Source organism: Toxotes jaculatrix, chromosome 21 (genome assembly GCF_017976425.1).
Source record: "Toxotes jaculatrix isolate fToxJac2 chromosome 21, fToxJac2.pri, whole genome shotgun sequence".
NCBI lineage: Eukaryota > Metazoa > Chordata > Actinopteri > Toxotidae > Toxotes > Toxotes jaculatrix.
The window spans coordinates 6,555,436-6,832,310 of NC_054414.1; the positions used below are offsets into that span (position 1 = coordinate 6,555,436).

Here is a 276,875-nt window from a genome sequence, read left to right on the forward strand (position 1 = left end):
CATGTACATGTGTACTGTTTTTTGTCCGTGTGGGTCTGGTGTGTGTTTGTATGTGCATGCATGTGTGTACGAAAGTGTGTGTGTGTGTGTGTCTGCAGTCTTTAGCTGTGTGTGCCAGTCTCAGCTCCTGGTTTTTGCATCTCCAGCACAGGTTGGGATTTAAACAAAAGAAGAGGCGAAGCTGGAGTTGGACCCTGCTTACTCCTGAATCTTTCTGACGCAAACAGACGCTCACACCACACACACACACACCACACACACATGGTAACACGCACACACACACACTCATACATGCACATACTCGACACAGAAATCTGCAAACAAGTGTGTTATCTATGCCCAAGGCGCAGGAGAGGAGGGGGAAGAGACGCTAAGAGACGGGAGAAGAAAGGATGGCAAAGGGGGAGATAAGGGGCTCGGGGGAGGAAGGGGTAATGCTCATGCACGTGTGTGTGTGTGTGTGTGTTGCAGAAAAAGCAGGAGGCAGACAGGGATGGGGGGTGCGATAAGTAGATGATGAGCAGGAGTGACCGCAGCAGATGTTGACTGTCCTCTGTCAGCCAAGCAAACATATTGGACATACAGCAACACACACACATACAAATAAAAAGAAATGGACACACACAGAGAAAAAAGACAAAAATGATTCAAAAAGTGATTCATCCCTCAGTTACAGTCCACATTTTACTTTTCCCCTCCTCTTTTTTTATCTCCCATCTCTCCTCTTTCCTCTCTCCTTCCAGGCTTTTTTCCTGTGGGGATGATGGGAGATGCAGCTGGATAACTGCCGCCCCCCCCTCCCCCCACACACACACGCACGCACAGTTACACACACATTCATACACATTCACACACACACACACTCTCTCTCTCTCTCTCCCTCTCTCTCTGTCGATCTGGCACTGAGGGGAGGTAAACAAAGGAGGAGATCTCATTTGGTTCCTGAACTGTTGCAGCGCTCAGTGCAGCCACACACACACACACACACACACTCTCACTAACTCACTTAATTTCTCTCATCCACACACAGACACGCACATACATATAAATGCACACACAACACAGAGCACACACGGGTACTGGCAGGACAAGATCATAACAGTCCTGGACCGGTCTGGACTCACACCTGCCAGCACTGAAGAAGAAGAAGAAGAGGAGGAGGTGATACGAGAGGGGAGAGGAAAGGAGGGCGAAGAGGATAAGAGGAGCGTGTCGTTTTGTGTTTGTTGAATCCCCTGGATCAAGCCCACAGCTAATGATGGAGAACACATGAGGAAAAGAGGAAACTGCAGGGACACTCGGGGGGAAGAAAATGCTGCTGAGTAAAGTTTGTGGATATTTCTAGAGGGAATTTTTAGCCCTTGAACTTTGGGGAAGAATCAGAGAGGAAGGTCGACTGTGTGCAGACTGCAAAGAGGAAAAAGGTGAGTCAGTGATTTTTTTTTCAACATATAATTCTAAATCTATGTTTTATTGTGCCTTATTGTGCTCTTTCAAAGCTACAAAAATTTTACATAAGCTCTTATTTTGAAGGAACATGTGGTGCAATTTTGTGCACTTACTCTTCTGCATTTCTCTTTGTTTCTGATGAATCATAAATCTCACTTAAAACACAAAGAAGTCATTTCTCTTCTTTGCTTTAAGCTGCTCTTTTTAACATGAAAAAGTCTCATGACGATCATGTCTCGCTGTGTGATGACCGACCAACAGTGATTCTGACTGACCTGTTTAAAACGTCCTCTGCCCTCTTTTCATTATCGATTCTATAAGTATGTGAGATCAATAGATACATCATCTGTTTAAACATTCAGGCTAAAATCAATTTTTCCGGAGTCTTTATAGGAGCCTGCTGCAAATCAGTTTGCTTTGGAGTTATTGTTGTGGCGATGTGGCTTCGACAGAAGCAACTTTATGAAAACTGAGAGCAAATGATAGATTTTCTGTTGGTTGAAATACACTGTTTGTACCTTGTGTTGTATAAAAGCATCTTCAGTGGCCTGTAGTGTTTAACACTCTTCCCTCTGTCTCCTTCCTGTTTGAAGCCTGCAGGTGGGACATTGGCCATTTTGGCTTTCCCAGCAGCATGGCAGCCACCAACTCTTCCTCCTACCACCTTTTCCTCTTCTTCTTCTTTTCCTTCCTTATAACTCAGCCTGCCCTCACCCAGGACCCATCCCTCACTACGATGACAGTAGCCAAAGGCGACCAGTTCATCGTCCCCACCACGTTGGCCAACCAGACGACCCCTAGCTACGTGGAGACAACCCAAAACACCCCTCCAGAGACGGGACTGTCCACTCCGACGAGTGGTGGAGACGCAGACGATGAGGATGTCCCTCCAGCCGGCGGGACTCGTTGCCAGGGTTACTACGACGTGATGGGTCAGTGGGACCCGCCGTTCAACTGCAACGCCGGCGTCTTCCTGTACTGCTGCGGTACCTGCTTCTACCGCTTCTGCTGCCAGTTCCGCCAGCAGCGGCTGGACCAGAGCATCTGCTCCAACTACGACACGCCCATCTGGGCCAACACGGGCAAGCCTGTGGCCACAATCACCGAAGGCCAGGAGGACCAGGACCGGGACCGCACACACCTCATTGTCTACATCATCTGTGGAGTGGTGGCCATCATGGTGCTGGTGGGAATCTTCACCAAATTGGGCCTGGAGAAGAGCCGTGGAGGAAGTGGAGGAGGAGGAGGGGGAGGAGGAGGAGCAGGGTCGACGCACACTGATCTCAACTCCAGGTGAGGAGCATAAGGATGTGTGTAACTGTGTGTGTCTGTGTGTGAGAAGGCAGTCTGTGTTGATGACGTTTCTTATACAGTTTAGATATAAGCATAGAGGTGAATAAAAGTCTGTGAGTGTGTGTGCCATTTATGTCTGTGTGTGTTTGAGAATGCACGTATGTGTGTTTCTGCATGCGTGTGCTGGAAAGTTGAAAATTCTGACGTCACACCAAAAGGAAAGAGACCAAAAAAAAAAAGTAAGAAATTTAAGATTTTCAACATGTTAACACAAAACCTGCCAGCTTGGAATTTACAACTTCCAACAATGAATGTGTATTCGTAGGTCTACTAACACACGTGTGCATATGTGTATGTTTGCATGCATGTATACAGTGAATCTCTAAGTGTTGCCCAACAACACATGACCAGGTTTGACCAGCTCGTTCCAACCTGTGTAGGTGTTTCCAAAGAAGCTGATCACTTTGTCAGAACACAACAAAGGGTCAGAGACAAATTATATTCTGTCAGTGTTGTGTTGATGGGACTACACCTGTAAAGTAGAAGTTCACATGTGTATACAACCAGACTCACATATAAGTCATGCCCTAATTTTGTTTTTGCTCATAATTTTTTTGACATGTTTCTAATTTTTCTTTTTTTTTTCTTTGTTTTATTTCTTTGTGGTTTTTTTTCTTTGTTTCTCCTTTTTTGCCATTTTGGTTTCTTTCTCACATCATTTTGTATTCCACCCCTTGTGTACCATTTGCTTTGCTTGTAAGCATGACTTATATTTGAAATAAACAAAAAAAATTGAAAAAAAAAAAAAAAGATTTGCTGCAGTAGGTGTTTAAAGAACTTTTGAAGAGGGAATGTCTTTGTGCTGCTGTACAAGGATTCCTCCTTTCCATTCTGCCTCACGTGTAAGGTTTTACTACGAGTCAAATCACTTCTTACACTTTTGGACTGAACAACAAATTATTAATGGGCCGGGCTGTCTTCACATTTTGCCTCCATTAGCTGAGAAACAGATTATATCCCACTTTAATGAACGCACAACTTGTGTGTAAAGAAGATGTTAGGCATTCACAGTTTAGCACTTCACGCCTCGCTCTCCAGACACACATGCAAGCATGCGCACACACACATAAACACACACTCCCACTGCAGTTGGGTCAAATACGTGGTCCAGGGTTCAATCTGTTCGCCTCAGGAAATCATTACAGCAAACGGCGCACAGCATGGGCTCAGATCTCTTCGCTTTCATCCCAAACTATCTAGCCCCTCGCTCGCTGCCTCTCCTCATTCTCTTCTCTATCTAGTGATTATTCGTCTTATCTCTCCGAGCTCCTTGTTTTTGATCTCGTTTCCTTCCATGAATCTCCATTTCGTCACGTGCCATTCGTTCCTCTCTTCCTGAGTTTCCCTGACACAAACCACCCTGTTGGTGTTCCTTGAAGTCCTCTTCCTCCGCTTCCCTCCATGTCGCTTCTGTCCCTCTTTGTCGGCTATCATCCCTCTGTTTTGCTTACCTTCTCTTGCAGCCCTCCTCTTTCTTTTCATCCCTTTTTTCTTTCCTCTGGGGCCCAAAGAGGTGACACAGGGGTCAGTTTCAACCACTCGCATCTTTATTCAAACCTCTTTCGCCTCGCAGCCCTTCTCTCTCATGCACTCCCGTCCTTTCTGTCAGTGTCACAACTTACATGTCTTGTCCTCTCCTCTCATCTCTTTGCTTTCTCTTTTTTTTTTTTTTTTTTTTTTTTTTTTTTTTTCAGTGGTTTCTTTTTGCCATTATAATTGAGAAAGTGGACTCACAGGCAGCCACACTCTCCATCAACCAGCAGCTCAGCTTGTGCGTCTCTCCATTAACCTGAGCTGCAAAACTCATTTGGCGGATAACACGCAGCCATGATTAATTTTTCCTGCAGGGTAGCACCTCACTGAAATAGAAACACTCCCGCTGCATAAACACCCTCCCTCTGTGAGCCCATCTCGACAAGATTACCGCTCCTCCTTGAGATTAAACAAATTTCACCAAGATTACAGCTTTACCGTTTCTGGACTGCTCTGCCTGCACGCTCGTTTAGCTATTAGCCTGCTGACATAAATCCCTGGTCCAAAAGTGAGCGTGCAACTAAGACCTCATGTACTGCACAGACTTCATGGGGTGAAATACATAAATATGTACATACACCCACCCACTTTAGAGTTGGATTTTAAAGTGGCACCACACAAAAGGCAACTTTCGCACTTTGCTCTCATGCCATTGCAGCCATCAAACTCTGGCGTGCACCTGTCTTTTTTCACTCTTCTTCTATTTCTCCGTCTCAACATCCTGCAAGCATGCGGTGATTAATACTGTGAAATCCCACCAGTTCTCCCAAATCAGCTTTGAAACTTAAAATCCAAAGTGATCCTCCTCTCAGATTACCCTGCTCCCACACACACACACACACACACACACACACACACCTTCCAATACAGCTCCGCGTCTTCCAACCACACCAGGTTCAGTGTGGTTCGCAGGCTGCGCTAATCCTCAGCCAACAAAAGGGGAACGGAGAGTACCGCCTTAGGTCATACATGTCACGTCTAATGAAAGGCCTCGACTGGAGAGGGGCTGGCTTTACACCGAGAGAGTAAACAAACACTGATGACCTTCATGATTTTACACACACACACACACGTGCACACACTCACAGTGATTTATAGTTCAATTAACAACAAGAATGATAGTGGTGGCATTTAGGTTGCGTGAGCACGGTTCAGATCACCACAGCGAGAGGTCAGGATAGCCAGGAGTCGGGATGTGCTGCAGTGCAACATCCACCTAACACAAGTGTGAGAGGCCAAGGACCAACATGGTGACGATCACATGGTTCAAACGGAGAGTGCGTGCGCGCAATTGTGGGCAAGTGCAAGTGAGTGCATTCATGTGTGAGTGTGTGTACATGTATGTATGTGTCTGGCCATTTGTGTAACCCAGCAACCCTGTAACTCCAATTATTAGACCAATACAAAAAATATTCAGATATTAGATCAAATTCCCAACTTTGTTTAGTTATGAACCTTTGGAATAAGGATCAGAATCATTCTGCCTCTAACAGCGAGAATATTATTTTTGATTTTCTGTGCATACAAGGTTTTCACCTGGCATCATTGCTACATACAGATAGATCTATATGTTTGACTGGGTTTGCATGTCATCTGTCTGCCGTGTGTGTGTGTGTGTGTGTGTGTGTGCACTGCTGTGGGCTTTTTAGTTATCATGTTATGTAATGAAGGGCACTGTCATTTAAAGGGTTTGACTGCTCTGCCCTGATTTAAGGCAGACAGATAAGCAATACTCAATACAGTGTGGACATACATATGGGCTGTCACCATGTGCAACAAATGCAATCACTTTTCCATTCCACCCTCTCTCTCTTTGTCTTTCACACACACACATCAAAGCGACACCAGGATGTGGCATTATGGTTTATATTTCAAGGGCATTTTCGGCCAGTTGATGTGATTTGCAAGGACAGTTTGGACCTTTTTGAGAAACTGGTGCAATTTTATTGAGCTGTGAAATCATACATCTGCACCAGGTACATCAGCACTGAAACAGTGCAACATTTAAAGACTGTCTCTAGATCTTTAAGGCTGTGTTTTTACCAGCACCACTGTTCTATTCAATATACTTTACAAGGCTTTATTCATGTCAATACTTCCTTAAATGTTTTATAAATCACTAAAAAGTTTAGCCAATCACATCTTCATTTATTATAACCCCCTTTGACTTTTTGACAGCTCCTTCAACAATCTTGATGTCTTATTAGAAAGTGAGAAAGTCATGACCCTTTATAATGACTTACATTTATAACCACAAACTTGATGACTTGTTAGAAAGTGATTAAGTCTCCGTTAAAGGGAGAAGAGATTTTAATCAGCTATCAGGACTGCAGACATACAACTGAGCGGGACATTAATCGAGGTTTCCTCCATTACAACAGTCTGCAGTTTCATATGGCACATAACAATTAAAACAGTAATTTGAATAAAATTGTCCTCTGAGGGAGGAGGGTGGCAATAATAGAGGCCTGTGTTAAGTTGTTAATAAATGGGTTTTGCGGATGTGCCGCAGCTGTACAAGCTGTTGAACATTAACTAGAGGTGGATAATGAATTATAGAAATAGATGAAATGACAAAGCAAATTATGCTCGAAGAGGAGTGGATGTACACTAGCACAGGAGATTTTACACAACCTGACGTGCTTACTGATATACACCAACCATCAATGAGCCCACTAGTAATCACACTAATCACAACCTAAAGTAAATCTTGCTATCCAGATGTTTTTGGGTTTTTAGCCTTTCCATTTCTTCTCTCTCAGAATAAACCTGAGAGACCACAGAGCATATCAGTCTTGTAACTCAGTCTGGTTTTGGAAGAGTTGTCCTTGTTAAGTTTCATCTGTTGATCCTCTGTAGGTTATACAAATGGCCAATCATCTACAAATACGTGATTACATTAAGTAAATCCGACCCAATCCCATGTAAATCCTGATGGACGGGGATTTGCAATGTTATCCTCTTCTACTGACAGCGATTGAGTTGTACAGCCTTCGTGTACTGTTGATTTAGTATAGACAAGTTTATTAGTTTCACAGTATCATGTGAATAATGTTCTCTATATGATCCTACTAACAACACGCGTAGGTGAAAACAGTCAAATCAATGTGAAAATATTCTGTGGTGAAGTCAAATCCAGAAATATGTTAATTAGGAGCATTTTGCCTAAAACAATAATATGGCTGCTCCTGGCATAACCTCATGTACACTCTGATGTGCAGTATGTACATGTTGGAGCACGTATGTGTACGTCAACACACCTGATAATAAACACACCTCTTGTGTTGCACTATCCTGTTTCTTTCTAATGAGCTATAGTACATTTCCACTAAGAAGCTGAAAAAGGCAGAAGTTTTCATCGAGTTTCCTGAAAGTTTCCTCGTCTCCTGCTCCGCTCTCTCTCCCCTCCGTCTCTCCTGCCTCTTGATTACCTCCAGGGCTGAGCTGTCACTGTCTATCACCTCCCACCTGTCGCCAGTGTGTGTGCGTGTAAGCACGGCTGCATGGTTGTGTATGCTTACAAGTAAATGTGTTAAAGTGCGCACACGTATGTGCCTGCGTCACCGCTTCCCTCCGTTACTCTCAAAGTGAAAGGACATGTAAGCTGACAGCTTCCTGGCTGGATCAGATGTGACAATGTTCCCCCTCCAGCTGCTTTACCTTCCTCTCTCCTCCTCTACTTGCTCCTCCTCAGTCCTGCCAGGCTTCACTGGGCCCACACACACACTCGAATGTGGGTCGGCACCCACCGACTCAAGGGTTTGGCTGTGTGCTGTTATTGTGTTTGTCTTTGTTGTTGGTCTGTTCAGCAGGGTAAAGCTGAAATTGTTGACATCTGGCTGAAAGGCCTTGAAGGTGGCATTTCAAATCTTAAGGCTGTTCAAAATAGTTCATTCCAAGATGAACATTTTATATGTCATAGTCAAACCCATATCAGTCAAAAGTGAAGTTCATAAGACCAGCAGACTCACAGTGAGTGGGCCCCAGTAGCTCTTTTTCATCCTTCTCCCAAATTTCTAATGGGCCATCTGTCTCCAGCTTCAAATTAGGCACGAAAACTAACAGCTAAAATCAACTGAGATAACTCTGTAAGATCCTTGAAAACTTTTTGCACAAAACTGTAGTTCTTCCATTTAGAAGCTGGACGAAGAAATATCACCTGGATGCTTCTGTGTCAGACGGAAAGCAGATCACAACAGAGCCACATCACTTTTCTTTACTGTGTGGCTGAAAAAAAAAAAGAAAAATAACATATGGCAACCTCTGTTGCTCGAGGGAAAAGCTACATGTTAGCTTGTTTAACATAAAACCACAAACACTCCTGTCAACAGCTGGATAACCCACATATAGCTATGTAGGCTGTAGACTGAAAAAAAGTCACCATATGGGTCATCATTAATCGTATTTGTTATGCATGCTATAGTTCTCTACTAAGACATGAGCAGTCATATGTAAATGTTGGTGTGAATGCTCCACCTCCGTGTTTTACATGAAAAAAAGCACATAAGCAAGCAGAAAATATAATTATGTAACTTGTTTTTAAATGAGTGTTTGATACAGACTGATTTTACATAGCTTCACTTCACCTCAGATTCAAATTTGTGTCTACTACCACATGTTTGACAAAATTGTCTCACCTCAAGCTTCATTTAATCACTGTTCTGGACCTTTCAAGTGTGTCACATTGTCCTCATCATGTCTAATTGTCAGACTTCTAATGTTGACTCAAAAGTACAGGTGCCAAGTTTATTCAAATGCTTAAAATGCTAATGATAAAAATGTAGATGTGAGAGCAGAGGTATCAACCCACGGCAGAAACACAAAACACCTCATGTCCTTGTGCACGATTTTGTGTCTGTGGTGTGCTTAAGATGTGCCTTGTCATCTTCTCACTCTTTATCAGTAATCGTCAGTGACAGCAAAGCCGGTTTTAACTGTAGCTTTGATGAAAAGAGGAAACGATGAGTAAGTAAGACAGAGATGAGGAGTAAGACAGAGATGAGGAGTAAGACAGAGATCGTGACACGGAGATATCAGCCACAGCTGCTTTCCTTTTTCAGTGCATTATCTAAAGGTTTTATTTTTTTATAGATGAATCACATGAAGAATGATGTCTAGGAACTGGAAAGTGGTTTTGGTTAGGAGACGGATGGTGACATGGGTTACATGGGTGGTAGAAAAATGCCCACTGATGTGTAACCAGTGGTGCAAAACTGTAATCCAAATTACCAGGATGACAATGGCACAACAATAAAAACATAAATACATATACAATTTTGAAATCACTAGAGGCCCAGAGGTAAAACGACAAAAGTCTATCCCCGTGTGCAGTGACAGGATCAATAATGTGTGCAGTAAGGCATTGACTGAACATGAGGATGCACAGGAAACACACACTGTACTGTATGTCCTGAATGTAAACGCAAGCCTCACTGTATTCAGGACATTATACATTAGAACAATCAATGGAGCAATGCTGCAGAGAGGCAGACAGAGAGAGGTTATTGTGATATTAGTTATAACTAATCACTGAGTGTGTGCACTGATCTGGGTGATCTGGGTGGGGGATTGGTTGTTACAGGACATTAGCAAAGTCTCATCTCACTGTGGCTGTAATGTGATGGGAGAACATGGAGGTACCGATGCTCTCACAGATCTCAATGTTATGTAACATGTTACTGAGTAATAAAGAGCCATAAGAGAAGTAACCTGAAGGTAACTCATGGAATATATGTGTATCTTACTGTATATCCCATCCCAGTAGCCTTAGAGATAAAGAACAATATGAGGATTTATTTTGTAGGCTGTCACATAAAAACAGGAATCATTTCCTAATATTACAGCCCACTTCTCCAACATTTAGTCTCAGAGTGGACACTGACTGAGGGACCTGAATCAGGCTAACAAAGTCCAGTGGAAGTGGAAACTGGTCTACTAAGCTGTGACTTGACCTGGGCTCACAGCATGGATCGGATAATGTTATGAGGGGAAGCGTGGGTATTTCCGCAAGCATTTCCATCCAGTTTGAGAATGTGAGACATGTGAGAATTAGTTGACTGTGTCTCAAATTTTGCAGTTACTAGTCCATAAATTCCTGGGACTGATTGTGGTTGGAGAAACATGCAAAAACCTTTTTGCAGCATTTCCAGCTGTTGTTGTTGGATTGTGCTCTCTGAAGATTAAGGTCTCGCTTGCATATATTATATCTGAATCCTACATTTTGCTCACTGTAGGTAGAGATGTGTCGTAACCACAAACCCAGAAGTGAGTGAGTATGATGAAGCATACAGAGGAGTTATTTGATTCTGGTGTTTAAGTGTAGTTAAATTTTAATTGATTAATTTTCTTTTTTTTCATCTGATTGTATCCTCTTAATAAGCTAATGTTTAAAACTGGAGCAGTATATAAACTGGTTCAGGCAGCAGTTTATTAAGAAATCTGCACCTGTTCATTCATAATACCACTGATTTACATTGAATTATTTCCACCCACCGCAGACTATTTCTGTCGGTCTACCCCCACCCTGCGAGTCTTAATCTTTTAACCAGCTGCGCGGCCATCTTCACTCTTTCAAAGGCATCCGCACAAACTCTCATGAAGCTCAGCCAACGCTCTATAAACACTACATAGCCTGGAGACAGGTGCAGTTTTTTGTTGCAGATTAAAAGTCCAAATCAGCAAGTTGTTTGAGCGGCAAGCCAAGAGAAGAGTGTGTGGAGGCCCGAGGCGCTGCACGGCAATGAGTCAGAGAGGGGATGAGGAGCAGAGACAGAGAGAGAGAGAGAGAGAGAGAGAGAGAGACTGGAGGAGAGGGAGACAAACGGTATGGTTTAAAGAGGAGGGCGAAAAGAAAGAGACAGATTTAGGGCTGTGCTGAGGTGAGGAGGGGGCAGAGAGAGACAGAATGAGAAGACTGAATGGAAAAAGAATTGAAAACCAAGGAAAGAAGAAGAGAGAAAGTGATTTAAATCTTCACAGAAGATGATGAAAGATCAGGAGGCGTTTAAAGTCCCTTTGTTGTGTGATGCAAATGTTCAGAAGGGGACAAATTTTGCGTCATAATCTAATGCGCAATTTCACAAAGACACACGCCATGAACTGTGTATAAAAGGACTGACAATAAGATGATTAAGATCGGAATTGATTTGAATGAATGAATATGATTTTGTATTACAGAATGAGATCTCAGAAATAGAACGTGACTCGTGACACGTATTTCGTACGCAGCTTCAGAGGGTAAATTCAACACTGCAAGATTAATGAGGGATTTTTTTTAGGGTCTTATTTTTATTGTAATTTACCTTTTTGGTGAGGTCTTTCATTTAACATGTCACATTTACTTATATTTACCTTATGATTTCTTACATTTCCCAGAATGCCTTTAACCCCCCCCCCCCCCCCACCCCCCAAATAGGAGCAGAAACATAGTAGCTGTGGCTGTAGCTCAGAGTTATGATGTCTTAGGGTGGATTTACTCTTCTTCAAAGGTCATGCACGTAAAAAACACGCACAAACTGTACACACACATACAATTTGTCTACATGAGAAACTTGCAGCTGATAAAACAAGCAGCTTTATCATATCTGGCACCAAATCAGCATCAGGCCATCAACAAAGTCCAAGTGCTGGACCCACTTTTTGGCATCCGTGACCCTGTTATTCACACGTCATCACACCTACAGACAGTGTATAGATGATCAGAGAGGTGGTCAAAGGGAATCACTTTTCTGTTTGGCAGGTTGAGTGTGAACAAGTTGCCCTTAGCTGTTGCTGCCAGGTCAGTCATTTCTTTGTTTGTGTGTTGTGTACCTGTGTGTATGTGTGTGAGTGTCTGTGAGGCAGTGGGGGGCTAAACACATGAGCTTCGTTAGCAGAATGGAGGCACCAGTGTTTGAATTATTGATCAAGGGAGCGAATACCATCAACACTGTAAATTCAGCAAATGCACAGGGAGAGGAAAAGTGTTTATTCAAAGTGATGAGTACGCCTGCATATGTGTGTGTGTGTGTGTGTGTGTGTGTGTGTGTGTGTGTGTGTGTGTGTGTGTGTGTGTGTGTGTGTGTGTGTGTGTGTGTGTGTGTGTGTGTGTGTGTGTGTGTGGCAGGAAGGGAGGTGTCATCAGCTTTGGGAAAGAGATGGGGGGGGCGCTAGGTTAGTGTTTGTCTTCAACTGATAGTAAATCAATGAAATGAATGAAACATCTTAGAAGAAGGAGGTACAGGAATGTGTGAGTGAGAGTGTGTTTGTGTGCATATGTGTGTGGTGCGCTGTCACTCATTCATTCATTTGCATTTCTTGCATCCACACACAACAAGCCCTGAGTCCAAACACGACCATATTGCGAGAAATCTTGCCCATATGTCGAGCAGCCGAGAGGCCCCCAGCCACACACAGCTGCCTGGAATTCATCCTAAAGGACACACACACACACACTGAACAAAACACACATAAACACGTGGTGATGAGCAACTTTTTACAGAAATGTTTCCTCAGCAAGAAAAAAAAAAACTGACACAACTAAAACCAGTAACTGGATATTGGCCATGAAATGCAAGTGGGGAAAAAAGTAAATTGCAAAATGCAGTTCTTTGTCTTAAAAGAGAACCAGAGCTATCATCTGTTTTATTTCACATATTCGTCTTCCTTGTCAAATCCTGTCACCCACATTACCCACAATGCAACTCAACTGTTGACAGTTCGGTCAGGGATTCAAAAGTGTTGTGCTCGTACCGCCTAATGTAGCCTCGAGCTGTGAGCCTTAAGCACAGACGAAGAGCAGACTGCAGAGGTTTGATAACTTATTTTGTTTCTAACTCCTCCAGACTTTTCTCATTTTCAGACTTGTAGTCCAGCACAAACCCGCGCTGACTCAAGCAGTATGACTTGAGGCTATTTATCCGATTTTTGCATGGACAACAATCCCTGATTCCTGAGCCGGATGTTAGAAGAATATGTATAGATAAAGTACACAAGACAAAAATATAATATAATTTATCAGACAAACTCAACAAACAAATGTTTTGCGATATGATAATGCAAAACTGGATTTACATGACATCATGAAACAGGGTCTCAAACAGATAAAGACAAAGGCCAAATTCAATATGAGCCAACAACAGGGTCATCACATCTGCACAATATTCTATAAAATTCTAACTTACACAGCACCACCTCTTTTCATACTTGATACCACACCCAACCACACACAAACACACAGGTAGGCAGGAATCATAGAAAAAGGAAAAGTACACACATTCACACACAGGTCACTTCCACACATAGATAGCGAACACACCCTCTCCTGGGACGAGGGGATGAATCAATTGCCAGCATGTGAGTGTGTTTGTGGGTGTGTGTGCAGACAGGGGTTCCAGCTGTTGGGGAAGAGTCCTCTCAGGGGACCAACAAAACACATCTGTCCAACAAAACACATCTGTGAGGAGAACAGATGGTGTTTGTCTGATTCACTCACTGACTGACAGAGTTATAGGATCAGGCTGTGCAGATACTCTAATATCAACAATTTATCACATCTTTTTTTTTTTTATTTCCAAGCTGCAGGGTGACACTTCTTTTCAGACACTGTCAATTGAAGGAATCAGGACTCTGGAGTTTTCTTTTTTTGTCTGCCAGTCATTCTTGTTCAGTCTAGAAAATGGCTGCCACAGACCGAGGTGTTCATCATTTTAAACGCAAAGCTCCTGTTTCATTTCTTCAGCACAAGTTTCTGTTTGAATTTTTGATTTGTTATCATTCCACTGTTGAGTGTTTTAACTCTGAGATCACAGCTGACAGAGGACGGTGTGTCTCCTTTGTGTTTCACTGTGTGAACACAATAAGAAACAAAATGTCTTGACGTCTTTTTTTATTGCATTACACTCTGACAACTCTGTCAAGCACCTGTTGTCAACAGTGTTTCCTTCCTCTGTCACTATTTTAAAAGAAAAAATAAATATATTTGTCTGTATGTGTGTAACTTTAACCTGGTTTAGCAGTGGAGCTCAAATTACAAGTCGAGTGCCAGTTTACAGCCAGTGTGTGTGTGTGTGTGTGTGTGTGTTTGTCTCCAGGACACTGACGGACCTGCTGAAGCAGCAGGGAGGTGAGGTGAGCTCGGTGGAAAACACCACGGCCAGTTCGCCCAGCAGAGGGAGAGCCAACGGCATCTCAGCCAGGATGATGCGCAGCAGGAGTGGTGGGTACTGAGACACACACTCAGACATGCACACACACACACACACACACACACTAAATGCACAAGGGTACACAGGTGAATTCAGACTAACATACAATATACGTGCCTCTATCTGCAGTAGAAAATCTCTGTGTGGGGTGAGTGAGAAAAATTTAGTAAAATTGTGCTTGAGACGCCTGTCGACCATTATTTATAGATAGTCTAAACCCGCTTATCTAGTGCAGGGTGCTGGGGCTGGTTTATTACAGGACCAACACATACATTCAAAGTAGGTTTGACACATTCAAAAATAAAAACTTTCATAAAATTCCTACAGATTTTGGTGCAAACAGAGGCCAAACTTAAATCCCATAAATGTAAGTAAGACCGCTTTGTTTTTAGAATGTGATTTTATCACCCCAAGAAAAGGCACAGCCTTCACATTTAGGTTCAAATTTGAGATCTCACTGTCATTTAGGTTTATCCAGGATACTGGAGAACATTTTACATGATTTAAAAAAAACCTGAAAGCGTCAAATAGAAAACAAAACACATATCCAACACGTGAATCCTCCAGGCACAAATAAAATCCTCAAAGCTCTGTTTGCTAAAAAATAATATAAATGTAAAAGTAAAATAATGTAGGGAAGAAGGTGAAAAACTCAGAACTGGCTATTTATTGCTGTTAAATATCAAATTACCTGAGTTTCCCAACAAATTGGGGACAAGTGAATTTACACCATGTTTTCTCTCACATAAACCAAACAGGCACAAACAATCCTTAACTTTCTTCCTCTTGTCTGTCAGGTGCATCACACTTGTACTGTACAAAATAACACACACACGAAACACAGAGTAAGAAACAGACAGCAGAAGAGGAAAAAAACTCCTTCACTTCCTTTACCTTCCTCTGTCACTCTTGTTTTTCCCACAGACCTCCCTCTTGCTTTACCTCTCACCCACACATACTTTCACTTCATCTGGCAGATGATCTCTCGTTTGAGGCTCCTCTTATGTGTCTTATTTATTCAAGGTCGCATCCTTCATAGAGCTGAGGCAGAGGAGTGAGTCTTGTTTCATTCCTTTGCTCAGATATTTCAACTGCAGGGATTCAAACAGCCGAGCTCTCAGTCACAGTCCTGCTTTCCCAACCTTCAGATTACTACACCGCCTCTCAAGCCGATTGTTTGGTTCGAGCTGTCTTTTTTAAAAAACACTGTATTGAACACTGTTGGCAGATGATGGTGATGAATATACAAACCAAATGCTTGTATTACAGTATGTTATTTTTTAAAATCAAATGATCATGACGCCCTAACAGAGAGAGGAAGAAAAAAAAAAAAAACTGCCCAAGCAGAGTTTTCATCTGCCTCCATGAGGACAGTCACTAACCTCATGAGATCAAATTATATTTTGTGACTCTCTGCAGAGAGATTAAAATCGGGGAAGCACCCACTGAAAATCAGTTGGTGTGAAATGTACTGAAAAAGTCTGAAAAGAGTCAAACGCAGCCCAGAGTGTTACACATAATCAGCAATGACTGAGACATTTTTAGGTAGAGGACAGAATGAAAGAGACAGAGAACAACAGAGGATCTTCATTTGTAAGCAGAACATATGCTTGTTGCACTTGCAACACTGGTGCACTACACTATACACTCACATACACTGCTTAATTAGTATGTTAATGTAAGCAGGCAGCATGTGCTGTTTTCCATATATTTTCTATACATCCAGATACACCAGGCTGGGTGACACAGTTTTCCACCAAGTGTGTGCCACTCAGGCATATGACAGGGTTCAGAGTATCACTGTCTGTTGTCCAGTTTGGCTTGTGCAAAAGAGCAGCTGACTGTGCATGTGTGTCTGCATGCATGTGAGTGTCCCTGTGTGGATTTGTGTGTCAGAGGGAGGGAGAAGGGAGGAGTGTTTGATGTGAGAGGCCGCCTGCAGCGTCTATCTCTCATATCTTCCTATGTAGAATTTCACACACTGCTAATGAGTTGATAGGACATACTGTATGAGGTGGACACTTTAATCCAGAGTGCTTCATTGATCTTATACACTTGAAAAGAGCAACAAATTAACTAGATGGAACTAACATTAAACAGATGTGGGGTTTTTTTTGGGGGGGGGGGCAAATCTGCCTTATTACTACTACTTTGTCTGAGAGTTGCTGAGTAAATTTTTGCTTGTGACCAGAGAGCCTGAAGCACAGTGAGAAAACGTGCATAAGAAATCCATGTGGCTCTGATGGAGTGAATAAAAGATGGGAGTTAAAGCGGTTCACCTCACTGGGTAACCTAAGTAGTTGTTGGGTAATGTTCAGATACTACAGAACTTCATGGCCCTGCAGTTATCAGAGCATAAATATTAATGGACACATATCAGTGGATCTCAGCAGCTAACACGTTCTCTGCTGGCTGATCGTGAGTGTGTTTAAATTAGCAGCTTGTTCTGCTTGAAGGAAAAATCTGCAGAACTTTGTGTCACGGCCGCACAACGGGTTACCACGGCTACTTTTTGTCACGGGGGGGGGGGGGGGGGGGGGCAAGGACTTGGACTCAAACGCAATAACCCCCAAGAGAAGCAAAAGGAGTAAACCAAAAATCTTTTAATAAACCAAAATCACTGGAAGAGTCCAGGGCAAGGGAACAAAACTTAAACAACCAAAAATCATCCACATGGGAGAAAAACACTTAGGAACAAAACTAAACAAAAACACAAAAGTTTCTAGCCAAGGTAAGTCCATGAGGTGGGGAAAAAATGCAAGGCACAGGTACGGGAATGAACGCGGGGAAGACACAGACTCAGGTACAGACTCGGGCATGGACACAGACAAACTGACAAGAACACAGCCAAACGACGAGACTTAAAACACAAGGCAATGGGCAACAGGTGAAACCAATTAGGGCGGAGCAGACAATCACAAATGGAGGGAAACAAGACAAAGACAGGAAGTAGAACAAGACAAGATACACAAGGGCTATGGTTTCAAAATAAAACAGGAACTATAAACAAAACTTAGCAAATTAAACAAGACTCTGAAAATGTCCACAAAAGAGTTATAAACATAACAAAAAGGGTTCAGAAAAAAGCCCCCTTAGGGGCAAGTCATGACACTTTTCAAAATAAAATGCACACACACCTTGTACTGTGGCAATCCAGAAAATAAGTACTGTAAATCATGTCTGTAAATTTGCTCTGGTGACATTAATGCAGGTATTGCCTTTTGAATTGGGAGTGCAGAATTTAGACAAACAACTAATGTTAGCTTAGCCCTGTTTATTCCTGAACGTAGGCTTACCCGTAGGTGACAATATTTTGAGTATACCCTGGCTTTAAGAACACACAACATCTAATCAACAACAAACTTGTTGTTACTGGGAAGTGTATTTTTCTCTTTTGGTAGTCGCCTCCTCACACCTCCAGCCCCATTATGGGGGAATTTTAAATCTCCTTCTGCTGAGAACCACCCACTGCTTACAGATTGACACTGTCACCCAGGCGTCTCTGGGGGGGCTCAGATGTCCTAAAATTACTGGACATTTTTCATACACATGGAGGACTGTTGCAAATGAAGCAGCATGTGGCACAATCTGTTTACTGAGTGGGGAAAAAAAGTCCATTCCTTAATGTGAAGTGAAAGTCATCAAAGGCAGGAGACTTGGCAGAGAAATCAGTGTGGGTGATGATACCTGTTGATACTAATGTCTCCCATATTTATGCACATTGCACCTGTTTCTTCCCAGAGGAGGAAAATGTCCACTGGCTCTGTGGTCAATAAACACAGACAGCAAAGAACAAAATAATACACCATTGTGCAGCAGGCAGTTTTGTGCCTATAAAACCAAAACAAAAGTCCTCATTGTATCACATGAACACACTCTGACAGTTATTGTTTGAGAAGAAAAAAGTTACCATTGGGAATTTTTGCCTGAAGACTGTCTGTCACCTAAAAGCTGCGTACAAATGTCGTCCTTTTGGTCATAACATTGTTTTAAGCAAACTCAACAGGTTGACATTTGAGGGTCGGCACGTGAGCGCTTCGGATCATGAGTCACCGCCGTCTGTCCCAGATCTCCATCCTCTGTTCACCCTAAGAAACTCCTGAAGGAGTCTGGACTCTGAGGGAGTTGTTTTATTTGTATTTTCCAGGACTGTGAATTTAAGCTGCCACACACCGAATGAGGATGCAAATACAAAATGTAAAATATTCCCTAATTGAGCCACAGGGCAAAGTGGAACACTGCATAGATTGCCTGGACAGAAAACAGATGAACAGTATTGGTTTTTCCACTGTAGACAAGATGGCAGACAGTGGCCTTTGGAAAAAGTAATGCTCATTACCTACAGAGCAGCTGAACACATTTGAACTGATTGGAGGCAGATTGTGTTAAAAGGCCTGCTGCCTCTCTGTGGCTGATGTTCACTTTAAAGTCCACATTATGTAACAACAAAATCATCCTCTTACAAATGAAAAGTTTAATTCATTAGTAATAAAACACAGCTTTACTTGGTGTTGGTCTGGTCAGTCGCTCCTGGTGGCTAATGTTACCAAGTTTTAGAAAAGTTTAAGACTGAATTAGTTTCTGAGCTTTGTGATTCTGTGCCGTAGTTGTGATAACAGCGCAATAACGTTGTGTGGACTTGCTTTAAAGACACATTGAAATGTGGATTTCATGTTGATTCTTCATTTATCTCTTATTACAATGCAAATATGTGTCAAAAAATACTTTTTGAGTATGTTGATATCAAAATCGCTCACTTTGCACTATCATAGTAAAAGGTGTCCATATTTTATTTCATGCAGAAATACATCATATTACTGACACTAAAGACTCACTGTGACTTTAAAGACCACAAACATCAAACAAACATCAAGTCCCATATCTTTAAAGTCCAGGACAGTTTCTGAGATTAGAATGAGCCATCAGCGGCTGATGTTAACTGAGGACAGGAGGCAAATATTTGGTCGAAAAGTCTCCAACAGACATGAGTCAATGCAGAGAGAAAGCTGGAAGCAGAAAGTGATGACCTATTTATCAAAGACGACTGCAGAAGTTGTGTGAGCCGGTAACAAATCATTGTTTGTAACACAAATCTCACCCTTTCCTCTCTCGCATCTCTCCTTTCTTTTTTCGTTTTTACCCAAGCTGTCAGAAGAGTTGCTTTTTGATCACTCGCCTCCTCAAAAAATATTTTCCCGCACTCTTAACTCTTTCCTGGGGTCATGAGAGTCAAACTACTCATTCTTGTAAATGAGTGCTCTTGGTATGAATGTGCACGACCAACTCAGCAAGATCGCGCAGAGCGAGGACTGCAGAGCACATGGGAGGGGTGTGAGAGGGTCATGTTTGTCTGCTCTGACTCGAAATGAAATAGACTTTCACATATGATCTCACTGATGACAGACGTGGCACGCACTCCGCTGCCTCACTTTATTCTCGGCTCTGAACTCTGAGCTTCTTCGTACCGTCGCTCTTCCTCACACAGAGGGACCTTCACATTTCATCTTGGTGATGACAGACACCGCGCAATGCACTCTCTCTCCTTTATCACGTCCCCCGTGGCACTTAAGGCTCTTTTTATCACAAACACACACACACACACACACACACACTAAGAGATGCACATTTATACGCAAAACACACACCATGTACAGTATGTGCTGGCCTCCCTGCTTTTTCTCGGTGTTTCACGGTCATGAGCACTCACAATAGCACGCCAGTGAAAACTGCAGGCAGATGGTATAGGTGTGTGTGTATGTGTGTGTGTGTGTGTGAGAGAGAGAGAGAGAGAAAGAAAAAGAGGAATCCCATTACATCAAAAGCTCCTTTAACTCCTCCTAAAAACTTTAACTCCTCTTAAGTTGCTGACCTGAAAACGAATCTTCGTCTCACTGTCCCCGCCTCCTGCCTCTGCATCATTAGTGCTTCTGCTAAAACTCAACTGCCTCTAGACAAACTGGGAAGTCTACATACAGAATCTTGGCTCACTGTGAGCCTGCGCTCGTTATTTTATTGATAACCCAGTATTTCGCATGATGAGACAAAAATTTACCCTGCTTCTTTTCATCTCAAAATCTGCTAATCAGAGAATGTTTCATGTCTGCATAGCATTGCTGTTATTAATAATTAATGTCTTAATTATTAATAGCAGACCAGACGCCATCTGAGCATGTTCATCCTTTGGACTAAAAGTAAACTCATGTTCTAATTCTAACTTTTTACTAAAACAGGCTAAACTATCCAGGGTTTCTCTCGACTAAGATGCTGAAACTGACTGGTATTAGATCTAACTAAAACTCACATCACTGTCAATTAGCTTCTCTTCTTCTCCTCCTAGGACTGTGTCATTCACTCACCTGTCAGAGTGGGACAACTTAGATCTTTATGTAATGTAATATTCTGTACTATGCAGGAGTAACACACACTCGCACAAACCTGTGGTCACCTGACCTACGGACCACATTGTTCTCTGCTGTGATGGACTAATAAGAACTCATCGTTTAGTCAGATGAGGCAGAGGAAGCCTCATCTTGCTGTTGTACACCTTAATCACACACTGCCTGCGATTCCCACTGAGAGAGAAGATCTTACATAACTCATTAAGCAGCATTCCTGCCCTCTTGTTCTGCGCTTAAAAGATCCCGATGCCAGACGTTCACATGGTGTGTGCCTAATGGAGAAATTAATATATGCAGCCATGCTGGAGCCTTAAAACCTACAACCCTGTATCAGAACCTCTCCTAATTCCCTCAGTTAGTGTTTTATGTGTTGGCTTGCACACACACACACACACACACACACACACACACACAGAGAAGACTTCAGAGACCACTGGGCTTATCGTGAAAACCATTGAACACACAGTACCAGTGCTTCGTGATCTGTTGGTTACTCACTGTGACTTTAATGAGCGTCATTGGGAGAAAAAAAGAGGATGAAGATGATGATGAGAAGAAGGTAGTAGGTGATGAAGATAGTGATGATGATGGTGATGATGATGATGATGACAATATGAAAAGGACTTCTTCCTCATAATTCACTAATCTGGCACATGCTGAGAGGTCAGCACCACTGGATTACACTGGATGATTTTCCTGTGTCTGCACACAACGCATGCACACGCACACACACACGCACACACACACGTACACACACACACGTACATAATTATCCATGGGCTGTGCACTGTCATTTAAGCTGATTAGGTAGTGAGATGTTTCACATGTTGTAATATGCATCGTGTGTGTGTGTGTGTGTGTGTGTGTGTGTGTGTGAACAGTGATTAAGGTGCAGGCTCAGAGTTGTAAGTGTAAATATTGTTACTGCAGAGACTAACTCCTGACATTTCTCCACCACCACCCCCCGGCTTCAGCGTCATTTTCTAATTTATTCCACCAGAACATCCTGCCATCCTCCCTATTCCTCTCTCTCTCTCTCTCTCTCTCTCTCTCTCTCTTTCACCAGCTCTCTCTGTGGGTTCACCATCGAAATCACACAGGACTCTCACACACACTCTGTGCGTCTCCTTCATGAGTGTGTGCAGTGATTAGCATTCAGAACTTGGTGCTGGGTACACCTCTTTCTCAGCACTGACAGACACAGATGTGATGAAATCCTCTGTCTTTGATGCTGTGTTTCTCTCTGTGTGACACTGTGCTGTACACACACACACACACACACACACACACACACACACGCAAGCACACAGTCATGTGCGAACAGATTTGACTCGTGCATGGCAAATCAGATTGGCAAGCGTATCAATACGCTTTACTGTTTCATTCAGTTAAAAGATATGTCAATTTAACACACAAACAGGCACTGACACACATGCACACACACACACAAAACTACACATTTTTTATGCCAAAGATGGTTTTCCAAAAAATGAATAAATAAAAACACTAAAATGCTTAATACCACTGATCTTGTTTCTCTCTTCCACATGACCTTATAAAGCATGTTGTTGGGAGTGTGTGTATGTGTGTGTGTGTGTCTGTGTGAACATTCGTGAGCGATTCTTGTGTGTTCGTCCGTCCCCGGGGCTGACATCAAGTGCGCTGGCTGCATCAGTGGACTTCATTAATGCTAATAGCCAGGGCTTCACTCTCTCGGCTAGTTTGTTCCATTGTTCATTAACCTCAGTTCATTTAGCATGAGACTGGCCGGCCGTCAGGGTCGGGGCTGCAGCCTCACCCAAAGTCAGCAGCCTCGGGGAGACGCTTTTTAACTCCTGTTAATCCAGCATTTGTGTGACGCCTCCACAGTTCACAGTCTTACCTGAGAGATTCTCAGCACACACACACATGCCAAGCAGACCTGCTTAAAGTTGATGGCGAAGCCACCTCTAACATGCATGTACATGTGTGAGAGAAATAACTAGAAACTAGTGTTCTGTGTTTTAATCCAAAAATCATGGAGGAAATACAAACAAAACAAATCAGCCAATCCCTTTCATAGCACTGAAAATCTGTTCAAATTGTCTCTTGAGGTGAAACTGGCACTGGAAGCTGTGGTTTTGTCCTGGCGTTGTCAGCACACGGTCTTTTGCTTGTGAGAGTGAAAAGAAAAGGTGTGAGGCAAAACATAAGGAGAAAGGAGCAAAATCACTGACTCGCTGGGCACAGATGTTTAATGGCCTAGCAGCTTCGAAAGCCAACTCTCGGTGCACCGGGGCCCCTTAACGTGTCAGCATGTTTTAAACAAAATGTTTGTCAGATAGTCGAACTGCGTCTGAAAGCCCATCCTCCCACAGCATGCTGAAATTAAGTGGGAGATGCAACAATTTTTGTAACTTTCCAAAACTAATAATCCGATAAACACGCTCATTTTCAAGTACGAGCAGTGGAGCGAGTGAAAGGAGCAGTTGGTCAGGAGGGCCCACAGCCTGTTTCTGCTCCAGGGCATGCTAATCCAGCCACGGCTCATTACCAGTATTTTTAAATTGTACAGTTACATCATCTTTAAAACACTAATGAAGTATGTGTTTGAAAAAGACAAACATCAATTTTAGGTCCAGTATGAGACAGGATGTGGACTCTGGTCTGAACTGTTTTTGCTTCAAAAGAATATGAAGGTTGTGTGACACTTTCTAAAAGTTCAGTATATTGCTTTTGTTTTAAAAGATACTATACTGACCTCTCACTGACTGTGCCTCTCTTTCTGCCCGTCTCCTTCCAGAACAGTACCATCTGAATAACTCGGGTTACGGGCCGTTCGGACAAGGACTCCCACACCCGCACAGTAACCACAGCACAGCTGGACTGAACAAATACACCTCCCTCAAAGCCGTCGGTAAGTCGGACACTCACACACACACACACACACGAAATGATGCTGACTCCAACTGATACAGTAACCTTTAAAGTACAGTAGGATGGCTGCACAGGAGCTGTCAGACGATGAGGGCCTTTGTGCCTCTTGGCAAACAGGGACTTGATCTTAAAGAGGAGCTCACGCCGTTCCTGTCTAACACTGTGTTGTGATTGGTTAATGTTAATTTTCTCTAAATGTTACTGAAGGATAGATGTTGACCTGGGGTTTTCCACGTGTTCACTGTTTCTAAGCAAAATAATTCTTTATCAAATCTTTGTTGTTTTTTTAAAAAATTATCAAGCAGACTGTGATTTTGTTCGAGCTAACGTCACTGTACAGCAATATTTTTGTACAGTCTGATCAGACAGCGCAGGCCATTGCCAAGGACAAAGCTCTATCATACATGTTTTTCATGTAACACAGCTTCTGGGAGCTCTGGGGCAGGAAGACACTACTGGGGCAAACATTATGAAAGCTATGTGACAGGTAACTGAGAACTTAAAGGAAAATTTTTTTCAGCATCATTTCTAACATGAGAACTTTTTAAGTATAAATATTACATATTCTTTGCATAGCTAGAAGAAATACTTAGACATCTGACTTGCGCACTAACAAATCTAGAGGTGATTGGTAGATGCATCCTATCAGATCATTTTCTTTATTAACAATTTTCCTAAATGTCATAATTCTCACCTTCACTAACGTTGTACTTGTGGTCACTGTTTGTTCGGTGTCTTTCTACACTGTTCTGATGCCTCCAGATGTGGTTTTGCAGGGGTTTCATGATGTAACAGTGAAGTTACTACAGCCTGGACAAGAGGCTGGAGGGTTCTTTTTTTTTTTTTTTAACCAGGTGACTGTACACATCGTTTCATGTCGGCAAAGGTCACACACATACAAACACGCTGCTGTCCTTGAATAGTAGGGGGTGTAATAGTGTACAGAACTGCATCCAACCCCAGGCATCCCATTAGAACAAAACAATCCTCCACCAGTGAGCCAGAGGCAAATCACTGCCTGTCAAGGTAGATTTTTTTTTTTACATTTACTGTACGTGGAAAGTTGATGGACCATGAGCACCCTTTTCCAGCAACAACTCTCTTTACACACTATACTTTACACTCGGGATCTGCCTTAAAGCCTCTACAGATCCACACGATTTAGCTTCAGAGGTAAGGTGACTTCCTCAAGGGCACTAAAACAATAATTAACCATTAGCTAGACCTGCCCCTCTTTAATTACTGTTGCAACACCTGTCCAGTTTTCCAAATTTTGCATGGCACATGCAGCCACACACCGACCACAAAATTCATGGTAATTTTTGAAGCAACGGGTCCTTAATTTCAGACTGAGACTGACAAATGCAGATTTCTAAAAATGATGAAACCACACACAAGAACAAGGTTACCGTGGCCATGAAGCTAGCAGCGATGACCTCAGTTTATTTAAATAATCCTCTGTGACATTCATGCTTAGACGGCACACACACACACATAAACGTGCACACTCTGGACTCAGGGCGAGGGTATTTATAAACTTTTACTGCTATGTCTCCACATCCTTACACACATACCTTTCCCTCCATCATCTCCGTTGCAGTCCTCGGTCTATTCTTCCTCCTCCCCGTGCTCCCTGCCTCCTGCCCTCTTGTCTCCCAGTACAAGAGGAACGCCGCCACGATTCACCTTGAGGGCATGCACCAATTGGAAATACTTAAATCACCAGCTTTCCCCTTTGATCTTCTTCAAATCCTGCCTCCCATCCTGACCTTCTTTCACCTTCTTCTGGCTCTCCCTATACATTATCTTTCCATTCATTTAGTGTTATTTACTTCCAATTTATTTGTAATGTGACAAAAATATAATTTTTCTCTGTACATCTGGTGGTTTAAAGTGACCCTACCCACAAGGCACTCTTCCTAATTTTCCTTGACAAAGTGGTTTGCAGTGGGGGGGGGTCGGGGCAAACACAGCCACTAATCGCTGCCACCTGGCTTTAATGTCCATTTATTCGTTTGAATAAAAGCCTAACACAACACGTGTCCTCTGACAGAAACAACTGCGCAAGAGAGGGGAAACAGAGACCAGGAGAGACCCAGTCTGGTCTTTGGAGCTCGTTTTGTCCTGGGCACAAGCAAGACACACAGCGGTTATCATTCTGTTACCAAACAGTGTATTAAACTGAGTTTTAGTTCTTTTGATTTCAAGTTTTTGCTTGTAAGAAGAAGAATGTGTAATTTCCTCTTTTCAAAGTTTCATGACCTCCCTTTAAAAGTTTGTAAAATACCTCGAGGAGCAAATGAAGCTGACATTGCTGACGGGTTGGAGCCGGGAGGTCCTCACATAAATGCATCATGGATTAAGTGTGATTCAGTCGTCAGTGTTTCCTGCACTGACACACTCTGTGTTTGTACATTGACAGTTCATTTTAGGTTGCTTCTGCATGTGTGACTCAGAACTGCATCAGACTGCGACAAATTGAAAATGACTCTGAAGTATAAACAAGCTTAAAGAGGCCAAACATAGTGTGTGTTTACTTTACTGGCCTGATTGTTAAAGGATTCAAACAGAGTGTACAGTAAATTAAAGTAAAACTTCTACTTACACTGAAAGTATTAAACCAAAATCATCCTATAACTTCCTGATCACAAACTGTCTCCACTCTCTTCCTTACAGCGGACAGTGCGTCTCGTAGCTACTACAAGAGCTTCCCGCTCATGGACTTCTCTCACTACCAACCTGTGGCACCTCCTGCCTTCCACCAGCCTGTGCCGGTGCAGCCCAAAGAGAAGTCCTACATCCACCAGCCCCTGCCGTCACACCACGACCTCCATGCCCCCCTGTCCATCTCCATCCCCTCCAGCCATCTGGAGCATTCGCGTCTCCCTAAGACCACCACGCACCCGCTCCTCTCCAGCTCAGCCTTCAAAGCCTGGGAGACAACCGGCCGCCACGTCCACAGGCAGACCTCTGCCCCGGGCCACACCTCCTCCTCCCTGCACAGCTCCACCCGGAGACACGGCTATTCGACCCGCAGGCAGCAGAGCATAGAGAATATGCCGGATCTCTTTAGCCAACCCTATGGAGGGATGTATGGAGGAGCTGGAGGAGGGACGGGGCAGGGGCAGCATGTCCAGGGGCAACACCCTTCTCAACCCTCCTACTACCACCACACCAGACAGAAGAGCTACTCCACCCACAGTACGACTGAGGTGACCGTCTGAGTGCCTGTGCCTCAGAGAGCGGCCTGCTGCAATGTTACACATACTTACAAAAGGCTTTGGTGTCCAGCTAAATGCCAGAGTATGGGACAGTTGGCCCAACACATGAGAGATATTAAACTGGGAGACATGTCAAGATTTCAGAGATGAAAAGGGGTGTTTTAATAAGTGGAAACAGTGAGAAAAACAGCGTAGCAGAACCACCACTCTCACAGATTAAAGGATTTCAGGTAGTCATGGTTATTATTGGACTCATAAGGGTCTTGTTCATTGCTCTTAGAAAGTAGATAGACTCTGTCTGAAAGGAAATCTGCCAAGGTTGCTTAAAACCACTCTCAGGCTCCTATAGGTCACACAGCCTTCACAGATTCTCAACCACCACAGTTTTGGTGTTGCAGTGTGGTTTCCATGCTGTGGTACAGGCCTCATAGGAATAAAGATAGGATCCTATTTGCACCAGCGTGAAAAGGTTTACACATTGGTTTCAGGTCAGATTTGAAACAAACAGTGAGTCTGTGCTAGCCAAGAAACTCTGGTTAGGTTTAGGTACAGCAGGTCATTGGTACGTGTGACTGCAAAACGACAAAGTGGCTCATGGTCAGGTTTGGTTGGTGAAAAACATTCTACATGAAACTGACAAAAAAAAGCTGTAGGCGGAGGCCAAACTTTCTGACACAGTCAACAATTCAAAGAGATATCCAGTGTTCAAACACACAGCTATCATCATCCACTGCATTTCATGTAAATGTGGTTTATAATCTTTAAGTTCTATTTCTGTGGTTCACACCAACAGGCTCAAGAGTTAGACCTCAGGAACTATTTATTTAAATCTGAATTTAAACCAAAAATCTTTTACCTTTATTTCACCTTTGTAGGCAACAACATCAACAAAACATATACACTAAAATTCTTTGCAGTGGTGGTTGAGAAGTTTGGAAGTCCAGTAGGTGGGGTAGTTTTTTTTTTTCTTCCTGCCAAACAGTGTAGAATCAGAGTTGGAAGCCAGAAATCTCAGCACCAGGCCAAATATTTTATGAAAATTGTTGATTGCAAAGGTGACGGCATGAGACAGTAAAAATATTCTCAGTAATAATCCCAAATCTGGCCACAGAGGACCTTCTGCATCCCCGAAGGCTGATGAAATTTACACCTCTGTGAAACAGCAACTACCTAACTTAACTGGAGCACAGAAAAATCATCAAGGCATTGAAATGAAGTAAAATAAGCTCCATGCAGTCTATATCACACACACATTTAGTAACAGTATAATCATAAATCATCTGCAGGTAACAGTTCAGGTCATTTCCAGGCCCCATAGATGCCTTTTCGAGCAGTTCTTCGATAAGTTTCCTCCTGTTCTTCTTGTAAAAACACCTCTACTCTGTTGCATCTCTCAGTTCTACCTCCATGGACGGCTGTTTGCTCCTCGCTCCTTTCTATCCCCTTTCGGCCTCTCTCACCCTCGCTCCACAACGAAGCGCTTTGCATTCTGTGCCATCAGGCCAAGCGCACAGGGACAGCATCCCCGGGGCTCACATTAACTCAACGGTGAGGACAATGCCACCATCATGTCAGCTCCCATCAGCCTCCATCCCAACCAGAGAGATGAAGAGGAGGAAAGAGAAGGACAGCGCAAGAGCCAGAGGCTGGGGCTCTTTAGAAAAGAAGAGAAAGGGAGGAGAGAGAAGAGAAAAGTAGAAAAACATACGTACATGGCCGCGTGTTTTCCTTCCTTGGGGGAAGGAAAGGGAAGGAGTCACTGTGTATCTGGGTGTCTCTCTGTTGAGCTGTCTGGGTCATAACTCAGAGTGTGTGGAGATGCGCGGATGCCTGTGCGTAATTTCCAACCCCCCAGGCACCATTGCAGGGGAATTCAGTGAGGCACTTCCAGGCCTGGAGCGTTAAATATTTCTCATTTTGTCTCTGAAGGCAGGACAGCAAAGGACACTGTGCAGAGCTGTGGCCGCTGCTGTGAACGTGCAGCAGTTAATGCAACATTTGCTCTGTAGTTGCTGGTGAAGGTTCAAGTCTGCAACAACCTCAGGAACTGCACAATGAAGCGAACTGTTAACAATGATTGCACACGTGTCCAGAAATGCTTCCATAAGGTTCTGTAATCATATTTGTGCTGAAAGAGCTGAGAGGATTTGATGATAGGATACTTTTTGTTTGATTAAAGCATGAAGCAGGTTTAAAGCAGAAGAGTCGAGAAAAAAGATCAATCCAAGTGAAACAGAGCTGAAAACAAACCCAATGGACAAAACAAATAATTTAACAGTGCTGCTAAACCGCACTAATATAAACAGCATCAAACACACTGGGGCTTCAGCAAAGTAGCATGTCTCTTTGTCACTGCCATCACATAAACACACCTTTTTTTACCAAATCAGATCCTGGAAACAGCTTTGGAGTCTTCTCCACCCACATCAGAAGATGAATCAGACCCTGAGAGCGACTGATATGCAAAAGGTTTTTTTTTTCCATCAGCAAAAAGTGAGTTTTTCTTTTTTTTCCCAAAAAAGCTAGACAACATTTAGTAAACATCGTTGTTTTCCTGTCCTGTTTTTCTGAGAAACAGCAGCCCAAGTCTGAGCTGCAGGGATAACCCCCATTACGTGCTTTTATATCATGTTGTATATTAAGGGAGTACAAAATCTGGACATATTCATGATCCTCAAAGCAACAAGAGAGAACTCTGTAACACTGAAATCTTCCCACATGTTATCAAGTAAGTCTGGCAAAGTGATCCCCAAAAACTTTTTAAGCCTGCATTTATGGATATGTTTTATATTTCTGGCCACTTGAGGGCAACAGAAACAAGATGTGAACAACACAAATGAACAGGTTTTAAGTCAATATGATGATGGAGTCATGTTTCTAGCCAGTTGATGGGTTAAAGTGTGATATACACCTTGATCCACTGTCATCATAAAAATATTGACAATAGACTTTCACAAAGCTTGTATTGTTTTAAAAGAGGTTCTAGTTCTTCTTCACTGAAGTTTCTTAACGGCTTCATGGAAGTCTCCAAAATGGATTTATATAATAGATTAAGACATCTAAGTAAGATTAATACTAGGATTTAAAACTTCAGCCACTGATGTGGTTGATATCTAAGAAGTAAAGCTTGATTAAGGATATAAGTTCTTTCCATGACCCTGGCTGCAACACAGGAGGACTTAAAACTGTTTTTAACTTCATACCTGCTAAACCACTGCTGCACTTTAAGTCCTAGGGATGAATATGAATCCTATTTGGATCTTTTATTACGTGTCAGTTGCATAAGGATTAAATCCCCCAGTAATAAACCACTGCAGGTTAAAGCATCTATTACTAGTACTAACGCTGTACTAGTCTGTTATTTGAGCACTGTCTTAACCTCCATGGACGTGTTCACATCAAGTGTTTTGAATTGTATATATGAAGAATACCATCAGGACTATGTATGTGCAAGTCCCTGTGATTTTTGTTCACGAGCCCTGTTTCCCTTGTAATCTGAGCAACTTCTGCATAGACAAACAGAATGTAACAAATGCGACAAAATCCAAATCAGCTTTGGTTCAAACCAAACGATGCTGAAGGTGTGATCACACCATCCACAGAGATAAGCTCATCACCCAGATACCTAACAGTGACATGTTTGGTCTCCCGACCCCCGAGCCACACATTGTACACCACGCAGCGTCTAATCAAAACCAGATCTTGATAGTTGATGTTTCATGAGCGTCGAGCTGCAGGCTGAGCCCCTCACCCTCAATCGCACAAACACACACAAACAAACATACTTTAACTATCTACATGTTACAACCAGTTCTGGTAGATGGAGTGTTAATAAATGACCCTAAGAGCAGTTTGACTGATGCTGTGCTAACAAACCAAACACTTCTTGTCTCTCTGTCAGTGAACACAACTCATCTCCTTCTTCGTTCTCTCGTACTTTGATACAAAAGTTCATCATGTCTGTGATTACTTACTCACTCTGACTACCAGTGCAGCAAAGGATCCTGGGCATCATTTCCTCTTACTGCTTGCTGTTGTGAGTTTAAAATCTTAAGATCTGCTGGTTTAGACACAAAATCATTTTTTTATAAGCAATAAAGGTTTAGTTCTTCGCCATGAACAAGTGCTTCCAACGTTTTTCTTGGTATGAAGTCATGCATCTTGTCCACCTGAAACTAAGGCGTCCCTCTGTTCTCTGTAGCTGAAACAAGCCTCTTTTTTCATCTATTTAAGATAAATGTTTGACATCTTGTGTACATTTTGATTCAATATTTTTGAAAACATGACTTTTTTTTTGTGGTGCAAACATCATCTGAAAACCATGTGTTCTACTTCATTTATGAGCATTGTGTAAATAAGCTTATTTAACAGAATTTCCCAAATGTTTTGTTTAAATAAGGGCTGTATGAACCAAGTCATTTTAAGAGTATTTATTATAATTCCAGTTGATGTCAGATTTTCACAGAATCTATTATTTCATGTTGATGCGTTTAGTAACATGAAACATGACACTTCATGATCTGTATTAGCTGAGTCGTGGGATTTTCTAATGTGCAATAGAGGAGGTTAACGTAGGCCTGCTGCACTGCGTGTCACATTTTTGCAGTGAGTTTTCACATTTGTGGCAAAACACAGTGACACAAATTAAGTGAAATGTAGGACAAAGCAACCGCAGAACAGACAGGTTGTCTGAACCATGGATCATGTTCCTATCGTGTGATTACACAGTTGTGACTGAGAAGCGGGACGTTGTGCAAAAGCCAGTAAAGGCCAGTATGAATTTGATTTGCAGTGAAACATTTGTGAGCATGCGGCAGTTTGTTTGAACTGGTTTGCGCATGCAGAGATGAGACTGTGATATTTAGCACTGTGTGAGGATACTGGGCTGTCACTGCATTAAAATTCTTTCTTTGCACCAAGTGACAAGAGGGAATTCAACCCACTTAGGCACAATGAAGCTCTGCAGGTTATCGCCTCAGAGTAACCTGCAGTATCTGTTAAGCAAAGGATTATATAAGAGAACACAAGTATAATAAATGTACAGAGACAAATGCAACTGCCAAGAAAAGCAAAAGTGTTTTAGTGTGATTTACAGTATGTAGCAAAAATGTGTATAATATTGTATGTACCTGTACTTCTTATTACAACAAAATAACTAATTTATACCCAAAATGTTCTCGAGATGTACTTTACAGAGGATTGTTTAGTAACTTTTGAAGATGAAATATTAAAGACTTTAAAAATGATATAAAGCTTTGGCTCGTGTCACAGAAACAGTGGATCCTTGACTCCTCTGAGCAAAACACTCCCAACAAGCAGCAGGCACCTAACTGGGTCAACTAAACACTCAACAAAACTCCCTGCAGCCAAAAAACCAAGTGACAACTTGACAGCAGTGAGCTGTTCTTTGCTGGATAAAGTTCCTTTCGCCAACAAAACATCATAATTAGTCAACATGACTGGGAAGATGAGGACTTTAACCAGTAAATAGTGCATTGACACAAACATTGACAATCACAAAAAACACATGTCCCAGAATCCACTAATTCACACGTCAATTTCAGAAAGGCAAACACATCCAAGATTTCTGTGATGCCTTAATTTACTGGGACATAAACTACCCGTCTCTACTGTAGAATCTGTAGTGACACCTTGTGGCTGTTTATGATACTACATTTACTCAAAGCACTTGGCGGTTTCCTGAAATCTGTATCTATGTCTTCTTAAGGCAAATCACTGCTGATTAGACATCGATGCATTCCTTTGTATATGATGAACTATTAAACAGGAGACTGTATAAGGATTATTATATTTTAATGTCACAACGTGAGTCAAGTTTCAAATGTCACACACTGAACAAAGAGCAGGGGAAATTCACATGTGCATGTATTTGCAAAATTAGATTTAATACTTATTAACTGCAGACACCCTTTAAGCATGATCAAGAAGGTGTAATAACAATAAGTATATTCCAAATAAGATAATAATAATAATTCCAAGGAAGCTGTTTGGGAATGTAACTCACAAAAGGTTTTATCCTGAAATGAGAATGAAATGAGAACAAAACTGAATGGCATCAACAATAGGTTTTTCCTTAAGGCAGAATTTATGGCCGCATCATAATAGAGTTAAGTGGCTGTTGGCTTAACACCTGCTGTATATATCATTTACTGTGCCTGGCCTAGTTGTGTAAAGAACTAAAGAACTAAACAAACTAAACAAACAAATACTTCAACATTACCAGACACAATTGTCAGACATGATGCACAGATGATTGGTCCCATATTTCAAAAAGAAGAACAATCTTATGCTCTGTGGTCATTAGATGTTCTTGAATGAATCAAGCATCTCAGAGGTTACACGCTTATACACACGAGAGATAACACCTTACATTTGGTTAAAAAAAAAGAGTATTTTCTAGAATCCCAAACACTGAGACAAGTCAGCAGGAACTACTTTACTGAGACACTGTTTCCTTCTTTTTAGCTTTAACTTAAGGCCAGTTTACTCTGGCCTTGACCTTGGAGTGCAGTCTTGTCATAATAATGCCCACAGGAAAAAAAAACACAATCGAAACCGGAAATGGCACATTAAAATGAGGAGTGATAAGGAGAATGGTTCAACAAGAATTAACCATTAATATACCTGTGCAGCAGCAAGCTACATGGGTAATAAAACACATTCAGCTTACATTCAGATGACCCTGAGCTCACTGGGAAAGAAACTGGTCCAATGCAGTGTCTGACTGGAGAACACTTCTGCCAAGGAGGTTACATTTCTGGCCTTGTTTGTACGCAGTGCAACTTAGTAAAAAAAATGTGACCATCGAACAAACAACAAGAGACTAGTTTTTGGTGCCAGTCTGAATCAAGGTGCAGATTCAGGAAGAATTTCTTAACATTGTGGCATTGCGGAATAATTGTGGTAACTTATCATGACCTACCGAATTAAGCCCAAACTGGCCCCTTGTTTACCATTACGGTCTTGTTGTGTCTTAGTTTTTCCATACAGAGCCAGATGGAGTTTTAAAAGAAAAATTTAGAGGATTACAAAACCTTGGAGACACTATAAGACCCATTAACACCCATTTAAAATACAGGCTGGAGCATAACTTTGCCCAAACATCAGGAGAATCGTGATAAGCTGCAATTAACACTGTCCCCAATGATGGACAGAGGCTTACAACTCGGAAGCCCAGATGTGCACGGTAAACAAAAATTTATGTGGTCAGTGTGAATGACCACAAGGAGGCATCTTATCAGAGGCATTAAACTCCACTCTGTTTCCCAAAGACTCAGCTGTCATTGACATGTGGTGACAGAGAGGCTGAAAGACAAGGCTGATGTTTGGTAAGAGCGTCATAAGGCTAAGGTATGACAGGATTAGTCAGGCTTTGCTGGTACAGTGCTAGTAAGGTAAGAGCTGATTATACATAAGTTCTGTATAAATCAAGGAAACAACATTTTATAAAGTCATGCAGTCTTTTTAACATGTTAACATTTTAAGCAGCTAGAAATGAATCTGTTATTGTCATCTTCTCTGATCATGGTAATCTGTTTCTGAACAGGTCATCCAACTGTTGAACACTTCCTTAGAGACTGCCACGCTGAAGCACCTTAGTAAACAATGAAGAAGTATATTTGGAAAAGGATGAATCCAGCTTAACATAATCATTTTAAAATGATTTGATTCAACCAGGGGAAGTACTTTTAAATTTAAGAACACGCAAACCCGTAGATGCACCTGATTTATCACACCCACAATAGAAACCCACAATTCTTTTCAGCCCCTGTGGCTGACGTATTTGACATGTAGAATGAGCAGGAAAAGACCCTGAATGGGAATAGAGGAGAGCATCCAAATGATAGCTGGTTAGATGGAAATGTGACTGGCAGCACAGATCAACCTGTCAGTCACAGGCACAGATGTTATCAAGGTCTGACTGGTGGCTGGTGGTGAATGTCCCACTCTCACCCAAGCCTTTAAATGAAAATCTCTTCTTTATTTTACACAGCCCTGTCTATCGCTGTCCAGTTATGTTGCTGCCTCCAGGATTTATGACGATGGAATCCAGTAAAGGACGAAGAGCCTGGCCAAATGGCCTAAAGAGGAAACACAGTAGACAGTATAGTTAAACTGAAATCAAAAGTCCTATAGAGAGTCTAAACAAACTGAAGTATGAGCTTGGCAAGGGGAAGTGGGAAGAAATAAATAGATTGAGTATAATGAGACCACAATCCAGATGAGACAGAGATACACAGGGAGAGGGAGAAGTTATGTGGTCATCTATTCACAAGAAAAGAAAAAGCCAACACAATGAACACACAGTGTGTACTCAAACATTGTTGTCTGGTGTTTTCATGCGGATAGGTTAATGGATGATTGCATTAAGCCTGACAGCTTTTAGACGACTATGATGTCCTGAACAGAATCCACCTAAACTAAGTGACAGGAGCCAAATGTGATGCTATTTACGCACCAACTATACATTAGGCATTCAAGATTTCTAGTTTTGTGACAAGCATCAACATAAGCTGAGACACAGTTTAACTTCAAATATAGAGAGTAAAGCACAGGGAAAAATAAGAAGAGCTTTGGTTATGTAAGAAAAGCTTTGCGGCAACAACTCACGTGGACAGTACTTCGGATGGAAGGTCTGTAATGTACGATGGGATCTTTTTGCCTGTTAGGAACTGAGCCACCTCGTTGCTGAAAGTGTTGCAGTTGTGCTCGAACAAGTTGTACTTATCACCTCTGTGCACCAAGAGACCGAAGAAGAGAGAAAGAGAGCAGACATATGCATGAATTTAGAGAAAAGACAGAGAGGCCAGACAGGGTGGAGAAGGGTGGGTGAGTAGCAGGAAAAGACAAGATAGAGACACCTTGAGGGAGAGATAACAAGAATAACCGAGGAATGTGAGGCTTAAGATGCATTACATGTCTGTTTAATTTAATGACTATAAAGTCTAACAATTCATTTAAAGAGTTTCCAATAAGAGGAAATGATTGTTTATAATCACACTGTGATTACACATTTAAAAAATGTTTCATTTTACTCTCTACCAACCCGGCCCACCACCTGACTTCCAGGATGGCCACACTGGGATTAAAATTTGAGTTAAAAGTGTCAGTGTTTTACCCGTATGTGGACTCCGCCAGTGAAGTCAGATATTCAGTGAAGATCTCTGCAGGAACCTCAGTGTAGCCCAGGTCCACTATCGAGTCGGGCTCACCCAAGGGGGTGCCACCCTAGGACACATCACAAACACACGCCTCAGTGAACGCTATGTTCCAAACACTTTGATAAAAACTTATCCCTTACTTGACTTCATGAACAACACCAAACGTCACAAACGGAAATGCTTAATGTACTTTATGGCTCAGTAAAAGGACAGTGATGATTCTTACAGGTGAACAACTGTTGATGCCTTCTCCAACAAAGAAGTACTCCTTTCCATGGACCACAATAGCAGTGTGCCTGTAACACACAAATACACCTTTTTCCTATTAAACCAAGCCTATCAGAGTAAGACCTCAAGTGAAAAGACTAATAAATATAATAAAAACACTCATATAAAAAGCTGCACTTACCAAACCCCATCAAGCTGTTTCCCTGAGAAGATAAACATACTTCAGTTAAAAGCCTTATTAAGGTATCAAGTTAGACGATAATTAAGTTATAGCTCTGGCCTGAGTATCATCCCCGATCTGTCCCGGTTTCTCTCGCGGGCCAAGGCGTACTAACCACGGCTTTCATGAAGCCAACCAACGGGTAGCTCTCCCGAAACTCACCTAGCATGAGAGAACTCAGCTGGCGGGCCATGCCTCTGGACAGGTCGTAAATGTAGAGTTTCACTGGGAAGGAGCCAGCCTGATCCATGGTAACACAAAGGGATTTCTTCAAAATGACAACTGCAGCTAACTTAGTTTGAAGTTAGCTGACTCACATCCACCAAGAGCTAACCGGCTAGCTAGCTTACCGACAGCTAGTACACAAAACTTTAAAAAAAAAATGGGTTTAACGCGTATCGTTAAACTAATATGGATATAAATATAAGTTAAATGCTACTTAAAGTGAATTTAAAAAAATAAATTTAAATAAGTAGATAAATCAGTCTTTAAGTACTAGCCTGGGGTTACCGGTACTGACGCGTAGTGCTGTGTCACTATCTCACTGTAAACAATAACATCACTGTCAAACTTGCTGTCGCGTGGAGAGGACTTTTCATCTCGGAGACGAGCCTCCCTGCCCACTGACATATCCCGCCTACTTCACCGGTATTGGCCAGTATCTTTGATCAACAGATTAGCGTCCAATAGACGACGAGTCGTTCCTTACGCTTTGTCAGCGTGCTCGTTCACCCACCTGAACGCGCCAGCCATTGAAACTAGTCTGGACTTGTGGGCAGCAACAGTGAAGTACGGTGAGTTACTGTGTGCCGCTGCAAGGCTCACTATCTATTTATGTTTTATCTTCCAGGTGTTTAGACTACATGTGTGTGTGCATCATTAGACATATACAGTTGTTGAACGAAGCGATCCAAAAATCCAATGAAATGAACAGTGGCTAATCACAAGCTAATCTAGCTAACCTTTATTTCCTGCCAAAAAGTGAAACCACAGTTCATTAAACACTGATAATGTAGTAGTTAAACATTGATGCGGGACTGCTAGGCTGCCTTAGCAGTCATGTTGTGCTTTCTTACTAAATACTGGATGTAGGAGGTGCCATTTTCCCATAAGTGGAGAATGAACCTTGCTGAACTTTATCCTTGTCTGGTTTTGCAAGTTAAATGTTCTGACGGTTGGATTTCTCTTTGCTTTTATTGTCCTGTGTACACAGGTTGCAAAAGAAAGTTAATTTCTGTATAAGTAAAGGTTGGATGAATGCCTCCAGTCCAAATGATGTGGTACTACACAGTTTAAATACCAAATGTTATAACAGTAGTCAAGCTAAGTTATGTTTCCTGTTGCAGTCCTAATGGCAGCAGAGTGGAATGCCTATTACCAAAATGAGGATGAGGAGGAAGAGCGGGAGGAAGGAGAGCAATCTGGAGGTGAGATGAAATCAGCCTTATTACTTTACCTGAAGTGCAAATAGTGCATCAGATGGATCAGCTACCATTGATCTCTCTGATTTGGCCATTATAAGTTACCCCAAAACAAATTAGGGTCTCTGTCTTTGCTAGGGGATTACAAAATCACAGGGAGAGACAGCTTGGTGTTCTTGGTTGATGCCTCCAAGGAAATGTTCATCAAAGGAGAAGACGGGCAGCCCTCCAACTTTGACATGACCATGCAGGTAAAGTGGCCAGTTATCTTTGTCTCTTTTGCTTTGTCTTTGTTGTGTGTCATTACTTTTGGTGTAACAGCCATTCTTGTACTGTATATAACAACGGGAAATGTTTCGAAATTGAATTAGGTAATTATCCAGATCCTAACATATTTAGAAACTGCAAGAAATGTGCTGGAATTATCTCAAGTATCATGTATTCATTAAGACAGTATAGTTACAACAAGGCAACAAAGTTTTTGACTGATATTGTATTAAAAAAGAATCTGGAAACCCCTCAAACTTATCTGCTGCATTATAGAATCGCTTCATTGGTTATTTTTGTCCTCAGCTATGACCTCCTTTATTTATTAGTCTCATGATAATAAGTGTCAGTGTTCTGTCTATGTAGGTCGTGCGCAGTGTGTACACCAGTAAGATCATTAGTAGTCACAGGGACCTGGTGGCTCTGGTTTTCTACGGCACAGAGCAAAGCAAAAACCCCAGGAACTCGTTCAAACATGTCTACGTGTACCACGACCTCGACGAACCTGGTAAGACACTGCATTTGTCAAACTAACACATGACCACACTCTAGAATGCAGCTGTAACATTAATACTTACATACATACTTGACTTCTTATTGTTATTACATGATATTTCACAAAAACATAAGAGAGCGTGAAAATAACTGGTAATTACTGGTATGTTGGTCAGTTTTTGGGGAGAAAGTGTTGGTGACCCTGCAATGAAGATTCTTCTAAATCATTTTGTAACTTGTTAAACAGATTGTTTCCTTATTTTCCACAGGTGCAAAGCGAGTGCAGGATGTGGACGCTCTGCGGGGGGAAAAAGGTGCCCAGCACGCGGCAGAGACCATGGGCACTGGAGAGACGTCATTAGGTGACGCCCTGTGGTGCTGCGCCAACCTCTACAGTGACATCAAGCTTCGCCTCTCTCACAAGAGGCTCATGATCTTCACCTGCAGGGACGAACCACATGAGGGCAACAGTACGAAGGACCGGCAGGCTCGCACCAAGGCCAGTGACCTCAAGGAGACAGGTGGGTTTAAAGCAAAGGCTGCTGGCCTTGTATGAAAACTTTGTCTGATCGTATGACAGCACAAGAGGCGGCTGTGAAGAGATTTTACATTTGAAACTTCATATTGGAGCTTTAAACATGTTTAGCCTGTGTGTGACCTCACTTGACTCATCCCCTCTCTCTTTCTCCCAGGTGTTGTCATTGATTTGATGCACCTGATGAAACCAGGCGGCTTCGATGTCTCGCTCTTCTTTTGTGACATTGTAAGTCCACCAGAGGATGAGAGCGAGTTGGGGTTGCAGCTGGAGCCTTGTGACAAACTGGAGGACCTCACAAAGAGGGTGCGGGCCAAGGAGCAGAAGAAGAGAACCATGGCCAGGTAAAGTGACAAATTTACATTTAGCAGAAATTATACTTGCTGCCTTGCTCTCTGCTGTTTTGTCACTTCCTTTTTATTTTTTTTTAAAATTCACTGATCTGTGTTTTCTTCCTGAATTCAGGTTAATATTTGTGTCTTTTTAATCACTTAACTCGTCCTCTCTCCTGTTCTTCACACCATGCCTCCCTGCCATCTTTAGGTTAAACCTGTGTCTTGGTGAGGGCATAAATGTCGCAGTGGGAATTTATGCGACTGCTGTGACAGCCCGAAAACCTGGAGCCATCAGACTTTACAGGGAAACCAACGAGCCAGTCCGCAGCAAAACCCGCACCTTCCACACCCAGACCGGCAGCCTGCTGCTGCCCAGTGATATAAAGAAAGCCCAAGTAAAACCAGACTGAACATAATGATTGTTTAGTTGGTGGTCCACATAGATTTCAGTGATTTTATTCAGCGATTCTGTCGGTTTTCTTTTGTCTCTTTGTCCGTCTGTCTGATGTAGGTGTACGGTAAAAAGAAGATAGTGATGGAGAAAGACGAGGTGGACTCCATCAAGAAGTTTGATGATCCTGGACTGTATCTTATTGGATTCAAACCAATGGAGAAGCTCAAACTGCACCACCATATCCGGCCTTCTGTCTTCCTCTATCCTGAGGAGCATGAGGTTAAAGGTGCTGTATGTCTGTCTGCATCTGATTTACTTCAAATCCATTAGGAGTAAATATGAAAACAGTACTGACTGTTTCCCACATGAATTAAATTATACATGACACAAATGTGTATTTTACTGGATATAATAATTACACATCAAAAGTGTCTTCCAGTCTTGGCCCAGTGTGGATCTGAACCTTTAGTGCCTCCGTTCACTGAGCTGTAATATCTTTTGTATTTACCTCCTCAGGCAGTGCGTGTCTGTTCTCTGCCTTGTTGGCGAAGTGTAGTGAGAAGAACGTGTTCGCTCTGTGCCGTTGCATCTCCCGCCGAAACTACCCACCTCGTTTCGTTGCCTTGGTGCCTCAGAAAGAGGAGGTGGATGAGGGGAAAATACAGATTACACCACCAGGTAACACACTGCTGCGCTCAACAGGAGTCTTACAGTGTCTGATGAAGCCAAAGAATCCCAGACTAAACAGACTAATGAACTTTAGCTCCCTCTGAGTTTAACACCACTGTATTTGGCTTATCACACTTTTGTCAGCATTATTGTTTGGGTCATTGTATTGTACTGTAGCTTCATGACAACTTGCCATCTCTTGCCTGTACCAGGTTTCAATGTCATTTTCCTGCCATATGCTGACGACATACGGACTTTGAATCCTCCCCAGTGCCCGTTAGCTACACAAACACAGGTGAACAAGATGAAGGAGATCGTCACCAAACTCCGCTTCAAATACAGGTAGCTGCTTTACACAGACTTTTGTTTATAAATGCCTAAAAAACGGATTTTGTGAAAAAAACTGGAGTCCTTTACCACATTCTGTAACACTCAAAGACTAATGTATGCTAATTTGTAACATCCCAGCCTTCAACGTTATGGAATTTAGAGAGACTGCGATAATAAAATTACAAATAACAAGTATTATCTTTGTTCATAATAAGATCATATAATTGATTTCTTTCTGTAAAGTGTTTTGGTTCTTTCTAATGTAATGCAGGAGTGATGCTTTTGAGAACCCAGTCATCCAGCAGCATTACAGGAACCTGGAGGCCTTGGCTCTGGATATGATGGCTCCAGAAGAGATAGAGGACCTCATCAGTAAGATGCAGACAAGCACTGAGATCCTGGTTCTCCTTGCGGCTGATACAACCATTGCTTGTTTCTTCGTCTCACATTTTCTCTACCTGTCTCCCTGCTCCTCTGCCTCAGTGCCAAAGGTGAACCAGATTGACCATCGTCTGGGTCCTTTGGTCCAGGAGTTTACAGATCTGGTCTACCCTGCCAGCTACAACCCAGACACCAAACCAGCTGCCAAACGCAAAACAGGTCAGAGCTCATTCATGTGTTTGTACTGCAAAAGTCTGATTATTGCTTTGACCGAATGTTTCCTCCATGATTAAGCAGATGCTGCAGGCGGAGCTGAGAAGAAGCCCAAAATGGACGTGTCAGAAGACGAGATAAAGGCCCACGTGCAGAATGGCACCCTGGGAAAGTTGACCGTGCCCGTGCTGAAGGAGGCCTGTAAGCAGTTTGGGATTCGGACCACTGGGACCAAGAAGCAGGAACTGATAGATGCTCTGATTGCCCGCCTAGGCTCGTGAAGAGTTAAATACCGGACCCTCTGTGCCTTCATGAGCAGACAAACAGCTTTCAGATCAGTATGTCTGCTGTTAGGTTTGATTTAACATGTAGAAACGCCTCCAACAGCTTTTCACGTATCAAGTTCTGGTTAGTCTGGTGATCTATTTTGTAAGTAGGTTTGACATTTACTACCTGACCTGTGAGTTTTAGGACAGAGCTGTCACTGTGTTAGCAACAGAAAAAGCTTTCCTGTTCAGTGCTTCTCTGTGCTGAGTTCTTCAGTTCATGTGTCCGTCCAATATTACATAACTAATGTTTGAATTGGGAAAATTTTCAGCTTGTGATGACTGTTAAAAAAAAAATAAAACTGGGTATAAACCCTTTATATCCCTGCATCGAGTTTCATTTCAATAACTGCATGAGTCGGTACTCCGTATGTCTTAAGCAGCGTTTCCAGTTCTTCTTGAAGCAAGAATAAAGGCGTGTCTATCCAAAGTAAGACTGCAGCATTATCAGCATACCTGGACCTTCTCACTGCTTTGTTTTGCCACACAGCACAATAAAACAGGCAGCGTTCCTGCTGAGGGCAGACCTGCTCAGGCAAACACTACTGCTCAACAACAGGAAGAAGTGATCGCTTACGCACGTGAGTCACGTCAAGTTTTGACAGACTGAAAGACGGTGATATTCCTGGGGGAGCTTTATTGGACCACACACCAGGTAATGGAGCTTTAGGAACATTTTGACCATAGACCTTTCAACCATACTGAACTCTACATACAGACCTATCTAGGTTTTCTCTTTTGGTTTACCCTGTCTTGAAACTTTGTACTGGATCCTTTCATAGATCTGAATTGACTGTGACACAAAAAAAAAAAGATATCCAGCAATTTGCTGTTACAGATTTTATCCTGATACTACTTCTAGTTTTCTGAATTGTTCATACAGCCACATCAACGTTACAAAACATGTCAGCCTGGGTGTCACTTTGAACTTTTAGGGCTTTTATACTGAAAGTCCTGAGCAGAAGTGCTGCTGCCTGTTCTCACTGCCTTGACACTGACAGAAAGTCTAACAACTGCATAGAAATGGAGTGTCAGTGTGAAAAGGACAACTCTGAGGATGCTTTCTCGGGTAAGATGGAATCAAACAACCCTTTAAAGTCATTAAAGATGTTGCAGACAGTTTTTTGTATTTAACTTAATGAGATGTTCATTACTCCCTTAACGGTCTGTGTTTAGTTCACATTGTAATGTTGTGCCTTCATGTCTGTCGACTGTCCATTTAAAACTGTTTCCTGTTATCAACATAATCTTGAAGTGACAGAGGGTGAAGTCAGTCATTACATTCAAACATTAAATTGAAAGCATTTACCATGAATATAAACCTAGAAATGCCCACAGGCGCGCACACAAACTCACACACACATACACAAAGCCTCGTATTCAACAGCGGGGTTTTCCTGGGATTTAGAGTGTTTCATTCTTCATTTGGGTGAAAGGTAAACCCCATGATAAGTTGTCCTAACGTCCTGCTTTCCTCCCTCCCCTCTCTCTTTAGGCTGGTGGGAGAACAGCAACAGCCTCCAGATGGGAGCCTTTACTGTGGTGGGGTATCTCCTCTACAGATTCTCACAGAGTCAGTCACTCAGCGACAGAAACGTTCACAGGAATTTGCAAAAACAGGAAGATTCTTTGATGTATCAGCTATACTGTTTCGCTGATTGATTGATTGATTGATTAACTGACTGACCTATTGTCCCCATAGATCAAAAGTGTGAAATCTAGAAAGCACAGAGGGTGTTAAACAGATGAACATTGTGCAACCAGGGTGTTGGTCCTATAGACAGAGGGTGACTTTACCACGTCCATTTTTAGCAACAAGTATCAACACACAATTTACCCTTTCACAACTTCAGCAGCTCTGGACACTTTTCATTTACTCATCAAAAATATGTGTCCCTGATTTAAAGGATAAACTGTGGATTATCAGGTAATGTTCTGTGTTTTTCATACCGTCAACAAATTCTGTTAAAAGACCAATACCAACAATGAAGAATGGTCTCTGTAGTTTGTTCCTTTGTGCCATAGATCTTCCCTGTTATTCAAAAACTATTAAGAATATTTAAAATAGCCACATTGTGATGATGAACATAAATAGCTTGGGTGGAATAGTGAGTAACTTATGCTAAAATCAGCCTCCACTGAGGATTTACATCTTTAGTGGCAACAAACGTTATTGGGTTTAGTGGCAAAGGAAGAACACATAGTGGGTTTTGGCCTCTTTGTGAGATTTGTTGACAATGATAAAAACACAGAAAAACACCAGCCTCACCCTTTAAATGAACTGGAATCCTCTGTTTTCCTTTTTCTCAGTGCAGGAAAAAACCCTTCGCCCAAACACAGCTGCAGTACTCCAGCAGTGTGAAATTGAAGTATGCATTATTTATAGATACACACTGAGACCCACAAAAGATATTTAAATCAGTAGTCAGTGTCCTCTTGCCCCCCCGCCCAAATGCGGCCAGATTTTTAATCTTAGGAGGGCAGGTAGGTAATTGCACAACGAAAGGTTCCATGTGTTGGGAATTCAAATATTCCCATCTTCATGTGTACACTATGTATGACCAAAATGTGAAATTTATATTGATGATACTGATGGTGCTCTGATTTCCGTGCAGCACTCCCAGCTCTGATCCGATGGCCAATTCGTCTCTTCTGCTCTTTAACTGGTGAGTTTTTATCAGGATCATGTGTCACTGAGGCCGGTAAGTAAATAAGAACAACAGACTAATATGATTGTCAGGTTTGTGTGTGCTGTGAAAATAAAAACATCAGAACGTTAATGTGCGGTGCTGTTTCTGCCTCAGGTCTAACGGCTCTTTGGAGCTGGGTAAGCAAACTTGTGGGAACGCTCCGAGGTACGAAACACATCCCTCACATCTGACCGAGGAGACGAAAACAAAAACTATATCAAGTGTCCCCTATAAGGTTATAAAGGAATACAAATTGCTTACATTTCTATTTATATCATATGTCTCTGTCAGGAATCCAGAGCCTGTTTAAATGGCTGTCACGGCTGTGGCGATTCGTTGTAGGTGAGTGCTGCCTGCATGTTGTTGACTCCTCACTGTTTGCTGCAAATTGAACTTTTTAAGTGAAGGCAAACAGGTCAGGGGAAGTTTCCGTGGCCTGAGTGGTTAAGTTTGGTTAGTTAGAGGAAGTGGGTCAAAAAGTGAAGCAGACACATGGCAGCTGCTTAGTGTTTATATAGAGGGATCAGGGGCCAATTTAAAGACAGATGTGCATGATATACCTATCATTAAAAGTTAAACCTACTGACTTCTGATGTGCTCCTCCTTTAGCATTTCTCTCCAAGTTCAAGTGGCTGGTTGCTGTCATCAAATCCATCTCAGGTTAGTTCACTTACATTTTTCTTTTGCAAAGTTTTACATTTGATTTGCTATTAAAACAATATTTTATAATAATCTGGTTTTGGATTAAAAACCAGATGGTTGTTAATCCAAAGATAAAGTTAAATAGGTTCTAGGCTTCAGCTCTTCCCTTAGCTTGGCTTTAGGTATCAGCAAACAAACATTTTGATAGTTGATTCACTATACAAGAAACAATCTTGTTGGGTCAGGCCAGCTGGATGTGGTTTACCATCACAGTTTCCTACAAACTGCTTTATTATTTATGTTAAAAAAAAATGTATCACCTTGTCATCCCGAGAAGGAGAAGTGGAGTCCAAGACCAATCCAACCAGCAGGAGTCCCAACAAACCAGACCTGAGGCTGATCCTTCTTGGCCCCACTGGTGGAGGACGGACCTCTCTGGCAGACACATTGTTAGGCAAGACTGATGCACCCATGGGTCCTCTGATGGAAAGCACCAGGCGAAGGACAGTAGTGGATGGTAGAGAAGTTACAGTGATCGACACCCCAGATCTTCTGGGGCCATCACTAGGGAACAACAAGAGAGCCAGGGAAGCTTTAAGGAGCCTCCAGCTTGCCGGTCCTGGACCACACGCCTTCCTGCTAGTGATCCAGGTTTCAGGCTCCAGCATGGGGGCCGACCAAAATGCTACCCAGGCAGTCCAAGCCGCCCTGGAACTGTTTGGAGACGGGGTCGTGGGGTACATCATCCCAGTGCTTGTCCATGCAGACCGCCTGGGTAAAAGGCAGACTGTAGATCAGCTGCTGGATGTGGACACTGGGGATCTGAGAAGGGCTGTGTCTCTATGCGGCCAGAGACCTGAGCTGGTGGACAACAGGCCAGACTGCCCCCCAGAGGAGCAGAGTGTGATGCACAGGCAGCTGGTGGGGCGTGTGATGGAGGTGAAGGAGCTGAGGGGGCAGTTCGTCCACGAGCTGCAGAGGAGGGAGGACCACATCAGGGAGGAGCTGCTGAATGACATGGCCTCTGCACTGGCTAGAAAACTGGGACACACGTAAATAAGAGAAAGAGGAGAGTTAGTGTTGCTGGTGTGCGTTTCTGTGTGAAAGAGTTGCTGGGCCAGTGAATAAATAAGGAGGCAGGATTCATTCATGTGTTAAACATGCAATTTTGACTTTAAGTGCAAGGGTGATTTTCTGCTCGAGTTATTCTTGTCACTCTGCTGGTTTACCACTGCCCAAATGAATTTACTACTACTGGTGGCCCTGTCGGTTTTCAACATGCCGCAGATGCTTTTGGTCAGATATAGATACAGTCTTTATTGTCCCACAGGAAATTTGTTTTCACAGTCTGTACAATTGCAACAGAAACATACTGCTAACCATACAAAGTACTTACATCACACAATACCATGGTCACACAAACTTAATTTTCCTATTTTGATGTGTTGTAATTCTCCAGTGTCTGTATATTCTTGTATGTGCCTCCTGTTTTCATACTCTGCTCCAGTGCTTGGTCCTCCTCTGTCTTCTATAATTTATAAGAGATATCAAACTTTAAAGATGATCGGAGAAAATAAACTGAAGTCACATCATGACTAGAATTCAGCAGTACTGTTCAAAGTACTCTGTGTCTTTGTCCAGAAGTCTCTGAAATGCCATTTATCCCAAAAATATAACAATTACTTCAATATGAGTATGCACAAATTTAATTGCAGGTGTTATAGACTGTATCTATGTAGCTGTGGTCAGAGAAAATCTTCAGCACATTGGCAACAAACAAGACATCCATTGATCACAGATAATTATGATCTGAAACACAAATGACACCAGTAAAGCAGGGTGGCTCTGTGGTTGGAGGGAGCACTTTGCAACCAGTACAGAGTTTCAACAGACCAGTCAGGCTCCTCATGGGCATGATGATGCATAAATGTCAGAAAAAAACCCCAAAACAACAAGCCTGACCTATAACCAGAAAAAACAGAAAATAGTATTAAAGAAACTGTTCACCCTGAAATGGAAACGCATTCATTATCTTTCAGTTGACCTCAGGGATCCCCCAAAAGGAGTGAACAAGAAGTACTTTGTCCTCCACGCCCTGTTGCCACCACAAGCCTGAGCCTGACCGCAAGACAGATGGAAAGGTAGATGGGTGGAAGAAGTGTGCATCACACACTATGACTTATGTTTTACTGTTTATAAGTGTGAACAAACTGCAAATGTGGTGGGCAGGGACCATTCACTGTGTCTTCAGGAATAACCATTAACAATAACCATGGTCACAGCTTTAGTGTCCCGCATTAAATCCAGCACGTGAATCCACTGTGTCCTGTGAATCCCCTGTGCATAGTATGCCATTAGAATGCACAAGAAATGCTGGTTGCGCTAACCACAACAAAAACGGCTAAAACTAAAGAACTGCAAATACATTAAATGACTATATTGGCAAAGTCAACAAAGTCGTGTTGGCTACACTATGGCCTGTGCAAGTGCCTGTAATATTTGAACAGTTGCTAACTGCGCTTCTTGTTGTTTGTGATTCACTTACTCAGTGCTGACCTGCTGATACCTACATACCTGTTTCTTGAAAGCTCTATTCACTTTTTTTTGGCCAAATGGGGGTAAACGAAACAAACTGTAAATACAACACTGACGTACCATTACCTTGTCAAGTTGATATGGTGAATATGTTAGCAAATAGTTGCCTGTTTACACATCTAGGAGACATGAAGCAATTAGCAACAATTAACATTCATTTGAAGTTGTGTTTCTGGCCTTCCCACAAATCGTAAGATCTTAAATTCACTTGCCTTTTGTTGTCTGAAGGCTCCTGAGGGAAATATCTGGCTCCTGGACTGAGTTTAGCTAGTCATGAATTTAATTGTTGTAAAGACCGCGGGATTTTGCTGTAAACAGCTGCCTGCAACATCTAAATACACTGATGAGAGCAGTGAGAGTGAATCAAAACATTAAAGTTGCAGGTGTAAAAGCCAAGATAATGAGCTGAAAGACAACAAAATTCTCCACAGAGCTGATGAGAACTGCCACGGTGGGTTATAATTATCTGTGTTTTGCCACTACACGCGTTCACCCTTCACGCATACAAGTTGTCACGTGATCTATTGCTAATGAATAAAACACTGATTCTAGCCACTTTAAGAATTCTGAACTCAGAAAAGCAAAATGAAGTCATGTTAATACTGGCCTAAAAATTGTGAAACTTTTTTTTTGACTTGCACGTCACTTTATTTATTAATTTAAAAGTACCCCTTACAGGTGAGAGTAAAGTGGAAAATGTAGGCTTTCGCAGTCTCGAGGGAGGAACTGCTCCTCCGTCTACTGACGCAAGCGGTGACAGCAATATGGAGCCAGGCAGGCGCTACTGCGCATGTCCGCGTCTGCACGGACGGGGAGAGAGAGACAGACAGCGACAGAGCGAGAGAGAGAGAGAGAGAGAGAGAGAGAGAGAGAGAGAGAGAGAGAGAGCTACACCAGGAAAAAAGTGGCAAAGACAAAGGACTGAACAGGCTTTGGGAAAAGAGGAGAGAGTTGGTTCAGTTTTTACACCGGTTTATGAGAGTCCAGCTGCTTTACCACCGACAGGAAGCGGTCAGGTAAGTGGTCGGTGAGAGAAGACGAAGTTATAAGGCGTAAAGGAGCCGTTGTGGTTGTGTTTGTTGTAGACACGGGAGTCACGTAGAGCAGCCAGAAGACTAATGCCAGATATCTGTTACTATCATGGATTAATTGAATCTGTACATGTATGGTTTTAGAGCACAACAGCGGCTATTCTTCCTTAATGGACTGTTAGCTCTCTAATGTGTGTGTCCTGCGCTGTACGCGGCTGTTGTCATATTTTGCTAGCTTACTGAACAGCCTGCTTCCTCTATCCAGTCCAAGCTGCTGGAAATGTTTACCTTCTTCTCATTTTGGGGTCTGCTGACCAAGAGGGGGATGCTGCAGTTTATAATGTTATATCAGCTATCTGTCACCATCAACAACAAGTGTCGTTTAAGGTTTTTGGCTGCTGTTTAGTTTAGGTGAGCACTTTGTAGGTGTCACTTTGGGCTCTGCTGACTTGTTTACATGACTGAACTATAAATTAACAGCAAAACTGGATAATGAAAATACTGCTTTTCTTTCTGTCTGTCTTTCGGGTGTTTATCAGGCACCTTCCTCTGCTCAGCATCAAACTCCTGTTGCATCTGTTCCAGTGGAAGTGATGCTTCATGGTCAGCAGTCCGGTGATGGAAAGAACTGCAAAGCTATAGGCTTGGTGACTGGATGGAAAGAGCTGTCAACACACACACAAACACAGTGAGGATGGACGAAGTGGAAGCACACAGAGAGCAGCCAGTGGCTATTTGATTGACGACACCACTGTGGTGTTGTTGGAGGAGCAACTTTCATTTGGGAGCATCTGGAGTACCTTTGTTTGAGATTTCTTTTTTTTAATCTTGAGTACCAGTTTTTGTGCCCTCCCTCCTGGTGACCTTTCTTCACATCTATTCTTTAGAGAGAGCAGGTGTTGCTGTGTTAAACAGCCAGAGGTCTCATTTACCTTGCAACCCCCACCTCCCTGTCGACCATAGACGGAGACACACAAGCTCCTCTCTTCCAAGCGGCTGAGAGGTTGCTATGGCAATCGTTGTCATGATGCCGATGTAGCGTCCTGAAGGTAGTAGTTGTGGAGGTAGTGGTGGAGCTGGAGGAGGTGGCGGCGGCAGCAGTGGTGGTGAACGTCCAGGGATGGGAAGCGCTCCGTATCCAGCTGGCGAGTGGAAGGGGAAGGGGCGAGGTGGCCTGCAGGAGCTGGGCTGCATGCCCTGGAAGGTCAGCAAGCAGAAAGGTGGAGGAGGGGAGGTGGTGGTGGTGGGAGCAGAGGAGAGGAGGTGCAAGGATCCCAAGGACTCTCAGCAGCAGCAGCAGGATCTCTCATCTTCCTCTTCCTCCCTTACCCCTCCAGTGCCTCCCCAGTTCTCTCTGACACCTCCAGCCATTTATCATGAAAAGCAGCGGCGGGAGCTGTGCGCCCTGCACGCGCTCAATAACGTCTTCCAGGACGGGACAGCCTTCAGTCGGGACACCTTGCAGGAGATATACCAGAGGTGAGCTGGTGTTCCAAGCTATACCAATATTTAATGTGTACGTAAAATGTTGCTGATAGTCTCTCTTGTCAACTTGTTGCAGGCTTTCTCCCAGCACTCTGGTGACGCCTCATAAAAAGAGCATGCTGGGAAATGGGAACTATGATGTAAATGTCATTATGGCAGCCCTGCAGACCCGAGGGTTTGAGGCAGTTTGGTGGGATAAAAGAAGGTTCGTAGAGCTGGTAATGAAACTGGCTGTTTTCCATGTCTTGAGTCAAGTGTTTATGATGGAGTTTTATAAATTGTTTTTGATGTATCTGCAGTGTATTTTTTTCACTGCTGTTTTATTTGTTTCTCTAAATGGTCAAGATGAGGCTCAGACAGAGTCTAAACCAAAAGAAAAACGTCCTTGTCTTATCTTTCATGAATATGCATGGCGACGGGAAAAAATTCTATTGTTAGCTGTGACATCTGCAGTGGAGGAGCATCCACTCAAGTCCTAAGACGTAAATATAAGGTAAACATTGTAAAGAGGCTCCCTGTGTCCTCCTCTGCACCTCAGTGACATGATCAGAAGGGTCTCGAACAAGCTCTTCGATTAGTCAGCAGTTCAGTTTTATCAGCATTCCTGCTTCCCTCATTATCAGTCTTACACGACTGTTGACAACAACAGCAGCCACAGACTTGCTTTTATCAGTGTAACGTTAATGTTATCAGAAAAGCCATATCCCTGTTTCTCTGTCTCGACCAAAACAGGAACAAAATCATAGCTACTCTTAATCTGGTGACAAAAACAACAATGCTGCTCAACACTGCTGATTGATACAACACAGTGGTCATTCAACCTGCAGTATGTGATTAAAGCTTTTACATGTTTGCTGTTGTAAGTAGTGATATGTTGTAAGATTCCAAACAAACACTGAGACAAAAGAACACCACAACTTAAAGATTACCACAAAAATGTCACAGTACAAATAATGAGCCACTTCTATGCTTTGTACTGTAGGTAGGGGTATAAGGATGAAAGACGATTTTTATTTATTTTCCTGTCAAAGTTATGTTTGTAATGTCGGTGCGACCTGAGACTGTTTTTATACCCTCTTAGTTGGTGCATGTAAAGCACAGGAAACTCTGACAGCCAAGATTTCACAATCAGTTTCTGAGCAGCCACCTTGGTAATGCAACGAAGGACAAAATTTATGTGATCCTGTTTTGGAATTTGAATTTCCAACAACGGCTCTCAAATTACAGGCTGGAAAAGCTTCCTTGAACCTTTTGGAACGGACGAAAGTGCTTAACGTTCGTAATCACAGCTGACATATCACACAATTAAGCAAGGGACAAATAATTGATAGAGCAACATATCATGATATGGAACACTCTGTTCTGTTATCCATACACTGGGGACAATGTTGTGGGACGATGGCTGGTACTGCAGCATAGGTGTGTCGGTCTTAAAGCAGACGTTTTGATACTGAAACTTTAATTCTGAAAGTCCAACCATTCGCCGCTCATTGGCTGGTTGGCTTTTTGATGGATGGAAAGTCTGTACATGTTGCTGCGCAAACTTTCCATCCAACACCTCAAAACAAAAGCACTATGCAGGTTAGTGCAACAAGCAAGTACACATGTTAAATAGCTAAGTAGCTTCATAGTGCAGTAAACACACAGTGACGACCAGTTCCAGCTCTTTCAAAATAAATTTGCCACTTTGTTTTCATTTCAAGCTACTAGAATATTATGAAAATCAAGACAGTTTCTCACAATATATATTGTGAAGTTGCAGATCTACCCACCCATTTCTCCATAATCATTTCTGAAACATGCAAACTCAACCTAACTTACGGTCGATCCTATGTCTCCCTCTAGCAATGCAAAAGTTTTAAAAACTTTACAAAAAAGTAAATATCTTTCTTCCTCCAGGGATGTAGGCAGCATCGAGCTGTCCAACGTGACGGGTTTCATTCTGAACGTGCCATCCAACCTGCGCTGGGGGCCACTCCGGCTGCCGCTCAAACGCCAGCACTGGATAGGAGTCAGAGAGGTGGGAGGAGTCTACTACAACCTGGACTCCAAGCTGCGTAGCCCTCAACCCATCGGCAATCCGGATGAGCTCAGGTGAGTGATGTGCTTTAAAGCAGATCTTTAAATTGTGCCCCTTTAAGTCGTCTCGTGTAGCTTTTTAATTATATGGATTTTCTTCCAGTGTCATAACCGTGGCTTTTCTGTTTGCTTTTCATTTTGCCACCACTTAGGAAGTTTCTCCGCCAGCAGCTGCGAGGGAAGAACTGTGAACTCCTATTGGTCGTCTCAGAGGAAGTGGAGGCACACCAAACATGGCGGTCTGATAGCTAAAGGTTCAGCCAGCCAATCACAGCTCTAACTGGGCCAACGGGCCAATTGCAGAATGCACGGGAGAGGAAGTAGAGTTGTGCTCAGCCAAAAACATGGATGCACACTTTCAGATGTATTTTTTCCCCTTTTTTGGGTTTTGTTTACACAGCCATTGCTGGACTCTTATCTGATAAGATGCAAAGCAATGAAGGAAGCAAACACTTTACAGGGAGAATCAAAGAAGTCACAGTCCTTTACTCACACCACAGTTAAGACTTATGAAAAGTCATTATTCTGTTTCTGCTATTCTTGTGTTTTTTTATATATTGACTATTTTTCAATGTCCGTTTCGATCTGTTGATTTTTATTTTCCTTTTTACTGTACAAGTTTCCAAAGTCATGGGAGTTCAGGCTTTATGAAAAATAGGCTGTGTTTATCTGCCCGTCTCCTTCAGTGATGCTCTCTGCTTTTGTTATGATGTGTCTTCGTGTTTCTGTCTCTCCCTCGATGACGTGAATGTCTCTCTGTCTGTATCCTCCGTCCTTCACTTTCACCAAAGCGTGCCCTTCCTTGGCTCAGTGTGCCTCCATCTCACTTCTGCTCTCCTCTCCCTTTTTCATATCACAGGTTAAAATCATTGATTTATCATGTTGCCAACTTTGTATTTCATTCACTATCCAAGCACTTCTGATACAGACTGAGCCCTCACTGTGCAGAGGCTGTGCTGAGTCTGACACAACACTTTTATATGGCAACAAAGCAATGCAACATCCAGGCCAAGCTCTCCCTCTAGTGGATATTTAGCCACAGTTTCCTTCCATTCCTTCTTTTTTTTTTTTTTTAGAATTATACTGTATCATGACATAAGAATCACCAAGTTTGGGTGATAAAGAAAGCTGATGTCCAAATTATCAATACAATTAAAGTTATCAAAAACCTTTTCCAAAATATAGAGTGTCGCAAATTGGCCTGCATCAATCTCACAGCAGTAAAGTGCAGTATTTAGTTTGGAAAAAGCGGCTGACAGAACAGTCTCAACTCAAGGTCCTCTTACTCACTTGTTCTGGAGCTTTTGATCAATTAACACAGTGCTCATCCATCAGCAGGTCCATCTGGCTCTGTTGTAATGGAAATGTTGATGTTCAGACTTTACAGAAGTGCTAAAACAATGAGTTGATTAATTAATCAATCGGTTGGCAGTAAATTAATCTGCAACATTTTTCTGAATGAAAATACCAAAAATTCTCTGAATAGCTTTTGGTTTTGGACAGTTAGTCAGACAAAACAAGCAATTTAAACACGCAAACTTGGGCTGTGGGAAATTTTGAGGGACATTTTTCACAACTTTCTTAATCAATAATGAAAATAACAGTTAGTTGCAGCCATACTTAACTGAGGAAACTTGATCTGCTGACGAGGACTGTATGCTCCAGGACAATCAAGCAAGTGGACTTGTCACAAAAACGTCATATCCATCTAAAGAAACATTCTTTTATCTGTCCATATCACCTACTCTTTCTTAATTAGAGCCACAGTAATTGTGCACAGTGGTAAAATGTTTCAGCACAACCAGATGACAACACAAGGAGTGAAACTTCATTCTTTTCTTTTTTTTCTTCTTCTTCTTTTGGCTCCACAGCGATCCAAAGGATCTCCACCACAGCAGCCCTCTGTAGCACAGGAGCTCAGCTCATGAAGAGCTCCTCCTCCTCCTCTTCTTCTTCTTCTTCTTCTTCTTCTTTTTAAACATCTCTTGTCAAACCTGCCAAACACAGCTCTGGGAGGAGGTCACAGACTGCCCCACCAAGTCTTAAACAGTCAGCAGTGATCTTATGATGTGTAGGGTTTCGGTCTGAGGAGGTTTTGGCGGTTGTTCCTGTGAAGGGAGGTGAATAGAGTGCAGTGTGCCGGGGTAGTGAATCTTAAAATAGTAAAAACTGTAGAAAGAAATTTGAAAGTTGACCGGCCGGCTAGTGAGCCCATGTCCAGCTAGATGTGTGTTGAGGTTGATAATTGTGAAATGGGCCTTATGAAAGAGTTTGCTGTTGTAGCTTTCAGATCTATCAGTTTAAGAGAATCTGTTTATACTTTACAAGTATTGTCTGTTAACGACAATATTGGCCTTAACTTGTTTACATTAAAAATATATATATGTATGTGTTGCTCTGAAAGATTAAGAGGGGCTGTGCAGTTTGATGCCATTTCAGGAGATTTATTCCAAAGCACCAGTTTATTCTAAATTTAGAGGAGAAACAGCTGATGCTGAACCAATATACAGAGTAACTTATCTCTAATGATGTTTTCACTTTTGCAGCCAAGGACTTCATTTTATTTACAACTGTTTGAAATAGTATGATTTTATAAAGAGAATATCACATGATTTTCAACGGTGCATGACTTATTTTGGAATGAAACCCTTTCAATTCCAGCCCAGTCTGTGGACCTTCAGTGTCACATTATATCCAAGTGAACCTCCAGTGAAACATCAGAGAGGTTGTCGCTGATTTGCCGAAATCTTTGGACCCAATCACATCATAACGATTGTCTCACAATCGCAATTACATTTGCTTTATTTGTCATGACAATCCATTCAGCCCTTCCTACTTTAGGAATCCTGATTGTCACTGTATTGTTTTCTTTTTTTTCTTTTTTTTTTTTTGCATAGAAATAAAATGCTTATAATGGCACTTTATGTATAAGCTAAAGTGTGGGTGTATTAAATGAGTTGTTATTTGCTCTGAAAGGTTCTTTGTTGACTTATGAAGCAGAATGACCCTCTTCTCAACCTGGTTGGGAATGTTTTGGTCCGTGGTGGGAAGGACCTAAGTACATTTACTCACGTACTGTACCGCAGTTCAATTTGGAATTGACTTGGGTTTTTTTCAGCTTATGGTACTTTATACATAATTTTCCTACATATAGAGGGAAATATGGCACGTTTAACTGTACTGCATTTATTTAACAGCTGCAGTTACTTTCCAGATTAAGAATTTACATAAAACCATGAAAAACTTAGTTTGCATAGTTATGAATTACAACAGTGGTTTCCAACCCTTTTGGCTGCTGAACCCTTATAATAAACAATATCAGGCTGGGGCCTCTTGTCACACTTCAGTTATCTAACATCTGCTCTCTAACATCTTGTGCCTTTGGTTGGAGACCACTCAAGGTATCAAACTGTATGTAAAGTAGCTAAAACTAGCTAAACCTCAAACATCTACAACAATAAAATAGCACTTTTTCATGTATGCATCAACTTCCAGGATGTGTTTACATCCTGATGTTTTTATTCCGCCTTAAGAGGAGGCTGTGGGTGCAGCTCTTCCTTGACTGTTTTTGTTATCCATCCATACGCTGAGCGGACGATAAACGGTGGGGGGGCTATGAGGCAGCTGGTGGCGCGCGCCGACTCATCGTCAGGGAGCGCGTTCTCGGAGACGGGCGCGCGCGAAGCGGTGTGCAGATGTGTCGCAGATTTTGTAAAGTCACTGGACGCACAGAGTGATCCAGCACAAGGAAGTCGCTCCGGATAAATGGGCCCTTAAACTGTCGGGAAAACAAGACGGCGCGGGGAGAAACGGCCAGGAGAGGACAGAGCCGAGGGACCGCTGTCACAACCGGTCAACGTTAGCTTAGTTTGTGGAGAGGAAGGACGTTACTTTGACAGTTAAAGCCCAACGGACGGCGGCGTGCACAGAGATGGAGCTGTCAGCGATTGGAGAGCAAGTGTTTGCTGTGGAATCAATCGTCAAGAAGAGAGTTAGAAAGGTAACGGGTTAGCATTTTCACTACATTTATCCGCGGGACGTTGTCGGCAGGGACACGTTTTTTCTTTTTACGGGGGGAGGAGAGGATGCTACTTTAGATGCCAGTGAAAGCTTGGGAGACTAAATGAACAGAATTGCGCGACTAATCTGGTTATCTAATTGCAGGCTGAATGAAGGGGGGCGGGTTAAAGGAGGATGTCCCTTTAATGTAACGTGAGAGTGTTGTCATTGCACTACAGCTTAACATGTCAGGTGTTTTGGCTGAACGGGCTAAAGGAGGACACGTTATCAGCCAAACACCTCCGATCTGGGCCCCGTTTGCTTGCTAAATGGGTTTGGACCTAAGTTACCGTGTGGTGTTGACAGATGCAGGTGCGCAGATAGAAATTATGGCGCCCAAAACGCGCCCCCCCCCCTCTGAAACTCCTCTGTTTACTAGTGTCCCCCCTATTTGTCATGTCATGTTACTACAAACCGTTAAATTGTCAGATACATGTAAAGATATTGGGTGAAAACCTGATGCTTTCCAGTGATGCTATGAAGTGCATCACTAATATCTAAAAGCCTAGTAAGGGTCCTGTGAGTGCACAGTGTTTACATGCACCATGCTTTCAATTATTTCTACCACAAGTTATGCAGTGCTGTTAATTTAGGCTGTAAGTCTCACCCAGTATACACTGCATGCATGTCCTTTTTACTGTAAATGGGGAACTGGGTGAGTAAAATGAAGTCGGGAAAAGTGGTGACTTCACCCACTGAGAATACCTTTGAGAGCTTGGAAGTTATTATTGAATGAAGTCACAGAGGATGACTAACTCTGAGAGGTCTGCCTGGCATCTGGAAAACAGTACATTTTATATTACACTGTATGCTCATTACAGATATTGTCTTATGGTAGGAAAACACCTTTCTACACATAAAGTACACATCAAGTAGATGAAAGATACTGGTAAATGTCACCCATGTTTCTGATTTGTCCTTATCCTGTTGACATATAATGCACTTTACATCAGTTTGATTTTGTGGCTTGTATATAACTGTCTTGCTGATGATTGCACTGGAAATAGTTAAAAAAAAAAAAAAAACATACAACACCCATTGAAAGATTGATGGAAACTTTTGCAGAGATGAGAGCTTCTCTGTTCTAAGTGTAATATAGGCAAGACAGGAAACAAGCAAACATGCAGGCACCTTTGGGCTAATCATTAACAAGATGCATCGCAACCTGCAAGGTTTGATGAAATCTGAATCTGTGTTGCAACAGTTTCCAGTTTGACTTTTTGACCTTAGCACCCTAATGTGAGTGTGGCAGATGTCACATTAAGTCTTACAGTCGTAACGTTTTAGCACCTCCAGTATCAGCAGAAACCTTTTTACTGTGGAACACTGTGCAAGTAAACTCACTGTGTCAAGCTTTATTAGAACTGACATGTAACATCTCACACATCAGGTGACATAACACGTTTAATAGATTTAAATAGTTTCATTTTAATGTGTGTGATTTACTTGAAATGAACTTCTTGGCTGGCGCTGCTCTTAAACTTTCTCCACAGGGGAATGTGGAGTATCTGTTGAAGTGGAAAGGATGGCCTCCAAAGTAAGTATGTAAACTTACCTGGTGAGCTGATTGGATTATATTAAAGCTTGCAAAGGTGCATTATATTCACATTGACACGTACAGTACATTTTATGTATGCACAGCAAAGTACCATGGCCATAGCAAAAAGAAATACACCATAGATGTGTGCTTATTAATAAAGATAATGTGTCATATACACAGGATGGTTTTAGATGAATTTGACTGGTGAGATTATTCACTGGACTTAAATTCTTGGAGGTATTTGTTTTTATGATTTTATAATAAGTTTCAAAAATCTTTTAAAAAAATCTGCACATTTTGTAACAGAAAAGCAACGAATGGTTGACTTTCTGTAGACGATTCCATCCACTCAGACTGTTTGCTTACTGTTTGACTGGAACCAAAGATGATGGTGCCAAGAGGAGGCTCGTATATACTGCTTTTTCTCATATCTTGCAGATACAGTACATGGGAACCGGAGGAACATATTCTGGACCACCGCTTGGTGCAGGCCTACGAGGAGAAGTAAGGTTCCACTGAACATGTAATATGTGCCTGATGAAATGCGTTGCCTGAGTCCAGGAAAGCCCACGGGGGTTTGACACAAATTGGAGCAGGAATAAATCAGTTTTCTTCTTAAATTATATTCATCATAAAGAGATCATGACTCAGCAAACCAAGACCCAGATCCAAGACCTCTCTCCAGCTGGCTTTAGCATATGTCTTTGGTTGTTGGATTGTAATTGGATATGGAAAAATACACCAGTTGTGCAAGGAGGATCTCCCAAATCATGTCCAAATGTGATCAGATACACATTTAGCTACATTTATAAGTGCAGTAGAACAGAGTACAGTGTAGCTGAGTGCAGGATGTATCTAATTCACAGTAGATCCATGTAAACAGAAAGTATGCTTGTGCATATTTGTGAAAAAAAAACAGGCAACAGGTTCTCACTGCTCTAGTGGACTAATAAGTGTCATGTTCGAGTCTCCCTGATGAATGTAAGTCTAATATTCTGCTCATAAGTCTGTTTTTGGTCACCACCAACTCCTGAGCTAAATATCTGACTTTTCAGCTGCTAAACACTCCACAGTATTCACCAGCTAGTTTCTAACTGTGTCCGTCTGCCTTTTAATGCAGCAAAGTTGTGAGCTGTAAAACCAAAACAATGAGCTGAAAGACACAAAAACGCTCCACAGAGCTGAGGGGAATACCAGAGACTCTGAAGGACCCCTTTCACATGGACACGTAGTTAATGTTTATATCTGAGATACAGTATTTTATGTTATGAAAAATTAACCCAATGAAAACACATTTAGACACAAGAAACAATAGAAAAGAAGATATTTTGCTGTTTTTAATAATGTCCTTGGTTATTCTAGAGAGCAGAGAGACAGGTCTCTGGGTCACAGGAGGAAAGGAGCCAAAGCCAAAAGACTCCTTCTGCAGGTAAAGTTGAAGAGAGAGTTTTCTCATAATGACACAACTTCGCAGTGGTTCATTCTGTGTCCGGTTCTCTTTCCGTTTTCCCACCGCCTCGCCGCTCTTCTCTCTGACCAGTTTGAGTGTTTCCATGTAATTATTTGAATGATAACTCGTGCATTTTCTGCCTTCTGCTCTCGACTCAGAATACTGTCTACACCATGGACCTCCGCAGCGCTCACAAGACTACAGAGAAGCCTCCTCCTCGCCTGCGCCTCTCCCTGACGCGCTCGCTGGTCCCCGAGGACGAGGACGAAGACGAGGACGAGCCGTACAGTGCCTGCGGGCAGGGCCCGGGACCACAGCTGGCACATCACAAAAGCAAACCCAGGAGGTCGCAGTTCAGGTGCCTTGACTCAAACCCTCCGAGTCCAACGCAAGAGGACTGGGAAGGCCTGGGAGAGGAGGAAGAAGAAGAAGAAGAAGAGGAGGAGACAGAGCTGGCTCAGAAGGAGACAGCAGAGAAGAGGGGAGACATTCTTAATGGTAAGTGTGTCAGTTGGTCAGCCAGTGGGCTCTAATCACCACCATGACCCAGTTTGCTTGACTCTTTGTGAACTTCCTAGTAGGCACAGCCATGCACAGGCTTTTTTCTCTGGGCACGCAACCAAAAACACTGAACTTCCTCCATTCTGAGCTGATTAAGGATCAAATCATGCAGGGATCAAAATATAGACTCATGAAAGAGTAATTGACGTCTCAAGTGGCAACAGTTACTATACTATACTGATTTACAAAGATCAGTGTACCTGTGCAGTGTAAGGCCCACCCACTGGCAATAAATAGTCCAATGATGTAACTTTTTTTGATTTGTGTTTGTCTCTGCATGTTTACATCAGCAAACTTCAAACTTGTTCATTTCAGTTCCTGTTTTAAGTTGTCAACAAGTTAAGAAGCCTCAGAAGCACTTGAAGCTCTTTTTTTTTTATCTTCAGCCGAATGCATCCTATCTGCCTCTATCAGTGTATAACATCTGTCAAAGCAGAGATAATCTACCCAGGTCAGTGTAGGGAGGGTAACTCAATAACAGTACACATGTGATAGGCTTGATGGAATCGCTCTGACTGCAGCTCTACCCTGTCTTTCTCTCTCCACGTTCCTGCCTCATTCAGGACGAGAGAGGACAGACGAGTGGAGCTCCACCATCGAACCAGACGAAGACCAGACGGAGAAGCCAGACGACGTCTGGAGGCCTGTGATTGGTCCGGGAGAGGTGACGGTCACGGACGTCACCCTCAACTCCCTCACAGTGACTTTCCGAGAGTCGAGAGTGGCCAAAGGCTTCTTCAGAGACTGGGGCCTGGAGGTCTGAAATGTGATGAAGTGGGAGTAGGTTGGGCAGGGTGGGCACTGCGGGAAAGACTCGGAGGCACTGGCTTAATCACAGTGTGTGAATGATGACTGAGGGCCAAGATTGGTGTTTTTCATTCCCTCTCTGCAACCTCTCGCGCTGCTCTTGCCGGCTACTTCCTGTCTGGTCAGTGGTACGTTTACATGCACAGAGTCACCTGGATATAAGCCGAATTCCAGTTAATGTTATGTTTAGGTCGAGCTGTTCACCTTTGATACATGGGGACTGAATTGGCTTGAATTAAAGGGGCATTAGATACCCATAACTGTGGGTGGCTTCCATTGGTGACCAAGGAAATGCAAAAACATGGCCAGCTAACAGTGGTTGCGAGTTCGCCCAAACATTTTCTTCACAGACAGAAGTTAGCGAGTTAGAGTAATACCTCTATTTTGGCTTTTTATTGTCTGTAGAACAACACGTGGGACCCAGGTTAGCAGGCTAATTGTAGCTTAGATACACTCACTGGCACTGGAGAACCAAATGTGCGCGGGGCTCTGGCCCAAATACAGCTGCCAGATTGAAGTAGATTTTTCGGAGATGCAGACTTTGTGCTGAGGAAGCAGGTCCAGTTAGCAGGAGTCGGGACAGTGTGAGCTCCTGGAATCTCTGATTGTCAAACAATTTAAAACGAGGCAGGTGAAATGGTGAAGTGAGTTGTAATTCCCTCAAAAAAGGGTTGGAAGTGGTTAAATGCTTCTGATACAAGTATATAATGATCTTTTTGGGATCTTTTTTTGCAGTTTTTTGAATAATCTGAACCCTGTGTTGTTTAGATCCATGTTTGGAGCCTGCAGTCTTCTTCCCTGGATTTCGCCAGTGTATCACTACGTTTTGTTTGTGTCACATTACCGACACAAGTAGATCAGTGGAATAGTTTGAAGCCGTGTGCAGGAACATGTATTATGTGTGTACGCCTGCATTCTTGTGTGTTTTCATGCACATGCAGGACACACAACCACACTCTTCAAAACATTCCTCCATAGCACTGCTAGTGGTCAAAAACTCCACAGGATGCCTTTAACAATGTGGGCCTAATGACATGACATGTTCATGTTCTTATCTCCTCTCATACTTTTATTTTGTGAGATGGGCTCATCAAACGGAATTTACTTTTATGTCATAACTATATTCATCAGATAAAATTGTGGTGTTAAAGTATAAAAACCACAAAAGTAGAACAAAATTGAAAATGAAAAAAGTACAAGCTCCAAACAGTTGCACTTAAGTTCAGTGTATGAGCCAGCGTACTGTGCAGCTCTGAATGTGAGCGTAGGATACAGACACAGAGTTAAGACATTTTCACTGGGGGAAGTAAAACTAGGTAACATCAGCAATCGTGTGAGGAGAAGAAGAAGAAGAGGAAGAGTCCTCTGTGCATGTAAACATGGCCGCTGTTTCTGTCTTTCTTCCACACCATGCTGACCGTTCAGTACTGGACCCAAACATATTGTACATAGTCTAAACTACAGTGAGCAGTGAGCATAGCTGTCAGTCCCCATACTAACATGCAGTGCTGTACCTGTAACCTGTAAACACAGACTGTTACCACTGTACAACATGTGGCTTAGCCTTGTATGCGTTTCAAAACCCTCTAAGAGATGATTTGATCCGCCTGCATGCGTCTTTCCTCCAGTACGGTTTTATCAATGCAAACGACAGACAGCGTAGGTTTTCCCCGTCCACCTATCTCTTCATCTCCAGACGTACAACACACCATGCGAGTGACGACTGAGTCCTGTACCAAAAGTAGAAAACTAGATGAGACTTGATAACAGAATGTATTATGGAATTGCACTGTCTTCACATCATAAGGGCCTCTGAGTTTGATTTAAAGGCGAGCGCCAGTTCTGATATTTAATTCTGAAGTCACTAATTATTTGTGACAACATTCAAAAGTCAAAAAAAAAAAAAATTCATAAAGATTTAGTGTTTACCCCTAAATGTAATTATTCAGACGGTGGATAAAATGCATTTAGTCTATCACTGTACAACAAGACTACCAAATGCCAGACTAATAGATTTAGCTCTGTGATCTGTTTAGCCCTTTAACTACCAATAACACATAGTTTACATTACAAACAACTTTATTAAACACACTATGAAGTTTGGTTCATTTGTTATTGTGACAGTGACCATCGACGTGCAGACTTAGACCTTGCTGTAATACGTCGCCCATCACAGCTAATAATTATTTGCCTTCCTGTGTTAAATACGTTGTGGTGATGTCATGTATTAAAGCAAGAACTGTTTGGAAAACTCCACGTGGCTGCGTTCAGAGGATGTACAGCTGTAAAATCAAACCCTTCAGTGAAGTCAGTGGTTTCCAACCAGGACCCTTACAATGGGGCTGAGTAATGAGTCTAACAGGTAGCAAGAAGTTTGCTAGACAGGAAATAAGAAAACTCTAATTTTATATCATGTCAGAGTTTTCTCTAATCTTTGTTTCCTTCTGTGAAATTCTTCAGTGGGTACAGAAAGTATTCAGACCCTCTTAAATTTTTCACTCTTTGTTATATTGCAGCCATTTGCTAAAATCATTTAAGTTCATTTTTTTCCTCATTAATGTACACACAGCACCCCATATTGACAGAGGAACACGGAATTGTTGAAATTTTTGCAGATTTATTAAAAAAGAAAAACTGAAATATCACACGGCCATAAGTATTCAGACCCTTTGCTCCATGCTCCATGCGGGCTTTCATGTGTCTTGCACTGAGGAGAGGCTTCCGTCAGGCCACTCTGCCATAAAGCCCCGACTGGTGGAGGGCTGCAGTGATGGTTGACTTTCTAGAACTTTCTCCCATCTCCTGACTGCATCTCTGGAGCTCAGCCACAGTGATCTTTGGGTTCTTCTTTACCTCTCTCACCAAAGCTTTTCTCCCCCGATTGCTTGATTGATTGTTTGGCTGGACAACCAGCTCTAGGAAGGGTTCTGGTCGTCCCAAACGTCTTCCATTTAAGGATTATGGAGGCCACTGTGCTCTTAGGAACCTTAAGTGCAGCAGAAATTTTTTTGTAACCTTGGCCAGATCTGTGCCTTGCCACAATTCTGTCTCTGAGCTCTTCGGGCAGTTCCTTTGACCTCATGATTCTCATTTGCTCTGACATGCACTGTGAGCTGTAAGGTCTTATACAGACAGGTGTGTGGCCTTCCTAATCAAGTCCAATCAGTATAATCAGACACAGCTGGACTCCAGTGAAGGTGTAGAACCATCTCAAGGATGATCAGAAGAAATGGACAGCACCTGAGTTAAATATATGAGGGTCACAGCAAAGGGTCTGAATACTTATGGCCGTGTGATATTTCAGTTTTTCTTCTTTAATAAATCTGCAAAAATTTCAACAATTTCTTGTTTCTCTGTCAATATGGGGTGCTGTGTGTACATTAATGAGGAAAACAAATGAACTTGAACATAAAAAGATACAGGAGACCACTGCTTCAAGTCATGGAGGGCAGAAATTCCCAAAGGCACTAGAACGCTCCTACGGGGAGAGTTTTCCAGATGGATCCTCTTTGCTTTGCATTATCATGTGATTATGTAACATAAGCATAAAAAGAATGACTAAGTCAAGGTTGACAGCAATGAATTTCATATCTCAAGGTATCTTTAGTCATTATGGCATGAAAATCAAGTACATGTTTCGTTCTTTAGTTTGGAAACAGCAGTTGACAAAATAGTCTCAACTCAAGGTTCATGTAGTATCTACTTGTGGAGGAAGTTAATCTAAAAACCTGCAGTATGCTTTTGGGGAATGGTTAGCAGTGGTGTAAAGTACAAGCAATTAGTACGTAACGGGCTAAAACACCAGAAACTGACCAATATGGTCATTAACACAGAGTGACACAGCCCACTCCAACAATCAAATGCAAAACTTGTGCAAAGTTTCCCCACAGCTTCACAGACCTGTGTCCTGTAATTGGTCAGGCAGAAACACTGAAAAGACCAATGTCACAGATTTAAAGAAAAAAAAAAAAAGCGCTGTACTCTGAGATCAGTATGTCGGTGTGTAACCCTGCTGACTTCCTGCCCAGTGGACACAGAAGCCGATGTGATGTGTCATGTCTGTGGAATCTCCCACAGTGGCGTCCCATTGGTCCCTGAGTTGTTTATCCCACTCTGAGGATGATGGGTCAGCGTCTCGTGATCCCAAAACTGTTTGTCTGTGTGATAATGAAGCTGCAGGGAATGGAAGTGCCTGATGTTGCATAATTTTGTTGTTGTTTTGTCTGTGGAGCTTTTAGGGCTAATGTCTCTCTCTATCCTTTACACACACACACACACACACACACTCTGTCCCAGCTTATTTGGTTTCTGTGTGTCCAACTGCACGATCCTGGACTGATGTTATTAAGACTTGAAACACGAGGAGACATTAAACCGGAGGAAGGTGGAGGGGGCAGCAGGGAGAAACGTATTTTTTAGCCGTTATTTTTCTACATTGACCTGAATGTATATTTATTCTTTAAAGATACCTGTGTATTTGTCACGCAGATGACTGAATAGTTTTTATACAGTTTGTGATAACCACTGAGCTGATGCCATATGTAAATGTACTGACATGACAAAACAAGCACCCCGGATTTGACGTCGCCTAATGTGGTCGCTTGTGCTGCTTTCGTCCACCGAGAGAAGAACCTTTGCACTTTATCGTGACGTAAACCTGCACATTACCTGCCCCAGTCTACAAAGTGTCATTGTGCATAGAATATTTCTATGGTTATACTAGAATAAATGTTGCTCATGTTTAATATCAGCTTTGTTGTAACTTCTCTTTCTTACTCACAGTAAATGACGTGTCTTGTTTCCTGGTACGAAACAGATGCAGAGATCCAGAGATTTTTACATATTTATAAGGCGTCACTAAGTTTCATCAGTTTGGTTGGATCCCCTTTACATACATGGCATAGATTCAACAATATGCTGGAAACATTCCTCAGAGATTTTGGTCCATATTCACAAGACAGCATCAAACAGCTGCTGCAGATGTCATGTTCAAGAAACCAGTTTGAGATGATTTAAGCTATGGAACGGTATCCTGCTGGAAGCAGCCATCAAAAGATGGGTCCACTGTGGACATGAAGAGATGGACGCACCATTAGCCTCACTTTCCTGTTCTTAGCTGACAGGAGTGACACCCGGTGTGGTCTTCTGCTGCTGTAGTCCATCTGCATTTTTCCCACATTCTGATGTTTGATGTGAACATGAAGTGAAGCTCCTGACCTGTATCTGCAGGAGTTTATACACTGCACTGCAGCCACGCTATATCTGCCCAGCTGTCCTGGCTAATTCAAACCCATTTCATGATTTAGAAAATGAAAAACATGCAGACTTTTCCTTTACCTAATCCTTTCCTAATCTGACAAAAGAGGCAACAATCAAGTTTTTTTTTTTCCAATGGTACAAACATACTTTATTGTACAATTAATTTATTGGCAAAAAAACAATCAGACCACCAAAATAACTTAAAAAAAAGAAACTAATGAAAATGGAGCAACAGTTATTTTTGCTTTCTCTCAGCAAGCACCAAAATTGTTAACAAGAGGAACAAAAAAAAAGTGGTCAAAGATTCCATTTGAATACTAAACAAATATTTAAATAGTCTTATTTCCAGTCTCTTTTTAGGAGAAGAAATGATAAAAACAAAACTATTTGTTCAGTTGCCATCAGTTTGTACAGTGATTCAGTATGTTTACAACTATATTCATGTACATGAAAACATTTCTTCAAAAGGATGGTATAATAGACTCCACGGCCTCCCCGGGGCAAACTGAATGACTGTCTGCAGTGTCTTTTTGCATCACCATAACATCTTTAATACAAAACAAAACATGTTTTATCTAATAATTCCTGTAGCTTCAAGTTTTATTTCCAAAAAATAAAATTAAATAATATATCTATATATAAAAGACAGTTTTTCCTTGTTTTTTCTTATAAAATAAGTCTCAAGATATATTGCCACCTGGTTCTGATGCGTTCCCTCCCCATACCCAGCAAGCCCAAACTTTAGAGAAAAATAGTGAGCATGTGAATATTGTGTCTTCAGTCCTCTCCATAAAAAGCTAAGTGACCAAATTTAAACTCATTCAGATCACACCTCTAATCAACCCCTGACTCGGCTCTTCTTCGTGCAGGTTTCACGTCTGTTAAGTTTTGAGATTGTTCAGGTGTGTGACTTGTTGCAATAACCCCGCCCTCCCTAAAACCTTGTCAAAAATACACAGAAAAAGGCGCATTGGTGCTTGTGACCTACTACACCCCATACTGTACCTTTTAGAAAAAATCTCAATACTGTACAGTAGCTCAGGAGTACTTTTGTATTTTTTTTTTTAGGTTTTTTGTTTGTTTGGTTTTTTTTTTTGTTTTTGTTTTTGTTTTTTAGAGATACAGCAAATATCCAATCAAACAAGAGGAAAAACAAAGCAGCAGAAAATAACTTCTCTGCTCATAAGGTTTTAAAGTATGTACAGTTTTTTTCTTTTTTTTACACCTTTAATTTGTTACAAAAAAAAACAGTATCTAAGTTCACCATTTCTTACTTTGTACAGTACTAACATTGACTCAAACCTTGTGGCTGTCATAAGGAGAAGGAACAGAAAGGAAATCAACGGGGTTGAGGATACAGGCAGGATTTTCATAAACGTCTGCAGCCCAACATTATTAACAACATTATCGACCTCTTCTCCACGTCACAGTTCATAAACAAGGTTTTAATATATGTACACGCACAACCTTTTTAACATTGGCCAGCTAAAAACAGAGGTACAGTACGCCTCCAGCTAGATGATCAGACATCAACAGTTCATCCCTCCTTTTTTGAGGGAGGGGAGGTCAGGGGTCAGGGTAAGTCAGGTGTACACATTCATAGGAGAAGTGAATACAGAGGGTGGAGAGGTGGCCCATGGGTAAAAGGAACTATCTGCTCTGCAGATGTGGCCACGGTTTGCAGAAGAATATGAACAAACTCACTGTCAGCGTCACCCACGCTCCAGAACACTGTTAAAGGTTTAATTCAAACCTATAGACCCTGACAGGAAAAAACACAAAGAGAGCTGTGAAAATCAAACTGCATTTAAACGCACCCTTCCACCTGCCCGTCAAATAAAATAAAATCTTTCTGTGTGAATTGTTGCAGTTGTTGTAAAATTGACATTTCTGTGAAAGAAGACTGTAACGGAAGATATGTTGATGCTTGTTTTATGATCCACTGAGGGGCGAAAAAAAAAAATAAATTCAGAAATAAAATATAATTTTACTCTCTGCAAAATAGATACAATCATAACAGGGTATTTGAGGAGGAAAACAAAATAATAAAAAAGGTACATCGTGCCAACTCTCTTTAATTTTTAGCCACATTTAAAACCTTAAAAATATTCATAAAAAGGCAAAATTCTCAGTCCCCAAAAATATTGTCATAGACTTAAGGAAGAAATATCTTCAACCTGAAACACTGCCCTTCCACCTTTTTTGTACACAACTGGCAAAAATATATAGATATATATTAACAGCAATAACTTACCATTGTTTTAATTTATTCATTTATTGACTTCTAAGATTTATGTTGCATCTCCCATAGGAAGGAAGCTTCAGTTCTTATTTATACATCACAAAAATAATTAAATAAAAAATAAAAACTTCTAAAACCCCAAAGCCTTAGTCCCGCCCTGCTCTCCTTTCATGGCAGTTTGTCGTTTGGGGCAACTCATCAGAGCATCAGGACAGAGAGAGGATGTAGAGTCGAGGCTACATAAGGTCTAAAGTGTTGTGGTTAATGTTCGTCCCCAGCTCCTGGTTGTTGTTGCCGCCGTTGTTATTCCCACCCAACATCTCAGACTGTCCCCCCTGTCCACTGTGCATCCCTGTCATCCCACTTAGTTGGGACATGATGGAGTTCTGGTCTGAGCTGAACTGAACAGGATCTACAGAACCACCTGGCTGCTGCTGAGATAACACTTGTTGCTGGGGTTGTGGAGGTTGGGGTGGCGCCATACTGGGGTGATGTTGGCTTAAGTGGCCTGGGTGGGGTGAGCCGGTCTGGGTCTGCGGAGAGATGCGATGGGGTGAGGGCTGGGGCTGAGGTTGGGAGGAGGGCTGCATGCGTGGGGACGGGCTGGAGTGCGGGGGCTGCGACTGTGGTCTTGGTGAGGGCTGAGGTGACCTGACCTGACTGCTAAGTGACCCTGCTGGACCAAGCCCTCCTTGTCCTTGGAGATGGTGCGGGGACTGAGCCATCTGCTGTTGGGGACTCATGGGACTGCTGTGTTGGGCTGGAGAACCCCCGCCGAGATGTTGTTGCTGCAGGAGCCTCTGGTGGATGTTCTGATGAAGCATACTTTGGGACGTCTGCTGCATTGGCGGCCCACCACCCCCTGTGCCAACTCCACCAACACCTTGCTGTTGTTGTCCCTGCCCTGGTCCAACTTGTCCAGGCTGAAGCGGAGGTCCTCCTGGTCCTCCAGCACCTCCACCAGGCCCTCCATCTTGTCCTTGAAGTCCACCCATTGAATTCTGCTGCTGCTGCTGCTGCTGTTGTTGCTGCTGCTGCTGCATCTGCATGTGCAGCCTTTGGTGGAGCGCTGCAGTTGCTTGTGACATGGAGTTGGTGTAGCCCTGCTGCTGGCCTGGCTGTCCCGGCCCACCCTGGGGTCCTCCCTGCTGCTGCTGGGGACCCGCTACACCTCCACCCCCTGGCTGAGGTTGGGAAGAGGGGGGTATCCCGGGCTGTCCCTGGCCAGGCTGCATGAACCCTTGCTGCCCTTGCTGCTGCTGGAGTCCTTGAGGCTGCTGGAACTGCCCGTGGTTTCCCATCTGCTGCTGCTGCTGCTGCTGCTGCTGTTGTTGTTGCTGCTGCTGCTGCTGCAGGTGTCGTCTCATCAGCATCTCTCTGAACTGTGTAGATATGTTGTTCATGTTGCCTTGTTGCCCTGCTTGCATTGCTCCCTGTTGCTGTTGTTGCTGCTGCTGCTGCAACGCAACCATCTGCTGTTGCTGTAAATTCCCAGGCAACATTGGGCGCTGTTGTTGCTGCTGCTGTTGTAACTGCTGAAGCTGAGCCATGGTGGGCATATTCCCTCCACCTGCTCCGCCCTGAACCATGTTCATCCCTGGCTGCCCTGCCTGGTTCACATTGACCTGCTGTTGTCCATCCATGTTAGCAAGCTGGTTAACCCCAGGCCGCACACCTCCGGGGCCCCCTTGTGGAGGTCCTCCTGCTCCTCCAGCACCACCCTGAGCACCTTGATACCTGGCTGCTCTTTGTCTGATAAAGGCAGCCATAAGCGTTGGGTTGGAGCGAAGGATGTTCAAGACTTGCTGCTGTTGAAGGGGTGAGCTTGGAGAGCGAAGAGTTCGCAGGAGGTCTTGTAGTGCTGCCTGGGGTAGGTTTCCTGATCCAGCTGCACTTGTTATTGGAGTAGGTGCCCCTGCTGCCCCTCCTGATACGCCCATTACCTGCATCATCCCACGGTTTCCTGGTTGAGGTTGCTGCTGATTGATTGACTGCTGCTGTTGCTGAGCAGCTGCAGCCTGCTGCTGTGGTGCCATGTGACCCATCATGCTTGGCCGCTGTTGAGGGTTCATAGCTGGTCCCCCAGGACCCCACTGCTGGTTTGTTGGCTGAAGCTGTCCACCACCTGGTTGCTGGACTTGCTGGAGTTGCTGCTGAACTTGAGGTGGCAACTGCGACTGAGGGCCACCTTGCTGCATCCCTGCTAGCATTCCCTGTTGCTGTGGGTCTAACATAGTCCTGCCAACAACTCCCTGAGGAGCCTGGGGGGGCATGCCCTGTGCACCAATGTGGGGCATGCCCATCTGGGCCTGTGTGTTCTGGTGGTGAGGATGTGGGGGTATCATGCTCCCTTGTCCCAAGCCACGGATCTGGGCTTGGGCCTGGGCCTGAGCCATCTGTCTCTGGGTCTCTGCCAGGCGCTGGATTTTTAGGGCTGTCTCTACAGCAGCCAAAGGAGGACCTTGCTGTTGGCCTTGTACAGGCATGGACCCTTGGCCCTGGTTGTGTTGTTGCTGCTGCTGCTGCTGGGGTGGGGTGGCTGGTCCCAATCCAGGTTTGCCCAGGGACTGGTGGAGAGGAGAGGCTCCAGGTGGTCTGGGATTGTACGGAGGCAAACCACCAGGATGTTGCTGGAGTTGCTGGACATTGGGAGGCTGCTGCTGGAGCTGGGGCACCATCTGTTGCTGAGGAGAGTTCATCATCCCCCCTCCAGCTCCTCCACCAACTGGCTGAAACTGATGGAGATGGTGTTGAGGGGGCATGGCACCACCTTGCTGCTGAACCTGCTGTTGTTGGCCTGGAGTTCCCATAGGCCCCATCCCAACTACTTGCTGCTGAGGAAGTACAGGCATGTTCCCCTGGGTGGGTGTCTGGGGGGTAGGAGGCTGCGTACCCACAGATGTAGGTGTACCAGGACCAGTTGCTCCATTGTTGGCTCCTGGAGAGGGCAGGCCGTTGCCCCCAGGGGCTCCCCCAGGGGCAGGCTGGCCCACTCTCTGCATGCTGGCCATCCTCCTTCTGAGCATCTGGGCTTGCTGGAGCCTGTGCTGCAGCTGCTGTTGGCGGAGCTTGTGCTTGATGTTTAGGCAGAACGGGACTGGGCACTTGTTCTCCTGACAGTGCTTAGCATGGTAGCAACACAGAGCAATAAGCTGCTTGCAGATGGGGCAGCCACCGTTGGTTTTTCTTTTGCAGCCTTTTGTGTGCTGAACGACACGTTTCATCTTCTGACAGGACGGCAGAGAGCAGTTTGCGTTTCGACACTGGCAGGCGTGGACGAGGGACTGGATGCAGCGCTGGATGCTGAGGCGACGAGAGTCTCCAGGGCTCTGAGTGGTAGCGGCAGCCTGGTTGCTGCTCTCATCGTCCAGACCGAGGCCTAACTTATCCATCTTGTGCTCATGGCCCTTAGTGTTGTAACATGTGATGCAGAGGTCGTAATCCTGTGAGGGAAGGATAATGTTCAGACGTGATATGTAGCAGGTTTTACATATTCCAATCTACATATGTTTGTAGGTTTGATCATAATATGTTACGACAAATAAAAAAAACCCTTCCTGACTCACCTCACAGACTGTACAGTGGAAACGAGTCTCCACATGGTGCTTGCACTCATTACAAGTGTAGACAAAGCGGTCCTGGCTTTGGTTATGCAACTCAACCAACATGCACATGGAGCTCCACTTGGACCTCCGCAGCGAGCTGAACTCCAGGTGTTTGTCCCGGGCCAGTGTCAGGAAAGCATCGCGGCCGTCCATGAGGTCACATGCCATCAGGGGATCCGGGTCTGAAATAGGGGGCAAGGTATTTGCCATGGGGCCTGCGATCAGCCGGATCACAAAGAACACCTAGGACAAGGAAAAAGAAGGGAGAACAGGTGAAATCTGATCTTTTAAAACTAATCTAACTTTGTGCCAGCACTGGTGCCAGAATTCAGAGTAAAACCTGGAAAAGTCTCATTTTACAGTCCATATATTCCACTCATACAGTGAGCTGCCCTTCTTGTACCTCTTTGTGTTTTTCCATAGTGGCATAGAGTTTCTGTGAAAGGTCATTGGAGACATTGGGCATCCCTGGCTTCTTCTTATTGGCTCGGCTCAGGCTGCTCTTGTTCTTACTCGTCTTCTTGTTGTTCTTCTTCTTTGCATTTTTACTGTCACCCTTTGTGTCCTGCACAAGAGAGAAAGGGTGAGGCAATCAATGATCAATTCATCCACAAGCTCATGTACAGAATATCTCTTCAGGGCCATAACGACAGATTGCAGCATTCTTACATCAATACTCTCATTGGAAGTGCTGTTCTCCTCCCTTTTCCTCTCCTCCTCCTCCTGCTCCAGCTCTTTGATGCTCTCCTCCAGCACATTGGGCCAAAAGTCACCCTCAAAGTAAGGCAGCTCCTTGGCACTGGTCAGGCGATCCTCTGTTGCCTGCTTGAAGATATCCTTTAGGGGTACATTGAAAACAAAGTTAGTGTTTTGAACGGATATGGTCCACATCACTTCTTACCAGCAGCTATACCACTGTTTTTGCACTGATATGTAGTTATGTAGTCTAAACTTTAAGGCTTAAAAAGGGCATGAATAGTCAAACATACCCCTCCAAAAATTGAGGAAGAGTGAAGTTGAATGCTGCCTCTTTTACCTTGTAGTCGTGCACTATCCGCTCTGCAACTGCTTTGTCTAACATCTTCTTGTACCATTCCTGAAGGCGTTTGGGCTTTGGGATCTTCTGATCTGCGGGGTGACAGTGGAAGATGTAGTCGTCTCCTTCGCTAGGGGGGCAGGCCCAGATGTGGCCAGTGGTGTACCTGAGGAGGACAGAGGACAGACCACAAACTATGAGCATGAGAAATTTATAGGCTAGCAAAGGAAAGCTCTGTGACTGGATAGAATAAACATTACATTCAGAGACTTACTGATGAATTGCTGAATGTTAACTCAAGACCTGAAAAAGTTTTCTTTGAGCAGAAGAACTCACCCCAACTTCTTGACATATTCCAAGTACCCGATTAGGATTTCATGGTAAACTGCTGTTCTCAGACAGCGAGGCCTGAAGAAGTGCACACTGTCCAGGTAGGAGATGTAAACTCGCCTGACAGGGTGAAAGAGGAAACATAAATACATCACGAGTGCTGAAACTGAATTTAAAGTTTGTCTTCTACAAATTAGAATTACGTTTTTCAAAACAAAAAAAGAACTTAGTAAAATAAGGTCTCAAATATAGTCATGTTCTTACCTCTGGTTGGGCTGAGGGCAGTCAGATCCGTACTCTTGAACATGCATACCAAAGAAACAGACATCTGCACCATCAATGTCCTCAAATGCAAAAAGGGCTTTTGTCCTGTATGGGAAAGACTCTGACATCTCTCCGCTGTCCACAAATCTGAAGACAAAAACAAGGGTGTGCAAACTTACTGACAGTAAAATAAAACCTAATAAGTAAAACAGCATCATTATTATTAGTACAGCCAGTAAATTCTTCCTTTTTACATCAACAACTTCTTTATTAGATGAGAGACCTCTACTATGTAAACTGTACCGGGCAATATTCGAGTGCGTGTCATCCTGCATGTTTCGTGAAATGTTGGCACTGCTAATTTTCACAGTGGGAAATATAAGCCAAAGGCTAAAAATGTTGTCTTATGATCAAGTCAGTGTGTTGCACCAGCTTCTGTAGGTCTAGGTCTGACTGTTTCTACTTCCTGTACCTGGACTTCATGCCTGGTTTAACCTCCACCACTTTATCGGAGACATGGACGACACGAATGGAGACTTCCCCAGACTCTGGGTGGCTCTGACGCTTCAAGAAGTCATTCACCCTCATCTCCAGGAAACAGCCCAACTTTGTCTGGGGCAACCCTGTGTGGGAGAAAGCCAGACACATTATTTTTACATAGTTTAGTGAGTATACTAACAACTGCAAGGGAGAAATATGATTTAAATCTATGAGAAACCTGATTCAGAATTCATTTGCCACTTACTTTTGGCAGAATACTTGTTCTCTTTCCTCGTCTTACTTGTCTTCTTTAAGCAGCCATCACACACAAAACTGAGGTACAGCAAAACAGAAAAGTGATTAAGCCATTTGAATTGTATTAATAAAAAGATATTAAACCTTGAGGTAGCCTGGAATTAGCAACTCAATTAGCTACTCACCCTGACGGCCAGATTGTGTCATTGTGCAGGACACAAATCTGGTGCATCCTGCGCCCACAGTCCATACATTCCACAAGCCTAAAAAACACAAGTGACATATTTAAGTTCTTGAACAAAACTGGGTTTATTCTTCTTTCCCGATGCTAATACATGATAGGCTGTTAACTTACAGTTCAGGGTCCAGTGTGTCATTCTTCTTCTTCTCAAACTGATCCTTGTTTATCGATCTGAAATTAAAAAGGAGTACGTCAATAAAAGAAACACAAGGAAACTGTCAACACACAACTGGAAAAGCTTTCATATTTATCAGGCTTTAACCCAAAAGTTTTTCTTTACAATGCCCCATAAGTTGCTAACTTCTGCATCTTGACTGTATCTAAAAGGCATGTCTTACAGTATTGATACCACTGTCAATGAGGCTACACCATTACACCGCACAACACCAAGGTATGATTGTTCTGAATCCACAAACTGTGTACTTATACTGAAGCAGAGCAATTTTTTCCCCAAACAAAATTATTTTCTACACAATGCTCTCTATATCTGTACAGGAACACCAGTTCTCAGTTTACACTTGTGAAATTATTAGAAACTCTTCAAAGGATCATACAAGTGTAGAAAAACCTGACATTATGTTAACATTATGTCGACTAGAAGGTTTCAAAACATCACTGTATGAACACTTCTGCTGGAACTTTTTTTGTGGAGTTATCTTTGCTGTTTTATCTTTCTTTTTTGACCCTGTTAAATATAGTAATACTTACGTCTGTGGCTGGGTGGGGTCGTCACCCAGGGAAACCGTCTCTCCCTGGATCTCGTTGAAACACTTCTCACAGAAGTGGTACCTGTCAGCAAGAAGCCCAAATTTTGGTGAACTACACCGTTCCCCACAGCACAGTCAACCACAGACAGCGCATGGGAGGGCAGTCACCAAATGGTACAGGACATGGGCAAGGCAGGGTGCCACAAGCGGAGCAAGCAGGAAGTAGGAGCGCAGGACAGCAGGAAGTCGTCATCGCAACAGCCAGTCATGATTTTGAGGGGTGAGGGTGAGGGGATGGGGATGGGTTTGGAGGTGCATGGTTGGTCAAGGCAAAAGCAAGCCAATGTTGATATCACAGCCATTGGAAGGGAGGACAGACAAGTCATATGGACCGGAAACAAGACGAGACGAACATCGAAGACAACACACAGCAGAGAGCCGAGGCAAAGCACAGATTAGCAATTTGGACATGACAGGATGAGCAACAACAACCACCATCACAGCTAACAAAGCAAGAGCAGAATCAGTCGGAGCTAAATGGGAAAAGGGAACTGGAGCAGGAAGTTGTAGCACAGGATGTAATACGGACACTGAACAGATATGAACAAATAAGCACAGACAATTGCTCAGCTGTCCATTCAAGCAGTTCATTTTAAAGTCTGTCCTTTCACATTCCAGTAAGGCTTTTATTGGTGTGCTCCTGGGCTCAGGGCAGGAAGTGATGTGAAATTTATTAACATGTTGGAATAAACAGCAACAAAAGAGGCATCATTGCTTTCTTCAAAGAAAATGCCCATTTACCGTGTTCAAGAGATGAACACCTCAAACAACACCACAGAAATGAGACATTTTCTTGTGCAGCTTCTTCTGCATCCACTGACAAATACCTTTTCAAACGTTCTGAGCCGAGCTGCTATTTAAAGATTTGTTTCATGAAACAATAAAACAAGTTAAGGAAAGTGAGAAGAGGACAGACTATTAAAATGCCAGTGCATTAGGAACCACATGAAGGTATAAAAACGAGTAACATGAAGTGAAGGGAAGCATTTAGGGAAATCAATTTAAATCAGATGAAAACTTTTGACAAAAATGCTAATGTTTCATATACTCTTTCAGAGCACAATTCAATGTACAGGCAGTCTGTTTAAATCATTTCCATAATCCCTTCCTCTTTTGAGCCTTGCATCCATTTAGTTGTCCCTCCACCCTTTATTACATGGGGGCTTCCCTCCCTCCCTCCCTCCATACCTGTTCTGGTAGCTGAAGTAAGCAGCGTCTCTGGGAATAGTGCATAGCTGCTTTCCATAGCAGCACAGTGTCTGAGGAGAGAACTCCAACTGATGGACAGAAACACACACAAAAAAAAATAGGATAAGAACATTTTTATCTCTTGACCATCAACAATAGTAAATTCACTGATACCCAGGCTGGCAATTCCACGGTAAACACACACCGAATAAAAAAAAGATGTTAGTGGGCTCGAAGTGTTTCCAGTAACTGGTAGTGAAAAAAAAACATGGCTTCTCCAACAAGACTGGCAATATATGAGCTTCCAGTTTAATCATGATTATATCAAGTTATCATTTATCATCTAAATAAATGATTTCAAGAAAAAGTTTAGCACTTAATACTCATTTATTGACTTACATAATGACAGGCAAAAAATTAATAAGAACCTACATCCACACTGCAGCTGTAAAAACTCCCCCAGCAGAGCTGTACTCAGCTAATTTCTGTTTGGCTTAGTTTTGTAAAAAGTAATTACAGCTACCGTCAAGTGCTACTTTGTTTTGTCTCATTGTCAGAAGTCAACCTTTCAGCCAGCCTCTCATAATAAGGCCCAATCAGTTTTGTTATTTGTCTGCAAAACCAAAAATAGATGAGTCTAATGAGAGCTGAAATGCGATATGGCGGTGGTATGCCCACGGCCAGATTTAGCTATGAACCCACTTCACTGCTTCCATTTTCAGATGTGAATGGGGAGGGGGAGTTCATTTCTGCATCTGATACATACTCAAAACATTCATACACACCACTTTATTCAGGCATATTTTCAGTATAGACGGCTTTTCAATGTGCATATCAAAGATTGGTGCAACTACATCTACACTGTTATACACCGAGTTTTCATAGGAAGGCTCTATTCACCTGTTGATTAGAGTCATGAGTATAGCAGTACAAAGAAAAAACCTTCTCCTGGTTTAAAACTTTCATACATTTTAAACCAGGAAAAGAGAAACTAGTTTTTTTTGTTCCTGTTCTCCCTGTTACTTTATGAAGTACAGATTTATTGTGGTGACCTGTGCAGCAAGTGTCACGCTGCATAGAGGAAAAAAAAGGCCATGACAAATACTAAGAGTCATCCGACATTTCTTCTTACCCTTGAGCCTCTTAACTCCAACACCCTCTCTTTGATTTTTACTAAAGATCAGTTCACCCATTTAGCCAATTATACAGCATTTAGTCTCACCTTCCTGCCACAACAGTAGCCGAGGCTCTGCATGACGGGGTCAATCTCCTGCTCGAAAACCTCGGCCAGCTTGGAGCAGTACTTGTACACTCGGGATGTTTTGCGGTTGTACAGCCACGCGTTGTTGAACATCAGCCAAATGTCATCCACGTACTGCCAGGGATCCTGGTACTGACCTATGACCAAAACACAAGGCATGAGATGATGGAGTAAGAAGACTTTCCAAACTAATGATAGCCACAATTTGATTCATCTTGGAAAGGAAGGTTTATTGTGGTCCACCCAGGAATGACCACAGCAACAAGTACTAACCAGTGTCCAGCTTTCGCTTGATAGTTGATAAGTCCATGGGGTTCTTCACAATGTCAAAGTAGTCCTGCAAGATCACAGTGTGCATGTGTCAAAGCTGAGAAGCTAAGAGTTAATCACAACCATACATGAGCATGATGAGCTGCTTCAGCAGTCATGAGATAGTGGATTTCATTTCAAAGTTCTTAAGAGGAATACACAAAGTCCCAAACACTGACAAGGAGAGAGCGGTTTATACATGGCAGAGGAACAAAAAGACCTCAGCGGGGATACATACAGGTATGCACAGCAGTTGTGGGTCAACAGGCATTCTGAAGGGCAGAGACTCCGGATCTTGCCTATAGAGAGATTCGAGTGTAGGCATCAGGGCCTGACGGAGCTCCTCTGGCTTGAAAACTGGGAGGAGGCGAAGATCAGAGAGTAGATTGGGATCAAAGAGGAATGAAAAATCTGTTACTTTTCCATCAGTTTTCCCCTGCTTCAATTAACCATTCCATGACAAAAACATGAGAAACAACCCATTTTAGATCAACAGCAATATACAATGAAATGTTAGAAAACTGCGTATATGATTCAGACGTTTAAGTTTTCTACTAAAAACTTCTCCTCCTTACTCTTCTTTTTCGCTGGAGCCTGTGATACAGCTGCCTCTGACGTCTCCTCTTCCTCTTTCACCTCCTTCTTCATCTCCGGTTTCCTGTCTTCCGTCTTCACGCCGGATGTCGGCACAGTTGTCGATGTATCCATGGGAACACCTTTACCTCCCTCTCCAGAACACTCCTCCTTTTTCAGCTCTGATTTCACAGGCTTTTCCTCCATCTTGAGGTTGCTGAGCTTCCCTCCTTTGGAACAGCTGCCGGCATCACTTTCCTCCTCCTCATCCTGCTGCTTAATCTCCATCTTCGGGTCGAGGTTTGCGGCTGACGCGTTCGACTGTGGCTGCTGGGAGGAAGTGTCCAGGCTGCTGACGGAGGCTGGAGTCAGGGCCTGATTGTCCCCTGGAAATGAACCCTTTTGGGACAACTAGTGAGAGAGAGAGAGACAGAACAAACTCAGATACATGGAAACACTGAATATGATATAGTGATAAGGTAAGTAAATGACAGAATACACTAAAATGAATGAATGAAGGTTCTGAGTAGCTCATGGGTAAAGCATGACACAAAACCACCAGATACCCAGAATGACCAAGTAAATAAAGACCAATGGATTTATAGGAAAACAGGAGTTATAAATAATCCTTAAGATCAGGAGTTACAACTAATGGATCAATATAAGCTGTTAAAACTTTGGGAGACTAGATCACACTGACCGGAGTGCGAGGCAGCTGAGCACCATGCGGCGTTGAACTGGATGCCAGCCCGGGATGAGACGGAGTGGTCGAACCAGCTGGCCCTATATGATGCTGCTGGAGGGACTTGTTAGAGCCCGGGCCCTGGCCAAGCTGGTTTTGCTGGGGGGCTGGAGGTGGAGCCAGCTGTGGTGCACTAGGGGTGTGTGGCTGTGGGGTCTGGGACCCTGCTAGTCTCGGGGGTGTTTGGTGAGGGGTAGGGGACCGGCTGTGAGCAGGGGAGGGTGAGCTGCCACGCATGGGTCCCAAATGAGGGATGGAGTTGGGTTGTTGGTTTGTGTTAGATGGAGTCATTGAGGAAGGAGGTCCTCCGACAGCTGAGTTGGGACCTCCGCCACCCACGCTCTGGGGACCCATTGGCCCAACCGTGGAGACGCCACTAGGACCACCAGCTGATCCTGGCTGTGCTAGAGGACTAGCAACTGGAAGAGAAGGTGGAGTGCCCATCTGTGTCTGTGGACAGATTAGGAGGAAGGTAAAGAGACAGCAACAAAGGCAGGGTCAATAAAAAGGTAAAGTTCCAGATAAATATTAAGCATGTGTGAGATGAGATCATTCTTAGGTGTCTCTATATAAATTCATAATTTAAACTTTGCAAATCGGGATGCAACAACTTCATAATATTAATACATCCCCGCTAGCCAAAAAACTATTGTGGTGTGTGGTACTGTATCACTGAATGGTAAAATACTGCCCTTGCTTTTCGGTTCACTGTACCTCTATTATCGGAACCATTTTTCTCATACAAAATGAGAAATAAGACAAACATAATATTATACAATCTGTGCTTCAAAATCAACGTCTGTTCTTAAATATTAAATAGTAGATATTTGTACCTTGTTACACATCTACAGATGAGATAACTCCAGGTCACCTTACCTGTGCCATGCCTGCCTGTGCTCCAGGCTGGGCCATCCCAGGCTGAGCCGTACCAACACCTGGTCCTGAGCCAGGAAACTGTCCCTGGGACATATACTGGTTCTGTATCTGGTTAACATTGGGCTGTCCCATCCTGGATCCAACCATTCCCATCTACAGGAGTAAAAGGGCATGGACAGGGTTCTTAAAAAAAACACTTAACAACTTTTTCTGCTGAGCAGTTTGAATGGTTTAAGTAGCATTTTAGTAAGTTGGTTTGTGACAACAAATTTTCTCCCCATTTAAATTGTGTTTTGATATGGAATAAGGCACATGGTGTGTTCAGTACTGACCTGATTGCCAGATGCTCCCATCGGGAGAGGCGGCGTGGACCTCTGGCCCATAGACTGCATCCCAATCTGATTGAACTGATTCATACCTGACAAAAAACAAAATGTCACACACTGTTATGATACAACACACAATTTATGTGTTTGGGTTCTTAAATAACGCCACTGTGAGGTTTCTGTTATATTACTAAAAAAAACATTCCTATGAAAAATGGCTCTCAAATTAACATTTGGGCTGATACAACAAATGCTATTTGTCAAATTTTTGACTCTGCAATAAACTGATCAACCGACATAATGTGTCCCCAGCCCCCTGCAATCTTTACCTGGGCCTTGCATCCTGTTGACCATCTGATTTGGTCCAGCCGGTCGCACCATAGACGGGTCAGGGAGGGGGCCGTCTGTGAAAACAGAGGCAGGAGATTAAGGAAAAGGCTGTCATCTGTGCACAGGCACTCACCTAACCACACGTGTGGAGAGGTTTGTACAAACTGGAATGTTTCATACTTTTTTTTTCCTGTTTGTTTGGTCAGAAAACATCATTGGCATTTGTACTCATGTGGCACCAAATGACTGAGCAGAGACACCTGGGAATGCAGTCTGAGCCTGTTTTCAATTTCTGTGACACATTTTATCAATAATGTGCGAATAAACCGAACCAACTCCAGAAACAAACAGTATCCTGTGAGTATGAGGGGACTGACAGATGCTACTCTATTAGGAACTGATAAACGATAAAACGAATGGCAAAAGAAACAAACACGCTATGAACAAGCCTGCTGATGAAGCAGTATGAGTAGTATGATGAAGCAAAAGGAGGACAACAAGAGAATACAATATGATAGAAATAATACTGCAGTGACAAACATGCAGTCTCACAATGCTAAAATGTCACAGTGTCGCATTCCGTCGGATTAAATTATTATTCACATGAATGGGTGCTGCCTGCATAACATTAGCTCATCCAAGTCAACATATGCTGCATGTCCACTCACTTGGAGGCAGTCCAGTGGGGGGCTGACCCATGCCGGCAGGGCCGAGGCCCAGACCCTGCTTCTGGAGCCGGGTCCTCCTCTTCTCCTCCAGCTCCTTCTGGATCTTATAGATCTTCTCTGCTAGCAGGTGATAGTACTCAGCCTGTCAAAAAGAGGGTAAAAAAAAAAGGTTAAACATACCAAAGAAATTTAAGAAATAAAAATCTGAAAATGATGTAGCAGAAGAAAAACATTAGTACTGTTTGAATATCTACGGCTGCAAACTCATTTGGTTTTTTAAGAACACTGACAAATGATGAAAAACAGTTAGCAACAGTAAGGCCAGTCATAATTCATGACTGTCCCAGAGTTAGTTTAGTGTGACAAACCTCTGCTTAACCAACTGCAGTAAACTTATTACTTAATCTGGTAATTCACCAGGCTCATATGCTCTAGGTTTGCAGCCACATGCCGCAAAGGCATATGAGCTGTGAAATTTTTAACTTTTGAAACCAACCTATGACTGACAGAGTGACTTAGCAGCTGCCTATGGCCGCCAAATGACAGGCTTCTCAAACATTTCCCCCCTTTTTGACCAAATGTGCTGAGCTAAAAAAGAGAGTGACTTACTCTGCTGTTGGCTGACTCATACATGTCTCCCTCAACTTTTCTGGCATAGGCCACCAGGTTCTCCATTCGACGGTCCTTAAGGGCAGCAGGATCTGGAGTTGGGAAAATGGCCTGAACCCTGTGGATGGCAGAACAAACAGAGAGGGAAAGGACAAGGAGGAAGGAGGTGAAATCAAAGAACTGCTTAAACTCAGTATTTCGATTGTGTTGATGAGGCATGTAAACCCTTGATGGATCTTTCTGTGTGTGTATGTCTCGGTTGTAATTGGGACAGTGGCTCTACCTGGTGTGTACACACCCAATATGTGTGAAAATCACCTATAATAACGTAATATGCCAGCACAAATGTGATTATGTATAACGAGCAAAAAAAAATTATTTAACATAGAGTTCCTCTTTAGTACTTACAGTTTGTGCACCAAGTGGTTTCGTAGGTCCTGCGTGATGTCTTCATGCCAGCTTTTCCTCATGCCTGTGGCAGAGGGAGGGGCTGCCGTGGGCAAGGAGCCGACTCCACCAGCATCATTCATCAGACTGAGGAGGAGGGGTATTATTTTATTGATTAACATCTTAAAAGCATAGGTGTGCGCCTTGGTCTGATGAAGAATTGAATAAAATGTTGGATATGGGTCTTAAGTGCTTCTAATCAAGCCATCCACCAGATCGCATGTTATAGTGTTATGTGTTCCTTCTCACCCTGCGTTGTTCACATTCAGGTGCAACATGGTATCCTGTAGCAGACTGGCTTGTTGGTTCTGTGGTGGAGCTCCCACACCTCCATTGACTCCCATAGGATTTCCACCTACACATAAAAAGGACAGAACATCATGAGTTTGCATTCCTTATGTTCCCCTACCAGTGATAACACTGTTATATACCTTGCTTTCGGACATATGCCTTTTAACATCTTCAAGCTACATCAACAGGGCTCCTTTTTTTAACCTCATATCTTTTGAAAGCTACTAAAGGCACTTTTCAGTTGACAATAAGCAACTTCTGAAAGGCCACTTGAAGCATCTTATTCTTTAAGTAATTTTCAAATTTTGAAAACTGAATGTCCTTTTTTTTTTTTGTCTGGGCTCTGAAAAACATTCTAAGCCCTCAGTACTATCAGGAACAGTGAACAGCAAGTAGAGAGTGACGAGAGAGAGAGAGAGGGAGAAGCAAGTCAAAACGCAAGCAGACTCACCCATGGGATTCAGAGGTCTCATGCCAGCCTGTCCTTGCAGGCCTTGGTTGGGCATATTGGGTTGTGGAGTCTGAGCTTGGATCTGGTTGCCCTGGTAAGTGAGGCCCAGGGCTGCGTAGGCCCTTTCTATGGAGCTGGGGTCAATCTGGCTCGGTGGGTTGAGGTTGGGAGCGCTGGGTTGGCCGCCAGGTACGGCTCCAAGAGAGCTGCCCAGACCTGCACCGGCCCCACCAAGTAGAGCTGTGAGAACATAAGAAGAGAGAAGAGGGTTAATAACACATCTGATCTGTTTGACAGAATATAAAGGTGGGCAATGTTGGCATCAAAATATGAATAGCAATATCTTTCTATATCAATATATTTGCAAAATCACATAAAAATCACAAAAAAAAATCACATAAATCAAATTGAAGATAACATAATGACAAGTATAAGATTCAAGAATAGCATTGTTTGGTCAGATACAGACACTCACACTGCGGGTTCCTCTTGTCCCCAGCGTTCTTCAGTGGCAGGCAGACAGGACAGTCATGCCGCGTGCAGTTCTTCCAATGAGAGATGATCTGCCTTGATGATGCACAGTGAGCAACTGAGGGTGAAAATGGTAGAAAGACAGAAAGAGTTGGGAAGCAGAGGTATGTGATGGGAGGGGAAAAGGCAAAGGAAAAAGGAATGAAACAAAGAGGGGTCAAGGGAAAAAAAAGATTCAGAAAAACTAGAGATGCTTGACAAAAAGTCTCACCTAAAAAAACCCAAACTATAAAATCTACTAGCAAATACTGTCTGTGTAGCTTATGCCTGCTGTGCACCTGCTGTACCGTTGCACTGGGTGGAATATACCTTCGTTAGCAGGAGCAGAGCCAGTCTAGTTAAATTCACTCCACTCGTCAGCCTGCAAAGCAATGTAAACACTGAACCTCATCTCTGAGCATGCACGGTGATATCTGCCCAACACAGAGCTACTCTAAAGAAAGTGAAAATGCAATCGCAGTGTTGTTTCTGAATAAACTATGCTGGCTATGTCCACTGTAAAGAAAAAATACGTCAACTGGTACAGTGATGCAGCTTCCTTATGTCTGCTAAGTATTTTTTGGACAACGATTGAGTTTTACAGCAAGAAGGTGCAAGCACTATCAAATGGGTTCAAGGCATTATTTGTTAAGTGGATGAAGACAGGATGACTGTGATCTCACTAGGTTTGTCGATTCGAATATAAAAGCTAAAAATGATTCCACGTTATCCAAGGTACCCCGGAATATCTCTGTAACAAGCCTGCTTGTCAAACACAGGGACACAGCATAGCTTTAAACTGAGTGCAGAAGCATGCAGCATCCCTTCTACTCACCCTGACAGGACTTGCCAGCCTGGCAGTGAGTCATGTGGTTGAGAACGTTCTTCATAGTGCGGCAGTGGGGCAGGTTGCACTGCCGGACTTCACCGTTGGCCTGTTCCCTTCGCTGGCACTTGTGTGCGTGAAGCAGGAGTACCAGTTGCTGCTGGATTAGCTTGCGCTTTTCAGGGTCAGCGGTGGGTGGGGCGCCAGCTGCAGCTGATGCTGCAGAAACCTGGGTACCAGGACCCACTAGACCTGCCTGAGCATTGGGCACCATCCCTGGGGCCCCTCCCACAGGTGTGCCAGAGGGACCGCCCACCCCTGTCTGTGACTGCTGGGAGCCCTGGTAATTAGAGTTGGAGGGAATAAGAAGATGTGACATGGATAAGAAAAGGGAATACAACAAACAGGAAAAAGTGTGTAAGAAGCAAAGGGAGTAAAAAGGGAAGAGGAGAAAGAGAATAAGAGAAAAGATGGTGGTGAATTAACAGAAAGAGGGGGGGTTAATAAAAGAAGATTGGATCAAGTGAAAGGAAACAGCACAGAGCAGTGGAAAGGTGGGAGTTGATGTTGGAGGGACAAGGTGACAGATGAGGTGATACTTAAATCATATTCTTGTATCTGACAAACATTTTGCGGTCAGTCTGTATTTGCTACCTACCATAGCAGCCATTCCTTGCATGGGTTGGTTCTTCTTGTCCACATTGAACTGGGCCAGGCTGTTGGACATGGGGCCTTTGTTCTGGAGCTGAGGGCCCAGCCCTGCGCCTCCCAGACCTTGATTCCCCTGCCCTGCATACGGACCTCCAAAAGGGCCCCCTGGGTTCCCCATCATGCCCATCTAGGAGCGAAAAAAAAAGGAAAACAAGACAGAGTGAAGTTAGGATGAATGATGGAGAGAGATGAAGAGTAAAAGAGAGTGACATCAGACAAAGTAACATGACAATTAACTACGTGGCTGCAACCGCACTTCACTGTTACTGGTGATGGCACCTGAAGAGGACATGTAACATTAGCGTGTTCTGGCATTTTGCATCCACATGAACAAGTAGTCAGCAGTGTGTGACAGAAATCTGACGTGAATACATCCCCTTTTCTTTCTTCATAAAGGAAGGTTTATTTGAACTTAAATTTAAAAAAAAAAAATAATAATCACTGACTAACTCCTCATCAGTAACCCTATCTTCATCACCCCCACAAGCTCACAACCTGTACCTCTCCCTCTGTCTAACCTGGACACCCTCTCACTGCATTTGAGCTCTATTGCCAAATCAAATATCGGTGTCTCCACCACATTCACTAAGCAACAGCAGCCTGCAACATTTTTACTGTCACTCTTGTGGGACTGTCAATCAAATAAACAGTGCCGTTTTTTGCAGCTTCAACTACAAGCATAAGCGTGCTGTGCAGTTGAGTTATGGACAGTAACAAAGGTTTTTAAATATTAACTGCAAAATAATGTGAGTTATACAAATTACTGTTTTGGAGAACAACACTGAACATGTATTTGAAATTCAAATTTCTATTTTCAACACATACAACATTCACAACTTTCATGTTCTATATAAATTCCAGCAAATTTTCTAAGATGAATGAAATGAATGATATGGAATGTTAAACTATGTCAATGGGAAAAGAACATCATTTCTACATCCCTACCTTGTTCATTGCTCCAGGTTGCTGGCCTCTCATCCCAGCCTGGCCCCCAGCACCCTGCTGTTGTAGGGTCTCAGCCAACAGGTTGCTGTTGCCACCCATCCCCTGATTCCCAAAGCTCATCCTGGTGGAGCCATTCATCACCTGGTTCCCCATCATTCCGGGCTGCTGCTGTCCGTTATTGCCTTTCTGCTGTGCTCCCATCATTGCCCTGTTCATGCCACCCATCATTCCTGCTGCAGCATTCTGTTGCTGCTGCATCATGCTGGCCTGCTGTTGAGGGGAGAGGTGCTGTTGCTGCCCCTGACCCATCATTTGCTGAGGTCCCTGGCCAGGGGATGCTTTTATGTTCACCAAGTGTTGCCCCTTGGCATTGGGGCCTCCTGGGCTGCCCATGGCTCCTTGGTGCCCTTGTTGGGTTGCAGTGGGTGCCCCTGAACGCAAAAGCTCGGACAGTTGTTTGTGCTTGGCCACCGCATCCTGGCCTCCACCAACACCCCCAGGACCCCCTCCGGGGCCAAGTCCAAGACCCATTCCTCCTGCTCCTCCACTTCCTCCTCCAGGACCCAGACCTGCAGGTCCTCCTCCAAGAGTGGTGTGTAGCTGGTTGAGGTCCCCACCATTGACCAGGCTTGGGTCATTAGAGCTGATGAGCTCGTCTGGGAGATCATGCTCCAAGTCAAACAGTGAGCCGAAATCTGAAATTGAGAAGAATGCAAAGTTTAGGAGGGGGGAGGCAATGACATGGGAGACAAACAGGGAAAGGGTGAGAGGAGGACAATAAGGGCCACAGCCATGTTAAGCTGGTATAATCCTTCATTTTTCAGCATGACTGAGTGAAAATGCAATTGCATGCTTGACATTAAAAACTGATAAAAGCTGTTTAGAGGTGTATGACCAATTTTCTGCCATCCGAAATTAACAACATTTCATCAAGCAACAACACAACTGCACGCAAAAAACTACAGGTGAGATCTTATATGCAAACGTACATGCTCACCTGGCCTGCCCGCACACAGATCACTGACCAATAAAGTCATTCAACATGTTGCAAAGAGGTTTGTACAGACGTGATGAATGGACCATTTCAAAGTTAACGAAACAAAATGGAGACAAGTGAGGCGAGACACAGATTCAGTTTGTCAGTCTGTGTTCACCCAGCAAACAGCTTAGGCGATCAAGAAAGGTATATATGATGAACATTGTGTATGTTAAGGATACACATCAAGACCACAATTCACACAAACCAAAAATTCTCAAACTACAGAATCTAATGATTTCTGTTCTTCCATTAATCAGTCTTTTCTGTAACATAGTAAGGTACAGCGTACAGTCCTACTCGCCCTGTCAACATTTATGCATCAAGTAGTTGTTCAAGTCAAATTTGATGTTACAAGACATTTACTCATTACAGATGATAACAGTGATGTGTGTTTTTTTCCTGTTTCATATAACTACAAACTGAATGCTTTGGATTTTTGCTTACAGGTCAGAAGCAAGCTATGAAGCTAAAAAGATAACACAGCTCAGATCACTTCTGATGTTCAATTGACATTATTTTTTCACATTTTGATGAACTGTGACTATGTTAAATGATTAATGGACAGCAGAAATTCTGTGGCTGCAGTCCTTACGTTTAATGTACTTGAATTAAATTATAATTCCTGGCTGCTGCTGTCCATTACTGCCTTTCTGCTGTGCTCCCATATGTAAATTAACAAATTAATGTCATCAGCTACTTTTCATGCTTTTATTTTTCGAACTATAAACACTCTGCATGGCAGCATCACAAACTAATCTAAGAAGATAACAATTTGCATCCCCATTTACAGATCCTATCCTTGACAGCACGTACATATATCACGTAGGGTAACATAAATGTTTGCAGCGTCCAGATGATTAAATCGTAAAAGTCTCTGTGGTCACATGCTGACTATAGAGTCTAACATGCAGCTGTTCATTGCAAAATGATTGAGTGAATAGTTAAGTGATGAAATCTGGATAACTACTTCATGCTTGGAGCAGTATTTGGTCGCTAACTTGACTCTGGTTAATATCGCAGTGGTTGGACATGGCGCTGTCCATGCTCCACAGTTTTGTTCTCAGGCCACTATTCCAGCTGCTGCCACACGCCATCCACAAAAAAACACACTCACGCACACACCAACAATGGCAATTTGAGCTTAACAATCAGTCGGACCCGTGGGCCTAAATTTAGCTCTCCAACACGGCTAGCAGCATCGGCACCCCTGCTTTCGCTAACACTATTAAGGGTAGCTAACGTTTGTTGGGAAAGGGTCCGAGTTATGATGGGGCAAAACAACAGATTGTTTTAGACGTTAGAAGCCTTAAAACTCAAATAGCAGAATGGGTGCTGCTGTAGCTGACTGTCAATTTGGCACAACTATAAGACGCCAAAAACTTTATCATAAGTTGGCTCGGCACTGAGCTTATTATCAGCCCGGCTAAAGTAGCCATTAGACACGGGTCCGTCAGTAGAGGACCTGCATTCAGTTAGCTTACCTAGCGTTAGCCGAATGGCTAACAGGGCTTCCTCCGGCTAAAATGGCTGTTAGCATGCGAGCTAGCAGGGAGAGCTCATCTTCACGTCCGACACACACACCAACTACTAGCACGCTAACATTAGCAAGCTACGACAAAAACAGAAGAGTAATCCCGCGTCTTTTCCCTCTTTCAAGTACACCCAACACGTCGAAAAATAACAAACTTAACGAATAACACCGTAACAAATGCCATCATTAAACAATACTTACCATTTCCATCGCTGGCGGAGGCGGAAAGTGCCGGAGAGGAGAGTTTAGGCCTCTTGGCTGAAGGCGGGCCAGAGTCCAGAACGTTCTCGGCCATATTTTTTCGAAATAAAAATATATAAAGTATCCACAATTGCAGACGTTTTCACGCCCTTAGAAGCTCATTCCTTTTCGTTTCCAATATTGCGACTTTTCCCCCTCCTTTTGGGGGACTAAGAGGGGGAAAGTCCCGAGTACAAATTACTCCTCTTTCCCTGGGTTCGCCTCTCGATTTCAGCCTCGGCGTATATCAACCCCCCTCCCTCCCTCGTCGGATTTTTTGTTCTTTATAAATTTCTGCCAGCGGAGGAGGAGGGGGTCGGTGAAAGTAAAGGGGGAGACACACGCAGCGGCTTCCCTCTAAACTTACACGGCCTCTTCGGGTGTAAATAAACCGTCCCCGAGTCTCTCTCCCATGATTGCATCCGTCATTTCAGCCTCCTTTCCAGCGGAGTCTGGATGAAGATAATGTCGGGCAGAAAAGGCTTGTTTGCCTGCGAAGTGATGGTGGTGCTGCTGGTGGCAGCGGCTGAGGATGAGGGGATGCAAATAAAAAAAAATAAAGCTGACAAATGTGCAGCTGCAATGGTGGATAAAGTACAAAGCTTATTCGTTACGCTGTGAAGAGAAAAAAAGCAAAACTTATTCAGTGTGAAAGTCGTCTGCGCAGGAACATGAACTTGCATCTGCTTTTCGCAGAGGTTTGGCAGCAAAGCTTAAAGTTGGATTATGTTCAACAGTTATCTTAAAAGCAAGCAAACAAATTGTTAATCAGTTTTACAGTCGGTGGTTTAAAAAGAGCAAATTAAACAAGTGGAGCAACTTTGCTTTTCAAGTGCAGCAAACTGAGCTGGATTCACAAACATTGAAAACCATGTGTGTTTCTCAGGAAACACTTGGTTTAGCATAATTACTCAGCAGTTAACGTCCACTAAATGAAAGACCCAGTGCTGTAACCTTTCTTTTGCTTTGTTTGCTTCCTCATAGGTAAAATGGTGGCATCATGCAGAAAGTTCTCAACACAGGCAAATGCAGTTTCCTTGGCCTGTTCTCTCCTGATCTGACTCCATGACAAGCTTCATTCTTTGAGTTTCCAGTTTAAAAAAAAATCTTCCTCCTCTTCTTGTACTTAAACAGTCATCAGCCTTACCTTCTTCAGTTATTGAATGCATATAAAAACCTTAAAAAGAAAATGTGCTGCTTAAGTCTCAAGTTTTCTCTTTTGGAGCACACTAAATGAAGCAGCACAGGGGAAATGTTTGAAATCATCCTAGACTTTAGTATGTTTCTTATTGAAAAGTAATTGCCTGTTTTAAAAGCTTTTTTTCAATAACCTTAACACTTAAGGAGAGAACAAGAGCTTTTACTGTGTACTGTGCTTGATATTGATACAACTGCTCCACAGCCATTCAATCACAGTTTTATTCACACAGGTTCATCTCTGCCTGTCAACCTCCAGTGTTCTCAGTCACGTCATGTCATATCATCATCTGCTGCTTATCTGGGTCCAGCCCCAGGTCGCGGGGGCAAATGCCGCCCAGTCCACAATGCACTGAAGTCCTATGGAAGAGCATATGACCTGGATGTCATATTAACTGTCTGTCACTGCTAAAAAATGTTTGATTCAGGCCTTTGGCTGGTGCATGCTGTATTTAAAAAAAACTTATCAAATGACATGTATGTATTATAAATATGTACACTGAATGGAGTCATTATTTCAGAAAACATGGGCCTCTATCAATGTGAGGGTTTTTCTAGGTTTTGGTCACCACACCAAATCAATCACTGTCTTTGTAACAGAGAAATTCTCCCATAATTAAACAGGTTACAACTTGTTCAAATATATAAATTGCCTACAACACATGGCCTCAAAGGTCCTCCACCCATAAATTTTTATAATCAGGTCCATCTGCATGAAGAAAACACAGCAACAGATTACAATCAGAGTTATTACATTTCACTAGAATCTCATAAAGCATTTTTCAGGCAGTTTTGTTCCTGTTTTGCACTGAGTGCAGTTTTAATATTTTGTGAGTTGCCACATCCATTAATGTGTTTAACTGCTATAAGGCCACAACACTTGGGGGACAGGACCAAATAAGCATATGTTTTACTGGGAATCAAACCTGGGGAGTGTTGGTATGATGCCCAAAGGATCACAATCATGGCTGGATTAACCCACCAGGAGGCCCCGGGGCGAAAACCCTCTCAGCCCCCAGCTTTATATTGTGCATACACATGTAAGGTGAAGCAAACTTGTCGGAGCTTGTTTGTAAAAAATCTGATAATGAAATTATACTTAGTTCCATCTTTATCATGTGCCACTTTTTGTCCAAACCTTACATGCCAAGGCCTCTGTCATGCATGGCCCTTGTCAAGGCCCCTACCATTTCAGTTACTGTTGAGCCTACATCAGAAACAGCAGTACTGCACTATTACTTTGAAAACCAACCACTTCATCACAAGAGAGCAAACAATTCACTCAAAGAGGGAGGCCAGACGGATGTCAGATTTCTTTTAAAGAATCTGAAGGTTGATATATCCACCTCTGGCCTTTGGTTGTTTCACTGTCTTGTAGTCTGACACCTAGAACCAGACTATAGTGATCAAGTGGCTTCATGTATACCATTGTTAGCCAAGAATGTATGCAATAGTGCCTAAAGTGTTAAGACACACCTTGTCATTATCAAAAAAAGGAAATGAGGGACATATTCTATTAACATTTTCCAGTAACTCAAAGTAATCTTTCCATACATTATAGACCCTGCATTCACTCACTCCCAGTGTGCTGCATTGCACCTTTTAAGCACAGACGTTACTGGTTGTTTAGCACTCAGCAGATACTCTAGGAAATCAAAGTAAATCACATTATATGCATTTGCAGTGTATTAACTCTGCATCTGTTGTGTACATGTGCATGTGTGTATGTATACATGTAGTTTCATCCTTAATGTGTGTATTACGTTGATGAATATTGACCTGTTCTGAGGTCTGTGAAATGAGTTGAGACCTGTACTGGTGATAATGTTCAGTTTGGTGATATTATTTGTAATGTTTTGAAATGGAAATGCTGAGATTTTTGTCACAGAGGCACTGATTTTCTATTTTTAGTAGGGTGATTTTAATTAGATTCAAGTCTTCTTGGTTAAGTCTTGTACACCTTTGGGCAGTCTATCCCATTTTCTTGGCAGATCCTCTCATGCTCTGTCAGATTGGATGGGAAGCGTCTCTGAACTGCCATCTTTAGGTCTCTGCACAGATATTCTAAGGGGTTTAAGTCTGGGCCATTCAGGGACAGTCAGAGACTTGTCCTGAAGCTGCTCCAGCCTCAGGACAAGCATACAGGACCTGAAGCATACAGGTCACACAGTGAACTGTTGTGGTGAAAGGTGAACAATCACCCCAGTCTCAGGCCACGTGCAAGCCGGATCAGCTTTTCTTCAAGCACCTCTCTGTATTTGGCTGCATTCATCCTTTCCTCAGTTCTGACCAGTGACACTGTCCCTGCCACTGAGAAGCCCCCCCCATAGCATAATGCTGTTACTACCATACTTCACTGTAGGGATTTTATTAACCAGGTGATGAACAGTGCCTGGTATTTGCCAGACATAGTGTTGTTGTATTTCAAGACTTCATTTTTGGTCTCATCAGGCCAGAGAATCTTTTTCCTCATGCTCTCAGTGTCCTTTAAACACTGTTTAACAAAGTCCAAACAGAGACATCATGTGTCTTTTACTCAAAGCAACTTCACTGGTCATTCTATTATATAGGCCTGATTGTCTCTGGCAGGTTCTTGGTCACCTTCCTGAACAAGGCCCTTCTTGTCCAGTTACTCAGTTTGGCCATAAGGACAAATCTAGATCTTCTGTTAGTTCCAAACTTCTTCCATTTATTGACACCACTGTCCTGGCATACAATGTGAATTGTGGGACCTTATATAGATAGGTAGGATTGTAACAGTATTTATTATTTAATATTAAGATTAAGATTAATATATATATTTTAGGCCCATACCTTACCAAACTTTTTGTATATGCATGAGATAATAAACCCAAACCCTTCATGAATATGTAAATACATTCAGTTACAACTCACACCAAGTTGCAGACTATCCTCTCAGTACCTTTTTTCCTTTCCATGTCACTGGTCAGGTTGACCTTTTCTCGAAGTTACACTGGGCTAAATCACTTTGTGTTTCTATTCACCACTGGATTATCATCAACCAGATGCACTGTCCTCTGACTAATAAAGATTTTTCTCTGAACTTACTTCTTACTGCCTTGGGAGCTGCTGAATATGTTTACAGATACATACAGAAAAATAGCATGCATGCATGAAGTAATATGCTGTAATTATGACAGTGTGGTACAAAATTAGAAATAAATACAATTTTGCAGTACTACTACTACATCTACCACTAACTTCTGCTTTTATAATTGTTAACCACACCAACATCTTAACACTTCTATGTTTATAGATTTATTTATTTATTTATTTATTTGTGATTGGGGGTTCTCCTCCAACTCAGCTAAAACATCATCTCCCATAATTCTCTGTCCACGCGTGAAAAGTAACAACGATGACGTCAAAGGTAGGTGACCACAGTACAGTGCCGGGGAGCTACGAAGGTTTAGCTCAACAACTTTTATCCAAAGAGTTTAGTGGCTATGCTAAACACTCAGATGAGTGTGTAGCCATTATTAGCTTCTGTAAGTAGCCGTTTAAAGTAATAACAAGGAGACTGCTGCTTCATAACTGCACAAATGTGCTGTTAGCGTTGTTAGCAATTAGCTTTCATGTATAGTAGCATGTGAGGCAGTCACACTTTTGTTTATGTTTCGACTCTCGTTGTTAACCTGTTAGCGCCAACAATTTGTTCATTGCATTGACTTTAACAGCTAAAGTAATTTTAAAGTGTGCGTTTTTTTTTTGGTCAAACGTGTTGGGACATTATTCATTGTTAATTTCATTCAATTAGAAATTACTGGATCACTGTAATGCAGCATTTAATACCAAGAAATACTGGACCAAGAATCAACGTAGATCCTATATGACCTATCATTCAGCTCTATCTGCCCCCGTTGATCAGCTGTTTTCACATCTCTAGTATTCAGAAACTAGTCTTACCTAAAAGTGAATGTTACAGTACAAAAATACTTTTGTAACACAGTCATTATTTTCCTCTCCAGAGTTCATAGAACAGCGCCCTACAACTCAAGAATGCATCGACTGTAGGTCCTCCTTTGGACTGTGTGTCATTGACAGTCCTCTTGACAGGATGCCTTACCACTGTGTGGCCTATGGATGTGGCAAAACTGCAGAAGATGGTGTGACATTGTTTAAATTTCCCAAGGACCCTGAGGAGTTTCGCAAATGGGAGAAGCAGGTCCAGCGCACTCGCACCCAGTGGGTCGCCACACCCAACTCTCACCTCTGCAGCGAGCATTTTGGCAAGGAGTACTTTGAGCCCAGACCACCCACATGGGCTCTGAGGCTGAGGCCAGGAGCTGCTCCGACAGTGTTTGTCCGTCCGCTCTGTTCCTCCTGCAGTGGAGTTGGATGCGATAACTGCCTACCTGCAATTCAACGCCGGGGCATTACAGCTGAGCCAGGAGAGTGTAACATTAGTGTGAGTAGTTATTATCGTGGACCAGTAAAGGTCAGTGCAGAGAAGGGGAGAGTTCCTGCTGCTCTGAGAGTTTTAAACAAGCCTCTGGGTTGTTTACATGTGTGATGTTAAATCATTCGCTTTCATGCTCTCTGTTCACCCCTTTGTTTTTTTTTCCCTCTTCACAGGCCAAACTAAATGAATTGGCACCCATTCAGTTTGATGATACTGATGGAGAAAGTGAAAAAGAACGTCTGACAAGAGCCGTGGTGAAGCCAGGAGAAAAAAACAGAGAAGAACGACCAGGTGAGACGCAACAAAGGTTGAGTGCTCAAAAGGACACTTTATACTGTCCTGAGCTAAAAGAAGCGATAGTAAGAGGAACTGTCCATTAAGTTAGGTGATGTTTTATACAATATTCATTTACTTTTGCAGTGGTGTGTGAGATGTGTGGCACAACCGGCAACATTAGCACCTTCTTTTCGAAGACCAAGCGTTTCTGCAGTATATCCTGCTCGCGCTCCTACTCATCAAACTCCAAGAAGTCCTCCATATTGGCCCGTCTGCAGGTGAGGAAAAACTGTAATGTTGCTTCCCCACAGACTACACTGAATGATGAATTTGTTGCACTGTTGTTGCACTCACAAAATCAGTAGTTCCGTCGAACACTGGAACACTTTTTGAGAGTTTGAACGCTTCCGTACTCCATTTCTATCAGGCACAACAAAATCTTTCCCACCTGCTTCAAAATGATGATTTTAGCTGTGCACAGTTTCATCATTGAGCTTAAGTTTTTAAGCATTTTTTGAAACAAGAATATTTAGTGAGAATGCAAAACAAAGAATGCAAAACAAAGTGAGAATAACTAACAGTTTAAATATTGATGAACCAGTGATTTTTTTTTTCCCCTGAATCAATCAGTTAATGTTAAAGGTGTCCAAATGTTATGTCCTCAATTTGCCTGTCTTGTCTGACCAACAGCGGAAAAATGCAAACATCCAGCTGATTATCACATAAGACAAAAAAGCAGCAACTATTAATCTGTTAATCTGTTCATCCTGACATAACAGGTATCTTAAATCTAATAAACGCGTTGTGTTTTTTTTTGGACTATATTTCTATAAGCACAATTTCTCATTTCGAACAAGTGGTGGCAGTGTTTAGCTAAAAGCTGTTAACAGGTCACCACTGCAGAAAAAGTGGGAGGAGAAGAAGAAGGAGACCGCGCTGGACTTGAAATCACATCACCGACATGAGGGGGTCGTTTGAGGGCGTGTCTGGCTCGTTTCAGCCTTTGATTTAACGCAAACCTTCGCGTATCCAAAGCTGTTCAAATGGTTCACAAGTGCTGCGTGGATACCTGCTGGAACACGAAGCGACCCGACCTCGTCTTTCACCGGTTTCCCCTCGGCGACCCGGAGAGACTGAGGCGATGGCTGTTCGCTCTGCACATGGATGTAAACACTCCGTTCCGCGTCCTCAGCAAGCTGTTCGTCTGCCAGGACCACTTTCTGTCCGACGACTACTACGACAACCTGGACCAGACGTCCCGCAGGGCCCGGCTCCTCAAGAGCACCGCCGTCCCCTCCCAGCTCAGCCACACCTCAGAGACAGGTGACCCCGCTCCAGGTGTCGTTTATCTGGATCGAGCGGTGAGTTAGTTAGTCGGTGTGCTGCACACGGTCGTTTAGTGGCTCAGCTCCTTCATTCAGAGACCACCTGCCGTCTTAGAATAAAGGTGTGTCTTCTTAGGACCTTCCAATGCAGCCAAGTGGTTATACAATTGTTTCCAATCCTGCTCTCAGAGGTTAAACCGGCATAAAACCATTAGATCCCAGTAATATGATTTATATTTATTCTGCTTTATCAATAACATTCATTTAAAAAAGAAAATAGGGAGGTAATCAGATTTAACTAGCAGTATTTAGAACCAATCATTTAAGTCATTTTTGCACGTGACAACATGCTGGTTTTAACTTCACACGTGTGAGTATTTGCTGCTTTTTATTCCTCTGTGATAGTAAACTAAACGTGTGAGCTTTGGACTGTTGGACAGACAAAACAAGGCATTTAAAAACATCAGCTTTGGGTTTAGTAAAAGTTTTTTTGGCTACTTGCTGACATTTTAATATTAATTTAATTAATCAAAGGGCAATTGATCAATAAAGAAAACAGTTAATACTAGCTCATGTTCCTCTTCATGGATGGCGCTGTAACTTGTAATTCATGTGTGTGTGTGTGTGTGTTTTTTTTTTTTAAACGTCTCTTCATTCTTGTGAAAATTGAAAACTGCAATATCGGAAAAAAAGTTAGCAATTTTAAAGCTGCTGTTAGTCCTCCTTTTCTCCTTTCATTATAATGGTGTACACCTATGAATTCTGAACCAACTGTAAGTCAAATCATTTGCATGCACAGATGCATCTGCCACAGCCACAGGTGACTTCAGTGTCTTTCTTCTTTTTGCATATCAGGAAATATCATAAGAAAATTGGTCAGAAAAGATTCTCCCCTGGACAGCACTTATCGTATCATAAATTATTTACTCCAACAATACATAGACAGTCTGATAAAAGAATAGTCCTGTGACTGTTTGTGCGGATTGTTTCAGTTCTTGATTGACAGTCTTTCTTTGTGCTCCTCTCTCCAGGGAAAGCCGCCCTCAAAGAAAGCTACTGTGCTGTACAAGATGAACAAAGCTCCTCCAGCCCCAACAGGACCGGATGGTAAGGGCTCTGATCTCTCACTCACACTGGAGTAATGTGAAGGAGAAAGTGCACATAGTCCTGGATCATGATTCCTCTTCTCTTTCCACTCTGCAGAATCAGGTTTTGAGTGGGGCGCTTACTTGGAGAAGGAAGCATCCCCGGCTGCGTCCGTGTCCTGCTTCAGACATGTGAGTCCTGTACACGCAGATGGTATCAAGGATCAAGGACTGCACAGACACTGTATAGTGTCACAGTTATATTGCAATAATTTAATATTTAATGTCTTTGAAAAGAAGTGAGGAACCAGAAAAGGTTTTCTAAGACTCTTGATTAGAGCAGCACAGTGTGTGACAATATTCAGCATCTTAAAACTGGACAAAGTTTTATGTGAACAAAAAGTATAAACACCATCATGAAAAATTCCAGTTCATAAATGTGAGGTGACTCAGATTTGTCAGTTGTTATATTGATCATTGCAACTATGTATAATTTCACAAAACTGACAAACTGAACTAGTAAGATGAAGGAAAAGGTGAAAGAAAAATCAAATCTCAGGATTTACATGATATGTAACGGAGCTGTGGTCAGGAGATGAACGTACATCATAATTTGAGTTGGACATGTGTGACACTAGAGAACATGAAAGCAGTCATACTGAGGATCTGTAAGGAAATATCCGACCTTCCTCTCTGCAGGCACCTCTGTGTGCCCAGTGGGACGACATCACCGTGGGGATGAAGGTGGAAGTCCTGAACACTAACGCTGTCCTGCCCAGTAAAGTCTACTGGATCGCCACTGTCATCCAGGTCGCAGGTGTGCACATCTGTCTGTCAGTGTTTATTGTAACAGGCCATTATTCCGCTGAACCATCAGTTTTATAAGATCATAAATTTGACAGCAGCAGTAACCTTCTTCCTCCTCTTCCTCCGTTATCTCCAGGATACAAAGCTCTGTTGAGATACGAAGGCTTTGAGGATGACAGCAGCCATGATTTCTGGTGCAGCCTCGTGTCAGGAGAGCTGAAGCCGATTGGCTGGTGCGCCATGACGAGCAAGCTGCTGGTGCCACCGCAAGGTGAGGACGCGAGTCTGACCTGCGCTGCCTTGAAAACGCAGAGCTTACTGTGCTGGTTTGGCCATTTAGAGACATTGGATAGTAGAGTTTTATCAGGTTTACTGGAGCAGGTACTGATCAGTTAAAATATGTTGTGATTGGCTCATTTCAGATATATTTACATTAGGATATGGTCTCATTTGACTAATTGTGTGTCCACAGATGTGAAGCAAGTCATACCAGACTGGAAGGAGTATCTGATGAAAAAGATGGTGGGCTCCAGCACTCTGCCTGTGGATTTCTACTTGAAGGTAAAACTGGGTGCTGCCTGGCAGAGATTTGTAGGATGTATGATGAATTGTTTCATTTTATTGGCTTAATTAAACAAATAATCAGCATCTCTCGCCCTCCTTGTGTCCCTTTCCCAGCTGTCGGAGGACACGAGGACCTCTTTCAAAACAGGCATGCGTGTAGAGGTGGTGGACCCCAAACACGTGAGCCGGACCCGCGTGGCTATCATACATGCCATCGTCGGTGGCCGTCTCAATCTGGTGTACGCAGACCAGAGCGACTTCCCCGAGAGCACCACCTCGGATTTCTGGTGCCACATGTGGAGTCCCCTCCTGCACCCGTTAGGCTGGTCCAGCAAAGTGGGTCATGCCATTAAGGCATCTGGTAAATCTCGGATTTTAAGTTTATCCATACATAAGAGTGACTGCATGTAGTATAGACAGAGGAACGTGGGTAAAAGTATAAAAACAGCAACATGCTTGAGTAACCTGCAAGAGAATGAAAATAAATGTAACTAAGCTTGACGTAGGGACAGGGAGGTCCAAACTAACTGAGCAGACAGCAGTAGGAACACCGGAGAAGCAAGAAGACTGAACCTCTAGTGGTCACAGGTCAGTGGCTGCAAGTTTAGCCAATATCAGTCCTTGATTAGGGCACTGAGAAGCAGCTGATCAGACCAGCTGGTTGGATTTGAGGTTTTGGTTTTGTGTTGGGGAAGGCTGCCAAAAACACTGGTTTATTTACAGTGGACCATTTGTCTGTCCATACTCTCATACATCATGACAGGCATCAGACGGTGCTTAAAGTATTTTTGAAAATCACAAGCAGTGATCAAAACCAATGAAACCTGATCTGCGCTATTAGTTGCTTCCCTTGTAAGTGAATGACGTCACTCTCAAACTAAGGATTTCAACCTTTAGATTTTCTTATGTGTTATGTTAAAGGATTCCCTCTTTTCCTTTTCTTTTATAGCAAGCTCTGTGGAGGCTGGTGCCAGTGGTTTGAGGGGTAACTCTTACAGTACATTTCTGCTCTTTAAAAAGGTAAAAATATAATAATTTAGCAATTCAGTTCCAACTACTTTTCTCACTTGTTGATAATTTTAGAATGATGGTTACATAGCAAAAGCAGTAATAATAAATAATAAGTGCACATTATTTTAGCACTGAACTCTCGTCAGGAGTTACAAATACGTCAACCAGTATGTAACAGTGAGTTTTGTGGCCATTACTGCTGTGACAGTAATCTGCACTCACTCCCTATGGAAAGTCACACACTACTTAACAAGACTCTTGTCAACCACTGTGTGATCTGCAGCCCAGGATCGTCTACATGGAAGGAGGTTTCTTTGAAGAAGGAATGAAGCTGGAGGCCATTGACCCTCTCAACCTGGGAAATATCTGCGTGGCCACTGTACACAAGGTAAGACAGCAGTTTTTGGTTGATTATTTTTGGTTTGATCTGCTTGAACAGTTGGGTGGTTATGGATTAAATGACATTGCCAGCATTCACTGTTAAAAAATAAAAACTCCTACACTGTTTATGTTTCCCCTGCGTCTCTGACTCTGCCCCCGTTTCTCCTCCAGGTGCTGTTGGATGGCTACCTGATGGTCGGTATTGATGGCACCGCATCGGACAACGGTTCTGACTGGTTTTGTTACCACGCGTCCTCTCATGCCATCCTTCCCATAGACTTCTGTAAAAAGAACAACATCCCTCTCACTGTACCTCAAGGTAAATATAAACACACTCTGCTTCAATTGGTCAGTAACGTAGTTCACACTTCTTCGTCTCCACCACCTGTGTGCTGTGTTCTGCTGGTTTGCTTTACCATCCTGTTAATGACAGCTGTCTCTGTTTCCTGGTAGGTTATGACCCTCAGACCTTCACCTGGGACAAATACCTGAAGGAGACCAAAGCTAAAGCTGCACCAGCACGACTGTTCAACACTGTAAGACAGAAGTCCGCATGTTACTGTAATTGCACCCACAGTTTCTTTGCCTTAGCCACAGCTTGAACACGTGGGCAGACCAAGACAGTCCTTATCTGAAGCCACAGCGTATGAACCAGCAGTTTGTCTTCACTCAGGACTATCCAGGTCAGGGCTTCTCTGCCAACATGAAGCTGGAGGCAGTGGACCTGATGGAGCCATGCCTGGTGTGCGTGGCCACCGTAAAGCGCTGCGTGGGGCGCCTGCTGCTTATCCACTTCGATGGCTGGGAGGACGAGTTCGACCAGTGGGTCGACCACCAGTCGCCAGACATCTACCCCGTGGGCTGGTGTGAGCTCGTGGGCTACCACCTCCAGCCACCTCCTGGACTCGGTAATCGCATCTTATGTTAAAAAGAAAAAGCTACAGGATGTAGAGTGAGAGTCCACCTAAGCCGGTCAGTTTTTATTGAGGAGGTTAAATCTTAGTTTTGTTGAATTCTAATTCAGATCCAATGTAAACACATCAAATAAATCAAATGAGGTAGAAAACTTGCTACTCTAGAGATGCTGCTGGTCATTTCTGTACAGTAGAGATGTTTTTGACTTCATATGAAGGTGACCGGCGTTTTATTCTGTTTTCCAGTTGAAGTGAACACAACCCAGATGGCACGGAACAAGAAATGCAAGCCCTTTATGTACAGGAAAAAGAGTATGTTTGGACTCAGAAACATTCATCAGATCTACTGTTTTCTCTCACATGAAGGTGATGAAAAATGATCCCCTCACCTCCTTGTTGTGCTTTCTGTAGAAAAGAAGAATGCAAAGAAGAGGCTCTCGGATGAGCAAACTAAAGATGATGCTGGTAACCAGCCTGAGGTCACTGGCACTAAGAGTCCTACAGAACCAGTAGACCCCAGTCTTCCTCCTCAAGTGCCACTCATCCAGCCCAAGACTGAGCCAGAGGAGCAGGAGAGTAAGTGGACCAACTCATACAACACACACTTCACGTTTTCCTCATCTTCGTGAAACAATTTAGGTAAGTGTCTGACTTAATTCTGTCCTTGCAGTCTTTGCAGTGCAGGTGAAAGTGGAAGAGGTGGAGATGGAGACCCCTATTGATCCTTCAGGAAACCCTCAACAAGTCTGTCTGGGCATAGTCAAACAGGAGGAGGGAGGGGAACAGAGACAACATGAGACGCCTGAGCAGACCAGCTCGGAAAACACGGGGCATGAAACGACAGAGGAAAATAAAGTGGCGGAAGATGGATCTGAAGAACAGGGATCACTGGAAGAGAGCTTTACTGGTGAGAGCAACATGGAGCAGAGTGATGAGAATGAAAGACAAACACTGGACCAAGAAGAGGGGAGCCAGGAAAATGACAGTGCCATGGATTGAATATTGAAGAGGCTGGAGGAATGGAGAGATGAGAGGAGTATATAGAACTGGGTAAAGGGTGGAGGCACAAGGAGACAGTTACTACTACACGACAGGGTAAAATAAGGCCAATGTGGCAATAAAAGGACAGAGAGGAGACGGACAGATGCAGGCTGGGATGTATTTAGAGCAAATTAAAAAGGTACAGTAGGAGGAGTGTATCTTATAAACTGGTGGTTTAAAGGGATAATCCTTAAAATTGCAGTCCGAGTTGATTTGGTGACGCCTGTGGTTACTGGTGGTAACGAGAAGTTTGGTTTTATAATGCAGGTCCAAGAATTCTGGGGCCACGGCCAAACAAACCCATATTGTTTTAATAAAGAAGTCAACCAGCAGTAAATGCAATAGTGATCTGATTTCATCCAGCAGCAGAGCACCGGTCAGGCAGCGACCTTGCTGAGAAGTCGGTGTGCTGCCTTTGCACATCTCAGTTCAATTTAATTTAATTCTAACAATATGTTCCAGTATTTCAAACTGATCTGCTGACAGAAAATGCCTCCAGTCATGGTCAGCGCCAGCCTGTGGGACAGATGCATTGCTGTCCTGCGACTGCTTCACCGTAAAAGTCACCTTGTGTTACACCAGTTTTCTTTTTCTTTAATGTGAAGCAGCTTCGGGAGGAAATGTTGGAAGAGCAGGAGAACATTAGCAGTAACTTAATACACCTCAGCATTAGGAGAGTGATCACTAAGTTATAACGCTGATATCAATGAGATAAAAGGATAATAAGCAGGCAGCTCAAATCCAGTGTGGATGTAAACACACTTGTATGACTTACAGAAAATTAGACCATAAGTAGTGTAAAAACAAGGGGTTGATGAAATTAAGGATGTTAACTTTAAATACCTTATAGAAAATCACAACTGCGTACAGTGCATCAGGACCAGCTTAGACAGTTTACTACCTCACTTTCTCCGTGTTGGTTCCACTACACACTAATGCCATGTGTAAAGAGCTGACTTCTCTTGCTTTAGTTGAGCTTAGCTTCACTCATCTTGCTGATTCTAACATCAGATCTTGAGCTATGACTCTGAAGATCTTTGTTTTTCCCCATTTTGGATTGTAAGGACTTAAAAGACAAATATTTGTTTTAATGTTTTATTTTTTCCTGTTTTATATCCACATGTTCTGTTTATTGTACATATACAATCACTGATAAAAAAAGTTTCCTCCATTTACTGATTTGATGTTTTCTTAAATTATCTTTAGAACTGGGACTTGAGATTGTGATGTAGTGGTTAAGGAAAAGAAGCATGAAGCCAAAGAATGTTTCTAATCAAGTAACAGCAGTGTTGCACTTGTGCTACTGACATTCACTTTGTTTACTTCCTTCAAGTTGCTAAAACTTTAAAACAGCTGCTGAGGAGCTACCTCACCTCTTTGACCTTTTGCTCTGTATTGATTAGACAGCGAAGAGGAAATACTGAAAAAATAAAAACAACCAAAAACTGCCATATGCTCATAGCTGGCAGAGGTTACAGTCTTTTAGAAAGTAAAATCCAATCTCAAACATTTCAACTATGGTCAGTTATTTGAAGCTGCGGTCTCAAAAAAAAAAAAAAAACAAAAAAAAATTGTACAGAAGCTAAATGAAACTCCAAAAGCAGCTGGTTCAAGCCATGCTGCGTCTCTTGGCTTTCTTGGCTGCTGCCTGTTTGGTGTTTGGACTCTTGCGAAGTTTGGATTTGGCTTTGAGCATTTTGTCATGCCTGAGGCCGTTGAGATGCATTGGTTTGGGTTTGGTTGCCTTTGGTGCCTTAGCGGATCTTGAGGTTGGCGTAGGAATGGAGGGGAGGCTCTCTCCTCCGGGGCAGGCTTTGAAGACGTGGACGTCCTTGACCCTGCGACCCTTCAGCTCAGGGGGGTTAGCGCAGGTGGCTCGTACCTTCAGGTTGACTTTCTCAATCCACCTAGATGAAGAGAAATTATTTTGGCCATTATTTGGAAAAATGCCCCAACATCCAGAGAAGTTCAGACACTAAGTAAACCATTTCAGATTAGTAAATAGTCTATTTGCCAAAACAAGACCATAGAAGAATTGCACCACATAAAATTTCATTATTTTAGATGTACAATATGCTTTATCCTTTAGGGAGCTGAATACACAGCTGACAAAAACACTGCTGGTCAAACCCTAAATTATCTCCATCTACACTCAGTGTATAGTAATTGTCTTACAAGCGTAGTGGCAGCAGGGGGCAGTCACACATCAGAGGATTTTCAGCCAGGTTGATGACCTCCAAAGAAGTGAGAGGGTGGAGGTCAGGCACCTCCTCCAGCTGGTTGCCCTCCAGGAAGAGACTTCTCAACCCTGGACCCAGGCCTGCCAGGGAGTTCTGTGACATCTGGAGAGTGAGAGAGACCAAGTCAGAGATTTGATGAAGTAAAGGGAAGAGTTTGAGGAGAAAGACTAGAGTTAACAGAGAAGCACCTCACATCTACAGCCCACTCACCTTCTCCAGTCCCACGTTATCCAGATACAGCTCCTTCAGTGATCTCTCCAGTGGTTGAAAAGCATTTGGCCCCACCCAGCGAATTGAATTCCCAGACAGCCTCAGGTCCCTTAGGTTCCCCGCCTTGCTCAGCGCTTCGGTGGGCACCTCTTTCAGCTTGTTTCCTCCCAGGTGAAGTGTATCAAGGTCACTGGCGTGGTCCAGAGCCCTGGGTGACACGTGATTGATGCTGTTCCCGGTGAGGTAGAGAGCTCTGAGACCCTCTGCCCGGCTCAAGATGCCTGGCTCCAGCTTGGTGATGGAGTTGTTCTCCAAGTGAAGTGCCAGCAGGCTGGGCACCAGTTTGAAGGCTCCTTTGGGGAAGCTGGTGAAGCGGTTTTTCTCCAGGTGGAGGTAAGTCAGTTGAGGGAGACCTGTGGATTTAAACTACAGGAAGTCAATGTTGGAATTAAGACACATCTACAAGTCAGAATAATGCCATTCTACAAAGACCTTTAAAGGCATCAGGGCTGAGGGAAGTGAGGTCATTCTCTGACAGGTACAGGTAGATCAGTCCCTTCATCCCGCTGAAAGCCCCGCTTTCCACCTCCACAATCTTGCAGCGCTGCAGGTGCAAGGACACAACCTGGGGGACGCCGGGGAAGCTGTTGCTAGGGATGTAGTGGAAGTGGTTGCCGCGCAGGTCGAGGAGGCGTGTGGTGGGAGAGAAACCACGAGGAACTTTGGTGTGACTGCGGTTTTCGCATGACGAGTGGTGTGTCTCAGCCTGAAAACAGGGAGGTAAAGGTAATGTAGAGAACACACACTGCCAAATTTGTTGTTTGGTTTCTGTGCCCATTTTCATACAGTGCCTATAAAAAGTATTCACGCCCCTGGATGTTTTCTCTTTTTATTGCTTTTATAAATGGAATCATGGTCAATATAAAAAAAATGACAAGAATTTACAATATAATTAAAAATATATAATGTAAAATAAATGATTGCATAAATATTCACCCCCTTAAAGTCATTCAGTAGATGCGTCTTTGGCTGCAATCCCAGCACTGCGCCTGTGTGGATAAGTCTCAATCATCCTGCACATCTGGACACTGCAGTTTTACTCCATTCTTCTTTGCAAAACTGACTTAGACTTTCCAATAACCTTTTCTCAGAGTTGCCTGGAGTGTTCTTCATGGTGTAGTTGTTGCCAGGAATACTGATAAACCAGTGACTGGACCTTCCACACACAGGTGTCTTTATACTACAATCACCTGAGACACAGTCATTGCACTCAGGTGATCTCCATTTCACTAATTGTGAGACTATGTGCACAAACTGGCTGGACCTCTGCTGAATAAGGTCAGTCACTTTAAAGGGGGTGAATATTTATGCAATCACTTTTTATTTTACATGGTATATTTTTAATTAATTGACATTTTGACTTTGTAGAAATGTTTTCAATTTGAGTGTAAAGTTAAATAAATTCTTGTCAAAAAAAGCCAAATTATATTTTTACATTTATTTAAGCAATAAAAGGAGAAAACATCCAAGGAGGTGAAGACTTTTTACAGGCACTGTATTATATTTTATATAATATGAATTTTTATATATTAGTGACACACCCCTGACTCTCAAGCTTTCTGGTATCAGTGTCTGCTCACACAGTTTTCTATGTCTTTGGGTCGCAAGTTGTTCAACCAAAGAGTTCCGTTCCCTTCTTGGATATCCTCACTCACCTCGCAGACACAGTTGGCAGGACACTTGACTTTGTTCTCTGGCTCCTCAGTGGGTGGGGGTGTGATCCTGGTTGCCTCCTCGAACTCTGCCTTCAGCATGGCCTCCTGGCTCTGGCAGCGCAGCTCCGGAGGGTGGACGGCTTCCAGGTTTTCTCCAGAGAGATGAGCTGGTCCTCCACATGTCCCCATTAGCTTCACCTTGTTACGAATTGCCCACTCCCTGAGGTGTAATTTAAAAAAAAAAGGATTAGTGTCCTGTGTTTAGCTGAATGCTGTTGGTTCATTATCCACAAAGGTCTGCTGCACCTGAGTGGACGCAGGTAGCAGTTGCAGTAGATGGGGTTCCCAGCCAGGTTGAGGCGTGCCAGCTTTGGTGAACCCTCAGAGAAGGGCTGGATGACCCGCAGCTGGTTGTAGCTGATGTCTAGGTGTTTGAGGCTGGGGGATTTCAAAACAGCTGTGTTGGCCATGTCCTGCAGGGACATGTGGTCCAGGAACAGGTGGGTGAGCTTGGCCATGGACACCACCTCTTCCCCAAGGTAAGTCATGGGGTTATAGCTCAGCTCCAGGCGGGTTACCTCTGGCAGTCTGGATAACAACAAGGAGAAGCGTGGCTCTAGGAATGAATGATTTCCTATTAGATTTATTTCCCCTATGATTGATTGTAGTTTTACAGTCAGTGTGAGGGTCCTGTGTAGCTCTGTGGCTGAGTATAGATGCCACTTAAACCCAGGCAGTGATATACCCTATGTAGATCTCACAGCTTACCAAGTAGCCTACCTGGTCATGGTCTCAGTGGGAAAGAACTGCAGCTCGTTGTGGTCCAGGCTGAGACGGGTGAGTGTGAACAGACCAGCGAAGGCCTCGGTGTCCAGGTAGTTTAGAGAGTTGTGGCTGAGACGGAGCCATTTGATGTTCTGTAAGCCCTGTAAGGACCAGAGACTGGCTTTTTAAATGAAGGTCCCAAAAACAGAGATTTAAACTCTGCAGGTATCTTGTGAATGTTGCTGTGTTTGTACCTGGAAGGCCAGGTTGGGGATGTAGACCAGCTGATTGTGTGTGATGGAGAGCAGGTTGAGGAAGCCCAGCTGAGAGAAAGCTCCAGGCTGAATCTCCTCCACGCGGTTACGGTCAATCATAAGCTGCTTCAGTGAGGACAGACCGTCAAACGACTCCTGGACTCAGAAAAGACAAAGACAGGAGAGAAGTTTCTATCCTGATCCAGTCAGAACTGTGAGCAAGAAAGGCAAAACTAAAAGTGATAAAGAAAAAAAAGATGCTGACATGAACTTTTTTGGGGTTGTCATGGGAGACATCATTTGTGTGACCCACCTGATAGAGTATCTCAATGTTGTTGTTGGCCAGGTTGAGGAAGACCAGGCGGCCGAGGCCTCGGAAAGCACCCTCCTTCACCCTGCGGATGTTACAGCGCTGCAGCGACAGGTGAGTCAGGTAGGGCGTGTGTTTGAAAGCCCCGGTGGGAAGTTCCTGGATGTCGTTGCCTCGAAGATCTAATTTCACCGTGATCTATAAAGGAAGGAGATCACGTTAGATAGAACAAGATGGGAACTAAATACACTGCAGAGCTGTTGGTGTGTGCGTGTGTGTATCGGAATAACAAACCTCGTCAACAGTCGGAGGAACTTGGGTCAGGTTCTTGTTGACGCAGGTCACAGTGAGCTGGATCTGGTCACACATGCACTGCTGTGGACATTTAGCTGTGTGTGCAGCAGGGGTGCAGAGGAGCAGGAGGCTGAGCAGTGGGACCCAGAGGGTGTCAGGACAGAGCTGGGAGCAGATCTGAGAGGGAAAATAACAGAGGTGACTTCATGTAGACCACTGCATGTGCTGATAATTCATGGTTTATAGTCTTCACAGAGGCTCCTCTTGGCCTGTGACAGTGTATAAAACCTGCTGAGCTGTGTACAGTGCTTCACATCTGTGACTCTGGGTTGTTAGAAACAAACAGTGTCAGCATTAAATGCCCATTTCTAACTTTCCTAATGTTTTTTGTATAAACTTCTCAGACCTTTAAATCTGCTGTCCTATTATGAACAGAACCCATTTCATATAACTCAGTCACAGGAGGCAATTTCCTGCAGAATAAGTACTTTTTATTTAGTTACTTTAAGTACATTTAACTGATAATACTTGGATCTTAATTGCAGGACATTGTAACTGAGTATTTTTACAGTGTGGTGTTGATTATTATTTATGTTATTATTATTATTTTAGGAGGAAGGGGGCGCCCATGTGGTAAAAATGATCCCAGAACCAATCAGGAGCCTTTATTTTGAGAAACGTACTTAATGATTCAATCTATTGTTTGGTGAAACTAATTGATGTACAGGTTATGACAGGATCAATCACTATACTGTACATTTACCACAACCTCTGCAGGAGAGAGCTGTGTATCTCGTTGTTTTGCATTTGCTTACTAGGAAATTAGTTCAGTTTAATGAACAATCTCTCCATCCTTCTGTACTTGTGGGGATTAATGTCACTTTGGTCAGACTGAGCTGCCCTAGTCTTCACTGGAATGCCTTAAAACCACATTCCCATGTCGGATCAACAGTCTTGATCCACAGGAATGGACATTAAAAAGCTTCACGGCTTCACTCCCTGATATTTCTCAAAAGGCTGACAAAGCGGTACCATGCCTAAGCCTGTCTGTCAAAACTCCTGCACCAACTCATGTCAGAGACTAAGCGGACAGAGAGCCGCGACTGCATCAGCACAGAAAACAGTGTTAAATTAGAATAATTCATTTATGTTCATTTGAAGTCACCTGCGAGGTTCCACGAAAATCGCCCTGACTATACAGTAGCCTATAGGAAAACCCTTGATATTTTAGCAGCATACCATTTTTTTTGTTCCTACGACCCCCTGTGCAGAAAGGGGCCGAGAAACTAGAGACGGAGGAATTTCCTCCAGCCGGACTGTTTGTCCGCGTCCCCCCGGGGATCAACAGTCCAGACCGCAGAGGAGCTGCCGCGCCGGCCGCGCACAAAGACGCGCAGTGTCTTTGCCTGCCTGCCGGTGTTGTGCCAAAATGCGTTTCCTCTGAAAAAATGTTTGTCCTCTGGCCAGGGACGGTGAGAGGACTGTTCTCCGTCGGCTCCGAATGCTTATAGGCGAAATTACATCGTGACATTTTTCCCTGTTTTTAGTCTTTTGTTAATGTTCTTGTGAAGATGTTGATTTAAAGAAGTTTTGGTGATGGCAAAAACCTGCAGTATTGCTTGAGTTGGACAAATTATAGAATTATATCAGTTTAATTTCCGCACTCAATGACGAGAAGGAAATATGTAGTTTTCAGTGATAGAAATTAAAATGTGTTTGTGTTTAGACGCAAAAATGCGCGAAATAAACCAAAGCGCGTCCACGTTTGGATAAGCGAGCACGTTGCTTTTCAGTTCTGATTTACAAAGTGCTCCACAACAGCCACTCGATTTGAATTTATATGTTTGAAATCACATCGTTTGCATATTCACAGTGAGTACACAGGGACCCGGTTCGCGTACACACTTACTCACCATGGTTTCGTCGTGGTTCCGTCCAGCTGCAGGTCCTTTACTGGCCTCTGACTCTCTCACGGTCTCTGCTCCCTCTGCAGCTCTTCCCCCGGTTGTCCCCCCAGTCCAAAACAAACTCCGTTTATCCCTTCATTCACTGATCCCCCCCCACACCCACACACACCCCCTCCACCTTACACACACACACCTCCAGCTCCCACCTCTGGAGTCTACACACTGCTTCTCTGAGCCTGTTAAAGGAGCTGTTTCACCTCACTGTCATGTCTGTTCAGTCTCCACTGACTTTGCTTGATCCATCTGCGCTTTCTTATTCTATTTACAGCTGCTCCGAACAACTATTGCTGTATAAGTTAAATACTTCCATTACTATTATCTACAGATCTTTTTAGTATCCTTGCCATTCATGGTTCTCTACCACTGGCAACAAAACATTCATATCATCACTGAAGAAAATACATTTACAGCCTCCTTGATAACCCTTCTAAAGACATATGTGCCATGTATTACTCAGCAAACACACAGAGACAGATGCACACACGGACAAAGAGTCAGGTTTGTTAGATTTGTTATATTTAAGACAGTGGAATTCAAATGAACAGCATGTCGGGTAAACAAGCGTTATCCTGACAGGATAAATCCAGTCCACACACAGTCTAATGTTATTGAGGTTATTATCTAAATGCCATTAAAGTGGATTCCATTCACATCCTATTTCCCTTAAATGCTCTATCACATCACCAGCACATAAAACAGCTATATGAGGTAACACTCAATGTGCGCAACAAAGTCATATAAGAGCACATTTTCCAGTAAGGTAGATTATGGATCAAGGAAAAAGAAAAGAAACATCAGGTAAAAGTGACTGTGGTCCCCTGAGCTCTGCTCTCTGTGCTATGGCTGTGCTCAGTGCAGGACAATACACACACACACACACACACCCGCTGTGTATTCAGCTTCATGGGTGAGTATGTGGTGCGGCCCATTCCTGATCACAGTCTGCTGCACACAGTGCTCTGACTTGACTGGACCTCACGAGCAGCAGTATGATGATTGTGATTGGACAAACTGTCCGAGACGTTTGTCTTCTTTCCCTCCACCGTGGAATTTCTCAAATAAGCAATGTCACAAAAATAACAACAGACAAAACAGCATGTGAAGCAGCCGATCACTAAAACGGAACAATAAAGTCAGCTCTTTACTGCTGACTCATTTATCATGATCTATAGACTGTATGTCTTTATTCTGTATGGTTTATATGTATAGTTGTCTTGGCCTTATCATTTCAACCACATTTTCAATACAACAGATATCAGAGCATGTGAAATACACATTTAAAACCACTGCAAATCTGTTGTTGTGTTTATCAGAAGTCTGTGATAAAACCCAATGCCAGATATTATTGTGCAATTTCCATATTTATCTGGAAATAACCTGTTAATGCAGACATTCCTATCGCTGTGTAAGAACCTTGTTGGAAAAAGATGGACGAATTTTGAAACTATATGAAACTAAATGCAAAGCGATATGTTGCAAAAAGTGCCAGACTGACATTGTCTAATGTTAGCTCCACTCAAAGTTTTGATAACTTTCTTTTTTTGTTTTCTTACACATTTACCCCACGGTTATCTGATGTGTAGTTCTATTTTTTTTAATTATTTGTATCTACATTTTCTATAAAAATATAAGTCACAAGCATAAGTAGAAAAATAAAGAATTAAGAAATTCTGGACAGTCTTTGTTGTGCCTTCATAAAATATACAAATCAGGAGTGGAGATCAGTGGTCGTCTGAGTCCCTTGTTCAAGTGTAAAGCATCCCTGTTGGTTTTGTTGATGGAAAAAAAAAAAAGAATGTCAGTACAGTGTATGTGCGTATGTATGTGTGTGTGTGTGTGTGTTCCAGTGTTGGTACTGGCAGTGGCTGACTGGTGGGATCAGCATTGGTCGTGGCACCTCTTCTCCAGAGCTGAGCTCAGCCTCTCTCTTGCAGCGCCGCAGGACTTCAGAGCTTCACTGTTCCTGTGGATTCACACACACATGGAGTAAGACGTCATGATGAAGGAGCTCTGTGTTACGAACGGCTCAACACTGCACTTGATGATTTTAATTTATTTTACACCACGGGTCAGAGTTAATAAACCTTTACAAGAAGGACACATGAGAGAGGTCGTCTTACTTGGACATGAAGATGCGAAGCAGCACAACATGATCCTGGAGGAAGTAGTCCTGCTGGACAGCGTGTTCCAAACACAGGAGCTGACCTGGGACCAGTGACACCCTCTTCATCTTCCCCTCTCCCTGAAACACAGAACAAGCAAAGTAAGAACTTCAATTAATGAACAAAGATTAAATGAATACTGAGTTATATCAAACTGTGATTTGAGATTCTTCAGCAGTTTGTCTAAGGAAACACATACAAATAAAGTCTTTATAATAAGAAAGAGTTGCTCTCATCAGCACATAGTCAGATATATAGATTGACTGAACATATTATAAGTCTTTGTATTCCCTTTCTCATCACATCCATTTTGGAGCAGCTCCAACTACAGCAGCACTGTACCTTAAGGAGTCCCATCATGACCAGGAGGGTGGAGAGGACGCAGTTTGACTGGAGGGCTGAACCAGAGAGGAGCTTTTTCAACACATCATCTGTGGGACAAAGTGAGATGGGTCAGTTAAATGAGACAGCAGAGGTAACTATCTTTACACTGTGCCATCAATTTTTATTGCATCCATTTGAACCAATGAGAAGGCAACAATCGAAGCAGCAGCAAAACACTTTAGTGTGCCCAGCTGCAGTATGTTAAAGGTACATGTGTGCCCTTGGGACAAACTGTACATTTCATTCATTTGTTAAGATGTACATGTAAGAAGTGAGAACATGGTCAAAATGAGACAAAGAAGAAAAAGGTGAGTGACAGCAGAATTTTTACTCACCAACAGCTTCTAGAACGGCTGTCTTCGTCTCTGGTTCCTCACTGTACAAAGAAGCAATTTTCAGGACGACTTCAGCAGCCTTGTGTGGGTCAGATGCATCAGCCTGGTGAAAAAAGAGAGGACCCTCAGCAACACATCATATCCACTCTCTGCAAACAACCTGCTGGGACACTTTATATCTGTTTGTTTTTCTCTATTAGATTTCCACCTGCTGCAGCAGGTTTGTCCTCATCTCTCCGAGCTGAAGAAGCTTCTCAACAGAGGGGCAGCTGAGGAAAGACATGATTTCTTCCTGCAGGTGGACACAAAGTCACAGTCAGACGAAGATAAGTATTAGATTTGAGATGAAGAAAATAGACTCAGATGCCAAATGTCTAAATGGAGAAATATAAAAATGTGTACTTAATATCGTCTTACTGGGCTCTGAAGTTTAGCAGGACTGTCCTCTTTTCTCTTCACTCCATTTTCCTTCACAATTTCTCCGTCGTCCTCACTGTCTTCGTTACAGTCGTCACTCACATTATCCTCGTTATCATCGTCGTCGCCTTCCTCATCTTCGTCATCAGGTTCTCCCTCATCGTCACTGCAGTGAATTCAAAGCAACAAAAGTTTAGCTCTGATGTTCGCTCTAACTTGTTACTGTGCAGGTAAACAACATGAAAATAGCTTCAGGTGAGGCTGATCACATTATGTAACGTTACAAACACACACGTTACCTGAGTGATGCCAGCATGTCTCCTTTATCCATGTTCTCCATAGCCTCTTTCAAAGCCTCACAGCCTTCCTCTCCCAGACAGTTACCTTATCAGAATCATGTACAGAGTAGTTTTAATCTTTTTAGGTCTTTAGTACAAATTATTTCGTAGTCTTTTTATACAATTTGCCGACAGTATTTCAATTCATTTCAATCAATTCTGTAACTTTTTCAGGATTTTGTGTGTGTACCGTTCAGGTCCACTTTCTCCATGTGAGGTTTGTCCATGACAGCCTGAGCCACCACTAACGCAGCTGCCTCGGTGATCTCACCAAAGGACAAATTCAGCTCCTGAAGACAAGGCACAAAAGAGAGCACTGTGATCAGTCCGCTCACAGAGCACACACAAAGATGCACAAAATGCTGGACTTCAATGCTAAACCCACCTTGAGGATCGGCAGTCCCTCTCTCAAGACTGCAGCGAGGGCGATGGCTCCCTCAGAGCGGACCAGACAGTCACCAAAGTTGATCACCTGGACGTTTCTTAGATGCCTCAGCGCCTGCACGGCCAACAGGAGAAAACCATGTACCGAAACAGTCAGCTTAAAACACATTCATGAATACCTACTCTTCTTACTGGCAAAGATCTGAAAATAAACAGGCCTTACCTGAGCCATGGCCAGCGTTCCCTTCTTGGTGAAAGTGTTGTCATTGAAGTTGAGGACACGGAGCTCTGCGTTATGTCGCATGGCTGAAGCTAACGCCACCACGCCTGTATGGTTGATACCATTCTGCGGCATGTGGACTTCTTCCAGGCTGCCAATGAGCTTCAATGGAACAAAAACTGTTTAAAGAGCTGCCATTTGAAATCACTTACAGCCTGAGGCAGCACCTTGTTTTGCTTGATCAATGGTCCAAAACACACCGGGGAATTTTTAGCAATTAGTCCACATATTGAAAGACCTGCCAATCAGTTTGAGAGTGTGTGTTTACTACCTGAAAGGCATTGGCCAGAGCACTGGCTCCTTCGTTTTCCAGGCGATTCCTCCCTGCGATGAACACTCGGAGTTTGAGCGGAGCTCCGAGGGCTGATGACTGTCTGTGACACTCAATCAGAGCCTCAGCCAAGATCTACACAAACCATTTACCACAGTTACTTACTGCACCATGATGCAAACACATATTAAAACCTGTTCTGTGTGGAAAAAGTCGGCAGTAATTTAGTCTAAATCTGGAACACTTTACAGAAATGTACAATTTGAAGCCTGCCGCTTCAAAGTGGATGACAACGTGACAATAATATGTCAAAATGCACAAAGGTCTGTGAGCTCACCTTTCCTCCTCCGATTCCCATGCCACAGTTGTTGAGCCTCAGCTCTCTCAAGCTGTGGCAGGAAGGGTTCTTCAGCAGCTGCTCGATTCCCTTCACACCGTCCGGACCGAAGGCGTTGTCACTCAGGTCCAACTCAGTCAGCCTGGCCCCAGCACTCATTAACGCACTACCCAGAGACCTCTGAAGAAAGCACAGCAAAGAACATGTGAAGCAGGCACATTCTGAGGGTGTAAATCAAATAAATATGTTCCAGTGCTTCATCACAAAACAAATCCTGAAAACCCAATAAACCAGTGGTGGAAATTCTTACCAGAGCTGTTGGGATTTCAGAGCGCAGCCTTCCCGTAAACATGTCGCTCCAATAGCATCTCTGAAAGACACAAAGAGTTTTTAATAGAGAGGAAACAGCGTGGTGTGTCTTCTTTACTAGAACAATGGGGCTATGAAATCTAAAAAAGCACCACAGTATATTATCTCCCATTAGTATCACTAATACCATAACATTTTCTCTGGCCTTAAGCTATTTTGTAAATAAAAGCCTAATCGTGTGGTGTATTTACTGTTTGTTTTACTGGGAATGGAGACCATGACCTGATGAATACCTGGAGCAGGTCTTTGCTCTCCAAAGCCTTGGCAATGGCTCGGGCTGCCTCCACACCGACAGTGTTTCCCTCCAGGCGCAAAGCCCTCAGACCCTCGTACTGCTCTATCTTACGGACCAGATCCTCCACTGAAAACACATAAAACAGGTTATCATGTCTGAGGAGAAAACAGGGTCCAATGGCTACTACAACAAGGCCCAGCTCTCTCTGCTACCCAGCATCTGACCTGATTCTGTGGTATCCAGCTTCAGTCCCAGGCCTTTATAGCTCAACTCTCCATCCCCGATTTGGGTCTTGGAGAGATTGTCAGCCAGCTGTGCAATGTCATCTGAGGCCATAATGACACTGTAAGAGACTTCCAGAGGTGAAACAATGGAAAAGGATCAGATGTTAGAGACTTATTCAACATTAAAATGAGCAGTTTGGGCATTTATACTACTAACTGTACCTGAAATTGACAAATGATGCTCAGTGACAGTAGATTCATTAGAAACGGATCGTTTTCTCACATCAACACAAGAACTATCAACAACAGTCGGGTTAGCTCTTTAGCTTCACCGGTGTTAGCTAATAGTAGTGTGAAAGATAGGAAACGCTGACAGCACGAGCTAAACTAAGCCTGGTGTGACTGTGAGACGGGACTTTATTAAGTCTCGTGTCTCTCGGTCTTTTAATTGGCCGTAAACTCTCATTAGAAGACGGAAAATGGTTACTAACGCTGAAAACTTACCACAAAGAGTAATTTCCAGGGAAACGATAGCGATCACACGCCGCTCCTTCCGTGCAGCGCGCCGGTGGCTCAACCATGTGACGTCAGGTCGCCCCGGTTTCTTTTTCGTTGATTGTGTTTACGTCAGCTACAACTGATCTACACGTGTTTTACCGCCACCTGCTGTTACTGTGCGAAACCCGCCGCTTGGTCTATCCGGGCACTAATATAACTGAGCAATTAATATTTCAATTAATCAGCGGATGTTCTTTTTTTTTTTTTAACTTTCCATGCTAAAGTACCACCACCACATCACGTTTTTAAAAACTTTATAATTCTTTATTAACTTTTTTTATTTTTGCAATTTATTATTATTTTTTTTTTACAGAGAAAAAACAATGTAAATAAGTTAGCCAGTAGTTTCGAATTAATATTCAGCAGAGCAGAGTGTTGGTGTGCATTATCTTCACATGATTGCAATTAAAACTAAGAAAGGTATATGTATTCGGAGATATTTAAACCCTAATTGTGAAAAGGGCCATTCTACAAAAAGAGCATTTTTACTTAAATTATTCAGTGCATTTTGGTGATAATGTGATAATATTTACATTGAACTCTGTGGTACAACTTTTATTTGTATAATGAATTTAAGATTTTTTTTCTTGCGCTGCAGAACACATCACATCAGGCAGCCCTAACCTGAACAGCGAGAAAGTGTTTGCTGCCCTCTTGTGACCACACCGCTCCTGGAAACTTGTTGCGATACGGCACTGGCCAAAACAGCTACCAGTTAGCTAGCTAACGTTAGCCGCTCAGTATCCAGCAGCAGTCGTAGCGCAGAGAAACTCGTGATCCGTCCACATACCAATGACAGGGACACGAAACTTACAAACATGCGCCTGGATATTGACTGATATTTGGCTGACTAGTCTTCTCTGTCTTTATCGCCAACGCTTTGTGAAGCTATCTGTGATCTGAAAAGCGCAATAACTTAACTCTCGGTGAGTAGCCTTGCTAAGTGAGGGCTCTGGTTATTAGCTGGGACTCCACTAGTAATTTAAGTTAACTTACCAGGTAGCTGGTTTACACTGGGTTTATATGCTTTGTAGCAATATTTGTCAGATGAACAATAATTATTTGACGACTATAAATGAAATTATACGAGGCATGCGACGAAAAGAATCAACCATTTTGAACGCTAACTTTGCTTTCTTCATTTCTTCAGTTAGGCTGTATTATAGTGATTAGCATGTAGCCTGAGTGAGCAGGTAGCATTAGCTGGCTGGTCCTAGCTACCGGTGGGTAAACTCAGGTAACGTTAACGTCACCTGTACTAACGCCATTAGCAGCTTAGCTGATGCAGGTTGTCTACTTTGCATGCATCGCTATCGATGTAATATTTAGTAGGAGTTGACCATCTGTAAGTCGGCATATATCACGCTAGCGTTAGCTGATCATTTTCCCAAAAGTGTAATGGCTAACGTTTAAAATGAATAAGTAATGTTCCTCTTCCTTCAAAATCCTCACTTTATGCTTCAAGTATTTCTCGGCTACAGTGTCATCCTCAGATGTACCAAGCGTAACGCAGCTAACGCTAAATATTAGCCAGCTTCACCGTTAGCTATCCCCGCCGTTTGTTTACGCAAGTCCGATGATTTGCTCAGCGTGTTTTGGTGGCAGGCCTGGGCTTGTCATTGATGACTGCAAGTCGACAACAGTGTTTTGAAAACGTTTTTAATAACTGCAGAACGTAACTGTAACAATTAGGGTACCAACGTTATCTGTGGATAGTTTGATTGTAGCTGTCAAAGCTGTTAATACTGTTGTGCAAGAAGTGGTGGGTTAAGCTGTTGAAAGTCAACCTTGTTCTCGCCCTCAGGATATGGATCCTGATCGACTGAAACGAAGAGAAGAGATTCAGAAAGCACTGAGCTTTATCCAGTAAGTGAACAAATAGTATTGACTTTTAATGACTCCTCTGCAGCTAACTACTGATTACACGATTAAAGTGCATACCACTTGTATATGGAGAACACCTACAGTCTTCTTATGTGTCCACAGGTCATCATTGCCTTTTCCAGAGCCAGAGAATTATGAGGTTTGTATTGACCCCGTTTATCCCCCTTGTTTTTTTTTTTATTTGTTTGTTTTTTTGTTCTGTTATTCCCTGGACCTATATTTGAGCTAATTTTATCTTGTCCTCAATCTTTTTCTCTCTTGCTTTGCTCATTCTCCTCTTTTCTTCTCCTTCTGTGTCCTTCTGACCATCTCATATTACCTTCCCATGATTTTTTATGTCACCCTTTCCCTCCCTCGTTCAACCTCCTTTTTCATTATTCAATCCTTTATCTCTCTTTTTAATCTCTTTGCTCATTCCCTTCAGCCATTTCTGACCCAGTTGGTGTGTAACTTGCTGGATGAGGGCAATTCTTGCTTTCGAGACGGGGATTGGCGCCAGGCCTCCCAGCAGTATGGCGAGGGGATAAGTGTTGCCCGCTATGCCCAGGCTGAGGCCCTCATCATCCCTCATGAGCTGCTGGAGAGCCTCTACGTCAACAGGGCTGCTGCCTACTACCAGACGGTGAGGGAGAAGGGGAATGAGGGGGATGTGTCACCTGCGGATGTACATGACAAGATGTTTATGTGGATTATTAGCAAACTGTAGGGAAGGGATGTTTGGATGACTTTTTACAAGTCAGTTACAATAAAGTTTTGAAGCTGCTGGTCTCAGACAACACATGCAGTGAGTAATTATGACATATTTTTGTGTGCCGTCCAATTAGATTTGAGGTGAATCTACTGGATTTCTGTTATTTACATGACTCCACTGTGCATGTAACTTTCAGCTTAGCTGTTGCATTTGCAGTTAATTCAGCTGCATTGCTACATCACCGTAGTTCATAAGAATCTAAATCAGGTTTTATTAAATATCTTGTTTGTGTGCATTTCAGTAATCTGATTATTTTTTATTTTAATATCTGTTATAATCCTGAGGTGAAATAGAGGCTTTTAGTCTTTGTGAACATGGTGTCGCTTGTGATCAGTGTGTCGAGACATCTGCCAGTTTGACAATTCTGTATTGGTGTTTTTCAGGGCTACATATACATATGATATATACATATGCATATGATCTGACATGGTGTGGACAGCCAGTATCACAAATTTGCATTTTATAGTAGGGGAATTTTTTTGACATAAGAATCTTTTTTTGCAGTTTCAGGGGAGTGCCTGTGCAACTCTCTTCTGTGTTCTGTGTTAAATGACGCTCGGTGTCTCTCTTTTCTGTCTCAGAGGGAGTATGAGCGAGGTATTCAGGACTGTGACAGTGCACTGTATGTGTCAGAAGGCAGTCGCAGGGCTTTGTACCGCAAAGCACTTTGTCTACGGGAGCTGGGACGACTCCGAGAGGCCTATGAGTGTGGAACCAAATGTCTCCTCACAGCACCACTTGTATGTCATCAACACTGAAAATATTGATGCAAATGACTTTTTCCCACGTTATTTGTAACATCTAATTTAAAAGTAATGATTATCTTTCAGTGTTTCCCTCAGGAAATTAGCAAGCACTTTAGTTAACACAGAAATTTGGAATGGAATAGAGAATATCAATGATATAATTTTTATTTTATGACTTCATGGAATACATTGTGTTATAATTTACCTGAAAATTATGACTTAAACTTATCCATCTTCCAGGACCAACAGGTGAGTGACCTGGCCCAGGATCTCGCCAATAAACTGGGCCTGAAGGGCCGTAAAGCTTATGTCAGCCCTCAGACAGAGTCCACAGCCAGTGAGGGGGAGAGTCTCGGGGAAACTTCCCCACCCACAGGAGAGGTGGGTGCTGTTGTCACAGTGCAGAACTTGTGATGTGGTGATTGAGCGAGCTAATAGAGCGATATTCTCTCTCTTTTTTCCTTAGATGTCCTCCAATGGGCTGGAATCTCTGGGTGACATTGGATCAGGTATGGCAAACCTGCAAACCTTGACCATGTCTGATCCCACACAAACTCCCATCTCTGTTCCCACATTCATCCCCTCCTCTCCTTTGCTGTTTTCCTCCTCGTCAGGGGACATTTCCAGTGCACAGTGCATCCCAGCTCCTTTGGCCACGCCCATCCCAGTCAGCGACGAACCGGCGACTCCTGTCGTGACCCCATGCACCGACCTGTCAGAGAGCCCCAGCAGCCAGTCCCTGCCTCCCATGCCGTACTCTGTCCCAGTGTCCGAGCACATGGAAGAGAGTCTGCTGGATTGCATCCCAAAGAAAGTCAGTGAGGCGAGTGAAGGACAAAATTAAAAAAAAAAATTAGCTAGCAATACTCCTTTTACTGGGTGACTACTGATTTTATTTTCATTGTTATTTGAGCAGCAAAGTTGGTCTTAGTTATTTTAACTTAATGAACGTTCCTCCTGTCCCCTGTTCCAGAGTCCAGTCCAGGGTGCTATCCCAACCAACCTTCCCAACACAGCGGTTGCTCTCCGGCCTCCGTACTCCCCCAACCTTCCGGCCCCATCACCTCAGCTTCCCCCAGCCTTCTTCAGCTCCCCCATCAGTGACATGCCCCCTCTGGAGCCTTACTCGCCGCTGGGCCAGCGGGACCAAGGCTCCACCCAGGCGCAGGACGCACTGGGAGGTTTCTCCACAGGGGCTGCGGATGGAGACGGGAAGGCAGGAGTCGCCGCTGGCGGGCTGGACTCGTTGTCCGAGTACACTCTCCCTGGTGTGTAAAGTGGTAAAAGTTCATATTGTGTGTTTGATTGAGTGGAAAATTATAATCGAGTTGGAATGTTGCACTAACTTGTTTCTGCATGTCAGCAGATCCAATACGGTCAGAGATTCATCTAAGTTCCAAATATGAACAAACACAATCTATTTTAACTAGTAACACATGGGACATTATATTTTTCTTGTCCATGTGGACAGCATCCTTCAAACATTCACGGCACAGACTGGAAAATCTTATGTGAGCCCTTTGGCTAACGATATCGACAGAAGCTAATTGGAGTCAGGTGTTCACAAATTTGGAGGCCAATCAGCGAAACCGGATTGGAGGTGTGGGTTAAAGCCTGTAAGGCAAAGCAGGAATTCCTCCTGAACGTCATGTAGGTACGATCCACAGCTACTGAAGCGCTTGTTGGAGGTTACTTTTTTGCTAAAGGAGGTTCCACCGGTTTTTAAATCCAGGGGTTCACTTACTTTTTCCACCAGCACTGTGAATATTTAATAGGTGTGTTCCGTAAATGCTGAGGCATTATTGTTGTTTGTGTGTTATCCGCTTAAGCACGTTGTGTTTGTCTGTACTTGTGATTTAGATGAAGATCAGATCCCATTTTATGACCAGTTCATGCAGAGCAACAAGGGGTTCAAATACCTTTTCTTGCCACTGAACCTTTAATTCTTATTTTCTATTCTGTTCTAATTAAAGCTAAAACACAAAAACATGTTTAGCTGTGCTAATTAGAAATAGATGCGACAGGCTAAGATGTAACAAATGCAACTGTAGGATAATTTAAGTCTGAAAAATAATATTGACATAATGCAGTGATACCGAGGGAGCATGATGAGTACACGCTGCTTAGTTTGCTCTGGCTCAGTCACCAGAGCACAGTTCCTAAGGAGTTTGCTTTAACCTGAGACGTGCGTCAGCAGCAGACAGTGTGAGTCAGCATCATTACAATATGGTGTGTGACATCAGTGTCCTTGTGTCTGTCCCCCCCCTCAGGGGGACGAGTGTGTCACAGCTTCATCCCAGGAATGCGCAACAACAGTGCACATGCAGTGAGTAACACAAACACACTATTTAATTCATCTTCGTCTTCATCATCAGTCTTCATCTCCTGCAGGGGAGACTGGTTTTAAATTAAACTGTTGATGGTACTGTTGTATTAATAGCCATTTTGAAATATGCAGTTACGCTGCTCAGTGGCTTTTTTCTTTTATATCACGTCGCCTTATTCCTCCTCTTCTTTTTCAGAATGGTCCAGCAGGAACAAACCTGTCTCTGCTCTCCAGGAATCCACTGGCAGCCACGCATGAGTTTCGGCAGGCCTGTCATGCCTGTTACAGCCGAATAGGTTGGTTCAAGTTGCCAGCATCTGAGTAACCTTTTCTAGCAACTCTCTTCTCTCCTGTTTCTAAATATTGACAAGGGGATGTTGCAGTGTAGGTTTCTTCACCAGCTCTTAAAGAAAGCATCTTACATCATATGTGAAATGTCCAGGCACTGGTTTTTAAGTGATGTTTAATCCTTAAAGTCTGTGACAAGTAGAAATTGTGGCTTAACCTTCTCTTTCCTCCTCTCGCTCACAGGTCCACGAGTGATGGACTACAAGTATCAGCCAGAGGCAGCTCACCGCTGTAAGAGAGATGTGCTGCTGTGTCGCCTCAAAAACACAGATGACCCCACCTGGAAGAGGATCAGGCCCCGGCCCGCACGGAACAACTTCCTGGGGGCCTTTGTACTCTGTAAAGGTGTGTGTGTGTGCACCTTGAATTAAATTCCACCATGAATTAAAGTTGGGAAAGAGCAGCCAACGGTCAGATGTTGTTGACTTGTGTTTCTGTTTCCCTTTACATACTCACTCTTCCTTCTCTTTGGGTCCCACAGAGGTGCAGGAGCGTCAGGAGTGCCAGTACGGGGAGAACTGTACGTTCGCTTACTGTCAGGAGGAGATTGACGTGTGGACGCAAGAGAGGAAGGGTGCACTGAGCCGAGAGCTGCTGTTTGATCCGCTGGGCAGCACAGAGCGACGGGCGCTCAGCGTCACCAGACTGCTGCAGCTCCACATGGGCATGTTCATGTTCCTCTGTGAGGTAAGGCCGCAGTCTGCGAGGCACTCCTGTCTCTTCTATGTGCTGTCTTTTGATGTCCACCTTCGGCATATTAGAACCAAGCTTTGGCTTATTTATATCTGTTTCCTCTTTCTATAGGAATGTTTTGACAGTAAGCCTCGCATCATCAGCAAACGCAGCAAAGAAAACTTAGCTGTCTGCTCAAACCTCACAGCTCGACACCCGTTCGACGATAACAAGTGAGTTTATAATGTTTTCATATCTTGAAATGGTTTAAATTCAGAGTCCTGCAAAGACACCGTTCGCTGTTGTCCTATAAAAACCTCTTTTTGCATCAATAAAAAATGCGTCATTACGTGCTGCAGGTGCCTGGTGCATGTGGTGAGGTCAGCCAATGTGCGCTACAGTAAGGTGCGTCCCCTGCACCCCCTCTGCCAGTTTGACGTATGTCGCCACGAGGTTCGCTACGGCTGCCAGCGTGAGGACAGCTGCTCTTTTGCGCACTCCGTCATAGAGCTCAAATGCTGGGTCCTGCAGCAGGATACTGGTGGGTAGAACACACACGGTTTGTTAAAAAATATTATCGCACAGTTCAACCTGGGATGAAATAATTTAGCTTTCAGCTTTAACCCAGTGCAAAATGTTATGTTCTGTGATTAATAATAGAGATTTGTTGTGTTTGCGATGCTGAAATCAAGTCCAAGATGTTGATTTGGAAACTCATTATCTTATCACAGTATCAGTATGAACACAATGTCTTTATAAAATAAGTGGTATGTCATTTTTCACAGAGCTTTTCCCTAATATTTTCTTCAGGTATCACCCATGAAGAGATGGTGCAGGAGTCCAAGAGACATTGGCAAAGGCTGGAGCAGAATGCACAGAAGCAGCAGAAGGTGAGGCGGGAAAGGGCCCTGAGACAGCTGGAAATCTTTTTTTTTTCTTTTTTTTTTGATAGGTCTGTTTTATCAGTGTCAACTTCTTCTTACTCTCTTTCTGTGTCTTTCAGCCTCTCCATATCCCCCACCCGAGCAGCAGCATACCTGCAGGAGGAGGAGTAGGGGGAATTGGGGGTGGAGGAATAGGGGCGGACGGCCTAGGTGGCGGCGTGAGCCCAGTGGGAGGGGTTGGGGTTGGGGGGCTAGGAGCAGTAGCTGGACGGGGACGACCCCTCAACCTGAAAATGAAATTTGTGTGCGGCCAGTGCTGGAGGGAAGGACAGGTCAACGAGCCCGACAAGAACCTCAAGTACTGCACTGCCAAAGCACGGCACAGGTGAGGCCTGTCTCACACGCCCACATTCTCCACCATTTATGTTCTTCACAGCGTCAAAGCAATACGTCACAATGTGTCACTGCCGTGCTCAGGCATGAGCACTTGAACTTGAATTAGAGTCATTTAAAGTTAAAGTATCAACAAAAGTATGCACCGAAGAACAAAATGGTCTCTTGTTAAGTTATATCTGCAACCTTATTGGTCTATTTAGGCTCTGGTTTGTTTCCCTTGTTTGAATTCACATCGGTTTTCTGTCTCGTTAGCTGGACGAAGGAGCGACGGGTTCTGCTGGTAAAATCTTTTGAGAAAAAGAAGTGGGTTGTTGTTCGGCCTCTGCCTTTCTCTCGCACCTATCCACAGCAATATGACGTGAGTTCCTCCTCTTTTTATTTCCTCCTCACTCTCTCCACCCCTCTACCTCTCTCACATGCTGAGTGCAGCTGACTCTGTTCTTGCCTCGAGGGGACAGGTGTTGTTGTTAACGTCCTTACCCTCGCTGCTCTGTCTTACTCTGTAGTGCCAATTAGTCTGACAGTGTTTTCATGTTGACTCCCACCAGTTTTCAAGAGGTTGCCTTCAGTCCTCCTGGTTGTTTAAAATAAATGTTTTTTCTTACGTTACCACATTCTAGTGGTTAGACACACTTAATTTTGAGGCTTTTTAAACAACTGGCTAATTTCACTCAGCTCTTTCTAAGGACCACAGTAGTCCATGTTTGTCCAGAAGTGTAGAATCTATAATTGACATACACAAAAATAGTAACATGTCCACAATACATAGGGTTAAGCTGGCTTATTTAAACAGAGATCCAGCAGTAAACACTGCTGCAGAGCTGTTGGTATTACTTCGTGACCCCTGACTTTTGCCTGTCTCTCAGATGTGCGTGCATGTGATGAAGCAGAAGAAGTGCCACTACATTGGGAACTGCTCGTTCGCTCACAGTCTGGAAGAGAGGGACGTCTGGACGTACATGAAGAACAACAGCTGTAAGCTCCCGGTTCCACCACGAGCCACTGCGTAACAAAGTGTGGTGGCGTATGAGTTGTTCTCTTCACTCATGCAGATCATAATGTTACAGCTCAATTTTTAATTTCATTGGAACAGTTTTTGTCATTTTACATTTCTTATATATCAGTTTAGTTAAAAAAAGATCAAGTCCAATTAATCATGTCCTCTGGTTCTTTGTCTCTTTGCCCGCCATTACAATCAGCGATAAAGGCCTGTAATTACATTGATTTTTAAAGTGCCTGCTGCACTCCACTTGTACTGATTATTCTTCTGCGCAACACGGTGTCCAAGGTTACTGAGATTGTCTTCTTTTTCTGTCTCCCTTTCTTATCCTCACCCCCTCTGCAGTGAGAGACATGCAACAGATGTACGAACTGTGGCTGCAGCTCACCAATCAGAGTAGACGCACAGATAGCTCCGCTGTTACCCCCGCCTCCAGAGGACAAGCAGGTCACTATAACAGCGGATTACACAGAAAGCATGGTGAGTGGTAAATAAGACATTTAAGTATCAGCTGAATATGCCACAGAAATTTTCTCCACTAATGTCTCAGGAAAAATCAAATGAATAAAATGTTGACATAGTAATATGGCTGCTAAGGGAGCTCAGGTTGTTGCTTGTCAGTCTGACAGCTCATTGTGTTTGTTTGTGTTTGCTAAAACTCTACAAAATCACACAGACATATAGAAAAAGGACAAAGAAAGTTAGTTTTGGCTCAAGTCAACATGATTATTAGTGTGTACGAGAGACAAGCCGTGTTGGTGTGTTTCGTTTCAGGGAGGCCGGGGTTTGTCAGATGGGGACGACATCTGAGTGTTGCCGTGTTGACCAGAGGCTGCCGATCGCCGCCGAGCTGCAGCCAGAGACAGAGACAGGCCTGCGACACCAGCTACAACTGAACAGTCTGTCACCTTACCAGTCTGACCTCCTCTAGCATCTAGCCAGCAGTGCGCGACCAGACGGACACACAGCAAAACAGTTGACCCCACACACGCACACACATTCACTCACACACACACACACACACACACACACATACACACAAACACATTCACTCAGCACGATACACAAAATACAGGCACCGATAAACACAAAGAGAAAGCTTTGTTAGTGAAAGTACAGGACTTAGCTCGAGCGTTTTGTTTGATATCATGCTGCAGTTACACACAGCACCTTTAGGCTTCCCTCCACCACATTGTTCCGCAGAAGTTCCACAGACAAATACTTCTACTCTGACTGAAATAATCAACTAGTGTTCCCTGAGCAGTTCTGTGTCCACCAGGCACCTCTTTCATTTTGTGTTTTTTCTTAAATCCTCACAGCACTGAAACAGTCCTCGGTTGGGCGCGCTGGTCGCAGCTCTTAAATATTGCTTGGTGACATTTCAGAAATCAAATTGAAGCTCAGCGCTCTTACACACAAAGTTTAAAATGTAGTTTTTGAGTGCCAAAAGAAAACACAGAGCCCTCAGTGCTGTCGACGGCAGTCGAGACTGAAGAAACTATGAAGCATAATTGAAAGAAGTTCATGGTGGACGCTCCTCATTAAGCTGCGAAACAACCAAAACCTACCCTCCTCCCTTCGTGGGAATATAGGGTCAAAATAACTTTTTGGAGATTAGTGATTTTAAGGGTCGTTTTTTTTTCCAAGGGGAGTTGTACTTCCTTGTTATATTGTCTGCCATATTGGTAGAGTGCTATGAATGTAACGCCTGCGTGGGCCTTTAATGAGGAAATTAGTCAGTTAAAAAGTTTCTGTGGTTGTGGAATGTATGCAAGTATACTTAGATGCCCCCTAAACAAACAGTGTGTAACGTTAGTTTCCCCCCAGCCCTCTCTTTATTGTTAGAGAAAAGGTGCTTAGGTAGCTGGTTATATACCATACCAACAGTTCAGACATGGGACGAGTACAGACACACACAAACAAACACACACCCTCACACATTAACCTCGTAGTTGCTGTCAGCCAACGTCCAGGTGAATCAGAGCATGCTGGAATGTCAGCACCTCTCGGGTTGACAAAAAGTGGGATAAAATGATGATAGGGCAACAAAAAATATCTCAACTAAACATCTGTGGCTCAATTACACATGGCTCAGAGTTATCGTTGCCAAAGAGACCAAGGGGGCTATGCAGCGTCACATGCTTTAAACCGTACTGGTAAGCAGCTGACAGATGTGAAGCTGGTGCAGGCTACAGAGAAGCAACTGCAGCACGTGGAAGATAAGGAAAAAAAAAAAAGTCCTGCCTGGAGCTGCTCTCAGCAGTAGATCAGTTCAGACCACAGATGCCCATTAAGAAATGATGACCTCACTTGGACTGAAGCACAGAGCAAATACTGACAGAAGACTTAAGTTGTGGAGGAAATAAAAAGATAACAGCTTTGTAGCAGTTTAAGGAAAAAAAGGTGTCCAGGTGATTGATAATTTAAAGAGTGTAAAGCTGGTAGAAAATGATTGAGGAAAAGATGATTGAGAATATATTTTTCTAGAGTTGATCGTTAGATTATTTAAGATAATTTGAATGTAAGGGCAAGCTGCCATGTGTTCAGTTGAACTGGGGTCATTATTTCACTGAAAACCCACGATGTTCCCACAGCCTTCAGATGGAAACCTGTGTTCCTCATGCACCCAAACGTTTTGTTCCTGACAGCTAACGGTAGCCCTGAGATAAACCTTTTCATTATGGGGAAACCTGCTAGCTCGAGACGGGGAAACAATTCGCACCACATATTGTGCCTATAAACAACACATCCACATATGACACACACACACACACACACACACAGAGGCAGGATATGTGTTGTCATCATATTCTAGCCTTAAAGATGGACGGAGACAAGATGGAGGTATGTCTATATTCAAATACTTATACACACATATTATTCATATTTACAAATAATGGTATACTACTAATAATAATTGATAACTTAGCGGTTAAGCTTAATAAATATATAACCTGAAAACCTGTATTGATTACATAGAAGAATTTCTTGTTATTGAGGTATTGCTAAATGACATGTATCGCTGAACTAGATGACTATAGTGATTTTTTTTTTTTTTTTTTAAATGATTCTTTTATTTTGTAATTTTTCCTTCTGTGTGGGTTGTTCCAGACAGGCTTTGTGTGAAGGGACTGCAGCAGAGATTGATTTGAGTTTCAGAGGGTTATATCTGTACATCAAGAGCAGAGAAGTGGACTAAGTCACCCAACTGAGAGGGTTTTTTTTTTTGTTTTGTTTTTGAGTATCAAATCTTCTAGCTTCACCTCAGTTCAGCAATTCGGCAAATGATATTACACTCACGCAGTACTAAGAACATTTTGGTTAATGGGTGCAAAAGGCCAAAAAATGAATTGAAAGAAGAGAGATTTTCCCTCATCTGTGTTGTGATGTTCCAGCTCTGTCTGCGGTCCCTCCATTTAGGTCACTGGATAAACAGAAAATAGATTAATGGTCGCACCACCAAAGGCTGCAGTGTCTTAATTATCCAGCTCCCGAGAACTGACTTAATTAGAATCTAGACGGACAGCCAACGCTGTGCTGAGCCTAAAATCAGCAGATCTCAGATCAGTTTTGCTGGTCTCTGAGCAGCCGCTTTGGGGACTGTTGTTTAATGAGCCCTTGTCTGGAACAGCCCAGGTATTAGCTTCTTTGAGGGATCGTATTATTACTACTCCTAGTATTATGATGAATATGATGACGATAATGATTGCTATCTATTGAATATTTCTATTTCTCTTCTATATGCTATTGATATATGTATGTTAATTGCAATGTATAACTCTCTCTTTATATATGTATCCATGTATGAATATAATAATTTACAGTAAATATGCGTCTGTGTATGCGGCAGTGCACAGCTCTGTCTGGGAGGCAGTGAGCAGGAAAACCTCAGCTTCTGATAGTCACTGTAAGGTTGTTGAGTTTTTAAATCCTACAGGTGGTGACCTCACTTATCAGCTACCACCAGCTGCAGGTCGTCTGCAATATATATTAACGTTGTCTGAGCTCTGTTTGTAGGCCTTAGAATAGTTTCGGCACTGGCCAAAGAGAAAAATTAAGGATAGCTAATGATTAAAGTATAAATATGCTGTTGTTTCCTCCTTTTCAGTGTCGACCTACCAGCAGAGCTCTCCGCTCACTGCCTGTGCTGTGCATGTTCGTTTAATTTGATTCTCCAGACAGAAGGACAGATCTGGAAACAAAAGCATACATAGAGGCCTATATACTCCCGTATAGCGCCTTATTCGATATACTACACCTATAAGATGATACATACCCTTATTGTATAATCCTGCTTACTATATACAGTATATGATACCTGATATTATAATACTTAGACACCCTTATAAGGTAATTTAGATAAGAGATGGTGGAGCCGTTTTTTTTTTTTGTTTTTTTTCCTGTGGCTGTGGAAGAGTTTGCTGTGGTCAGTAATGTGTTCCCATCTTGTTTTTCAGGGAGTTTAAAAAAGGACAAGTTGTTAGGAGAGCGCCACGTACTCAAATGCTCTTTATCATGCAAGCGGACAAAAAAAAAAATTGTCTGTCCTTGTTTGAAATCCTGCCTTTAGAGACCTGCTGAAATGAATTGTTTTCGCAGGAAAAACCGCAGAGCATTTGAGGGGAGGCTCTTCTTTCATTGTTGGAGAAAGACCAGCATTAATGATGTAACTGACACTCACAGAAAAAAAAAGAAAAGGAAAACTTTGTCTGTGCTGCACGTTCTGTGTGTGTGTGTTGGTAAAAGGCAGGCGAATCATGACACAAATTTAAAGGGGAGGCGGGTCGCTGCTACTGCATCTGTAGGTTTACACTGTTGTGTAACTTCACTGTATATACTTTGTTCAGTCTACGGCACAACAGTTTCCTTTGGGATAAACTTTTTTCTTATTTTATCTCTTATCAAATATGGCTCACGGTTAAAGGGTGAGGTGAGTCCATGAGACCTTAAGTTTGCCAGGCAGTGGATATTTATTGCCAAAATCACTGTATCACTGTCCTTATCTGTGGAAGCGATCTGGTACTAAAGCGTTCAGTTTTTGTTGATCTTTTTCGTCTTCCTTATCCTGTGCAGCGTAATCGAAGTCACGCGCCAACCAGAGCCAGCTGGAGACAGTTTTGGAAACTAAAATGCAGCCAGGAAAACAAGATCCTTTGATTTGAAAATGCTTGAATCATAACAAGTTGATGATTTTCATCAGGGTGAATTACTTAATACCAAGCAACTTTCTGTTTTTTTTTTTTTTGTTGTTTACGTCATTTTCTCTCTAGTGCTTAGCAAGTGTGGTTTACCTCGACTGGAACACACATACTATTCCTCACTCCTATAGTATTTAGTTTGTTATCACACAGATACAGCTATGGCATTTAACCAATAAGCAACATCATGAACTGTTTTTATTCATTTGTGAAAGGCAGGAGGTCCATGCTGAGTGCTATAGTTTATTTCTGCTGGTGATGCCAGACCTCTGTGCAGGATAAGGCAGGCATAAGATGCAATTTACTGTTTTAATGAATTCATGAATGTGCTCATAAAGAAAAACATTTCAACTCGGTTATTATTTTTCTAAAAGTCACTTGACTTAAAGCTTATGTCTGTCTGTGACTAAAGTGGCTCATGTCCTGCGCATTAGTTCTGGTTATTACATCCTGCTGCAGTTTAATGAAATGACATGGTTCTCAGCTGTGAAACAGGATCCTGCTCAGCAAATATTCATGTGACCCCCAGCCTCTCCCTGCCTGGCCCCTGATGCAGTTTGTGTCATTGGATTGGCAGCACCAACACACACCGACACAGCCACAAATAACCTTAATGAATCGGTTCTCAATCAGTTAGAAAATTATCGGTTATGTGAATTGTTTTCAACAACTTGGATGAAGAAACCAGGGTTGTAAGAAGTGGAAAAAACAAGGCCTCTTTTTGTACTGTATTTTTACATTTCGTTGTTTTATGGTTTATCTTCTTGACTTTGTTTTCTCTTTTCTCCTCCCTGGTTGGAATTTCATGATCACACAAGTGGACCAAATCTCTTGAAAGCATTTAATAAACAGACTGTTTTAGAAAAAAAAAAAAACATTTGTTTTCTCATTTTTCAAAGCACACAATTCACATTATTGGTGGAGGATTGTGAAACTGAAGCATGTTGCTGATAGAACACCAGTCATTCACCCTGTGTTGATTTCTTTGAGTTTTGCTGTTCAAAACACACTTTTGAGTTTGGTTGTTTTCATGTTTTTAATTTGTAGAGAAAGAGCACGGCTAAGGGTAACTCAGTTTGAAAATGTTCTGTGTGAAGTGTGGTGAAGGAACAACGACATAATGAGGGTTTAGAAATGACGTCACCTGTGTGTACATGAAACATCATCCCTCCACAGCAGGTTCCTTGCACAACATTACTGCAGAGGTGTTAGTTGACCAGTATCACACACACACACACAAAACATTTCCATACACATATAGTCCATGGTCTTAAGTATGTGGACACCTGAACATTTTTTCTGGTAAAAACACCAAACGTTTGATGGATCCAACTTCCTCAAATGGGAGAAACTGTTTACAAGAAACTATTGACAGGGGCTTGCTTCCATCCAAGATGACATGACAAGAGCATTAATGAGGTTTGATGATGAGAACTGAATTCCAGTTATTCCACTTCATCCCAGAAGTTATGCTGTGCTTTTATTCATGTAGTGTAGGCTTTGTTTTGTTTGACCAAGTTCTGAGAAATATCAGAAATTAAAGACAAGATCTAAGATTAAAAAAAGATTAATTAAAAAACAAGCAAACCGCTTCATGTTTTTCTGAAAAAAAGTCAGTATAACTTATTATAACAGCATCACTACCTCACTGGCACCGTGTGAACAAAAACTGAAGAGACAGGGCTGTACTTCACAGTGATGGGTTTCATTACAAACCAGCCTGACTGCTCCACTGTCGACTTAGACGCCTGAGCTTTATCACACGTGTCTGCAATGGTCTTACAAAAACAGCGCACTTCCACGTGTGAATTCACCCAGTGACCCCCACACAGCCTGCTCTTCAGCCCGAGGCCACATAAGCAGTCTGTACCCACAGTCAAGAGTTAAATGCCTTTTGTTTGTTACACCTCTCTCTCTCTCTCTCTCTCTCTCTCTCTCTCTCTCTCTCTCTCTCTCTCTCTCTCTCTCTCGTCTCTCGATATCGTCAAACTTTAATAAGTAGTATAACCCACGCGGGCGTGTCAGTGGCGGTGCCCTCGCGCTGGCTTGCAGCCACACGCAACTGGAAATGAGCCGTTATTGATGTAATTACTTTACCTGTGCACAAGGTGTCTGCAGTGAGAAAGTACACGTGTGTCATCTTCATACACGTGTGTTATGTTCTGAAAATTAAACTGTCCATTGCTTGACTTTAAATGTCTACTCTAATTTAGAGCCTGGAATGATTGCAATTTATTATTTTGTATTCTTTGCTGTGTTAAACTGTCTCCCTTCTTTATGTAATAGTGTGCTAGATTTAGGTATCCACTTTATTTTTCCTTTTTTTTTTAACCTTAGGTAATTCATCCGCGGTTGGAGATTGGCTTTCATCGCTGTGATGGACAAAAAAATCTGGCCAATCGGCGCTCTTTCCGTCTATTGCTGCGGGAAAGGACGCTGCTGATTGGCTGTGGAAAGAGGGGCTTAGAGGGCGGACTGCGTTAAGTAACTTGTTGTGCAGAGTTCATAGTTTGTGACCTGTTAAAGTTTTTATATTCCCGACACTTAATGAGAGCTGTCAGGGACCGGTCTGCCTCCAAGATCTAGTCTTTTTTATTTTCATTCTTATATTACTTCCTGTGAGCTGCTGACCAGCTCTGAAACATATTATTCACCTCGCTGCAATTTAAAGGAGCGAAAACAGAAATGACCACAGAGATCCCGGAGCTTTTCAGGGCTCTTCTTGAGCAACCATTTACTTTACCAAACCTCGACGACAATGGTAAGTCATTGATACTGTCAGATCTTTGTGATTCAAATAACATGCGGCGCCGTGACATGAGAGTTTTTTTGTATGCAAAGCAGGCCGCTGAGGTCGGATCACCTTTCTGAGACTGATTCTGACATTTCTGCAGACAAACTGCGTGTTTGTTGCGTAATCTCTGTCAGTTGAGCTGGATGGGAATTAGCGCCAGCCTCTGCGCTGTATGGATCCAAAGGTTAAGTCAGTTCCCCTCAGAAGTAATGGAGTGCTGTCTTCTTGGACAGCTGCAACAGGTAGCAGAGACAATGCAGAGACAGATTCTTCAGCTGTTTGTCAGCACTTTCACAGTAAAAGTATCTTTAGTGGTCAGTGAGCAGAGAATTATAACCATTGGCGTTTTAAGACTATTTACAGTTTGTGATTGGTGATCTGCTGCTGAGATGATCAGCTTTAATGATTGTGGGTCCCTGCACAGTCATTTAGCTGAAGCACAATTTTCTGCCTTAACAAATCTTGTGTGGGGAATCTGCTGATAAAAGATAAAAGACAACAGTTACCCACTGTGGATAAGCACAAAGGTTATGGACCTATTATTGTCCTTCTGTTTGATGTTTCAGGGCTGAGTGAATGTCTTGGTAAAAAATAGCTGGCATCACTCACTGGTGATTATGTACTGATAGAGCCCAGTCTGTGTGGATCTGGGTTTGTCACCTGCTTTCATCTGTCATGGTTGAGTGGATCTTTGATTGTGTGTGTGTGTGTGTGTGTGTGTGTGTGTGTGTGTGTGTGTGTGTGTGTGTGTGTGTGGAGAAAGGGGTTGGTGGGCTTTGTAGATTCATAATTTAATCACTAGATGGCCCTGTTTACCTTCTCTGGACCATATTTAGATAAATCAGATGTGGGTTAAGTAATTTAATTTCATTGAGAGGTGTGTTGATGCTGCTGCTGCTGGCCCCATTTAACAGTATTTCATAATCACCTTTGAGTCTGTTATGTATTTTGTTTTAGGAGCTTCTGAAGAATCCCACAGGACAGCTACCAGACACTTTCAAAGTATAATAAATGACATGTCAATCATTGTTTTCTCTCTGCCATATTGGTGAAATGTCCAATATCATCCTTCACTTGCCATATTTTAACATAATGAGGTAATAGTACTTTATGGAGTCATAGTGAAGTAGTTTGGTTGCAAAGTATTTGAATTCCATTTGGAGATAAATCATTCTCTTAAGGTTTCAGATGTTGACATCAACCATGTGAGTGAAATTTAAATTTTAGATGAGCTGCTCCTTTATGATAGTAATTAAATCAAGGAACATCATTATGTCCGTGATCATAGGTTCCAGAGCTTGCAGAGATGGCCTTCCTGCAATCTGTCAGTCAACAACAAAGTACCACTAAGTCCATGTGTCACACATGACACACACACCCACACACATACACACAAGCAACCAAGATGGTGCAGATTGCATAATTATCGCAGCGTGTGTTCTGCTCCAGGACCTCAAATGTGCAGCTGCAGAGAAGTTTCTTTGAAAAGTCTGTAGCTGTGGCTTCTATATTTTTAGGTTGTATCAGTGCGTGGAAAGCGCTTAACTTTATGAGCTACCACTTCTTACTTTACAGTACTAACATGTGAATCTGGTTAAGCTGACGTGTCAGTGAAATCCTGGTTTTTCATTCTATTCATTTTGTAGAAAACTGCACAGTCATGATGGCAAAGCTTGTGTTTAGAGAAATCCATTCACATTTCATTAGCTTTGCCTGACAGGGAAATGGCATTGTAGTCAGACAGATTCAATTTGTTGTCGTGCATCCACGTGAGCCGAAACAGCCCGTGTTTGCTGTTGTGTACAGCCATGTCTGCACCTGTTGACTAAGTCAGATGTACCTCGACTATAAATTCCACAGTGTATTGTCATGCTTTGGCCAGAAACCAGAGTGGAAAGTTTTCAGTAACTCTGTATGTTGTGCTATAGCTGACACAGAGAAGATGCAAGGCATCATACAGAGAAATACTTAATTTTAGTTGGACTCAATTTGATAAAACTATAATTATTATGAATGAATAATATTTCAGTCTCTATGACCTCATTAAAAATTCAACATTGTGTATTTCTGAGGTTTTATGCATGTCTGCATTCGACTATTTAATCTCTCAGTTAGACTGTTTTTATGTAAAATAGCAGGGGCAGAGGATGTCCATGTCTTACCACTCGCACACATCTCAAGCACATGATGTCAAGGTTGAATGAAAGTTCTTTTTTATAAGCTGTGTTCTCTCGTCTCTGCACAGCTCTAGTAAAACAGAGTGCTTGCACACTTTCAATAACAGTTTATCTTGTTTTTGTGATGTAGACCATGGCATAGAATTAATCGTGTTGAGATGTGCACAAAAAGTGAGAGTTTGTCACTTTATTGTATATACTTTGTTGCATCATGGTTTATGGCGATTGTGATTTAGTATTCTGTGATAACAGTTATTTAAATGGATGTTTCTTGAGATTAAAAAAAAAAATCTTGTGAACAAGATTCAGCTTTGGGGAAAATCAGGGCACTTTGACTAATGACACTTAGTGTATCATCGTGGTAAACTTAAGGATAATATTTCTGGCGTCTATTGGAGAAATGCTTGTGTCATATATTTAATGCCAGAGGTTTTAAATTACATTCTGTGGTCTGTTAGTAGGTGATTTAGAAGATGAAGCTTGAGGTCACTCAAAGTCACTGTAGCAGTTGACCTTGAAGGTTTCTTTTCTCTCCTCGTAATGTTGTGCCAAAAACAGATTCTGTGTGACACATACAAGCAGCATGTGTCTCAGCACCACCTTAAAATCCCCCCTTAGCTTGTATCAACTGCATGGTGTGCACAGCTGTCTTGTGCTGTTTATAATATTGATGTTGGTACAGTAACATACTGAATAATCCATTTAGTGACTAAGGTGCACACATTGGCGAGTATGTCCCCTATTTAAACGCATTCATCTGTCAGAGAAAACAGGATGTACTTGCATCAGAATCCTGTTTTGATGAATGTCAAGTGCACATACATCCTGTTTTGTTTGCAAATACATTTTGTTTTGTTTTCCTTAATACAGTGAAAAGATTGGGATTTAATTATTGAATGATGATTTAATTAATTTTGTGGAGGATCCTGCAGAAAAAATATTGCATGATTTTTCTGGGGGGCTTGTACAATAAATTAAAAATATTTAACTGCACCTTAATAAGCAAATAATAATAATCACTTCTCTAAAGCTTAAAGGTGATGTGGCAAATTATCAGCCATCATATGGAGATGCAGCAGTTGCTGTGAGCCCAGTCCGGTGCTGCATGTTCTCTGTGCTGTTGTGGCAACTCAGAATTAGTCCCCTGGCCTTAACATGTACATCTTTGTCCTTGGCATGCCAACTCGGTTGCAGCAGTGCACCCATAAGCACTGTAACATAAAGCTCATGATACTTGTGGTCTGCCGGTATCACTTTGGCATCGTAACACCGCCCTTCCTGCACGTTTCTGCATGTGAGTGACACAGATATAGCGCTTCTCTATTGGACGGCGCCTTGTCGGTATGTAAGGCAGCTGCACGTGTTTTTGCATGTGAGCGGAGCGGTGTTGGTGCAGCGCTATAGGGACATTATGTACGTTAACCGTGTCCTGTATGTAGTACTTGGACGGCGCTTTTGATCGAAGCCGAAAAATTATCGAAGTTGCAAGACAAAAGTGTGTTTTAATATTTATTCGATGCGCTATCAGTCAATGCGACTGCGCCGACTGATAACTAATCATGTCGTATTGAACGCTGTAAACTTGGTCTATATGTTTGATTGTTCATATAACGCGAAAAAAAATTGTTAAAGATAAAAATAAACTTTACAAGAAGAAGTCGGTCACTGCAGGCACAAACTGGATAAACATCACATACCAGAGCTATATAAACCGTGACAATGTTTTTTTTTTTTACTCGAGACACGTTTTTTCTCTTAATGTATTCAGTGTAACATATATAACTTGGTCAACCAATGAGATCTCAGGTAGTTGCGACGTGCGGTGGCTATTGGCTCGTCCTTAGAATTCCCGCCCCACTCGTCCTCGCCCTGATTAATATTAATAAGGACTGGGGCTCTGTCCGCCTATCAATTCACGGCGGGGCGGTTATGTTTGACCGGGAGGTACGGTTAGTTCTCAACATCAAAACCACATGACTATGTAATTTTCGGAGGAAGTGGGCCAAAGCAGCGAGAGGTACGGGACGTACTGACGGTCGTTGTAACACTTTAGCGTGGATTTTGTGGATTTCAAAACAGTAGAAACAGTCCGTGAAACCGGCTGGATAGCTAGCGCTGTCGAGCAAACAAGTCAACCGCTGAGCTCGCGCTTCTTCTTCAGTCACTACGTGGTGAACGTCAACAACAAAGATGTCGGGAGAGCCGATCCTCATCACACTGGAAACGGGCGACGGGGCCCCGAGTTCATTCCCGGTGGTTTTGAAGAAAGTAATGGAAATGCCTCCGCCGAATATACTGGACGGGGACGACGGTAAGCGCAGTAAAATGACAGAGAGGACAGAGAAAACCGCGTCTGGTTAAAAACGAGGCCAGCCGAAAAAAAATATGTTGAAGTGAAGTGTCATGACCATGTATATCCGACAGAGGCTATCCCTTAAGTGCTGGATGTGTTAACGCAGAGTTTGTGCATACGCTGGAGCTATATGTCTGAACACACTGCACACACAGGCCTCTGCTCTCTTCAGTCACCGTACCCTCCAGACTTTTCCAGGCACGCCTCCGACTTTAAATGCAGTTTTTTGTTGACACAAAACATTTTTCCTTAGTTGTATTAACGACATATTTTGTTGATTAGAGATTCGTAAGGAAGGAAAGTGCCTGACCAGGAAGAGTTCGTGCTTAAAGGTGTCAGCTGCAAATGTTGCTACAGGATAGCATAACATTAATGGTTCACTTCAGCAGCAATAGCTTTTTACATAGGCACTAGCATAGATTTTTTCATGTGATCAACAATGTGACAGACTGATGAACCCTGGCTACTTACACCTACCCATATTTGTGAAAACTCATTCTTGCAACTTCTTTATGTTTCAGACACCGACAAGGAAAAGCTGTGCCTGGGAGATGATGTCGACCTGGGGGGAGGAGGTAGCGATATGGGTCCTTCAGCCGCCTTGACTCCTGCTATCTGGGAGAAGACCATTCCTTATGATGGTGAGAACTTCCACCTGGAGTACATGGACCTGGAGGAGTTTCTCATGGAGAATGGCATCCCCACCTCGACTGATGAGGACTCCCTAAAGAGCAGCCCTGAAGCAGACACCATTGAAACGGAGAAAGTTAAGGCTACTTCCTCTGCACAGACAAAGGTTAACAAGGCAGCAAGCGTGTCCCCAGTGGCCCTGCTGCCCATTCAGGAGTTGGATGGGTGTGAGGAGGAAGTGGTGATCATCACCAAGAGTGACACTGATATCATATGTGATGTTACTACAGGTGAGTGGCAGGGGCGGGAGGATCAGAAGTTCTCAACAAATTAAATCCTAAAGTTCTGTAATGGGTGCTAAGGTTAGAGAGAAGTCAGTTTCCTCCATCATACTGACCTACACTGAGTAATAAATTGACCTAATTAGAAGTTTTAAATGTGCTTGCATCAGTGAAGCGCATAGTCTTCTATACGCTATTAATGTTTCTAGCTTGGTTGTTTTTCATGTTTGCACACAACCACATTTCTACTGAATGTCAGTTAGTATAAAACTCTTTGCGGCCAGTTTCTGTATTAAAGGTTTATGTATTTATTAGTCTGAGATGTCCAGCAAGCATGATATACTGTGACGCTGGTGTGAACTCAGAATGTTACTCTATCCTGAAACAAGCCACGGGTGGTAAAGGTTGTTGGGGACAGCAGAAATAGACGCTGCTGCTGCTGCATAGTAAAGATGATAGAGTTTACTACAGGATTATTAGCAGCTTGTATTGCACTCACCCACCCTGCATACATAGTAGAGTTTTTAAAAAAAAAAAACAAAATAAAAAAACAAAGCTAGCCTTGGTGCAGGCCACCTGTGACCCAGGATTACGCCTTCATTTATCCACTTACACAGATGTGTAGGAACTGGCCAATTCATGATTGTGATCGCGTGGCTGCCCTTCAGTTTGATCTGAAGCTCAGCTCTCCTCTTCCTCTCTTGTCTGCTCAGCCACTGAAGAGGACAGAGCGACCCCCGAGCCTGTCAACCCCGAGGAAATCGTGGTCGATATCAACTACGAGCCAGATCCCACAGACCTGGTTCTGTCAAGTGTGCCTGGGGGCGAACTGTTTGACCCGCGCAAACACAAGTTTACGGAAGATGAGCTCAAGCCACAGCCTATGATCAAAAAGGCCAAGAAGGTGTTTGTGCCTGAAGAGCAGAAGGTAAGCTGGGAGATGCCTCTTAAAAACAAAGACCTGCAAAGACTTTGTTTCACTGGGTGCAGTGTTGTTTTATGGAAAACAACACAGTAGGAACTTAAAGCAACAAGCAGCACTTCAGTATTTACTCAGGTTTTTCTAATAATGAATTTAGATTTGGAAACATTTACTGATGCTGTTTTCCAGAAGTTCTCAGAGTGAACAGAACTGCAGAGGAAAATAAGCTTTACTTAATGGCCTGAAAATTAATCAGCCACTTCCCCAGTGCAAAGTTGGAGTGAGGCCAGTAGGCACAGCAAAGAAACAAGGCTGTGTCAGAGTGAATCTGTTCTGGCGACTCACAGTGACTCAGCAATCTGAAAATCTGAAAATCAACGTTTTTCTTCCTTTCCCGTCTGCAAGAGAATACTGGTTTTGTTTATATGCACAATGGAGCCTGGCTGTCAGCCACGTTATAAACTGAGCTGAGGTCAGATTTGGGCTGATGAATTTATGAAAGGATACATGAGGCCGTCAAATCAGGTTACCTTAGTAACCAAGTTTAAAAACCAAGGTAGTGTTTCTGTGACTCAGTCGATCCCTGCTGTTTCTTTCTTCTCCACCTCTCCAGGATGAGAAGTACTGGCAGAGAAGGAAGAAGAACAACATGGCTGCCAAGCGTTCACGTGACGCCCGCAGGTTAAAGGAGAACCAGATCACGGTCCGAGCAGCTTTCCTGGAGCGTGAGAACACAGTGCTGCGGACGGAGGTCGCAGAGTTACGGAAGGAGTGCGGCCGCTACAAGAACGTTGTGGGTCGCTACGAAGCCAAATTTGGACCACTGTAAGGGATCGGAAAAAAAACCCATATGAAACTGTAAATGGGCATCCATATAGCAAACAGAACAGTGTCAGTCGCGTTTGTGTTCACAAGCCAGGTTAGAGACATTGTTGAATCCCGTGTTTAGCCGTGTCAACAGATACCAAATCTACTATATCTGAAAAGAATCTGCTCGGCTGTTGTTTGGACAGAGTCGGACAGAGGGGAGGTGGAGGAGGAGAGACGGAGGAATATGTTGAATATTGAGCTTTAGAATATGAGTATTCTTAATGCACAGTACACAGCATCTTGTTTCACTGGTTTACCTACAGGGATCTGATACATAGGAGTTAGTTAGTTAGGTAACACAAACCGAACCCCCTGTGATCTTGTGAATAATGTTCCCCATGCTTAATGTTGACCTCGCTCCCTCCTCCTTCCCTTGTCATTCATTCTTGTTCTCTTCTCTTTCAAGTGCGGTGCCGGAAGACCACTAGACAACAGTTGATTTATTCATTTATTTCCTCTAATGAATCAATAAATCAAAACCATTGAAGTTGGTTATGTGAGAGCGCTAGAATCGATCAGATGAAGAAGAGGAGGAAGAGGAGTGTGACTGTTGTTGCCATGGAAACGCAATAGCATGTTAAGACCTGATATCTGTTTTTCTTCTTTTTTTTATGACTTCTATTTACCATTCATGGGAGTGAGATGAGTGTGAGAGGATATTCAAGTGCTTCTTCAGTACACCTCTTTTATGAAGTGTGCTTTTATCATGTTTTGTATGCCTTTGGCCGAAAGAGATCATTTGTGATGTTTATTTTGGAGAAACTGTGGGTTTTATTTTATTTTGTTTTTTAGATGACATAGTTGATATTTAGGTAGCAGTTACAATAGTTTAGACCAGATTCTTAGTCAGTTTTATGATATAGAAATAAACTGATTTGCAGGTTGCTTCCAGTTCTTTCCATATTTTAATGACTTCTGAAACCCGCTTGTCCGTTTTTATTTTCAGATTTATATATTAGTATATTTTAGATTTTGTGGAGAGCTGGGCTTTTCTTTGCTCACAAAAACTTAAGACTTTTCCAGTAACCTAAGCTTCTTCAGGGGATTACAGTGACGTGGCTAAAGAAATGCAGCCATGTTCACTTCTCTTCATGTACTCACTCTTACCAGCGGCACAGAGCTGTACATAAACACTCTGTTCTCCTTTTCAGTGTACGTCTCGCTGTCACTCTCGTGCTGTGTTTGTCGCTGAGTAGGACGCCTGCTCGGCTTCCTGCAGGTCGTCATGTTGAGTCGTCTATTTAAGTCTGTAACGCTTCAGACGTGTTGTGTGTAGAATCCATCGATGCACGTACTGTAAATAGTTGTAGCCTAAAATCATACTTTATATATTATTTTCCAACATACAAACATATTCATTCTCATAGGACTTGATAACTCAGATGCAGTGCCAGTCCAGTTTTTGAACAAGCTGTCTTTAATGTTTGGAAAAGATATTAAGCAATTGTGAATTTCTTAAAAGTTTATGAGCTGACATTTGGCCCCCACAGCCTCATAATGGCAGAGTGTCTAACATTCTTGTGCTAAAGACATGCTGTTTGATGCTAAAGGAACTCTTTAATTAGTGCTCTATTAAAGGCAGCTGGTGGTGAAAGGTTAAGCCTGGAAAAACACAGACATCTTTGTTGATGTTGTCTTCTATAGGGGCTTCTATACCTTAAGGTAATCAAGCTCATATTTATAATAAATTTAAAAATAAATTTCTCGAGATAAACAACGAAAAACAATAGAAGTGTTCAAGAACCTTGAATGTATGCATTTAGATTGTAGAATCTGTGAAGTTCTTTTTAGGATATTCATCAGACTTATCACCCAATTTCTCTTTATTCATTTGTGAATGAACTTCTTAAGAAATTCTCTCTCAGACGTTTAAACTGGCAGTGTCTGTTGCCAGCTGATGTTTTTTAATCATTCTTTTGACAAACCAGGAAGTCTCCGTAAATGCAGACTGTATCGGGGCATCTTTTTCACAGAATAAAGAAGCCCGAAGTCTCTAAATGTCTTCTATGTCTAAAGCCATTTCAATGCAGTGTGCAGTCTGCCAGTTTACAGGGGGGCATACTTTTGAGCGTTACATCTGAATATTAAAGTTGTTGATCTGGATTATTTTGACAAAAAGGGAAAGACGTTGTTCTTTGCTGCTGTGCTTCCATCCATGATATTTTAACTTTTTACCAAATTCAATATTCTGCTCTCTTTCTTTGGGAAAGGGTTTCAGTGTGTGAAAAATTAAATGCAATCTAAACTAATAAAGGTTATTTTTTTTAGCATTACAACTAGCAGTAAGTACAGTTATCTGTCTTATATCTGTCCTCACCTTTTTTTTTTTTTTTAATGAAGTGCATTCTTCTCTGTGGACATCAACGATAAGTCAGGGTGGCCACATTTATCCACAGTTTTTGTGGAAATAATTTTACAGTTTAATTTCAGTCATGAAAGAGTCAAATTCTCCATAACAAAGTCTCTACAGTGTAATTTTTGAATCACAATTTTTTAATGCTTTCTGCTATAACAGAGATTGCGTCTGCCTTCTATCTGGAACAGGTCAATTTGTTAACTTTGAGGGGTTGTTTTTAATCCTCCTGGTTCCGTCTTTGTATTTCTTTTTATGGAAATGTCTTTGCATTTTGAGTGTGGCTACTTTTTGTCTTGTATATACAGTATATATAAATAAAGCCTTGTTGAGAAAGTCTTTACATGTAAAGTTCTTTCCTATGTTTCAGTGAGCAGTTCATCTAGAAGACCTAGACCAGTTGACAATTCACCACCCAACTGATGAGTATAAAAACTTATATGTAAATGATCCATTTCTATATTCTAAGAGATGAAATAAGTGTCCAAATGTCCAATGACTTCAAGACAGACTAGAACCTAAGCATAAATATATAAAAAGAAAATAGCGTTTACAAAGTATTAGTTTAAAGATGCTACACTACAGATTCATATCAATGCCTCAACATCATTTTAAGCCATTATATCATCATAATCTGAACAGAGGTCCATAAAAAGTTACACTACTCGGAGCAGGAAATCATGAATGGCTCAGTTTCAGTCCTCTGTGTGAAACATTGCCACCTGGTGGTGGAAGTTGAAGGAGATGTTATGAAGAAAACTGGATTGTATGACAGTGATATCACTCGCCATCTGAAACTGGCACAAGTTTACATTTAGCATCTCAGCTACCCTATCAGGAGGTGTAGACAGTATCGTACGTAGTTAGAGAAATCTCACCTTTGTTTATGCCAGAGAGCAAGTTTTTTTTAATGGATGAAAAGTTCTTAAAGTATGTTTGATATGATTAAAAGCTCCAGGACATGTACTAAACAGATGTTGTGACCTGTGGCTTCCAAGGCGAAGAACTAACTAAACTCAATATTTTTGATTTAATGTTTTAATTATTTAATGATGGTGATCAATATGACACTTGATCAACCCATGTCTACATCTACCTCAATAACCACTAATGCTTAACACTGTGTGAGAATGGGCAGGCTTTAAGAATCTAGTTTACTATTATTAAAAGCAGTCACAAAGAAATAAAGACAGAAATATAAAACAGAGCTTTATTGACAAATCAAAAAAAGTTTCTTGAGGTTTTAAAGAAAGTCTGCAAAAGCTGAAAAACTAAAACAGGAACTGGACCGCAGCGTAGAGTCTTCACCTCTTCTTGAAGCCATACTTCTTCCTTTCATAAAACAGATCTGTTTTAGAACTGCCCAAGTTTACAATCTTTGGACATCCATCTCGCTGTAAGGACAACAGAAAGAGAAAAAAAACTGTTTAAAAAACATTTTCATCTTCAAGAAGCAGGACATAGTTTTTGTATTTAGGGTTCAGTTTGATTTGTAAAAGCTGTTTTCTTTCTTCTTATGGCTCAGTAGATCATAATAAGTAACTCAAGATAACAGAAATATCACAATTATGGCCTGGTTAAATCCTCAGTTTCATCTCTGTTTAGTCCCTTTACTCACATCTTTCTCCTGGATGGTGCACTCTTTACAGTAGTAGGCATCAGATACACCCGGCCCTCCACAGATGACACAGCGTCCCTGATAGGAGCCGTAGTTACACTCATCACAGATGCGCACCAGCGTGCAGGGCCTCACATAGGAATCACAGATGACGCACTTTCCATCACCTGAGAGGAGCAAAGCAATGACAACTGATTAGGACGGTTGGAGGAAACCGAAAAAAAAAAGTGGATCAAAATATGGAAATAATAATAATAACACTAATAATAACAAAATGTAGTGTTCGTACACTTTGTATCTTTACTTGGTATAGTTGCAAAGGCTTAACAACAGCATGTACAGACTGACAGTGAATAATAAAGAAAGTTAACATGACTTTCATTTTCACTACTTACATTTCTCGCAAAGTCTCCCGATAGCTGAAAAATAAAAACAAAGCAGTCAGAGCAGGTCCGTGTAATCAGGCGTTGAATCAGCATTTATATTGCTAATCTACTCTAGAAAAAATAATCTCTTCCTTTGTCCTGTTTACAGTAAATCCCACAATTAAATACAATGAAATAGTGTGTGAAACGGGAACACCAGTTACCCATGCGACACAGACCTGTAGTTCTTCCTAGGCTAGCACCATGGCTAACATACTCTCAATGAAATCCATGCTAGAACCGTTAGCATGGTTGCTAACATTATCTCTAGACACTCTTTAGATATACACTTCCGGTTGCCGCAAAAAAAAACCCACACAATGTTAGATAACGTGTGAGATGAACCAGGTTAAAACTTACCAACACCGGCTTGTTTTCGGCAAAAGATCAAATCCGGATGATGTTTAGCCATTTTCGCCCAACGTAAAGCAGGCGCTCCTGGTTTGGTTCAACTTTCACCTTTGACCTAAACACTTTGTGCGTGAGGTTGAATTATCGCCACCTAGCGTCTCCAAACAGACTGACAAAAGAAAAAAATGAGTGTCTCGGAATGTATCCCCTTTTTTTTTAAATCTTATCAAAATATATGTTATAAGAATTTATTTTCACTGAGAATTGTGACAGTGGAAGAATAAATAATTATTGGAGGAATACATGATTATTAATATTAAAAATAAAAGCAGAAACATAAAACATAACTCATCCTTGTCCTTTCAGCTTAATAAAAGCCAAATACACAATAAGATTAATTCCTGTCCATGTACTTTTTCAATTCATATTATATTAAATGTATAAGTACAATAAAATTGAAAGTGAGGAATCTACGTTTAAAATACAGCTTACAAACAATCTGAAAAAGACTGAATCTGTTAAAAAATATTTTTGTCCTTAAAGGTCCTGCGAGGCCGCGGCTTAAAAGCATGTGACGTCACCACTGACCTGCACATCTTTGTCAGTGAACAAAATGGCAACCTACTGTCTAACTGTAGCCAGGCTTCAGGTAAGAGACTGAATTGGCAAATTTCATCATATTTATAACATAGTGAAGTGTGTCACCTGCTATATCAGATTACCTAAATGTAATGTAATGTGATTCTGACATAACTAAACTGACTGCAGATAGAGAAAGCTGTGAAACAGCCACCGGCTTGCTGACCAGGTCATCGTGTCCCGGCTGCAGTGAACGCACCCAGTGGGGAAACAAGTTTCCCACAGACTTAAAATAATAAATCACGGCTAATGTCCCCGTTAACAAGAAGTCATTATCGGCACCCTCAGCTCTTAAATGAACACGGTTAGACTGGTGTTATAAATGGAGTTTGGTGTTTGCTAGCAAGGTTAACCACAAGGTTAGAGCTCCCAGCGTGGACACAGGCGAGTAGCGTGTAACAGACAGAAAAAAATATTAGTTAAATTCTAACAACTATTACAGCAAACACGATGTTTATCATTACATCGTGGGGTTGGTACATGTGAACGTAATTCATTGAGTGTGTCAGGGATAACGGTTTGTGTGTCAAATGTCCAGTCTTCTCCTGGCAATTACACCTCAGCTTCACTGGAGTGAGGTTGTGGGTGTAGTGCCCTGCTCATGGGCACCTTATCAGTAGTTGGGTCCATGAAGTTGATGTTACAAACTTCTGGACACAAGCAAATGTCTCTCCATGTTTCCACCTCTTGTTACCTCATTGACTGCAATCACTACACTCTGTAAATCCAATCACACACACTGTTAGATATCAAAATTGGGAAATTTAGCTTCTATAACATACATGACCATTTGCACATTGCCTTACTTTTAAATGTTTTGGGGGTATGGGGTGAGAGTGTATTTGTGGTTGCTCTCATAGGGGGGGGCGAGGGGGGCTTCTTCACCTGGGAAGCTCTGTCATCTGACACTTGAGTGTGCACTGCAAACCACCAGTGCATGGGCAAGCTAACATCCCCTTGGTCGTTTTTCTGTATCAGTATGATTTTAGGCACAATATTGACACAGTCTGCTGTTTCAGTTTCACAAGAATACAGAACTGATACAGAAATGTACATGGACTTACAATGATTTGAATGAGGAATAATCTGTTTGCCCAAATACATTATGTATTTGAGAAACCCACTGCTAAAGTTACAACAGTGTGTGTCTGTTTTGTCCACAGCTCTGTGCTTATGCTCATGCTTGTATGTTTTTGTTGTCGTCTTCTCCAGCTGGCCCTGGGCCAGGGTGCACGGCGCCTGCATGTATCAGCAGCTTACAGAGCCAAGGCCAAAGTGTCTATGAGCCGGTTTGAGCCCACCTCTTTCGTCGGCTACGAGAAGCTCCAATCCAACGTTGACATTGTGCGAAAAAGGTCAGTGTTTTCCTACGACCGACCTTTCAGTTGTTATTCTACAAAAACTTTGCTTTTCCAAAAGTGGACATTTCTGTGGAATGACGCAAACTTGCATCACTGTTCCCTCAAACGCTTCCTCATCTGTGTCAAAGTTTAAACTCCAATGTTTGTTTGTCCTTTACCACAGTTGTTTTTCATAGTGGTAGGCTTTGCTTTAGTGTGTCAGCCTCACAGTGCTTAAATTACCATAAAGCAGTTTAAAAGCATAGTTGAGGGTGTGTGCATGTACCGGGAGACGTGGAGCTTTCTTGACTGTACAGATCACTGGCTTCTGCTTGTCCTGCCCTGTAATTACTTCTGAGGTTAAGACTGGCATAAACTGGTAACTATAAAATGATATAATAAAGAGATGAGGGGTAAAACAGAGGTATGTAATTGACTGCACTATAAGATGAAAAAGAGACTTTGGTTTTTAAGAATATTTCGTTATTATGTTCCAGGCTCAATCGGCCGCTCACGCTGTCAGAGAAGATCGTTTATGGCCACCTCGATGACCCCAAGAACCAGGAGATCGATCGTGGTCGCACTTACCTTCGGCTGCGTCCCGACCGCGTGGCCATGCAGGATGCCACGGCCCAGATGGCGATGCTCCAGTTCATCAGCAGCGGACTGCCGAAAGTGGCCGTGCCCTCCACCATCCACTGTGATCACCTGATCGAGGCCCAGATCGGAGGGGTGAAGGATCTGGCCAGGGCGAAGGTGAGCGGTCTTGTTTGTTTACATTAATTATTTGTATGTTTTACTAAGTTGTTCTTGTTAAAGTTTTACACACAGAAACTTAAACTGAGCTGTCGTTATCCTTCTCATCCTAGGAAGTAAACCATGAGGTTTACAACTTCCTGTCCAGTGCTGGGGCAAAATATGGAGTTGGCTTCTGGAAACCAGGCTCTGGAATCATCCACCAGGTGTTATTGCTTAAAGTTTGATTGCAGTTTGGTCCGAATATGGCAGTTTTTAGAGCCACAGTAGTTACAGTGCTATAATTATGTTAACAGTTAGATTTTTATATCCAAACAGATCATTCTGGAGAACTACGCCTACCCAGGAGTGATGCTTATTGGCACAGATTCCCACACACCAAACGGTGGCGGGCTCGGTGGGATCTGTATTGGAGTTGGAGGAGCCGATGCTGTCGATGTCATGGCAGGAATTCCATGGGAGCTCAAGTGTCCCAAGGTTAGCAGAAGACAGCATTTTGCACACATTGTTGAGCTGTCACCATCTTTTTCCATCTCTTACTACTCCAGCGTAGCAGTGGTTTGTTTGCAGGCTTTCTGTTTCTGAGCTTCTTAACCACAATTTACCCCTTGATCTCTTCCTTTAAGGTGATTGGAGTGAAGCTGACAGGCACTCTCTCTGGCTGGACGTCTCCTAAGGATGTCATCCTGAAGGTTGCTGGCATCCTGACAGTGAAGGGAGGCACTGGAGCCATTGTAGAATACCATGGACCAGGAGTCGACTCCATTTCCTGCACTGGTCAGTGAATAAAGCTTTTTCTAACTGACTACATTACGCTTTGATATCTCTTAAAAAACCTTTTCACAGAGCCCATATGTGGAAATATTACAGTCTACCAGATAGTCTCATAGATGTGTTTCTTTCTGTGTGCAGGAATGGCCACCATTTGCAACATGGGAGCAGAAATCGGAGCCACGACCTCAGTATTCCCGTACAACCACCGCATGAGAACCTACCTGGAGAAGACAGGACGTGGACGTATGTTTAGGCTTCACAGTTTACATATCGTTGCATTTCTTTTAAAAAAAAATCTTTGTACTACAACAAAGGAAACCATAAAATCATAACATACTGACAGTGCATCTAGAAAAGCCTGGGCCCAGTTTTCAGTGTGGCTCAGGACAAAATATTACAGCAGCACAAGACAAGAAACATAAAATATTAAGGGAATTTCAGCCAATTAAAAAAAAAGCTTTAATGTTTCTTCTTGTTTCTTTGCCAGAGATCGCTGCCCTGGCTGATGAATACTCCGACTTGTTGGTACCAGATGAAGGCTGCGAGTATGATCAGACCATCGAGCTCAATCTGGACGAGGTCTGTCCTTTTTTTTTTTCTTTTTTTTTTTTAAAGATTATCTTTTGGCATTTCTGCTCTTCACTGGATAGTTCAAAGTGAAGAACAACAGGAAGTGCATTGAGGTGGGCAACATGAAACAAAGGTCTCTGGCCAGGGATCATTTAATTCCACTTTGGTGTTTAAAGAGGTGTAACCCAAACGGAGAACCTGAGTTTTTCCACAGAAAATTCACTACTTGATTTTTATTAAAAACATCTGGGGGGGGGGGGCACTGTGGGTCACAGCCTGTAAGACAGATTTAAGTTTATTTGAGAATAACTGAGTTTCTTTGCCTCTGTGCTGTTTCTTTCTATAGTTGAAGCCCCACATCAACGGACCATTCACCCCTGACCTGGCTCACCCAGTGTCTGAAGTAGGTGCTGTCGCTGAGAAGAACGGCTGGCCGCTGGATGTCAAAGTTGGTAAGAACTGACCAGGGATGGATACGCTGTACTCGCTGTGTTTATATCACTAAATTACAGAACACACATCAAAGTTACCAGGATTTTTTGAGGAGTCTTTTCATGTCACTACTTTAATTGTCTTTTTGATTCCCTTTCACTTTTAGGTCTGATCGGCAGCTGTACCAACTCCAGCTACGAGGACATGGGCCGCGCTGCTTCTATCGCCAAGCAGGCTTTGGATAAAGGCCTGAAGTGTAAAGCTCAGTTCACAGTCACCCCCGGCTCAGAGCAGATCCGTGCCACCATAGAGAGAGATGGATATGTGAGTGCCAGCACACTCCCTTACAGTAATAATTTAGCCCTGGGTGAAGTGATGGAGGCTTAAATGTGTCTTTGTCTGTCTGTAGTCAAAGATCCTTGGAGATGTTGGAGGTGTGGTCCTGGCAAACGCATGCGGGCCCTGCATTGGACAATGGGACAGGTAGGTGATGTGGGGGGGTCATGATATACAGTCATCACAGAAGACCTAGGTGTTAATATATTACATGTGTTTGTGTTCAGGCGTGATGTGAAGAAGGGAGAGAAGAACACCATCGTCACCTCCTTCAACAGAAACTTCACTGCCAGGAATGATGCTAACCCTGCAACACACGCTTTTGTTACCTCCCCTGAGGTAAAATAATCCACACCACTTTGAGATGTTGAACTTAGATTTACATTTAACACACTTACATACCCTCCACTGCCTCTTTTTCCTCAGATTGTCACTGCCCTTGCCATCGCTGGCACGTTAAACTTCAACCCAGAGACAGATTACCTTACAGCCCCTAACGGTGAGAAGTTCAAGCTTGAGCCCCCTAGCGGAGATGAACTCCCTGCCAGGGACTTTGACCCAGGTCAGGACACCTACCAGCACCCACCTGCGGACGGCACCAGCCTCAAAGTGGACGTCAGCCCTCAGAGCAACCGGCTCCAGCTGCTGGAGCCCTTCGACAAATGGAGCGGAAAAGATCTGGATGACATGCTGGTCCTCATTAAGGTCAGACCTCTTGAAAAGACGCCAGCCTGTGTTGCTGTCTTTACGTAAGTGTTTTTTCCCTCCTGCTGGAGTGAGAACGGACACGTTTCACTCTCCTTTGCTTCGTCTTCGCAGGTGAAGGGCAAATGCACCACAGACCACATCAGTGCCGCCGGGCCGTGGCTGAAGTTCCGTGGTCACTTGGACAACATCTCCAACAACATGCTTATCGGTGCGGTCAACAGCGAGAACGATGCCATCAACAAGATCAAAAACCACCTGACAGGAGAGTATGGAGGAGTCCCTGATGTCGCCCGTCACTACAAGGTGAGGATCACGGAGGGGAGAGGTTCAGGTGCTGGATCATTACAACCGTACTTCAATTTATTCCTGTAGTAAAAAGAATAATTTTCTTTTCTTTGCTCGTGATTTTGCTGCCCCCTCCCTCCCTTTCTGAACTCTGTATTGAACCACATCCCCCTGATCAGATAAACTTTACTGAATATACCATCTTTGCTAACTCTCCTTCAATCCTGTCGTTCACAGGCCAACAGCGTGTCGTGGGTTGTGGTCGGAGATGACAACTACGGCGAGGGCTCCAGCAGGGAGCATGCGGCGCTGGAGCCCAGGCATCTGGGAGGAAGAGCCATCATTGTCAAGAGCTTCGCCAGAATTCATGGTACTTGGAGAAGTCCAGTGATTGGAGACGTTATTCTAGTGGTTCAAGTGGTGGTTTATTTTTTCCCGCAGCAAGGACTTAGATCTTAACATGTTCAGATTTCTTTCTTTCCACACCAACTAGTCTCTCAATCAACAAACATCTCCCTCCTTTCCTTAGAAACTAACCTTAAGAAGCAGGGTCTGCTCCCACTGACCTTCAGCAACCCGTCAGACTACGACAAGATCCGTCCTGATGACAAGATCTCCATCAGGGGACTCAAATCCTTCGCTCCAGGAAAAGTAAGAGTGCAGAGTAGCTGGAAAACACGGCCTTCATACAGCTTTTCTCCTAACTGTTAATGAAAACGCCCTCTCATTCCTCCCCAGCCTCTGACCGCAGTCGTGAAGCACAGCGACGGCAGTGAGGAGACCCTGCAGCTCAACCACAGCTTCAACGAGACACAGATCCAGTGGTTCCAGGCAGGCTCAGCTCTCAACAGGATGAAGGAGCTGCAGCACTGAGGAAGAGGAGTAGGGAGACAACGTGAGGAGGATTGTGGGGGAAGAAGGGGGATGAGGAATGTTGACGACTGCTCCATCATCTGCATTAGCATACAGTTTGGACTGAAGTAACGCGTCTGTATACCTCGAAGAGTTCAGCGTAGTGTACTTGAAGGTGTCGTAAGCTGCTGCGTTTCTAGGTCAAACGGTGATAAAATGGTTAGAAATCAATCTGTTGTAAAAACAAAGCGGACACACACGCACACACACACACACTCTGACATACTAAGCTTTGACCCACTTGGTGACATAATACGCTGCTGGTGTTTTCTCAGCTGTTCAAACAGGTCAGTACAGCACGGACTCCACTTCACACTGGAGCTGGAGGATGGCGGTCAGTCACCTTGTTGCTTTCCGATTGTGTTGCTCACTGCATGGCAATCATAGGCTTTAGTCAGCCGTCGTCATTCAGCCTGTTCCTGTGTTATTTAAAGCCCACCCAGGGACACTGCGGTTACTTGTATCTCTGGGTCCATTGGTTGTTTTGTGAAACTGTACTTGCAATGATTATATGGATCCAGAATAAAACTTGTACACACACACACACACACACACACACAGACTCATTCATCCACTCAGATACGTCCAGTTAGCCTGTCTGCTTCCTAGTGATTTCCTGTAAATGTCCACTATGAAAGCAGCACCCAGTGACAGCAGTCTCTGCAGCTTGTTGAAATGTATTCTGGGAAAGGAAGGAAATCAAATAAAGGCATGAGGCAGTTTGAGAGAAGGTGGATTCAACATGAAACTGAGCTAAGCTAGCAGAGCATAAGGTGTGGGATGCATTGAACATCACCGATTGATTACTGTACAACAGTGAGTCCTATGTTTTCATCCATCACAGTACAAGAAGCGTTGCAGACATTTCCTAATACACAAAAGAACTTGTTTGCTGCGTACAAATATAAGAGACCTTACCCTCTTCTTCCCTGACTCCATCCTTAACCTCCCCTCCTGATCAGTCCTAACCTCTTTACAAGGTCAAACCCATCCAAAGGTTTTTTTCCCATTGTTTGTTTATTTATTTATACTTATCCTCCTGGAAGGTCCAGATCCTGTATGATTTCCTTTCATAAAGGTTTCTGTCTTCACGCAGAGGGTAAACTTGGACTTATGTCCTCTTCCATCCTGTATTTTCAGTGCCCTTGTTTTTTTTTCTGGTAACATTTGTTGCCTTTACCCCAACACAAATGAAACTTTATTGAAAAAAAAAAAATAAAGGAACAGTACATTGAGTTCTGTAATGGTGATATTGCTGTTACTGTAAATGACTGTGTGCTTGATTTAAGTCATGTGGCTGCTCAAAAGAGTTTTTGGTCGATATAATTAACTGACGTTCTCTCCAAAACCTCAACATGGAAAATCAAATCAGAAAGATTTGTTTATTTGTTTTTTGTTTTTGTTTTTTTTTTTTGTTCCTCATGTTCCTTCACTTCCCCCAGTCCCTGCAAACAAAATGCATCAACACAAGGAACAAATGAAGGCTCAAACCACTCCATTCTTCACTCCCACTGTATGTAAAGTGTCTGGTCCAATGTACATTTACGTGTTTGTGTTTTTTGTTTCTCCCAGATTAACTTTTCTGTATTACAGAAATGCCAATGGGTTGTAAAATAAAAATTCACAGATCTCATTTATTTACACTGGCTCCAGTGATATGACCCAAATCTGTGTAAGGCTGAGTTAATGGTATTTGTAGATAAAATGATAAAATAATGATTGGCCCACTCTAAAAACCACTATATACTTATTTACACACACAAAATACATATTTTGTGTGTGTAAATAAATAAATAAACCAACCAATGACCATTACATTACAATTAAAATCTGGTCATGAATATCATGCTGTAGCTACATTTAAGAATTAAGTGTTTATCTTCCCTGCAAATATGTAAACACGAGTCCTTGTGTCCTACTTTGAGCGACAGGTCAGTCTTGCATCAGCATGGGACAGAATTTGCATCTGACACATTCAGACTTCTGAAATCTTGTACTGAGAGACTGAGAAAAAGAGCCTGTGGTGTTTTTGATCTCTCTCAGCAGCAGTTTGATGCGTCACGGTCGGGCCTTGATTTATTTTGAATATCCTCCACAATCAGATTTGATCCTTCGCTCACAGGAGACGTCTGTCCGAGAGTAAAGCCTGACAGAGCAGAGGGTCGGCTGTGAAAACATAAAGTAGTGTATGTGTGTGCAAATGCACCACACAAATGATCCCAGTCTTTGTAGACTGAAGTCAGCAGCGAGGAGCTGTACGATAAACTGAGCTGGAGACCAGGCTGAAGGGCATTTCAGCTGCAGATTTCTACTCATGCCAGGCCTCTTCATGATCACCAGCGAGCGTTTAAAACTATAAGTGTGTTGTCATCCCTTCATAATAAGACACTTGTCTCCTCTTATCCGATTTGTGAGGGGGAAAAAAACTGCCTGAAACTGCAGTAGTCATTCTGAAATGTCCCAGAAACAAGGAGCAGCTTTAAAGGCCCGGAAACTATTTGAAATGGAGGAATTTCAACAGTTTCCACTCACTGAAGAAAGATGAAACATGGGTCACAACTATGTGCTGCTTAACAACACTAACACTGTACAATATGTCAGCAGATATATCAGAGCAGTAAACATTATATATGTAGACTTTGTGGCTTTAAAAATAAAAATCAAACCTCTAGCATTACATGTCATTTAACTCAGTACATTCAGATCCTCAGTCGAGGTTTTCTGCTGCTGTATGTCAGAGGTGAGGTGGCAGACAGCAGAATATACAGACTATACTTTAACATAATCTTACATTTATAACTCTAGAGGATGGAAGTAATAATAATAATAATAATAATAATAGGAGAAATGACCCAGGGAAGTATAGTTTCTACCTTTATGAAAGATGGTTTAAAAGAAAAGTTTATTTTGTTTACACTGTAAAACAACCAAATTCCATGACTTGTACCTTCAGATGATTAAACTTTTATCTGAAAGCATTCTCAGCTCACACAGCCAGAGCTTTATTTACATGCACAGTCTCTGTATGTGTCGAATCTGTGATCAGTAAAAAAAAAAAAAAAAAAAAAAAAACCAACCAAACAAACAAAAAGCTACCAGCTCCATTCAACATCCAATTAAACCTCACTGGGCCTATTAAAACATTAAGAAGCGTTTCCCTCCATGACCAGAACAAAGACCTGAGTGTAGTGTGGTGAAGCCCTCTGTTGTTTTTAGCACAGAAACCCCCTCCACCACCCCCCATCCCGCACCCCCGCCCCATCTCTGCTGCCTCCTTTTCATTTGCTGCCTCTTCTTTTTTTTTCTCTCCACTCCGCCTGTGTGCGCCGCATCCATACCAAGATCCCTCTGACTTACTCGCCACATGTCCCCGCAGCTTTCGCCGGATTTCATTACATAATTGCCTCGTATCACCTCCAAACACGGGGCCAGGCCGCGTCTGACCGACAGCTGATCGGCTCCTTCGCGGTAAGTAATCGTTGAATCGATCGGGATTTATTTATGGATGATCTGCTGATCCGTAGCGTGGCTTTACACATCCAATCCTTTTATTCTCCCTGTCAGGCAGACGGCGCCGGATGATGCCAGTCTCTTATTGTATTGATAAAAAAAATCCCGGGGTGTTAGTCTCTTAACTCAGAGCATAGATTTACCATCCGAGTCTCCATCTTCTTATACGTGGCGGCGTTTTGGTATTTTGGTGCCAGGTTTTTATTTATTTATTTATTTATTTTTTGGCCATCAGATGAGCATCCTCTCGCCTTCTTGTCTGAAGCTGCCACAGTATGAGAATGTTCTGGAAACAACCCGCCTGAAGGGCTTTTATTTTGGAATGAATTATTTAGGCTGTGCCAGACTCACATTCAAGCATTTTTTTTAAAACCACAAAACAGACCAGTAGTCTCTTTAAACAGGCTAATTTAAAGTTTAAACACAGGCTCTGAATGTGTGTGTGTGTGTGTGTGTGTGTGTGTGTGTGTGTGTGTGTGTGTGTGTGAGGAGTTGACGTGTCTCCCATGCTGATGCAGGGGAGCACAGACAGCCACAGTGCCCCGGTTTCACAGGGAGGTGCTTTTGGCCTTTTGTCTGTCTTTTCTCATGCTCTCTTCCTACCTCCGGTCCCAGTCTAGGATCAGGCCTCATGTCTTTGTTTTGAAATTTTATTCATTCATTTATTTATTTATTTGACTGCAGCTTGACACCCTCCTGATTAAATGTTTCCTCAGCTGCTCAGCTGACACAGAAGCACTGCAGACTCATTAAAGAAGTCCATTTGTTGGCCTCACTCTCGGTATAATCAGTGGGGCTAATGAAAGAGGAGCCCCACCAGTCCACTTGCTGAATTATTTAGGCTACATATTTATGCCTCGTCATCCGTCAGTCGTGGTATCAGTGCTGTCCACCCCGCCCCCTCGGTGCCACCATGATGACAGATGTGTGTGCTGATCATCGTTGCATCTGCACCAAGCATGATGCCAGGAGGATAAAAGCCTCAGTCATCAGCCGTGTGCAGGATCTGTTCCCTAAATGAGCTTATAAACCAGACCGATTAAAGCCACTCCTGTCACGATGCTGGGACCTTTGAACCCTTGTACCATTTGGAAGTGTGGTCAGACCTGATAGAGACTAACCTAAACCTCACTATTACTTTAAAGCACGGTTAACACTCCCCAAACCCTCTTTTTAATCTGATTGATGGAAAATTTATGTTTTTTTGGAAGAATATATATAGTATTTTTAAAGAGACATTGTTTCATTATCAAATATTTACTGTTTACACTGAATTATATATGGACTCTACAATTAAATTATTAAGAAACTGTTGCTAATATCACTCATAAATAAATCTCATGCTTTCCATAAGTAAAACAGTTCTGCCTTGTAAATCAAATCCTTTAATTTACACATTTTCTGGAATGAATCATGAAGAAATTAAGACATTTTAAACCCATTGAATTGTCCATTAATAATGTCCACATTAATGTAAAAGCAAAGGGCTGTCACCTTTATTTTCCTGAGTATGTCTTCATGATTTTTGTTTGCAGTTGCACTGAGTTGCTCTCAGTGACGGTTCCTGGAGCTCACACACGTAAAACTCCGCTAATCATTTATGATACAAAGTTTATCCCAGTACTGGCTTGTTAAAGCCTCCAGCCTTGGCTCCTGTGGTCCAGTTCGAAAGACAGCCTCCATTTCATCACACACACACACACACACACGCAGGCACGCACGCACACACACACACTCTACTATATTTAGACTAACAGAGAGAGAGAGAGGCAGAGAGTGTGATATTGAAAGGGGCCTGTGGGATTCACTCTGACGTGCACTCATCTCATCCGTCTGTGTCAAACATCCAGCCTGCAGGCATCAGTGCTAACAGTCACTGGGAGGCGGCTGCTGATAACCCCAATAACTCATCCACCCACGTCTGTGTTGCAGTAAAACCAGGTTTCAGTGTGGGTGTTTAACCTCTGTAGAACAATGCCCCGTAGCCCTTTGTACTTGCAGCAAGTGTCATAATGTAGAGTGAGGTGGTGATACACACATCTCAAGCCCCAGTTACTATACGATAATTGGGTTTGCGTCAAGGAGCAGAGACCGAGCTCATTTGCCCTAAAACGAGAGCAGCGTTGTTGTTTGAATACAGACTATAAAAGAGCAATCCTGTAATGGATGTCAGTTTTGTGCGAGCGGGGATTTTAATATAATAAAGTGTGATGAGCCGAGCCGAGGCCCTCGGGGGCGGGATTGTTATTTACATCATCTTGGGGACTTTTTCAAAGCCAGTGAGATCAGTCTCAGAGTCTGGCGCTCGGAAAATCAAATAGCTTTGTTATTCTCATTTTGGTCACAGCAGCTACCAAACAAGGGCTGGAGAAATCCACTCTGAAACACTTTAACACTGGGGGGAAAAAATCAGCTGCTGGACCTTTTCAGAGCTGATGTCTGGGTCTGTTATGTTATTTTTTAAATTTGTTTTTCTTATAGTACTAATATGATAGCTATCACCAAACAGACTCAGAGGAGTCTGAGTAAAAACTTCAAAAAGTTTTCATTTCGAAAGCAGTAAATGTCAAAAGGTTTTGTTCTTCCTCACAATCAAAGAGTGAATGATTCTTAAAACGTATAGACAAACGACAAATCAAATACATGAGTACATGAATACAAAGAACAACAAAACATACTCAGACAGGATGTCTTTTGAATGTTGTGTTCAATATTTGTTCAGTAAAGAAAAATCTACTCAGAAAAGAGCTTTAAAAGACCAGAATGCAGTGCAGCCAGAAGACAAGTTGTGTTTTGAATTAAGATTTGATTGATCTAATGCACAATAGATTGGGCATCTTATCTATATTTGGCTAATCATTTCTAATCCAGTATTATCATAACTGTGCCTAATAAATGGCACAGAGTTTTGTTTGTGCATGATTCAGCACAAATGCTACTTCAGCTTTGTGACAGTGCATTTTTTTAGATAATCCAACAGACGCTTTAATGGTTTATTTAGCCTGAGAAACAGGAGATCTTCCTCGGCCTGTGACGGAACACTTAATCCTTGTTTATATGAAAATTTCAACATCGCCAAATACGGAGATAAATGGTTTTCGCAGGACACTGACAATCAGTGTTGTAGCCTATAAAAATAATAAATCACTAATGCTAATAAATCACTGTTTTTAGATGAACATTTGCTTTGGAACACTGGACAATGCAGTTTGTGGGAAAGTAAATTACAGAACCTCAATGTGAAATAACATTTGACTCTCACAGATTTTCCTTTGTCAGGTTCTGATATACCCTGCCTCTCTTGCTCCTTTCTTTCAGGGTACCATCGCTCCACTCCTTCTCTGCAGGACCTCCTCTCTGAACATCTCCCATCCCTCCCTCACACACTTGCCATGCAGGAGGTGTAACCCTCCTCCTTCCTCTTCTCCTTCCTTGTGTGTGCCATCGGAGGAAACCCGAAAAACAGAAAACAAAAAAAAAACACTGTACGTGTAACAAGATAAGATGTCAGACCCTGACCCCTCCTCGCCGGCGGACCCACCGCTGCCACTCACCTCCCCGCGCACCCCCCTGCAGCTCTCCTTCCCCTTCCTGAGGGAGGGCAGCCGGGTTTGGGAGAGGGAGAGGAAACCGCCACAGCCTGGAGAGTTGCCCAGCCCACTGCCCACCAAACGCACCCGGACATACTCAGCGTGAGTACAGGCTGAGGACAGTTCTCTCATCAGTGGTACCTTCTGTATGCTAATTATATAAAAAATAATGTCCAAAGTAATTGTGGTGATGATTTATGATGCACTGTCTCCTTCTGTCTCTCCCCCTCTCTCTCTCTCTTTTTCTGTCTTATGTCTCTCTTTCTCTGCAGGACAGTGCGAGCCAAATCAGGTCCAGTATTTAAAGGGGTGTGCAAAAACTTCTCCAGGTCTCAGGGTCACGGATTCATACGTCCTTCTCATGGAGGAGAGGACATCTTTGTCCACATCTCTGAGTGAGTGACCTCACTGAATTATTTGAAGCTGTCAAAGGGGTTTTTTTTGGAGGTTTACCTGCTGTGGAGGATTTTAGTGTGTTACACTGTTTGAACCATGGTGTATTTCACATAATATGACATTTCTGTCATCACGGTGCCTTGATCAGCATCAGAGCTTCCATCAGAAACACTGAATAAACAGTATTATTTGTTTTTTTTTCCTGAACCTGGTTTGTAAAATGGAACAAAACAAAACTATTTTTGGAAGAATTTGATTTTCCAGCTACATTTTTAAACAAATAGTAGAGACTGAGTATTGATCTGTCAGGTCAGGTATTTTTGTTGTATTTTTTCTCTGTAGACTTTGTAGTTTTGTATCCCTTATATTAAATTTACACATTAAGATGAGATAACTACTTGTGTAGAGTATTACTCAACTTGGGAACAGGTGTATTGCCTAAGGAAAAAATGCAGTCAAGCTGCATTATGGGAGGTGTAGGATCCAGTGACTCAGACTTTATGTTTAAAAAAAATAGTCACTGCCCATGAATGAAATACTTTTTTGAGTTTGTAATTGTTTTTTATTTCTGTTTCTTTGACAGCATTGAGGGAGAGTACGTGCCTATGGAAGGGGACGAGGTCACTTACAAGGTGTGCCCCATCCCTCCCAAGAACCAGAAGATCCAGGCCGTCGAGGTGGTGATCACCCACCTGAATCCCGGCACCAAGCACGAGACCTGGTCAGGTCAGATCATCAGCTCCTAGACCGGTGCTTCAGGGCTGCAGGGATGGATTGGAGCCGAGGGGGATGTGGATTTAATTTATGTTTTCAGGTTGTGAGGTGTGGGACCAGGTCTGAGGAAGAGGGATTAGAGTATGACGTACGTTGAGGGGCCAAATTGGTTATGGGAGGGCGTTGGTGAACATTTGAGTATAAAGGTTAGGGTCAGAAATTAAGCTTTGAATGTACATGTTTGAATGTCGGCCATGGTTTCACCGTTTGGCTCGAATATTTTAGTTGAGGGGTTAAAAGTTGGGGATGGAAAGTTTGGGTTCAGGGCTTGGTGCTAGCATTTTTACTTTGATGTAGGGAATATATTTTAGTCAGGAAATCAGTGGTAGAGAAGCAGTGTCTTTGAAGAGTTGAGACGCTGAGGAAGCCGATGGGTTAGAGGCCGAAATGCATTTTGAGCAAATCTGAAATAATTTAGCCATCACTCCATGAGCACACTACTGAGGAGTTTAAACTGAGGGACCAGCTCACAGGAGGTCTGAATTTTACTCCTACTTTTATTTTTTCATTCTTCTCACAACTGATAGACATCGCGTGCCGCCACTGCCAAAAGCCTTGTGTCAAACGTGTGTGTGTCAGTGTTTACAGCAACAGAAGGAGTCGGGTTTCTGAGGATTAAAAGGGAACAGAAAACGTCTGTATCTGTCTTCTCTGTTGTTTACGATCAGGCTTGGCTAAACGTGAAAGGAACAGCTCCTCAGATCTGCCTTCATCTCTCTCTGCCTTCAGCAAATCAAAGCATTTTCAAGGTTGCTTGACGTGCCACGAAACACCACCAAACGAGTGTAAGTACGGTGGTAAGTCAGTCTGACACACACACAGTTCACTCTTAATGCGTTTCGGCCTCAAGACCTGTGATAAACTCCACATTTAAGGAATTATTTTCCTTCTTAATATTGTAGCACTACTGTATTTTATCTACTTGGTAAATGTAGAAATACAGTATTATTGTAACCAGCTCCTATGACGGTCAAACTTTTCGGTGGTAGAGACAGTAGAAGGATGCTGTGCGGGCGACCTGCCGCTGGAAAACCAGGCCAGAGGGTTTTGGGGTTAGGGAAAGGAAACTAGGAGAGGGGAAGGATACTGGGGAACGGGCAGAGGATGGAGTGATTGTCTGATAAATGTACTTGAGCACAGATGCAGCTAGATTTGAAATGTTGTAAAGCATGTGGAAGGAGGGAGACCAAGGTGAAAGTCAGCAGTTCTCAACCCATGGACTGTGAGTTTAGCTTAACGTTAAGTTAAAGAAACAGTTCGACATTGTGGGAAAAGTGATTTTTGTTTTCTTGCCAAGAGTTAAATTATAGGTCAATCTTCATGCCAGACTGTTGGCAAGAAAGTGGATAAGTTTCCCAGAGTGTTTGGATGGCTGGATTTTTCTGTCATAAATGACCATAAATGACTCCTTGTTGTGGAAAACAATATTCGCAGGCTTCAGGCTTTTTTTCTTTCTTCAGAATAAACTGATGTAGAAAAATAAGTATCACCATATCAAATCAGAAAGAGGAGGGTCACGCTGAGGAGGATGAACTGCTGACTTTTAGGCTGAAGGTTCAGTAAGTTTCACACGTCACAGCAAATGACGGTGAAAATAAATAAATAAAAAAATCAGTGCAGCAAAAGCTTCCTGGTGTAAGTTTAAAAAAAAAGAAGACTATTTATTTATTGACTTATTTATTTTCATTTGTAACTATGAGAACATCAGGTGTTTGGTAATTAAAAGCTGCATTTCTAAGTATTTGTGCGACTATAAGCCTGTTTGAATACACTGCACACCTCACTCTAATGATACTACCCTGTACAAATCCCTTTGCTACTGTCATGTCATCGACAGGCCAAAAAAAAAAAAAGAAAAAGAAAAAAAACCCTTCAACCTTTCCAAACACAAATTTCTTATTTCTACGTAATCCTTGTCTAATTTTTAATAACTATGTGATGTTCAAAATAACAAGCGGTTTTGTTGTTTTGGAACTCAGCATGTTCTGTACCGTGTTCGTCGTAATTTTTACGTAGCATAAGTTGACTCCGTCTCATCATGCAGTAACACAGCTGGAGCCTACAGAGAGGCGTCGTCAGGTCTCCTATGCATCTTTGATTTCTCGCCACGAGTGTGACTTAACATCATAGTAACACGCTGCATCTGTTTAGGTTTCCTTAATGTGAGAGAAACAAGTCTGATTGTGTTCGCAAAGCACTTTTTATTTTTGTCAAATCACTGTGACAGTCTTTTAGTCATTAAGATAAAGTTTGAATAAACCTTACTACTGTATTCACAGACCTGTGTGGAACTGTGTTTATTATGTGGAGAATGTAGTGAAAGGACTGTTTGGTGCTCTATTTGAATTTTCCCTCAGTCTCTAGTTTCTCACTGGCGTCAGTACAAAGTGGAATAACTAGGGCGGTTATTTCGAGAGCCTTCTTAACTTTGACAAAGTTTTTTGCAGTGAGCTTTGCCTCGGTCGGAGACAGGGAAATACTCACCTGGATATGTTTTGGGATTGTCCTAGGTCCATGTCCTCGTCTCGCTGCAGTCCATTAGAGGGCATCCCAAGACGAATAATCTGCTGGTTTATTACATAAGCTTCCTTTCACATGGGTCAATGAAAAAAAAAGGTCATGGGCAAAATGAGCACACTTCACACAAATGGAGGAAAAAACACAGAAAACTAGACTAGCTTTAAATTTCCTGACTGCAGACTGCGTTTCTATGTGCACCAAGGGCTGTGATGAAGGAGCTACTCAGATCATTTAAGTAAAAGTAGCAATCACACGTTATAGATAGATACAAGAAGTATGTTAGTAAAGCAAAAAGTGCGTAAATACCAGGAGCCAAATGTACTTAAAATATTAAAAGCAAAATTATGATGCTGGAAAATGGCCCCATGAGGGTTTTACTGTAATTATACTAATTATCACTGATGAATGAATATGTGAGAAGCATTTTATTGTTGTGGTTGGTTGAAGTGGAGCGAGTTTTAACAATTTGACATACTCTTTGAATGTTTAATTGATACTAATTCATCATATTTTATAAACTCATCATACGTTTAATATGTAAAATCTTACTTAGCAGTCTTAATGTATCAGTGCCACATTAACACGAAAAGTTTTATTGTTATTAAAAGATGCTTTTCACATCATAACAAGATATTTTCACAGTATTATGACAAACAAATTTATCACCTTATAACAAGGAACTATTTATCCTGTTATAGCATGAAACATTTTGGATTATTATAACTGAACCCATGAAATGGTTTTAATGGGAAAACAAGAATAAATTGTGTTTACTTGAAAGCTTTTTAAAAGGGAATTAGCCTGACACACTCAGGCTTAAAGAGAAATCAATAAAACAGACAATGATAATGAAAAAATGAAGAAAGCAAACACGAGTATCAGCATAATGAGGCGGAAAAGACAGGACTTTGCTCAGATTCATACACACCGTGTTTGCTCAGTTTTCAGATACGACTTTTTCTATCAGCCCAGATCTTTTACACTTGAAGACTGCAGCCGTGTGTAACAGGAGCCTGAAGCGTTTGAATTTGAATTAAACACCACAGAAGCTGATTTCTCTGATTGGCACCGAGCAGAGAGGACTCATCAGAGAAATCACATCACACTGTAATAATCAAACTAAATGAGATCAATACCACAAAATGTATTTATGGAGATACACTTGGCAGGACCTGATACGAAAAAATGAACATGAGACTCCAGGCTCAGCTGATCTTGTTAAATACATAAGCACAGGAATGAATTATAAGCTTTAATAAAATAAACTCAACACAACCTCAAATAACGCCTCCACTGGATGGTGCAGGCATCATTGGCCAATTATTAACAGGATACGTACGTCATCGAGTGTCATCGTAATTTACTGGTGATGGATCAGTTACAAAACTGCTAAAACAGAAGAAATGTTAATAATGATGATATTATTATTATTAACAGTATTAAATATGTTTAGAACAGGGATAATACCCGTGCATAGAAACACAAATAAAATGTATGAATGTACAGTAACTAAGACACACATTTTTTTATTGATTTGTTTTTAGTTTGGTCATTTATTTATAACTTTTATTGCCAGGTTCAGTTTCCTTCAGTGTCACAGTGGCTGATGAGTAATATGTGTGTTGAGGAGAGGAAGCGTGGGAAATTGGTAGATTTAACTCTGTGTGTGCGTGTGTGTACGAGGAGGGAGGTGGAGATGCCCTCTGTAAGGTGATTGTTCCAAATAATGAGTTGATAATGAATGCCTGTGTGTGTGTGTGTGTGTGTGTGTGTGTGTGTGTGTGTGTGTGTGTGTGTGTGTGTGTGTGTGTGTGTGTGTGTGTGTGTGTGTGTGTGTGTGTGTGTGTGTATGCGTGTGTGTGTGGCCTACATGTGTATGTAATGGTTCATACTTCTGCTCAGACCACCAGACACCAGAGTTAGCTGCCTGTGTGTTTGACTGATCATTTAGATTTAATTAAGGTGAAGATTGTACTAATTGAGTGAGGGCACTCTCAGTTGATAATAATTAGCCTCAGGATTAAAGTCTTCCCCTGTGACTATGTTGCAGGGTGTGGATGTGGTATCGATAAACAGCACAAAAAGAATGACAGAAGTGTGTGTGTCTGTGTGTGTGGTTTTACAACACAGGTACCTTATCTGTGATGATTTTTTACAGCCCAATCAACCTTTGCTCTTCTCTTTTCTCTCCTTGCTTTCCTTTTTTCTAGGATGTCTTTCAAAAATTTACAAGCTGAGTGTCTGCGATCACCGTCTGTCATTCTCTGACACATAAAGTGCAAACACACACACACACACACACATACACATACACACAGACGCCTTCTTGTCATCTGACATTTGAAAGGTGGACTCAGATTTTCCAATTTGTCATAACATACATGCATTTCATTCTAAATATTTGCGTGTGTTTCCCTCCTGTTTACCTTTAACATCATTATCAGTAGAGTGAGATTTAATCAGCAACTGTTATTGCTCCTGTCAAATAAAACCTTTATCTCCCTAATCGATGTTAGTTCAAAGTGATAGTACTTCAAAAATAGTTTCAAAGTTAATTAGCCCACTAGCCAAGCATTTTATTAAGAACACCTGAAAACATAATGTGTGCTGATCAACTGGGAGAGCTGTTCACCAGCAACACTGTGTTGCACTGACCTTGTACCACTGACCTTGTGTCATCCTACATATGACTAATAAAACTGAACTCAACTGACTGGAACTGAGGTGCATCTGCCGGTCGTCTGCAGGACTAGTTCCAGGTGGATTTCCAGTTGCACCATGTTGTCAAAGGTCAGTGCAGCTTATTCTAGCCCTTCTCCCTGACATCAAATATCCAGTTATTTTCTCTTTCTCTAATTGAAATGTTAATTGTGTGAATTTCCTTTAAAAGCTTTTGTCATTGTAAAATCTGTGTATGTTACCAGCAAAAAAAGCAGCTAAAAACTGTTCTCTGTGTGTTTTTGTGTTTTTGCTTGTGTCTCTGCGCTGTAACTCACGCAGACCTTGGTGCAACAACAGTGAGAGGGTTATACGACCTGCCTGTGTGTCTTTAAAGGTTGTATATTAACAACTTGATGTGGCAGGTGAGCGGCCACATAAAGGAACAGAGGAAGTGTGAATCTCAGAAGCAAAGGGCTCAGAGGAGAAAACAGACAAGGAGCTGGACACTGGGTGTCGGTTGTGTGAAGAACACCTTTCACTGGAGTTTTTGGAGCGTTGGACAGGAGAACTGAAAGCCTTCACCAGATCATGGACGGCATTTAACAGCTCAGAAATATAAATACGAGGAAATTCAGAGCTGAAAATGGGCCTGGGTGGTTGGTGGTCGTGTTTGTGCGCTTTGGGGATTCTTGCCTCCCCATGTTGGGGCATCAGACAGTGTCTGAGAGGGATTACAATCAATGTGATCCTGCTGGATGATGAGGAGTCTCCCTGGAGCCTGAAGTTTGTGGAAAAAGAAATACTGAAGGCCATAGAAACAGATGCAGCCAACAATTCCTCACAAGGTAATAAAACAAAAAAAATACAGCAAAGTAATTTCTGCATGCATACACAGAATTATGGTGCATTAATGAGTCAAAGTTGTATCACAACATGCTGTAGTTCTGTAGATTCTACAGTGAAAATCTGAGACACAATTTATTTGTGCAAGAAATTGCAGAACACAAATTTACTGGATTGTTCTGTGATACGTCCCGTAGTGTAGTAAAGTGTAGTAGTATAGTCCATTGGAATATATTTATAATTGTACATGATTTATGTATATTACTGTGTGTTACTGAAATCTTGAAATGAGTTTAGGGTTGTTTATGTGTAACTAATTGACCTTTATTTTCCAGGGTTACAGTTTTTTAAAGCTCTTTTTAGTGTCTTACAGTTTAAATGTGTTGTCTAATTCAGTGTCTTTACTGTTAACGCCCACTAAACTAAACAATAGCAATCAGACACCACATTAAAACCAGATCCGTGTATACTGGACATGTTGTACCATCTCCTAGATTTCAGGGCACAAATGAAGCAATGACTGATAACTGATAAGATATTATTTAGTCAGTGTAATAAATTATTAGATATGGGTCATTGTACAATAAACCAAAAGGAAGCAATCATGGCACTGCATTCTGTGCCAGATTAATGTGACTCACTTAGACATGACTGTTTTAACCTGCTTTGAGCCCAGGGGCAAACTTTAGGTCTGGGCCCTCGCTGTTTGTGGTAACTTGGCTTTGCACAGATTTGTTCAGCAATATGTATATTTTGAGAGAGGCCCCCTCTAAAAGGACAGTCAACTGACTGTTCGCTAAATGCCACAGCCCTTTATTCTTGCATGGCACAGTTTACTTCTCCAAATTAGTTATAATATATAACTTAGTTAGTTCTGGGTCCTTGTCTTCAGACAGAGGTAGACTAAATGCAGGTTTCTCATTTCCAGAAAGGGTTGAACTGATTTGTAAAGATCCAAAGAGTTGGTTCATTGCAGTCTCTATCTGATTTCCTAATCTTTCAAGCTGACTCTTACTAAAAACGAGCCCTCAGTAAAGGGGCCTTAAACGTGCACTTGACGGCTGCATACAAGATATTGTGTTAAAAGACGAGATTAAAGCTAAAGCTATAAAGCTATGTTCGGACAGCATGCTTCACTTCTAGTGGTACAAATGGCTTTTAGGATGAGGATGAAGCACTGCTGGTGAAAGACGCATGAATAACAACATTGGCTGAGAATGCTGCAGCGTACACTGGAGACTGGCTTCCACAACATTATCACAGCAGATGTGATGAGTTAGGTTACTAATGTCACTTATAGGCTAGTTAGCTGAACACAATAGTGGCAGGTCATGTTAGAGAAAAAAACAATTTTGAAATGTTTGTCTCTCTTTCTTTTTTCCCTTCTTTCCACAAACCATAATAAAAGGTATGAAGTTTAACCTCACGGCCAACTTTGGCGGGTTCAACACCACCATTTATCGACATAGAGGCTGCCAGAGTACCGCGTGTGAGGGAGTGGAGGAGCTGAAAAACCTGATGGTGAGTAGCTACACTTTTACATCCACGGGCTCATCATACATGCTTTTTACTATTCATATGTAAACTCTTGTTAATGCTTAGTGTGCACATTAAAAGCTGTTTCCACACACACTGGCAGACACACACACTCGCTCGCTTCCTCTCTCTTGTAGAACACAGACAAGCTGGGATGTGCTGTGCTCGGGCCCACCTGCACCTACGCTACCTTCCAAATGGTTGAGTAAGTGCTCCTTATTCCAAGGTCATATCCACACACATAGTCCAGATAAATCTAAAAAAAAAAACACCCACTGTTTACATTTTCAAACAGAGTTTAACATGTAGAAATGTTACAGTCTGTCTCTCTTTCTCTCCCATTTTCCTCTCTCCTACCTTGTCAGTGCGGAAAAAGGTCTGAAGCTCAGAACACCCATCATCTCTGCAGGGAGCTTCGGTCTCTCCTGCGACTACACCCTCAACCTGCAGCGCCTCCTGCCACCTGCACGCAAGATCTCAGACTTCTTCATTCACTTCTGGAGGAACAGCAACGAGATCAAACCTGAGTGGAAGACAGCCTATGTTTACAAGAAACAGAGCAACACTGAGGACTGCTTTTGGTGAGTCACAGAGGAGGTGTCTTCAAAGAACAACCCACTTTTGCGAGTCGATATATGTACAATCACTTTATTATACACTTCAGTGATTCTAGTCCCAATCCACGAAATGTGAAAAATGTAATGTTCATAAGTTCAAAGTTTTTTTATTTGGAACTCCATGTGATTTTCTTCTTCAGGTATATAAACGCACTGGATGCAGACTTGAGCAAGTTTTCCCAAAATATTAGCAGAACGGTGCTGCGCAGACCAGATGAACTATCACGAGTTCTTTCATCACCCCAAAACAGGACAAGCAACTGTAAGTGTTTTTTTTTCCTTATGTACAACACACATCTGTTATGATGAGCCCCTAAGGTGGCTGTTTTCAACTCTGTTTTGGACCTTGATGGTTTTTTGATGACTTAGTTTCAGTATTTCTTGTTTTATTTTGAAGCCCCTTTCCTTGTGTATCTGTTCCAAGTTCCTACTTCCTGTCTTTGTCTGGTTTCCCACCTTGTTGATTGTCTCCTCCTCCCTAATGTGATTCACCTGTTACCCCAGTGCATATTACTCTCCTTGTTCCCACCTGTTTGCCTCCTGTGTATGATCCTCGTGTTCCTGTGGACTTATCTCCGTTGCCTCAAAGTGAGAGTTCTTAGTTTTCCTTTGAGTTTGTGTTTGCAGTTTTTTTTCCTCCTCTGTGGATGGTTTTTAGTCGCATGGGTTTTTGTTTAATTAAAAGACAGTATCACTAACCATCTTTTTTGTCTGGTTTAACTGTTAAATTATCATAGAAGGAGCTGGTGCCTTTAATTATTGTACATCTTTACATGTTTTTAAAAGTTTTCAGGAAATAAACTAACACAGTGTGTGCACACTCAGACTTTTGAACAGTACATTGTAAACACTGTCAGCTTCCTTATATCTGCTACAATCAGTTCATTTGGTTGTAGCAGCTTTCATTCATGTGACTGTGAGAGCGCTACAGAGTCAGCTCTTGTACCTGTATTAGGTGTAAATTAAGTATTTAAGTATTAGATCAAAACTAAGGTATGAAATACAAAGTGCAGCAAGTTCCCTTTGTTCTGAGTGCAGGATTTTGTTTGTAGCATAGCAACAGTACATAAATGTATCTTATACTTCTAAAAACACTTCTAAGTTTGACTTTCAGAGGTTGTGCAATGATTACTTTCCCACTTTTAACCTTGAAGGTACGACCACAAATGAAGAACAGATTGTCTTAACAACCACGGGTACATGCCATCATGTTTGTTTCATGACTGCAGCCATAAAAGAGGGCATTTTGGTTTTGGTATTAACTTTGGTTTCAAGGCCAAATTAGAGATTTAGATGAAAATCAGGGCAAGAGAGTTTAAAAAGGGGGGGTTGAGTCCCTCCAAAGCCACATATGTTAAAAATACACCTGGTCTGTGGTTTTCTGTTTGCAGTGTTCATCATGTGTGGATCACCAATGGACATAGTGGAGGTGAAAAGTGGCTCCCCTGAGGCAGACAGCAGCAATAATCTCTTCATCCTTATTGATCTTTACAAGTCAGTGCTCTTTATTCATTTAATCCCTTTTCCCATCTCTAATTTCTGGGTGTCTTCATATCTCTAGGATAAACAGTTGAAATAATTAACTTTGAAATTGTTAAAAGTGATGTTGTAGTTCAGTTATATTATTGTAACATCCACTATTTATATCCACTATATCAACAATAGTATCAACCTATTGCTAATAACATTAATAAGGGATTCAAAAGATTTGGCTGAATCTGCCAGCTTCACATCCTCAGAAAGGGAGATGCAACACTTATCTCCTCTGCCTTCTCTACACAGTGATAAATACTACATCAACACAACGTCACTGCCGTCCATGAGAAACGTGTTGGTACTGACGATGCCAAACACCAGAAACTACATCATCAACACAGACCTTAAAGACAACAACACGGTGAGGACACAAGATGTCAAAGTCTCTTATCTCCTGTCCTCCTAGTCCCCACTGTGTAAAGGAGTATTTTGACATTTGGTGATATAAAAGTAATAAGTTGTGATTTTACAGTGGGGTCTGTGCGGGTATATTTCTTGGCCCGGTGTAGTTGTCACTGTTGCCACGGCACAGCATCAGCGTTCCCGTTACTCTGTTCAGTTAATTGATCCAGAAAGTAGCTCCAGTCATCAATCTGTTTGTCTCTCCCTCCCTGCAGATGAATGACTACATGGCTGCGTATCATGACTCGGTGCTGCTGATAGGCCAGGTGATGAGGGACATTTTGGAGAAACCTCCGTCAGAGATTCAGCAGATGGAGTTTGTCAATGTGAATTACTTCAGGAACATCTCCTTTAATGGTAGAGAAGTTACATGATTCTTAACATCTAATGTACTTTCACGCCAGTGATCAGAATGGGCGTTTGCAACTTTATAAATACTGAATAAATCAGTTTTAGTCAAAATGCCATTGCAAGCATGTTAGTATGATGATGTTAGCATGCAGCTCAAAGCACTGCTGTGTCTAAGGATGGCCTCACAAAGCCATAAAACTCAAACACCAGAAAATCGATGCTGATTACTGTGAAGTCTCACAGATGGAGGCTGTCGACCGCCATCACTCAGTTGTTCCTTTCATTGACATGATGAAGACATGAGGTGTTATAGCCTGGAGGCTGCAGCTGCAAGCAGCTACTGAGTGGCACCACCTGACAGACAGGCAGCAGATTATGAATTATTATTCATAATCTGCTGCCTGTCCATCAGGCTCTTTATTAAAAATCCGATCAGTAAACAATAAACTGTACTCAGAGAGAGCAGAGCAGCGAAAACAAACATCAGTGGCTGGTTTCTGTGGTTTTTGTCTGTGATTAAAAATCTTTCAATGACTCTGCTCAGGAACTGCTGGAAACTACAAACTGGACAAGCACGGAGACAGAGATGTGAATCTCTCAGTCATTTACACCACTACTGACCTAGAGGTACTTTATTTTCTTATTTTCATTATTTTTTAATTAGCAGTGAATGTATTCAGGAAAACAGATCACTGTTCTTTAAGAAAAGCTATTTCATCTGAATCTCTGGCTGTCAATCAGTGTGTAATGCTGAAATGTGTGATTTCCTCCTTTTGTGTGATTCTCAGTACCGTGTTTTATTTACATTTGACACTGAGCTCAACCTAACTACAATAGTTGAGACAGACCCTTCCTTCATCTGGGGAAAAAGACTTCCTGATTTCAAACCATATTCAGGTAGAGCTAAAACACACACACGCACAGACAGACACACACGTCCATCCATGACACTGACAGTATTTTGCCACTCAAATTTGTCTGGATTTAAGTTGCACACTGTTCCTCAGAGGTGCAGGCAGTTTGTCTCTAATTCCTGGAGGCAACAACTCTCACTCTGTTTGCAGTCAGGATATCATGTCAGTGCAGTTCACCTGCATGAATACGACTGGATGTTATTAGCCACAGAAAAGTGAATGAGCCATTGATTGTGATGCAGATATGAAAAAGCTGATTCCAATCAGCTGGTATAGTGAGACCTCAGAGCTCTGCCTGAACTAATAACTGGCATCATCTTTCTATAGGATTGTCTCATCAGTTCTACACGTGGTGGTTTCATTTTGAATTAACTTTATTGAGGCACGTAGAACGTTTCCTGCAGAAACTTCACATCCTGTCAGACATAAACCTGAACATTATGGCAGCTCAGCCTGTCTCTCCCTGTTTTCCTGTTGGATTGTAACAGTGTTTTTGTTTTGTTTTTTTAATCTTCACACCTTCAGATCAGGCGTCTCTTGACATCATTGTCATTGTGTTGGCCGTCACAGTGGTTGTAGTCGCCACCATCGCCTTCATTTTCTACAGGTGAGTGATGGTCCTCCACTGACAGCCACACAAGTACAGACAGCTGAATGGCACAGCAAAACCTACAGTAAGGCAAATTGGTAATTCCTAAAAGGAGGACCAGGTTTTTCTGTGGCAGATCACAGTCAGATGTTTGCATAACAGCTTCTTAAATTTCAATGACATACCTGCATGTGGCTCACTGGTGTTTTCTCCCCCGTGTAGACAGTACAGGAGGGACCGTCTGCTCAGGAAGCGCTGGTCTCACATCCCTTCTGATCTCGTCACACTGCTGGAGAATAACGAACTCAACATCATCTCTCTTAAGGTAAATCGGGCGTGTGGAGGCATTTCAAACACTTTCTCACTCATCTGACCTGCGCAGGACAGTGAAGCTCTCAACACCATGAATACACTAGAGAACACATCATAGGAAACAAGAGTTTGGACACTGGGCTGTGTTAAAGTCTCCTTCATCTGCCCCCATTCAGATTGAAGATGAGAGGAAAAAGAGGAAATTCCAGATCCGCCGTGCACTGTACGATAAGAAGGTAGCTGGACACGACGACCTGCAGGAGTTTTCAGGTTGATCAACATACTTTTGCACTGTGCTGAACACATAGATGTGTTAATTTGGTTGGTGGTGCTGCAATACTTTCAGGTTATAATTCTGAAGGAGCTGAAGCACTCGGATGGGAACTTCAATGAAACCCAGAGGATAGAACTTAATGCGGTAAGGTCTTCACATTTTCATCGCCTGTCCTCTTTGTTAATATTTGTCCATAGTTTGCCAGTGTACCATGTCTTTCTGCCTTTTCTCTCTGCAGCTCCTTCAAATCGACTATTACAGCCTCACAAAGTTTTATGGCACGGTGAAGTTTGATCAGGGTGTGTTCGGAGTGTTTGAGTATGGAGAGAGGGGATCGCTCAGGGTGCGTATGGCATGCATGTCTTCAACTTAAGTCCACTTCGATTTTCCCATATAACAAATCAATATTTTAATGGACAGGACAAGAATATCTGTAGCTCGGTGCAGAACAAGCAACAAAAAAAAAAAAAAATCAAATATCAGTGCAGAGAGGATAGTAATGTCTTCTGTTTCTGAAGTCATACATGAGTAGTGATATAGATAGAAGGAGCCCTATCAGGCAAATGTACATACACACACATACACAAATGTCCTCTGTCCCTGTCTTCTTCCAGTATGTGCTGAATGACAAGATTTCATACCCAGAGGAGACCTTCATGGACTGGGAGTTCAAGATCTCCGTCATGTATGATATCGCCAAGGTGAGACAGAAACTCTTGGCTCTGCTGATGAACACATTATGTAACTCTGAGGGCCCATAGTGTATGTGGAGAGTGGACCCTCATGCTTCCAGTCCTTTTGCTAAGCTAAGCTGATCAGCTGCTGTCTGTAGATTCATACTTACAGTGCAGAGATGACAGTGGTGTCAATCTTCTCAGCAAACTCGCACCAAAAAAGCAAATAAGTGGATTTCCCAAAGTGTCAAACTCCTTTAATTTGTATTTTGACATGAACATAGTTGTCTTTAAAATAAAAGTTCCCATACAGTTGAATAAAAGTTCCCATACAGCCTCAGGATCTCTTCTTAAAAAGAAAATGCGTCTAACTTCATAAATAAGAAGTTAAATTAAGTTTATTTCTCAATACTGTTATTTCTATTTGGTTGTTGGGTAACAGAAGTTCTCCAGGTCACCTATAAATTGAACTTGATTTATCATCTTCAGTATTTAGGGAACTCAACAAGCAACTATTCAGCTGGTTCACACCAGACAGAAGATTTTTTGAATGATATACACATTCAAAGGTAAGAGTTGTTGTTGTTGTAGTTCCTCCTGGCTGCCAGCAGAGGGCAGTGAACATCACAGAAAACTTATTGCCTCCTTGTTTTACTGTGAATCTCCTCATTAACTCCTCCATTGGATCATGTGCCTGCTCCGGTCTCAGGTTAGATGACTCTGGTGTGTGAATCCTCTGTGCAGGGCATGTCCTACCTCCATGCCAGCGACATCCAGGTGCACGGTCGTCTCAAGTCCACCAACTGTGTGGTGGACAATCGCATGGTGGTGAAGATCACAGATTTTGGCTGCAACAGCTTTCTTAGCCCTGGCGCAGGTAAAACCTCAGCCTCAGTGTCCTCCCTCACAGAGTTATTTTTACCTCGCTTTCCTACATTGTCCTTTCTCTTTCTGCTGTCCTCTTCCTCCGCTCAGACTTGTGGACAGCCCCGGAGCACCTGAGGAGACATGGCACTTCTCAGAAAGGAGACGTCTACAGCTTTGCCATCATCTCTCAGGAGATTGTTCTCAGAAAGAACACCTTCTACACGGAGTGCTGCTCTGACCGAGCAGGTGTAACACACTGAACACGACCACTGTCCAAAATGAAGCCTGCACTTTCACATGCTGATCTCTTGAAAATCAAAAGGATGAACAAAATGATCATTTTTCCTAAGGGACTGTATGCACAGTATTAGAAAATGGGGAGTTTTTTTTCTGAGGGGAAGATACTGTGAGATTCTTTTAAATTTTGCTCATCCTAGATTTATATTTTATTTCAGCTTACCCTTAAAATTAATGTTTAAACATCTGCATGTTTGAAAAACCTCATACATGTCTTTAAAGGCCAATAAACATGAACAAGTCTATGTTTTGTAAGTGATTTTTGAGGGGAATTAATGTCTGTCTGTTTCCAAACAGAAAAGCTGTCCAGGGTCATCATGTCCTACTTTAGACCTGACCTTAACTTTGAGACGGCTTCAGAGAAAGAAGCAGAGGTCAGTCGCTGACATTTGTGCGGCGACTTGATGTACAGTTGTGTTTTGTGTAGTGTCTGATACGTATTTTGCGTCCTGTCTCTTAGGTCTATATGCTGATAAAAAGCTGCTGGGATGAGGATCCAGAGAAAAGACCAGACTTTAAGAAGGTAGAAAACTGTCTTGGGAAAATCATCAGGTAATTTCTCTTTGATCAGTGTATGTGGCCACGTGTAGATACATATTTGTATTAACTTTTAGTGAAAGTGAATGTTTTTTCCCTTCCTTTCCTTTTCCTCTTTTCCCTTTGTCTGTTTCATGCCCTTGTCCTCCAGTAAAATCCATAACCAGGACAATGAGAGCTACATGGATAACATGATCAGACGGCTGCAGATGTATTCCAGAAACCTGGAGCACCTGGTGGAGGAGAGGACGGCTCTCTACAAAGCGGAGAGGGACAGGGCCGACTGCCTCAACTTCATGCTGCTTCCTGGGTCTGTTTACACTTCATGGATCATGCCACATTTTTATTGTCCATGACCTGAGAACACAGATACCAAAATTATACTGGTACAGAACTGGTTTTGGTGCTTGAATACAAACATAGATACACGCAACAGCTAAAAGTCATGGATAAACAGTTTAAATAGTTAGTTTCAAGCGGTGGATGAACAGTGTTGTATTCACTTTTATATCATTAACAGTTAAATCATGGATGTAAATATGGATTTCTCTGTGTAGCCCAGTGGTGAAAAGCCTGAAGGAGACTGGGATGGTGGAGCCAGAGCTGTACGAGGAGGTGACGATATATTTCAGTGACATCGTCGGTTTCACCACTCTGTGCCAGTACAGCACGCCGATGGAAGTTGTGGACATGCTCAACGACATCTACAAGGGCTTTGACAGCATCGTCGACCACCACGATGTATACAAGGTACTGACGAGGGTGAAATTCAATAGATAGAAAAATAGACCGATACAGACAGTGCAGGCCGCAGACATCAGCATCATGTCCCTCTGTCCTCAGGTGGAGACAATAGGTGACGCCTACATGGTGGCCTCTGGGCTGCCGAAGAGAAACGGAAACAGGCACGCGGTGGACATCTGTCGCATGGCTCTGGACATCCTTGCGTTCATGGGTACCTTCCAGCTCAGACACCTGCCTGGAATCCCTGTGTGGATACGCATCGGTGTACACTCAGGTAGACTGCAGAACTTTTTTTTTCTCAAGTTGTAAGTGAAACCAGAGCCGAGGCGACTTGATCTTCAGGTGAAAATTGGAAATTCTTATGTCTGTGGTCCTGAGCAGAGTGTGAGGCCACTGTCAGATTTCATAAAATGTCCTTCATTGTGCATTCCCAAAATCCTAATAAGACCTTTGCTCAACTGAGTCAACTCATTAGATTTTTACACTCATTTTTTAATCTTGTTAAAAACAGTTATACACTGAATACTTGTGTGTCTGTCTGTGTGTGTCCAGGTCCCTGTGCAGCGGGTGTTGTGGGGATAAAGATGCCCAGATATTGTTTATTTGGAGACACAGTAAACACAGCATCTCGTATGGAGTCCACAGGGCATCGTGAGTAGAGAAATAAATACATGCCTGCAAAGAAACGTTTAATGAGCTGACTGACTTACACTGACATTCAAGCAGCCAACTACTATGAAATAGTTATGTTTCATTAGCACAGCACTGCACATTGCTCTAGTGCAGTTACAGAAGCTATCAATCAACCTGATTAAATAAATTTACCAGCGCAATGCCTGTTGTTTTATCTCGTAACATCCTCCAGCTCTGCGGATCCACGTCAGTGAGCCTACTATAAATATCCTGCAGAGGACGGACTGCATGTTTGAATATGAGATCAGAGGAGAAACATACCTGAAGGTAAAGATTCAGTCACTAACTTTGCTAAACATGTCAGCAAAAATAACCATCTTTAAATAAGTTAAAAAAAAAAAAAATACTACAGAAGATTCTATAGAAAGGCAACAGTGTGGATGTTTGCTGACTTCAGTGACACACTAATGCCAATAAGCATACGGGTGTGTGTTTTCTAAGGGTAAAGGCACAGAGACGACATACTGGTTAACAGGTGAAACTGGAGAAGACTACGACCTCCCGACTCCTCCCACAACGTAAGCAGGCAATCTGTGTAAAAACTAAAGACTGACTTGTTTGAACCTTGTGATCTGTTAGTGATCTGGTTCCTGCTTTTCCAGAGAGAACTTCCATCGGCTCCAGCAGGACCTCGCCCACATGATCCTGGCGTGCCTAGAACGCCGTTCTCGAGCGTCTGTCCGGAGGAAGAAGCCACACCAGTGTCAGAGGAAGGAGGATGATAAGGATCAGGAGTCAGAGGTGGAGTCTGAGAGTGACCAGCCTGAGTACCTGCATTTGGCCACTGTCGATAACACACTCAGTACCTTCCTGTAGGACAAACCTGCCTGGGCGTTACTACACTACAGCAGCAGGTAGAGGCAGCGAGGGAAAGACTGTTGCACTGTACACAACAAATTTCACCGGGTGTTGTGTGAACAAAATAATGTACAAAATAAGTGCCCTCTGTACAACTGGAAAGTCTCAGTAAGGACGTATTTGTCATTAGGTCCTCTCATTGTTGGTTTGTGTTCCGTAAGATGGATGAGGATGTGAAAGGTGCTTGTTTGTTTTAATTTCAGGATTTATTTCTGATATGCAGCAGACATACTTGCTCATAAGAAATTAGAATTTCTTGTATTTCACTTGCTTGTTCTCCTTATTGAGCCCAGTGTTAAGCACAGATGTGAAGACAACAGGGAGTAAAGCAGGGACACAATCTGTTTCTGATAAATTCAAACTTGTTCAGATGACATTCATGTCATGTTCTTGTACATATGGACCTTTCTTCTGCATATTCTTGTCTTTTACAAAGGCTTATCAGTTGTTTAAATATGTAATTTATATACTGCTTGGTCTAAAACTAGGTCACAGTGAGTCGGCAGATCCTCAGTAAGATGTTGCATTTATGTTCAGTACTCAATACGACTTTCTCTGGAAGGGAATGGTGTCTTTGTAAAGCAGGAAGACAAGAAGAAGACATACAAGTAACAAAACACAACAAACCACATGTACCTGTAGCCAAACGGTGGCATAAGTGATACTATACAACATTTGTATATAACTTATTCTAAAGAAAGCATTAGATACCAATGTACAATAACATGTGAGTTAACACAATCAGATCACGGTGGTAATGTTTGCCTCCAGAAAAACAAGATTTTCAAATCTGTATTTTAAACCAAAGGACAAAGTTTTATTTTGTTGAGAATGGTGACATTCATTTACATTAAGTAAAAAAAAAAAAAAAAAAAAAAAAATTACCTTCAGTCACACTGTTGAAAATGTTGTATTTTGTTCAGATCCTGATGAAATACAGTTGAATTAAATGAAAACACAGCGTTTCTTGAAGCCTGTACAGGTTTATCTGAGGCCTTACAATTCATATGTCACATTGTTTTGTTTCATGTATACAGACATGACAGCATATGGACAGACAGAAACTCCAGCATCAGCATAAAGATGTTTCTCTGACATTTTTTTTTTTTTTTTGCACAGTTTAATGAAAGAGGACTAGTAAGTAGACTTTTACACATTAAATATCATGTGAAAACACACTATTGTACAGCAGAAACCAGTCAACAAATAGTGTACAAATGAATTATATTTAGTGTGAATCCAGCAAACCAAACAAGGTAACTGGATGTGTAAATTGAGGTTTATAAAACTGACCTAATGGTAACACATTTTCATTTGATAGGAAAACTCTAAACTTTATTCCTGGGGTAACATCTGTTCAACAGAATTAATGTGAACTAAATAACTATAAACGAGCATATTCAGTAAACCTGATGAATGTATTTCTAGATACCGCTGAATACCCTAACCCTTAAAGTAGAAAAAAAAAAAAAAAAGCAAAGGTCACCCAAAGATGACATTAACCTCTCCCCCATCCCCATACTAAAAAAAAAGTCAAAGCCCAAATCCTTTTCAATGTGTAACATTTAAAAAAAACCCTCAAGAATAAATAAGACAACAAAAACATACAAAAAAAGGCATGACATTTTATACAAAACAGCTAAAACCTTCTTCAGGAGCTGCTTTAAACAGCATTACATGCGGCTGCATGTTTGAAGTGTGTGTACTGTCTTTACTTGAACACCTCCTGAAAAATTCAATTCTCACAGCAAATATGTACTGGAAGAAATGTACATGAATATGCAACCTGGACTGGACTCTGAGTGAGGCTGCAAACCACCCATTTCCTTTTGACTAAAATACTAAAACAGCTAGTTTAAAAAAACGTACTAACACATATGATCATTGTGACATGTCGGTCTTTAGACATGCCAGTTTTGCTGCTTGAACTCAAGGCACCGAATGATCCAAGTTTAAAGAGTCACAAAGAAAAGCAGAAGTAACAAAACAAACATAACTGTGTCTCTTTCAGTCTTCTCCCTCCTGCTAATGTCACTGTTATGATTATCATAAGCATGATGAGTAACGTATCTTTACTATTCTAACATTTACTGTGTTCTCCTAATCCAGCAAATATGCTATTGCAATGATCCTATAGGTCCGTGATATCTGTTTCTATTTAACTCTAAAAATGGACGATACACTTTATTTTACGTACGCACACACACACAAACAGAATATTGTATTTGCAGCCTATTTTTTTCTGATTTAATTATCAAAATGTTACCAAAAAAAAGTTGCCAACCGTGATCTTAATTCTCGATTGTCTCACACTGTGACTCTGCTTATTGCTTTTATAAAACAGCTCCAGTGTTTATTAGTGTGTTTCCTGCCTGTTGCTGGTCAGTCAGTGTTACACAGGAGCTAAACAACAAGAGAGGGGTCAGACAGAAGCTGCTGACAGCCAGTGTTGTGAAATAATCTCTCGGGTGGTGGAAAACCTCAGTGAGCAGAGTCAAAGAACTGCATCGATCCAGGTCTGAGTAAAGTTAAAAACTAAAGCCTGTTTTAAGGAAATTAACTGTGTTTTAAAAAAGAAAACTAAATACCTGTGAACATAAATGAAGCTTTCTTATTTCAGTCTTTCTATATCATGCATTACAGGATGTTTGAAAGCTGTTAGCCATCTTATCTAGACAGCTGCTGGCTAGAACAGATAATTTGAAGAGTGTGGCTACCTTGAATGTGGAATGTTAATTAGGCTGATTAACTAAAAAAATTCGTAGTTACCATTGCCTCTTTTCCATTTTCTGTAGCAGTGTTATTGTTAGTTGTTTTAACTGTTGTTGTTTGGCTGCTACCACTGTGGATTAACTCAGTTACTGTAGTTATTTATGCCTCAAAGAGACTCTTCAGCATCTGTTCTACAATGTATTTTCTATATTTTGTCTGGTTAAACGTTCTCTGATAAGCTATGACATAACATTAGGCTATTAGACGTACTATATTCTAGATGCATATTTACATAATTTCTTACCTACTGATTAAAACTGAACACCCTGTTATTTTTAAGTAAGGTATAACCCTTTATTTTCACTTGTAGACTGCTGTTAAAACCCTGTGGGAGGAGTGTTTGTTGACTGACACCTAGATATTAATTCTCTCACACTTCATTCATATAGTTCATTTCATTACAGACCATAACAAACTACTGTCAGGGGCAACCTGTGCAGGGGAATTAAATTTGATCTGTGGTGCAGTTCCTACACTTTTCCAGCAGAGGTTGTTAGAAGTCACGTGTTATCGAAATAACAGAACTCACAAAATGGTGATTCACCTCACTCTCCTGTCTCACCCTCTCCTCCTCAGTTTGATCTACAGTTACCTCCCTCCATCTACCCTTCAAGCCTCTCCCGACTCACGCCAAGCTCCCTCTCTATCAGCTGGAGACAAAGCTGGCTCTGGATCCACGCCAGGGCGACAGACTGAGATGATGCTGCTGCTGCTGCTGAGCATGCACCAACGTGAGGTGTGTATCAGGGTGCTGGTGCAGGGTAAAATATAGAGCACTGTGTGTTTTTGTCACCGCAGTATGTGTGTGCTGGCTGTTCTTGCTGTCTTTGACAGTCTTATTGTAGCCAGATGAAGCCCACACTAACAAATGCCCTCGTCAATTTCTGGCTACACTACAGCAAAATCAAACCAGTGTCACCTCATGTTTACCCTGACAGCACACAACTAGACCTGCAAGCAGGTACACCAGGGTTAATGCACCCTGAAGTCACAACTGAAGGCGCACAGACTCACATAACTCGCAGCAAGGCCAGAACAGGTGGTTTAACAAGCTTCTGTATGCAGTGAACGCTGCAGAGTGTCTGCCCCAGCTTTACACAGGCTGTGGAACCTGTTTACTGTGAGATCAAACCAGCTTTAACCCATGTTCACACTGAGAGCAACAAATAACTAAATTACCAACATTATTTCCAACAAGCTTAACGAAAAAGTAAAGTTCAGCAAAACAAATGGGAGGACTAAAGGAATAATAATCTGAAATACAAAGTTTGGGGAACAACTGCATCCATCACTGGGAGGAGAGTAAACTCTGGAATATTGGTTTAATTTCAACTGATGAATGCCTCTGTGCCAGCTGTGTTAACATTAGGAAATCTGACAATCCAAAACGGCACAACACAGCTCCTCACTACGTAACCAAGACTATGTCAGATTCCTTCAGGTAGATTTTATGTTCTCTGTCATATTTTGATTAAGCACCTTGGTTCAGCCAGCTTTAATCTGGATCTTTGGTTATAATTTACTAAGCTCCGCTATTGCGCTCAGCAATATAATGTTTGCACACAGCAATACATGATTACTTCAAAGAACAACAATCAGTTTGACAGTTTGATTATTTCTGATGAACTTGCTGCAACTGGATGAGATTGAGTTTAGTTTTTTGTTTTTTTTCGTTTTTGGTCATTATCTGGCATTTTGTCAATGAACTAATGACAATGCTACAAATCTGTTTTAATGTCCACTGACCCAACACACAAACACGCCATGTCATGTCATGTCATGTCATGTCATGTCATGTCATGTCATGAGTGTCGTAATAAGCCTAGCAAAAAATAACTCTAATTCTTGTAATGTTTACATCCGGGACCCATGGATCTGGAAAAGCTGTGAAAGAAACAAAAAAAAGACATTAGGAATTTCAGATTCATAGAAATTTAAAAAAAAACACACACAGTTTACAATCTAAGTTTAGTTGTGATGATGGTGATAATGGTGATGAAAATGGTGATAGAATGAGAGCAAAATGACTGTACTGACATGCATAATGGCTGAGAACAAGAAAAACACACACAGCTATGTCTCAACCACTTATTACATCTCTTTAAGTGTGTGTGTGTGTCCCTTTATATGTTTACATGTCTGTGTGTGTGTCCATTATGTGGTTAGTATATCTGTGTGTGTGACTCTACACTTTATAGATATATATACAGCATGTACACAGACTGAGAAGGACATCTAACATCTAACGCTACAGCTGAACTGGAAGGTCATGGATATTTCATGTCACAGCAGTGGTAATGAGAGCCCACAGTGATACACATCGATCAATCAATATCTGTGAAGATGTGTCGGGTCACTGTTTGACCGAGCACGTGCATGTATACAGACTAACAGTATACAAGCTGACAGCACGGGAAAGTCACATTGTCATTTAATTACCAATTAGCAAAACTCGTGACATTTGCTTCGTATTTGATCAAATGGGATTTTAGGTCGCTGCACCTTTGATCAATCGAGGGAACGTCTGCTGTTAAAAAGGACAATGGAAGAAAAAAAGATGGTGCCGGCTGTTCTAGCACAGCCTGGCTCATTAGCAGAGGTGATCAGCGGGCAGCATCAGGACTGCCGGGGTGTGATGTTTTTCTTTTTCATGTAGTTTTTACACCATTAAAATGTCATCACTAGGGCTGAGCCATAATTCAACGTGACTGTTACTCGTCTTTTATGCAGTTGTCTTCAAATAGCCATATTAAGATGTTCTCTTATGATCTCTTATGCCCTACGTGATGTTTAACTCTCTCAACATTAAATTGAAATAATCTTGAGACATTTTAATACTTCAGAGTTTTTTTTATAGCATACTAATATTGAGATACCGTAACTCAATCCTGCATCAGTTCCTGTGTAGACTTTAGCCGAGCACTGCAGCTCACTGTTCGTAGTTGTCCTACAGACAGTGTCCTGTGTGACTGGGTTATAAAGCGGCTGGTAAAAGAGACATCTTTAAAATCATGAAGTCATTTTCCATGTTGCTGCTGATATTTAAGATAAAGACGTGTCCGCAGAAAATTTCTGTAATGTTTTAGCATTTTCACTGCTGAAGCAGAGGGGACAGCTTAGAGGTCATACTCAGTACAGTGCCATGAAACACCCCACACCTCTGTAGACATCACGCACATACACATACACACACTAAAATCTACCAGGTCTACCCACTAACACATCTATCGCACAGTTCCTCACCCATTCCCGCCTCTCTTTGGAACAAAGAAACATGACTCCCTCATTCTCTAAGCCACTCATTTGGTGTGGTATCTCTCCCTCCCTCTTCCTCCTCCTCCTCCTCCTCATCCTTCGCTGCTTCTTCCTCCTGCATCTCCGTCGGCTTCATTCAGCATGAAGGACAGAGGGGAAAACACAAAAGAAAAGCAAAAAAAACAAACAAGACAGAAAACGACAAAAAAAATGAACACGCTGATGAGTGTCAGTGAGTGGACAGTGAGAAGCTGAGAGGTAAATATAGAGACAGATATATATCTATATATCCATATGAAAGAGACAGGAGATAGACTGATAAGAGAGAGAGAGGCAGAAAGACAAAGTGAGAGATCGATAACAGCAGGAAAGAGAGGGAGCGATGTGAATGATGGAGTGAATGTGTTTGTGAATGACATTTTGAGGCGAGTGGCATTTGAAGCTTTGAGTGGAGAGCGAAGGATCAAAGCACACTCACATTCGCTTCAATGAGAGGAGATACCCCCTCCTTCTCACTCACTCACTCACACACACACACACACACACACACACACACACCACAACAAAACAGAATGCACACATTCAAAAAGAGGAGAGGACCACACTCGGACACACAGCCTAGCAGCTTGATCCTGTAGCAAGTCTTTGAACAGACATTTGCATGTATGTGTGTGTGTGTGTGTGTGTGTGTGCTTTCCTTTACCTTAGTTTTGTGGCTCTGCTCTGTACCAAGTCCAGATCCAGGTGTGTGAAGCTCCTTGGACACGACGCACAGAAACTCAGCCTGGTCTTCTGTTCCGTAGCTGTACGACGAGCCGATGTTGACCATCTAGGACGGACGGAAGAGAGACACAGATACAGAAAGATATACAGAGGAGAGAGGGACAGAGACAGAGAGACAGAGTGAGTGTCACGAAGAACCAGAGATCACAGCAGAGACAACAGAGACCGCGAGAGACGAAGGAAGAGACTGAGAGAGCTCAAGTCCCACACTAAAGCCAGGAAGGATTTGCGCTCATGCATGGTGGGGGGTGGAGGTGGGGTCAACAATAGACTCAACAAGAAAAAAACAAAACAACTGTGGGTCAGCTTCTGCAGGAAATTGTGTGCAAATCATAGCTGTGCAGCATGCAGTGGAGCTTAGTGCCAAAGCAGCGGGCGAGGGGGGGATGGGGTCTAAATATCATTTCTAGGCTACAGTGTGGATACACTGACCTATTAACTCCAGGAGATGGAAGTGTCACTACCAGAGTGAACATTAATGAATTAAAGTCTGTATTTAAAGTCTTTAAAAGATAACATTAACACTGAAAGACTTCTATTCGGTGATTGAAAAGATCAATATAGTTGTGTAGTGTAGTTTGTATGTTGCTCTATTCTAACAGACTGTAGACACGAGAGGATAAATACTGATCTGCAGCTCCAAATCTTGATCATTTGTGTAAAAATATTAAATGTAACAGTTGTTATCGATCTGCCAATTATTTTCTGGTGCGGCAAATAACAATTTTCATTACTGATTAAACTGCTGATTATTTTCTTGATTAGTCAACTAATCATTTAGTCTGTAAAATGTGCCATAATAGCATCCACACTTTCTGACTAATCAGTGTCGGTTGCTGACTTTGTGAACACTCCACTTGTGTAATTAAAGGTTTCTAAATCCTATAATTTATAGTAGATTTAATTAATTAAATATAGTGGAAACTGGATGCCTAAATAAACCTGATAAATAAACAATAAACTCTCCAATTTAGTTTTAATAATCTAACAGCAACAGACATTTTTATCCAGAACACTGCATCTATGTATTCAGAAGAACAGCGAACCTTTAAGATTTATTGAGACTGTCTGTAATTAGAGTTCATGTGGACTCACTAGATTATAGAGCTACTTAAGGTAAACAAATCCAGATCTAGGTAATGGGCAAAATCTATTTTAGTCTGGAAGTCCTAAACACATTTTGGAAGTGCAGATAGCAGGGCTCAGGTCAGGGCCAAGGGGTCAGGCCAAGGATCAAGATTGAAGGGTCAGCAGCAGCGTGAGTCCAACCCACAGTCCAGAGCAGTCCGGTGCGGGGCTTTCTGCAGGCGCGCACGCTGACCTGCTCAAACTTCCAGCCGTCCGACATCGTGGAGACCATCTGGGTCAGCTCCTCCTCCTGACACTGCAACACCCGGTAGACATGTTTGGGGGGAACCTGCTGGGGAAAGAGAGAAGAGGAGGGGTGAGGACACAGGGGATGGATGAAAAGGAGAGTACAGTCATTTTCAGAGAGAGAAGTAAAAGAAAAAAAAGATTTGATACTAGGTAGCATTGAATTGAATAAACATTATGTGTACCAGTGATCCTAGGTCACCTCTTGCAAATATACTTAACATGACAACATGCAACGAGACATTAAGGCGGTGAAAAGCAAAAAAAAAGAAACATTATGTGGTTGTGGGCTACTTACAAAACCAGCACTTCTATTTTGATACTATTGCACAATATTTAACCCCAGGCGAGTGATAGTAAGTCCAGTAGAGTACAGAAGAGCGCAGGGAAAGTGGGTGTATGTTTGAGAGGGCAGAGGGATTATGTAAGAGTGAGTGCAACCACCCTGAGAAAAGAGAACAAAGGAGAGAGAAGCCTGATGTACAGCAGGGGTCTCTTTGGAGAAGCAGAGAAGGGTGAAATCACTGACAAAGAAAATGAGTGAAAGGCATTACACTTACACTTAATATGTTTGTGCGTCTGTTTGTTTTGGGTGCAGACAGTGAAGTATGGCAGTGCTTACAGTTGTGTTACACTGTACTTCTTAAAGGTGATACGAAAATGATTTACTCTGTTAGTTTAGTTTCATTAAAGTAAAAGCACTTGGACAGCTTCTGTGTATACCTGCGTGGCTTTGGAGTCCCTCTCCACGATCCTCTCCTTGATCAGTTTGATCAGTGGCGTGATGTTGTAAAACTCAGCCTCCTCCAAGACACCTTGTGACAAAAGAAACACACAACTCAGCTGCTGTGCGTATACTGCAGTGCGGTGGTTAAAAGAAATACGACAGACTCGTGCACCAGGGACCATCTGAGTAAAGTCAAAGTATGTGAGACCTTCTTCAGCCAGCTCCTTGTTGTAGACCAGTTTGCCGTGCCGCAAGTAGTTGAGGATGGGACCGAAGTAGGTGGGGTCTCTGTCAATCACATAGGCCCCCGTCTCATCCTGTTACAGGGGAGGAATCAGAGAGACAGACAGAAGAAAATACTGTCCATTAAAGCGTTATGTCTTTAACTGCACGTGTTTAGATTACAGCAGTAAGCCTCTCTTCTTCTGTTTTTACTTATGAACCATGGAATGTTTTTAATTGACCTGCTATTCTCAGTTATATATGTTGTAATTCGTCACAGTACTTAAGATAATTTGTGATGTATTGTTTACATTATTTTTTAATGCCTGTAAACAGGTATTCGTCAAGTATGAATTTGGTTACGTTTATTTTACTTCCTCATGCAAAGGACTCCTTTTGTAATATGCTGACTATTTTTAGACACGGACGCTCACTAGCTGGAAAACAACATCCTGGTTAGCTATTTTCATCTTAAGCATGCAGCACTGGCTGCACAGACCAGATGTACGTAAGCAAGATGCCCTGTAGATGAGTTTGTCTTCAAAATAAAAGTCCCCCCGTAGAGTGGGGGTTCTGTTGGTGTTAGAATGATGGGGTTTTATTGGTTTTGAGGAGAAAACATATTTATAACTTTAAAATTACAGTATTAAACAAAGACATGGTGCGTCCAAAGACTTGAGGAGCAGCTTTTTAGCCCAATGTTCTGCATTTTCCTAATCTTACATTAAACCCTGCTGCTTCCTGCTGCAAATGAAAAGCTGCCGTTTGCTTTCCCCTCGACAGCTTCCTGCCACAACAGTTTTCTGTGGCTGGACACAGAAGTTACTGGTTGCTGGCACTCCAGAGCGTTTGTTGGTGACTTATGTTACGACACATATGTCGACAGCCGGTTTCTCTCCAGCCTCCAGGCTACTTCTACAAAGCCTGCCCAGCTGTTTGTGTCATGACTACTACTCCACCAACATCCTCCCCCCTGATTCTCCTCGTGATGATGGCTTGAAGCACAGCCCCCTTTTAGAGCTGGGTTCAGAAAAGAACCACTGCTGGAGAAATGCATACAAAAACACGCAGGCCTTCAGGAGATTAAAGCACACGGTTATAGAGAGGAGAAAAAAAGGAGGAATTGTGTGAAAGAGGAACATCAGTAGCATCTACTGATTATGTGTCATTAACACATGGTTCAGGGGGTTGCAGAGAGAGAAGCACACAGGGCAGGCAGGCAGGTGGTGTGTTATATCTTATGGACAAACACAGCACAGAACTGGAAGAGAAAAAGATATACACAGAGTCAAAGAGCAAAGAGAAGATGTTGAGCTTGATAGAGAGAACCTGCTCCCTTCACATGACTGAATCTTTTTGTGGCTGTTTGCTGAAGCGGCAACAAACAACCGTAGCCCCCAGCAGCATCTTGTACAGATGCATGTTAGCGCTTTTATTAACGCGTCCTAACTCATTCACACGCATAGTACCGCTCACCCTCAACTGTAACTGTTGTGACCTTCTGTTACTTGACTAAAAGACTTAATCCACAAAAAAACACTTCTACATTGTAAAAATACGTTTAAAAATATGACTCATGTATCTGTTGTGCCTGGCACTGCTGCAGGTTGCAGTTGCTCAGGGTTTACTGCTGCTTTCACATAATAAAGGGGCTTAACTTGACTCTCAGGTTGTTTATGCAAATCCCAGCTTGTTTATTTGGAACTGCAATATTAGCAGCTCCTATCTTAAATGATGTTTTGCTAAATAAGGAGCTAGTTTAGCATCATCAGATATCTTCATGCCTGCACTAACCCTTCCCTAGAACTAGAATTTGAGAATTACTTTACACACAAATTTAGAAATGGATTCAGGAATATGTGCATATATATGGTGCAACTCCTGGAGGCACTGACTGTGTTTGCCAGTAAAGCATCATCCTCTACACCCAGCTCTACAACCCATCGTCTCCTGTGTGTCAGATTAGTAAGAGAAGTAATCCCAAAAGAAATATGCAGTCAGAAACACGGGAGTCAGGAGGATGGGAGTGTTGTGTGCTAGCAGCAGGACGAGAGAAGGATAGATGGCGTGTTGTCAGCCCAATTTATACGGGGGAGAATCACTTCGTCCCTGACACTCATCTCTTCAGCTCTGGCCAATCTTTGCTGGTGTAGCGTGACAGGAGCGTCTGATGAGGCGTTCCCAGTGCCAAGACATGAGATGAATGTAATGAATGAGGACACCTGCAAACACAGCCGGACTGGTTCAGACTGTAAAGCGCTTTGAGGGATGGATGAGAGGAGAAAAAGACAAAAAGGCAAGACAGAGGACATCCAGGGAGAGACCCGGACCCTGACAGAGGACAAAAGATAAGGGGAAGACAAATAGATCAGGAGAAACAGAATGATAAATAACCCTCTGTTAGAAATTAAGGGCAGATGCATATACCAAACACAAAGATGCATAGAGGGACAGTGCCATAGAGACAGAGTGCGTATGTATGTGTGTACACAACAAAAAGAGACACAAAGAGAGGACAGAGAGAGACAGGACGGAGGGATGGGATATGAAGACCAAGATTCAGCTCGTAAAGACACAGCACTGTGTGTGTGCACTGAAAATCACAGTGATTAGAAAGTGGAAGGGCTGTGACTGCAGCACAGAGCATAGACACACACACACACACACACATTCTCACTCAGCTGCAGTGGAGGACAGACCGACGCCTCATCGACGTGACTTGACTTGACAGTGTGGGCATGACAACGCTGAGGAACAGCTTCCTGAGTGTGTCAGAGCCATGATACCTCTCTCTCTCTCTCTCTCTCACACACACACACACACACACACACACACACACACACACACACACAGAATTAGTAGTTATTCATTGTGACAGACCCATTTGCAGCTGCAGGACACTGACGTTAAAATAATCTGTTAGGCTTAATCACTAATGCTGTATCTGCAACACTCCTGGTTCTCCACTCTTCTTCTTCTTCTTGTCTTTTATGCTCTAGAGACTAATCAATAACACAACATAATAATGTAATAATAACATAAATCCCAGGAAGCCTGGCTGTATGACAACTGTCGAGAGGACAGGGAAACTAACTGGTGAGTTAATGGTTTACAGAAAATTTGTTCAGGAAAATTAGATGTGTAGACTCCACAACATCTCCCTGCAGAGGTAACTACATCGTACGGCCTACCACCGATAGCCAAACAAAAGCCCTGTTCACTTCTCAAAACACACACACACACGTTTCTGTATATACAGCTTTTAATTTCTGCAGCTTCATCTGGAAACAATTTACCAAGAGACACTAGGGCAGTCGTTCAGTTTTCTGGTTGATTCAACATGGCACCTACTCGTCAATCTTATCTAATCAATAACTGTCAATCAATCCAGGCTTGTCTTCTCCTGCGTACTGTAAAGTTCTGACAAGGTCACCTTGCCTAAGTATATTTATCGAGGATTTGGGTTAATATTTATAAAATCTGAAGCCATGTTTTCCGAAAGGTGGGACGTTATAGTCCATTACTTTATTCTAGCCTTTTTGTGCAGCACTAGAAACAGCATCCCAGCATCTGCCACGTGTTCTTTAACATTACAACTTTCAAATTCAGCACACAGTTGCTTTGCATCTGGGTTAATGAACTAATTCATCAGACAGAGTTGAAGGTTTGGACTATCTGATGACTCTTGTTTTGGCTTCTTCGTTGGCTTTGTTCAGTAATTCCTGCTTTATTTTGAAATCATGTTACACTTGTTTTGGTTCTGGCGTTTTGTTCAGTATTTCTTGTTTTAGTCTGGAATCCTGCTTCTTGTGCACCCTTCCTAGTTTTGTTAGTACTTCCTGTTTTATTTTGAAGCCCCGTGTCTTGTGTTTTTGTTGTTAGTCTATTTCCTAACTTTGCCTTACTTCCTGCCCTGTTGATTGTGTGCCCCGCCCTAATGTGTATCACCTGTGGCCTGTGTCTCTTTGTCAGTTTGTCTTCTGGGTTGCTGAGCTTGTCCCCAAACTTTGTACCTGGTTGCTTTCCTGTTCCTGGAACTTCTGTGGATTCATCTCTGTGAGTATTGTGAAGGAAGTATGCTGCACACTGAGTTTTTTTTCCCTGGCTCTTGGACTTTATAACCACTGACTTTAACCACTATCACCATTCTTAAGGCTGCCTGGTGAGTGTGCACTGGGGTCCTTCCCTTGTGTTCCTTGTGGCCACAGCAGCAGTTACAGCATATTTGGCCTGTCTGTGTCATTCAGAGCTAAAGGGGGCAGTAGTTGTGAGAAAACTCTGGACGAGTGTGATTTCTAATTAGGGATCAGCCAAATTTATCATTCCCAGCATCACAGATGGTCTGGCTGAACCACCGACTTCTCAGTGTCCATGACATCAAGCAGCTCCACACTGATAAACACATTTCATTTTATGGGCCTCCTTGCTGAGTGGATTAAACAGCCGTGTGGATTATCAAAAAAAAAAAAAAGAAAAAAAGAAAAAATGGACCTCCCCACAAAAATGTTCTTGGACATTGCTTTAGCAAAACTTTTTAGCAGTTCTTAGAAAGATGTATAATTATCCAGTGTTTATTTACATAGGTTTAATGTCTTGAAAGTGTAAATTTATAAGGGTAATTTCCAGCTAACATGTTTAAAGGCATATAAAGTGTATTATTCTCCCTTGCCCCAAAAGAGTCACCTGAAAGTTACGTGATGGTAACAAATAGACAAGTCCACACAACTCCATTTATTTAAATATAAACATTGGCCCTTGGATCTTCTCAATATTCCTGGTCCCTGCCCACAGCTCGTATTACACATAGCAAAGATAAGGTGATCAAGCAAGTCCAGGCGTATTGGTGGAATTCATGCATTTAAAAAATTGTGCAGGCAGTCTGAGTCACAACACCTGGCCATTCAAAACACACCTGCACAATCCCCAATATATTTAATACGAATCAAACCTCTGATGGTCACAAATCTGTGATAATACGATTATGTGGTTATTGTCCACAACCAGCCGCCCTGTTACACCTGTTCAGCTAACATCATCTGGGTATCAAAGCCGAGTCTTAGCTACATAATGTAATTGGCTTGGGACGGCGTGGGGTCAGCTTGGGTAGCATTAACAGCAGAGTTTGGTTTGGGGGGGGGGGGGGGGGGGGGGGGGGGCAGGGCAGCTGAGGTGCCAGTAATCTCATTAAAACAGTCATACACAGCCAGACAGTCTGTGTGTGTGTGTGTGTGTGTGTGTGTGTGTGTGTGTGTGTGTGTTGGGTTTAAAAACAGCCCAGAACTCTGAGCAGAGACACGCTAACGCCAGCGGATTAGAGTGGGAGTGGTGGGGGTGCTCCAGCTTCTCTCCTGAGTGAAAGAAGAAAACACACAGGCTGAACTGCTCCACTGTGTGATTCAGCTTCACACTGCTCTGTTTATTAAACAGCCACAGCAATGGCTGCTTCCAGGCTGGAGGTGGTCTTTGTTTCAGGTGAGGTGGCCCGACCCTGCTATGAAACACTGATCTGCAGAGTTTGGGAAGAGGACACCACACTGATCTGCAGAGTTTTGTTCTTGGACGGTGGTTGTTGTGGTTGTGCAGCTAGTATCTGTAGTGCTGTGATGTCTACAGTCAGCTGATATAATGATATGGCCGCCCTTTAGCACGCAGCCCGTGTTGGCTGGTCTGTAATACTAACTTTAATGTGTTTACAAGATAAATAAAGTTGCTAAATTCATGAATGACAGCCCCCCCCCCCCCGAGTTAACTGTGCCCCCAATCAGTTGTATCATTCATGCTTGTGTGCACCCCCAGCTGTTCAGATCAGTGGGTATCACTGAATCAAAGAAACATGGTTTGTATTCATCATGAGGCTTCAGAAGGTAAAACCAGCTGAATAAAAGCATTTTTTTTTCTTGTTACTTATGCCACAATTAATCAGCGGCATACTTAATATCTAACTAAATTACATTTTTCCTTTGGCTTACAGACGTGCAGCTCTGCAAACATCTGATGGCCTCAGCAGCGTAAATATCTTTGCTCAGTAAAGTCCTTAATCTTTACGCGACCCGTTTCTTTCTTGACTTTGAAAATCTCTTTGTATAATACGAAGGAATTTGTATTTGTGTCTGTGGTGAGGGAGCATTAATAACTAACGTCGTGACATAACTACACACAGGCACACATTATAGAGAGACAACAGCCAACCTCAGACCAGCCAATACATGATACATATCTCTGGGATCAACTGGTCTCCCCCTCGTAGGGAAATACTTAGATCTTAAAAGCCTGTCCAAGGTGAACCATCTACTGAGGTACAAATACTGAATACTGACTCAAATAGCTGCGTGAGGTGCCTGACAAAATCCAGCTCTAAAATGTAAGTCTCTGTCTGTGTCTTTGTGAGCTTCGAGTTTGTGAGCAGAAAGAGAAAGTGCAGATGAGAGAAGGACAAACATGCGACAAGCGTTCAGAGTGAGTCAGCTGCTGAGGGGCGAGGATGAGGGGACGGCGATGACGGGGACGGAAAGAGCCGGCGACGACAAAGTGAAAGAGATGTAGGTGTGTGTTTGAGACAGAGAGATTCAGTGTGTGTGTGACTGTGTGTCTTCAGGCAGTGCAGAGGGAGCTACTGTTCAGGTCGCGGCTGAAGGTCACATGGGAATATTCTTTCCACAAGAGCCTAGCGGTGCAGCAGGGGAACAGTCATCCCTGTTGCCGAGCAAAAACCTCCCCGCTCCAATTTTGGTGGTTGTTTCTGGTTTTGTCGCTTCAGCTGAGGTTGATTTTTTTTTTTTTTCTTTTCTGGAGACCATGAGCATGTGACGCTGTGTGAATCCTTACAAGACCAGTATGGGTTGTACTGCTGCAAGCAAGACTGTTGTACAGCAACAATGGATTTTTATATGATTTTTGAAAAAAAAAAAAAAAACCCAAAAAACACGACAAAGTATTGTAATTTGTCTGGGATACAATTTATTGAATTGGCCAAAAACAGATTTGGTTATTTTGTCCATGAGCTGTTCCTCAACTGTTTTTCTGGGACTATAACTAACAATATTTTTCAATATTCATCAATCACTTCATCAGTTCATTAATATAGAAGAGTAAGAAAATCAGAACTTATTCACACCTGAGAAGCTAAAACCAATGTTCTGCCACCAAAAAAAAAAAAGTCATCAGTATCAGTGTCTCTGGAGTGTCCTGGTGACCCCAGGGGTTTAAAACGCTCACCATGTAATTGCAGCATCACTGGTTCCAGGTTGTTCAGGGCACTTTATTAAACATCGGTACCCTCTCTCTCTTCTCTCATTTCCTGTCTGCTGCACTCTACTGAGCTATCTAATAAAGGCATACTGTACAGTGGCCAAAACACTACACCTTGACTGATGCTGTGGCATAAAATTACTCCAACCATGACCAGACATTTTGTCTGTATTATCCGCTGGCTAATGTTCTTACAGTTATTAGAAGCTGACATTTTGGAGATGAGAGGCTTTCACCTGACAGCAACTAAATGTCAACTTATAGCAGAGTCCAGGCTGCAAGGAAGACCTGTCCCCTTCTCCCTCTGTCACACACATACATATCAAAGGCGGCAGCATAATCGAAATCTGCATCATTTATGAGTCTTGCCAGCCCTTACAGTGTGCTCACTCTGCATGTGACTGGGAGACACATAATAAATGTCTCTCTCTCTCTCTCTCTCTCTCTCCCCATAAGATGCCAGCTGTACAGCAGCTACTGACTGTGCAGCTCCCCCGCAGAAGAGGAGGCACGTGTTCATCCATCTGACTCAAGCTACGTTCACACCACAAAACGATGCTGAAACACACACACACACACACTCAAAGGAGAAAAGGAGAATGAGAGAGCTTCCCACTGCACACACATCAGCTGGTCATTAGACAACACCACGCCTGGAGTTGCAGCCACGCATTAGCAGAGCAGGATAGAGTTGTAGTAACAGGTTTTGGGAATGGTGTACTTTACAGATAACACAGTAATACACTGCAGTTAGTTCCTGAAAGGCTACAATGATACCACAGCAGATCAACAACATCATAGTGCACAGATTGGGGACCATAATTTCACTATTCAGCTTCTATTAGATATATTGACTATATATCTCCTAGATCAAAAAGGGCTTTACTGCATGCCAAGACCTGCACACATCTTACAGACAAACCCTTTAGCCAGTTTAGGGCAAATCCAACTTTAGTATAATTGTAGAAAAACCCCATGGAAATAAATCATGGTGAGATATTTTAGAGAAATAAAAACAAATGTGTATTACACTGCTGCATCTGTGAGGGGTATAAAAGTATTATAGCAGATGGAAAACACAAACCAGAGTCCTGGTCCCTGACCACTGAGGACCTCAGACTAACTATGGGCTGCTGCAGGAATGTTATAAATATGTTATTGTTGTGTCTCATCAGTTTTGTCGCCATGTAAATCTGACAGAAAGGTCAGTTTTCCACGCCCTGGAGGTCAGACCAATATCAGCCATGTTTAAAAGATGTGTTATTAAAAGGAATATTAAATGTCGGTTATTTTAGATATAAACAAATATATAACAAATAAAAATACTTTACAAAGGAAAAGGGAATGTTTAAGCAGTAGGACTTTATTACTAACTACCACATAAACATGTGAAGCCTCTGTAAAAAACTAAATAGTAATTGTTGTGAAGTAACGTCCACCGGGGATTAAAGTGTCCAGGCTGGACTCACCGTGTCTGAGTGCAGGTCCTGCTGCTGGCACAGCCGGTACAGGAACGAAGTTTGCTCTTTGAGCAGGGTTTGCCGCGTCGTGAGGAAAACCGTGCCGCCGACGTTAAGCCGGACCCACTTCCCGTTGTTCCCCCCGGTGGGATTGATGACCGAGCCGTTACCGATGCTCTGCGACGCCGTCCCGCCGGGTTCCGTCGTGCTGGCGGTGGCGGAGGTCGCGCTCTCTCCCGCATCGCTGTCTTTATTGTTGTTGTTATTGTTGTTGTTATTGTTGCTGTTGTGGTGGTGGCAGCCGTGGTGCGTCGACAACGCAGCGACGTCCGCCGGCTCCCGCTGATCGTCCGCTGTCGTTGCCATTTGGAAGAAAAGAGCCGCTGCACACGACGTGAAGACGAGCGAGGGCGACCGTCTGTGTCCGCGGTTGACTCGGCTTTTTCTCTCCGTTACCAGCCGAGCACGCTCCGCCCCGGACCCGCACAAACTCAAAGATCCCGTCAAGTTACCGGAAATGACACATAGTACATCCGAGATTTACCTTCAAAATAAAATCTGTACACCCACACAGCTGCAGAAGTCTGGCCATGAAATCCACACTTGCATGGGGTATGAAGATGTGCAGTTTTATCTTAACTGTATTAATCTTATAGGGGCCGTCGGCCCTTGGCAAATGAACTGTTGGCCCATATTCACTCTGCATATCTCCCACTGTCTAGGCGTTTTAATGTGCATCAGGTTACACAGTTATTACATGCACCATGTGTGCAAGAAAAACTGAAACGATGAAGCCTTTAAAAAAAATACAAGGACCTTCTCACAAAATTTAAAGGTTTAAATCCATACCATACAGGATGAGAGATCATCAAATCAAAAAGTAGCATGCAGCGAACATCTGTGAAGTGCTAGTTAAACATATATTTCAGGAGAAATGGAGGAGAACCTGATTTGTCATACCAGTTAAATGTGTAAAACTTTAAAAAAAAAAAGTTTTTTTAATTCTTCTGTTTTAAAAATTTGGAGCTTTCGAGGTGAGCTGCTCTTCAAATGAGTAAAAACTAAACGTTTTATTTTGAAAGTAATGTTACCCCATTTCTGGTTTGGGTCTTGTTCTCTTTGGTGAACTTGACAAAAAACAAAAACTGGGTCTTGTAGTTTTTGTGAAACTATTCTGAATGACATAATTATTTCAAGAGAAAACGCACCTTTCTTAAATATAGTTTGTTTTTTATTGTACGAAGATTTTACTATCGTTAATATTTACATAAAGTCAGTTAGATGATTTTGTTCCACACAGAGCAAACCTGAGTAAACGTTGCATAGAACTTTAAAACAAAACAATAAAACAAATAAATTAATATCTTAATACATAAATTAAAAAAAATTAATAGTATTTCCCTGATGGCTAACATCCAAATCTTTGTGGAACAAACCTTTAAACCATCTGTGTAAACACTGCTGATAAGTCCATGATCCTCAGGTTAATTCAGAGTTAATTCACTGTCATAACACTGACACTCTTGGACAGATGCCGAGAAAAGATGGCTGTGATACAAACAAGCAAGCTGATTTCAAAATACATTTTAGGTTGATGTACAAACGGAACAGTAAATAGGGTAATAACAAGCAATCAACCTGGTGTCCTAACACAGACTGACATGAGTAAGCTTTGAAATAAAGTAATGTAATAGCACTGTAATGATACCAAATTCAACTCAACTACACACTTGACAGTGGGAAATAAAGTTAAATAGATTGGCCAATGTCTATATTTAACCATTTAAAGAACAATTTAAGTAAATTAAAAGTTTTCTTACGTTTTAATAATTCTTTTAAACCAAATTAGTTAGACACATGTATTTATGTGTTGCCAGGCTTATACACTGTGCCCAGTTATCGCACCACCATGAAGTTCTTCCGTCTCTGAACTTTCAGGGTCGGCGAAGTGCGGGCCTCATGGTGACGAAGGGAAAGTTGTAGGCGTGTGGGAGACCCCGATGAATCGTGAGGTTGAAGGATTGCCATGAAAATGGCCGCAGACCCCCCTGTGTCGTGGGGCCGTTTATTGCCTCTGCAACCAGCTGGAGAGCCATCTGGTAATCTGTCACCTGTACCGTGAGACAGAAACAAGGTGGGAGGGCACATGGAGCGGGTGAGTAACAGGGAGAAAGTACAGACATTTAATAAGATTCAACTAACAAACTGACATTGAGCACATCCATGAATGGAGTTTAGTCAGTCCAAACCTGTGCTTTCACTCATTATGTTTGGGTTTCCCAATGTGGGTTCTGTGGCATTTTTAAACTGCTGATCAAATTGACCTTTTTCAAGGCAAAGATGAAAAGGAACCAGTGTTTCCCCTGACGTTTTTTCTTTAGACAGGAGGAGGAATCCTGGTGAGGCAGGAGATCCCCTGACTCTTCCTCCAGCATCACCAGCAGGTTAAGCTTTTCGCTTGTCCTGTGAAATAACTCGACAGCTACTAGATGGATTGGCACGAAGTTTTGTACATACTTTTATTGCTCCCATGATGATGAATCCTAATGCCTTTGGTGATCCCCCAGCTTTTCTGCTAACTCCATCATGAGGTTGACATTTGAGTTTTTGAGTGAAATGTCTTGATAGCTGTTGGATGGACTGCTATTAAACATTTTTAGTAGTTGGGATCAGAAAGGACGTTTGTGACCAGTGTGACAGACTAATGTGCTGATGACCTCTGACCTTAGTGTCATAGCAACCTCCCGGGCGTGGTCTCCTCGGTTTCAGGTCGTTACGGCAACAGATGGTTTTACAGGGATGGCCCTTGGAGTAGGGGTCTTTCTTGTAATCTGCAACAGAACCAGTCTGAGCTTTACTAAAACAGCAATGATATCCTGAATAACTTGTGTGAGTTTTCGCTAGTTTCTCTAAAGATGTGAGGAATGCATAAGTTCTTGTTCTACCTACTGTTGTATCTCATGATGTGTTTGAGGGAGTTGAGGTTAGACACCTTAGCCTGGTCTCTGCGGAGGATTTTGGCTCGGGGACAGAGGTCATAGGAGAAGTCTACTCCATATCTCCTCCACATCACACCGTACCCACTCAGGTTGTATATTTCAACATGAAATGGTATGTTGTAGGATGGCCAATAACCTGCCAAGTGCAGCACACTGAAGGTGGAGGTTGTCCAAACACATTATAATTTCAAACAGATAAAACAAAAAAAAAAAACCCTTGTGAAAATGTACAAAAGATACAGATAGTGTTTGTTTCCTACCTCTGCGTAAAGCTTGAGTCTGATCAGAGTGCATCACCTTCCCAGGAATCTGCTCCACCACAGTTAGAGCTCCATCGCTGATGCTGTGACCCAGAGAGACCCTGTTCAGGTCCACCACCATGTACTGGCTGTTATATGTACCTAAAAAACAGGGAGCAACATACTCTGTTTCTTACATATGCTGACTCAACAAAACAAATTCATCAGTCTGAAAAATTGTTATCTGGTTGCTTCTCCTTCTTTGAAGTCCTTAACCATTTTATAATGAAAGGACCATAGAAAGGATTTTGTATGTTTTACCCCATTAACCACAAATCACATACATTTTACATAAGTACTGACCATTATCCAAAGTTAGGCACAAACATTTATGATTCCCACATGATGCATTTGTGGCTTTCAGTGAAATGTCTCAACTCAAATTGGATAGGTTGTTGTGAGCACAGATGTCAGCTGTCACCTTTTGAATTTTTCATCTTGCTCCATCAGATCAAAATTTCAGATTGTCCAATACTTTGGTTTATGACACAAATCCTTGCAAAACTAATGATGTCAGTACCAGCATCACTTGTACTTCATGTTTAGTGATAATTTGCGGAACACTATCACATTAAACTAAGATGGTAACCATGGCAAGCATTATAACTAATTTTAGTTAGTTATAAGAAAAGTTTTTTAATATTTTAAAAAACAATAGGACGTTAGCATTTTCATTGTGAGCATGTTAGCATTCAGCTCAAAACACCACTGTGCAAGTACAACCTCGGATCACTGTTAGAGTGACTGTAGACTCTTCATCTTGTTGATTCAAAACTTGGCTGCCAGCATATGACTTACGCAGGTAAAATAACATGCACAGTCTTGTGTGGGCCTGAGGGATCTGAAACTGAAACCTCTGGTTCAGGGGTTACTGACTTGCCTAGACAACAAATCCCTCACCTAACCCTATCTAAATGAAATTAAAACACAGGCAAAGGTAAGGGCTCCCGTGTTAACTGCCTACAGGCCGTCACAGCCGTTTGGCAGGATGGCAGAGGCTGCTGGAGGATGAGAGGACTGTCAGTCTCAAGAACACTCTGTCCTGTTCTCCTCTGCCCTCCCATAGCAACATGACGTGAAAGATCAAAGCAGCTGCCCAATTAACACACACAAGTGTTGTGTAACAAGAGGGATGGTCCGTCTGAGAGTCTGCTAAATCTCTATGGAAATTTGTCCTGTGAATTTTTACATAGCCAGGGTTTTAGTCCCAGACCAAGTTAATCCTTCATGCCTTTCTGCAAGTCTCATTTCCCTCTCATTTGCTCTCAATTCTCTGTTCTGTCCCACCTTTATATTACTCAGATAAATGTCACCTAACTTTATTTGAACGACCAAAGTAAAGTCTGGCATCCTGTAACTGTTTTAGTATGAATACTCCCCCCGCAACCAATCCCTGTCCTGTTCAATGCCGTACTGATAATGAAGATGAGTGGTTCATGTCGCTGCTGCGGAGTTTGACAGTAATGTCTCATCAGTAATGTATGGGAAACCCCCCCCCCCCCCCCCCCGTCTAGACTCAGATTCAACAGGATTTCACCAGAGTTGTATTTGGAGAAAACGTGCGCCCACTCCTCTCCACTGTGCGCCATGCTGTTGGCCAGGCGGACTCTCTGCCAGGCCAGCAGGCTGTGAGGGCTGAGCTGGCAGAACAGGGAGGCGTTGAAGACGCCGATGGAGGTCTGAGTCATCAGCAGGCCACTCCCGAGCAGGTAGAAGTCATCCAGAGACATCAGGAAGCCTGGAGCGGGAGGGGGAGGAGGAGGAGTGGCAGGAAGTGGTGGTCAGTCATACAGAGGCCAGGAGCAGAGGAAGTGAGAGGAGGAAGGTATTTTAGGACAAAGATTTAAAAGGGAATGTTTGAAAAAGGAGGGGAAGGTAAACCGAGATGTGATGAAATAATTTCTTATCCTCGACTGTAAGCCGCTGCTTGCATAACTACAGTATTTGGCAGTGGTAGCAATTGATTTCCATTTTATTTTACTTCATACCTCTACTCTATAAAGCTCATACTACTTCTTTTAATACTACTGCTGCTGCTATTACATGACCACTCCTTGTAATACAACTACAGCTGCTGCTGTTACTGCTATGAAAAATGAAAATACAATAATGAGACAAAACATTTCAGCACCTCTGTTTCTATATAAAATCTCTTGTTGGCCCCTGATGTGCTGTGTATGCGAAATGTGTGTCACTGTCAGAGAGAAAGCAGCACCGTATTTCATCTCTTCTTTTTAATATAGTGAAGTGATATCCTTGGTCTCCTGGCTTCTAAAAATAGGACTTTAAAACCACTTGTGTTCTGATAGCAATGGAGCCCGTAAGAGGATTTTTATGGCCTGGACCACTTGGCAAATCTTTGCTCACAAAATTACTCGGTCTCCTCTGACTTGACGGTGAGGGAATCCATAGCTGTGTTTGGGTGTATGCACAATGTGGTGGATGTTTCCTTGTCGCTGACTAAGCTGTGTGCTTAGCAGAAGAATTAAGCTCAGTAGGGAATGTTCATTGAGGATTTGGGTTAAGTCCTTGATGTCAATGTTTCTGTTTCCCAAGATGAAAATGAAACTGCACGGATTAAGGACAAGCAGTTCACCTCAGCTCAGGGGCTTTTACAAGAAAGTTGCACTTCACTGTGCTGTAGGTCGACAAGCTTGCACCGTTCAAAATTCAGGTCATGTGCTCTTAGAACATCATTTCATCTATAGGCTGTAAATCTCACCTTACTTCTTTTAGGAGAAAGTGTACACAGTCTTGTGTGCATGTGTGTGTGTGTGTATATCTGTGTACCGGGGTAGCTGCTGAACGACATCTTTCCTGTGGCGGTGTGTGTGTCAAACACCCTGAAGTCCCAGTGTTTATAGATGCGCATGGTGGCTGCATAAGTGTACCAGCTCGAGTGTCCAAACAGTAGGTTCTCAAAGCCTGGCAGCACCTGAGACAGGTGAGAGAGAGAAGGGCATGTGTTGGGGCATGTATGCTTTGATTAAAAAAAAACCTGGATTTGAATTGTAATAATAATTGTCATAATAAATGTGGTGTTCCCTAAACTTTTCATCTAGCGCCATCATCAGGTCAACATTTTGATTCATCCACGTACTTTGGTTTGTGACTAAATACAAGCAGAACTCAACACATCCCCATCATCTTCAGCTGTACTATGTTCTAATCAGAAAATGTCCTAATGCTAGCACACTAAACTAAGATGGCAAATGCTGTAAATATTCAACATCAGCATGCCAGTATTGTTGTAGTGAGCTTGTTGCTGTACTTGCATCAGCATTTAGCCCCAGCAGCCTCACGGGTGTGAGCATGGTTACAGATTCTCAGTCGTGTTTGTCCTTATCCAGATTTTTTTCTCCATCATTAACCAGAAAGACTGGATTTGAATTAGATCACTATGTTAACATGAAATGAACCTTGTCCTTTTGAACAGCCATTAAACCCCACGAAGGTTTTTCTATCCTTCGTTTCTCATGATGTCTTTCAACAACCATAACAGAAGCAGATGAAACTTGTTTTTGATGATTTCTGTCATTACAATCATTGCAAATGTGACAACATTAATTAAGAACTTAAAATTGTGGAATAGATTTTGTTTAAATCAGAGGTAACTTAAGTCAATTCATAAACACAAATAACAGCAACATTAAAATTCCTGTAATTAAAGGAGATAAAAGAAATAAACTGATTAATTAAAACATAATGATGCAGGATTTCTAATGGCACTACATCTCTCAGTGTCCTTTCTTTCATTTGCTCTTTGTTTCTGTTCCCTGAATGGACGTAGGTGGAAGAGAAAATACCCCAAGCCCCCGCCCACCCAAATGGCCTTTTACGCTCATTGACACACTTTACAAGTGGAAAACCCACACACAACAGCTCTCAATAAAAGCAATTAGGTCTACCTTGAGGTTTCTCAAGTGCTCACTCACAGCGTGAGCCAAATGAGCTCGGCCTAACCTTTATGAGAGCAGTGCAATGGCCCATTCCTGGCATCCTGAAAGCGCCGGCCCCTGTGGAGGAGTTGGAGCGAGGTGTCAGGGCAGGGACCATGTCCAAGAGATCACCAACGCCATTCAGAAACTGGACCGCAAATGCTGACAGAGGCTGGACAGGAAGGAGAGAAAGTGGCAAAGATGAATGGAATGATACTGTGACAACTCTTTCACCAGCTCTCCAACACACATTCACACACCTCTCTGTGTTTGCTTTTGGCCCACTGTGCTGCTCCGGCGTGGAGTCCGTCCAGTTGGGCCAGGATCAGTCCCAGATGTTTCCACAGTGGGTCACTGTTTCTCCTCAGTTTCACCTGCTCCCTGGCCCACTGGTCCTGTTTGCTGTCGATCATTGAGAGAGCTGAGCAACACAGCTATTTTTCTTTCTAATTTCCGCAATTAGTTGCTAAATGTCTTTTTCGCATTTGAACAGATAATGAGACTGTACCTCAAAAACTTTTTCAGCGGATTCAAAACCTCCTCATCCTTTATCAGCTGAGGGTACATGTTGGAGTAATGATTAAACATCTGTCTGCAGAGGGGGGAAAAATAGGCGCAGTGGGAATTTGTATCACCATGACACTGAGTAGTAAACACAGTCCACAAGTTACCACTAAAATTACAAGCTGCAATTATTAGAAATGCAATCACATCACTTCTGCACTTAATTGACAACTGACCCATGCAGAGACACCATCATTCACGAGAGATGACATGTTCATTGGTACCCTGGTAGAGGAAAGTCTGCCATCAAACAAAAAATACATACTGACTCCATGTCTCAAAAAGCCTCAGTCTGTGACATTTCACGCAAATTAGATTCTCTTCTAAATATCTGTAACAGTGTTGTTATGGGCCACTCACTCAGCAGTGAGGTAACCTTCCAGGTACCCAGCCAGGAAGAAGGTGGTCTCGTCTTCCTGTGTGACTCCTCCATAACCCGCGCAGATTTCCAAGACCCCCCATCCAGAGAGGAGCAGAGTATCATTGAAGTAACCGTAGGCTCCGCCGTCTGTCTCCATCACCTCCTCCTTCAGGATCACACTTTTCTGGGCAGAATCCCAGTACACAGTGGCCTCTTGGAGCTCTACCATTGTTGGAAGATGGACAGAGTTACAGGGCTGAGGTTGGATAACACTCATTATGTAAGATCATGTCATGACACCAATAGAATGAGCTATAAGGAAAACAGCTTTATCTTGACTGGTTTCTGTCACTGGACAAATAAATGTTAATCTTTATGGACTAGTATCAGGCTTCACATTGAAGAGTGTAGCTACTTGGAGACACAGGTATAATTTACTATTTGAAATTAAATCTGGTTTATTGCATGGGGTGTGCAAACAAAGAAACGTACATGGTGTGCTCCCAGTAAACAGTCTCCATCCATCCACAGTAAATATATAATATTAAACAACAAAAATTCATTTAAAAGGGTTGTATTCTTACATTTATATTGATGTGGAATTTCCTATATATTTTAATAATTAATGTATATTAGGAAAAAAATAAAATGGAAATATAGAATAGACTGGAATTGAACAGGACAGAGCAAACAAAAAATGTGAATGACATGAAACCTAAGATTTAACTAGATGCTACCATGAACTGTATCTGTGTACCATACGCAATTTTCATATGGATAAACAGACTCTCTCTTTCTACTGTAGATTTAAGCGATTTATATTGGATTCAAAATGAATTTCCGTCATGGATAAACACACCACGACAACGTTACTCACGGTAAGTTTGCACTGATGCAGCCAAAGTGCTCAGCAGTACGCACAGTTTGAGGATCTGCTTCTCCATGCCAGCTGATATTTTCCTGCGAGTCTCTGCCTTTCATGTATTTCAATAAATAAATTTACTTATTGTGGTTACTTCTGTGGAGAGAGACGGTGATGAAGTGCGACTTGTCGGAAGCCGAGGAAACGGTGTCTTTCGGTTGCTGTTCGTTTGGATGACTTGAAACATTTTTGTATTGCGACTCCACAATTTACAATGCCCGAAGTCTCTCAATCATTATTCCTGAATCTAAAAGTAACCACCCCAGATGGGACTCGAACCCACAATCCCTGGCTTAGGAGGCCAGTGCCTTATCCATTAGGCCACTGGGGCTGTATAAGTGAAGGGAGGGGTCATTTTCTTTTATTTTCGGACTATAGAACACTTTGTTCTGGCGTTGTGGGTCGCTGGCTTGAATTCTTACAATTGGTTTAAACAAACCTGGTTCCCAAAATAATATATATATCTATATATATATATATATAAATAAATAAATAAATATATATTGTTTTAATTTATCCGGAAAAACAGTTAGAGCATGTTAATACAAACGCTCGAAGCAATCACCATGGTGATACGTTTACGTTTCATGGATGGTACCATTTCCTCTCCCAAATAGGGGTGTTTATGTTAACGTAAAGTGACTTTGGGTATTAAAACGTCACAATTACGCCCTAAATAGAGTATTCAAGTGCTGCGTCCAATTTAACATTTCTTTAAATTGATGTTGTTGTAAAATCCCATCCAACTGCTTTATAGTGAAACCATGCAAAATTTAGGCGAATTGTCTATTTTAGACAACTGGAACTTTCGCACTTGCGCAGTAGTTAGCATGGGTTTGTTTGTTTCTGCCAACACGTTAAGAATTTAAATAGATACTCTGTATGGAGGTAAATATTTTATTTATAAGTATTATCGGTGACACAACAACTACTAACACCCGTGAGGCAGTCGGCAGTTTCAATTAAATGTAAAGTATGAGTAGTACTCACAACTAGCGAGTGTTAGCCACCTAGCATTAGCTCTGTAATGTAGCGTTTACAACGATAAACATACTGTGGCTGCGTGGATTCTAATGCTACTGTTTGTGAACCATCTCTTTTACAGGACCTTAGAAAATCACTAAAAATGCCACTCTTTGGAAACACATTCAGTCCGAAGAAGATTCCTCCTCGCAAATCTGCATCCCTGTCCAGCCTACATACGGTGAGTTTAGAGAACTTATTGTTTTTTTGGCGTTATCAAGATAGATAAATGTACTAAAGACACTTTTAAAATGAGGAACTAAGTGCAAAAAAGATGTCCTATTAGTCACTCAAGAATGTACAATCAAAGGATAAACAAGAGCAAATGAAGAACGCGATTTGAGACATCTGTGATGTATATTTTTGCAAAAGGGGTTTTCAGCTTTACATTGTTAGCTGTTGGTCATTATGAGTGCACGCAGACTGATGTTTTTTGCCTTCTCATCTCTTTTAGTTGGATCGCTCAACAAGAGAAATAGAGCTGGGTCTTGAATATGGACCTCCTGTTATGAACATTGGAGGTCAGAGCTGGAAATTTGAAGATGGACAGTGGATAACAGGTAATAACACTGACTGCAGACTTGTGCAGTTGTAGATGTTGCTATATGTGCTAAATCACCGTCTGTCTCTGAATGGCCAGCATTGCATGAATTCTTTTTTTCCCCATTTGTTAAAACAGATTCTGGAGGGAATGCATCTGGTAGGGAATTGCAGCGGCTTAAGAAAAGAAATGTACAACTGGAGGAAGAAAACAATCTCCTGAAACTAAAGATTGAAATCCTCATGGACATGGTGAGCTTTAATTATGCTTTTATATTACACTGATGCAGTGACCTGGGATAAACCTGTGTTTGTCATTTGTGAGACATGGCCAAATATATACAAACAAATATGGAGCTATTTGTTTTTGTTCTAAAAAAAAAATAGATTATCAACCAAAAATTTAATGACCCCCCTGCAGTACCTCCACAGACCCCCTGGGGGTCACTGTTGAAGACCTCTGGATTAATACATTTCAGTTTTACACTTTATTACTAACTCAGTGATTGATGTTGTTTGGCGTCCTGCCACAGCTGTTAAATAACTGATGTCTAAACCTTCCTTCCTGTCTAGCTGACAGAGACGACAGTAGAGTACCACCTGATGGAGAAAGAAGTGGAAGATGTAAAGACTCAGCATCGAAGGAAGAAATGACAAGTCGCATCCGATGCGTCCATCATAGGAAATTTTTTTTTAGCTCTTTTTGTATTCACACACAGTTTGAAGTTTGTTGAGTTGTAAAAAAAAAAAAAAACAGCTTTGTTTTTTTTTCTTGTAAAAATTGAGATAAAATAAAGAAGTCACAATCTTTTTCCTAATGAGCCCTCTTTTGTTGAAGGTCTTGGCCCTGCTTGTACTCATTTTAAGAGCAGGTGCTGCTGAATCAGATTTAATGACTACTTTTATTTATATGTTCTGTCCTGCGTTTGTTTAATTATATCTCCATAAACCTGAAACAAGAAGAACAACCTCTTTGGTCAATACATAGCATATTTTCTACAACTTTTACGTCTGAATGGAAACTATAGACCACCTCAGGAAAGCAGTTTTTCTTTTTAATTACCCTAACCTCTTATTGGATTGATACCTTTTGAATTGTAATGCATTGGTCATCTTCATCATACACAACACATTAACAAGAAAACAGATACGTTGTTAATGCTGCTTGTTCTTGCATAAATATTGTGGAAATTAAAATTTTTATTCTTGACCTTGGAAACAAAAAAGATCTCAATGCTCATATTTCTATCAATTGTAAAATGCTATTTGGAATTTCAATGTATTTGTGAGAAAGGATACACACACAAAGTGAGATTTTCCCGTGGTAGAATCGCCATGACATTATCAAATCAATAAAGAATTCCTCTCAATAACATACGGCCTTATGAATCAGTTTTACTCTCTTCAGTCGATTGGTGGATAAACATGACAGTCAAAAGCTCCGTGCAGCGATTGGTTGAACTGCCCTAACGACGCAAGGGGCAAGATGTCCCAAGTGAATGCTGCGCTTCGACGTTTGTGTTACCGACGACAGCGGGAGACACGAAGCAGCTTATTGCCTTTTCTTTTTGGACTTTAAACCGCCGGTTTCACCCGTACAGCTGTCAAAGTATTCGGCGATATAGTAGCGGACTCCATCTGTGTATCTTCACTTTTAATAATGCCTCGAGGCGGTAAGCGCTGTTATTATAATTAATCTAACATGCGAATGTTTAGCAAGCTAAATCTAGCTAGCGAATCGTTAGCTCAAGCAGTATGAATTCCTGTTGAACTCTCACATGTTTAGCTTCTAGCATGCTAACCGGTTAGCAGAGTGTGTTTTACGGGTATGAGCGACTCGTGGAAGACACAGCAAACGTACCAGTTGTTGATTAGTGTCTTCTCATGAATACAGATACCAGCTTGTTTGTAATTCCGTTACAGATAATTGATTGAACGGTTCGATTTTTGGCAAGTTATGTTTAGCCGCCAATACCATGTGCACAGGAGACAGCTTCGGCTTATTGTGACATGTATTATAATATTTATTTTGATTCCTGGCCATTTTCTTATGTCACTATTAGCATATACTCACACTAATACTTTGTTAAAGTATTCACTGGCCATCTGTCTTGCTGTTTTTATTTACACGTCCTCCTCTAACGCTATGTAGCCATGGCATTAGCCGGTGAACGGAGCTGGCCCTCAGTGAACATCATGAGTGACTCATCTCCCTCCCCACACAGTCTCTGCATATTTTCCCATTAATATCATAAGATATTTTATGTAGAACTGTAAATACGCTGTCCTGTGTTGTGGATAGGTTCCTGACTACGTCTGTGTCCACATACAGAGGGTGGACACAATAACAGCAACACCTGCCCCATATAATGTCATCTAATAACAATACATCTCCACAAACTGTGACCTCAGAAATCAGGAACAGACAAAAACTACATTGAGGTAGTATCTATTCAAGGGTCAATGTAGTAAAACATATTATATCATATTGGTGTTGCTGTTTTTGTGTTCCCCCCCAGCTTGCAATATAGTATGAACATAAATTTGTCCCTAACTGGATGGAGAGGAATTTAGCAAACTTTGTAGTATTCTGTACATTTGGATACCACTGATTTGCCAGTAACAACTCTGACAACTGTGTTGCAGGGAAAAAGGGCCACAAGGGCCGAGGAAAGCAGTTCAGCAACCCCGAGGAGATTGACAGACAGATGAAAGCGCAGCGAGAGTTGGTGAGTGAAAGACCTTTTGTGGCAGACATGGCGTTAGCATCAAGCCAGATCAGTTGTGATTTTTATGTGTATGTTAACAGGAAGAAAATGCTGGTGCAGAAAAAGAGAGCTCTGCAGAGTCTGAGGAAGAGAGCAGCAGTGATGAAGAGTCTGAGGTGAGTGAATGGAAAGGCCTGTTACTGACTTAGAAAAAAGTGTTAGAAAAAGTTTGTTAAACTGGCAGTGGGTGAAAATTTATTTTATATAAGAACTCAAGGAGGTAAAAATTGAAGGTTTATTCATGTAGTGTTTAATTCATCCCCAGTGTTTCAGTGAACTTTTAGTGCTCTGGCGATGTTTCTGAAAATCTCCAGAAAATGAAGCTTTCTGCATGTTGAGTTGTGTGATTGTTGAATGAAGTTCTTCTCTTTGACACCAAAGGACTGACACCACACTTAAAATTTACTGTTGAAGTTTGAGCTTGCTAAAATGGATTTCGTTGTTGTTGCTGTCACTGTCCTTATATAGTATAGTTTCTTTTCAGTAAGTCATCAAGGGGAATAAGAACATGCCCAGCGAACTATAAAAGTGACAGACATACACCCACATAATGTCTGACTGCAATAACTGTCAAAATGGCAGGTGGGCAATAAACCCACAAGAATCTGCATTTATTTAGAAGCTATGTGTTGGTGGCTGGAGCCATCTTCTTCCTGTTTTGCTGACGCTATGTAAAGGTGTTTCTTTTTGCACACAGTCAAGGAGGAGGAGTGGAGTGGAGGGTCTTATAGAGATTGAGAATCCAAACCGTGTGTCTCAGAAGAGCAAGAAAGTGACTGAAGTCGACGTCAGTGCTCCCAGAGAGCTGACTCGCAGAGAGAGGTAAGGGGCCCTCAGTTATGGAAAAGGGCTGTGTTTATGTTGTATTTATGTTATTTTATTTTCTTAAGCTTCTGAAATTATACAGTGTTTTCCACCCTGGTTTGTGTCACCAGTTTTTATAAAGTATAACTTTATCTTAAATGAATTCTCTTTTATTCTCCTTTCTGTCAGAGAGGAGATAGAGAAGCAGAAATCAAAGGAGCGCTACATGAAGCTCCATCTGGAGGGGAAGACTGAGCAGGCCAGGGCCGACCTCGCCAGGCTAGCCATCATCAAGAAACAGAGGGAGGAAGCTGCCAAGAAGCGGGACGAACTCAGGAAAGGTGAGAAAACGCAATAATAAACACAGACCCATTCTGTAATTTTAAAACATTATATGCTAGGTTTAAAAATTTGTGGTACTGAATGCACGCAGCACTGCACACAACAGCAAGCAATTGCATCATTTCTGACTGCTTCTGATTATCTTTGTAACTTTACTTTGTAGCTGGTTTGAACCTCAGTTTGGTCCAAAAACTAAGCCTTTACAGTCACTATTAATAAGGCTAATAAGTGAGCTAACGTCTGCGTCTGACATATAAATGTAGAAGATATAAATGTGTTTCAGTTGAGAAAAGAAGGAGGGAACTTCAAACAAATATCTTGGCATCGTCCAAGATTTGCATTCATAGGAGCTTATTTGTGCTCTACTCTCTGCATAGAATTTACAACAGTAAACTTTAGGACTCAGAGTGTTTGGAGCAATATTTATTTCTTAACTAAAAGCTTTACATAATTCCTTATCTTGTTTTTCTATCAGAAAAAGAAGCCGAAGAAGCCAAAGCAAAACGCTAGTCCTCCATCCGCTTCGTCATGCACTTCAGTCTCAGAGTGATGGAGAGAGAAGGAGATCTGGAGGAGGAGAATGGGGGAGGGGACCAATACAAGTGTTGTCAGATCAGGGGTGCTCCTGAACTCCTGTCCCTCATTTCAAATCAGAGGGGTGTGGGTCTTCCATGACAGTGTGGTCAGGACAGGGAAAATGGGTGGAGCAAAGCGAGGTGAAGAGGAATGCAACATTTGGGATGCCTCTAGTTTTCTTTAAACTTTGTTGAAGTTTGAGGAGGAGATGATTGCAGGTTTTCCAAGTGCTTCACTGCCTCTTTACTCCTCCCCACCCACCAGGGTTTTAATTCTAAAGCTGCTGAAGTTATTTCCATTCCTTTTGATTCATACATTTTTACAAGGTTACATAATTCGAGTTTACTTAGTGACTGAGCAGGTATTACAGTGAGTGTGCATGGGGATTTCTTTGGTGCTTCACTTTTCCTTCCATCTCACCTGTTTTGTAAGAAGGCAAATCAGTGAAAGATGGAGAAAAGAACACTATTCAGAGGATAATCTGATATCTAGGAAATATACTGTTTAGTTAAATATTTTGTTCTGGATCAAAAATGGCATGCTGCACCACAGCTGAGTGGGTATGTTTTCATGATGCAATGGAATAATTTTCACCAGAACACGACCCAAATTATTCTGCTTTTCCCACCAGCTTTATATTTGTCACACTTATTGGTTTTGCCTTGATTTGAGCTTGTTTTAATTTGACAATTTACAGAATTGGAAGAATTACCTGACCTATCTACCATTATAAGTTTAGAGAGTAGTAAATATTTAGTTTCTTTTTGCTGTCTCATGGATCGTTCCCAAACCCAAACTTTACTCCCTTGGATCAACTTATAGCTGTCAGTGTCTCATCATGTGTTTTGTTATCCTTTGCTCAGAGCACCAGGAATATTACTTGAATTGCCTTTAATAAGCAGTTTTTAAGTTGTTAAACATCAGTGCTGGAAAGCATTGTCTCAAACTGCCTCAGTGACTGTGGCCTTGCCCTGTTTCTGATGGGATCCTCTGTGGTTCTGTGGGAGGGATTGCTTCTTCTGTTGCCTTTTCAGAGTTTACACAAGACCAGTTGATGGTCTTTCTCCTGTAATCAAAGCACTGCAAAGGACCTACACTGAGTTAGTTTATTAGGTATTCTACATCAGCACCACTACAAACAGTCTCCAGGTTTATCACAGACAGCTCAACCCATCTTTGACTGCGACTTTCTAAACTTCACAAAGACAGGATGTACTGCAGGGCATTTGTATTGTTTAGACTGCACGGGGGTAAATGCTAACTCAGTATGTGGTAGATTTGGATCTGCCTTGATCAGGAAAACTGTGCTCAATATAATATGGAAGTAGCTTAAAGAACAAAGCAGTTGGAACCACAGAGTGTGAGAAACGTAGCCACAGCATAAAAACGAATGCCACAAGTTTTCCATCATCTATTTGAAGTCATTTTTAAAAAATAAATTCATTAAGAGATACATGACTATGTTGTGTTTCGTGTTCAAGTGTAAATGTTGATTTGTTTCTGTTACTCAGAGCTGGAGTCTGTTGGAAAGACTGACGCATGGAGGGGTACCCTGTTCTTAAGATAAGATAAGATAAGCCTTTATTAGTCCCACAATGGGGAAATTACATCTGTTACAGCAGCAAAGAGGAAGATACAGTAAGATACAGGCACTCAGGATATACGAGATATAAGATCAAAAATAAAACGACTCCAAAAAATTTACCTTTACAAAAAATAATAAAAACTATAAACAAAATGACCATGTACACTGTTTGAGCAGTAGAGAAAAAAAAGAAATGCTGTACATATTACACCAAAATTTAGTCCAGGACTGAGTGTGTGCGCATGTGGTTTGTGTTTCTCGTTTCTTGTTAGTCTTGTGCATGTTACTAATGCCACCACTAGACTGCAGCATTTGACCAGCACCGACCTCCATCTGTGGAGGATCAGCAGTATGAAAAATCCAAAGTCGGATGCTTATTGTGCCTCCTTCCAAGATGAGAACTGATACATACGATCAGACTGATTCACTAACCTAGAACATGTAGCTAGATATCGAGTTGTGTCTCTATAAATCTACAGGACATGAGCTGAGCAGTACTGTTCTCTAACATGTTGCAGGGTTGAGAGTGTAATGAAAGGTCATGTCACTCAGGTGAGCTCCTCCCATTACTTTGTGTATATTTAACTATTATAAACACAGAAACTTTAGAAAGTTTAAACTGATTTTTTTTTTTGTTTTTTTGCTCTTTTTTTGTAGAAGTGCAGAGACGACATCACCACAAAATGCTCCTGAACAACAGAATACAGTTAAAGCAGGTATGATCAGTATTTTCATATTAACAATGGATTACATGACTACGGGTGGTCGCAGGTAGAGATGAACCTGCAGAGAATTGACACAGCTCTGCAGTTCACCTCACTCCTGCTGAGTTTTATCGCAACTTTCAGCTCACAGTTTTCGTTTTCAGGCCCTTACTTCAGTCAGTCCTTTCACTCTCACCACTCTCATGAAGTTGTTTTCAGAAAAAGAGTTGATGGAAAAAAACAGAAGACAACTAAAATGAGAGCAGATATTGGACTTAAATTCACCAGCAACTCAGTGAATGAATGAATTCTAAAGCTGTGTTTTTACAGCTTGTTTGCGCTGACCCCAAGAGTCAAAACAAGAAAAAAAGAACTATATTAAAAAAAAACTTTAGAGGAAAAGGAAACAGATAATGTGAGATGAGAATAACAACTATGTTGAAACATTCTGGCCTCAACAAAAAATAAAAAAATTGAAGGATTGAGTATAATAAAAATATTACTTTAACCGACTGAAAAAAAAACAAAGGATACAGTTTGAGCCAGCAGCACTGCACTGATAGTTTCCTCTTTTGGTCTTTTCACATCCTTTTACATTTAAGCACTTACTGTCAGCTTTTACAGAAGTACTAACTAACCACAGCCTGCCAGAAGGGTATTTTGGGAGGGAGAGCATCACTCTACTGCATGAATCAAGACATTTAATGAGATTCCAAGCTGCAAGTGTCTTATTACCACCCAGAGGTGTTACATGGAGATCTACCCTCTCAAACTAGTTCATTTTTCTCTGGAAATCAGAATAAAAACCAAGTGTTCTGTCTCTACAAACCTCTATTGTCTCAGAGTTAACACCGTATCACTCGTTCTCCATGTCTTTACAGGCCAACTGTTAAATCATAGTGTGACAGTCTAACCTGAAAAAAAAAAATCTCTCTTCCCCCTCACAGCTGACACTTCATCTGTGCAACTTCCTCCTTCGCTGACTTGTGTTAGATGTGACTTAAGAGCACTCCTCTGAAACGAGAACAAAAACCGAGAGCCAAAACGCGCACACACACAGCACGCAGAAAAACAAACAACCGCAGAGACAGAGAGAGACCGGCCCTGCACCTTCTTTCCCTCATGAAGTAAACCTGTGTGGACGTCTCTGGAGCAGGACACTTTGTTTGGGGTGGGGGGGGGTTGGCTGAGCGGGACTGAGGTGGTCAGGTAGAAAAGCTGGTTGGACTCCACTGCCAGCATGCTCCGACAGTCTCTGAGCATCCTGAAGCAGCTCGGCTCTGCGGGAAAGTAAGTGCTTTAATTGCTGATGCCTCTGTGCTGATTGCTGTAAAACATATTTCATCAAAACTGTAATTTACATGTCAAGTTTTTACATTATTCACGCTCATGGGCTCTGAACCAGACAGTGGGAGGTTTTATTGTACGGTAATATGTTGGCGTTCATGATTTACATGGCATCAGTTTATTAAGAAATCATAGTTAAACTGATTTAAATTCTCACTTAACACAGTTGTGACCATAAGTACTTGTTACTACTTTGAAGTGTGATTGTGTAACTTTTCAAAAGAAGACATAAAACAATCTTGTAAATGAAAAGTTAAAATCATAAGCACTTAAAGGTTTTGTGGTAACAGTCTTCCTTGGCCTGTGATGACCAGAAGCCTTTGGTGGCTCATGTTTTCAAACTTTACATAGATATTCGTGTAAAGCTGACAGCTGTGTTAGTTTGGCTGCCTTTGTGACTCATCTCCTTTTGTGCTGCTGCTACACTTGTTGTTTCACTTTAGCAAAAGCCACAAAGTCTCACTTTGAAGCTGATGCGGTGAATATAGCAGCAGGTTATCACCAGGTTTTCCTCAGGAATGTGAGTGTGAATCTTAGTTTGGATCTTTTCAGGTAAAAAAATTAAAAAACAACAAAAAAACAAAAAAAACTCAAACTCATTTTATTTTTCATCAAATCCAGAGACTTTTATTGGGCTTTCACAAACCCTTCGATTACCTGCTACAGTGTACTGGAGAGGCTTTCATTTCAGTGCTATTCTGCTTTGAGGAAATGTCCTATTCTGCTTTGGGTTCCATGTTCTCATTTTCACTGTTGCAAATACGGTGTTGAAAAGTGTGTAAAGCTGGGATGCCACAGTTGCAGGTTCCTCTTCGAAGTGACACACGCTGCTTGGGGTTTTTGAGGGAAATCTCAGGTTCTTCTACGCATGAGCGCTAGAGCAATTCAGCACATCTGAGTACCCCAACTGACTTCAGGCTGTGGTATATGTTGGCAACGCACGTTGTCCAGGCAATGGTTGTTTACCAGAGGGTTGGCAGGTGTGGTATCTCTATAACAGGAAACTAAATCTTGACCCAGAATAATAATTTTCATTTTTCCATCTCCAGATAATCAAAAACCTTCAATAAAATAAGGGCGAAAGTGTTTGCCATAGCTGCACATCATTCAGCATAGGCAATTTGGATGCATAAGTTCAGTACGTCTGATCTACAGAGTTTTTCCTGTTCAAGATAGTGGCTGACATTTGCAAAAAAGTGGGTGACCAAACTATACACCTACGTCCTGTCTGTTTTTTTGGCACACACTTGCATGCAGCAGGTCTAAAGGGGTGTGTGTGTGTGTGTGTGTATGTGCAGGCCACGCTGCCTTTATCTCTGACGCACTCTGGTTTAATAATAAACCTACACAGCATGCATCTGCAGCAGAGCAACGTGGGCTCCAGCTACCACAGTTACACTTCACCCAGTTCTTTCGTTCCTCCAGCTGTGTGTCCTCTGATGAGATAATATGTATAAAAATTATGCACAGAGGCACATATGTGCACACATGCAGTATTTACATGTCCTGTACAACATGTGTGAAGAGAAGATGGTTTCATTGTTGAGTTTGTGTGGAGCAGTATAATTATTCTGGCTTATAGATCCATTCTTAATGTCAGTGTTGTGAGGGAGGGAACTCCATTTTTCATTTGCTTGAAAAAATGAGAATCGGGTAGAAAAAAAAAAGGAACTGGTGTGTGTTTCAAGCATGCTGGGGATTTCTCCTCATTTTGCTTTGAAACATCAGATGTCAGGTTCACTGGAGGAGAGAAGAACCTACACCTTGGAGGTGCTGAGGCTCATCTGACCTCTTCATGAACTGGGCAGGGCTTCCGTTTGGTGGAACACAAACTTAAAGATGTTCTCAAAGCTGCACAGATTTGTGTGTGTGTGTGTGTTTCACCTCTTTGCTGATTCCTTTCCCTTTAAACAGAAGCAGAGATGGACGAAGGTTTTGGCCTGACATTCCGTGTTTAGGATGTTAGCTTCGTGTTGCTTGTCAGTCGGATCTAAAAATGTCCTTTAACTTTGTCACTGTTAGATAAACATTGAGTGTTCAGATCAGAAGCCTCTGCAGAAATTAAATTTGATCACTTCGAATAGGGTATCAACCAAGTGTGAAGTCTTTGTGCTGGTCTAACCGGCTGCTGGCTGTACCTTCATATTTACCATACAGACATCAGAGTGGTATCAATCCTCTCATTAAACTCTCAGCAAAAAAAGTAAAGAAGTGTATTTTCATAAAGGTTGAACTATTCCTGACAGTCAAGCAACAATGATGCAGTTCCAGCTTTTTAGTTATGAGGATTTGCTGCTTTTTCTTTCTCTTTTCAGACAGTAAGTTTGATATTTTTAGATTTTGGTTGAAAAAAAAAAAAAAGACAACCTTTGTATGTGTGTGTGTGTGTGTATACACGCACACAATATACACAACATCTGAATATCTAAACTGTTATTGATTAATTAACGACCAATTGTTTTTGACTGTTTACCTGTATATTCACTCACCGACACAACGTCCACATCTTCAGGTCACAAGATGCCACTGAACTTCTGCACGAGGACCTGGTCATGGTGAGGAAAACTCTGTTGCATCCAAACAATTTATACTGATATAGCAGTTTAAATAACACATTAATAACAATAAAATGAGGTTTAGAGCTTTAACTTGATGTTGGTACTCTAATGCAAGCTTCAATGAGTTTCTCACCTAAATAGAGTTGACATCTTTATCAGTCTGACATCAGTCATTATTATGTGAAATTTATAGCACCTACCTAATGTGATTGATTGATTGTGTGTGTCTGTCTGAATGAAGGTGGAGCAGCGGGTGGAACCGGCCAAAAAGGCAGCTCAGGTCCTTCACAAGAAGCTGCAGGGCTGCATGCAGAGTCAGCCGGGACTGGAGGCTGAAAAACGAATGGTACTCAGATTACTAAATCCACAAGACGTCTGAAAGCATTCGATTGGTCACTGAGGGGTGTTACATCCTTCTTCTCTCTCTCCGCAGAAAAAGCTCCCACTGATGCTGCTGTCGGTCAGCATGGCAGAGAGCCTCAAAGACTTTGACGCAGAGTCCTCTATCAGGTGACAGGTCCATCCATACACGCCCTTTTACTTTTGACCAAAGTTGACAGCTGTCATGTGAAAACCTCATGACTCCAGTATAGAGGTTTTCACGTTTTCAGTTCTGGATTAAAAGGAAAGAGAATCCCACACACTGTGTAGAGCTTGTGACTTGAACTCCGTGTATGACATCTATTTATAGTTACAGAGGCTCCAATGTAGAAATGAGATGAGTTGTGATTAATGTCATATCACTTTCTCTATATAATGAAGTGTCAATTGCTTTGTAGAGGACGATAAATGCTGGACGTCAGTATTTAGTTTTTGTTGCATGTTCTCTGTCGTGTGTTTGTGTTTGATGGTTTCTTTTCAACATGTCTTTTTTCTAGATTTAAATATAGATAAAACTTAAACTGTGACACAGGAGTTGACCATGAGATGTGTGTGTGTGCGTGTGTGTGGCAGGAGGGTGTTGGAGATGTGCTGTTTCATGGAGAAGATGCTGGCCAACATGCTGGCCGACTTTGAGATGAAAGTTGAGAAGGAAGTGCTGGAGCCGCTCAACAAGCTCAGCGAGGTGAGAGCGGTTCCTCTGCTGTTAAATAGAATCTAATGTAATTTTACTTTTTAATGAACTGACCTATGTGTGTATAGGCGTTCAACCACAGCTGCACTGCATATAAAAATACAGACTGTAACAAAGTGTAGACACAAAGCCAATAACATGTGCATAAGGGTCTGTACATTACATCTCACACTGGGGGTCACAATGCACTCGATGTTATTCGCTCTTTCTTTTTGCGGCAGGCTTTTACCTCGGTCCTCTTCAGTTTAAAAATGTAGATATAAGTAGATACACACACGGTGGTTAGAACGAGACGGAAACTCAGTGCAGTCCAATGTAACAGCTCACAAAGGTCAGCTTCATAGATAGAGTTCAACTAACAGCTCTTATATACAGTGTCTAACACTTCAGGCTTGACAAGAATAGTGTTTGTTTCATGCTTCTTATAGTGGGTTACATTTTGTTATGAGGTGTTCATGTTATTTTGTCCATCCCTAGTATATGTTAATCTACAAATGTACAATATGACGTGTCAGTGGCTTATTGGTCATTTCAACTTTCCCTGTTTTGATACAAATACACAGACATAAAGCTAAATAGAAATAAAGCGGCTAGTCATTGGAAAATAATAAAACTATTAAAGCTGAATTGCTCATAAATGTATTAAAAACCCAGAATTTTTACTTTATATTTTGTTTACTTTCCTTTAAGGATGATTTACCAGAAATTCTCAAGAACAAGAAGCAATTTGCAAAGCTCACTACAGACTGGAACAACGCAAGGATCAGGTGAGTTCTAAGCTTCACTCAGGGCTGCATGTGTTCAAATATATCCACACACCAAGTGGCTAATTAGATCGCTTACAACTCTGTGTGTGTGGCCAGGAGCCAGGCCAGCACTGGTCCCCAGGCAAAGCAAGATGGGCTTCGGGAGGAAGTGGAAGAAGCTTGGAGGAAGTTGGAGAGCATCAAGGTAAGAGTACCAAAGAGCACCTGGGCTAGATCACCCCCCCCCACCCCCCCGTGTGAAATATGTGGTGCAGTCTTGATCTTGACCTCTGCTTTTTTTTCTGTCTCTATAGGACCAGTACTCTGCAGATCTGTATCACTTTGCGACTAAAGAAGACGACTACGCTAACTACTTCATTCGTGTGAGCTGCAGTTCATTAATTCAAAAGCGTGCAAAGTACTCCCTTTTGCAGAGAGTAGGCACAAAGCTGCACTCTAACCTCAGACTGCCTCATAAATCCCTTACTTTTCGCTTGTCCATTTATAGCTTCTCGAGCTGCAAGCAGAATACCACAAAAATTCACACGACTTCCTGGACAGAAACATCACAGAGCTAAAAGAGAATCACAGTCAGAAAGGTGAACTTCGGTTGTGCCAGTCTGTGCATTCATTTAATTTACTGCACTGCCCAATGCAATACATGTTATACATTCTACATATTACATACAATTCACTCTACATGTTCTCATTTCCCATGCTTACTTATCTGATTCCACAGAACCAGTGCTACGCCTCTCTAATCAGAAAGTCTACGGGGAGCCTCTGCTGTCTCATCTGTCTCAAAGCAACAGAGAAATTGCTGCACCCATCCAGGAGTGTATTCACATGCTGCTGAGAACGGGCATGGGAGAGGAGGTAGGACTGATGGGAGAAGAGTACAGGGCTCACAGTGGTCATTCATATGCATGTACATTCTGGTCAACAGTAACTTTACCCTCTAGTTTACTTCCTCACAAAGCTCCTATGCATCGACAACTTTGTTTCACAAAGTTTATCCTGCAGATCGCATTTGTGTCTGGCTTTTTTCAGTTTAAGAAACATTTGTCTTGGGTCATTTGTTACGTAATCAGTGGAGGAAATGTGACATTTAGCATCTCTGCTTCAGGAATATGAAGGATGTGCTAACGCTAAGGCAAATTAATCTGCACATATTATTGTGCAGCAGTGTGATCTTTCGCACTGTGTTAATGGTCTATTTAGTACTTTAGCTGGAGCAGTTTGGACAAGCACTGCTCTGGTTTCAGTCCCAGCCTTCTTGGCTTCAGGCCATGATGTAAACTCCACCAGACCTGGTCTTGGAATTGACTTGAACTGGTCTTGACTGCAGCCTTACTGCCATCTCCACCTCTCCCTCTTAATCACTCTTTCTCTCCATCTGTGTCTCCTTCCCCTTCCTCTCCCTCCTCGACCCCTCAGGGCCTGTTTCGTCTAGCGGCGGCAGCCTCAGTGGTGAAGAGGCTGAAGACTTGTCTGGATCAAGGAACGGTGGACCACAGCGAGTTCAGCATGGACCCTCACGCTGTGGCCGGTAAGGACGTACCCACTTCTTTTCCCTTAAATTTCCTTTTGAAGCAGGAAGGAGGAGTTTCTGTCTTTTACTCTCTTCCTCGTCTGTTCAGTCAATGGGACTTTCACTGCTCATTCTAACTGACCAGTTCCTCCGCTGTTTACTATCTCAGCCCGTGTTACAGCTTCCAGTACTGTAAAATACATCATTTCCCATGTGTTAGAGTATTTCTAGAACAGTATAAAAGCCTTTATGCTATATATAGCTATATATATTTATTCGTGTGAGACTACAATAGGTTATTCATCGTTGTTATTTATCCAGCAGTACAAAATGGGCAGTAACTCAGTACATATTAAGTCTAAGTGTTTAAACACAGCTGTGATTATGGCCGATTATCTCTGAATCTTGTTGACAGGTGCCTTGAAGTGTTACCTTCGAGAACTACCCGAACCTCTAATGACCTCTGAACTCTACAATGACTGGTTTAAAGCAGCAGGGTGTGTATAAAATCTGCACCTTAAATGTTTCTCATTTGACTGTGGTCAGCTTCTCGAGTTTGATCTCTATCTTTCACAGGGAAAAAGACCTGACCGAGAAGCTGGAGAAGTTCAGAGTTCTGCTGAAGAAACTACCGCCTGAAAACTACAACAACCTCAGGTTTGTTCCCACCTGATGCGTCGTCAAGTGGGTGCTTTCATCCTACAGGGCACCAAAAGCGTTTACACTGACACTGTCAACCTTCTCAAATCATGCGATCATCAAGCTGTGTAATCCTCTCTGACATCCTGTGTCTTCTTCCTTCACCCTACTTGTTTTGTGTTTTGTCTCTCCTCTCTCTGCCAGGTACCTGGTCCAGTTCTTGTCTCTGCTGTCCGAGCAGCAGGCTGTGAACAAGATGACCCCCAGTAACATTGCCATCGTGCTGGGGCCAAACCTGCTCTGGCCACGAGCTGAAGGGTACGAATGAAACGGCTTGTCTCTTTGTCTTTAACCTGTGTGTGTGCTTTTACCGTGCTACATTCATTTACGCTTCCCATCGAAATATACAGACTTCCTGTGAAGAAAGGTGCTAATGTCATATTGTTCAGTCTGAGCCTTTGTATTTCCTCTGTAGGGAAGCTGCTCTGTTTGACATGGCGTCAGCCTCCTCAGTCCAGGTGGTCACTGTCATTGAGCCCCTCATTCAGAACAGCTCAAGCCTCTTCCCTGAAGGTATTCACATTGGGTTACTATGACAACAGGCAACTTTGAACTGTGCCACAACTGAATATTTAACTGGGACTTTGATAGTTATTGCTTGTTTCGGTTTTGATGTGCTTGAAAAGACAACTGAAATGCAGTTGATATAAATGTTATTATAAAGCAATAACAGGATGGAAATGAACAAATCTTGCGGCACCCCAGGGTGCTGCTGCACCCACTGTGGAAACTGCTCATCTAAACCGCTTTATTTGGAGGTAAAACTGAAAGTAAACACACCCAGTGCACAGGAAATGCTACCGACGACTGAAAGTACAGCAGGTCGAAGATGAACCAAGAAGTCAGTCTGGAAACTGTGATTAATGTGATTAGTGTTTGCAGAAGACAGTTTGGACTATGATTTTACTTCCCCAAATACACAGAGCTTAGATGTGGATTTGTTTAAAATTTGTTCTGTAAAATCTAAAGCTCTCTATTTGATATAACACTCTTATTTATTTATTTATTTATTTATTATTTACTGTGTTTTGTTTTGATCAGCTGTATCCTTTGAGATCCCAGACCTTCCTGAGGTCCCGGATGTGACCGTACCGACTCCTGTTTCCCAGTCTACTTTCGTAGAAAAGGAGAAACTCAGCAGAGCAATCTCCTCTTCATCCACAGCCTCCTCATGCTCCTCTTATCACACCCCTCTTTCCAAGACAAACAGGTACCCTTTTGTAAGAAATCATAAACTGTTTTCACTGCTAAGCCTCAAACGATCAATGGAATGATAATAATTACAAACTTACTGTTGTATTTTATGACGTAGGAGAGTTAAAGCTGCAGTAGGTCACTCCAAATAGCAACAGTTGGGCCTTATTGCAGTATTTTTATTATTTTTTTACAAAAAACATTTACCTTTTGTCTATTTCTTTCCATCAGCACAGCCTCTCAGGACAGTGGTGGCTTCTTCCCGGTGAAATCTGGCTCTGGGAGTCACAGTGGCACCTCCACATGGGCCAGTCCTGTAGCTGAGCCAGCAGCATCAACCCAACACAACACAACGTCCAGTAGCTCATCATCCCTCAATCCCAGCTCTGGTCCGGCCTCTAATACTTCTGCTGTCTGCAGCTCAACGGCAAACCAGGCCCCAGCCCCTCTTCCTAGAGCCTCAGGATCAGTGCCAAACCAGGGTCAGACCAGGAGTCCCACCCAGAAGCAGTGCTCAGATCAAGGCCAGCTGGAGCCAATTTTGGAGCAACCGCCAGACTCTCCCAAAGCACTTGTGAAGATCACCTCACCATACAAGCGTAGGTCAAAGTACTCTGAGCTGAGTGGCTGTCTAAAGGTACATTCAAACAGATCCAGTTGGGAATAATGTATTTGCAATCTGGAAGATTTACTCCTTTGTTCAAGTTGGCAGTGTGAGGAAAATGCTGCTTGACAACCAAGTAATTCTACATTATCACAACAAAAAAGGAAAACCTCAGTAATAGTGGGTGTGTTAGTTGAAAAGGGGCCCTCCAGATATCTAGCATTACACTTTCATTTAGTTGGGAGACTCACAAGAAAGAAAGGTCAAAAATGATGCAGAAGAGCCTGAAATTTCCTGACTTTTAGTCCCTAGTACAGATCAAGCTCCAAAAACACTAGATCCGACACAGTAAAATGAGAAATATTTAAAGTGCATTTGCCTGGTAAATTTCCAAATCTTTTAAACTCTGTGCTTCAAACTCACAACTCAGGCTTTCTATTAAAAGTCTGACACTTCAGGCCCAAGCCAAGAAAACCCTGATAGCATCACCATGACCTCGTCGGGGTTAATTGACTTAATCTCCTTTCAAAGCCATACAAGATATTATACAACAGTTTTCATAGGTCGAGTAGCATTTTTCATGACAAGTAAACCAATCTTCATGTGTAAAACTAGTGAACTTCTGCTCGAAGTGGCCCCAAAACTTATTTTCCTACAGCAGCTGTCCCTTCATTCATTGTTGTTTTAGGGCTGAGGACACAGGCAGGTCTCTTTCTATTGTTTTATTTCAGATTCTTTTCTTCTATCCTTCTTCCTCCCACATAGTCAAAGTGGTGACGTGCTAGTACAAGTCGACAGAGAGAAAATAAATTACTGCCTGTTGTAGAAATCAGGAAGTACACAGGAAACAGGAAGACTCACACCACTGACCAAAATATCAACCTCTGAGGCCATGTCATCCCCTCACATTGATGTAACTACCTCAGAGTTGAAGCTGAAAGCTGAAATACTTTCCCTTATCTTATCATCATGACATAAACCTACTTTACCTTACTTTACCTTACTTTAACTCTACCCTACTTTAACTTTGCTGTTCCTTGATATCACGTTAAGCAGTTCTTTCTCGGTTATATTACCCTCACGGCCCACTGTGGTATTTTGTAAAATAAAGTACAAAGCACTCCATTTTCTACATGTGATTATGTTGGTTTGTCTTTCAGGATTGAAAGTTGAATTTAAAAGCAACACTGTTAAGCAACCAGCAGTCATACAAATGTCAGATGTCCCTGGCACTTGAATGCAGCATGGTGGTAGTCTAAACACTGATCATCATCTAAAAAAGGAAATTCCAGATCCAGACAAACAAAATCAGATCGGATGATCAACAATACTTCCTTCCAGTATAGTGATATAGCATACTTCCACTGAGGATATCATACCAGACCATGCTTGTAAATTTATTTTACTTTTCATTTGTCAGAAGAAGATTATAATATTTGTTCATTCAGAAAAGACTTAGTATTGCTTTAACTAAAAGTACTTTATAACACACTGCCGTGACAGGGAACATTTACATTTTCACCATAATAAGTACATGGTAGTGGACAGTGGATTAATTCCTGCTTTTTTAGGGGTGTACCTTCATTTTCATATCCACAGATATTGATATTATAGATATGGGCTACTGTCTTGCATCACAACCTCATAGGTATTAGTCACCTTTGTCATATTCATAACTGTCTTTCTTTTGTTTTCATCCAGCAAAAAGATCTTTCAACCCGAATAAAGCTAACGAGAATGCGATGGTTCAGTTCACCAAACCAAGAGCCCCAGTACCTCCCAAGCTCCAGGCGCCTCCACCCCCCGCCACAGCCCCAGCAGCCGTGAACACTAGGAACCCACCGATGCCTGCACCCCGAGGTCAGGCGCCCAACCTCAAAAAGCCTCCGCCGAAAAAGCCTGGACTGAAAGCACCAAACTGCCCTCCACCACTTCCTCCACCATCACAGGCAAAAGAAGTTCCTTCTGTGGCACAGTGAGCAGAATTATGTCATGAGCAAATCATGATCATTTTCTTCTTATGGTTGGTCAGGAGCAGCTGAAACACTTTTGCATTTTGTGATAAAAACATCTACCCTGTTGAAGTGTTACAGCTTAATTTACTTTTTTTTTGGTCCTCTCGTGTTTTCATATCGAGTATCATTTATTTATTTGTCAGTTACTAGTGTCCTATATTTCCCAGAATGCAATGTACACTACCGGTCAAATGTTTTAGAACACCTCAGTTTTTCCAGCGGTTATTGAAATTTACATAATTCAGTATCTCAGTATTTCTGAAATTAAAGAATAGAACAAATAAACAATTGGAGATAAAAAAAAAAAAAACTGAATTTTCTTATTGAACTAAATTTAATTTCCGTTTTTTTCTGCTCATCCAGAAGCCAGACACACTGGTGACATTCTTTCTACAACTGAAATCAAAGATTTTTCAGAAAGTTTATTCTCACACTTTTGCAGAAGTTCCCACAAATGTGTTGCACTTGCATGTTGCTTTGCTTTCACCTTTCTTCTATAATAAACCCCAGACCAACCAGTCTTACTTTACTCACCATTCTGATAGCAGGATACAGTACTGCTTCCTGCAGAGGGTGTAGTAACACAGTTTGTTCCCACTCTGCCTTTGTACAGAGGGCTTGTGAGTCATTGACAAAAGTTGTGTCACCTGCAGGAAACGTTTGCATTAACTTAAAAGGGTTCATATGCTTCCATTGCTGCAAGAGAGCTGTAAGTTAACCAATTTCTTTATCCCTGAAAAAGGCCTGTTTTCTAAGAAATTAACATGTTTTTCAGTTTCTGGTGACCTAAACTTGAACTGCTTAAATTTCAATAAAAACTGGTAATAATGGGGGTGTTCTAAAACTTTTGACTGGTACTGTAACTGCAGTGTCTGTGTAAGTTAATACAATACAAGCAAATTATTTTACGAACGTTAAGGCTGAATTGGGGTTTGACTTTTGATTTGTTAAATGATGCTCCACCCAAAGGCTGTTTCTCACAGAGGACGATGGCTGTGGTCAGTTTGAATTCGTGTCAGTCACAACAGGTTTATACGTGAATAAAACGCTATTCAGCCTAATTAAAAACATCTTTATTGTCAATTTATATCATCATAGTATATCATTGGTACTGACTGCAGCATATGGATGTGAATTGCACTATGTACTGCAGGTGCTCATACTGTAAGTACATATTTATAGGAGGTCAGTTGATATCTTCATGTACAGTTGTATAAAATAACATAAAAATGACAATTCTTCTATAAAAAGCAATACAGGAGTCAGACTTCATATTCATAAAAGGTGCACGGAGTATCTATATAGAAGGTCTGCAGCATAGAATGAACAATTATATGGTTCAGGCTTTAACTTCTTCTAGCAAATACCGGTATTAACTTGTCATATTCCCTCAGTCCGAGCAGTTTAACATCTGAGATGTCTGCGCATTTCTGTGTGACGAGGCTGATCCTGAGATTCCAGATCTCTCATTAATGCTCTTCCCTTTTTCTTTCCTGGTAGTGTATTCCTGAGTGAAAAGCTGACGAGAGATTGTAGTGATGTCAAAAGGTTGTAATAAGATTAAATCTATTTTTTGAATCCCCACTTCCTTTCTCTCTCTCTCTCTCTCTTCTCATTAGAGACCTGGACTTGCACTAAGAATCTTTTCCCCTCTTATGTGTGAGGAAGTGTGTAAAGTATAAAGTGAATGACAGGCTTTGTAGCTTCTACATTGAGTAATGCTGGTGTTTCCACTGTCTGCAATCTTAACCACATTATCTGGTACATCATCACTTTCCACGCTTCCTTTTTGTTTTAATCTTTTTAAAATCATGACATTGGAAAAAAAGCAGTCTCCCGTTCTGTGCTGAGCTTGGAAAATTGCAGCAGCAAGTCTTTCACTCCTTTTAGATACATTCAACCACACGTTTGCATCAAAACTGTACATCCTTGAAGCGTAATTCTATAAAAGATCCAGTTTTAAGGATACTGGATTCAGGTTGTAGTTTTCATAGTCTTCTTGTCAACAGAGCCAGCCTCGTTGACCGTAAAAGGATTTTAGGTAATTGATTTGGAATTATAGAGAAATCATACATCAGTTAATGGTTTTTTTTAGTTTAGTGTGAAAACATCTCTGATTTGCTCAGCTCAGACTTTGATTTCGTCCTCGTCGTCCATGTAACTGTAGGACATTTTCTTCTTGGGCTGGCTGATGATCCTCATCTCTGAATCTGAAGCCTCCATCTTGCTCTGTCCCTTTAAGAGGCTGATGCCATAATGGCGCGCAAGCACATCTGTAGCGCTCTGGAACCGCTCGCTTTCCATCCCCATTCCCAACCTTGCTCGTTCAGGAGACCCCATCACCACATCAGGTACTTTAACAGAAAGCCCGACTCCGTTCACCTCCATCACAGTTTCCTCCTTTTCCCAGTCGGCTGCATGCGGGCTCCTCCGGCCCCCACAGTCCTCCCTCAGCAGGGAATCCACGTACGAGATAGTGGCCGAGTCCATCTCCGATCCCTCATTGGTCAGCCCGCACGCTGACCCAGCCTCCTCTCCCTCCCAGGTATGGCCATGCTCCTCCGGGTGGCTGTCGATCAGGCCGAACACCTCGCTCATGAGGGAGGGGCCAAGGTCAAAGGTGAAGGTGTCCAGGGAGGCGAGGGAGGGGAGGGAATCGGAGAAGGCAGTGGTGCTGGGTTTGGGGTCAGAGGTCACAATCATGGTGGAGCAGGTGGATAAGATGGCATCAGTGGGGTCGGTCAGAGAGCCTCTGTGGATGTTAGGCGAGCAGGAGGTGGGGAGGGAGATGGAGGGCTGCTGACGCTCAGAGCGGGAGAGACGAGGGAGAGTGACGAAACCAGACTCCAGACCTGAGGAACACACACAGATATCAATACATGAAAAGCGAGCCGAGGTTTTTCTGTCTGGCCGGTTTGTCTTCTGTACTTTTACTCTTGTATAACTGCACCTTTCAAAGGAATAGTTCAACAGTTTGGAAAATATGCTTGTTCATTTTTTTTTTTTTTACTGAGAATTAGATGAGAAGAACAATACCACTCTCATGTCTGTGAGGTAAATGTGATGCTTCAATCAGGGGATGGTTAGCTTAGCTTAGCATAAAGACTGGAAGCAGAGGGAATAACTAGCCTGGCTCTTACTAAAGAGCTGAAAATGTGTTAACCAATGAAACTGTGGTTTTATGGAGGGGGGGTCTCAGCAAGAAAGCAACCCAGTGTATTTCTCAAAGTGGTGAACTATAATTTTACTATTTTGCTAAGTTTGGAGAGAGATAAACACCAAAAAGACTGTATTTGAATTGCATCCATTTGGGCAATGGGCACAAATTTGTTTTCATAAATTAAAATGAACTTTAGCCAAACTGGACAAAAGAAAAAAAATGACTGAAACGCAGCAGCTTTTTATAGATTCAGTTAATTTAATCTAATCTAAAACCACTTCTCTTAAAATGAGTTGGAAGAAAATCTCACAGAGGATTAAATTAGTTTTATCTATTCTTTGTTAATTACTTTGATCCTAAGATTTTCCACGCACAATACTACTTATTTTAGTTATATCTTTTCTCAAAAACAAAGGATGATTCAGATCATTATGCAGTCTGTCTCTTAGCATGATTTAATATACAATTCCAACAGAGGGCGTTGTAAACCCATCTGAGAACATCCTGTCTGATGAGGGCAAGCCAGCAGAAAACTGAGGCTGCAGTGAATCATCTGCCCAACGCTGCCAGATCACTTAACAAGTCACACACTCACACTCTCCCCTGCCTTCATGACCCAAACGGGTAAATTACTGCAGCACTTCTCAATGCCAGCCATATCTGGATGTTTTTCATTCCAACCAAAGAAAACAGCATCTGATTTCACAGATTAACACACTTTAATCAGAGAATAAGAAAGAGGTAATCAGTGAAGCCAGCTTCTGAAGTGTTTGTTGGGATGTAAATCTGGAAAATTTCTACCATCTATGTGCCATGATGGATAATTACTAGAGGGTAAAGTAGCTTCAGTTATCGCTACAAAGATAAGCTCAGTGTTATCTTCTTTTTGTTGAAGTTTTTAGGTAAAAACTACCTTGAAAGTTGTAATACTAAGTATTTTAAGTCAAAATATTCCAAAAATAAAGATTACAGAAAGAAAACAACAGGTACAAAGAGAGGGCCAGTAAAAACTCTACGGATCAGAAGGCAGGACCAGAGAGTGTATTTCTTTGCTTCTTAAGATATGAGTGGACCCCCCAACTTTTTGTTAAAATGCTGCCCCATATTTACTTTTTAAATTCAGTATTTACAGTTATATTTTGTTGTTTAAATGTTTGTTAAATCCGTGTAAGTGTAAAAATGTGTGGATCTTATCCAACTCTAACTAAACCAGTAAGTTAATTACATTCAAAAATTACAAAGACACACACACACACACACACACACACACACACACACACACACACACATTCACGCCCACACACAGAGGGGAGGTCAGACTGCCTGATCCATGAGTATGGTGTTAATGTGGGTCATTCAAACAGCCTCTCAGACGGCTTGTTGCCAGTTCTGTCTGGACCTCTGTGTGTTATCACTGCTGCTGATTATGAGCCAAGGTGATTCATAAGGACATCTGGGGCAAATCTGTCTCCCGAATACTGGGTAGACCAGATGAATGAGTTTCCTTGCAGCTCCACAGATGGTTGTCTCTTCTCGGCAGTTTCCAGTTAACACTGGTTAACTCATTTGACCTTTGCCCAAGTATTTCACTTTGTTTAGCAACGCTACCATTACACAAACAAAAAACATCTACCCTTAAACTTAAGGACCATTTTGGGATATGGTGATGTACTCTGCTTAATCCTTGAATAAGTGGGGAAAAAACAGACAGGAATCCCTCTGGTTAAGAAATTTCCAGTGCATGTTGGACTATTTTGGGAAGACAAAACACTGATGGTGTAAGTTCCTGAATTAAAGAACAAAAGCAATGCATCATAAAGCCAGGAATTTTCCCACAAACAGAGGCCCGCAAACCAATCACAAGGCATCTTCTGTAATTTTGTTTAATCCCTTTCACATTACAGTCATTTGATTCGCTGGTGATGTAAAAACGTAAATGATTGATGTAAAAATATTGATCACAGCATCTCTAAGAAAAAGACATTACCATACTCACCATAAGAGCTTTTCTTCTCCTCTGGTGTACTTTGGGAACTGGGAAAGAGCACTTTGGTGGTGGGACTCCCATTAGACATATCCACGTCCAGCCTGGGGAGGGAGATGGCATTCTTGATGATGGGAGAAACGGCAGGAGGCGGCGGTGAGAGATCCTTGGATCCTCCTCTGGGTCGGTTGTCAGAGCCCCTCCTGATTTGACGGATCGTCCTGGAAAAGAACGCTCCGATCTTGTTGTCAGGGGTGGAAATAGAATCTGTTTCCCTGTTGTTCCCATTGGCCGTCCCGCCGTGGTTGCTGAGGAAGGAGGTGTCCCCAAACACGTCGCCGCCGCGGCCTACGTGCATGGTATGGCGGAAGTCACCCAGAGGTGGGCTGATCATGTCCACCGTGAGGTCAGTTTTAAAGCGGCGCTTGCTGTGGGAGTGTGAGACCAGACCTTTCAGGCCTGACAGCTTTTCCTGAAGATTCATGGCTTAATGCTTCTTGAAAACCAACCTGAAAAAATGTCTTGAGTGGCTTTTAATCCAAACGAAAGGCAAAACTGAACTAGAAAGTCCAACTTTTCTTGTCTCAGATTTATGCAAAAATCACTGACAGTTCAGCAGTCCAAAGTCCAGACCTGAAAAATAGCTCTGAAAGGTTATTCCAAGATCTTGAAACCATGTAATTTCTAAAGCTGAAGAGTTGAACTCCAGGCCTGCAGCGCCAAATAGTTCAATGGAATATTATCTCTGTTTATCATGTGCAGGCCAAACTCTGTCCCTCTCTTTGTAGCTTGTTGTTATGCATAGCTGGCTGGATTAAACAGACATAAATTGAGGAGAACACTATGCAGTTGTGTTCCTGGAGGCAGCTGGGCCAGTTGGAGTATGGTCAGGTTTGCCTGGCTTGCTTTGCGCTTTGGCTTTGTCGACATCAGCTCAGAAATAGGTCCAGCTGCAAACGGTTCTGTGGTTGCACCATGGAACCATCTATTGAGAGTAAAAACAGGGAGAAAAACATCTATCTTTAAAATGTAGACAGGGATGTATTTGATTTTGAAGGCTGTTAAGAGAAATGCATGACATTTGGAGTTGATTCTGTGGAAGTTGAGATTCAGTGAGAGAGACCATTCTGCTTTCCTGTTCTGAATACTCTATGTAGTTGTAACGTAACCTCACTGCATTTTGGACAGTTCTGTCTTTCCGTAGGTTTTTAGGATTCTGCGTTCCAAAGGTCCGCTGGTCTGGAACCATCTAAATTTAGACCACAGTCACTCCTCTGTGCAACAAACCAAAGTCTGCGTCTTATTCATGAAACAGGGGGACTTTCAGGGAATTCCTGCTTCCATTTTGTTCTGCTTTGTCTGGTGTGAAGGTTACACAAAGTTCATTTTACATTTCACTGAAAAGACTTATCACGCTTTTAGAGCAGAGCAGCAGGCCTCATTCAGCAGCCTCAGATTTGTTTATAAACAGGCAAAGTATGCTCAGCGAGATAGGAAGAGATAATGAAAATTTTCTGATAAGAAAATCACTGCTGCTGCTTGGCAGTACTGTTCGACTATGGAGGCCTGAAACTGACAAAGTGCAAAGTTGAAAAAAAAAAATTATACAGTTAATGAAATAAAATGTAAAGAAAATCAAGCTTTATGGTTTTCATTTTACAGCCAGTCAGTTTGTAAGATAGAGAAAAGCTATTTTGTTCCTTCACCTCCAATACGTTGAGGAAATAAAACCTAATTACTATTCTTCTATTTATCTTTCACTGCTTCAAGTTATTGTTCAACTTCTTAGGTTTTCTGTATAGTGCCATAGCTTAATCAGTTACTGATTTCCTATTTCCCATTTAAATTTTTTCATTTGAGCAATGAGAGGACTGCGTAGCTGGCTAGTTTACACAGGTACCTATATAATGAGAAATATTCTTATTAGCTACATAAATTAAGCAAACTTTCATGCAGGTAATTCTTATACACCAACTTCTGTCTCCATAACATTATCCTCCATTAGCTGCAGCATTAGTTGAGGCTTCTCTTTACAGCTTTATATTCCTTTCTAAACTCATCTATTCTTCATCCCAGTTTGACTAACAGTAATATTAATTTATGTATTCTGTTATATTTTTGACTCAACTGACAGCTTATTACTGCCTTTGTCGGTTTAGGTGCTCCATACATCCATAAGTCTGTAATAAAGGCGGACAAAAACTGGCCTGTAGTCAGGTGTTGTTCTTTGCCAGCAGAGTAATGGATATCCAATTCTAAAATATTTTGATAGCATAAAGCAGCCCTGACAAGGACCTCTGGTTCTCCTTAAAAGCTTTCCACTGCAGCAGCTAAATGTCGGTGGGCTTCCCACGCAGGCAGGGCCCCGTCTGGCTTCATTAATGACCTGTTATGGTTCACGACATGGAGATTGCGTCAGGTCCAAGGCAGCCCTTCTAATTTGCTGCTGACCGCAGTCCCAGGCCCTCCACTCCACTTCCCCTGGCTGGCATTTAAAGAGGGGCATCTGGGAGCGTAGAGGGAGGAAGCACGCCACATACCAGCGCTGAGCAGAGCCATATCGAGGCTCACAAAGGGACGCCAGGGACCAGTATACCGAGGTGTGATGCCGAATCTGAGACGGCGTGAGCCTGCGGGAACCTTGTGCATGTTCCCATGAACCGCGCTGAAGCGACAGGCCACCTCTCTGATTCAAACAATCCCCTAGTGATTGTGGTCGCATACAGAAAGGCACTCGTGTTCTTCTGAATAGAGGAAAAAGCTTGTCTTGCTATGTCAAGGCTGAACAATAAAAAACCTCAGTCTAATTGATAACCTACAGTATTACAGGAATACACATGGGGCCATTAATTACTCTGGCTGTTTTGTCTCTGCCTGTAATCCTGTTAAAGACCTTTGACCACAGCTCAGAGGGGGTCGCTCACTCTGACTCCTCTTATGTATTTGGACCCTCCAGGCAAAGCTTATTTGATCTGAACATATGCTCCTGTCCAGCTGAACTCTCCCTCCCTCCTCTCTGTGGTTCTTCTTTGCACTTGCTCTTCTGTTTTCTGAGTTAAACAAATACACCAGGAATTATATAAACTACATGAAAAGCACCACAAGAACAAAAACCCCCAATATTTTTAGTCTTTAAAAAAGTAAAAAGTTTAACCCTATAATACCAGTATCAGCCTGATTCCCTACTTCTTGGATATCAGAAAATAAGGGCTCTCTCAACAGGGGCAACTCAGTCGTACCCTGGATTATCCTTTAATCCCTCATCTCCTCTATTACCCCGGTAGGGCACCGCTTTATGGACAAGGCCTGGCTGCTACCACCCTGGTCTGCTGGTCCTCTGGTTCAGATTCCTAACAGAGAGCAAACAAAACACAAAGTGAGTCTGAGGGAGGAAAAGGAGAAAAAATTAGGTTTCATTTTCAGTAAGAGGAGTGAAGGGGGAGGATGGCAAATCAGGGCCGAAATAGGGATGAAAGAAATGATGTAATGAGAGAAAAGGTCAGACGAGGAGAGGAAGCGAGGGGAACGAGATGTGAGGGGTGAAGGGATGAATGATGGAAAAACGTAAGAGAAAAGTAGAGAAGAGGAAGGAATGTGGAGGCTGAGATATTAAAGACCCAGTAAGATTTCAGTGAATAGATGTAATAAGAGAAAAATGCAGTTTAGGAAGACATATAATCAGATTGGTCATCTTTCATATTACAGTGACTATTAAGTCTTATAGAGTCTTTCCTCTTTTGACACTTGTCCAGACCTTGAAATGAAATGCCAGCAGGCCAGACTCTGAGTGTTTTCTGTTTCAGCTCCAGTTTGAGATAAAACGAAAACATTACTCGAGCTCAGTTCAGCTTTTAGCTTCAGTTTTAAGTTGCTTTCTTTGGGAAAGTCACAATTCAGGGGATTTCGGCACATTCATACATCACAGACAGGCTCAATAAAATATTTCCATGTCACTATGTACAGTATTTGCTTGAGGTGGCTTTGCTGGATATAACCCAGAGTGACCACAGTCTAATAGGAGCCGTGTGTGTTGTCTGTTGGGTGTATGTGTGTGTGTGTGTGTGTGCAAAGACATTCCTGAGCAGAGCATCGGTCGGTGGAGTCTTTCTCTCGATTACGACCATCAAACATCCTTCTTCTCAACCTCAGTGCTGATTGAAACCACGTTTGGGTCTAAACCTCCATTTTTTTCTCCGTCATTCTTGCGTCTCCTCTCTCCTCACTTTCTCTCTATTTCTCTCAGCTCGTACCCTCTCATTTCTTTTTCTATTCTTGCCTTCTAACGTTTCTTTTCTTCTCTTTAATTGTCTCTCCGTCTTTGGTCTTCTCTTTCTTTTTCCATCACTTTACATTCATTCTTTATCTTCTTTCCCCATTCCTCCTCTTTCCTTTTTTCCTTCCCATTCCCTCTTTTTTCCTTTCTCTCTCTGTTTGCTTCTTCAATTGCATTCTTCTTCTTTCCCTTTCATGTCTTTTCTTTGTTTCTGTTTGAGTGACTTAGGAAGGCTGAAACAGCCTAACTACAACAGCTGTTGGGGCCACACACACACACACACACACATAATCTCTGCTTTTGATGACTCATTTATGTTTATTAAGCTTTGTCTGTGAAGATTCTTGGTCTTCCACAAATTATTTAGAAATTACTCTGCTATATACTTCGTGTTTTATCGCAGGTCTTACCCTCTCTCCTCTCTCCGTCTCCTCTCATGTCCTTCACTCACTAACCCCGTTAACCAGGTGAACAAACATACAAGATAAGGCCGCATTTTTCAGGCTCACCCTTTGACTTCCAATTACCTCCCTATTTTCACCATCCACGCTCAGTCTGAATCCAAGCTAAACATGGCTACACTTCCTCTTTAGCCAAGAAAACACATTCATGCTTCAACAAATATCCATACTCTCTGAGGCTCTCTGCTTCCTGCATCTGCTAGAACCGACAGTCCCAATTTGCCCTCTTTATTGCCTCTGTTTCTGTTTATATCTTTTCTGTGCTTGAACATAAACTAGTCTCTTTTCTTCTCTTCTACAACCATCTCTATTTGATATTTGCCATGGTTCAGCTATTAAATTAACAATAAATTACAGTGCAGAAATACCAAAGATATATTTGAGGTAACTTAGAGACAGCATCAATATTGCCATTTGCTTGTCCACCAGAGGGCAGTGACATGTTCATTTTTTTTATTGGTGGTTGAAATGACAGCGGTCACTTTTTTGTTTTCAGCCAACTTGTTTTAATCTTGAAAAGGGTCTTAAAGATGTATTTGATGGCTACAGCCATGTTAGCGTGCTAAAAAAAGTATGGCTAAAGCAGTATAAACAGAGCTGGTAATGTTTGTTAGGTGACATGCTAGTGATTACAGGGAAAGGTGGATAGGCCAAAGGTCAGAGCAGCAATCAACCAGCTGGCTACATGACCTGTTGGTTGTTGACCAGTAATTGATCAGCGCAGTCTCTTACAGTTCAGTATATTCCTTTACTGGGGGTTCAGTCATGGTGTTAGATGAATGACTTGTGACCATTTGGTGATGACAGACCATGATGGAGCACTTTTCCCAACATCAGCATGTGTGGCCAAAAAAAAAAAAAAATACAGGGATCCCTGTGGTGTGAAAACAAATACAGCAGCCGGATTCAGAGTTCGCAACTCTGCAACTGACCCTTTCCTGGTTGGTTGCGTCAATGACACCCAAAGGTCACAAAGGGCCCCCTCAGAGGAATGTATTACTTAGGTAAAAAAAAAAGACAAGGAATAGAGAGGAAAACCCATAGGGAATGTCTGTACTCATTATTTTATCAACTGCTTTGAAATGAACTGTATCATTAGTGTAAATCATATGACGGGGGTGTACAGGAAACATAGTACACACATGTTAATCATCTGCTGCTGGCTGAATCAAGTGCATACAGGACACAAACATATCAAAGCGTGTACTTAAGAAGGACATACTGTACGCCTACTCAGGAGAGACTAACTCAGAGAACTACAGAGCTGATTAAACATGAAAAAGTCCACAGTAAGGAAGACTGGATCTATCACTGCACATTGGTTATTGGATTTTGTGTTATTATCGCTGAAGCATGCTGGCTTTTTATTGATCACTGCTGTGCATATTTGTTGATTGGCGTGCTTCAGCCAGCCAACAAGCTCTTCTATCAATGTGACTCTGTGTGTGTGTGTGTGTATGTGTGTGTGTATGTGGTATTTGACATGGTGGCCTCCCTCATGGCTCACTGGCAGGTTGTGGAGGGTCAAAAGGCCGCCCCCCCCCCGAACTTGTTATGAGTCCAACACTCGGCTGCCAACTTCAACTTCACCATGTCATGTTCCATGGAATCAGTACATCTTGGTAATGTCAGTGACATGTATGAAAATTGATAGATTATGTCATGTAACCGCTGTAATTACAAGGCAGAGTGATAAAAATCAAAGTGCTGCCAGAGCTTATTCTGACCGGGGCTGCAGTGGGGAAATAGTAATGATATACTGCTGCCTCTGCTCCTGAATATAAATATACTGGAGAGCAGATTGAGTTTCATGTCAGGGATCTGAGAAGGCTATGACAACAGTGAAACAACTTACAAAGCAATATAATACAGTTTGATCTTTAAAACCACATCTGATAACAGCTTGGTTTCAGTCAACATTTTTACAAGCCTTAATGGTATTGCCTTATCTGACACCAAACGGAATATGTTTGCCTTAATTTTTCCGCATAGCAGGAGGCTTTTCTCCCAACTGACTAATGAATACAACTACAATTTCAGTTGGAAAAAAACAAAGCAACACTGCTAATAATTAATCCCCTGATATGCAACTAACAATTATTTCAACAGGCAATAGATTAGTTCTTTCTATACACTCTCCAAACAATAGTAAGTACCAGAGGATAAAATACAAATACAAGAAACACTAAAAACACTTCTAGGAATGTTATTTTCATGTCATAGGAATATTATGGGATTTATAGGCTATAAAATACCTATAATGATGAAATTACCATCCACACACGTTTTTATGCATCGTAACGTCACTATAGATTCACTATAATTACTGCAACCGCCTTCAAAGTTTCTACATGAAGATTATAGACAATAAAAGTGCCATAAAGTCCACATGAACTTATCACAGAGTATTACAGAGTATTACAGGCTCTTTGTGCGTCTTTCAGAGGAAGGAGAAAAAGTGATTTAACGTCAAATTTGATAATAAACTCACCCCAGGAAACGCAGCTACGAAGAAATGGAGACTGGTTGACTCCAGTTTAATTATCTTTCCAGTCGAAATGTAATATAAGTTGGTGTGGTCCGAGTGAGCCGCTGGTGCAGCCGGACTGCCCCGCTGGTGCGCCGGGTGTGCGGAGCGGCGCGGCGCGGAGGATGAGGAAAGGGGCGGGCCGTGGATCAAATACCACTGAAACCGTCAGAGGACCACACCAGCGGCTCCCACACTGTCTCATGGTTAACACTTCAAATTGATGTCTCTCTACAACATGTCAATTGACTTGTCGGCACGATTTGAAGCAATAAGTAAACCGTTCTTTTAGAGCCAGAGCAGGGGGGCGCTGTACCATGAACTTCAAGCCCAGTGTTTGAGGCTCCCCCATGTCAGTGCTCCATAATAGTTAAAATATTTAAACTTGTAATTTGCTTTTCATAAGTTCATAATTAAAAAGTTATTATTCAGGTGGGAGTTTTTAAGAGAACATCATCAAAAGGGAGTTAATCTATGACAGAGTGAAATATAGGCCACCTGGCTCCTGTCAAGTGCTAATCATCAGACTTTATCAGCTGAGTATCTGCTGACGTGTAGCTGGATGGAAACACATAATTATGAAATTGTTTCATAGTGACTGTGTCCCTTAATGTCTAATAGGTAACCACATCTTCATGAGTCAGTTTTAATGTGACAATAGCTTTGACCTCAAGGGCAGGACGGTGGTTCAGTGGATAGCACTGTTGCCTCACAGTAAGCGGAGTTTGCATGTTCTCCCTGTGCCTGCATGGGTTTTCTCCAGGTACTTTGACCTTCACTGAGGTCAAGCCCAAATTAAATACCTTTGAGTTTTTCTTCTTTAAAGAATAGCCCAACATTTTGGGAAATATGCTTTTTCACTTTTTTGCCAAGAGCGGCACAAAAACATTGATACCAGCCTCATGTTTGTACAGTTGTGAGGCCACAGCCAGGCGATGGTCAGATTAACTTAAAGCTTGAGCATATAGCTTGGAAACTAAGAGAGACAGCAAGCCTGACTTTGTCAGTAGCAAATCTACCTACCAGAACCTCTCATTGAAGAACATGTTTTATCTCATTTGCTTAATCTTTCCAAAGACCAGAGTGTAAAAGCAACTATTGGTACCACTGGTAAAACTAGTGGTTTTACCAGGGAAGATAGGAAGGTTTTTTTATTTTATTTTTTTTTAACCTTCAGACAGAGCCAAGCTAGCTGCTTCCTGCTGTTTCCAGTTTTTATGCAAAGTTAAGCAAACCATTGTCAGCTCATAGCTGTGTAATGGACAGACATGAGAGCAGTTTTGTTCAACTCTCATATTTTCCCAAATGTACAGTTATTACTTTCATATTTCTGCTATTACATTTAAATTACAGGATGGAAAACCCACTATAGGCAGTTTTCCATGTTGGCAATGTTTCCATGTAACTTTTCAATTTGAAAACTGTTTGACCTGAAATCAGTCTGTTCGTGTTTGCGATGATTCTACTAAGGGAAACCAAACAGTTCAGTCCAGTTGAGTAAATAATTCCCAGCATTAATTAGGTTAACTGCTCCATGACTGACTGCTGCAAAGCTTCATCCAACACTCAGAGAACAACAGCCGCCAGAGTTGTAGCCCCATAAAGTGCACATGTCAATGGTCCCACGCTGACCTGTCCAACAGGAAACAGAGCCTTATCAACAGGAACAGAAGCATCCTCACCCCGTCCTCAAAGGCTTGTAACAGGCCTGACTGTCGTTAAAGCTCCAAGGTGGCCTGTTAGTCTGCCAGCGGTCGCCACAGCTGATGACACCGCAGCCACATGCCACTTCTGAGAATGCTGCCACACTCACACCCCTGGTACTAGACACACACACACACACACACACACACGCACACACACACACACAGTACAGTGCTCACACGTAGGCAGGTGGAAGTAAACACAAGCACACACAATCTGGAAAGCCACCGTTCACTGTTTTAGACAACACCCTTCCTCTTTTCACTCAGGCTTAGGTTATTCTGTGTTTACATGTTTTTAAGAGAAAGATTTGGTTTTCTGGTTAAATTTGCATGTGATACATTTATAAAAAAAAAAAAAAAAGTCATACTCTGTTCTACAGTAAATTTCAGACGAAATCCACCAAACTACCTCTTGACTGGTTCCCATTACAGTTACTAAAATCTATCCTCTTCCTACATTAGATTAGCAGTAGATTGGACTGATGATGACTGGACTTTGATGAAACTTTGGGAAATTATCCATGTTAGTCCCTTTCAGTACTTTCACAATGACAATGATTGGACTAAACTAAATTTGGTTACTTGTTAGTGATTGGCCTAGAGTGTGTGGATGCATTTATACATTTACTTGTTAGCCAATAAGGATGCAGTATTTTAAGAGCTATAATTTCAAATATTTCAAATGATCAGTGAATTCAGCTGTTTAATCAACTTTATCATTAGAGCATCAGCAGATTTATAGTCTGTTTAGTTAGAAAAGGGCTGAATGTCTTTTAAGCACAGACACCGTTTAATACACACTTATAATCTGTATACACAGTACAGGAGGGCATCTGTGGATTACTTGTGTGTCTTGGTGTGCGTGTGTGTGTGCGTGTTCCACGGCCGACTGTGTCAAACAGCACGTCTGTATTTGGTCTGCCATCTCCCCTGCTGTCACCTTTGCCCACACTTCTCGGGCATGAAGAGCTGGCGCGACCGCACTGGCTTCACTTCAGCTTCAACACAGATTCATTTAACTTAGCCAGCAACCAATGGACCAATGCAGCCCTTTCAGCAGATTCATCAGATGACATTCATTCTGGATGTTTGTACCAAATTTCCAGGCTTTTTAGCTCAGGGTGGCAAAAAGTTACCAGTCAGAAACAAATGTGCATTAATCTGAAGCTGAAAATAGTCCCCAACAAATACAACATTTACTCCTGGCTTTGTTTTGCTTTACTGCTTTATTACTTGATTCAGTGATGGACTCAATCTAACAAGTCATTACAGTGACCCTTAACTTTAAGAGGTGCTTTAATGTTGCCTTGGTAATAGGTCTGTATTTGAAGCTATTATGTACTAAACACTGCACAGTTCCGTTTTTAGAAAAGTGCATATTTTCAAATGTTTTATTTACATTTGTCTGTTGTAGGCTGTGTGACTGATTATTGATGGTCAGTATGTTCTCTTTTTGCCTGGAGATGATTGGCTAATCACTTTGAACAAGGCTGATATCACCTTTGTGCTGCTCTGATGAAAGCATGTTTGTTGAAGAAAATATTCGATGATTTCTTGTGCTATTTGACTGCTGTTATCTTGGTTTACATATTATCTGGGTTAAGTCAGAGCGTCTGTCTGCAAACTCTTCAAAACATTACAAGAAAAAAATGTGCTTTGCACAACTCTAGACTTAAGTGGAGTCTTTGTTGTAGCATTGTAGCACAGTGGTGTTTTTGTATGTCACTCATTTACCTGCAGGCTGCTTGGTGTTGTCCAGCTCTCTCGTATCCTTCTAACGCTCTCTGTGACTCTCTGTTTGTGAAGCACTGTTTGACTTTGCTTTTGAGGCTGTTCATGTCTTGGTTGCAGTGAGTTTGAGTAGCAAAATATTATTTCTGTAGTTCTGCCGATACTGTTTTTTCCAGATCGGTTTCCCAAGCATCTCATCTGTCCTCTGCCTTTCCTTTCTTGCTTTTGCACAATCTCAGATCCTCCTGTCCATCTCTCTGTTCCTGCCCCCCCCGACCCTCCCTCTCTCCCAGGCTTTCTTTGCATCCCTCTCCTCTCTCCCCTTCACTCCATCCCAAGATAAACAACCTCTGTTCTGAGGCATGTCAGCTATTTGTTCAAAAAAGCTCACAAGTTTTTGGATGCTGTTCAGGACTAAGTCCCCAAAGGGAGGCAAGATTACAAATTTAGTGCTTTTTCACAACCTCTCCCCCTGTTTTTCATTTTTCTTGGTCTACGCTGCTCTTTTTTTTCCTTCCAACTCTCTCACGACTTGTTCATCTCTCACTTGAAACTTGGTGATTCCCAGATTTGCCAGGTTCAGCTGCCTGTCACCTTTATGTTTTGACCTTCTGTTCCACCCAGTTTGACCATACAGAGTCTTGAAATTCCCTTCATGTCTGTAAAACGCTGATTTATTTTCTGTCAGGAACTTTCATCACTTTCCTCTGATTAACACATGAGCGGGGAACCAAACATGAGAACACCAGTTCTCATGTCTCTGGGTAGCTTATGTCAAGTCCACACACTCTTCAGTTGTTCTGAGGCAAAACACTCCCAATTTGGCATTTGCTTATCGCTGACTTGTTTGGAAAAGCTTTTTCAGAGTAATGAAGTGGCTGTTCCTCTGATGGCAAGGATGCACATAAGTGTGTGTGTATGTTTGTGTGGTGGGAGTCCAGAGTGCGGTGTATTGTGACGAGATAAAACATAGGACATTCAGTACTTTTCTGCTTTTTGGTTCGCACGCTTTTTCGTGTATGGTCTGCTGACTCACAGTTGCATGTTCATCTACCTGCAAAACGATTCTAACTTCAGTAACTTTCTTTGCAAATTTCATTTTTCCTTCATCTTTTTTTTTTTATCCCAGCATTCGTCACTTTGTTTATGTGTCCACATTTTAAATTGGTGATGTAAGATGCTTCTGTACTCTTGAATTTTGTGGCACACCAGTGCTCACACACACACACGCACACCGAGAGATACACAGTCAGGGATGCTGTCTGACACACAAACTAAGAAACATTTCATTTTACACAAACAAAGACACCCACTTCTGTGTGTAACCTGCTGGTGTCACATGCTGAGATCTGCTTTTGTATCCCAGCACACACACACACACACACACACACACACACACACACACACACACACACACACACACACACACACACGCACACTCACACATGCATATGCACTACTACACAGCGGCTGTGTTTAGACTAGGCCACCATTCCTATATGGAGATACAGATCACTGTTTTGCTTTCCCGAGTATGATGAAGGGGTAATTATATCCAACCAGAGGGAAAACAACAGAGGGAGAGAGAGGGAGGGAGGCAGAGAGAGAAAGGGAGTGAGTGATGGAGGGAGGGGGGTTATTGGACCAGACAAGGGGAGAAGAAGAGGGGAGGACAGCAGCCGTGCTCTTCATGGGCCAAACTGACTTGCTCATTGTTTTTAGAGCTAAATCTTTTCCCCAGGGGAACCACAGCAGTGGTAATGGTTAAAAATAACTCTGTATGTTTGCTCCTGACTCAAAGAATCCACCCCCAAACCTGCCTCCTGCCCCATAAGTAGGTGTGTGACGACAAACGACAGCGTCTGACGTGCTTGTTAACTGCTCACTGTGATTTACTTTGGGCCTGTGTGTGTCAAAGCTGCCTCTCTGGCCTCAACTAATTTGTCTGTGGCTTGTTGTCTCAGCGAGTCCTTCCAAGTGGCTTCTGGAAGAGAGAAGAGTCAGCCATGATCTTTGTCAGCTGGAGTGTGCAAATGACGCCGTGTGATGCATTTGCTGGAATGAATAACAACTTTTTGCTCAGAGACAAGGAGAATGTTTCTTCCCTTGAAATCTTGAGCAATGACAGTAGAATCATTTGTCATGGGTATATATGAAATATGCAGGCAACAGATTGTTCCCAAAACTTCCCCCTTGAATAGTAATTGTCCAGTCATAGCTTAGCAACTGTAACTAGGCGAAGCAGGCCTGTCAAGCAATGTCCATGTCGCATGTGTATGAGTATAAACAGTCAGTACCTCTTGAGTTAAACATTAGCAGCTCTATTCTGCTTTTTATTGACTTTAGAGAAGTGGCCACATTTGCCAAGCACACTGGTGAGTGTGGCCAGAAATGAGTGACCTGCTTTTGTCCAGATGAAAGACCCACTGTTTCAGAGATTACTAATCATTTCTGTGGTAAATCTGCAGTCGTTATCCTTGTGGTGGAAAGATAACTGGAGACCAGTGCTGAGCGAACTGTCAGTTCAAGTTCTGATTTTTCAAAAATCTGATTTGAAAAGCTGATAATGGGATGGAGAAGGAAAAGGGAGGAAGGTGAGGGGAGGAAGTTGGGGCAGAAAAGCAAGTAGCAAATGGAGAGCCTGTGTGAGGACTGTGCAAGGCGAGTGAGCTGAAACAGGATGAATATTTCACAGACAGAACGTGGGGATGTCTTTCCAGGAAATTGCTTTCACACAGTGCAAACACCTGCCAGATATGCTGAAACCATTTCCAGGGGCACAAGCCCAAGAAATTCAGCCAATTACCAAAGTAATTTTCAAAGAAATCACTGTGAGCTAGCCGTGAACTGTAACATATTTTCATTCGAGAACTGAGACAGTTTCGGGTAATGAACAACAGCCCTCTGAAATTATAAGTAATGGTTTGGAAAAAGTCTCTCTCCCAAAATTGTGCAGCGACATTATAGAGTTATGTACTGTTATTATGTATGTACTTACAGGAATAGTAATGTTTTGGGTGAATTTTATCGTGTTGCCTCTTCTTGATCCTATAAACACGCATGACTTAAGCTAAAACAGGCCAATCTCAGTGTTCGGCACACCTTGAAAAACCTATGCTGAGACATTAAAAAGGCAGACGTGACTTTTTCTCGTTGGTAAAGTTGGAATAAAGTCAAATCCCCCAAAAATCCAGCTATGCTTTTAAGTGGCCCTGTGTCTTTTGTGTGAGTTTTGGACACTAAAGCAGACAATCTGCCTGCCAACAGACATTCATAAAGTATAAATTCTCACTTTCAAACAAAACCAAACTTGATTAAATTCAAATTCTCCGTCTAAGTAATATCCTCTTTTTTATCGCAGTGGTACACATTAAAACAGCGATGGAGTACCAGTTAGTAAATCCTGTTTCTGCAGCCTGATCTGCTCCCCAGTGGTTGGACTGGTTTAAATTAGGCCTCTCCAACCTTCAGCGGCCCGTCTGCTAATTTGACTCCTAGAATAACAGCAGCTACTGTGTTTTTCAGGAGTCTGGAACCAAACGTCCGTCTGGGGAGTCTGCAGTGGACACAGGTGCTCTCTCTCTCCCTCCCTTGGTCTCTCCCGCCAGGGTTTTGGTTGAATTATGTGTTCAAGAGGGACTGTTTTACTATTTTAGAAAAAAAAAAAATCCCAAATGTCTTGTTTTCATCAAGACTGTTTCCTGGTTAGATCTTTACTCTCCAGTCTGTCTGTGGATTTGGCAGTATGTATGTGTGTGTGTGTGTGTGTGTGTTTGTCCATGTACACTCACGTGGGTGGGAGTACACACATATATGTGCATTGTAAATGTATGCACGAGTGCATATATGCAAGTTAATCCATTTCAGATGATCAATAAGTATTTTCCAACTCTAACTAGAAATGTTGGCGACATGAGACAGATTTTGAAAAACAAATTTTAATCTCCTCCAGTTTACTGACAAAGAGTTGAGGGGGAAAAATAAGGATTCAAAACTTCATTAAACACAAAACTCTGCATTTATATGCAGTAAATACAGTACATCACTGTCCCAGAAAACATTCACTCAGTCGTCTGTGGTTCATCAGTAAGAACTAAGAAATAAATGTGCAAGAGCACACACACACACACACACACACACACACACACACACACACACACGCAGTCCGCTGAACACACAGTTGATCAAAGGAAAGTCCAGTAATAGCAGTAATCTTCAAAAAGCACTACCCTCAGCTCCAGCTCCAGCCATGCATTCATTATTGACACAGTGCAAACACACACAGTCACAGATTAGTGGTATGACTGGGCCCACTTGATGACTGGCAGGTTTATTCATATTGTCATGAACTGCATGAGTTTGACATCAGGTCACGGAGAGAAATACCTGACCAACTGATGCAATCCAAAAGAGTATCCCTGCAATAGTCATTACCTCTGTAAAGACTGTAGTGTGGCTGTTGTATTGGTGGACTGGACTTTGGTTGTTAAATTGGATTTCACTATATTGTAAATCTGAAGGAGTGGAGCTTAGTGGTCCAGCTTAATGGAACAGGTCAACTTTTTGGGAATGTGTTTATTTGCCTTTTTTTGCTGAGACATGAGAAGGTCGATACCACTTTCATGTCTGTGCATTAAATATGAAGTTACACAGAGCAGCTGGTTAGCTTAGCTTAGTGCAAAGTGTGGAAATAGGGGGAAACAGCAAGTCTGGCTCTGTCCAAAGGCATCAAGATACACCTACCAGCACCTCTAAAAGTCACTCCAACATATTAGATCTAATTTGTTTAATCCATGCAAAGTGTAAACAACAGAAAGTCCAGGAAGCTCCTTTGCACCATTGGCACCATTGCCTCTGTATATCCATAACATTTAATTTTTACACAATGGATTTTTGCACATATTTAACATACCAGATGTAATAAGTAAATTGGTGAGCTTTACAAGTGCTAGGAAGTAGATTTTGTTACCTGTGGACAAAGTCAATCAAGCTGTCTTCCGTTATTTCAGTCTATATGCTAAGCTGAGCTAACAGGTTTGTGGTAGCAGTTTCATTCTTACTGTACCAGGAGTGGTATCGATGTTCTCATCAGATAAGCATATTTCCCAAACTGTTGAACTATGCCTTTAGTATTATTTTGACTTGTATAATATGTAAGCACAGACGTTTATTCATGTAGTGCATTTCAAGAGCAGAACAACACAAAGTGCTTCACAATAAAAGAAAGAAGGCAGCAGGCATAAAATACAGTATACTGCAGCATTCATTAAGTGGACAGACCACAATGACTTCACAGACAGTGTTTGGGGAGCTGAGGTCAGTTCAGTGCCTGGTTCCAGAGTACATGTTTGCTCTGAACTTGATGGCCTGAAGTCCACAAGCATTAGTCAGGAAGAGAATGCATTGAAAAGCTTGTATTCACACCATGCATGTTTGAAGCAATTTATTCAAACTCTGGCACTTTACTTGCTCTGGTTCACATAGTTTGTGAGGGTGAGAGTATGTCGTTCAAACTTTGCTGGTACAAACGACCTCATGGTCACACACAATCCAATCCTCCCAGCAAACTGTGTGTGAGTGGGTTGTTGTAAGGTCAGATTTATGTCATTGCTGCTTGGTTTGGTTCAGGGCTTAAAACTCAGTAGGTAGTGATTTTCTGAAAAATCTATGAAGAAAATGAAAGGGACATTTACCTTTTAAACCCAGGCTGCTGAGAAAGAGAGTGGTCATGTTTCAACTAAATGGGCCAAACCTAAAAATGTGAAAAGTCCACTTTCCCACCAAGGAAAACCAACACACTGTAGGTGTAATCGCACTCCATTCGATATTCTATAAACCATAAAAGCCTCTGTTGGAAATCCCCACCATTCTTGGCTTCCTTTTTTCAAACTCTAGCCCCTCTGTACTCCACCCTCCACCCCTCACCACTTCTTGATCTACTCCCCGTCCCTCCACATTCACACACATCCGAGAGCACACATTCATACTGTAGATGTGGCTCTCTTGCAATCGTCAAACTGGGATGCAACGCTGATTAGCTTCCTGGCAGGAACGCTACCACCCACCCCCCGAGTAGAAGACGGGCTCCTCCTGAAGGGCCCGACAGTGGGTGGAGAGCTGTAGCCACCGCTGTTTGTTTGCACTGTGTCCTTATTTCCGTGAATTCTGATCTGACAGGAAGTGTGGAATGGAGACGGGACAATGGGCCATTTTAAGACCACACTCTATGTCCATGCGAGGCTAAAACAGGAAAACGTACTAAGACGAGCGCATGAATACACACTCCAACCTGCACGAACACACAGAGACCCCGGCAAAGACCATCATGTTCCCTGCCTTATCGCTTAATCACGCAAACAGGCTCATGAGGATTTTCATTGACTGCACACATTGTAACTTCTCCTGATCTTACCTTTAAGTAACCCCAATCTTTGACCCTCATTCTGAACCCAATCTAGGTCCTCACCATAAACCCAAATTCCAGCCCTGAATGTACCCCATTTTCAAAGTGAGAAGTAGGAAAATGTTCCCACTGTGCTGGATTTTCACTCTCCATCCATCCTTAAAACATCTGTTCTTCATACTGTGGTGAGTATGAAATAGACACAGACACACATACACAGGTGCACCTCCACTCAAGGACAAGGGCATGTGTGTACAAATACATATGTGTACAGTCTACACGGGACATTTTAAATGATGAGTCTTTATTAACTCTCTGATAGCTGATGTTGATTAACTTTGTATTTGACCCCAGTGTAAAAGCCTCTAAAACTATATTTATTCATGATCAGACTAACTGAATCTGTTTGAAGGAGCACAGGGATATGTCAACATGTGAAATATTTTCATTGCAATTTAAAAAACTTATTGTGTCTCCATCTCAGCCTGGCTTTTTAACTAACATCTTTACATCTACTATTATCTACTAATTACTTCCCCAGATTGGAGAGACAATGGACCGATCAGAGCTTTGTAGGTGGGATTAAGAACGGGGACATCAGAGCCAGAGAAACATAGCCACAACCATGCCAAAATGGCGACAGAGAAAAAAATCGCCAAAAAATAGTGTCGTGCAAGGATGAGATCTATGGATTCCTCCAGCATGGCTTCCTGACCACCATGTCCACGTCTCAGCCTGTGACCTCGACCATGTCACCTTTCAGGTCAGCCAGGGGAGCCGGGCTTTGAGGCCGGATGATGTATGGATTCTCACAGGCTGTCAAAAGAGGCAAAGGAAGGGAAAGATGCAGAGGAAGGGAGGCTATTTACAGACCTGAAGGTATGTGGCAGAGCAATGCTGTTTTCTGGGCTGAATGCATGTGTCTGTGCGTGTGTGTGTATCTGACAGTATGGATTCTCTCGTCAAAGCCTGTGAATCTGAAGGTGTGATAACATAGACGCCTATATAAACTGTACTGTGTGTTTACTTAGTTAATCCAGTGGTTGGTGATGTCCAAGGCCCCTGATAGAAGAGGGGTCAGGACAGCAGAGTGTGTGTGTGTGTGTGTGTGTTAGTCCAAATGTTTTTGTGCTGTTTGGAATGTCATTGTCTGACCTCTGTGCTCTTTGTGTACGGAGGACTGACCATGTGTGTGCTGGCTTCACTCACACACAGACACAGACACACACACACACACACACACACACACACACACACACACACACACACTCTCTCACATACGCCTCTTATCTCACTTAAAAGATGCAGTAAATGCTCTGTGAGTGTTTGGACACATTTTGTCAACAAGTGGACTCTGATCTAAACCAGTCTGTGTCGGGTGATTTCACTCACCTCGCTGTAATTAGTTCTCAAAATGTTTGGCTCAGTGGCATCTAAATAACAGTGTTTTTAACTGCAACGGTAGGTTTGTAAGTGTGAAAACAGCAGTGTGTGTGTGTGAGTCAGCTGACTGAAGTTTCTATTTCAGTATGATGAGAATGAAACAGGTTTAAAGAGCAGGATTTTTTTTCTGTGAAGGAGAATAACAGCCACATTAAGCTTGTTATTGCTTGAAGTCGATTGGGTTGTTATTTCTGTGTAGTTGCAGCACTGGTAGCTGATGTTTTCAAATGTAGAAGGTGAAAAACACTGGCTGATTTCACCTGATGTTTCTGGGGAAATGCTCAGAGGGGTGGAGCTGTGTGTGGAGGGGGATGGTTTAGCGCACTGGGTCTGGAAACAAGGTAAAGTTGTGGACCAGAAAACTAAAACAAAGACCCTGAAACTGCAGGGTCAAGTGACTATTCTCTGTAGGTTTGTCACCGTGACTGCCTCAACATGACTCATACTCATACTCATTTTACCCATGCATTCTTAATATAAAAAATATCTATTATAGCAACATTAAAGTGGAGTAGTTACTGATCAGAGGTGATTTTATTGTTTTTAGTGTAGCATCTGCATTTCATACGACCCTGAAAGTTTTTACTCCATTAGTGACCAGCTACGTTTCCCAGGCTGCCTTTGACAACACTCTCAGATCTCAGAGCAATATACAGAGAGAGGTGTAGAGAGTGATGGTAAAACTGTGGAGCAGTTTTCAAACAAAGAAAAGTGACAGTGGACAGAGAACAGTGCCATGTTGTGCTTCTGCTTTGGGCAAATCACAAAGAGGCTGCTGAAGAGGTCACCGAGTTTTTCTCCACCACTTTGTACAGTGTTGCATCATGGGTTCCTGAGGAAACCACCAGTGGACAAATCTGTCTCTGTGTCTTTTCTACAATTCTCTTTGGTTCTGTGCAGACCTGAGAATCTGAAAATGATTGTTGATGTTTTTTAGTTAACAGACACATTTTCATTTCCACTGTAGCTGCTGAGAATATGTCTCTATTTTTCACCAGTACCTGCTGTTTAAAAAAAAGCAGGGTTTTTTTTCTGGGGTTTTTCAAGCTTCTTTTTGCTTAGAGAGCACTGTAAAAAAAAAGCAGAAACATAAGTATACATGAAAAGGTACAACTAATACAATGAGAGACACTGTAGGTACTGTACATGAGATGAGTCCAGCAGTAATAGTCTATGATGTTCTTTTATTCAGGGCTCTTCTATCATAACCCTCTTTTTTTCCCTGCTCCTTCGTTCTTTTTCTTTTCCAGCCTCTCTCTTTTTCTCATCTCTTCCCTGCTCTGCTGCTGTGATTGCCTGTCTCCTCGTGGCCCGATGCCCAGCCACCACTGGGTAGCATTCCTCACCCCGAGCCAGCGGGAAGAGAGGGATCGAAGGAGGGGGGGGGGTTAGAAGAGGAGAAGGACAAATGGAAGGAATGAGAGAAAGAACCACAGCTTATATAGAGTGTGATGTTATATATCTGCGAGGAGCAGTTTCTTCTCCAAACTGTTTTGTCGTTTCCAGCGTTTTCACAGTGCCCACTGGTCATAAACCTTCCTTTTCAGCCTTTCTGTTTATAGTCACATCCACTCGCTCTTGGACAGCCGCTCACTCGTTACAACACTCTCACTCAGGCCACAAGATACCCACACAGTTTGACCACGCGGGGGTCTACTAAAATACACATAGCATTCAAATACACACAGCTTCACTTTTTTTTCACAGTGGGGATTGAAACGCCATATCTCAAAGGTGACTTATGATGCCTGCGCTGCTGCAGAGGTGCATAAATAAAGGATTTGCTGAGAAAGCAGAATGGACTCCACCCTGCCCTTCGGCTCTTATTTCTTCTGAGCACTTTGGTTCATGTGTGCGTTTGTGACTTTTTGAGGCTTGTAGGAGCATGTGTGCGCAGGCAATGCAGAGGACTTTGTGCATGTGCGTATAGTGTGTGTGTGTGTGTGTGTGAGTGTGCTTGTGTGTGGCATCTCCTCTGGGAAGTGCTGGCAGATGGAGCAGTCAGACTGTGGGTATAGAGACGGATAAAGTTTTTGGCTCAAGCTGCAACTCAAGCCACACTGGAACAGAAAAGCCACGCATACAGTCCTTTCTCTTTCACATCTCTGTCTTTTTTATTATCTCTCTCTTTCTTGTTGCAGTTTTCCTACTGTTCTTGCTGGTTTCTTCTCTCTCATCAAGCCCTAACCTGATGTTTTAATCACATGAATGCCGATCTTCTTCATTTAATCTCTTAAATGAAGAAGGTCAGTTTTGAATTTAGAGATTTATTTGATGCTGTGTGGGGAAGAGCACCAAGCTTGAAATGCACTGCAATGCAGAGCAGCAGCTGATCCAAACCTTTCATGTGTTCTTCATGCCATTAAATTGCTCGCATTTGTGCACATATTGAGAATAATTAAACATTATAAATTCTCTCTTTTTTTTTGCATTTGACAGCTCCCTTCTTCTTTCTTTTTTCTGTCAGTGATTCTCAACTGGGACCAATCTTACACCAGGGGGTTCTTCTGCGGTTAGTTCCAACGGTAAGTGAAAAGACTGCGGATTAAGTAAAAAAAAAACTTTGTGATTGTGATTTTGATGAAAGAATACATCCACAAATCCAGAGTCAGCTGAAACACTCTATTACCAAGTGCAGCAATTGAGAATGCATGAAAACACTCAGAGTGTTTTTCAAACATTATAACCTATCATTGGCTCTTCTTTCATACATTTTCATGTTTTTGGTTCATTTTCATTTACTATTCCTTAATCAAAAGCATCTCCTGTAGACAATGCTCCACTCTAATAAAGTCTAAGTGACACAAGCTGTTTTCCTGCAGCGTATTCCTGAAATGAAGACGAGGACTGTAAGTAATTTGGTGGGTTATGAAAGCACAGCCATGACATTTCTCGTATTCCTGTAAAAAAGCAGCAGCCTAAAAGTCAAATGAGGTGGGTTTATGATCTGAAAGTTGCCCTTTATCCCTGTATATACTCCCTGTATGGACTGCAAGAGTCTGAGAGCAAACAGATCACGCTCGCATTTGTTTGGTCTCAAGTGCTTGTGACCAAAACCATGAAATTGTCCCAGAGGAGCTGTTCAGTCACAGTGTGGTTTTACTGAGCAGCTCCAATGAATGTCCCTCAGCTCAAATAAATGAGGAGAAACTGAAAACCATCAGCAAGAACATTAAAAAGTTGGTCAAGTGCATGTACCATACCATGGATTTATATTTCTTTCTCAGATCGAGTGGAGATGTTGTGGAGCTTTATCCACATGGGCTTTTAGAACAATGAATTAATTCAAACAGTGGTGTTGGTGTAATTCTAATTCTTTTCCCCTGTTTGAGCTACTGAGGACAAACAGAGAGACAGTGTCTTCATTTTAACCATTTGAGACTTGTTTCCATTTTCACTTTGGCAGGCCGTTACAGGCTTGTGTCCATTTCCCACAGCAGCTATTAGTCTGATGTAAACTGAGCCGAGCGAGAGATCATCAGTTAGCAATTCACAAGCCTTTTACATACGGGTTTGGAAAGACACGGGACTAGTCCGAGCAAAGATATCTGGAAGTATTTACAAAGTTGTATAATTAGATCAGTGGCTTAAGGCTGCAGTGGAAAATATTCGCAGCATAATGTAATGACAGAGAGAGAGGAGAAGAAACGGCTGGACGAGGGCTCACAAAACACGGGCACACATTAGACCAGAACCAGAGCACCACACATCTTAAAATAATTAGAGAACGGAGGGGCATTTTATATTCCTGTTGGTGTTTTCCTCCATGTGCCTTCTCCAGAAAATGATTAATTAGGAGTTCAGGAATGTGTGTTCGCTGTTTAGTCTTCAGCATCCCTGGGTTGTAACCCCTGACCCAACCAGATCACCAGAACACCTCTGAAAACCAGCAGACATCTGCTTATCTAAACTATAGAGGATACAAGTACCAGGACCAGCCTCCTCATTATTCAAACTCCCTCCATCCTTTCAAATTCCACTAAAAGGAGACTTCTTTTTTGTCGCTGCAGACTCAAACAGGCTGGACAGGCATTTCCTGTGGGTGGGACCTGAGAGCAGAGACATTCTTGGGCCAGGCACCTCCACTTCCTGTCTCTGTTAACATACTGAAAGACATACTGTCTGGACCTGCTCTTGCTTTACACTTCACTTTACACTCTTATCTACAGTGAATGCAGCAGCAGATTAAGTTCAAATTCCAAGATTACTAATGTTGCATGTAAACAAAAGAGTAAGAAGTGCAAGGTTAAAGTCTGAGAAGCCAGATAATGGAGGGAACAAAAGATTAGTGTTAACCTGATGTAATGATGTGAGATGGAGGAGTGTGAGGAGTGTGAGGCATCACTGTCCACCCATGTTTTACTGTTACTACTGTACTCCTTCACACCTTTCAACCACCTGTATGGAAATTAACTACCCTATTTATTTGTGGTAAAGGTAAAATTAACGTTACAGCATTCACCTCAAGGAAACACGATCAAACTTGTGTCTGGTTTTGTTTGTGCTATTTTGAGTGTTATTAGTCACAGAGCAGCCATGGAGTCAACACACCGATACAGCTCATAACCCCTAACCCTTCTGATTCTTTCTATGTTTGCTGTCCTACAGCTTTTTCAGCTCGGTCTCAAGTAAAAAAAAAAGCTGCATGTTTCCAGGTCTCCACTGTCAGGGAACTTTTTCCCTTGTGTGTGTGTGTGTACATGCATGTTTATGTGCACCATGGGGTGTTAAGTGTAGGTGTGACAATCAGTTGCTGTCTTCCCAGGGGTCAACAGCTGCACCAAGTGTAGGTAAGTGTTGGTATTTGACAGATGGACCAATTTGTAGAGGAATGTGAGTTGGTGGTATGTGTGTGGAGTAGGTGGGTCCTCATACAATCTCTATAGACATGTGACAATTGTCAATTAGATATAGATGTGCATGAGATGTTAATTAAAGTGATGTTAGCAATATTTCCTAGGTGATGCAATAGTTCAGCTCATATCATGGTAAAATTACAGGTGACAAAGTATTTCTTTATTTTTATGGTTTTATATACAAGTGATATATTGTGTCCATTACATTTTACCTCAGGAGGACACTTCTGTTTGATGTTATTCTGTCTATAAATGTGGTTTGGTTAACCACCAAATTCCATGAATGGTTCACTTCATATGGCAAACTTTGTTGATCTCAGAGATAATTTCTGTAATGTGTATTTTCTGCTTTTAATGTTAAAGATCTTAACTTTGTATAAATTTGATAGTACTTACCTGAACAGTTCACTTACATGATCTGTTCACACGTGAACTTAAAGTCACTTATAACTATATTAGAGTTAAAAAATCTTAACTGAACCGTTAAATTTTATACTGTCACATGTGAATGTGCATGCAAGTTGGATTTCTGTCCACTTTTTCATCTCTGCCTTTATCCTTTGAGGCTCACATCAGGTTTGTGTTGCATTTGTGTGTTATTGCTGCCCTCTAATGGCTCATTCCGAACACAACAAATCTGTACAGGTCAAAAATCTTTTAACAACACACATTTATTCAATGGGAGACAAAGAGTATTTCTTTCTTAAACTTTTTACATTGTGATTAACAACCAAACAAATTCTGAATGTGTTTAAGGACAACGGCCTCCAGCATCCATCCACTTTGGTCCTTGACAAACACTAAAGTTCTCTTAACAGACACGAGCTGGAGTTTTACAGGGTTCACTTTAGCAGTGTTAATTCACCAGTGCGTTTTCTATTTTTTCCTCATAGAGGGAATAGAGAAGTTCAATCTGCTCGGCGTACTCGAATCCTGGCCTGTGGGAAGAGGACATAACAGTCGTGTTACAACTTCACTGAACAACTGAAACGCAAACTTGACTTATATATGAGGATCTGGTAGAGGCAGCTAATCAAAGTGGCCACAAAGTTGTTTTTTTTTAAATAAAACAAAAAGTATTATATTAGACCAAACGGATTTACAGTATACTTAGATTTTAAGATACTTATGCATGAGATAATGCATGAGATATAGCTATTTGGCAAACAACAAATTATGACTTTGAAAAAAAGATTCCTTGTCTCTGCAGTTATCTCACCGTCCAGGTGTCTCCAGGATCAGAGGGATATTGTCTAATCTGGGCTCATTGACAATGTCTCTGAAAGCAGAGATTCCAATGTGACCTTTACCAATGTCTTCGTGGCGATCGAGGTTGCAGCCCAGTTTACCTGCACATCAAAAAGATTGAAGCAACAAAGAGTTTATCAGTTTACATGCAAGAGGGTAGAATTCAGGAAAATGCTCGTTGGATAAATGTTGTAAACCAAACAGAAATTTTCAGTTCTTAAAGCACAATAGACCATTTCGCTAATCTGGGTGTTAATTATTTTTCTGGCTGCACCTTTGGAGTCATTGAGATGGACAGCTTTGAGATAGTGGAGCCCGACTTCCTGGTCAAACTCATTGAGCATAGCCTTCACTCCTCCCTCTGCAGCCAGGTCATATCCTACCAAGAAACGAAGAGCACAAAGAAAAAAATATAAAATATTTTGACGAGTCACCTCCAAATCAAAAGCTGCCTTGTTTTAAGCTTGGATATCAAGCAGATTTCAGGTTTATACAGTGGTACTAGAGGTAAACAGAAATGGTGCTGAACACTAACCGTTTATAGAGACTCTGTCTTCTACTGATTTTGTTAGACAAAAAGGTCAACCTGTGGTTTCACCTACCTGCTGCGAAGGCATGGCAGGTATCCAGACACACTCCAACTCTGGTCTGATCTCTCACTTTGGCTATGATGCTCTTCAGCTCAGAGAACTTACCACCCACTGTGCTGCCCTGACCGCTCATGTTCTCCAACACTGACCACATGGAGGGCAAAGGAAAGAAAGGCAGAATCAAGATTGAGTTTGCTGCTGCTGCTGCTTGTTCTTGAAGCACAGCCTGGGGGAATTTTGTGCTACTGCTTTAATGTTTTTGCAGGCATTTCACTGCAGTGTATTCTTGTCACACTGGTGGCATTTGGGGTATGTGAGTCAAAAAGACCGTGGTTGGTGCCATGAATCACAAGTAAGGCAAGAGCGATTTAGACTGCAGTCGGTTGTGCAAAGTTATGTATTAATCCAAAAGTCAATCTGAGGTCACATGGTTTTGTATGAGGTGTTGATGTGTCTGCAAAGAAAAAGTAAAAATCTACTTGTGGTAGTGAAATATTAATCTTCCTGGAGACGTTCAAAACACATTAAAGCTTAATTTTATTAATTACATGCAAAAGGAGTTAACGCACTAATTCAATCTGTGTGCACTGGGCTTGGCTTTGACTCCAAGTTCTATCGCTACACAAATATACCAGTGAGTGTCTGTGAGTCAGTGTTGGTGAGGTTTCTCCTGTTCCTCTTTCCAAATGCAGTTTTCCTGTGTTTAGCATGTGTCATTGCTGTTTTTGATACTTTTCCCCCTCTTGCTACATTATGTAATTTTGCAGTGTTTGCAACTGGCACATCAGCAAAATTGACTCTCTGGCCTCATTTTACCTCTAAGTGCCCCACAGCATCACAGAATCAAATACATTTAAACAGAGTTGTATCAACACCTCTGATAGTCGCCAACTTCCAGATGTTACAAGCTTCATCACAAGGGTATTTACCGCTGTGAAACTTCCTGCATGTTTCTGTTGTTTTGTCCAGCCCCTGTACCTGTAATCACAGTAGGCGTTTGCTGGTGAGCGTGGTTAATGGCGCCCGCTATCTTGTCCACACACTGTTCAGTGGTGATGGAGCCCAGCGAGGAGCCAGGATGGAAGTTGTAGAGGTTGAGGCCCAGGAGGCTGCAGCGGCTGAGCTCATCCAACAGCAGCGCCTGGCTCTTCTCAAACACATCTGGGCGCAACACGTTGACACAAACCAGGCGAGGTTGTCAGAGGAGAAGAGGAGACACATTTGGGAAGATGAAATAACCAATGCAAGACAAGGGCAGGTAACTAAGAGTAAGAGAGGAAGGGAGAAAAGTCAAGGACAGAATTTGAAGGAGAAATCCATCAGTGCATGACAAACCCTCTTTAGGAGACCCACAGTTCATCAGGTATGACCCATGAGGCAGGATGTGAGCTGGGTCAAACCCTTGAAGGGAAACTTGCTCCCTAAACTTGGCTGCAGCTGTCTCGTCCAGTGCGGGCCTCTTCCATGAGCGCTGGGAGCCCAGAAACAGGGCGAAACTGCTGCCACCCATCTCCGTGCAGGACTCCACTGCTTTCCATATCCCACCTGGGGAAACAGGTGGGATATGAGCGCAAGAACTGCGAGTGAGTGAGTCCGTGCGTCTTTTAATAACTTAAGGGGGTGACATTAGTCCTTACCTTGAATGCCAACATGAGCTCCAATGTATTTCTTATTTCCACGGTCCTTCCTCCGCTTATCTCCTCTCTCATCCGCCTCCTTCTCCTCTGTGTCCTCTCCTTTCTTCTCTACATCCAAAGCCTCCTCAGTTTTCCTTTTCCTTGCTCCTCTCTTTTTCGGACCCATGCTATCAGGAGAAAGTTATGAGCAGCGCTTATGAATTAGCAAATTGCAGCAAAATAGTAACGTTTTTTTTTTTTTTGGTTTATGACCTCAGTATCTATATTAAGGATGTATTATGGAGGACTGTTGACCTACGAAGCATGTAAAATGGTGCTAAGTTTGAATGTCAAAAGTTTATGAAGGTCAAAAAGCGTCTTTTATGCATCGCTCTCGGTAGGAACCAGCCAGTCAGAGAGCTTCCACGCAGCTGCCACAGGCTGGCCATTGGAGACGCTTCATACTGAGCAGCAAAATGGCCGCCCGTCAACCGACTGACTCCACAGCGCTTTGAAATTTAAATTCTTCTGCACATTAGGGTTTACACTATTACAACGTTAGTACTTATTTACAAATCAGTAGCTTATTGCGTGTGTATTTTTCATCATCTGCCACTTACTTGACTATCTGCTCAGGCGTCGCTGTTCTTGTAGCATCGACGAATGCCTCAAAAAGCTAAAAAAAAAATCGCACTGAAGCACTTTAGCTAAGCTAGCTAGCACGCTAGCTTTTCTTCATATGTGATTCTTGAGGTGAGTAGATTGATAGAACTCTAATATTTCTAAGCGTTTTGCCATGTCATGATTTGTGTGCATACATGATTACTGCAATACCTTTGTGGAGGAAATACCATGCCACTTCGCTCGCTAGCCAAGCTAACGCCGTTAGCCTGGCTACTTGAAGCCACTGTCGGTAGGTAACTTAGCTTACCCAGCTAGCTGCCTAACGTCCGATAGCATTAGGCACTGATGTAGCAGTATTGGTGGCTGTGCATTAGCAGAGCTGGCTATGTGGATTCGGGCTCGGTGTATTTGCTGTTTTAGGACCGCTGTGTAAACAAAGTAGTCACCAAACTTACTTAGGTTAATCTCTTTAACTCGTTATTGTGCGTGCTGTTCGGCGTATGCGTATTTTACAAGTATGGACACCACTCCTTGGTGTTTGCTATCGACGAAATATTTTATCAGCCATTGCTATCAGAATTGTCGCTTGTATAAACTTATAAGGACTGGGATGATGGCGGTTGGCTATTTCCGTTTATTATACACGGTTTAAGCGACTGTAACCAGCACTGTCTTTTCGCGAATGGTTTTTACCAATTTTTGGTTCCAGAAAACTCAGATCTTCTAATGCTATAACGTTAGCTAGCTAAATGCTGAAGAGGTTATAACAGCGTTGACAGGACAACAGGTAAGGTAACATTAGCCGGCGTAGCTTAAAAAAGCGATTTGAAGAGTAGCTGGACAGAGCTGAGTGCAGATCTGAAAGCTCTTTATAATCACTCTATTTTTATGGGTTTCTGATCCTGAAATGCCTCAGGTATGATGTTGGTTTCGTTTTCCGTGTTGCAAGGATCCCTACCTCTTGATCTGTTTACGGCAGTGAGCGAACACGAAATCAACTAAAGACAAACACCGTCAGGGCTTAGAAGTTCAATAGGTTTATGGATTTAAACCGCCTGTTCTCATGTAAGTTAATATACGGATGACCTGTATTTAGGCATGGTAATATGAGCTTAAATATTCTGTGGGATTTTGGTTAATGCCACATTTTCATATACTGCTGTTTTAGATTAGTGCATTCCTGGCTACATTACAATTGAATGACAACATTTCGAAGCCTATTAGACTGTTAAAGTTGAGCTAAATGAACAGTGAATGCCTGCCCATCTACTTTAGCAGTGTTTCTCTTTGTTTCTTTATTTTAGGAGAAAATCTTGTTCATGAATGTCTTTAAAGCTCATAACCCGGCCCTAAAACAGCATTACAGTCCTTTTGTAAATAATGAGGTATATGATCAAAACTATAATGCTAGTTAGATTTGTCTATATCAGCCTGCTCTGTGTTCCTGTATTGGGGTTCTTAATGACAGTGCATTATTTGGTGTTCTTGGACTGCACTTTTTTTTGTCTGACAGCTGTTTAATAGCCTAACCCCCAAGATTTGCTCATACTCCATCTTAGAGATAATTAAAGCACAAGCCTGGGTCTCAACCCTTCAGCTGGTAACTTGTTGTTTTCTTAGCCACATGCAGATTCAGTAAGTCTGCTGACAGGATGAGTTGGCTGACTAAAATCATACCTCTTGTAAACCATCTAAATTAGTTGAACCTACGGGTGTGATCAGCTTACACTGTTCTGCATGCTTCTGATAGGGATAATTAGTGTGTTTGTTGCCCACATGTCCAGCAGTATTCTTAGCTCTAGCACCTGATGGCTGATTCATCTAATCAAGCATATAGTCCATTGTCGCTTAAACACATGGTTGAAGGCTCACATGGCCATGTAGCAACTGTGATGCTGTCTTTTTCCCTTGATTTTAGCTGCAGTCATCAACTATTTCTGTCTTTTTGAGCAGTGTTTTACTACAGTTAAAAGACACTATCTACAAAAAGAAGCACTCAGTGATTTTTAAAATGATGAATGTGTGGCCACAATCTTTTTTTTTTCCTCTCTAGAAGAAAGGAGTATCAGGACAGGAGCAGTAGTTCATGGAAGACAAGAAAAGGAAAAAAGACGACAAACGGAAAAGGGAAGCCTCTCAGAAGGTGTGTGTGTTCATCTTATCGGCTGTTTCAGTAATACTCTTGGGTCCAGTATGCTGGGTTGAATCACTAAAATACACACAGACTGGCCAGCCAACAGTGTAACATGCCAAAAGAGACACTGATGACTTTTAAAATAGAAAAAACAGTTTGATTCTCTAGGGAACCATATTTGGTTTAAATTTTTATGTGGTGCTTATGATTTGCATCTGCTTCCCACAATGACTTGCAAACTCCTCCATCTGACACCACTGAACAAACATGTAGCAGCACCATGTTCAACAACAACGTTTGAGAACAAACATTATATTTTGTTTGGAGTATATTGAGGGGAGTGTGGCGTACACTGGCCTTAAAAACAGTTTTAACATAGGGAAATTTAACTTGATATGGCAAGGTTGTACTTGTTGCATTTAAATTTGTTGTCCTTAAAGCTGTGGCACTGTACAAGTTGGATAGATTAAATTCACATCTGTATCTTGTCAGATGTTGGTTTATGACAGTACGAGTACATGTCATGTAATGTACTCTTATGAGGGCTGGACGATAGTTTTTCTTAATGATGTGAAAAATTGTAATATGGTGAAAAAATTGTAATGGGACCTGCAGTTGCAGAAGATGACAAGATAATACCAAAGAAATGTAGTCATGTTACCTCTGATATGTAAATGTTTCAGTTTTGCAATGTCCGACATGGAACAGACCGCTGGGATGTGTGAAGTTTGTGAAAACTCTTTGAACTAAAAGTAGCAGCACGACAAACCTGTTCCATCACTAAAACAAAAGCATGCAGTGGCACCGGAGCAATGTTCATCTCCTTTAGATTCTGATACCAGCTTCCGTCCCATTTTCAAAACCACAGCTGAAAAACAGCAAACTTTAGCTGCCTAGTTTTCCAGTGTGACCACGAATGACAATAACCTGTTTTGTCATTATTGTTTGTTGATATTGCATATATGAAATATAGTTTTAATAAAGAAAACTATTTTTTAATCATGTTCTGTTTGAGTTCAAGTAGGCATAAAATTCTGTTAGATTTAATTATTTGGCCATATTTCCTTAACCCATATCATTGTCACGTAATGCTATCAAGTTCATGTCCATTGCATTGAATTATATGGTAATACAATATGTGATGTAAAACATTTATGTATTTACTATAGTTCAGCTCAGATAGTTGTTTTTTGGGGTAGGCAGAATGATTGCAATTTAGAATGTCATTCTAAGTGGACTTTTTTTTAAACTTTTGTAAGAAAATAAACATTTACATTGAGTGCAGTTTTGAAATATTTCATCAACTAGGGTGGAGCTTTAAGTTGCCCTGTTTTGAAAATATAAAATGGAGCTAATGGGAAGAAGAGCAAACATTTATGTTTGAATTAAGTCTGTCAGTGTTAGCAGAACGCTGTTTAAGACAAAGCAAGTCTCAACAACTACAGGATCTTGAATGTGGGGAATGATACATTTATCATCCTGGCGCACCTAGACGCAAGATTTTTTTTTTTTTTTTTTTTTTTTTATATCTAACCGCATTCACATTTTCATTCCTGTAAACCTCAAGTTGTCTCCTGTTTACTTTCTTTTTCATCTTTTCTCAAATCATGTTGGTTTACACGTTTCACATTTGAAGTGATATATATTTTGTCCTCACTTTCTAAAAGAATGGTTTAGCAACTAATTTACCTACTTTTTCTGTTTATTTTAGGTTACAGAACAAAAAAACAAAGGTAAGCAGCATATTGATGTACGTATATGTTTAAATGTAGGTGTTAGGTGTTGTTCTCCAACGTTCATCAATCCTTTTTTATAGATGATTAATTTTTTTTTATTGTATGTGTTTGTCCGTGTTTTAAAAAATTTCTTTTGTAGTTTTGAAAAACAAAAATGCTTAGCGCATTGTTCATGAACTCAAAACATCTGCATCAGGGAATTCTTTGTGGTATCCTCTTTTCCCTTATCTGTTTTATACCAAATATATGTTTACGTTAATAGAAAGTGAACTGTGTACTGTTCCCTTAAGATGTACTTGGTTAAATAATACTTAATTCCCTAACCTCTGTTTCTTTCTCTGCCTTGACTTTACTGCAGTGCCAGACTTGACCAAGCCGGCGTCTACCCAGTCTCCTGGCACTCAGAGCAGCTCTGCCTCCCCCAGCCCTGGACCCACCCCCTCTGCCTCCCCATCCCCAGCCACCTCGGGCCCTGGCAGCGCTGCCACCCCGTCACAGGGCGGCAACAATGCCAAGCGCCTGGCGGTGGCCAACGGACAGCCCACCTCCACCACCAGTTCTTCCTCCACCGCTGGCGGCCCCAGTGCTGCTGGAAACGGCAGTACAAGTAGCGGAGGCGGAGCCCAGGCGCCTCAGCAGCAACCGCGCTACATGCCGAGAGAAGTGCCGCCGCGATTCCGCTGCCAGCAGGACCATAAAGTGCTACTGAAGAGGGGTCAACCGCCACTGTCCTCCATGCTGCTGGGAGGGGGAGGAGGAGGGGATGGCCCAAATGCAAACATGGCTGCTGTCTCAGGTAAGCGTTAGGCATGCTGTAGGTCACACTTAGAATACATCTCTTCCGTGTAAAAGATTATTTAGATAATTCCTCTCAATGTTTCCTTCTTTTAACCCCTAACGTCTTTCTCTTGTTGGATGTGCTTTTTCAGATTCTGGTGTGGCGGCCTCCTCATTGGCCCTCACCTCATCATCAGTTGCTGCTTCTACTACTACTTCTAATTATGCAAATTCCATGTGGGGGACGAGCTCAGGCAGTCAGACCTCCTCTCAGGGCAGGGAGAAGGTGATTGTCGATGGCAATGACCTGGAGGAGTGGCCTAGCATCGCTGGCAGTGATGGGGGAGGAGCTTCTTTCACCAGGGCTGGAGGGGGCAGCAGCAACAGTGGAATGCCTGTGAATAGCATCAGTGCCTCTGGCAACCAATCCTCACCCACTTCCTCGTTCTCTTTGCCCAATGAATGTATGCAGTCGTCCAACGGTGTGGCATGGGGGACGGCTGCCTCCCAGGGTCATCTTGGAGGAGGGAATGCAGTAGCTGCAGCTGGGCCTCTGCTACAACAGCCCTCCTCACTTTCCAAAGCCTCCGCTGTGCCAGGGAGCCATGAAGCCAGTGGCCCCGTCGCCGGCAGCAGTGGGATTCCAGGTGCCAACTTCAGTCCAAATGCCAACCCTTCGGCCTGGCCTGCCCTGGTGCAGCAGGATGGGCCCGCTGCTGCAGGAGAAGGAGGTCAGTCTTCCTTCCATCACCAGGGCCCTGGAGGGTCTTTGTCTGCCAACAGTTCTGCTTCCCTGGGGCTGGGAGGTGGGGCAGGCGGGGTGCTGGGGGGCAACCCACCTTTATCTGTGAATCAATCAAGCACCCATCAGCACCAACTTCACCAAATGCAATCCAGAGACAGAGAGATGGGAGCGGGGAAGTGGGACAGCGAATCAGCGGGACCAAAAATCGCAGGGGGGGAAGGGGTTGGGGGAGGAATGGACCGTGGTGTGGGAGGAGGTGGGATGAGTGTGGGAGACCACAGCCTTGCCTCCTCATGGAGAGGCCAGCCTTCTTACCCTGCAGCTAACTCCAAAACGGGTGCCTCAAGGACTGATGGATGGGAGGGTGGAGCAGGTGGCACAGGGGGATTTGGAGCTGCTGAAGCAGATAATGGGACCTCGGGTTGGGGTTATCCAAGTTCCACTAGTGGGGTTAATGCTTGGGGCAGTGCAGGAACTGGTGGAAATAGTAGTCAAACCTCTGGGGTATCTCAGGGAGGGTGGGGGTCATCAGGAGGAGGGGAGAGAGGAGTTTCTGGTGGTGATTGGGGTGGGAGCTCAGCTGGCATTGGAGCTAATCCAGGAGGAGAGGGAATGGGTGGAGCCTGCAGCAGTAACAGCAGCAGCAGTGGGGGCAGCACAGCTGGCAACCCCCCTGCCACCTCTTCACCTTCTTCAACAGCCACCACTTTGACCAGAGCTTGGGACAATCAGAAGGGAGAAGGTGAAACTGGGGAATGGGGCGGGGGAGTAGGAGGACAGGGAGTACGGGGAGGATCTTCGTCCAGCGGTGGAAATTCCAGAAGCGGGAGCGGACCTAACAGCAGCAACAGTCGTACTCGCCGCCAGGCACCTAACACTGAAGCTGCCTTACAGAACCTCCTAAGCCGTTCTGATCTGGACCCACGAGTCCTTTCCAACACAGGCTGGGGCCAAACACAGATCCGACAAAACACGGCCTGGGATGTTGAAGAACAAGGAGGACAGAGTAAAGGTGGATCATCATCAGCTACATCAAAACATGCATCGTCACTTGGTGGTTCTACTCAGTATTCTGGTGGACCCAGGACCCTAATCACTGAATCAGTGGGTCCTGGGGTCAATCCTTCCCTGGTTCCATCTGCTGGTTCCTCCGGAGAGGGCTGGGAGAGCAGCAGCAACAGTAGCAGCAGTGGAGCCTCTCTGTCTGGGAGAGCCCCACCACCTTCAGGCCCTAACATGAGGAATCTTGGCGTCTCACAATCTGGGCCAGTGACCACAACAGGACCGGGTATGGGGTCAGGGATTGTACCAGGACATAACCAGCAGGGGAATGCTACAGGCTGGGGTGGAGAAGGGGTGGGAACTGGGGATGGCCAGGAGACCAAGGGTTGGGGGAAGGAGGAATGGAGAGATAGTAGTAGAGCAGGAAATGGAGGAGGGTGGGGTGATCTTGGGCAACAAGGTGACCCAGTGAGTGGAGGCTGGGGGGGTGGTCAGGAGGAGAAAGGGGCAGGCGGTTGGAAAGAAATGGGTGGGAATGGAGGAGGAAGTGGGTGGGGATCAGGACAGAAGGTTGGGGCAGGTAGAGACTGGGGAGAGCAGGAGTCCAAATCAAATAATGGAGGAGGAGGATGGGAGAATGAGAGGAAGAATGGAGGCGGAAACTCAGGTGGGGATTCAGGTGTGGGTGGCTGGGGAAGCTGGGATGATAATGCTCCACGGAGAACCTGGGGAGCAGGGGGCACAGGGGGAGGAGGGAATGGAGGAGGAGGGATGGGTGTTGTTGGGGGTATGGGGTCCAAACCCCATCAAAATTGGAGTGGAGGAAACAAAATGCACCAGATGCCAAACAGCCAGTTGGGCTCCATCACAGGCCCACAGGCACAACTGCAACAGCAACAATCACAGCCTCGCAATCAGCATCCACAGCTGCAGCAAGCGTTGGACCAAGGGGCTATGCAAGGGGGCGGGGGGAGGAAACCCATCTCTCAAGCCCAGAATCAGAACCAAAGCTCAGGCTGGACCTCGGGGCCCATCCCCGGTGGCCCCGGAGGAGGTGGAAGTGGATCTGAACCAAGCGGCTGGGAGGAACCCTCACCGCAGTCTATAAGCAGGAAGAATGAGATAGACGACGGAACATCAGCGTGGGGAGACCCAACCCATTACAACTACAAGCCAGTCAACTTGTGGGACAAGAACAGCTCCCCTGCGGGCCAGCAGCCTCATGTTCAGAGTCAGGCACAGCAGCAGCAGCAGCAGCAACAACAACAGGGACCTCCAATACAGCAGCAACCTAGCAGGCAGGCCACAGGGCTCGGCGGTAACAGAGACTTCAACACTGGCCATGGACCAGGGAAAGCTTCAGCTATGGGTAAGACAGTAGAAGCTGTGGATTTGAACACAATATTGTGATTTTGAAGATGTCATGTAGAATTGGGGGGGGGGGGGCTTAATTCATACATAGTTGTTTTTCATCCCGGCACCTGCTTGCTATCTTTATGGTTTAATCTCCAAAACCACATTAACAGCAGTCAGCCATGATGTTGTTAAGTTAGTGACTTCAATTGAATGGAGAGGTCATGTCCTTACTCAATGGATCTCAGTCAGGTTTCTCTGTCTTAACCTGTGTTGTTAATGTGTGTCTGCAGGTCCGTCTGGTTGGGGTGGTACTTCTCCAACTAGTCCTACAGTAGACAATGGCACAGCTGCTTGGGGAAAGCCTAGTGATGCCCCTTCTGGCTGGGGAGACCCTGACAATGCTGGAGGGAAGACAACAGGCTGGGGAAACCCTTCTCCCAACCCCATCAAATCTGGTTAGGAAGTTAAATAAAAACTAAAGCATATGTAGTTAAACATGACGTATAGCTTTTGAGATGCTTAATAGTTCAATATGAGAACATGAGAATAAATATTAATTTCATATCTGTTAATGGTATTGACTATTTTCCTCCCACAGGTTCAAAGTCTATGCAAGATGGCTGGGGGGACAAAGAGGGCTCTGTGGCAGCCTCTCGTCACTCGAGCTGGGAGGATGAGGAGGAGGGAGGTAGCATGTGGAACAGCGCGGGCTCCCAGGGAAGCGGCTCATCTTGGGGACAGGGAAGCAATGGTGGCTGGGGCCAGAGCCACAGCGGGAAGAAGCCCAGCAACAAGGTGGGTTACTGGTGGGGACACCTTGATAAAGGTAAAGCATGAAAAATTAAAGATTTATTCAAAGAAAAAAGGCACAATATTTGGGTTTAGAAACCTTCATGGGCTTAATGAAGGTAGAATAGAGATTGTTGAGATTTTTAAGAGTTATGCATATTTTGCCTGCAAAGTAACGCCACTGCTTAGCCATCATTTGATTTGACTTTGTATTTGTCTCTCAGGGTCCACTGAAGGCTGGCAGTGGAGACTCGTGGATGAGCCCTATCAACAGACAATTCTCTAACATGGGGCTGCTGGTAAGACAGCATTTTACTCACTACCTGAGTTTTATAAAGCAGGAAATGTTGAACAAGGCTGATTCATTTTTTTCCAGAGCTTTGTTATTTAGCCAAAATGTACAAGTATTTACTAGGTGGGAATTTCCTACTCGGTAATGATGGTGCTTTTACTGTTGATGGTCATGATCATGACTGTGGCCTTTTCTACTGGACAGAATGATGATCCCAGTGGCCCAAACATTGACCTGGCTCCGGGTTCTCTCCAGGAGAAGAAGATGGAGGCGGAGAAACGAGGCATGGGAATGAATGATTACAATGGAGACATGAGGAAGGGAGGGAGAGGAGGAGGGGGGATGTCTTATCGTCCACCTGGTTCCAAAGAGGCAGCACCTGGGGATGCTGGTTCCTACTATGACAAGGTAACATTCCATTGCCACCTTAGCAGCCTTTGTCTTTCTCATGTCTAGATAACATTTTGTCCTTTATCACTGTTCTTTATTTCCTTCTGTGATTCTACCTTTTCTCCCTGGTCTGCCCCATTTCTCCTTGTCTCGACCCTCCCCTACCTTTCCTTTACCACCACTCAAATTGGTCTTCACCTGGCTGTCACTGTGACAGACCTTGCCTTTGACCAATCAGGATGGGTGCCTTGGGGAGGAGGGTCCTTGCTCTCTGTACTCACCACCCACTGTCTACAAACCCCATTCCCTCTTCAACCACACTATCCCCTTTAGACAAGTAAGATAACTGCTCCTCTTGTTTCTGTCCTACCATCTTTACATAAGATTCTTGTAGTTATCTGTTTTTGTAAGATAGTCATACAGTTATGCCCCCACGTGTTTCTTCTCCAGTTTGATGTCACATTCTCCCATATTAGTGTGTTTTTCATATCTATTTCTCTGCTGTTATGGAGATTTAATTTTCCTGATCTTCAATCACAGGGCGGTCACAGTATCTTTGGCGGTGGTGGAGGGATGGCCCAGTCAAGACACCAGCCAAGTGTCCCACCCATAAACCAGTCCCCAGGGATACGAGCGCAAGTGCCTCATCAGTTCCTGTCACCTCAGGTATTTAAGCTTTGGTACTCTCTAATCAGTATTCTTTCCACCTGATGATATGTTTCGCTCGTTGACACAGTAACCGAGTGGGTTGGCTGTCAGTGTAAAACATTCGTAGGAAGAGCCAACTTTACTTTTTATGTGTGAAACTGAGTAACCAGTAAAAAAGCTGACTGACTTACCTCAAGTTTGTTGAACTCTTTGCAATGTCCATTTCTATATTCTTGCTTGTAAGGGCAATCGCTGTGACTCTTTGGGTCATGATCAGCTGGTGTTCAGCTCTTCTAAAATACTCAAACAACTTAAGGGTTAAACCAACATGGGATTTGCTGCTGCTGCTGCTGTATGTTTTTAGCTCTTGTAATTGTCTGATTCCTCTATCTATGAGCTTACACATCAGGTCTGCTGACTGTGTGCACAGCGTCTATTAGTCTGTGCGGTTCCAAGGCTGCATAATCATTCCTCAGGACAACATTGACCATGTCTCCTGCTTACTTCTAAAGAATACAAAGGGAAATGCACATCTTGTCCAGGAATTGAATCAATTTCATTCACTCACTCAGGTCGAGTCACTTGTTAACACTAGCTAATGAGAACATGAAAGAGAATCAATGTTAATCAGGGAGAAACACTCAGCTAATATGGTTGCTAGTGGTTACAGCACCAAAGCGTTTCTGTGGTAACAGGTGTGCCTGCCTGCCGTTTGGTCTGTCTCCAGGTGCCAGGCTCTGTGCTGAAGCAGATGCCCCCTCCCAGCGGGAGCGTGGGGGGTGTTGGCGGCGTTGGAGGAGTGGCAGGAGTCGGGGGAGGTGTGTTCCCTCCACAGCTGTCCCCCCAGCATATTGCCATGCTAAGCCTCTACCCACCTCACATTCAGTTTCAAGTGGTGAGAAGCAGCACAATACATCTCTGAAAGCCACTGCATGGTTCCATCACAGGTCTGCGGAGTCTGGAAATGTTTAGAGAAAGGATGTGATCATTTGACTGTCCTGAACCGTTTGAAAATTTCACACTAACTTTCAAAAATGATGGAAAAGAAGTTTGCAGTTTGTTTTGGACAAATGTTTCTGCTGTTTGCAACATGCACTTTCACATCACAGAAGACTTTGTGATGTGTGAGTGGATTTTACTCCTGACTGTGTCTTTTGTTTTCCTTATGGAATAATTCTTATGTATAGAGTGACATAGTCAGGAGCAGTGTATGGTGATTCATGATAAATTATCCTAAACAACCACAAAATCCTTGAAATCAGATCACGCTATTAGGTGAGAAAATGTAGATTTTGGAAATATGGAGGAGAAAACCTGTTAGCAAATGTGTGCGTCTATAAATGTTTTACACGCACACCTGCATGTATATATATCTTTTTTTTACATAAATTGTGCAAGGATTACACTTCAAAATCACTCCGCAGACTTCTGTAACACTGATGTATTTTCATGAAACAAACTTGTTAAAGCTATGACTCACTGACCAAATATTTAACTAATGACGATTACCTCTTAGAGGAGCCAAAAAATGACTCTTGGTCTGCACAGCAGTCAGTTGGTAAATGCATTTTTGTCTCCGTTGTCTTCTCACTCCTCTTTTGTTTCTTTTTCTGTTTCATTCTGTCTGTGTTCGTTCAGGCTTGTCAGCTCCTCCTCCAGCAGCAGCAGCAGCAGCAGCCACAACCACAGCAACAGCAGCTACTGCAAAACCAGAGGAAATTCACGCAGAATGTGCGACAGCAGACCGACCCTCAGCAGGTACACACACTTGTCTTACTATAGTAATCCTCACATATCACACACTCTTGTGTTACCTTTTTACTTCCACCTCCCAGCTGTTGACTCTTGTTTTTTGTCGTGTCTCCTTAGTTGGCCAGGATCATGGCAGTGCTCCAGCAGAGGCAGCAGCAGCAGCAGGTCGGGGGTTTAGGCGGCAGCTCAAAACTCTCCCCCTCCCACCATGGTGGAGGTGGCATAGGGGGTCCCAAACTGCCTGTGGCTGATCCCCTGCCCCATCCAGGCCTGGCAGGCTCTATGGCTGACCTGCACCAAAAAACTCTTGGACCATACTCTGGTGAGCGATTCCTAGACCGGTTTTATGGAACATACACTCACTCATTGCACCATAGTGTGCATGTAGTACAGTTACCAGAGATCACCTGTTAAGCCACAAACAGTTTAACACTGTGAAATATTTCTTTGCTTTGATTTTACAGAATTTGGCTTGTTAAGTTTTTGTATCACCAGATGGTTAAACATAATAAAGTCCCTCATGTTTGTGTGTCTCTTCCTGTGAGCAGGTTTTGGTTCTGGTGTGAACCTCCCAGGTCTGGACCTGGGTGGTTCTGTGTTGGGTGGCCCTGGGGGCATGAAGGACTTGGGGAGTCAGCAGTCCCGATTCAAATGGATGATGGAGGGGCACTCATCTCCAGACACACCCTCACCTGAGAACGCATTCCATAAAAATGGTGAGCTGTCTTTGTTTTTGTTTTTTTCTTAAATATTTTTTTTCTTCATACAAACCTTGTGCTTGATAAGACGTGGGATGAATGAGTGTTGAGGCAGATAAAGTGTTAATGGGATTAGATGTGTTGTCACATATTAAGGTGGTTTGGGAAGCCATCTGGTGTTCAGTGATGTAACATACATTATCATCATCCTCCGACAATCTCCCAGGTCCTGTCACCCCCATAAAGATGCCGGGGGGCTCGCCCTACTCTCAGTATGACATGATGGTTGGAGACGGGCTGGGTGACAACTGGCATCGCACCCCTGGAAAGATGGTTACCAAGCCTACCACCACGCCCAGCTGGCCTCCTGGTTAGTGACAAGTTATAGTAGCCAGATGATCCAAGAGGGTTTAAAATAAGATAATGGGAGAAGAGAAGTTTTTGCGTTTCTGTAGGAGTGTGTTCTCTCTAACTCCAGAGCAATGACCTGTGATATTTTCCATGTGGAAGTGTTGATTGCGATTCAGTATTGTCTTCTGGTGATGAATGTGTCATATTTCCTCGACCTGCACGCTTGCCTTGAAGAACCGGCTACAGCAGACCTCATGTATATTCCTTTTTTTAGAGTTCCAGCCTGGTGTGCCCTGGAAGGGAATTGACCGTGTGGACCCTGAATCTGACCCTTATATGACCCCAGGGAGCATGATGGGAAACGCGGTGTCCCCCAGCCTCAATGATACTGAGCACCAGTTGTTACAAGACAATACAGGTAAGCATTTGTCTGACAGTGGTTGAGAACAGCAAACTTACCTTTACATTTATTTTTGTTTTGATTTGTTTTTCTGCGCTCCCTGAAGTTATGTTTTTTTTCTTGTTGTTTTTTAGTTCCCAAAATTTTGCTTGTGTTCACTTTTTATATAAATTACCTGTCTGTGTACATAAGAACTTCACGATAGACATTAACTATGATTGCCAAGATGCATTTCAGCAAGAAATATCCAATCACTGTGTGTAAAGTGCTGCCAATGGTGGGTGGAAGCTTAAAATGACAGTGTTGAGAAAACAGAACACAGCAAACTGCAGCTTAAATCTATTCACTTCACACTTCTCAGGAACAAGGTTGAAATAATGAAAACTGACCCATCAGATAAACCTATAGGATCATCACATCATCCGGGAACATTCCCTGTGTTTCTATTTTCAGTACCATTAAGGATTTTAAACAAGCCTCCATAAATGTATGTTAAGTCTGTGTGTTGGAATAGCTTTTAGTCATTCAGTAATGAAGTAATTTCTAACAGTGCTGGTTTTTTTTCCTTTGTTTGCAGATTCCACCCCTCCCCTCAACACCTTGCTGCCTTCACCTGGTGCCTGGCCCTACAGTGCCTCAGACAGTCCCCTCAACAACGCACACAACTCAGGTAACTACACACGGGCACATAGTGTCTCATTGCTGTGCTGATGTGTTGTTCTGTCTTGACTTTCTGTTTCTCCCTCTCGTGTTGTCCCTGCCTTGATGTCTTTATTGTGAAAAAAAGTTAAAAAGTATATTTAATGAAATGTTTGGCTACTAATGAGGACCATTTAGACGTATACTACGTGACTGAAAGATTTGCTATTTTCACTTAAATTGATAGTTCAAATTTGTCAGATAATGCCATAATAACTGAAGCAGAAATCAATCACTTAAAACAGTGATTTTAGAACAAAGTTAATATAATTTTGATTTTGCAACCACTTGGCTAGTTTGTAGTCAAAACTTGGCTGCCTGCACCGCCATCAAAACTAGAGCTAACTGTTGATTTCTCTCTCCCTACAGCAAAGTACACAGACTACAAGACCAGCTGGCCCCCAGAGCCCATTGGACACAAGTCCTGGAAAGCCAACCGTGGCAGCAGCCAAATCCAGCTGTCCCGCCCACCTCCAGGACTAGCCAGTCAAAAGCAGTCATCACCTTCCCCTTGGTCAGGAGGAGCCCCTCGACTGGCTGGCCGGGGCTGGGGTGGTGGCTCCAGCACCACTGGTAACGCTCTCACGCATTATTCATGTTTTTTTTTTTTTTAGCGACAAGGTTGCCCCTTTCCCCTCAGTCAGACATGGCACTTGTTGAAATATTCAGCTGATTTAAATGTCCACCGGAGATAAAAACAACTGGCTCTGATTGCTGAGATACAACACAGTGCTCTTTTAAACTCAAGAGTCCATTTATATTTGATTTGAAGAGAAGCCAAGCTCCGGTTAAAGCAGCGAGGAAAGTTATTCATCATTTATTACGTTTGAGACGCTGAGGGGAAAAACAGAATGGGGTTGTGTTTACAGGGGATGTTGAAAACTCTCACTCAGATTTTTTTTCTCTCTCTCTCTGCAGGCTCGACCTGGAGCGATGGCAGCTCTCGGGAAAGCTGCTGGTTGGTGCTCAGCAACCTCACACCACAGGTGCAACCACACACACATTTTACAGATACAAGTGCTGTGGGGAAAATCCAGAGTAAAAATTTTTTTTGTTGTTGATGTTTTGTTGTAGAGCTGTAACCACTCTAATACTGGCAGGCTTGTTTAGACTCACTTCATGCCTGCACTAATCATAAACAGGCACAAAAAATTAATTCCACATGGAAACGCTGCTCTGAGTTTCATACCTCAGCCCATTACTACCATTCTTCCATTTAAGTTCACCACCGTGCATGTTGTATATTCCTGCAGATTGATGGCTCTACACTGAGGACCATCTGCATGCAGCACGGCCCCCTGCTGACCTTTCACCTTGGACTGACCCAGGGCACAGCTCTGATTCGCTACGGCTCCAAACAGGAGGCAGCCAAGGCCCAGAGCGCTCTCCACATGTAAGACAGTCTGTTGTTTAGATAACGTCTTTATATTATCACTCTCATGTCTCTGTGGTAAATATGTAGCCAGTTAACTTGGCTTAGCTTAGCTTAGCGAGGAAACAGCTGGCCTGACGACATCCACAGGCAACTAAATCTGCCTACCCGGGCCTCCAAAGCTCACAAATTAAAACATAGCTTGTTTGTTAAATCTGTATAAAAAAACTGAAATGTATTAATGATCATTAACTTTTTACATTGGTGATGTGCCAGACTATTTTCTTGCCTGGACCATGAGAAACTACAGGAGGTTAATGGTGTAAAGTGTTCTTACTCTTCTGTGTTTGTACAGATAGAACTAAACAGATGTAATGTGTTAATAAGTGAGCTTTAGAAGGGATTTTTACCTTTGGACAGAGCCAGGCCAGCAGTCAGCATTTATTTTATGATACAGTATAATTTATTGTAAAACTCAGTTCATTGTAGTTCACTCAGAAGGTTAAAAAAATCTTTAAAGCCACTTATAAAACCCATACAGCATTTAAGAGGAACTGAGAGACTTTTTTGTTTTTCCCAGGTGTGTTCTGGGTAACACCACCATCTTGGCGGAGTTTGTGAGCGAGGAGGATGTGGCTCGTTACATTGCACATTCCCAGGCTGGAGGAGCAGGTAGCGGAGGAACCACAGCCGGTTCTGCAGGCTCCGGGCCTTCTGCAGCCTCAGCGGTGGGCGCTAACAGTAACGGAGGAAGCTGCGAGAGAGGTGGAGCGGGAGGCAGCAGCGGGGGAGGAGGAGTAGAAGGAGGATCCTCAGCTGGAGGAGCAGGAAATGGAGGAGCCGGGTCTTCCAGCTCTGGGTGGCAGAGTCTGGACAGCACAGGCAGCTCATCGGACCAGTCCGCCACCCAGGGACCCGGGCTGGGCATCTTTGCCCAGTGGAGCAGCAATGGGACGGGGGTGGGCGGGGCTGGAGGTGTGGAGGCTGGAAGGCAGGGCCTGTGGGGGGGAATGGGTGGGATGAGCGGGGCAGGGTACCCTAGCAGTAGCCTCTGGGGTTCCCCGGCACTGGAGGATCGTCACCAGATGGGCAGCCCCGCCTCACTGCTGCCAGGGGACCTGCTGGGCGGAGGGGCCGACTCCATCTAAGGGTCCGACTGACACACACATATTTTACACCCATGTTGTAATACATATGTCACACTCTGTACTTATTTACATGCAGAGATGACGTGAATTATAGCTACACTGGTCACCCAACACTTAACACTCAACATTCATACTACACACAGGTTACATTCAGTACATGCACACATTATTTTCACACATACACATTAAACCGCTTAACTTTAAATGAAGACAACAGTAAAACTTGAACCGGAGAAAAAGGTGAAATCCATTAAACTCTTTAGGACTCAACTGGATAGCTCTTTGTCTTTTTACTCCAAATCCCGCCATCTGCATTCAGAGACCCGATCACTCAGGCATGCACTGTAGACAGGCTCAGCCAGAGTCGTACATGTCAACAAGTTTAGCTATTGCTGTTTTTAGTGTGCCACAATTTTTTTTTTCTTTTTGTATTACTATTTAATGGTTGAATCTCAAAATTCAGACTTGCAGACTGAGCCCTCGTAGACCTAGCAGGTGTACTTTTGAGTTCTCATGTTTGGAAGCTTGAGAGTGGGGAAGGATCTGGAGTTTGTAGAAATTTTGGGACAGCGCCACACTACTGAATCAAATGGACCATCAGCAACCGTTGAGATCTGGAAAAGGCGAGTGTTTTTAGTAGGTACCGACACCTCTACCTTGGTGGAAATATGCCAATCAACATGGGACCCAGGGTATAAAAAAAAAAAAAAAAAAATCTAAACAAAAACAACATTAGCCAAACTTGCACTATATGCCTTTGGGTTTGTTGTTGACACATCCTCCACAAATCCCTCCATTTTTGAAACAGAGCTACAACACAACAGACCTTACAGGACGACTAAATGTTACAACAGCAGTGGCCTTGGCTAACACCCAGCGGCCGCCCGCCCGCCATGTCAGCAGCATCACACCTTCTCATCAGTTACATACTTATATTTGACAAGCAAAATTGTATCTCCTTGTTGATGTACGTCGGTTGTTTATCATTATTTTTTCTGTTTTAAAAGAAAAAAGAAATGTGTGAAACTTTGTGGAAATCCAGAGATGTCCTTTTTTTTTCTTTTTTTTTTGTTCTTTGCCCTTCAAACACTGACCTCGCTATTGTATTTTTTCTTACTCGAGAAAGCAAGTTGGTTATTATATATTGTTATGATGTTAATGATGACTATGATCACTTATTTACTCGCTGTACAAGGTGCCCTCCTGCCTGCCTGTGTGTGCATGAAAGGAGTGTTGACAGTATGTCCGAATGGAGGAGGATGTGATGATGATGATGATGATGATGATCGGGAGTGTCTGTGTTAATGCTACAATGTTGAATGTTTTTCTTGTTGTTGTTTTTCTTTTTCTTTCTTGTCCATGAGAGATTCATGAGAAACGTTTGTGTGAATGTTTGTGCTTGCTTTTGAACACTTATCTGCTGCAGTCAGGGAAGTGAATAGATGTTAATCTGACAGCTTGCATTTGAGAGAAAAGGTTGTGTGTGTGTGTGTGTGTGTGTGTGTGTGTGTGTGTGTGTGTGTGTGTGTGTGTGTGTGTGTGTGTGTGTGTGTGTGTGTGTGTGTGTGTGTGTGTGTGTGTGTGTGTGTGTGTGTGTGTGAGAGAGAGGCTGACAGTTGTGATAGCTAAAAAGTTCAAAAACATTGGCACTATTGCATATGTCTCTTAAGTTGTGTTTTTTAGCAGCGGTTTTGTTCCTGTTTGTATTTTTTTTTTTTTTTTGTCAAATGCAATAAGAGAATGATATTTAGTTTTTAAGAAGAAGCAACCAACTGAAGGCATTTCTGTTAAGATGCCAAATCCTACCATACCAAGCTGAGCTGGAACAGTGTTTTACAGACACGTTAAAGACATTACATATGTTTTACTGTTTGTTTTTTATTATGTATCGATTTAAATTAAGTCAGTCTTTATTATCACTCCTGTTCAGGATGTTTTCATTTATTTCAGATGTTACGAAAAGGAGAGGAAATTAATTTAAAGCAGAAAAGAACAAGATAATAAAGGTTGAATTGAAGTCCGTGGTGGTTTGTTGTTTGATCTGTGCGATGGCCGTGTTCACAGTTGACCTATAGGATGTCAGGTATTCGTGGCATATTTTCCTCTGCTGTTTCAAAATGTCAACCATGTCATGACTTCACATGTTATTCCTGTGCCGAGTGACAGCGAAGTCAATAGGACTGTCTGACAATGCAGCACTGTGACGTGGCTGAGTGCAGGGTGTTTCTTTCACCTGAGAGAGATTCAGAACTTACCCTATATTTAGCAGTCCTAGAAACGTTCATGTTAATGTCAATGCTGCATTTATTCTCGAGCACTTCCCTCTCTGATGGGAGTAATTATACAGCAGAAAAGTTGAAGGTTCCCCTCTGATGTACAGCTCTGGCAAAGACGAATTCAGACTCACAAACACTGGCAGACCTTCGTGTTGTGCTGTACCGCCTTATTTGTGTTTTCTGACAATTTTGCGTTAATTTCATGTTGTGTAAAGCATTTCCTGCGCTGTGAAGTTGGCACAGCAGGTGTCTTTTTCTTTTTCCCTACTTTGTCTTTTCACACCACAGTCAACATAAGCTAATGTTTGCTGTTTTGATTTTTTTTTTTTTATGGTGCCCTGAGAGGCACAATTTTTTTTTTTTTTTGGGTAATACTCATTTTAGCTTCATGAGGCTGAAGTGCATCACTACCTACATCTAAAAGCATTCATGTTTTCTTCCAGGCGATTTTTAATTTCTCCATGCATTCTAATTACAAGGTACATGTATGTGAGCAAAACAAAAAAACAGATAATAATAATGTCTCTCAGGGCTTCTGTATTTTTCAGTCCCAACAGACTAACTGAATTAGCTGCTAGCCTTCTTTTGTTCAAGTTAGGCTAATTTAAACTTCACTTAGAGGCTCTGTTGTTACCATTAGTGCAATCAAGTTGCTTTCACAGGATTATTGGCATACTTCTCTGAGTTATTCCCCATTTCATTAGTTTTAATGATACTCCCTACTGATATATTGCTTAAATATATTTTACTGGACCATTTATTTTCAGTCTTCCAGAGACCAAACCTAAACTTTGTCAGTACTTTTTTTTAATTGAGTTCCTGTTCGTTGGTCTTTGCTGTATCCTGAATAATACACAAAGTCTCCAGTTACAGGCCTATGACCAAATGTAAAATTGTGTGGTATGAAGTAAATAATGTTTTGTCAGGAGCACTAGAGAGGGCTGGTTACACTTTTCCCATATACAGGTCAATGCATCAGCATTTTGCTTCCTATATGTGGACAGGAGCACTGA

At 42.5% G+C, this 276,875-nt stretch overlaps 24 protein-coding genes and 1 non-coding gene across 42 annotated transcripts; 15 read left to right on the forward strand and 10 right to left on the reverse strand.

Annotated features, from left to right (window-relative positions):
• The first annotated feature begins 2,083 nt into the window (after positions 1 to 2,083).
• On the forward strand, positions 2,084 to 27,057 carry shisa8b (shisa family member 8b). The gene is made up of 4 exons (XM_041029258.1): positions 2,084 to 2,742; positions 14,406 to 14,530; positions 23,700 to 23,813; positions 26,510 to 27,057. Exons 1-4 carry the CDS (start codon positions 2,084 to 2,086, stop codon positions 27,055 to 27,057), a joined length of 1,446 nt encoding a protein of 481 aa, XP_040885192.1.
• Positions 27,058 to 32,839: 5,782 nt separating this feature from the next.
• desi1b (desumoylating isopeptidase 1b) lies at positions 32,840 to 37,253 on the reverse strand. The gene is made up of 6 exons (XM_041029508.1): positions 36,847 to 37,253; positions 36,646 to 36,667; positions 36,463 to 36,532; positions 36,194 to 36,303; positions 35,686 to 35,808; positions 32,840 to 35,156 (listed from the first exon to the last, which is right to left on the reverse strand). The coding sequence occupies exons 1-6, from the start codon at positions 36,932 to 36,934 to the stop codon at positions 35,075 to 35,077; spliced, it is 495 nt and encodes a 164-aa protein (XP_040885442.1). The 5' UTR covers positions 36,935 to 37,253; the 3' UTR covers positions 32,840 to 35,074.
• Positions 37,254 to 37,434: 181 nt separating this feature from the next.
• Positions 37,435 to 42,358, forward strand: xrcc6 (X-ray repair complementing defective repair in Chinese hamster cells 6). Of its 2 annotated transcripts, XM_041066448.1 has the most exons (14): positions 37,442 to 37,476; positions 37,591 to 37,600; positions 38,027 to 38,111; positions 38,244 to 38,356; positions 38,739 to 38,880; positions 39,137 to 39,388; positions 39,560 to 39,746; positions 39,946 to 40,132; positions 40,249 to 40,417; positions 40,648 to 40,809; positions 41,013 to 41,142; positions 41,402 to 41,502; positions 41,614 to 41,730; positions 41,809 to 42,358. In XM_041066448.1, exons 3-14 carry the CDS (start codon positions 38,036 to 38,038, stop codon positions 42,003 to 42,005), a joined length of 1,833 nt encoding a protein of 610 aa, XP_040922382.1. In that variant the 5' UTR covers positions 37,442 to 37,476; positions 37,591 to 37,600; positions 38,027 to 38,035; the 3' UTR covers positions 42,006 to 42,358. The 2 variants fall into 2 exon arrangements, with proteins under 2 accessions (XP_040922381.1, XP_040922382.1); XM_041066447.1 differs by lacking the exon at positions 37,591 to 37,600 and having other exon boundaries at positions 37,435 to 37,478; positions 38,031 to 38,111.
• A 237-nt stretch (positions 42,359 to 42,595) lies between these two features.
• On the forward strand, positions 42,596 to 46,977 carry LOC121200918 (immune-associated nucleotide-binding protein 5-like). 2 transcript variants are annotated; one of them, XM_041066413.1, is made up of 8 exons: positions 42,596 to 42,705; positions 42,986 to 43,119; positions 43,546 to 43,623; positions 44,666 to 44,716; positions 44,855 to 44,905; positions 45,032 to 45,082; positions 45,350 to 45,400; positions 45,717 to 46,977. In XM_041066413.1, exons 2-8 carry the CDS (start codon positions 43,074 to 43,076, stop codon positions 46,436 to 46,438), a joined length of 1,050 nt encoding a protein of 349 aa, XP_040922347.1. In that variant the 5' UTR covers positions 42,596 to 42,705; positions 42,986 to 43,073; the 3' UTR covers positions 46,439 to 46,977. The 2 variants fall into 2 exon arrangements, with proteins under 2 accessions (XP_040922347.1, XP_040922348.1); XM_041066414.1 differs by having other exon boundaries at positions 45,720 to 46,977.
• Positions 46,978 to 48,840: 1,863 nt separating this feature from the next.
• josd1 (Josephin domain containing 1) lies at positions 48,841 to 53,664 on the forward strand. The gene is made up of 5 exons (XM_041029338.1): positions 48,841 to 48,993; positions 49,548 to 50,487; positions 50,570 to 50,698; positions 52,393 to 52,587; positions 52,725 to 53,664. The coding sequence occupies exons 2-5, from the start codon at positions 50,129 to 50,131 to the stop codon at positions 52,822 to 52,824; spliced, it is 783 nt and encodes a 260-aa protein (XP_040885272.1). The 5' UTR covers positions 48,841 to 48,993; positions 49,548 to 50,128; the 3' UTR covers positions 52,825 to 53,664.
• A 2,641-nt stretch (positions 53,665 to 56,305) lies between these two features.
• Positions 56,306 to 63,524, forward strand: cbx7b (chromobox homolog 7b). Its single transcript, XM_041066502.1, has 6 exons — positions 56,306 to 56,572; positions 58,125 to 58,168; positions 58,610 to 58,675; positions 59,534 to 59,600; positions 59,780 to 60,119; positions 60,746 to 63,524. The coding sequence occupies exons 1-6, from the start codon at positions 56,504 to 56,506 to the stop codon at positions 60,943 to 60,945; spliced, it is 786 nt and encodes a 261-aa protein (XP_040922436.1). The 5' UTR covers positions 56,306 to 56,503; the 3' UTR covers positions 60,946 to 63,524.
• Positions 63,525 to 67,351: 3,827 nt separating this feature from the next.
• On the reverse strand, positions 67,352 to 89,757 carry ep300a (E1A binding protein p300 a). Of its 2 annotated transcripts, none has more exons than XM_041066630.1 (31): positions 89,303 to 89,757; positions 86,532 to 87,226; positions 85,534 to 85,713; positions 84,885 to 85,215; positions 84,015 to 84,128; positions 83,540 to 83,779; positions 83,047 to 83,152; positions 82,759 to 82,884; positions 82,351 to 82,468; positions 81,742 to 81,883; positions 81,073 to 81,147; positions 80,750 to 80,835; positions 80,418 to 80,570; positions 79,500 to 79,991; positions 78,802 to 79,210; positions 78,465 to 78,583; positions 78,191 to 78,254; positions 77,879 to 78,054; positions 76,657 to 76,745; positions 75,410 to 75,490; positions 74,816 to 74,872; positions 74,646 to 74,723; positions 74,471 to 74,538; positions 74,198 to 74,348; positions 73,726 to 73,872; positions 73,468 to 73,581; positions 73,132 to 73,297; positions 72,765 to 72,932; positions 72,499 to 72,660; positions 72,057 to 72,338; positions 67,352 to 71,933 (listed from the first exon to the last, which is right to left on the reverse strand). In XM_041066630.1, exons 1-31 carry the CDS (start codon positions 89,394 to 89,396, stop codon positions 68,727 to 68,729), a joined length of 8,490 nt encoding a protein of 2,829 aa, XP_040922564.1. In that variant the 5' UTR covers positions 89,397 to 89,757; the 3' UTR covers positions 67,352 to 68,726. The 2 variants fall into 2 exon arrangements, with proteins under 2 accessions (XP_040922564.1, XP_040922563.1); XM_041066629.1 differs by having other exon boundaries at positions 84,009 to 84,128.
• A 4,187-nt stretch (positions 89,758 to 93,944) lies between these two features.
• On the forward strand, positions 93,945 to 103,759 carry l3mbtl2 (L3MBTL histone methyl-lysine binding protein 2). Its single transcript, XM_041029600.1, has 18 exons — positions 93,945 to 94,047; positions 94,528 to 94,967; positions 95,135 to 95,252; positions 95,382 to 95,515; positions 97,594 to 97,669; positions 97,766 to 97,839; positions 98,347 to 98,464; positions 98,591 to 98,725; positions 98,927 to 99,015; positions 99,133 to 99,379; positions 99,968 to 100,038; positions 100,313 to 100,417; positions 100,582 to 100,729; positions 100,864 to 100,946; positions 101,084 to 101,318; positions 101,571 to 101,636; positions 101,736 to 101,900; positions 101,995 to 103,759. The coding sequence occupies exons 2-18, from the start codon at positions 94,617 to 94,619 to the stop codon at positions 102,321 to 102,323; spliced, it is 2,544 nt and encodes an 847-aa protein (XP_040885534.1). The 5' UTR covers positions 93,945 to 94,047; positions 94,528 to 94,616; the 3' UTR covers positions 102,324 to 103,759.
• A 215-nt stretch (positions 103,760 to 103,974) lies between these two features.
• Positions 103,975 to 110,363, reverse strand: chadlb (chondroadherin-like b). The gene is made up of 12 exons (XM_041029423.1): positions 110,350 to 110,363; positions 110,067 to 110,181; positions 108,154 to 108,330; positions 107,863 to 108,057; positions 107,550 to 107,705; positions 107,311 to 107,456; positions 106,837 to 107,118; positions 106,531 to 106,750; positions 105,308 to 105,581; positions 104,816 to 105,228; positions 104,541 to 104,707; positions 103,975 to 104,272 (listed from the first exon to the last, which is right to left on the reverse strand). Exons 1-12 carry the CDS (start codon positions 110,361 to 110,363, stop codon positions 103,975 to 103,977), a joined length of 2,457 nt encoding a protein of 818 aa, XP_040885357.1.
• A 251-nt stretch (positions 110,364 to 110,614) lies between these two features.
• rangap1b (Ran GTPase activating protein 1b) lies at positions 110,615 to 116,439 on the reverse strand. Of its 4 annotated transcripts, none has more exons than XM_041029518.1 (17): positions 116,361 to 116,439; positions 115,857 to 115,975; positions 115,631 to 115,758; positions 115,339 to 115,398; positions 115,029 to 115,208; positions 114,692 to 114,826; positions 114,364 to 114,522; positions 114,142 to 114,255; positions 113,947 to 114,046; positions 113,718 to 113,802; positions 113,419 to 113,584; positions 113,210 to 113,293; positions 113,002 to 113,104; positions 112,625 to 112,713; positions 112,241 to 112,362; positions 112,018 to 112,083; positions 110,615 to 111,882 (listed from the first exon to the last, which is right to left on the reverse strand). In XM_041029518.1, exons 1-17 carry the CDS (start codon positions 116,435 to 116,437, stop codon positions 111,813 to 111,815), a joined length of 1,857 nt encoding a protein of 618 aa, XP_040885452.1. In that variant the 5' UTR covers positions 116,438 to 116,439; the 3' UTR covers positions 110,615 to 111,812. The 4 variants fall into 4 exon arrangements, with proteins under 4 accessions (XP_040885452.1, XP_040885454.1, XP_040885455.1 ...); XM_041029520.1 differs by having other exon boundaries at positions 115,857 to 115,985; positions 116,361 to 116,432; XM_041029521.1 differs by lacking the exon at positions 116,361 to 116,439 and adding an exon at positions 116,079 to 116,226 and having other exon boundaries at positions 115,857 to 115,985.
• Positions 116,440 to 117,144: 705 nt separating this feature from the next.
• Positions 117,145 to 131,321, forward strand: zc3h7bb (zinc finger CCCH-type containing 7Bb). Its single transcript, XM_041066931.1, is given in 22 exon segments — positions 117,145 to 117,340; positions 118,219 to 118,280; positions 118,401 to 118,437; positions 118,723 to 118,920; positions 119,631 to 119,789; positions 120,036 to 120,176; positions 120,262 to 120,304; positions 120,410 to 120,618; positions 120,769 to 121,063; positions 122,066 to 122,121; positions 122,318 to 122,417; positions 122,653 to 122,814; positions 122,951 to 123,156; positions 123,274 to 123,374; positions 123,501 to 123,682; positions 123,952 to 124,031; positions 124,145 to 124,410; positions 124,674 to 124,779; positions 125,288 to 125,396; positions 125,767 to 125,846; positions 125,848 to 125,901; positions 126,196 to 131,321. Coding segments are annotated over 21 exon segments (2,679 nt in total). The 5' UTR covers positions 117,145 to 117,340; positions 118,219 to 118,221; the 3' UTR covers positions 126,232 to 131,321.
• A 1,809-nt stretch (positions 131,322 to 133,130) lies between these two features.
• Positions 133,131 to 143,338, forward strand: tefa (TEF transcription factor, PAR bZIP family member a). 2 transcript variants are annotated; one of them, XM_041067060.1, is made up of 5 exons: positions 133,131 to 133,380; positions 138,465 to 138,863; positions 139,568 to 139,782; positions 140,390 to 140,601; positions 141,053 to 143,338. In XM_041067060.1, exons 1-5 carry the CDS (start codon positions 133,305 to 133,307, stop codon positions 141,072 to 141,074), a joined length of 924 nt encoding a protein of 307 aa, XP_040922994.1. In that variant the 5' UTR covers positions 133,131 to 133,304; the 3' UTR covers positions 141,075 to 143,338. The 2 variants fall into 2 exon arrangements, with proteins under 2 accessions (XP_040922994.1, XP_040922993.1); XM_041067059.1 differs by lacking the exon at positions 133,131 to 133,380 and adding an exon at positions 137,556 to 137,901.
• Positions 143,339 to 144,195: 857 nt separating this feature from the next.
• Positions 144,196 to 145,509, reverse strand: phf5a (PHD finger protein 5A). Its single transcript, XM_041029157.1, has 4 exons — positions 145,403 to 145,509; positions 145,013 to 145,036; positions 144,618 to 144,784; positions 144,196 to 144,393 (listed from the first exon to the last, which is right to left on the reverse strand). The coding sequence occupies exons 1-4, from the start codon at positions 145,452 to 145,454 to the stop codon at positions 144,304 to 144,306; spliced, it is 333 nt and encodes a 110-aa protein (XP_040885091.1). The 5' UTR covers positions 145,455 to 145,509; the 3' UTR covers positions 144,196 to 144,303.
• A 473-nt stretch (positions 145,510 to 145,982) lies between these two features.
• On the forward strand, positions 145,983 to 153,778 carry aco2 (aconitase 2, mitochondrial). The gene is made up of 17 exons (XM_041067383.1): positions 145,983 to 146,042; positions 147,245 to 147,387; positions 147,870 to 148,128; positions 148,242 to 148,334; positions 148,447 to 148,605; positions 148,755 to 148,905; positions 149,041 to 149,145; positions 149,390 to 149,481; positions 149,819 to 149,924; positions 150,071 to 150,228; positions 150,314 to 150,387; positions 150,468 to 150,579; positions 150,667 to 150,945; positions 151,060 to 151,251; positions 151,471 to 151,603; positions 151,763 to 151,884; positions 151,972 to 153,778. Exons 1-17 carry the CDS (start codon positions 146,007 to 146,009, stop codon positions 152,104 to 152,106), a joined length of 2,349 nt encoding a protein of 782 aa, XP_040923317.1. The 5' UTR covers positions 145,983 to 146,006; the 3' UTR covers positions 152,107 to 153,778.
• A 1,711-nt stretch (positions 153,779 to 155,489) lies between these two features.
• Positions 155,490 to 162,321, forward strand: csdc2a (cold shock domain containing C2, RNA binding a). Its single transcript, XM_041066726.1, has 4 exons — positions 155,490 to 155,613; positions 158,974 to 159,347; positions 159,518 to 159,640; positions 160,225 to 162,321. Exons 2-4 carry the CDS (start codon positions 159,160 to 159,162, stop codon positions 160,385 to 160,387), a joined length of 474 nt encoding a protein of 157 aa, XP_040922660.1. The 5' UTR covers positions 155,490 to 155,613; positions 158,974 to 159,159; the 3' UTR covers positions 160,388 to 162,321.
• Positions 162,322 to 166,239: 3,918 nt separating this feature from the next.
• On the forward strand, positions 166,240 to 178,520 carry gucy2cb (guanylate cyclase 2Cb). Its single transcript, XM_041066721.1, has 27 exons — positions 166,240 to 166,441; positions 167,848 to 167,960; positions 168,113 to 168,180; positions 168,341 to 168,556; positions 168,733 to 168,854; positions 169,984 to 170,086; positions 170,375 to 170,489; positions 170,746 to 170,887; positions 171,426 to 171,508; positions 171,670 to 171,778; positions 172,321 to 172,402; positions 172,607 to 172,709; positions 172,873 to 172,932; positions 173,043 to 173,114; positions 173,209 to 173,313; positions 173,585 to 173,671; positions 174,389 to 174,521; positions 174,620 to 174,757; positions 175,106 to 175,182; positions 175,269 to 175,360; positions 175,497 to 175,655; positions 175,903 to 176,095; positions 176,189 to 176,363; positions 176,642 to 176,740; positions 176,955 to 177,049; positions 177,224 to 177,300; positions 177,385 to 178,520. The coding sequence occupies exons 1-27, from the start codon at positions 166,240 to 166,242 to the stop codon at positions 177,596 to 177,598; spliced, it is 3,234 nt and encodes a 1,077-aa protein (XP_040922655.1). The 3' UTR covers positions 177,599 to 178,520.
• Positions 178,018 to 195,937, reverse strand: kctd17 (potassium channel tetramerization domain containing 17). 5 transcript variants are annotated; one of them, XR_005896596.1, is made up of 8 exons: positions 195,491 to 195,937; positions 186,760 to 186,868; positions 186,548 to 186,639; positions 185,724 to 185,870; positions 184,371 to 184,496; positions 183,656 to 183,797; positions 182,172 to 182,296; positions 178,018 to 178,029 (listed from the first exon to the last, which is right to left on the reverse strand). XR_005896596.1 is itself a non-coding variant. In XM_041066725.1 (7 exons), the coding sequence occupies exons 1-6, from the start codon at positions 195,845 to 195,847 to the stop codon at positions 183,696 to 183,698; spliced, it is 882 nt and encodes a 293-aa protein (XP_040922659.1). In that variant the 5' UTR covers positions 195,848 to 195,937; the 3' UTR covers positions 178,738 to 182,296; positions 183,656 to 183,695. The 5 variants fall into 5 exon arrangements, 4 of the variants coding, with proteins under 4 accessions (XP_040922659.1, XP_040922657.1, XP_040922658.1 ...); XM_041066725.1 differs by lacking the exon at positions 178,018 to 178,029 and having other exon boundaries at positions 178,738 to 182,296; positions 185,772 to 185,867; XM_041066723.1 differs by lacking the exon at positions 178,018 to 178,029 and having other exon boundaries at positions 178,738 to 182,296; positions 185,724 to 185,867.
• Positions 195,938 to 197,415: 1,478 nt separating this feature from the next.
• LOC121175619 (phospholipase B-like 1) lies at positions 197,416 to 204,586 on the reverse strand. Its single transcript, XM_041029424.1, has 11 exons — positions 204,520 to 204,586; positions 203,642 to 203,864; positions 203,226 to 203,309; positions 202,978 to 203,119; positions 202,743 to 202,889; positions 201,570 to 201,714; positions 200,317 to 200,517; positions 198,741 to 198,881; positions 198,431 to 198,616; positions 198,206 to 198,312; positions 197,416 to 197,592 (listed from the first exon to the last, which is right to left on the reverse strand). The coding sequence occupies exons 1-11, from the start codon at positions 204,584 to 204,586 to the stop codon at positions 197,416 to 197,418; spliced, it is 1,620 nt and encodes a 539-aa protein (XP_040885358.1).
• A 236-nt stretch (positions 204,587 to 204,822) lies between these two features.
• trnar-ccu lies at positions 204,823 to 204,895 on the reverse strand. Its single transcript has one exon. It is a non-coding gene; the product is annotated as a tRNA-Arg (tRNA).
• A 481-nt stretch (positions 204,896 to 205,376) lies between these two features.
• Positions 205,377 to 206,937, forward strand: cby1 (chibby homolog 1 (Drosophila)). Of its 2 annotated transcripts, none has more exons than XM_041067458.1 (5): positions 205,377 to 205,452; positions 205,670 to 205,768; positions 206,042 to 206,147; positions 206,267 to 206,379; positions 206,701 to 206,937. In XM_041067458.1, exons 1-5 carry the CDS (start codon positions 205,447 to 205,449, stop codon positions 206,779 to 206,781), a joined length of 405 nt encoding a protein of 134 aa, XP_040923392.1. In that variant the 5' UTR covers positions 205,377 to 205,446; the 3' UTR covers positions 206,782 to 206,937. The 2 variants fall into 2 exon arrangements, with proteins under 2 accessions (XP_040923392.1, XP_040923393.1); XM_041067459.1 differs by having other exon boundaries at positions 205,392 to 205,532.
• A 676-nt stretch (positions 206,938 to 207,613) lies between these two features.
• pdap1a (pdgfa associated protein 1a) lies at positions 207,614 to 212,066 on the forward strand. Its single transcript, XM_041029546.1, has 6 exons — positions 207,614 to 207,800; positions 208,774 to 208,856; positions 208,937 to 209,011; positions 209,593 to 209,717; positions 209,889 to 210,040; positions 210,517 to 212,066. The coding sequence occupies exons 1-6, from the start codon at positions 207,788 to 207,790 to the stop codon at positions 210,549 to 210,551; spliced, it is 483 nt and encodes a 160-aa protein (XP_040885480.1). The 5' UTR covers positions 207,614 to 207,787; the 3' UTR covers positions 210,552 to 212,066.
• Positions 212,067 to 212,855: 789 nt separating this feature from the next.
• On the forward strand, positions 212,856 to 225,035 carry sh3bp1 (SH3-domain binding protein 1). The gene is made up of 19 exons (XM_041029543.1): positions 212,856 to 212,918; positions 213,854 to 214,196; positions 216,766 to 216,808; positions 217,053 to 217,157; positions 217,245 to 217,321; positions 217,766 to 217,877; positions 218,577 to 218,653; positions 218,750 to 218,837; positions 218,947 to 219,015; positions 219,141 to 219,231; positions 219,372 to 219,508; positions 220,070 to 220,181; positions 220,579 to 220,660; positions 220,740 to 220,820; positions 221,007 to 221,120; positions 221,278 to 221,375; positions 221,904 to 222,072; positions 222,288 to 222,655; positions 224,362 to 225,035. Exons 2-19 carry the CDS (start codon positions 214,147 to 214,149, stop codon positions 224,637 to 224,639), a joined length of 2,151 nt encoding a protein of 716 aa, XP_040885477.1. The 5' UTR covers positions 212,856 to 212,918; positions 213,854 to 214,146; the 3' UTR covers positions 224,640 to 225,035.
• A 696-nt stretch (positions 225,036 to 225,731) lies between these two features.
• cdc42ep1a (CDC42 effector protein (Rho GTPase binding) 1a) lies at positions 225,732 to 237,245 on the reverse strand. Of its 2 annotated transcripts, XM_041029544.1 has the most exons (4): positions 237,045 to 237,245; positions 233,059 to 233,169; positions 229,832 to 230,804; positions 225,732 to 227,527 (listed from the first exon to the last, which is right to left on the reverse strand). In XM_041029544.1, exons 3-4 carry the CDS (start codon positions 230,301 to 230,303, stop codon positions 226,803 to 226,805), a joined length of 1,197 nt encoding a protein of 398 aa, XP_040885478.1. In that variant the 5' UTR covers positions 230,304 to 230,804; positions 233,059 to 233,169; positions 237,045 to 237,245; the 3' UTR covers positions 225,732 to 226,802. The 2 variants fall into 2 exon arrangements, with proteins under 2 accessions (XP_040885478.1, XP_040885479.1); XM_041029545.1 differs by lacking the exon at positions 233,059 to 233,169.
• A 16,611-nt stretch (positions 237,246 to 253,856) lies between these two features.
• si:ch211-141o9.10 (probable endonuclease 4) lies at positions 253,857 to 257,372 on the reverse strand. 2 transcript variants are annotated; one of them, XM_041066814.1, is made up of 8 exons: positions 257,294 to 257,372; positions 256,695 to 256,861; positions 256,393 to 256,602; positions 256,036 to 256,218; positions 255,070 to 255,201; positions 254,742 to 254,846; positions 254,439 to 254,568; positions 253,857 to 254,157 (listed from the first exon to the last, which is right to left on the reverse strand). In XM_041066814.1, the coding sequence occupies exons 2-8, from the start codon at positions 256,858 to 256,860 to the stop codon at positions 254,076 to 254,078; spliced, it is 1,008 nt and encodes a 335-aa protein (XP_040922748.1). In that variant the 5' UTR covers position 256,861; positions 257,294 to 257,372; the 3' UTR covers positions 253,857 to 254,075. The 2 variants fall into 2 exon arrangements, with proteins under 2 accessions (XP_040922748.1, XP_040922747.1); XM_041066813.1 differs by lacking the exon at positions 257,294 to 257,372 and adding an exon at positions 256,993 to 257,113.
• On the forward strand, positions 257,289 to 275,603 carry tnrc6b (trinucleotide repeat containing adaptor 6B). Of its 4 annotated transcripts, none has more exons than XM_041066809.1 (22): positions 257,289 to 257,426; positions 259,351 to 259,440; positions 261,143 to 261,164; positions 261,526 to 261,963; positions 262,097 to 265,060; positions 265,338 to 265,502; positions 265,646 to 265,842; positions 266,061 to 266,135; positions 266,333 to 266,536; positions 266,736 to 266,855; positions 267,059 to 267,184; positions 267,894 to 268,061; positions 268,805 to 268,924; positions 269,036 to 269,240; positions 269,467 to 269,634; positions 269,843 to 269,986; positions 270,242 to 270,385; positions 270,945 to 271,037; positions 271,436 to 271,639; positions 271,985 to 272,052; positions 272,320 to 272,459; positions 273,019 to 275,603. In XM_041066809.1, exons 2-22 carry the CDS (start codon positions 259,384 to 259,386, stop codon positions 273,584 to 273,586), a joined length of 6,390 nt encoding a protein of 2,129 aa, XP_040922743.1. In that variant the 5' UTR covers positions 257,289 to 257,426; positions 259,351 to 259,383; the 3' UTR covers positions 273,587 to 275,603. The 4 variants fall into 4 exon arrangements, with proteins under 4 accessions (XP_040922743.1, XP_040922746.1, XP_040922744.1 ...); XM_041066810.1 differs by having other exon boundaries at positions 257,314 to 257,426; positions 259,354 to 259,440; XM_041066811.1 differs by lacking the exon at positions 257,289 to 257,426 and adding an exon at positions 258,058 to 258,084.
• Positions 275,604 to 276,875: the final 1,272 nt, after the last annotated feature.

What these genes read in the sequence shown, in the direction of transcription:
- shisa8b (XM_041029258.1), top strand. Translation starts at nt 2,084, where the DNA reads ATGGCAGCCACCAACTCTTCCTCCTACCACCTTTTCCTCTTCTTCTTC. An exon ending in GATGATGCGCAGCAGGAGTG is followed by an intron (nt 14,531 to 23,699) that starts GTGGGTACTGAG and finishes GTCTCCTTCCAG; the next exon opens with AACAGTACCATCTGAATAAC. An exon ending in CACCTCCCTCAAAGCCGTCG is followed by an intron (nt 23,814 to 26,509) that starts GTAAGTCGGACA and finishes TCTTCCTTACAG; the next exon opens with CGGACAGTGCGTCTCGTAGC.
- desi1b (XM_041029508.1), bottom strand. Translation starts at nt 36,934, where the DNA reads ATGGATCAGGCTGGCTCCTTCCCAGTGAAACTCTACATTTACGACCTG. An exon ending in GCATCAACAGTTGTTCACCT is followed by an intron (nt 36,304 to 36,462) that starts GTAAGAATCATC and finishes GATGTGTCCTAG; the next exon opens with GGTGGCACCCCCTTGGGTGA. An exon ending in CCATCCGAAGTACTGTCCAC is followed by an intron (nt 35,157 to 35,685) that starts GTGAGTTGTTGC and finishes TTTCCTCTTTAG; the next exon opens with GCCATTTGGCCAGGCTCTTC.
- xrcc6 (XM_041066447.1), top strand. Translation starts at nt 38,036, where the DNA reads ATGGCAGCAGAGTGGAATGCCTATTACCAAAATGAGGATGAGGAGGAA. An exon ending in GTGATATAAAGAAAGCCCAA is followed by an intron (nt 40,133 to 40,248) that starts GTAAAACCAGAC and finishes TGTCTGATGTAG; the next exon opens with GTGTACGGTAAAAAGAAGAT. An exon ending in AGAGATAGAGGACCTCATCA is followed by an intron (nt 41,503 to 41,613) that starts GTAAGATGCAGA and finishes CCTCTGCCTCAG; the next exon opens with TGCCAAAGGTGAACCAGATT.
- LOC121200918 (XM_041066413.1), top strand. Translation starts at nt 43,074, where the DNA reads ATGGAGTGTCAGTGTGAAAAGGACAACTCTGAGGATGCTTTCTCGG. An exon ending in TCTCTTCTGCTCTTTAACTG is followed by an intron (nt 44,717 to 44,854) that starts GTGAGTTTTTAT and finishes TTTCTGCCTCAG; the next exon opens with GTCTAACGGCTCTTTGGAGC. An exon ending in ACTTGTGGGAACGCTCCGAG is followed by an intron (nt 44,906 to 45,031) that starts GTACGAAACACA and finishes TGTCTCTGTCAG; the next exon opens with GAATCCAGAGCCTGTTTAAA.
- josd1 (XM_041029338.1), top strand. Translation starts at nt 50,129, where the DNA reads ATGGGAAGCGCTCCGTATCCAGCTGGCGAGTGGAAGGGGAAGGGGCGA. An exon ending in GTTTGGTGGGATAAAAGAAG is followed by an intron (nt 50,699 to 52,392) that starts GTTCGTAGAGCT and finishes TTCTTCCTCCAG; the next exon opens with GGATGTAGGCAGCATCGAGC. An exon ending in GGCAATCCGGATGAGCTCAG is followed by an intron (nt 52,588 to 52,724) that starts GTGAGTGATGTG and finishes GCCACCACTTAG; the next exon opens with GAAGTTTCTCCGCCAGCAGC.
- cbx7b (XM_041066502.1), top strand. Translation starts at nt 56,504, where the DNA reads ATGGAGCTGTCAGCGATTGGAGAGCAAGTGTTTGCTGTGGAATCAATC. An exon ending in GTGCAGGCCTACGAGGAGAA is followed by an intron (nt 58,676 to 59,533) that starts GTAAGGTTCCAC and finishes TGGTTATTCTAG; the next exon opens with AGAGCAGAGAGACAGGTCTC. An exon ending in GAGGGGAGACATTCTTAATG is followed by an intron (nt 60,120 to 60,745) that starts GTAAGTGTGTCA and finishes TGCCTCATTCAG; the next exon opens with GACGAGAGAGGACAGACGAG.
- ep300a (XM_041066629.1), bottom strand. Translation starts at nt 89,396, where the DNA reads ATGGCCGAGAACGTTCTGGACTCTGGCCCGCCTTCAGCCAAGAGGCCT. An exon ending in GAGGAACCCGCAGTGTGAGT is followed by an intron (nt 83,780 to 84,008) that starts GTCTGTATCTGA and finishes ATGTTCTCACAG; the next exon opens with CTCTACTTGGTGGGGCCGGT. An exon ending in GACACACTGGACCCTGAACT is followed by an intron (nt 74,724 to 74,815) that starts GTAAGTTAACAG and finishes TGTGTTTTTTAG; the next exon opens with GCTTGTGGAATGTATGGACT.
- l3mbtl2 (XM_041029600.1), top strand. Translation starts at nt 94,617, where the DNA reads ATGCCTTACCACTGTGTGGCCTATGGATGTGGCAAAACTGCAGAAGAT. An exon ending in AAACAGAGAAGAACGACCAG is followed by an intron (nt 95,253 to 95,381) that starts GTGAGACGCAAC and finishes TTACTTTTGCAG; the next exon opens with TGGTGTGTGAGATGTGTGGC. An exon ending in GCTGCTGGTGCCACCGCAAG is followed by an intron (nt 98,726 to 98,926) that starts GTGAGGACGCGA and finishes GTGTGTCCACAG; the next exon opens with ATGTGAAGCAAGTCATACCA.
- chadlb (XM_041029423.1), bottom strand. An exon ending in CTGCCAACTGTGTCTGCGAG is followed by an intron (nt 105,582 to 106,530) that starts GTGAGTGAGGAT and finishes CCCTGTTTTCAG; the next exon opens with GCTGAGACACACCACTCGTC. An exon ending in ATAACGTGGGACTGGAGAAG is followed by an intron (nt 104,708 to 104,815) that starts GTGAGTGGGCTG and finishes CTCACTCTCCAG; the next exon opens with ATGTCACAGAACTCCCTGGC.
- rangap1b (XM_041029518.1), bottom strand. Translation starts at nt 116,437, where the DNA reads ATGGTTGAGCCACCGGCGCGCTGCACGGAAGGAGCGGCGTGTGATCGC. An exon ending in CTCTGGCCAATGCCTTTCAG is followed by an intron (nt 114,523 to 114,691) that starts GTAGTAAACACA and finishes GTTCCATTGAAG; the next exon opens with CTCATTGGCAGCCTGGAAGA. An exon ending in GGAGAAAGTGGACCTGAACG is followed by an intron (nt 113,803 to 113,946) that starts GTACACACACAA and finishes GATTCTGATAAG; the next exon opens with GTAACTGTCTGGGAGAGGAA.
- tefa (XM_041067059.1), top strand. Translation starts at nt 137,781, where the DNA reads ATGTCGGGAGAGCCGATCCTCATCACACTGGAAACGGGCGACGGGGCC. An exon ending in TATACTGGACGGGGACGACG is followed by an intron (nt 137,902 to 138,464) that starts GTAAGCGCAGTA and finishes TTTATGTTTCAG; the next exon opens with ACACCGACAAGGAAAAGCTG. An exon ending in GAAGCCAAATTTGGACCACT is followed by an intron (nt 140,602 to 141,052) that starts GTAAGGGATCGG and finishes TTCTCTTTCAAG; the next exon opens with TGCGGTGCCGGAAGACCACT.
- phf5a (XM_041029157.1), bottom strand. Translation starts at nt 145,454, where the DNA reads ATGGCTAAACATCATCCGGATTTGATCTTTTGCCGAAAACAAGCCGGT. An exon ending in CCGAAAACAAGCCGGTGTTG is followed by an intron (nt 145,037 to 145,402) that starts GTAAGTTTTAAC and finishes TTTATTTTTCAG; the next exon opens with CTATCGGGAGACTTTGCGAG. An exon ending in GCACCATCCAGGAGAAAGAT is followed by an intron (nt 144,394 to 144,617) that starts GTGAGTAAAGGG and finishes TTGTCCTTACAG; the next exon opens with CGAGATGGATGTCCAAAGAT.
- aco2 (XM_041067383.1), top strand. Translation starts at nt 146,007, where the DNA reads ATGGCAACCTACTGTCTAACTGTAGCCAGGCTTCAG. An exon ending in GGGAGCTCAAGTGTCCCAAG is followed by an intron (nt 148,606 to 148,754) that starts GTTAGCAGAAGA and finishes TCTTCCTTTAAG; the next exon opens with GTGATTGGAGTGAAGCTGAC. An exon ending in CGACTCCATTTCCTGCACTG is followed by an intron (nt 148,906 to 149,040) that starts GTCAGTGAATAA and finishes TTCTGTGTGCAG; the next exon opens with GAATGGCCACCATTTGCAAC.
- csdc2a (XM_041066726.1), top strand. Translation starts at nt 159,160, where the DNA reads ATGTCAGACCCTGACCCCTCCTCGCCGGCGGACCCACCGCTGCCACTC. An exon ending in CGCACCCGGACATACTCAGC is followed by an intron (nt 159,348 to 159,517) that starts GTGAGTACAGGC and finishes CTTTCTCTGCAG; the next exon opens with GACAGTGCGAGCCAAATCAG. An exon ending in ATCTTTGTCCACATCTCTGA is followed by an intron (nt 159,641 to 160,224) that starts GTGAGTGACCTC and finishes TTTCTTTGACAG; the next exon opens with CATTGAGGGAGAGTACGTGC.
- gucy2cb (XM_041066721.1), top strand. Translation starts at nt 166,240, where the DNA reads ATGGGCCTGGGTGGTTGGTGGTCGTGTTTGTGCGCTTTGGGGATTCTT. An exon ending in CAGGAACATCTCCTTTAATG is followed by an intron (nt 170,888 to 171,425) that starts GTAGAGAAGTTA and finishes GACTCTGCTCAG; the next exon opens with GAACTGCTGGAAACTACAAA. An exon ending in TGATTTCAAACCATATTCAG is followed by an intron (nt 171,779 to 172,320) that starts GTAGAGCTAAAA and finishes TCACACCTTCAG; the next exon opens with ATCAGGCGTCTCTTGACATC.
- kctd17 (XM_041066722.1), bottom strand. Translation starts at nt 195,847, where the DNA reads ATGGCAACGACAGCGGACGATCAGCGGGAGCCGGCGGACGTCGCTGCG. An exon ending in CAAGGAGCTGGCTGAAGAAG is followed by an intron (nt 186,640 to 186,759) that starts GTCTCACATACT and finishes TTTTGTCACAAG; the next exon opens with GTGTCTTGGAGGAGGCTGAG. An exon ending in GGGACTCCAAAGCCACGCAG is followed by an intron (nt 185,871 to 186,547) that starts GTATACACAGAA and finishes CTCTTTCCCCAG; the next exon opens with CAGGTTCCCCCCAAACATGT.
- LOC121175619 (XM_041029424.1), bottom strand. Translation starts at nt 204,586, where the DNA reads ATGGAGAAGCAGATCCTCAAACTGTGCGTACTGCTGAGCACTTTGGCT. An exon ending in TGCATCAGTGCAAACTTACC is followed by an intron (nt 203,865 to 204,519) that starts GTGAGTAACGTT and finishes CAACAATGGTAG; the next exon opens with AGCTCCAAGAGGCCACTGTG. An exon ending in GTCGTTCAGCAGCTACCCCG is followed by an intron (nt 200,518 to 201,569) that starts GTACACAGATAT and finishes CTCCCGCTCCAG; the next exon opens with GCTTCCTGATGTCTCTGGAT.
- cby1 (XM_041067458.1), top strand. An exon ending in AGATGGACAGTGGATAACAG is followed by an intron (nt 206,148 to 206,266) that starts GTAATAACACTG and finishes TTGTTAAAACAG; the next exon opens with ATTCTGGAGGGAATGCATCT. An exon ending in TTGAAATCCTCATGGACATG is followed by an intron (nt 206,380 to 206,700) that starts GTGAGCTTTAAT and finishes CTTCCTGTCTAG; the next exon opens with CTGACAGAGACGACAGTAGA.
- pdap1a (XM_041029546.1), top strand. An exon ending in GCAGTGATGAAGAGTCTGAG is followed by an intron (nt 209,012 to 209,592) that starts GTGAGTGAATGG and finishes TTTTGCACACAG; the next exon opens with TCAAGGAGGAGGAGTGGAGT. An exon ending in GAGCTGACTCGCAGAGAGAG is followed by an intron (nt 209,718 to 209,888) that starts GTAAGGGGCCCT and finishes CCTTTCTGTCAG; the next exon opens with AGAGGAGATAGAGAAGCAGA.
- sh3bp1 (XM_041029543.1), top strand. Translation starts at nt 214,147, where the DNA reads ATGCTCCGACAGTCTCTGAGCATCCTGAAGCAGCTCGGCTCTGCGGGA. An exon ending in CCTCTTTCCAAGACAAACAG is followed by an intron (nt 222,073 to 222,287) that starts GTACCCTTTTGT and finishes TCTTTCCATCAG; the next exon opens with CACAGCCTCTCAGGACAGTG. An exon ending in GATCACCTCACCATACAAGC is followed by an intron (nt 222,656 to 224,361) that starts GTAGGTCAAAGT and finishes GTTTTCATCCAG; the next exon opens with CAAAAAGATCTTTCAACCCG.
- cdc42ep1a (XM_041029545.1), bottom strand. Translation starts at nt 230,303, where the DNA reads ATGAATCTTCAGGAAAAGCTGTCAGGCCTGAAAGGTCTGGTCTCACAC. An exon ending in GGAGAAGAAAAGCTCTTATG is followed by an intron (nt 227,528 to 229,831) that starts GTGAGTATGGTA and finishes TGTGTTCCTCAG; the next exon opens with GTCTGGAGTCTGGTTTCGTC.
- si:ch211-141o9.10 (XM_041066814.1), bottom strand. Translation starts at nt 256,860, where the DNA reads ATGGGTCCGAAAAAGAGAGGAGCAAGGAAAAGGAAAACTGAGGAGGCT. An exon ending in AACGCCTACTGTGATTACAG is followed by an intron (nt 255,202 to 256,035) that starts GTACAGGGGCTG and finishes CCATGTGGTCAG; the next exon opens with TGTTGGAGAACATGAGCGGT. An exon ending in ATCCTGGAGACACCTGGACG is followed by an intron (nt 254,158 to 254,438) that starts GTGAGATAACTG and finishes CTCTTCCCACAG; the next exon opens with GCCAGGATTCGAGTACGCCG.
- tnrc6b (XM_041066809.1), top strand. Translation starts at nt 259,384, where the DNA reads ATGGAAGACAAGAAAAGGAAAAAAGACGACAAACGGAAAAGGGAAGCC. An exon ending in TGGTGGCTCCAGCACCACTG is followed by an intron (nt 271,640 to 271,984) that starts GTAACGCTCTCA and finishes CTCTCTCTGCAG; the next exon opens with GCTCGACCTGGAGCGATGGC. An exon ending in GCCCAGAGCGCTCTCCACAT is followed by an intron (nt 272,460 to 273,018) that starts GTAAGACAGTCT and finishes TGTTTTTCCCAG; the next exon opens with GTGTGTTCTGGGTAACACCA.